Source organism: Aedes aegypti, chromosome 2, assembly GCF_002204515.2.
Source record: "Aedes aegypti strain LVP_AGWG chromosome 2, AaegL5.0 Primary Assembly, whole genome shotgun sequence".
Classification (NCBI taxonomy): domain Eukaryota; kingdom Metazoa; phylum Arthropoda; class Insecta; order Diptera; family Culicidae; genus Aedes; species Aedes aegypti.
Genome location: NC_035108.1, coordinates 14,666,560 through 14,910,352, shown reverse-complemented (window position 1 = coordinate 14,910,352; position 243,793 = coordinate 14,666,560). Strand labels below are relative to the sequence as shown.

General features: G+C 39.6%; 4 protein-coding genes across 9 annotated transcripts; 3 read left to right on the top strand and 1 right to left on the bottom strand.

Annotated features, from left to right (window-relative positions):
* Positions 1-4,843: 4,843 nt before the first annotated feature.
* LOC5564539 (midasin) lies at positions 4,844-40,137 on the top strand. The gene is made up of 6 exons (XM_021839943.1): positions 4,844-5,069; positions 5,136-5,398; positions 14,356-20,855; positions 29,755-38,836; positions 38,898-39,681; positions 39,739-40,137. Exons 1-6 carry the CDS (start codon positions 4,977-4,979, stop codon positions 39,919-39,921), a joined length of 16,905 nt encoding a protein of 5,634 aa, XP_021695635.1. The 5' UTR covers positions 4,844-4,976; the 3' UTR covers positions 39,922-40,137.
* On the top strand, positions 25,323-27,517 carry LOC110675342 (tigger transposable element-derived protein 6-like). Its single transcript, XM_021839944.1, has 2 exons — positions 25,323-26,134; positions 26,199-27,517. Exons 1-2 carry the CDS (start codon positions 25,589-25,591, stop codon positions 27,486-27,488), a joined length of 1,836 nt encoding a protein of 611 aa, XP_021695636.1. The 5' UTR covers positions 25,323-25,588; the 3' UTR covers positions 27,489-27,517.
* A 14,235-nt stretch (positions 40,138-54,372) lies between the features above and the next one.
* LOC5564540 (cell division cycle protein 27 homolog) lies at positions 54,373-126,662 on the top strand. 4 transcript variants are annotated; one of them, XM_021839941.1, is made up of 8 exons: positions 54,373-54,609; positions 56,089-56,090; positions 61,330-61,736; positions 90,202-90,277; positions 90,344-90,491; positions 90,552-91,491; positions 91,553-92,413; positions 125,065-126,662. In XM_021839941.1, exons 3-8 carry the CDS (start codon positions 61,713-61,715, stop codon positions 125,887-125,889), a joined length of 2,874 nt encoding a protein of 957 aa, XP_021695633.1. In that variant the 5' UTR covers positions 54,373-54,609; positions 56,089-56,090; positions 61,330-61,712; the 3' UTR covers positions 125,890-126,662. The 4 variants fall into 4 exon arrangements, with proteins under 4 accessions (XP_021695633.1, XP_021695632.1, XP_021695631.1 ...); XM_021839940.1 differs by lacking the exon at positions 56,089-56,090; XM_021839939.1 differs by lacking the exon at positions 56,089-56,090 and having other exon boundaries at positions 61,320-61,736.
* Positions 125,979-162,945, bottom strand: LOC5575770. Of its 3 annotated transcripts, XM_021839936.1 has the most exons (8): positions 162,641-162,945; positions 161,491-162,580; positions 145,374-145,694; positions 139,938-140,258; positions 139,311-139,880; positions 127,544-127,753; positions 126,839-127,480; positions 125,979-126,775 (listed from the first exon to the last, which is right to left on the bottom strand). In XM_021839936.1, exons 1-8 carry the CDS (start codon positions 162,646-162,648, stop codon positions 126,728-126,730), a joined length of 3,210 nt encoding a protein of 1,069 aa, XP_021695628.1. In that variant the 5' UTR covers positions 162,649-162,945; the 3' UTR covers positions 125,979-126,727. The 3 variants fall into 3 exon arrangements, with proteins under 3 accessions (XP_021695628.1, XP_021695629.1, XP_021695630.1); XM_021839937.1 differs by lacking the exon at positions 127,544-127,753 and having other exon boundaries at positions 162,641-162,944; XM_021839938.1 differs by lacking the exons at positions 125,979-126,775; positions 126,839-127,480 and adding an exon at positions 134,388-134,415 and having other exon boundaries at positions 127,682-127,753.
* Positions 162,946-243,793: the final 80,848 nt, after the last annotated feature.

Genomic DNA, 243,793 nt, shown 5'->3' with positions numbered 1-243,793 from the left:
TAAAGAAACCTCTTTTGGTGAATTTATACAATCAATTCTATAAATAAATATGATATCCATTTTAAACAAACAAAGCACAAAACAGACTGCGTTCAGCATGTTTTTCCGTTGAGCTAATGCTGAACAAAGCCTACTATTGTCTATACTCGTAATCATAAGTAATAATGGCATCAACAACTTTTCTTCAACAGTTTACAAATAACATGTCATTCAATCTTGTTTAATAAACGCTGAACAAGCATTTCTGTATGTTCTATGGGAACCTGGTAGTTAAAATGTTTAATAAACGTTGTAGTTGCCACTTATAATGTCACTATTGTTGAAAAGCCAAGGTAGGATCATTGAATAAACATGTATTATATACCGTTATTAAAATGGTTGTTGTTGTATAGATTCTCCATTTCTGGGCGATTAAGGCTTTAATAATAGTTTTATTTTAACTAATTCATTTATTAGGCAAATAATAGTGTAATAAAACAGCTCTGAGCAACTTTTCTTAAAGAAAAAAATGTTTTTCAAAACTTATCAAAATGCATATGGAAATATCACCCAATTTGAAAAATTTACACCCGGTTTCTGGGTGTTTTTCGAGACTGAGTGCATATTGTTTTCCTCTAAGGTTCACAACTACATCTACACTAGGGCACCCATACCATTGGGCGTGATAACCACTATAGTAATCTCCATATAAACTTCAAATGGCAAGGTGTGTGCAAGGTCAAATTTCTTCCGAATCATTTCAAACTTTGAGAGGATGCTCTGTACTATAATAAAAATCGTTTAGGCATAGAAGAGCTAAAATTTCAAAATTTGCATCACTCAACTGAACATCCCTAGAAACATGAAATTCACACAGAATCAAGTAAACATGATGGGTCAAAGATCATTGCAAAAAAACGAAAGTCGATTTAGAAGTCGCTGAGAATCAGCTGTTTGAACATTTTTATTCCCACTTTTTTCCTATCAAGGCAATCCGGCATTTTTTAAGACGATATTTGGAATGTTAAAACAAGAAATTTCAACCGAAACATATTTTATACAACAGATTAAGTCCTTTTTTGATTGAAAAAAATAAATAAATAAATAGTTTAACTTCATTTAACATTAATATAATCAGTATTTATTACAACTTTGGCGCCCTGTAGCATAAAATTTTGACATATTGAAGTATTCTGAGAGATGCATCGGACTCAGCAACCCTAAATTTACTGAAGACACATAATTTGATCTTTGAGACACGCGAAAAGGTTATTGTCCAAATGTCATCAGGGACTCCATCCGATATTTTTCAAGGAATTCCTTCAGTAAATCTATTCCAATAATCAACTGGCTATTTAAGGTGAAACCACAGACAAACAGGCGTATCACTTAGACCGAATCTCGATCAAAATCATAGTCACAAGCTGGGAGGGAGGCACCGATATTACACACGAAATATGACACAAAGTTATTTCGAATTGCAAGAAAACTCCAGCTTGCCAACGACAATCAAGGCAGACTTGATGAAAATCGCTAGTTTTCTTTTGTTGTGTTCCTTCGATCTTTCTAGACAAACATGGAAAAAGGGCCAAAGTTTTCTGTGCATTTAATTTTCGTTTTTATTGGAAAAAGTAAAATAATGCGTATTTGAACACTTGATATTCAATCAGGAAAAAAGGAGCTATTGTGACATTACTTTTGAATAAGCATGAATAGTTTTTCAATTAATTTTTTGTCACATTAGATAAAATGCAAAAATACGTTTCAATCAATTACGCGCTTTTATTATGTTTGTCCATTGTTTTAGATCTGGGCTCACAGTGACAGTTCGTGACAGCAGAATCTCGGCTCACCTTGACGTACATAAATTTCGTATTGGTTTCTCCCTCCCAGGTCATAAGGACATGTACGCCCAATGCTAAAATTAGTATGTTTGGCCGATGGGCCAACAGATGGCGGTATTGTGCGCTGCGGGTGGTGGATTTTTTAATCGACTGTAAGTTAAGGGTTTGCCAAAGGCCAAAGAGAGCATGCAGACGTACCTTTATATTCCCCAGGGGCTGCCTAGCCTACGTTTGCTAACGGTACGACGGCCTATGCCGCCGGAAGCTGGACGCCTTTCGCTCACACCACTTTAGCAGGCCAGTAATTGCATCACTGCACCATTCCCACACTAATTTCGGGTTTGGGGATCTCGTTTAGAAGCTTCGTTTCTTCCTCCACCGGTACACCACACTGGCTAATTTCGGTGCACGCCAGGAACACGCGGTCACACCTACAGGGCCTTTTCACCTGGTCCCTGACAATTCTCGACTACGCTAGGCACTACCGGGTATAACTATTTACTCCACTCCGTTGAACTAATCTTCTTCGCGGCCAATGGATCATTGAAGGTAGTTTTTGCAAGTGCTCACCGCATCAAAACAAAGGCACCACTGTATATGGGATTTAACATTGTGACAGCATTGCTGTTCTGTCTAACACACAAAGCTACGGTGGCGCTATCTATGCTTTCCATAGCGGACGTTTTGGTTATTCTAATGATCCATTAGGCTATTAGAGTTTTAATTAAGATTTTGGGGTTCACTTTCGGCTAGGCACACCGAATACGGGTATCCTTTACTCTCGCCAAACACGTCCGTATTCCGCGAGCCACAAGTACCAAGAGAGCGATCTTCTATCCCCCCGATCGAGTCGGAAACAGCATCGCCTGGTCTAAACTTTTTGACCTTCCCATTTTCGCCCATTCGTATCGCGGTTGGGATTTAGAACAGCGGGGCATAGGCCTATTCACAAGACGTTTGAAATCAGCTGATCGGGAAGCTCTTTGACAGTTCTTCCATGGAAATGACAGCCTCGTGTTAGCACCGGTCCTCCACCGATGTAAACAAATGCATAGACGGACCTGTCACATGAAAAGGCCTATACTGAGCTTAGGACGTTTTTCCGACGGCGTGTTGATAGGCAAGTTTTTCAAAATAATTTTAATTTTAATTGGATTGTGAGTATAAAATAATTTTGGTTTTTGAATGTTATGATACATTAGAAATGTAATCTCGTGATGGAAATATGTAACAAGAGTGAACTTTTCATTTTGGCCTTGTGCACTAGTAGAAAGCTTAAAATAAGAAGATACGAAACGTATGCCTACTATTTCTCCAGTTTAGTCCCATTGAAAATGCAAGTTGAGTCATAAGTTGGCCATTGAGAGGGTCTTCTTTGGATTCCAAGTTATTTCACCTGAATCGGAGAATATTCCAAGACTTCGTCAAGAGTTTTTGAGTTTCAGGAATGTCAATAGAATTTTCATCAGATAACATAAGGAATTTCTCCAATAAGTTCTGGAATATTTCTTGAATATTTATGGAAAAAATCATTAAGAAAGAAAGAAGACTTTTTTTTCTGAAAGATATCTTTGTTGGAATTCCTAGCTTAAGCCTGATTCGCTGCTGACAAGTAATTTCTTGGCCTATCGTGATGCATGGAAAATTCCTGCAAGGAATCGATCAAGGAAGTGTTTTTTTTCTGATCGCAGTACGCAGTTGAAAAGAGATGTCAGTTCAAACGGGAGTCGCTGTAGAAAATTTTTGCAAGGAATCGGCGAGAAATTTCTTTAGCGATTCCTGTTCAGCAGCAAATCAGGCTTAAAGGTGAAACAGCTTGGAATCAAAATTCAATAATGTACCAAAACTATTAAGGCGAAAATCTCGCGATAGAACTAGCAGAAAGTTTGAAATAAGAAGATCGACTTTGTACATTCATTTTTTCAGCACATTAGTGCTTTTGAAATCGTGAGTGGGTCACAAGCCGGCCATTGTGTCAGCCATGTTTGGATTCCGACAAGTGTCACCTTAAATCTTGAAGAAAACCTTAACAAGAAATTTGGAAGAATGCTTAAGAAATTCCTGTGGGCACAAATTACAAGAGCACAAATCGGAGAACAAGACAAACGTTCAAACTAAACATCTGATCGATAGGTCACTTCGCGAACGATTGTCTGGTTCTTCAGATTTGTGCTCTTGAAAGTTTAAGATTTGGATGTGATTCATCTTCACATTAGGTCTTCCAAAAATTTATACAGAGATTCTTACTTCGTTTATCCTCCAAAGATGCCCACAGGAATTTCTTAGGCATTCTTCCAAATTTATTGTTAAGGTTTTCTTCAAGATTTAAGGTGAGGTTTGGATTCGATTAATCTTCACATTAAGACTTCTTTAGAAATTTCAAAAGAATTAGAAAAACCACTAGAATTGTCTTATACAATTAATGGACAGTTCCTTACAAAGTAAAATATGCAGTAATACCATAGACAAATACCTACTTTTAGTAATATCTTTTGCTTTTTCTTGGTCTTACATCTCTACTACGACAAAGTTTGCTTCTCAGCTCATAAGAACACTACTAGAGCACCTACACAGTAATTAACTGAGGGCTTAAGCCAAAGGTGCAATTTTCGCATTCGTATATCGTGTGGCAGATACGATGATATGTGCCCAGGAAAGTCGTGGAAATTTGCATTACACAAAGATCCTGTACTGACCGGGAATCAAACCCAGACACCTTCAGGCTTTACTTTGTAGCCGCGGACGGTACTACTTACCCACTAGGCTAAGTGAGGTCCCAATACAAACAAGAAAATCACGAAATTAAAAAATATCCGAAACCAGAAAAAAACATTTTTACCGGTTTTCCCAATTTTACCCACTATCCCAATCAGCTGTGGGGCATTTGTGCATCCAAAACTGCATTCGGCAGCTCTGCCCCCGCGTAAACAAACGCGACGCACCCGGAGAAACCCGAGCGCAGCCGAAGTTTGACATATTTTGCTCTCACTCGACGTCTGCTGGCCTGGGCGTCGCACGTGCTGTTATTTACAAACTCGTTCGCGGTGCCGTGCGGTTGTGTCTCGTGTGTGCTCTCCGTGAAAAGTTGTGTTTTTTCGTGAAAATTCGTTTCGGACCGGGTGGAAAACTAGTGGCCGACCGTGCCCCGTCACAATGGAAGTGAACTGTGATGGAATCCGGCAAAGTTTGCGCCAATTGCGGGAGATTTTCGACTGCCAACAGGTGGAGCCATTTTTAAGGTTATCCGTAAGTGGGAAAGCATGTTCTCGGATTGGGGAGTGTTTATTAAGTTGCTCTTTTTCCGGATTAAAGAAAATCGCTTCGTCGGATTTGGATCGATTGGTCGTCGTTTTGGGGCAGCTGCTGGAGGATCCGAATTACACAGAGGCCATCGGGGACCGTTTCGGGAGCATTTTGCTGCTGATCGTCGCCAGCGCTTTTGGCGATGTGGAATGCGAAGATGACAAGGAAGAGAGGAAGAAGGAGAGCAATACAAAAACAGTGAATCGCGAAGGTCACCGGCGAAAGTGCGTCGCGCTTTCAAAGTTGATCAGCCGCTGTCCGGATGTGTTGCGGTAAGTTGAGATGAAGTTTGATGATTTGTCGTGTGGGTGTATTTGAGTATTTATTTCATAATATTAATTTAACGCAAGCCTGTCGGTTATATCGCGAATCCGGTTGAATGCCGGAATAAGCGACACGCAAAAATCGATGTTTCTCTAAGAACTAGTATTTACTCTCTAGAACTACAGTTAACTCTCCCTTACTCGATATTGAAGGGACCATCGAGTTAGGGAGGTATCGAGTCACAGAACACAAAATCAGTGCAATTGCTATCCAAGGGACCATCAAGTTAGCCTTGAAAACCAGCTTTTACTATGGTTCTCTAACTCGATATCGAGATGCCGAATATTGAGTAAGGGAGAGTTAACTGTAGTACAGTCAACCCTCCATGAGTCGATATTGAAGGGACCATCGACTCATGGAAATATCGAGTTATGGAACAGCAATGCTATGGAGAGCCGTTTGAGGGGACCATCGTAGTAACCATGAAATTTGATTTTTAATATGGTTCCATGAGTCGATATCGAGTAATGGAACATCGACTCATGGAGGTTCAACTGTATTTAGCGAGGAGATGATTACCAGTGGTTTATTGCAGATTTGTGACGTACATAACTTAAACGGTAGACTGCTTGACTTGGCCTTTGTCAGCAGCAGTAGTGAACTCTTTTTAATGTATTCGAATCCAATGCAGAATCTCAATAGAGAAACAAAAAAGTAGATTGGAGTAACTTGTACCTTTTAATTCCGCCCTAATTGCTTATCTTTGACAGATACCGTCGGACGGGGCTACTTTGGACACTCACCTTTTGTATTTATTAGCAGCGTAAATATTGATCTGAGCAATTTTGTGTCTTCAGCATTTTTATCAACCAAGATATTCTCTACCACTAGGCATGATTTTTTCTTGGAACAACATCAACAATAACAGAATAAACAAGAAAACATTTCAAAAAAGTCCGAATAAATATTCACAAGGTATAAAACATTGGCTATACAAGCATTGTTTGGATTTTACCCATGTCGTGGAAACTTATTGGGAGCATCACAAAATTATCAAATCGTCATGTTTCATGAAAATCTTGTGATTTGTTTTGCTTTAAATTGATGTTTTATTAAAATAATTGATCAAAGATTTTATTTTTGCGACTTTTATTTTATTCTAATGTTTTGGTTTGTGTATTTTACAACATAAAAATAAATAAAATCAATGTTTGTAAATGTGAATAGACATAAAACACACATATTTCAATACGTACCAATGTCAAATTCACAACATAATCTCTAAAAAACTATTTTTCGTCATATTTTACATGAATTTGTACTACAGAACAGTTGCGTCCTTCAAATGCTTAAATTAAACTACTCTTAAGCCAGCTTTAAACTGCTAAGAAGCTAAAAGCATATTACAAAAGCAAACTCACTTCTTTACGATCTTGCTAAACTTTACTTCATAGATTGCGTTTTTAATGAAAATTACTTACTGGTATTAAATTAGTTACCGGTATTAATGCGATCCTTCAACATATCGTTCAAATAACAGTAAGAATAGAAAAATAAAAGTTTTTGTACGTAAAACATTTATCATCGCAGTACCTAGTAGTTACGTCGTTCGTTTATGTCAACTTGAAAATCGAGCATTCGTAACTGATAGTTCCATTTAAGAGGAAGTTGAAAATTTAAGTTTCATACTGCAAACTGAGAATAGTTAATGCCATGTTTAGTAGATGTAGATTATTAATAAGATTTTAAGTGGATCCTAGAAAAGATCCTTGGCTAATTGTTATTCAAAAGCTGTCATTTTTTTTATTTTGACATATCCCTTAAGAGATCTACTAAAATCCTGGATAGATTCATTGAGAATTATGTAGGGTACATTTCTGGAGTTACTGATAATGTAGATTTTTGGCGAAGCCTTGTCTGGATTACTAGTCCTTATTCCACAGAAAAAGTCTTTGCGATGTTCCTCATAAGATTTTGTATAAATTTTCGCAGATTTACAGCGACTTCCAGTCATTCTTGTAAAATTGAATTCACGGCAAGATCTTTGATAAATAAATAAATAGCGTGGTTCATTAGGTATTCTTGTACAGACTTTTCTTTGGTGGAATGATTTTATTGTTCTACTCTAACAATTTAGCATTGCGAAGTCTACATTGCTAAGGAAATCTACACGGATATCAGGGGTGTTCACCACTTCTGTGTTGATTTATGTAATCATGGTTGTTGGATGTATGCTAGTACTGATTTTTTTTTTAATCTTAGGTTTAAAGTTCGGCCATCCTGGCATTTCTATTGCTCTCAATAGGTAATTTATCAAAGTATTAGTAAGGTTTGGGAGCCGTTCATACTCGCGGTTACTCGAGGTTAGTATTTACAAGTAAACAAGGGAAAAGACTGTGGATAGGGTAATGTTCTCTGCTCTACTTCGATCATTTGTGTTTCACTACTCCTCCTGAAATTTGGAAACCTGAGTTACTGAGTAATTTGTACATTAGCTGTCACTACATTTGAGTTGGATTTCTGGTACAGTTTCATGTTTGATGGATCAAAAACACCGGTGAATGGTCGATTTGAAACCTGATATTTATCAATATCGGAAATGACATACCTGTTATGATCAAGAACTTTTTTAATGACGTAAGGACCCTTATATTTGGGTTTAAGTTTTTGATTTTCTCCTACTGTCGCAACATTTCGAATCAAGACCAAATCTCCAACTTGGTAAACGGTGTTAGCTGTGACCTTACTATCGTAGTATCGCTTATTGTACTCTTGTAGACGCTTCACATTCCCTGAAGCATTTTGCCTGATTTCATTCAAGTTACGTTTGTCGTCGTAGTTCATTTCTTCGACGAACTCGATTAAGTTTTTATCTATGCATAACTTTTGAGTTACACCGAACAAAACGCGAGATGGAATATCGCCTATCGAACGATTGAAAGTGTTATTCATCAGATATTCTGCTTTGTACAAAATATTGTCCCATTGCAACTTATGTCCATCCTGAAGTTTTGCCAAAAGAGGAATCAAAGTGCGATTATATCGTTCTATTTGACCATTGGCTTTTGGACAAGCAGTTGCCACCTGGACATGATAAAATCCGTGGTCTTGTGCAAATGATTCGAATTCCTTCGAAGTAAATGCTGACCCTCGATCGGATACTACAACTTTAGGAACCGAATACGAAAGGAAATATGACTTAAGACACTTCATCACCTCTTTAGTGTTGGTAGATTTTACAGCGTATAGCTTCAAAAACTTTGTACAACCATCACATACAGCCAAAATATGTAAATTCTTACCCTTCGTTTTCTCTAATGGACCTAGGTGGTCAATGTGAATGGTTTGAAAAGGCTTATCTGGCTTTTCATTGATATGTAAATAACCGTCAGTTTTTCTTTGCTTTGGATTGTAGCTGATACACGTGATGCACTCGCTAATATGTCTTTTCAATTTTTCTGTTTAATTCGGTATGTAGAAGTTGCGCATGATCATATCGGCCACCTTATCCACCCCAAAATGTCCCAATTCGTTGTGATATTTGAACATGACAGAAACTTCCATAACTTGCGGGACAAAAAGAAGGTTTTTCTTTCCTTTAACTTTGTAGACAATCTGATCAATAACTTTAAAACCATCAGTTTTTCCCTCTTCAACGGCCCGCTTAATCTTCTGGATACTTTCATCTCGAAGCTGATTCACATATAGAGCGCTTTCTTCTATACCGAATCCACTGGGACTACCTTCCAAGGCATAAACATGTGCACGGGACAATGCATCCACGTGCTGCATTTTATCACCCCCTCGATGAACGATCTCGTAATCGAATTGCTCAATAAACAAAGCCCACCTGGAAATCTTGGGATTTAGATCTTTCTTATTTAGTGTTTGCTGTAAAGCGCTACAGTCAGTGACAATCTTGAAATGAAGTCCGACCAAATAATTCCTAAAACGTTTTAGACTGTACACTATGGCCAAGGTTTCCAACTCGAAAGAATGGAGCTTATTCTCTGCCTCTGAAGCCCTCTTGCTAAAGTACATCACCGGATGGAAGTATTTATCACCCTTTTTTCTTTGCATGAGGATTCCGCCAAATCCATAGCAAGATGCGTCGGTATGCAATTGTGTCTCCGCGTTAGGCGAGTATATTGCAAGAACAGGCTTTGACGCAAGGGTATTGCAAAGCGTATCGAATGATTGTTTCTGACGTGGGCCAAACAGAAAAGGCTCATCCTTTTTACTATGGGTTCGCAATTCTGCAAAAATTCGGAATGAATTTCCTGAAATAGCTAACCAAACCTATGAAGCGCTGTACAGCTCGTACAGAGTCTGGAAGCGGAAATTGTTTGATAGCGTTCACATGCCTGTCAGAAGGTTGGATGTTGTTGTACGTTACATCGTACCCTAGATACTCAACCCTAGTTTTTAGAAAGTGACATTTGGACAAGTTTAGTTGGACATGATTATCCGACAAAATCCTCAATAATCTTTTCAGAACTTCAACATGTTCTTCTATTGTTTCTGTTGCCACGAGTATATCATCATAAAAAACAATAACGTTACCAGACCTTATTAATTCAGAAAGCATTTTGTTTATGTACCTCACAAATATTTCTGGGGCATTACAATACCCAAAAGACATACGCGTGTATTCGTATTGCCCGCTCTCAACCACAAACGAAAAATATTTGCGAGATGACTCGTCGATTTCAACATGGTGAAACCCGTTCTTAAGGTCAAGAGATGTAAAATAACGCTTATTTTCCAACTTCATGATCATGAACTTCGATTACGGGAATGGGATAATGATCACGTTCAACCAATTTGTTCAACCCACGAAAATTTACACAGAGTCGAAAAGATCCGTTTTTCTTTCTAGTCAACACTACTTTACTCGAATAAGGAGAATTGCTCTCCCTGATAACTCTGGAATCTAGAAGCTCATTTATCATCTTGTCCAACTCTTTCCGTTCGAAAACAGACAACCTTTGCGGCGAGGCATGATAAATTTTATCCTCCTTAAGCTTAACTTCAAACGAGTGTTTAATCAAGGGAACTGTTGGACGTGGTCTCGAAACATATTCCGTTCGAAATAGTTCGGTTACCATCTTCGTCTTAGAGAGTGTTCGTCCATCATCACCAACGTCAAGACATAATTCATTCACAACAAGATCGCTCTCACTACATACGGTTCCATACACTTCAGACATCAACTGACAATCAAAACTAACAGGCAGACAGGTTTCCGTGTTTTTAGGGCGAATAATAATTTCATCAATTTTGTTCTCTTTAAGAAACTGTCGACCCACCAATCCGTTGATTTTTATCGTACCATCAGCAACTACCAAGAAATCCACCTCATAGCTTATTGAATTACAATTAATCGTAGTTTTGAATACGCCATCTGTCAAAACTGGCACGTTGTTCAGTCCTACTATCGTCAAACTATCAGCGCTTACGGCGTGTAAGATCGTTCCAGTTGGAACACATTGTTTCTTCAAGAGACTTACCTCACTACCGGTATCAAGCAAAAGGTCTACCTCGAACTGGTTTCCCACGCTCGCTGAAAATCTACCGTCTTCATCAATTTCCAAAGCGGTTGGCGTTCTCTCGTCTAATGCTTCCGTCAAATGCACATCCCTTTGTCGCTGAAGCTGGCGTTGTTGATCTTGATTGGTCGGTGTACGCGGATTGCGCACCTGTCCCACAGGTTGATTGCATTGTCCTTCCTCATGTCCAGCACGCTGGCATTTGGTACAGCGTACAACTCGTTGCGGTTGAGGGCAGTCAACCGACAGATGTCCGATCCTGTTACAGTTGAAGCATTTCCGTTTCAGCTGTGCTTCTCCTCCGCTCATTTGCAAAGCCGGATCCGGCAGCTTAGCAGCGACTCTATTGACAACTACGGCAGACTGACGTTTGCGTTTCATGTTGTTGTTTGCCTCACACATACGAATGTGGTTCAGTAAGTCGAGACTGTTGTCAAAATGATTTGCGCAAATTTGATCGTAAATTGAATCCAGCGATAACCCTCGAACGATGTACGTCACTCTTGCTCTTTCGCTCATATGTACGCGCGCTGCCATCGCTTCCACTCTAAACACGAAATTTTCGTAGCTTTCTTCTTTCGATTTGACGAGATTCGATAGCGCCAGATGAACCTCCGCTTCGTTTTCACTGTGCGGGAAAACAACTTGAATTTTTTGCTGAAATTGAGTCCAATTCGCGATTCCGGTTTGTGCGCTGCGGTACCATTCTCTGGCTGCACCTTCCAGGCGACAAGAAGCATAGAGAAGCGTCGTTTGATCCGTCCAATGATACAGTGCTTTGAAATGGTTGACATCAACCCGGTGCTAGACAGCCATGTTTTCGTGGTCAGCATCAAACTCAAGAGCAACAACGTACATTGGCCTAATCATATTAGGGATTTTTTACTCCAATACTAGAATGTGTTTTAGCTAATCACATCAACCCAAATTGACTTGCTGTACTGCAATCCAATAGTTTGCAACCGTTTGTTTGTTCGAATAACTGTTCTTATGCGAGAAAAGAATTTTTTCGGTGAAAAAGATTTCGCCATCATCGATTGTTATTCCGCAAACGGATATTTATTTACAAACATTGAGCTGTCAGTGGGAACCACTTCCCAGTGGGAGCCAGAGATGTTTGCTTGTTATTTTTCAATGGGGTTGTATAGGCGGTGCCAGGAGGTTGGTTGACATTCGCGCACCATGCCTTCACATCTCTTCCACTGGAGAACGTTGGAATCAGTTTACTGACTTCATCAGGATGTAGATGCCGTTCACGTTGATCTTCCTGCAATACTGCCGTGTTTCGAGCCGACAGCAATCGTCTCATCAATTCCACCAACTCCTGATCGACACGTGTGCTGGCGTTGCCGTGTGTACCGTCACAAAATGGCTGACAGCGATTTCGTCTCCGCTGTGCCAGTTCGTCCTCTTCGAAACCGTGAAATTCCTCGTCGTCCGACATGACAAAACGTAATCACTCGCGGATTTATCCCACTTCTGATAAAATTGTAAGCTCGATGCCTACAATCGCCGGATAATCGAGACGTTTCTCAATATGGCCCGATCCGTACAGGATAAAAACGACCGATTTCCACGAGAGGATAAAAAAGAATGATTTTATTGTTCTACTCTAACAATTTAGCATTGCGAAGTCTACATTGCTAAGGAAATCTACACGGATATCAGGGGTGTTCACCACTTCTGTGTTGATTTATGTAATCATGGTTGTTGCACGGTGTACTAAATTAAGAAGGTGATATATTCCGAAAACTGACAGCTACTTGACGACGTCATTCCTATCCACCTCGAACAAATTTGCGAAAAAAATGATCTAGTGGTCCGGAAGAAATATGGTACGATAGGAGTGACGTCACATGTTTACAATCAAACTTGATATTTACATCAGTAAAGAGCCTGCCTTGTTAATTTTTATGTCGTGGGTTGTTGGATGTATGGTAGTACTGATTTTTTTTTTAATCTTAGGTTTAAAATTTTTCCAGGAACTTTCTCAAATTCAGGCAAATTAATCGCTGAGCTACTGTAACACTGTGATATAAAAACAGTATAAATTGGCTCAATAAATAATAGTTTTTAATTAAGGTTTGAACTCAGAGTTTGTCTGAGTTGCAGTGCTTCGTGAAGCCCAAGCAGGACAGTTCGGTTTTGCGTCGTCCGATAGATTTAACTCACGGTTTCGCACATGTTTTCGTCGCCGGAGATTTTTTTTCCTGTTTTGGAGCGTCTTGCTGGGTAGTGCTTCGTGAAGCCCAAGCAGGACAGTTTTTACATTCAGAAATGGAATAGTGAAAAGTGAAAAATGAAAAAGTGATTTGTTTGATTTGTGTCCTCAGTACTGTTGGTTTTTGGCTGCCCTTAGTTCACCGAACCATCCGGAAGTGACAGGCAGCACATAAATTTAGAGAATCAATCCGGTGAGTTTGTTCCAGTATGATACTTTTTCTTTTGTGAGCCTTCCGGATCGTTTTTGTCCGCGTCGTGGAACTTCTGATCGTTTCTTGAACGGAAAATGTTATTTTCGGAGTTTGATAATTATGTTCAGATTGCGCATTCTGTCCGGGCGGGTGTTACGCAACTAACAATCGGTTGTGGATGCTTTTTAACCGTTCGATGACCCTGGAGGGATCGATTCTGCTTTTCGTATAATTTTGAGCAGAAAAACCGACTGTGTTATCCTAGAGTGTTTAGTTCGAACGCGCTTCCTTTCGTTTTTCGATTATCTAAAAATACAGTACCACCCAGTACAGCGTATCGTTATTTTATACAATCGTTACGTTTTTAGCGTATCGTTACGCGTATCGTTATTTTATACAATCCGATGACCCTGGAGGGATCGGTTTTGCTTTTTACTGGTTATTGAGCAAAAATATTACTGCACAACCGACAAGCATTTCGCGAAATACTATTTATACTATAAATAAGCTATTGTTTTCTCTTTTGATTGCCGGCATTCAAAAGATTAACTTGAAAACGCTTAAACAACAAATATTTATGGTCTATCGCCAGCTTTCTAGGCGAATCCTGACAATATACCTTCCCCAACCTCCAACTCCGTAGCACTTATGAGGGTGTCGCTGAGTCGGTGGCCTCTCATTAAGTAAGTGCTACATCAACATTTCCTTCCCCTATCCCAAGTTACGGTAAAGATGGGCGTGGCCGGGAATAGCGATATTCATGCTTTTAGTATTCTTGTTTATGATTTGAACAAGGTATACTCCCCTGCCTTGTTCTTGAAAGTAGTCAGGATGAGATTATTAAAAAGAAACATGAATGTTGCTAGTATCCAATCTACGATGTATACCGTAACTACGCTAACGCTAACGCTAACTCAGAGTTTGTCTGAGTTGTTTGGCCTCATAAATCCTGATCCACTGATGATAGCTTGTTAATGGTAAATTCTGTTTGTATCGTTTCAGATTCAGCATTCAGTACTTCCGTCGGAATCCAGCGCCATTCCTAGCGGAAGACACCGTAGACTACACACCGACATCGAAGCAGAAGAAGGTCGAACGGGAAGCGATAACGGATCTGGAACTGGTGCAGTGTTGCTATCGGTTTCTAGCGGCGGATCCGATCTACTTCCGATCGGTGTGGAACTGGTCGGATTTTTTCCAGCAGTATGGCACCCGGATGGGATGCAGTCGGCAGCAGTTCTACTACAATCGGATATTGGCCCTGGTGAGCTGTATGACGCAGAGCCAAATCAGTCAGCTGTACCGGGAGTTGCCGCTGGAAGCGGTGGTTAGAGAGCAGTTGGAAAGCGTGGAAGATGTGAGGACTCAGGGATCAGAGACGGGGGATGAGAAGCTAAAGACTGGCGAAAAAATCAAGTGGAATTTCCGAAGCAACGTGGTGACGAACGTTGGAGACGTGATGCTGCCGATATTCGATGCCGGCAATTGCGAGTTCTTCCGTGGGCAGGACAAGGAACCGGACGATTTAGTTGTGGTGGACTCGACGCGACTGAATGTGAGAAGTTTGGCGCTGGGAGTTTCGTCCGGGAAAGCTATCTGCCTATCCGGACCTGTTGGCTGCGGAAAGACTTCATTGGTAGAGTACTTGGCGAGGAAGACTGGTAGAATTGCGCCCAAGACGCAGGAAATGGAACGTCGTTTGAAATCTGCCCTCAAGGAGAAGGGCAAGAAGCGCAAATCGGGGAAGATTGAAGCGGAGTTGGATGTGGATATCCGGAAACTGAAGAAGGAAGCGCCGAAGAACGGATTCCTCCGGATTCAGCTAGGAGATCAAACCGATAGTAAGATGCTGCTGGGTCAGTATAGATGCACCGATACACCCGGGGAGTTCGTTTGGCAGCCGGGCGTTCTGACGCAGGCCGTTATGAATGGCTACTGGTTGCTGTTGGAGGATTTGGATTCTGCTACGCAAGACGTGTGCACTGTGCTCACGAATCTGCTGGAGAACAACTATCTGAGCGTGCCTGGATTCCGGGATTGCCTCCGTATCGAACCGGGCTTTCAACTGTTTCTGACGCTTCGAACGCAGAAATCCGGAACCAGTTCGGCGCATAACACCTACACTCTGCTGGAAAAGTATCTGTACACGGTCAATGTTCTACCGTTGTCCCGACCGGAGCTGTGCTCGATCATTTGCACTAACTTCCCTAGGCTGAAAACCGTCGCCAGTCGAATAGTGGACATATATCTGACGTTCTCCAGCGGCTGTCATTCGATCGAAAGCGATGAGATCAGTGAGAACGTTAGCATACTGGACGAGGATCGCAAGGTACCATTGCAGGGCCTCGAACCGGACGGAGATGACGTTCTGCCGAGGTTCCAGTACGACAACATTTCGTTGAGCAACTTGCCAACCTCGGGAAGACTGGTATCGACTCGCGATTTGATCAAGCTTTGCCGTAGATCGGATCCGAGCTTCTCAGTAACCAGTTCGGAGTGCGCCTATTTTGTGTTTCAAAACGCGGTGGATATCTTCTGTTCGCATCTGCCAGCCGGCGAAGGCAAACGCAACTTGATCGTTAGCATTGGTGGCAAGATCGGCATCAATAAAAGCCGTTGCGATCACTTGTGCGAAGACTACAAACCGGACGTTAACGTTTCTACAGCCGAGGAGGTTAAGATCGGTCGCGTTAACTTGAAACGCAATTTGGGAGGAAGTTTCGGCGATGAAAACGACGAAAACGATCAGAGTTACACGCACAAGAAAATCAAGCTGGATAAGAACGCTTCTTCGACGGTGAAAACTCAAGATTTCAAACTCCAGAACAAGGCACCTACGTTTTCCTTCACAAGACCGGCGTCCTGTCTCTTGGAGCGTATTGCCGTTTCCGTTGCCCAGAACGAACCCATCCTTTTGGTCGGCGAAACCGGCGTGGGCAAGACAAGCTCCATTCAATATCTGGCCTACCAGACCCACCACAAGCTGGTCGTAGTCAACATGAACAATCAGTCCGACGTCTCCGATCTAATTGGAGGCTTCAAACCGGTGGATTTGAGTTACGTCATCACCCCGCTCCGGTACGAGTTCGAGTTCCTATTCAACAAGACTTTCAACGCCCAGAAGAACGAAAAGTTCCTCACCAATGTAAGCATCTGCTACAACCGTGGCGAGTACAACGTCCTCGTCAAGCTGATGCTCAAGATCGCCGAAAAGGTGTTCACACGGAAGCAGGACGAACAGCTTCGCTTGGAAAAGGTCTATGAAAAATGGGCCACCCTACAGCAGAAGCTTCAAAAGCTCGATTCCCAACTGCGCAACTCGGTTAACGTATCGTTCGCCTTCATCCCCGGCTCGTTGGTCAACTGTATCCGCAATGGCGATTGGGTTCTGCTGGACGAAATCAATCTGGCCTCCACCGAAACCCTCGAATGTCTCTCAACCATTCTGGAACCGGATGGCTCGATCATCCTCCTGGAGAAGGGCGATTTTGTACCAGTCAAACGCCACCCGGATTTCCGTATTTTCTCCTGCATGAACCCCAACACTGATGTTGGCAAGAAAGACCTCCCGGTAGGCATTCGTAATCGCTTCACGGAATTCTTCGTCGACGAACTTGTGGCCGAAAACGATCTTCTCATCCTGGTGAATGACTACCTCAGCAGCACCGGTATCCAAAAGGTTCGCATCCTGAACACCGTAAAACTCTACCGCAGGTTGCGATCCCTGTCCCAGCTTGAGCTCAATGATGGGCTCGGCAACAAGCCGGTCTTCTCGCTGCGAACCCTTTGTCGAGCACTCAGCATCTGCAGCAAGAACCTTTGCGGTTCAATCGAACGCAATCTCTACGAAAGTTTTTGCCTCAGTTTCCTCACCCAGCTGGACCTCAAATCGCACAAAACCGTGCTCACCTACATCCAGAAAACACTCCTGAACGACGTCCACCAGGCGATCTCCCAGCAGATTCCACGCCCTCCGGAAGGCGAACAGCTCAACTTCGAAGGCTACTGGATCGAGAAGGGTCCTCGCGAGGTCCAGGAATGCGAAAGCTACATCCTCACGGAAAGCGTGCGGAACAATCTACGCGATCTGGCCCGAATCATCTCGATCGGAAAGCTTCCGGTTCTGCTACAGGGTCCGACCTCAGCCGGCAAGACCAGTCTGATCGAGTACATTGCCAAACGCAGCGGCAACGTCTGCCTTCGGATCAACAACCACGAGCACACCGATCTGCAGGAGTACATCGGAACGTATGTGGCGGACGTGACCGGAAAGTTGACCTTCAAGGAGGGAGTTTTGGTCGAAGCAATGCGCAACGGCTTCTGGATTATTCTGGATGAGCTTAATCTCGCTCCGAGCGATATTCTAGAAGCGTTGAATCGAGTGTTGGACGACAACCGAGAACTGTTCATTCCGGAGACGCAGGTCGTAGTGAAGGCGCATCCCAACTTCATGCTGTTTGCCACCCAGAACCCTCCCGGATTGTACGGTGGTCGCAAAATGCTCTCCCGGGCGTTCAAGAATCGTTTTGTGGAGCTGCACTTCTCCGAAATCCCCCGCGATGAACTGGAGGTTATTCTTGAGAAGCGATGCCTCATCCCGAAGTCCTACGCCCAGAAGATGGTGAAGGTCATGTCGGAATTGCAGCTGAATCGTCGCAGTACGGCCAAGCAGAACTTCACGCTGCGCGATCTGTTCCGATGGGGCAATCGTTACACCTATGCCGATAAAGCTCTCCTCGCGGACACCAGCTACGATTGGAATCAACACTTGATCGACGAAGGCTATCTGGTGCTGTCATCGAAGGTTCGCAATCTGTACGAAACCAAGATCATCGAAGAGGCCCTTTACACCCACTTCCGCAAGCGGGTCGCCGAGGACAATCTGTTCAGTCTGAAGAAGGGCACTTCTATGGTCACGCGAGGAATTCTGGAACAACTGGAGAAGCAAACCGTCTACGAGAACATTGTCTGGACTTTCGACATGCGGCGGATGGCTGTTTTGACCGCCAAGGCCCTAGAATTCAACGAACCCGTGCTTTTGGTAGGCCCCACCGGATGTGGCAAAACCACCATCTGTCAAATTTTGGCCACCATCCGGGGGCGAAATCTAAGAATCCTGAACTGTCACATGCATACGGAGGGTGCAGACTTCCTTGGAGGTTTGAGACCTTTCCGCGATTCTGATGATTCTGCGGAAAAATACACCAAACAGCAGCTATTCGAGTGGTCAGATGGTCCGCTGGTCCTCTCAATGGCCGAAGGTGGCTTCTTCCTGGCCGATGAGATATCGCTCGCGGAAGACTCCGTCTTGGAGCGATTGAATTGCGTGCTGGAACCGGAAAGGACTCTGCTACTAGCGGAGAAAGGAGGAGTGACCGCCGAAGCATCTGAATTTGTCATCACCGCTGCGGAAGGTTTTCAATTTTTGGCCACCATGAACCCGGGAGGAGATTTTGGCAAGAAGGAATTGTCGCCGGCGTTGAGGAATCGACTGACGGAGATCTGGTGCCGAGCAACCGATTCCAAGGAAGATTTGATCCGGATCGCCGAACACATGCTGCGCAAAGGAATGCCAAACTGCGAAACCGATCCTCGTCAAGTGGCTGAAGTGATCATCAGCGTCGTGTTTGTGCTTAAGAACAAGGTCGACAAGCTAAACTTCAGTATTCGTGATGTGTTAGCCTGGGTTGGTTACTTGTGCAAGAATCAGCAAAACCTGTCACTCGCCGAATCGCTAATCTACGGATTAGAGACCGTCTTCTTGGATTCCCTTGAGATGTTACCCTACGAAACGTTCGACGAGATTCTCGCTCTACGTAAGGAAATCCTCTCGGTTCTGCACCTTCTGATCAAGCAGCATCTGATGATCAAGCAGTTCGAGCTCAAACGAGGAACGGCAGTTCAATCGGACGATACCACATTCGGCATCACCCCGTTTTTCATCGATCTCAATCCAGAACAACGTGATCGCAAAACTGAATTTCTCTTCAGCGCCCCGACTACGCAGAAGAATCTCTTCCGGTTGCTATCCGCCCTCAGCTTGGACAAAGCGATCCTCCTGGAAGGACCACCGGGTGTCGGTAAGACATCCCTAGTCGAAAACCTCGCCCGCGCTGCAGGATTTGCCATCGTTCGAATCAACCTGTGTGAGCATACGGATCTGGCCGATCTGTTCGGAACCGATCTCCCAGCCGACGACCATTCCCTGGAGATCGCTGAAGAAGAAGATCATCATACGCAGAAAGCTTCCAAACTGGGGTCCTTTGTGTGGCGCGATGGACCTCTTCTGGCTGCGCTGAAAGCGAAAAATACCTGGATTCTACTGGACGAACTGAACTTGGCACCGCAAAGTGTACTGGAGGGACTGAACGCGATCCTCGATCATCGTGGTGAGGTGTTCATAGCCGAATTGAACAGAACTTTCAAGCTGGGCAAGAAGACGCGCATCTTTGCGGCGCAAAACCCTTTGCGGCAGGGCGGTGGCCGTAAGGGTCTACCTCAATCGTTCTTGAATCGCTTCACCAAGGTCTATCTGCGGAAACTCGAGCAGAGTGATCTGCTGCATGTCGTTGACGGAAAGTACGTGCAGAAGTTCGGCAAGATCGGCGAGGAAATGATCGATGACCTTGGAAGACGATCAGGACCTGATGCAAGCTTCTTTGACGTCTTAAAAGCACCAGAAGATCAGACGATCAATTTTGACCTTGCCCAGAAAATGGTGATCTTCTCTGAAACGCTGGAAACTGGAATCGCAAATCTGGAGTTCGGGTACAAGGGAGGTCCCTTCGAGGCAAATCTTCGAGATATTCTTCGATGGTGTGAGCTATTCTGCAACACCAAAACTGGATTCTTCCGCAAGAAGTTCGCCAATCGAGAAGACACGTTCCGCAACTTTTTGCTGGTTTTGTTCGAGAAGATGAAGCTGGTGTACTACCAAAGAATGCGAACCGACGTCGATAAAACCTACATCCTGTCAGCGTTTTCGCGTGTGTTCAGTTGCGATGCCTTCCAATTGGAAGCGCAATCCGAAGACATCGGGATCTACTGGACTGATAATAAGCTTTACCTGGGCGATTTGGTGGTGGAGAAGGTCAATCGATCGGACGAAATGAACCCTTTGGCGTCCAAAACACAGAAAAGTTTCCCACTGCTGCTAGCGAGTCAGGTGGAGACGTTAAAGAACGTGGCCGAGTGTGTCCAGCTGGAGAAACCGGTGATCCTGTGCGGTCCGAGCGACTGCGGCAAGACCAAAATCATCAATCTGCTGACGACGCTGGGTAACAAGTTCTGCAACGTGGACACGATCGACGACTCGGTTACCGGCAGCTTCCAACAGTTCGATTTCAACCGACACCTGGAGGAAGTTTCGTCCAACGTGGAAGCGGTAGTGATGGACGCCGTGAAGGACGGTGCACTGAGTGGGACTGCGGAAGGCCGAAATCGTGTAGTGCAGTTGCTGGCGGTTTGGGAGAAATACGCTCGGTTGAACGATGGAAAAATGGGTAAGTAAATTTAGTATTTTTTTTTCATTTTCGTATTGAAATATGATGTCTGTGTTGGGGAACGAAGTTTGCTCTGGGCATCCGCTTTAAAAGGGACAACAAGGTCGAACAGTTGGTCTGAAAAAGCCCATCTCGGCAAGAATGTTAGAACAAATACAATGCATGTTTCCTTTGCTTCGGCAAGGGACACTACGTTCATGACCGAGACCAAATAAACTTAGAGATCAAAGACTCGTAAAATTTAAGCAATCTCACGGCGAAACAGAACTAGAGAATATTATAATTTAAATTGAACATAAACTCTGCTTTCAAGCCAAATGATATGGGAATATGGACCGGAATGTGTCTGAGCTTTCGAAGGAACGGAATTGTTCTGGGCAATCAAAGGACCGGAATTCAGCAAAATCTAAAAAGAATCAGAACCATCTGGATCATTAAAAGACCAGATTCATAGACTTTTTTTTTTAATTGAATATATCTAATAAAAGTAAAAACAAAATGATTAGTAACATCAAATTTATTCAAATAAACCTTCACCATGCCAAAGGAGCAACCGGAGTCCTTTGTCAAAGATTCAAGAAAGAAAACTTTAGCGTGGCATTGATACAAGAGCCCTGTGCTCATAAAAGCCGAGTTCTTGGAATCAATAGTCTGATAGGAAAACGAAATTTATGACGAAAATAGTTCAAAACCGCGAACAGCAATTTTAATAAAAGGGGGAATCAAATTCGTACCTATAACACATCTCGGGGGAAAACAGAAGCCTATATAGCTTCTGCTTATTTCCCTGGAGATGGGGATACAGTACCTCCACCCGAACTGGCAGATTTCGTAAATTATTGTAAAATGCACAATAAATACTTCATAATTGGATGCGATGCGAATTCCCATCACACAATATGGGGAAGCACCAACATTAACAAAAAAGGTGAAGACCTTTTTGAATACATATCTTCAAATAATATGGATTTATGTAATAAAGGAGATCAACCGACATTTGTAACAAAAGTTAGACAAGAAGTATTGGATTTAACAATGTGTAGTCCTGTTGCTTTCAACAAACATAAAAAACTGGCATGTTTCAGATGACGAATCATTATCTGACCATAAACACATTGTGTTTGAGTACATTGCTGGAGCATTAATCAAAATAGCTTTTAAGAATCCTAGGAATACCAACTGGGAGCGATATGCGTCAAAAGTGCAATTTGAAAATATATCCTCGGATAACGTAATCGAATCTACAGAACAACTGGAGAGATTTGCAGAAAATATAACTGAAAAAATATTACAGGCATATGATGCAAGCTGTCCAGTCAAAGAAGAACTAACAAGCAGGGATGTTCCTTGGTGGAATAAAACCTTAAACAATTTAAGGAAAAAATCTCGGCAACTTTTTAACCATGCGAAAGTTTCTGGGCAATGGGATCAATACAAGAAGGTCCTTACGATGTACAATAAAGAAATAAGAAAATCAAAAAGGCGAACCTGGAGGTCTTATTGTGAAAACATGGAGAAAACTCCAGATGTAGCGAAACTGCAAAAAGTGCTTTCTAAAGACCATTCAAATGGTTTGGGAACTGTACGGAAAACAAACGGTTAACTCACTGTTGATACACAGGAAACTTAAAATAATGATGGAGACGCATTTCCCAGGATCATATTTAGCGTCAAGTGAAGATGAACGGGATGCTCATATTGATGAGAGTTGTAGGCTAACCGGGAATATAAGCAATTCATCCATACCTAATACCATCTTCACGCGATCTAAAGTTGAATGGGCAATAAACTCCTTTGAACCGTTCAAATCGCCTGGGAAGGACGGTATTTTTCCTGCACTTCTACAGAAGGGTGGAGAAGCACTGATTGATTATCTAACAAATATTTTCAAAGCTAGTTTATCGTTTGGTCATACACCAAAGATATGGACTCAAGTTCGTGTTGTCTTTATTCCTAAGGCCGGAAATAAGAACAAAACAAATCCAAAATCTTTTAGACCGATTAGTCTTACATCTACCATGCTTAAAATCATGGAAAAGATTATAGATGAATATATTAAATCAGAATATTTGCGCACAATTCCTCTTAATAAGTTTCAATTTGCTTATCAACCATATAAATCTACTGTCACAGCTTTACACAATCTAGTTACAAAAATAGAAAGTACTCTTGACAAAAAAGAAATTGCTCTCGTTGCATTTCTTGATGTGGAAGGTGCTGTTGATAATACGACTTACAAATCTATAAAAAAAATCAATGGAAAAAAGAAACTTTGACCCCAGCGTTAGAGTTTGGATAATGAAAATGCTGAAAAGTAGAGAAGTGTCTTCCGAATTGGGGGAATCATCGATAACAACAAGGACTACTAAGGGTTGTCCTCAAGGAGGTGTATTGTCGCCTTTATTATGGTCCCTTGTTGTTGATGACATTCTCAATAAACTAGTAGAAAGAGGCTTCCAAGTTATAGGATTTGCTGATGATATAGCCATAATAGTACGTGGAGAGTTTGATAATATCATCACAGATAGAATGCAATCTGCACTAAACTGCACTGTTGAGTGGTGCCAAAACGAAGGGCTAAATATAAACCCATCAAAAACAGTTTTAGTTCCATTTACTCGTAAAAGGAAAATTACACTCAAAAGCTTGATTATTAATGGATCCATTTTACAATGTTCATCCAGTGTAAAGTATCTAGGGGTCATTCTAGATGATAAACTGGAGCTTACACTTAGAGCAGGTCATAAGTAAAGCCACGAATGCTCTCTGGGTGAGTAAGAAAACATTTGGTAAAAAATGGGGACTCAAACTTAAAATGATTCATTGGATTTACACAGTTATTGTAAGATCCAGAATTGCTTATGCCTCATTTGTTTGGTGGCCTAAAACAAATCAAATTACATCCCAACAAAAGTTAGCGAAATTTCAACGTTTGGTCTGTATGGCTATAACAGGAGCAATGCACAGTACACCATCAAAAGCCTTAGAGGCAGTTCTTTATAAGCTTCCATTACATCAATACGTGCAAATGGAAGCTGGAAGGAGTGCGCTAAAGCTGCGAAGAACTACCATTTTTCTAGAAGGCAATTTTTCTGGGCATCTTAGTATACTGAAAGATTTTCGTATTGATAAATCAGTACAGATGATCGAAGACTGGATGGAAAAAATCCTGAACCTAGATAAACCATATGAAGTGATTAATACGAATTGCCAAATATGGGAATCAGGAGGGCCTATTATTTCACCAGGATCGATTATTTTTTACACAGATGGTTCCAAAATGAATGATAGTGCCGGAGCTGGTATTATAGGCCCGGGGATTCATGTTTCAATACCTATGGGAAGATGGACAACCGTCTTCTTTGCAGAAGTATACGCCATCTTGGAATGTGCATACTAGAAACTACAGACATGCAAGGATTTGCATATTTTCAGATAGTCAGGCGGCTCTAAATGCATTAAAATGTTTCACATGCCAATCAAAATTGGTTTGGGAATGTATAACAATACTGAAGCAATTGGCTATGAAAAACCAGGTCCATCTGTACTGGGTGCCAGGCCATTGTGGGATTGAAGGAAACGAGAAAGCCGATTTACTTGCCAGACAAGGCGCAAGTTCTCAGTTTGTAGGACCAGAACCTTTCTGTGGAATATCTAAATGTGTAACACAATTGGAATTAAAGCAATGGAAGGACAATATGATTCAGTTGAATTGGAAAGCTATAAAAAATTTAAGGCAATCAAAACTCTTCATAACTCCAAACAAACAAATAACGGAAAAAATCTTGAATTTAAATAAAAAATCACTAAGAATATTTATTGGGCTGCTTACGGGACACTGTCCGGCAAGATATCATTTGAAAAAGATAAGTCGAAGTCAAATTGATGCCTGCCGGTTTTGTGGCTGTGAAAAAGAGACCTCTCAACATCTGCTTTGTGACTGTCCAGCATTATTTGCAAGTAGGAAAAAATATTTCAACAAGGGCATTCTAAATCCTTCTGAAATTTGGTTACAGAACCCTAACCTAGTAGTTAAATTTATTTTAAAGGTCATTCCGGATTGGGATACCTCGCATCATCAGATAACGGCAGTTATCCTGAATGGTAACTCTCCGTACTGAGCACGTTGCGATAGTAAACAGGGGTATACCACAATAGATCAATTAATGGTCGCAGTAGTTCAAATCCCAAAAAAAAAAAAAAAAACTCGCATAGGGGGCGTCGAGGTAACTTCGCCAATGGGGTGAAATGGCCAATGGTTTGTTTGTACTGATAACTAGAAAAATAACATAATTCAAAGCCAATACTATTTAATTCTTTCCCTTATAACTCAATTTCAACAATAACCGATAAACAAAAAAATTTAGAAAACAAATAATTTAGTGTTTAAAAATGTGTCGCGAAAAAGGCATTTTTTTATATGAAATGAGGCATCATGAATAAGAATGTATTCATTATGTTTTAGTTTATTTGTATTTTGCTATGTACTATGATGATGCTGAACATTTTTTGGATGTTTTAGTATGTTCAGTTATTAAGAAATATTTATTTTTACATGAAATAACACAAATTAAAATTATCTGTTACGTCGGGGTAGAATGAGCAGCGTTTTGTGGGGTGTCATCGCCATGACAAACTGCACCATAACCTATAAAGTTGAGTTTATTTACAATCGTACAAGCAAACGGGGCTCTATATTTTTGGAAGTTTTTCGCGAAAATTAAGTAGAAATAATGGTTCAGTGCTACAAAAGTGTCGGTAAAAAGAAACAGTGGTCGTTAACGAATCTTCGTGCGGCGGTAAACGCAGTTAATCATCAAGGATTCTCGAAAAATATAGCTATTGAGTACGGTGTACCTCGCCAAACATTGAATCGATACTTGCGATGTCCGGAACACAATGTGCGTGAAAATACAATGCCAACCGGCACAGTATTTTCTCGACAGCAAGAAGAGGACCTAATGCAGTACTTACTGGACATGGACAAACGCCTGTATGGCCTCTCTTTTCGAGATTTGAGGAGCGTTGCGTATCAATTGGCCATTAAGCATCGGTTCAGTCGCAAAACACAGCTTGCAGGATATGATTGGGCTTGCGGATTTCGCAAACGACATCCTCAATTGGCTTTACGATCCCCGGAACCAACGTCTGTCGCTAGAGCACAAGGGTTCAACAAGGTTGCCGTCAATGGATTCTTCGATATTTTGGAAGACATTTTCGACAACACTAGGTTCCCTCCAAGCAGGATATATAACGTTGACGAAACGTCGATTCTAACCGTAAGTTTCTATTGACACCTTTACCTTATAAAACATTGATAAATGATATTTTGCAAACTTCCAGGTTCAAACAAAAACGTCCAAAGTTATCTCTCTAAAAAGAAAGCGTCAGGTTGGATGTATTGCTTCGGCTGATAGGGGAGTCCTATCCACGGGTTGTATATGCATGTCTGCAGCAGGACACTTCATACCACCGATGCTTATTTTTCCTAGAGTACGACTGACGGGCCAATTGAAAAAGGGAGCACCACCGGAAACACTATTCAGCTGTAATACTACGGGCTGGATGACCATTGATGATTTTTCTGCGTGGTTTGATCACTTTTTGGCCCATACAAGACCTACAGCAGGAAGTCCAGTGTTGCTGCTACTGGATGGACATGCATCCCCCACAAAGAACTTGAAGTTCCTGGATAAAGCCAAGCGTTCACATGTAACGGTGGTTTCCATGCCTCCCCACTGTAGCCACAGGCTTCAACCACTTGACGTCAGCTTCATGGGACCTCTTAAAACTAATTTGTCTCAAGTAATTGAGAAGTATTTGAAAATGAACCCAGGCAAGGTCATCACACTGAATGAAATTAGTGCACTGTTTGGAACAGCTTACCTTCGCTCAACATCAGCTTCTGTTGCAGTGAACGGATTCAACAAAACCGGCATCGCACCTTTCAACAGAGCAGTGTTTACGGACGATGACTTCGCACCAGCTGATGTGTCGGATATACCGTTGACAGCGAACGGTGGATCTTCGAGTAATGAGACCACTACGGAGGATAAAAACCGACAACAGTTTCAGGGTGTTAATGATGGCCTCGCAACAATTGATCTAACGAAAACACTCCCAAACACTGTTGAAGGTTCCCAATGTGACGTCCATTCCGACGACGAAGATGGGCCATTTCTAGGATTCGATGACGTTGACATCACTACCAAGAAAATAACGGGGATTCCAACAAAGCGTTCGACACAGCTGAACAAGTCATTTTCCGTAGGACCAACAGCAATTCGTCCATTTCCCAAAATGGCATTGAAGGAACGAAAGAGTGGTAGGAAGAAGGAAAAATCTAAAGAACTGACATCCAGCCCATACCGAAATGCTCTAAGATCACTGCAAGCTGCTAAGGAAATAAAGCAACTGAAGGTATCAGAAAGAGCTTCAAAAAAGCCTCCTCATGGCGCACCTAAGCCAAGACGTCAACAAAAAGAAAACCGAATTGTACAAGATGTACTATGTGAAACTTGCGGTATCTGCTTCAGTTCGTCAGGAAATGGACGTGATTGGGAAAAGTGTAGCAAATGCTACATTTGGTTTCACAAACTTTGCGCAGAGTCCTGTATGGCTTGCCGTAAGTGAGTGCTTTGAATTCGTTATTCGTTCTATGCGAGAGCAAAAATGTTTTTTTTTTCATTCAAACGTATGAATTGCTTTACCTTTAAATCCTAAAAGGTTACTTAAATAAAAGGATTTGATTTATTTGTAAACGATGTTTTAATTTTATCATAAAAATGTATAAGAAAATCGCATAAAAAATAAAAATTAAAACTGCTCATATTACCCCGTCAGCATCTGAACACGCTAGAAAATCTAAATTTTTATAAGTGTAATATATAACTCATTTGAAACTTTATTCGATACTAGTTAACCACAAATGAGCTCTTACATTGTAAATCATTGATTTCTTTGAAAAAAAAAAAAAAAAAACAATGTAATTCATTATCACGTACGTCATACGACATTATTTTCTTAAGGTGGCCAAACTGCCCCACTTTCCCCTAATAAAGAAAGAACGTGATTAGCAGGTGTCGCAAAAATATCGAAAGTATGGACAGCCCAGTGATGTATAAGAATACAGTCGACTCTCCACCAGTTCTCGATATCGAACGGACCATCGAGATAGGGAGAAATCGAGACAAAGAATACCTTTTTAATGAATACTAGATTGAAAACAACTCCGTTACCAGGAAAATAATAAACAAGCAGCCTTCAATTCGTGTTCCCGAACGGTTTTGAATAAATAAAATCGGGTCTAGTAACCTTTGATAATGGGCATATCGACATATGAAGAGGAAACTGGGAACGAAAATCAACCAGGAACACATCGAGATAGACAGATATCGAGATATAGAGGATATCGAGATACGGAAAGTGAAAATGTATGCAGAATGAATGAACCCAAGGAATCATCGACAGAGGGGGAGATATCGAGATATAGAACATCAAGATGTGGAGAGTCGACTGTAGAAATTTCCAAGCCTTATAACCCATGCAAGATGAATGAAAGATTGATTTTCAGAGTATTAAGCAGTACACTGCCCATAAACGCATAATTGTCTAATGTGAATAGGAAACATGGGATTGACAAGCATTTATGGGCAGTACAGTAGTCACCTTTATGCCGTAGAACGGGAAAATTCTCATATTTTTAAACAATTAGTATCAAATTCCATTCATGGAATCCATTAAGAGGAAAATTCGATGTATCATCACTTGAATGTATTGTTTGTTTTTCTTTTATTTTCCTTCGTGTGAAACATAATGTTTCATTACAATTTAGTTTATTTTGGATTATTCGGTCACTATTCGGCCTATTCGGCCGAATAACGGATTTCATTATTCGGTAGACCGAATATTCGGCGAAATCAAAATAATCGGGATATTCGGCCGGCCGAATATTCGGTACATCTCTACAAGCTAAAATAAAATAGAAGCATCTCACCGCGAAACAGAACTAGGGAATATTATAATTTAAAATGAACATAAACTCTGCTTTCAAGCAAATGAAATGGGAAACTTTAAGGACTCGGCAGTAACGGAGTATTATTAGAGTAATGGGACATCTACACGGGAAAAAAATCTGTGGTAATAATTACTATCGTAGCTGACTACGCCCATTCTTGAAACTACCATGGAATTTTAGACCAATTTACTATGTTTACGGTACATCCCACCATATAACTGGTACATTTGACAGAAATAATTTACAACAATCTGATTTCGACTACAGACATGGTAAAATCAAGCGTATTTGTGGTCTGCTGAAAATTGCCGGTGCGAGCGCTTAACTTAACCCCCTAAAATAGTAGTTCTTACCGCACAATTTTTTTGCGTGTAGGGTCCTTACATTTGATTTCATATTGTTTGTCACAGTTAAATCACAGACAAACAGACGTCACATTCTCATCGATGTCCATCGACCACGTTTTTAATGAGTACTTCGAATATATGATAGGTGGTCAATCCACCACCCGCATGTCTTGCATCGTTTTTGTTCGTATTTGAGTTTTACACACTACTGCCACCTGCTGACCCATCGGCCAAACACGGCGATTTTAGCATTGGGCTAACATATCCTCATGACTATGATTTTAATCGTAATTTGTTCTGAGTGTTACGTCTGTTTATCTGTGGTTAAATCATCGAAGGCCATTTTGAGGCCTTCAATAAAATAGGGGAGCGATACAGTTGTAGGTTATCACTATTAACTTTAGCATCAACAGAGATGAACCAGCCTTTGGCTGAAAATTGCTCTAATAAAGATAAAATAAAAAATAACTTAAGCGGATGCCCTAGAGCTTGGATAAGTAAAAAAAACTCAATTTTATCTTTCTCCCTCATACAGCATTTACCGCCCAAAATGTCCAATCCGAGGAGTTGGTCCTTTTCCGAAAACGTCTAACCGCTCTGCAAGATGTCATCGCACTGCTAACAGCCCACAAAACCCCCAATCACAATCACGACCACCTTGGATCTATGGCTTCCGTTTTGCAAGTCTTGTCCAACATATCCAAACACGCCGAAACACTCAATACCGGAGGTCACTTCGAGTGGGTCGACTCGAAGATCGTCAAATCCCTCAAACATGGTCAGTACATTTGCCTAGAGCACGTCAATCTGTGTTCGTCTGCCATTCTGGACCGGTTGAATCCGATCTTCGAGCCGGATGGAAGTCTGTTGATTTCGGAAAAGGGCGTCGACGGTAATAACGAGTCGGAATTGATTCGCAAACATGCCAACTTCCGAGCGTTTTTGACCCTAGACCCCAAGAACGGTGAAATATCCCGAGCTATGCGTAATCGTTGCATCGAACTGGCTATTCACAAGGAAGCCTATAGGGATGACGACTTAAAGCGGCTGGCCTTCGAGAGTGGAGTACGTCAAAATTGGTTGATCAACGTGATTTTGGACATTCACAAAGCCGTCAAGAAAATCTCTGAGTTTAACCAATTCGGCATCGCTCACATCGTGAAGTTTGCCTACCTGGTTGCTCAGAATCAGAGAATGGGAATGACGGCAGAAAAATGCCTGATGATCAGTGCTTTGGAGGTCTACGTGCGATCGTCCAATACAGACCTTCTCGGATACGGTATAGACTTCTACCGGAACGCCTTGAAAGATGCGATCAAAGAAGAAATACGAAAGTCCATCGTAACACCAAACTTGGTCAATTACGACAACATCTTGTTGAAGTCCAATGAACTCACCAGTCTTCAATTGATCAAACTGCAAGCGGAACCCTTACTCTGCGTTCTGAGATGTCACCTGAACGGGTTCGCGGATATTCCTGCAGCTTTGGCAGACATTGCTGGCGCATTCCACGATCAAGCCGAAATAAACTTGAGCAACTTGAAGTATCTGTTCTATTTCCTATACGAAGCTTCGAGCTATGGAGATGCAAACTGCCGAAAAATTTTCTTCGCCGAATCGCTGAGGGCACTCCACAACGTTAAAAAGATAGAACCCAAGAAAGAGGTGACTCCTACGGCGGAAATTACTGTAGACCTAGAAGTTCAAGGGGGCATGGGTCAATGGAGACAAACTCCTCAAAGCCTCACTGAATACCGCGATCTGCAACACACCAAGCGAGAAAAAATGGAATTCGAGATCGCTTCATCCATCGCGATAGATGAAGTACTACAACAGCTGATTGATTTGAACGAAATTCTGTTCACTGCCGTTGGCAAGTTTGGCGGGGGAGACCAGCTTCCTTGGAATCGATCGCTTTTGCCAAGGATTCGAGAATATCTGGAAGATTCCTCCGTCGAACAGTATCAACTGAGTGCAACCCTACTGTTGAACACAACCCTGAAAGCGATCGAAGTCACTAGTGCTACCAAGTTGAGCAAAATTGATGTCCTGTCCTACTCGAAGGCAGTTCATACGGAGATCATCAACGATACGATTGGCAACAAACTGATTGCGCAGTTGTACGACTTTTTGAGCAGTTTTAAGCCGATTATGGAGAAAGCTCTCCGAGAAGTGACCCTGGATCAGGACACTTACGCCAAATTGGTCGGGTCGTATTTGTGGATCAACCGGTTGATCGATCTCTCCTGCCGTAGACTGTTCGTCAATAAAGAGATCGATACGAGTCTTGTGGACTATGTCACTTTGCACTTCCAATGGATCCAGAAACACTGCCTCTCTCTGTTGGATGATCAGAACTGTAGTCCGTTCCGTGCTCTGAATGACTCCCTGCAAGAATCTATGCAGAGTTCGACACATCCGCTTGCTAAGCATAGGAAGCTTTATGCCAAAACGTTCTCGTGTAGCTTACCATTCTACAGCGAAGAGCAGGTAGAGCACTATCAGCGCATGATGGAGTTCAACGAAAGTCTTCGGCTATTCCCACGCTTAACGCGGTTGTACGACTATGAAGAATTCCTTCAGAAGGTGGCCCTGTTGAATCACCCGAAAACAATCGACATGAGGCGATCGCTTCTGGCCAACTCCAAGCAGCTCTTGTCATTGGATTTGGATCATCGAGAAGCTGAGACCATGTTAAATCATGCCGAATATCAACAACTGATGGAATTGTGCCAAATGTTCCAGGAAGAAAGCAACGAAGATTCTGCAGAGCAGTTGATTGCAGCAATCGAAAAACTGAATGATTACCGGAAATTTGTGGCTACTTATGAAGCACCGGAGGAATACAACCACAAATTCCCAGTCGAAATGATGCCACTGTATGAGTATTTCCTCCTGAAGACACTAGGCCGCGACGCTGAAATCAACTACGACTACGTTGCAAGCGTCCGTTCCTTAAATCTAGACTCTCTCCGGCTTGTGAGACTTCAGGGTAATTCGCAGCATAGATCAATTCTCAAAATGAGCAAACTACTTGATGTTTTAATCGAATCCGATGTAGAGTTGAGTGATCTCCTGCGAGCCTTGCCATCTGGTTTCTACAAGAACATAACAACCTACCTCAATCGGTTCCACCGATTCAACTATGTTTTCCAGATGAACTCGTTGGCTATCAATCACATCGTTTGCTATCAGAACGAGACCGAAGCGAGCTATGAGGCACATCTAGAGCAAATGTCCAATCTGACGATGCACGGTCCAGTGCTGACCAACAATTGCCTATCTATCTTACTCAACAACAGTGGAGAACTGCGATCGACTGGTTTGGGTGAACTTCCTGAATGGCGAAAGACTTTGAAGACGTTACGTGATACGATCTGGACCAATGCTACTGTACTAAGCAGAGAATACGATCAGTATTCTGTGGGATTGGAAACAGCTGTTGGTCAAGCTAAAAAGCTGCTCGTGGAGTATGAATGTGTTCAGAAATGGTGCCAAGACGGTCAACGAAACGTTGATAATGAAAAGTTCCTCCAAGACTTTGAATCGCTAGCTGAACAGCTAAAGAAACTTGTGAAAAAGTCTGCGGATGTACGCGAGAATTCTAGCTACGAAGATCTTCGCACGAGTTCGAATAGAAATCTACAATGGCAGTTAAGTTCAGCTTTAAATTCGCTACGCGGAGCGATCGAACTGAACCTTCTCGTTTTCCTACCGCTGCTTGATCCAGTCGAGAAGAACGCCCTGAAAAAGGCGTACACCGACGAAGATATTCAGCACTACAAAACGCTGATACAAGTGTACGACTACATGGCGATCACCATGAACTACCGCCGTTTTGGTGAAGGCACCAAGCAGCTATTTGTCAACCACCTCAATTCACTAGAAGAGAAACGCAACAAACTTTGCCGGAAGGTAGCTCTGCGGCCCTCAGACAATATCTACACCGATCTGGTCAAAGACGTCAACAACTTCCTGATCTCCTGTTGCTATCCGGGAACTATTAGTGAACTGTTGAAGACCGCCTTACAGTGCCTGGAATTCGAAGTGGATACCAAAAACCCGATCAAGAACTGTACCCACACCAAGGACTTCCAACTGCGTGTCAACGAAACGATCAAGCAAATCGAACTGTGGGTCAACATTGCCGACAAGTTTGAACACCATACGCTGAAGCGCTACCAAGCGTACTACCGGGACTTCTTGGAGCCACTTTGCTGCTCCATTGCCACCCTAAAGTACGGATTGATCGGCATGAAGCACTGTTTGATCATCAAGCGGGACTCGATCGCTGTCAAGTCCAATGGAGTGTTCTACGACTTGTCTGAAAAGGATGCCTTGACGAAGATTGTGGAAAAATTCGTGCAGTTCCCAGCGGTGGAGACGATCGAGTTGTTCGACGAGGAAGCCAGCGGACACAAAGTGAACGTTTATTCCATTTTGGAGAAGATAGATCATAGCGAAAGCGGATATTTCCGACTGCTGAAATCAAAACTGCAGGAGGTGAAGAATGATATCACATTGCGTGGAGGGATCGGTGCTGAAGAATTTGTGGACCTTGATAAGATCGTTAACGTGTGCAATCAAGTTTGGCAGAAGCAGGAACACCTCAGACGGAAGAAGCAAGCCGAAGACGACAGCTTGTACCAGACGAAGAGTCATTGTGACGAAGAGGACGAGGAAGTGATAGCACAACGAGAAATTGTTGATTTGTTCCCGAACTATGTAGACGAAGATTTTGCGGATTTCATTCAAAACGATACACTGGAACAGGTCATCAAGAAAGACAGCGTCAAGAAAAATCAAAAGTTGGCGGAAACTATTACTGGCGATGATTACACGATGATCTGCGAAAGCTTCATCTACCTGATGAACAAATTCTCAAAGTCGTATTACTATAATCCGGAGACAGTTGCTGATCTACCGGAGGCTATTGCACCCGATTTCATTAGTCCCTTCCAGACGAAGATCGCGATTGTACAGCAAGTGTTGCAAAAATACCATTCGGCTTTGAACAGTAAACTGGATGAAAGCTTTTATCCAGGCTTGAGTTTTTTGGTCGGACTGGCTCAAGACAAGTATGAGGATTTAGATTTGAAACGATCCACTGCCGGCAAGTACAATTTCTACAAAGATTCCAACATCGCAGAAGTGGTGCAGTGTGTCGAAGTGCTCAAGAAAATAGAGGATCGTGTTCAAAAACTACTGCAAGAATGGCCCGATCATGCCGTCCTCAAGGACATCATACTGATCTTGAACCGTATTTATTTGCTGCCTTCGACGGCTCCGATCGTCCGGTTCAGCACGGGTCTACAGCTGTTGCGGCAGAAAATCGACGAATGGAACAGTGTAGCTCATCGGCTGAACAATCTACGTGAGTTAGAAGCAGACATCGTAGAGTTCGTACACCGGTGGATGCGTATGGAGCTGCAATACTGGAGAGAATGTATGAGTCAAACTCACGACAACGTGCGATCCAAAGCGTACCGCTATTGGTTCTTCATGTATAATCTACTGCATGAGTATCTTCAAAGCGATTCAAAGGCCAAGCTAGGCAATCTACTGGACTACCGAAAGGTAGAACGTTGTTTCGGCGAGCAAGAACTGTTGGAGGAGGAAGAGGTTGAGGAAGGAACAGTCAAGATCGACGATCTGATTCACGTTCTGAAGCAGTTCATGGAATCGTCCAACTACGCGGAATATACCACTCGTCTACGGATTTTGAAATCCTTCGAGCAGTATCTCATGTATTTAAACTACGAAGACAACCGTAAGAAAGAAACCATTATCGCCGTATTGCATAACCTGCATATGTACTACGACCAATTCTCCGACGAAATAGAAGAGTTTATTAGAACGAAACGCACACCAATCGAGAAGAAACTGAAAGACTTCGTCAAGATCGAATCCTTCAACAAAGATCTCTCGTACTTCAGTATGCGTAACAACATCGCAAGAGTCCATCGGCAGCTGCACAAGTTCCTCAAAGAGTTTGAAACGGAGATCAGAGCCAAGATTCTACCGGTATTCACCCCCAAAGACCCAGCCGCGGAGATCAACGATGCTGAACAACAAAAAGGCAAAAATCTTCGATCGGAAGCCAAGATCACCTACTACATGGTAGACGTGAAAAACTTCATGGCATCACTCAAACTGAAGGAAAAGTTCTCAATCGCTAGCATATCACAGGACACCACACCAAATCAAGAACTGCTGGCCAAGATTGATCGGTTCTTTGTTACCTCACGAACCGTAGTGAAGGAAGCGATTCTGCATGCGCCATTCCCAGGTCTGATCTACAATCTGGACACCTTCATGCATGATCAAATCGAATCGGTGGAGTATCTCCGAGGATTGGAAGTTGATCGCAGCCAACCCCGTCCCAAGCAGAAGTCACAAGCCAAACAAATTCTGAATCAAAAACGTAAAGCGTTGTCCGACTTCTACAAGAGTTTGACCCAATTGGGGTTGAGTTTCCGCAGCGGGTTGGTGGAAAACGCGATCGAGTCGGATCCGGTAGATGTAGCGATTAAACCATTCTCAGCGGAATTACTCGCGCACAACAGTAAGTACCGTAAGGTGGATCAACATATCGTGTTCCTGAACGATAAACTTAACCTGTACTATGCAAAGTGTGTGTTCAAGATCAAAATGTTGACGAAGGTTCTGTTGCAACCGAATCCAGACATCGGGAAGATCAACCTTGAAAGAATCAAAGGATTTGCTATTGATCTCTTCTTAACGGTTCAGGATCAACGTAAGGAGCTGGGCAAATCCGTTGCCAGTGTCTACGAGTTGAGAGATCGTATTCAGGATCTCACGCAGCTTAGTGGATGCCTGGATTCAAAGAAGCGTGAATTCGATTTTGTTGCGAGCAGACGTAAGATGAATCATATGCGACACTGTACGATCAAGGTCAGATGTGTATTGGAGCAATTCTTACAGCTTCTCAGTTGTGCACCTGCAGAAGTCCAAGACGAGCTCAAAATGCTAAAGAATTCACACGAACTGACTCAGAAGACGATGGAGCCGATTGTGAAAGGAGCTAGCGATGGCCTAAAGCAAGCTGTTCGACTTTGCGAAGAATTGAAGAAATGCGACGAAAACTACTTGACCGGAGATCTCGTTCAATCAATGAACGATCAATTCAAATGCATGACTAACATTCTTGACCAGTTGTGCGAACGCCTTAAGATCGGCAATTCCGATGAACATTCAGTGTATGCTCAACCGATTCTTAGCGTTCTGAAAATAGTTAAAAATGTCATCGACGCAGAAGATCACCCGGCCGCTGAAGATCGCACAAACGAAGACAACCTGAACAACGAACTAGAAAACATAATCCATTCGATTTTGATCGCAATGCAACACATTTACAAGAAGTACTCCACTGCGGCCCCTACGGAATGTTCGGATGCTCCGAAGGCACTCGATGACGCTGAGGAAACCGAAAATCACGAATCAGAATCGGAACTTCAAACGCAGCATCTGAAGGAAAAGATCAACGTGGACCTTCTGCAAGATCTACAAACTCTTAGCATTCGAAAGGTGGTCGGTAAAATTGCCAATATACTCTCCATGCTTGAACAAACAAATCACTCCGCACCACAGTTCGTGACAATGATCCAAAAAATTACTCGACTGGTGCCAATTCTGGAGCAGTTCAACTTGCTGGTCGAGTATTACTTGATCCAACAGTTGGGAGCGCACAAAATCAGCACAAAGATGCTATCGGTAATGCTGACGGTGTTCATTGAACTCGGTACCAAGGGCTTCTGCGTGCCGAAGGATCTCCTAGAAGACGAACAAGAAGCAGGTGGGGAGCAACAGGAAGGAAACGAGCAAGGAGAGAAATTTGGCTTCGAAGACGGCGAAGGTGGGAAGGATGTTTCCAACAAGATTGAAAGCGAAGATCAGCTTGACGATGCCAAGAAACCTGGGCAGGAGGACAAGAACGACGAAGAAGAGGAGAAGGACAACAAGGAAGAAAAGGGTATCGATATGAGTGAAGATTTTGACTCGAAGCTGCAGGATGTGGAAAAACCGGAAGGTGAAGATTCGGAAGAGGAAAAGGACGACGAGGAAGATGCAGACAAGCAGATGGGAGAAACAGAAGAAGGAGCGGAAAAGCTCGATGATCAGATTTGGGGTGACGACGAGGAGAAAGAGGAAAAAGATAAGGAAGAAGACATGGAAGAGGAAGATGGCAAAGGTTCTGGTGAAGCGGATGACAAACATAACAATTTAGATTCCGAGAAGGACAAGGCACCGGGAGAGGAAGAGGAGGGGTTGGATGCGGTAGATAAAGCGATGGATGACAAGAAAAAGGAGAAACCCAAAGACATTGAAGACATGGAAAACCAGGAAGGCGACGAAGAGCAAGAGAATCCCCATCACAATGAGCTTGAAGAACCACCTCAACCGGAAGATATGGATATTGATGAGGAGTTCAACCTTGATAACGATAACCGTCCAGATAATCAGAAGGATGAAGACGAAAATCAGGAAAATCCATTCGATATCGACAACATGAAAGATAAGGGAGATGAAAAGGATGAAGAAGAAACAGAAGCTAAGGATGATGAACAGAAGGATTCCGAGAAAGATCAGCAAAACGGCGATGACTCCTCAGATGAAGAACAGGAACAGGAGAATCCAGAAGGTGCAGACAAGCTGGACGATAATGAAGTCAACCCAGAAGGTGAAGAAGAGCAAGAAAAGCAGGACGATGAGGTTCAACAAATTCCGGAAGAAAACAAAGATGAACAACCAGCTGAACCAGAAGAACCCCAATCAGAGGAAGGTGAGAATCAGAAGAAGAAGCAGGATGAAGCTCATCATGAATCCAAGGATAAACGATCGGAAGAGGATCGTATTGAAGCGATGCCCGATATAGAAAATAAGGGCACCAGCGATCAAGTGGCAAACGAAAAACCAGAGTCCAAACAGGAAAACGAAATGGACGAGCAGGATACCGGAGAAGATAAAGATGGAGTTGGACAAGCGGAGAACGAGCAATCGGAAAGTGGTCATCAAGGTATTGCCGAATCGAAGGAAACTCGTACAAAGCGTGACAAGAATGATCAGAAGCAGCAACAAGAGAAGCGACGCCAAGGCAATACGGATGAAGACAGAACATTGGGTGATCCGGATAAGGCCGAGAAGAAGCGATTGAAGACGGTAGATGAGATAAACAGGGAAGATCGAGCGAACAAGGAAGATGAAGTTGAAGAAGATGAAGACAAGGAAGATGAATCGGAGGAATATCAGCACGTGAAGGACGCTAAACAATCGGATAAAACAACACTGGACAACGCAACTGAGGAGCAGTCCAAAAAGATTCAACATCAAGAGAACACCAAGGAGGACGATGAACCAGATGAAGAACAAGAGAATGCGGATGAGCTGATGGATGTCGATGAACAGACGGAAGAATTGGAAGAGACCGATAAGCAACTGCTGGAAAGTGAGAAAAACGAAAAGAAGAAGGACAAACCGGCAAAGAAGGATGAGAATCAACGGGAAAAGGTCGAAACGTTGGAAAACGTTGAAGTGGAAGGGGAGACTGTTGACACAGCAGGGGTGCCAAGAGGAGCAGACACTACGGCGCATACTATGTAAGTAGATTTTTAATTGTCCAATTGTTTCAATTCTAACTGATGCTTTAACCTTTCGCAGTATGGACATTTTGAACGACATGACGATCCCGGAGGAACCCACCACAGCGGAAACGTTGGAGATGCGAAAGATGGTCGAGAAGGAAACCCTAGCCGTGAATGCGGCTCAACCAGATCACGATGATTTCGACCGGTGGCAACACATTTCGAACAAGATGCTTCCAAATGCCCGCGAGCTGTGTGAGCAGCTTCGATTGATTTTGGAGCCCACCAAATGTACGAGACTGAAGGGCGACTACCGGACGGGTCGTCGGATCAACATGAAGAAGATCATTCCCTACATTGCCTCGCAATTCCGCAAAGACAAGATCTGGCTTCGTAGGACGAAAGCTGCACAGCGTGACTACAAGATCACAATCGCTGTGGACGACTCCAAGTCGATGGATCACAACAATTCCAAAGATCTGACGTTGCAAGCCATTTCGCTGGTTTCGCAGGCATTGACTTTGTTGGAAAGCGGTCGTCTGAATGTGATGTCGTTTGGAGAGTCACCGAAAATTTTGCTGAAGCATTCCGAGCAGTTCGATGGCGCCAAGTTGATCAACTCGCTGAACTTTGAGCAAAATCAAAGCCGAATCGCCGAGTTGTTGGACTTTGTAAGGACGTTCAATGCAGAGGATACATCGTCGTCGGATAACGGCATTTTCGAAAATTTGCTACTGGTGTTGAGCGATGGTCGTAACATTTTCAGCGAAGGCGAGAAGAAGGTGAAAAACTCGGTTAAATTGGCTCGTTTGCAGAGGATATTCGTCGTTTATGTGATCATTGATAACCCTGAGAACAAGGTAAGATGCTTTGGTGTCATATCTCGATTCCGATCTCTTAATGTATTTCTTTTGCAGCACTCCATCATGGATATCCGAGTACCGTTGTTCACCGCGGATCGAAACCAGATTGTGATGCAATCCTACTTGGACGTGTTCCCATTCCCATACTACGTGATCGTTCGAGATCTCGGCCAATTGCCATTGGTGTTGAGTGATGCCATGCGGCAGTGGTTCGAGCTGGTCAACAGCGAGCAGTAAGGGTAACAGTTTTTAAAAGCTAGTAAAGTCATTTGTGTTATTTCATTATTATTACTGATAAAAATATTTACGATTGTTCCACTGTAAATACAATTTGAATTAGATCGCATTTCAATATGTTATGTTGAAGTACTAGAAGCAGAACTTTGTAGTTCGAGAGCTTCCACTAGCTGGTATATTTCCGTATACAATAAAACATAGTTTGTACTAAAAGTACGTGAACAACCCTAAATTGGATGACATTCATAATCTTCTTTGTTTGCATTTTATTTTTAGGATATTTACTTCGAAAGCAACATGGTGAGCTCGTTTCATGCTATTTTTGTTCTTCTATGGATAATTATTTCATTATCATATATTTTTTGGATTACGACTGATATATCATCAGTCCACCTGTAGCCGCTCATGCCCATACTACCGCTTACTAGTGTAAAAACGGATTTTTCGTATGAAAATGCAATCTTTTTCGCACAAATATCGTCTAGCTACATCAACAACTTTCAAATGAAGCCGTCTGGCTTTATTTTCATTGGTTAAAACAATTCTTTATATAAGAAACCCAAGACCCTGTGAGCGGATATTGTATCAGTAGGTATATTTGTGTGTTTAAATAACCACTCATGCAAAAATATTAACAAGATTAAAAAAATGGAATGAAGAAAGCACAATTTATATTTACATTTGCTGCAAAAGTGGTTAATGGGCAGTGACAAAAGTGTGATGTCTTTTTGTCTATGATTGGATGCTTTGGCAAATCTTGGCAAGTGTTCCAAGGCACTGTTCACAATATCTATCGATGCCACAGTCGACAAAAACGATCCATCAACTAGATTGGTTAACACCACGCTTTTTAGTCCAGCAAAATACCTATGCTCTTCTGTTATAAATCCATCTAGCAATTAACAAATTTGTTTTGAAACTTCCATTACTCTTTATTCAAATTAACCCCTCTACCAACAGCTTCATTTTTTACCGCAAGAAAAAAATTCAAATCGCGATAACTTTTTTTGTTTCTTTGTATTTTTGCACCATTTCGTCACAAGTTCTCAAAAAACTCTTCTAGTTTAAGATTCCGTGTCGATATTGATGATTGGTGATCTGGTTTTAAAGATATTCCAATGTTTCTTGGGGGACCGACATTTTTATAGAAAATGTCTTAGGCGGCCATTTTGTTTCACGTCAACGTATCGAAAAAATAAAATGTGGGCTACTCTGAAAAAATCATACAAAATGATTGAGTATTCTCAGAGATATCTGAAAATTACGGTATGAGGGTTTTTGAAGTTTTAAAGATCTTCATTTGGCCAGCGTGATACCAGCACAATTAATGATCATTACTCAAAGACGGCTGCACCGAATTGCTTCATTATTTTTCACGACATACTCTCATTAATGTATTGTCCCAAATAGTGAATATCCGAATACGATAAAAATTGTGTAGCCTGAGATATATACCTGGGTTATGGTTACGCATCGATCCCCCAAGTAATTTCGGAATATCTCTGGATCCAGATGACCAATGTCACAGATTCTAAAATTAGAAGAGTTTTTTGAGAACTTGTAAAAAATGGAGCTAAAATAACGAAAAACATAAAAGTTGTCGCGATTTGATTTTTTTTTGTGTGGTAAAAAATGAAGCCGCCGGTAGAGGGGTTTAACTCTTCTACCAGTAGCATCACTTTTTCACCCAAAAAAAAAATGTAATTAATGTATTGTCCCAAATAGTGAATATCCGAATACGATAAAAATTGTGTAGCCTGAGATATATACCTGGGTTATGGTTACGCATCGATCCCCCAAGTAATTTCGGAATATCTCTGGATCCAGATGACCAATGTCACAGATTCTAAAATTAGAAGAGTTTTTTGAGAACTTGTAAAAAATGGAGCTAAAATAACGAAAAACATAAAAGTTGTCGCGATTTGATTTTTTTTTGTGTGGTAAAAAATGAAGCCGCCGGTAGAGGGGTTTAACTCTTCTACCAGTAGCATCACTTTTTCACCCAAAAAAAAATCAAATAGCAATGACTTTTTTGTTTCTTGATATTTTTGTACCTTTTTTTCACAACTCCTCAAAAAACTTTTGGAATCTTGTCGGCATTGGCAGAATTTGAAAATATCCCGGTATTCCTTTGGAGACCGAAACTTCCCTTATAAATTTTCTTAGGTTGCCATTGCTATGGACATGGGAGTAGTCAGTTTTTTTTTGTCAGGGGCTCCCCCTCCATTATATTGGTAATATCGATTTTTAACACTTAATAAAAGGCATTGCCATTGCACCCTCTGGCTACGCCCATGCGTGCATGACATCAAACATCATCATCAATTTTAATGTAAACGTGGTAAAACATGACGATAACATTTTTTTTACAAATTTAAAATAGGCTGACAAAATCGGGTCAAAAACTGACAAAATCGGGGGTAGACAAAATCGGGGGCTGACAAAATCGGGTCAGTACTGTATCATTTTATCACAACACTATTCTAATCAAAGTATAGTTTTGAAAAGCGTAACTGAACATAAGAATACATCTGCAGCCTGAGATATTTACATTGGTTATGGCTACACTACCCGTCATAAATACGGACTCACTAAAATAAGTATTGCAACACTCAGCTGAATATTGAATCACCCTGAAAAGTTTAGCATCACTTCAAACCAGGTAATTCCACATTGCTATATCTCGAGATCCATACGACTTGCAAAGAAGCGATCTTCAGCAAAGTTGTTAAGGGGATCAAGGACATCCGGAAAGCGAACAGTTTAGTTCGCAATTTTGCCGCTAGGTGGCGCTAGTGAGCATGCAAAATTGAGCATTTCAAACTAGTTCTAGCTTGTGATCCATAAGAGATAGAAAGTTCGGGTCTTCGGCAAAGTTGCTCAGGGGTTCAAGGACATCCGGAAAGCGATCAGCTTATTTCGCGATTTTGCCGTTAGGTGGCGCTAGTGAGCATGCAAAATTGAGCATTTTGAACTAGTTCTAGCTTGTGATCCATAAGAGATAGAATGTTCGGGTCTTCGGCAAAGTTGCTAAGGGGTTCAAGGACATCCGAAAAGGGAACAGTTTAGTTCGCGATTTTGCCGCTAGTGAGCATGCATTCAAAAATGAAGTGTCACATGACATGAATCATTTGGATATAAAGCGAATCATATCTGAATAAATTGAACAAGAATGTAATCGGTCCTGAATTACTTGTGCATGAAGTGAATATTACCTTATACACTTGACTATGAAGTGAATCAGACATGAATCACATGAAGTGATTCTCACCTGAAACACTTGAATATGAATTGAATCGGACATGAGTCTCTTGGATATGGAGCTAGTCATATCTGAAACACTTGAATATAAAGTGAATGAGACCTGAATGCCTTAAATTTGCTTCAAAAGTCAAACATCAATCACTTGGATATTGAACTTATCAAATCTGAAAAACGTACATAAAGTGATTCAAATCACTCCAACTTCCAAATGTCAAAGGATTTCTGAACAGCATTCTGGAAATTCAAGCTTATCAAATTCATAATGTTTAGGTACAGTCATCCCTCCAGAGTAATCTGTTTCCTGGATGTCCTTGACTTTCCGAACAATTTTGCCGAAGACTCAAACTTTCTATCTCATTTGGCTCGAAAGATAGAATTTGTTTCATATATTTAAATCAATATGCTGTAATATAACGTGGGAGATCGGGTTCTAAACGGTTAATTAACTATTTACGACCGAGACTGTGATATGGTAATCGATACGTAAAGAAACGCGCGTCTGTTCGGGTGTGCAGTCAGTAGATAAACTGATTCGTTTATTGATACGATCTCCACTGCTGAACCAGACAGTCAGTGGTGTAGCTAGGGTGGATGCTACAGTTCTCCCCCTTTTAGTTTGAAACATATTTACAATATATTGCAGCAAAACCTGACTGCCGCTCTTCTGACTTTCGGCAAAACTCGACTGCCGTAAACTTCAACAAAACTACGGCTAAACTTCACTGCCGTCTACTTTTTAAAACAAACGGTAAAACTAAACTACCGAAAACTTCTGAACTCGGCAAAACATGACTGCCGGTAAACTAGTCCACTTTTGAACGCCTCCATGGCATTTAAACAAACACAACTGCTCAATAATATACATATTCGACATCTTTCTTCAGACGCTTAGGTCGCATAGAACGTCTGACACACTCTTGTCGATTCTTCGATGGTGACGACTGGCACACAGCTCGATGCGACGGACCAGCCTGCGGCTCGACCTGCTCAACCGGCAAACTCAACGATCTTCGTAGATCCTCCTCCACGTGTGACGCACTTCGACGGCGCGGAACACCAACCTCCGCCTCAGGACTACGGCTTGAAACACCGTTGCGACCGCCCCCGTCACTGTAGATGAATGAATCCGAAGAAAACCCGTAAAAGTCCTCTTCGTCGTCGTCGCTAAACCTATCGTCATCGTCATCGTCCTCTCTACTTCGTTTTCTGCGTTGGTTCCTCTCGCTCCTCCCCAAGAACAAACCTCGGCGCTTTGGGGTGCCAACCAGCTTTAGCTGATTTCGGTGAGCAGAGTAGACTCTCCCTCCAACAGAAACCTGAAAAACATTTGATGAGATACGTCTGAGAAATTTGGCTTCTAACCATCGTCTAATATCCGTAGGTCTGAAATTTTTATAATAAACAGTATCTCCAGGACGCAGCTTGTCGATCCAGTCATGTTTCTTACGACTAGGACTATATACAACACGCTTATCCACTTCCTTGGGCTTCGTCGAATGATGTTTAAAACTATTCTTTGGATGGATTAAATCCAACAGCGTCTTAGGCTTAAAACTAAACAATCTTTCGGACGGAAACGAATGTCCATCTTCCAAACAAGTATTCCGGTAACCAAACAAGAAGTACGAAACCATGTCTTCAGTACTCAAACCAATCATATCCGGATCCAAAAGAAACTTCTTTAAACCTTCCTTCACTACTCTGACCATGCGCTCCGCTTGACCGTTGCTCGATGGGTTGTACGGTGGACTCTTCATCACCTTCACACCATGTTTCTCGAAAAAACGATGAACTCTTTCGAGCTAAACGGTGGTCCGCCATCAGTAACAACTACGTCAGGTAACCCAAACCTAGCGAAAACGCTCATAAACTTTGATATGACTTTCCTGGCATCTGTTCCAAACTTCATATACTCAACTTCAATCCATTTTGAAAAACTGTCCACAATGACCAGGAAAACCTTCTTGTCGAAGTAGAAAAAGTCTGCATGAATACGGGTAAACGGTTTTGTTGTAGGAATCCAACTGGTATTTGAAACTGGCTTTGCAACTGCATTCATCTGGCAACACACACTACATGATTTGACGAAACTTTCAATGTCACTATTCATGCCATACCAGTAAACTGTCCTTCTTGCCATCTGCTTGATTTTGGTGATTCCTGAATGATTCCGATGCAACAACTTCATCAACTGCTTTTGCAAACTAGCAGGAATAAACACACGATCCTGGTACAATAAACAACCATCGACCAGTTCGAGGTCTTGATGTTGTGCATAAACGTCCAACAAACAACGTTCCAACTTTTTTGGCCAACCATGCCTGATGTATGAAACAACTCTTTGGATAAACTCGTCTTGTTCCGACTCTTTTGCAATTAAAACATGGTCCAAAGGAAACTCATCATAAACATTCAAACTTTTGATAAACTCCTGTTGCAACGAAACTGGCACTTCAACTGGTAAAGGAAACCTTGAGCAAAAATCTGCATTGCCCATTTTTGATGACGGTCTGTAAACAATGTCGAAATCGTAGATGTTTAGTTCCATTACATATCTCTGCAGACGCGTCACAAACAACGAATTGTTGCCTTCCTTGCCAAATATGCCTATCAACGGCTTATGGTCGGTATACACAGTAAACTTCTGTCCAAACAAAAACTTATGAAACTTTTTGATAGTGCTCACAACCGCCAACGCTTCCAAGTGTAAAATTGGGTATGATTTTTGTGCTTTCGTTAAACTGAAGGAGGTAAAACTAATGGGCCTCTCTTCTCCATTGATTTCATGAGCTATCACGCCACCTAACCCATAACTGCTAGCATCTGTCACAACAACGACAGGCTTTTTTGGATCGAAAAACACTAAAAGTTTTGAAGACAACAACGATTGCTTACTTTGATCAAACACACGACGACACTCATCGGTCCAGACAAACTTAACGTCTTTTTTGAGTAAACGATACAAACAGCTTAAACGTGAGGATAAATTAGGGATAAACTTACCGTAGTAATTTATCAAACCCAAAAATGCCTTGAGCTCGGTGACGTTGTTCGGAACCTTGGCTCTACGAATCGTCTCGACCTTCTCTGGACACGGCAACAAACCTTTATCAGTCAACACATGACCCAGAAATGGCAAACTTGTCACAAACCACTTGCATTTTTGCAAACTCACTTTAATGTTGGCATTAGAAAGTCGCTCCAAAACCAAATAAAGCTTTCTCAAACAATCCTCATAATCCTCACCCGCTATTAAAACATCGTCTAAGTAGCAATAAACACCATCAATGCCTTTCAAAACTTGATCCATTACACGTTGAAAAATAGCAGCACTTGAAGAAGCACCTTGTGGCAAACGATTATACGAAAACAAACCTTTGATCGTATTAATTGTCATGATTTTCCTTGACTTTTTAGACAACAACAACTGTGTATACGCTCCGGTCAGATCTAAGGAACAAAACACTTTAGCACCAGCTAGTGAAGCAAACATGTCCTGTGCTAACGGCAACGGATAAGTATTCGGGATGATCACTTTGTTGATCGAAACCTTGCAGTCGATCACCATCCTAATTCCGCCGTCTTTCTTCACTACAACGATCACCGCATCTATCGGTGTTATGACGCCATCTTTTTCCAAACTTTCCAAATGTTCAAAAACTTTGTCCTTTAAACGCAATGGAACGTCATACGCACGCTTGAAAACCGGTGCTGCTCCTTTTTTCAACACTAGATCTGCCTCAAAACCTTTTATCGGAGTAAACAAAGACTTATCAAAAACATTGGCAAACTTACTTTGAATATCATTCACGACACGTTCCTCTGAAGTCGGCAACGACAGCTGGTTCAGGTTTGTACCACTGCCAAACGCATTCCTCCATTCAGGGAAAAAGATATCCAGCCAATCACGTCCAAGCAACGGTGTGAACTTCCGCAGCGCAAAACAACCAGTTTAACGGATTTCCGTCTTCCGTTCAACTCAACTTGCACTGGAATCTGTCCTTCGACCACCAAACGACTTCCGTTGATCACCGCTAACTTCCTCGTACACTTCTGCAATGGTATATCGCCGAATTCTCCCTCGTACGTCTCCTTGCTGACGACAGAAACTGCAGCTCCACAGTCTATCTCCATTTCGACACGGATACCCTCGATCAAAACAGATCGAAAACACGGTTCGTTGATTTTTCCTATGGAAGAGATCAACAAACACTCCATATCCTCGTCATCCGAGACAGATCTGTTCAACCGACGACGCAAACTTTTTTGATACTCCGTCATCTTCGGCTTTGCTGCTGGAGAATCGACAAACTTCACAGATTTCTTCTCTTTGCTCTTCAAGTCGTAGCAGAAGCGACGCGTGTGACCATCTCTGCCACAGAAATTGCAGCGAAACTTCCGTGATCGTGATGAAGAACGATTTCTACGGTCAAACGAAACTGATCGGCTACGGCTCCTGTACCGATTACTTGGTCCACGACTCCTACCACGGGATCTCGCACGTGAAACTGTTGGCTCTTGCCTCTTACCAAGCCTGTTCAACACACTCACTCGATCGGATTCACGAGAAACTAACTTTCGGTTCGCTCCAGCTAGCTCCCTGTTGATGATGATCTTCTCCGCTTTCGCAAGTGTCAAAGCTTCCTCATCAAACAAACGCTGTTGCACATCCGGATCACGAATGCCACACACAAGCTTGTCGCGGATTGCGATGTCCTTAAACTCGCCAAACTCACACAACTCCGCTTGCAGCTTCACAGCTAAAATGAAATCCTCCGCACTTTCAGTAGGGCCTTGAACTCGTTGATAAAACTTGAAACGTTGGATCATGTCGCTTTCAGTCTTGTCGTATCGCTTCTTCAACGAATCGGTGATTTCCTTGAACGACACCGTCTTCAAATCCTTTCCAGGAAACAAAAGCTTCAACTCGCTGTACACCTCCTTTCCGCATGCCGCCAGAAACGATGCTTTCTGTTCATTCGCATCCGCCATCTTGTTGTCGATGAACACCCATTCCATCTGCTCCAAGTACTGGCTAAACGGAATCGTGCCGGGTACATACGGCTCGATATGATTCACCAACGGCATACTGACAGCGATGAAAAACGACAAAAACTGAAAACGATTCGACAAACTATTACACGAAATTCAACTACAAATTTCTTTCAGTGTAACAATCGAATAAACTTGATCAAAAGAAACAGTTGACTAAACAAACGCAAAAATTAAAAACTTTTTTGCAAAACTTTTTTTGTCCAATTTTGAAACAATTTGTCCCACAGTGCAAAACATAAACTGCTACTGTGTCAAACTAAACACTTTTCAACTGTTTCGAAACGATCGTATGCAACATGCAACGACAAACTTTATCAACGAAACGTGAAACACACAAACAAACCAAACAATTTTGTTGCTCAACACTAGCATAAACTTCAGTTGCTATCAAACATGAGCATAAACCAACGCAACAATTTCTCGCTACAAACCAATTTCTCGCGATACAAACTTTGTTGCAAACAAACTTTGGCGCAACACACTACAATGTTGGCGAAACAAACTCCTCGTACGTGACAAACACTTCGGCTGTGATTGATTTAATTTTTATTATGCACACACAAAGCCGGGTCACAGTACGGGAAAACAAAATGAAACACAAATTCTTTGCTTGCTAGACAGAAGAAAATGGCTCATAAACTCACTTTAAACACACAAACGGCATGCAAAATAAAACAAGTTTTCTCTATTTATTTCCACTTTTGAGAAAAACTTACGGTTTTTGCAGCAAACCTGTGCAAAGTGAAACCAAACCAACTCCTGCAGTGTAGGTACTGCGCAGCGCAAACTGTTGCTTTCCTCCGTCGGCAAAACGGGATGAATGGATCGCTTGCAAATAAACTGTTTCCCCCGGTGAAATGCACCAAAAAATCACTGGGAAACCGGAAAACTTTCACTGATTTGCACTTCCCGGGACGCGAAAAACAAATCTCCACCTCGTCGCCACTGTAGTATCTTGTGGGAGATCGGGTTCTAAACGGTTAATTAACTATTTACGACCGAGACTGTGATATGGTAATCGATACGTAAAGAAACGCGCGTCTGTTCGGGTGTGCAGTCAGTAGATAAACTGATTCGTTTATTGATACGATCTCCACTGCTGAACCAGACAGTCAGTGGTGTAGCTAGGGTGGATGCTACATATGCGTACTAGTGTAACTTAGTGGCAAAATTAGGAACCAAAACATTTGATATTTGGATGTCCTTTACTTTATTTCTGTTCTTTACTTACTGAAGACTCGAACTTTCTATCTCTTGTGGATCGCAAGCTAGAACTAGTTCAAAATGCTCTGTTTTACATGCTCACTAGCGCCGCCTAGCGGCAAAATCTCGAACCAAACTATCTGTCTTCCGGATGTCCTTGACTTTCTGAACAACTTTGCCGAAGACTCGAACTATCTATCTCATGTGGATCAAAAGTTAGAACTAGTTTGAAATGCTCAATTTTGCAAGCTCACTAGCGTCACCTAGCGGCAAAATCTCGAACTAAACTGTTCCTTTTCCGGATGTCCTTGAACCCCTGAGCAACTTTGCCGAAGACCCGAACTTTCTATCTCATGTGGATCAAAAGTTAGAACTAGTTTGAAATGCTCAATTTTGCATGCTCACTAGCGCCACCTAGCGGTGAAATCTACAACCTAACTGTTTGTCTTCCGGATGTACTTGGCCTTCTTAACAACTTCGCCGAAGACTCGAACTTTCTATCTCTTATGGATCACAAGCTAGAACTAGTTTAAAATGCTCAATTTTACATGCTCACTAGCGTCACCTAGCGGCAAAATCGCGAACTAAACTGATCGCTTTCCGGATGTCCTTGAACTCCTGAACACAACCTAACTGTTTGTCTTCCAGATGTACTTGGCCTTCTCAACAACTTCGCCGAAGACCCGAACTTTTATCTCTTATGGATCACAAGCTAGAACTAGTTCAAAATGCCCAATTTTACATGCTCACTAGCGCCACTTAGCGGCAAAATCGCGAACTAAACTGTTCCTTTTCCGGATGTCCTTGAACCCCTGAGCAACTTTGCCGAAGACCCAAACTTTTTATCTCCTGTGGATCAAAAGTTGGAACTAGTTTGAAATGCTCAATTTTGCATGCTCACTAGCGCCACCTAGCGGTGAAATCTACAACCTAACTGTTTGTCTTCCGGATGTACTTGGCCTTCTTAACAACTTCGCCGAACACTCGAACTTTCTATCTCTTATGGATCACAAGCTAGAACTAGTTTAAAATGCTCAATTTTACATGCTCACTAGCGTCACCTAGCGGCAAAATCGCGAACTAAACTGATCGCTTTTCGGATGTCCTTGATCCCCTGAACATCTTTGCTGAAGATCGCTTCTTTGCAAGTCGTAACGATCTCGAGATATAGCAATGTGAATTAACCTGTTTTGAGGTGATGCTAAACTTTTTGGGGGTGATTCATTATTCAGCTGAGTGTTGCAATACTTATTTCAGTGAGTCCGTATTTATGACGGGTAGTGTATATAGCAAAGAATATAACGCAGATAATTCACAGCTATTTAAAATAATAAATATCAGTGTTGTTTTCAATAAACCTTTCCAATTTGTTGCAATTAAAAAAATGCGTTGAAACAACAATATTTTTTATCAGAACAAAGCCCAAATATTGTTGAAGCAATCCTAACAAGAAATTTGTTGAAACAATAAAAGAAAAACTTTACTTCAAAGGGGTCATGCACAAATTACGTCACGCTCCGAGGAGGGGGGGGGGGGTGGTCAAGCCAAGTGTGACAAGCCTTACGAAAATTTCGGAGGACTCATACAAAAAACGTGACAAAGAGGGGGGAGGGGAGGGTGTCAAAAAAGTTGAAATTTAGCGTGACATAGTTTGTGTACCATCCAAAATGAAAGTTTTATTTGTTTCAATTTTTTCATTGTCGATTCGATTAATCATGCGTATTCGCGTCTACGAAGGTAATTACCACAGTTGACCCTATGCGTGAAGCTCCGATTATTTTACATGGCAAAGCATAGGAAGTCAATTTTCAAATGCTTCTAAAAAATTCAAAACACTTTTTAATTAAATTCTGTTAAGTGTACGGGGTTAGACTATTGATCAACTATAGAATCAGCAGCATATTGAGAAAAGTATATAAAACTCAAAATTATATGCCTAAAATGTAGCCCATCAAAAGTATATCAACATATACTGAAAAGATTTTAAATAACTATTGTAGTTAATTTTATATGAGCATTTGAAATTTCGCTTCCTATACCTTGCCGGGTAAAATTTTCGACGCTTCACGCATCGAGCAAACTTTTCCCAGATGGCAGCACCGTACCTTCGTACACTCGAATAACATAAAAACTGGCCCGCCATTTTGGTTTTGATTGGAAACGGTGAGAACGTGGATGTTACTAGTGCGTTAAATTAGACCAAAGTGCAAGACGTGCAGGTAATTGATGTTTAAGGAGTTCAGATCATCGATGTTTCGTTACAGTTTCGGAGGATCCATAAACTATAACCTAAGCTATTTCTCGCGTAACAGTTCTAAAGGGCCAATGATCAAATTGTAAACAAATCGGGTTTTGATACCATTCGATAGCATCTTCCAACACCCACAAACTATGCGAACATTGTCAACATAATCATAAAACTTACCGTTATAAACTCGGTTTTCAAAACGGCCAATAACCGCTTTTTTCTAAATCATTCATTGGCCCCCACTCGAAAAGGCCAATGATTGGTTCTCGCTCCATCAAGAGGGCCTACAATCGGAAAATTTCGCAAACTGTCATTGGCCTTAGCATGGTGAGAGGCCAATGACTCTCTCTTGCTCATTCATTGAAAACCGAAAAGGCCTAGCCTTGGGCCAAGCACGCTAATAAAATTCTATTTTGGCCAATAAAAAAGGCCCATGCCTTGATGAAAATCGAAAATGGGCCAAGCATTTAAACTTATCATTTTTTCCACATTTTTGTCAGTTTTCAGAATAAAATCAATTATTAGCGTGTAGTAATAGTAAATCGTTACTCAACTAGCAAGAAATCACATTGATTGAATTGAATACTGAAAAATAGGAATTGAAAATGTGGTGAATAATATTCAAATCGAATTTTCTCAGAGTCAACGATCTGAGGATTGGCCCTTTTGAATTGTTACGCGAGATTTATGGTAAGTTTTGGCCATTGTTTCTAAATGTTTGTTTACACTAAAGAATTTTAAATTAGTGCAGTCAACTCCTACACGAGCTGATGATTTCATCCTTTTACTCTATCGCAGAGCGGATAAAGCTCATCTTCCAACCAAACGGATTATGGAGCAAGTTTCATATACTAACGTAAAATGAAAATAAAGTAGGCTTTTACATGTAATTATCGTAATTGATTTCATAAAAAGAAAAAAAGAGGTTTCAGGGGACTGGGACCAACAACAAAGGGTTTTTATTTCAAACAAAAACATTGTCATATCAAAAAACATTGTTATTTGTTTTAAAAACGATGAGTTTTAATTTAATGCAAAAAAAATGTTGTTTCAATACCAACAATAAACCCAGCTGTCAAATTCAACAACATTTTTTTAAACCAAATGAAGAGTTGTTATTGAAACAATGAAAGGCAATTATAAGCCGGCAAATAATACAGATATATTGTTGAAATGATACAGAATATATTTGATTTTAAAATTGTTTTCTCTGCGTGAAGACATTTGGGTATATTCTACGACTGGCGTGAGGTGACAATTGTCGGTGTCGTATAGCGAGGTGACAATTCTCGACTCGAGTGAAGTGACTCTCCATTTGATTTACACGGCGAGTCACTTCACTCGAGTCGAGAATTGTCACCTCGCTATACGAGACCGACAATTGTCACCTCACGCCAGTCGTAGAATAAACCCAATTGAACTTGTTAGACTCCACAAAACGTATATCCGTCTGAGATATCATTGCGGAAAAGCGTCGAGAATGAATTTCAGCTACTAAGGGGGGGTCCATTACTAAAATTCAAACCCTTTATCGCGTCTCCAGTAAAAAGCCGGAATCATCGACACGCGAATAATATAAAAAAATTAAAAATGCACTCCGTTCTTCTCCGTGTCAATTTAACTTCCCTACACTGAACCAAGGAATCATATCAAATTTATCTGAAAACGCATATAGTTTTTTTCCATGTAGCTTTTCACATAACGCTCATCAATTTATCACATAAACTTGTGCGATTTCTTTTTGATTAAATTCATCTGATAAAACACATACATTTGATGCAAATTTATCATACGAACCATTGGATTTTGTCAATGAGCTTTATGTGAAATTCAGATGAAAATTATTGGTATTGTTAGTGATTTTTATTAGCTATTAAAATGAGCTTGTGATGATTCTTCTTCAGTTTTTATCCAGTAGAATTGATGAACAATCTAACAATAATTTTTAAAAATCTGTTTATTTTACGCATGATTGGCATTTGTGTGAATAAGCGATGGAAGCGAATACATTGGATTATATTGGTTAACCGATTCTATTAGCTCTGAATTCTTCTAGATGGTTTGTTCCGTTCCTTCCGACCTTGTTTCGTTGATTTCAGCTAGGAATAAAGTTGATGTTTTCTGTGAATTCAAGTCTGAAAAAAATAATTCACATTCATTTTTTTTCGTTTATAAATATTTATATAACGTTTTTACTTACTTTTTGATTATCACGAACATAATTCTGTGATCCACGTCACGTTGAAACAAAATTTTATTCCAAATACTCCACGATGATTCTTTGAGACTCAAATTCGCCATTACGAAGATAACGCTATACTACAATGACTTTTCACATCTGCCAATCCCATAGCATTCATTGGATTGAATACATGACATTTGTTCATATACGTTTCATAGTGATGATAATTGAATATTATGGAGTATCATAATGAGATTTATGTGTTTCTTACATGAATGTCAATGGGCAGATATAACGTGAATCGGATTTCAATTGTCGTAAAAGTATGTGACGTTTTTAATATCTTTTATGATATTTCTTGGTTAAGTGTAACCCCCCCTGCAAACATCAAACTTTTTTGACACGCGCATTTTCGCCCGCGGTCGTCGGGCGAAAATTTCAAACAGCCGCAGCAGCGAGAGCGAGCAGGATAGAGAAAACCTTTCTCGCTCGTTCAAAAGTCGATTTTTGTCTGTGTTGCAAAAAAGGTTGTAGAGAAAAGAAACGGGAAATTTTCGAAGTGGTTCCATTTTCGCGTATCGGGCGGACAAATCGCAGCAATTTACCGTCGAGACGTTGCTAAAAATCCGCGGAAACGTAGTGCGAACGGTTTGATGTGTGGCACGGTTGGATTACGGTGTTTTCCAGTGGATAAATTGCGAAAGAATCTACGGCAGCTAGAGCTAAAGTGAAGAAGGTTGGAATTTTGTGTGGTGGTGGAGGAAAAAGAAGGTTCGCCTTGGGGCTGAGAAGAGCAATCGACCGTCAGCAGCAGCAGCAGTAGTAGGGTGCAGGAAGGGAGGGGAACCATCATCGTGTAGCACTCACACCACCGTAGACGCGCGTTGATCTGAACATGCGAAGTTTGGGATGCACGTTCGTTTACTTCGCGATCGTTAGACTGGTTCATGTTTGATTCGATCCAACTCGGTTTTCATGTAATCTCGAAAACTTAATTTCAGGATTTACAAAACGGCGTATGTAAGATTTTCAACCTTCGCAACCTAACCATTACTTTCGCCGCTCCGTTGTATGGAGAGACAAAGTGATTAAAGCACGAATCTAAACAAAACACTACATGAGTCGATTTTGAACTGGTACAAAAACGTCGTGAGTAACTGAATGAAATGGCTTATCATTTTGTTACACAATTTCAGTGGGAAACGATAGAAACTACCTAGTATATTAAGGCGAGTTGATTGCATGCTAAATTTGAGCGATGTACACGGCGAACAAATGTGAAAAAGGGGATTCATTTTAAAACAGTTTTAGAAGACAAGTTGTAATTCTTCTTAATTTGTTTTTAAAAATCGTATAAAAGTTATTTACGTCGATTTGATTTAATCAGTTGCGTAATGACTATTACTGTTTTGAGTTACGTAATGCATCATTACACAAGAATTTTCAGAAATTGAAAATTCGTAGTGGATGCATCCCTATATGAATTATGATACCCTTAAGACCGCACGGGAAGTCATTATAATCACCCTAACAATTTGAGGAAGCAAATCTCAAGTACCACTCCATATATAGATGTGAAAAATTAATCGTATAATTCTATATATGTAGTGCACGACCCATTTAATTTTCAGCTTCAGCGGTTCACTAAAATCGAGATTTGTTTCTGCAAAGTTTTGATGATAATTGTTAGAGTGAGACAAAAGATAGGGAAAATAACACGGTCTCCCGTGTTGCCTTAAGTGGTCTTCTAAGAAATCGCAGAAAAATGCGATTCCGTTGCAAATCAATCTACTTTTAATTGATAATATGCACTACATAATGGCCTGCTTTTCCTACAAAAAAAAAAAACAAAGCTGAAAAGTGCTATTTTTAAGCACTGTTTGGGAGACGTCAGCCAAATATCTCAGTCTTTTCTAAATCTGATGTGCGATCCAGATGCAAGACTGGTGATATTGTTAGCGCGATAAAAAGTTAGATAAGTTTCTCGCCGAAGTTGGATTTTTCTCAGAATCTATGCGAGATGCCTATCTTCGGAAGTGGTGCATTCGATTCGCATCCGGAGGCGCTCTAATGCATCCTACTTCCAATGCTGTCTATCTTGCATGCACGCAGCGAACTGGACTATCGAATTTCATACATTTTGCCTTATGAAAGGTGGAACGATTATTGCAATACGAACGCTTTATGAATCGTTTTAGCATCACTCCACTTCAAGGCGTCTATAGGCGCGTGGTGTACGCTCGGGCCTATCGACTGCAAGGTTCTTGGTTCGATTCCAGGTTGCTGCGTTAATGTTTTTTGTTTTCAAATTTTGGTTTCATATGGCAAATTTATGAATTTCAACCCGATTTCTTGCAGCGAATTTTCATAAGGGGTTCCTATGTTTATCGATAGTCCATTTACCTGAGTGTAGATACCGAGAAAAATCCATTTTCGGTGAACTGCATTTTCTAATAATTGACCGATCTTAAAATACTTGTTTGAGAACGGATTGTCCAGCATTCGTAGAGGTGGCAGCAGAACTCGCTACGGTACGCGCCGTCTTACCTGTTCTGTCCTCCAATGGACCGATGCACGAGTTCACTAATTTGACGTTTGAGTGAGGCCGAACTCACTAGTTTTATGGTCACCAGAATAACATGGCATCGCTAAAACGTCAAATAGTGAACCCGTGCATAGGTCCATAGGGAATATGGGTCTGTATTAGCGTTGGGCGATTTTGAATCGATGTTTTCATTCCGATTAATCGATTTTTTGAATCGATGTTTGCAGCACCCAAAATCGGGTGAATCGATTTTCTTCTTTCGATTTTTTGATTCGATTCATTTTGGTGGAATTAGTTATTATTCATTGATGAGGAGATGAAAAACAAACAGGATTTTGTACTCGTCATGAAATATTTACAGTCAACTCTCCATAACTCGATATTCAAGGGACCATCGAGTAAGCCATGAAAACCAACTTTTACTATGGTTCTCTAACTCGATATCGAGATACCGAACATCGAGTAAGGGAGAGTTAACTGTAGTATGTTGAATTCTAACGGATTTGATTGAAAGATGTTAAAAGCAAAAGCAATGTATTTGGTATTATTTCAAGTTTAATGAATTTCAGTTTGATTTCGATTCGAATCGATTCAAAAACATTGATGCAAAGGATTCGATTAAATCGGTGAATCGATTCGACAGCTTAAATTTGAATCGATTCAGTAACATCGATATTAGGGACAAATTCGCCCAACGCTAGTCTGTATGATGTGAATGAGAAAATTTGTGACATTCGTATATCTTACTACGCGATTGAAAAATACTGAAATGAAACTACACATGGATGTATACCCACGTGGTTTCTGTTGAAATGTTTCTTTGGGCTGTTGGAAGTGATCCAGCTTAAACGGAATTTTTCGTAATAGCAAAAAAAGTTGTACGTAATTGTAATTGTAATTTATTAACGTTACGATACCCTGTCAGTTTACAAACTATATCTCAGGTCAAGGAAACGAACGAAGTAAATTATTTGGATATTAAACATTGGAAACTAGTCATTAAATCACGGTATGTATGTAACTCGTTGCAAAACTCGATTTTTTCAGCACTCGTTGTATTTATCCAACTCGGCGAGCCTCGTTGGATAAATGTACAACTCGTGATGAAAAACATCATCATTTTGCAACTTGTTGCATAAATAACTATTTTGCAATTTCTCATCGTAATTTTTCATCACGCCAATCTGTCATGAAACGGCCTCACGGTGCCCCGACAGACCGTCGTCATGCAAACAAAAAATGCATCAAATCTGAGCACAGGGCTCAATTCCTGAGGTCTTTCTGCACCTCTGGGCCAATTTAAAAAAAAATCCCTAGGAGGAATCTCAAGAAATCTTGATTTGAAGCTTTTGACTAACAATTTTAATATGATTCTTTTAAAAATATCGCAATAGCACTGAAAACCTTACAAAAACGCTCACGTTAATATCAGAATGAACATACGCGGATGTGTTGCACGGGGCCGCTGATTGATGCAACTTTTTCTTCCGTCATTCGCACTAAATGACCAGCTCACTGAAGTTTGCCTATTTTTATCGCCTAATAGTTTTCAAACAAATGTGCTTAAAGAGCAAAGAATCAGCGTTTTATATAGGGCAAATTGACAAGAATGTTTCACTTGGGCATGCTTGCATTCCTCGTTGCTCTCTTTGCATTATCACTGAAAACTGATTTAGTTTTCCAAACATTTTTCAGTGTTGTACGATAATCGATCGCGAGGTGTTTTGGCGAAGTTTTTATCGAAATAACGGATCTATGAAGTCAGATAAGCCTATATCAAGCAACAGTATAGAACTGTCGTTTCCCTTTGCAAGTTGCGGGTTCCTTAGCTGATTACGCAATCCGTTAAAGGATATATTTGCAGCCAGAACACGTGTTTTTACTACACGGGAAACATTATTCCCAAGTAACAAGGAAAGCTGAACAGCAAGAGTATTTGCTGAACATTGGCTGATTAATTGTGTACAATGCTGAACACCGTGACAGCTGCACAATAATTTGAACGAAAGCTTATAAAACATTCTTTTTCAGCAGTATACTCAAAGCTGAATATCAAGGTGAACGAACTATTTTCCATCTACAGTTTTCACTTACAATAAGCTTAAGGCTGAATAAAATCGACAGAATTAGATGTTTAATAACTGAACAAAAGTGTGTGAATGCTATGAACAGCTTTTGTTCAAACAAAGGCTGAATTGTATTAGTTATAAAAGCGTTGAAGCAGCTTCAAATTATTACCTGGGTTATCATACGTCACAAGTGTTATATGGCTCTTCAACAACTTCAACTACATCTCCACCAAGCACTGTCTCAGCACCAACACATCTGAAGCTGCTTCTTTCTCTACATGCACCCATATACGTTTAGGTAGAGTAAATGACATTACAAGCTTATCCTAGTTGTCCATCTGAAACCCTGCTTTACTGCACTGCGATCGATTCCAATAAAGTCATCATCTGCAAAATCAAGGAGTATATGCGACAAAACGCAAAATTGATCAGTTAATTATATTCCATGTTACTTAAAAAAAATTTGCTTCTCATCTAGAACTCCTACACATGATTGTTTTTATCAGCTTTAAGTCCTTAATATTACCTGTCACAGCTAGATTTTCGTTACTTAGTCGATGATGTTGATACATAAGTAGTACTTAATGGGGATTTGTTTGAAGTTGTTAAAGACTTTGTTAATCTTCGGACACTTGTGACATATGACAATCATGTTTCCCGTGCAGTTATAATCCTCTTGTGGCTGAGAATGTTGAACAGGATATTTCCTACGTCACGTGCTGGGGACAATACTTGAGTATTTATTACCAGAGGTACAGAAAAGCAAATTTTATTAAGCAACATAAATACGACAGACTTTGGTGGGCTGGTCACTTAGTGTGAAAGTCGAAAAATAATCTGTAAATTATTTGAATACAAATAATTCAGCATTGAATATTTCACGTTTATCGAACGTAACATCAATGTTATAATGGAATTCATTTCTTAGACTTCATAATTTTAAACTAAGCTTACTGGTTTAAGCAATGTAAAACCATACTTAAACCACTCTGGTAAGTTAAGGTGAAACATCTCGAAATCCAAAGATGGCCGGCACAATGGCCGACTTGTGTCCCTACTCACGTTTTCAAAGGCACTAAACTGGAGAAATAGTTGGAAAACGTTTCTGATCTTCTTATTTTAAGCTTTCTGCTAGTGCACAAAACCAACATAAAAAGTGCACGGTTGTTGCACCTTTGTTAGATTTGTGCCATTGAAGTTTTAGCGTAATCTTGGAAGTTGATTCCAAACTATTTCACCTTAAGTCAGTTGTAAATGTGTCAAATTATAACAACGGTAATAGTTATATTCAAGTTGAGAACAGTTTGGCCAATTTTTTGAGCATTTTTGTAGGGTTTTCAGTGCTACTGCGAAATTTTAAAAAGGGTTTTATTGAAATTTTTAGTCATAAACTTCACAACAAGATTTATTGAGATTCCTCCTAGGGATTTTTTTTTAATTGGCCCAGAGATGCAGAATGACCTCAGGAATCGAGCCCTGTGCTCAGATTTGATGGACATTTTTTTTTTGCATAATAACGGTCTACCGTGGGCCTGCTTTCCTGCACTGAAGTATGCAGTGCAAGAATAGTCATTTCGCAACTGATACTAGTGCTGTAATGATTCTTTAAGCAACACTTTGTCATTACGCAACTGTTTTGAGTTATGAATGTCGAGGATCTTTTCGTAAAGGACATTTTCTCGATTCCCAGGGCATAGAGTATCTCCGTACCTGCCACACGATATACACATGCAAAAATGGTCAAGCGGCAAAGAAAGCTCTCAGTTAATAACTGTGGAAGTGCTCATAAGAACACTAATCTGAGAAGCAGGCTTTGTCCCAGTTGGGACGTAACGCCAGAAAGAAGAAGAAGAAGAAAAATGAATCATAACACAACATTTTTTCAGAAATTGTAAAATAATGATGAATGCATTCCAATATTATTTCTGATACTTTCAAGTGGTATTCTACGAAATTACAACAAAACAAAGTTGTACGTAACTCGTTGCAGAACTCAATTTTTACAGCAATCGTCTTATTTATCCTACTCGGCAAGCCTTTTAGGATAAATTTACGACTCGTGCTGTAAAAATCATCATTCTGCCATGGTCCGTAAACTACTATTATTCAACAAAAACAAGTTGTGCAGATAAACGAGCAACATTTTATTTAAAAAACGGAACCGGTCTAACGCAACTGTTCATAGGCGTCGTGTATTTTCTGTTAGGCAACAATAAGTGCGAAGTTTGGTGGGCTTTGCTGCAGCAAGAGAATCTACAACGTCAAGCCAAGGGGGAGAAGGCAATCGCGCGGATTAATAGTGGATTTTGGTTGCAGCAGCAGTGGCAGCAATGGTTCACGCAGTGGCACAGAAGCCTAGCCTTTAGAAAAGTAGCAAACCAGCCACTTATAGCGATTGTGTTTGAAGGCAATTGCCCATAACTGCATAACAGTCACGTTCGACATTTTTGACAAATTGGAGTTAATACCGGGGAGAGTCATCAAATGATAAATACTTTCGATCAACTTACTAAAATCTGTGAGTTTGTTCTTGAAAATTCGAAAAAAATACCAAGTTGTTTTGTCACATTGGCAATTGTAACCGCATAACAGTCACATTGAGATTATGCATGAGCCTCATAATGTAGTAGCAACGAAATTTCTATCAGAATTATTTTTTGAATATTCACCCAATATGCGGTATGAGCTGTACAAAATTTCAGCCTCAAATAAGCTCTTTTGAATTCTTAATGATTTTTTGAAATTTTAGTTTCCTTCCATACTGCAGTAAAATGCAAACTTGGTATCCCATTTACTCAATGCCTACTTTTGTCGAATGTTACAAATATGCAGTTATGGGCAGAATAGCCCTGAGAGAGAGAAACAGAGAAGCCAACCAAGGAGTAATAATTGAAAAGTGAATAGGTAGAAGATACAGGCTCTCGGAACGAACGAGTGTGTGAGAAAGTGTTGTAATGCATCTAGTGAAATTTGTTTTTCCTCATCATCGTCATCAACAACATCAACGTCGTCATTGCCCTGCAGTCGGAGTCCCCGAGTTGGTCTGCTGTTTTGGTCAGCGGAAAAAATAGACGTCCTACGTGGTTCCATTATTGCGTGGTGCTGACGCTAGAACATACACAGCATAGCATAGAGGAGACCCCACAGGAAGAAGGTGCTTCCGGAATCAATCGTTGCGACCGAGCAGTTCGTGGCCAGCATCGGCTGGGGGCTCTAGGGTAGAGGATGATCGTACAGGAACCAGTGCAGGTGAGTTACGCCCATTCCACTCTTGTTGTAGTAATCCAGGTCGGGGAAAGAGAGAAGAGGCCATTGACAGTTATGTCAAAGCGGTATTAAGGTTGCCTTCTCTTTTGGGTGCTTCTTCCATCCGAGGAGAAAACAAGTGAAGGGATTCCGATCGGTTTAAATCTCGTGCTGTTATCTACTACTGATTTACACATCTGCATCGAATCGGTGTTGAGTAATAGATAGCTATTTTTCGAAAGTGAAAAAAAAAGGTAGAGATGGGATGGGTGATTTGCTATGGTTAATGTTGATCAATAAATCAATAAACATGACAGTCTCAAGGTAATTTTTGCGACTTTTGAAGGTCTATTGCGATGTAGGCTTCTACAAGCCTCTGTAATAAATAAAGTGTGATGTCGGGGAACGATAAGCTTAAGCACGTAATTGTCTGCATATTGTCAGATAATACGGAGAGCTAACTCCACTTTGATAGCATCTTTGAAACGGCTTGCATTCTAGGCCAATCGATATATCTGGTGGAAGGCGCATTTTATTGCCAAGGTAAAAAGAATCTGAAGTAGACAGTTGATATACATTACACATACATTGTTGGTGACCTCGTTCCAATTTCTCTGGGATTCTTGAATTTAAGAACTCGCATTGTAGATCTAAAATTAATTAATATTCAATGATAAGTTTAGATCCGCTTATTGTTCAGGATTTCATACTGATCCTAGATATCTATGTGCATAAGAAGCCAAGTACATATTTTCCTAATATTTCGTCTTAATCAAAATCAGGGTCATCGATAGGTGCAGTATGGGTCGCCAAAGGAAAAGGTTTTGGAAAGCATAATAACATATTAAAGATAAATCGCCCCATAACGTTGATTTGAAGTTTGAAGTAGGGAGTCGATGCCGGTTATGGACCCTTTGCGTATTATGGACCCCCTACAGAAAAACATAGAATTAACACTCAAAGCAACCTTATTCCTATAAAAATTTACCGGGGGAACTTCGATCGCATTGTTAGTCAGCAGTTTCAGGCAAAATATTTGGTTTGAGGCGCATAAATACAGATATTTGAACTGTTTTGTAAATGAAACCACACAAGAGGGTCCATAATACGCATTTCCAGGTGGGTCCATAATAGGCACGTCGGCAGCGAGCCGGATTACATGGGAATCAAATGGAGGGTCCATAATAGGAAACGTCAAATTTGTCAAATTTGTGACAACAGATTTCCAAATGTATATTTCACTGGAAAAATCGAATGATTTTGTATGTTTCATAGGCTTACAATGTAGTAAAGAGATTGAACTTGTTGTTAAACTCCACAAAACGTATATCCGTCTGAGATATCACTGCGGAAAAGCGTCGAGAATGAATTCCAGCTACCAAGGCGTCCATTACTAGCATTGAAACCCTATCTCCTTTCATACCACGGTTCACTGAGAAAAATCTACACGTCAAGGTCGTGTGTTTTACTTATAGATTTGCACAATGAGGAAAACCACATGATTTGAGTGTGGTAGCCATATGGATTTCATCATTAATTTCACGGTAAGGTACAGTGGGGGAAGTGTATCAGTGGGGTAAGTGGATCATTTGTACATATTAAGCATAAATACTTGAATATGTTGAATGTTTTCGCACCATTGCTTCGTTTTAGGTTATATTCTTACGTCCACACTAATACTATTGCAAAACTGGTACTACACATACACTAACACAAGCAAACTTGTTAGCTGCAAAAATCAATTAGTTTAAAAATTGTTTTCTACCAATCAAAAATCCATTGTATCTCAGTCTAAAATCGAATACTATTAGTTTTTTCAACACATGGTGAGCATTTCAGTTCTGATTTAATGAATATCGATGAAAAATATGTGATTTTTATAAATAAATACAGATATATTGGACATGGTACACTTACCCCTATTTCTTCATGGGGTGGGGTAAGTGGATCAAGTATTATTATCATTTGTTGGTAGACTACTTACAAGAAATTAAATAAGTTTCAATATCCGTAAATGTTGTTTTCCTTTAAATTTGTCCATTTCTAGCTTACATTTGTCAAAGTGGCCATAGAAAATTTGAATTAATCCACCTAAAAGGTATAACAATCTTTCTGGTATAAAAAAATATAAAAGAATGAATATTGCAAAATTCAAACAAAACTTTTTGTGGTATATCTTTTGTTTAATTGCAAAAAAAAGGCAAAGTATACACATTTTTCAATTGAAAGCATATTAAGGAACCTTATTTGACCATATTAATTGTTCTAGACAGATGGAACTACTAAATTAATAAATAGAATAAAAATATTTCAGTATGGTAATCAAAAGTAAATGTAACTATTATTTTTAAATTATGAATGTTTTTCAAAAACATCGTTAGGAATAATCCTACAATACTTCTGTACAACTTATAAGTATTAAATGGATGATTTTAATCCAAATTACTCTAGTTACAATATTTTTTTTTGTTCGAATTAGTGTAAACTAATGTTTAAATATTTTTCATAATATTTTGGTAAAATAAAGTAACTTTTTAATTTTAAAGGTATCAAAATGTAACATAAATAGCACTAATAACAAGAACAAGAGTAATGTCATTCAAACTATTATGTATACACACCACATTTGTTCTGAAAGTAGATTTTTTTATAGGTGATCCACTTACCCCACCATGCTGAGGCAAGTGGATCATTTTGCGCAAATTTTCAAGTTTCTCATACTCATTACATAACAATCAAAAAAATGAAAATAAATGGTGATTTGAAGTATATTAGTCCCTCACTTCTCATCCACAGAAAAAAGTTTGATTAACATTATTAACGTTAGCTGTACATAACAATGAAGTTGACTATTGATTTTTCTGTATCCACTTACCCCACGGTACCTTATAATAACATGTGTATCAACTTTAGGTTGTCATGTGAAACAAACATGAATTTCCAAATATTAAATCATGAAAACCAACTGATTTGCTTATTGAATTCGAAATGTAGTAGCTTTAGATAGTCATGTGTGATAGAACATAAAAGTCATGGGACTGAAAGAAGAAATTTGGTAGAAGAACTTTTGCTCCCCAAAATATGGATCCGAGGCTCCTCTGCTTGTCGCAAGCTCTCTTGATTTTTTTTTTTTCAAACCCGTGAGCCAGCAACAAGCGGGGCGCCGCAAATCTATAATTTGGGAAGCCAGGGATAAGCATATTCCATTTCTTTCGAAACTGAAAGCCAGGAAAATCTGTTAGTGGAATCCGATTTTTCTACTAAACTATACATTATAATCAATGTTTTCTTATAGAAAGGTAGAATTCTCGTATATCGGTCAACTTCACTAATAAAAGAAAAATCGAACTAACAAATTTTCATCTAACACTTTCAGCTTCAAAATTTGCTTCTTTTCTTTGGAAGCATGATGATGACTGTCGTTCGACACGAGGTCTAACCGCAATTCAGTTCACTATGCATCCCATGGGTTGATCACAAACAATTTAGAAGCTTTGAACATGGTAATCGATAGTATAGCTCATGGATTTCATCATAACAATCTCATTGCGCATATCAATGAATCGACCAACTTGAACATGATGATTATGACACAAGATAACCATAAGCAAAACACACTGAATCCGTGTTGGAGTGATGATCCATGCGTCCATAGGTTGACACATACAAATCTGAAGAGAAAGTTTCGGGAACTTATGTGGGAAAAATATGGAATCCCTGTTGTCGGTTGATGAATCAATCCATGAAGCAAAACAAAGGAATTTAATGTGTAACACACACGAAGTTTGCAAGAAAATCATAGCAAATCGATATGGACGTTCATGAAACGATCCATAATTTTAAACACACAGATCGAGCGTGTGGATTTTTATCAGTGTTGTGTTTTGTACAAAAGGTTACCTAAAATTAAATATTTTGGAAAGATTTTTGTAGAACAGTATGTTGTGTCTAGTTTTACACCATACGGAGCTTAGGCAAATGGTCCCCCCTACGGGACATTATGAGCCATATTTTGATTGGAAACAGTTCAATAAAAAATGATTTCAATAACTTTGATCAGTCAAACAATTCTGGTATCGTTCAGAGTCATGCGTAGTGAGGAAATCACAAAAAAAAACTTGTATTGATAGTCTATTTTTGTGATGAGGTAGCTTTGACTAGCTATGACCATATTGCCTCGTTCATACATGTTTTATAGAAGTTCCGTTTTTGATAAAACAAATATTTCAGGATCTATACAATTTTATGCACAAATGCCCATCTATAGAAGATAAACGAACCGTTATGAAAAAAAAAATCTTCATGCAATCGACAAAACTTTATGCGAAGCTTATTTTTAAATCCAGTGGCGTCTCGTCGTAAGGTGCACTTGGTGCACTGCACAGTCAAAGATTTCAAACTAACAATTTAAATATATATATATTATAATTCTCAATACTTCTAACATTCATAATGTGTAGTTGTTTGAAAATGTAGTTTGATTTCTTCGCCTTCAATTGGTGCATCGCCCTCAGTGAACAAACCGTTTGATTCTCCCCCCCATGGTCTTGCTCAACCAGCAAGCGAAAACAGCCAAGTAAACAAAACAAACTGCCATGCGTCTCCATCGTATTGCAGAGAATGTTCATTTCAGCCGTGCACTCTTTCTTGTGCACGAAAATAGCGTGTATGGACACAGCAGGAATGTGCATTTGTATTGGCATTTCTAGAACAACAGTGGCGTTGTATAGGTAAAATCTGGTTCACTCCAATTTGTGCACCCGAGAGAGAAATTGACCATGACGCTCGCATTGGTTTGCAAGAATTGAGAAAGCGCGCGCAACTGGCGTCACGACGTCTGCTGTTGGAAGAGAAAGCGTCAGCGCCATACATGCTTTGTGTGTATATATGTTGCATGGAGCTTCCAGGTGTCGCGCGATAGTAGGCGCAATATTGATTGGAACCAAAACTAGATATAAACATATTGGCCAAATTGATAATGTTTTATCTTATTAAATACACAAAATTTATATGGCTTTGAATTGATTTATAAACTTTGTGTGAATATAGTTTTTCTTGCTCAATAGACCGACAACTGATAAATTGCGGTGGGCGTAAAGTGGGTTTCAGCGTTCAACAGTCAGTCATCATTTCACTTAAAAGCTTTGATGTATCAACAAAAGTATACAAAGAGATGTACCAGCGCTGGACATCGTCAAAAAGCTAGCGTCGTGATACAATTGACAAGCTGTAAATAATAAGAATTATTATATAGAATAACAACGCGAAAGCCACGAAATCCATGGAATTTATCCTTCATCGCGAAACTTTAACGCGTAAATAGTTGAATTCTGAAGGATTATATGATATTCTCAGAAAAGTTCAGATTTTTGCTCATAAGAATGGTTTATTTATTTGTAAGCCGAGTTTCATATAAACAAATGTGCTAATCGTTTAGTTTCAAGTTAAACGTCTTTCTTCTTGCTTTAAATTTTGTATCGATAATATTAAACTTATTATCTCAGTTTGCAAAATACGAAAAATGCTTGAAATTTACGCATATAAATGTCATTTTTACTGTAAATATACATTTTTATGTCAAATATTATCAAACTATGGGACCGCGATTAATACGCAAAAGTTTTCTTTCATCGCCTTGATATCAGCGAAATTTTGAGAATTTTTCTTGTCCCTAAACATTGTATATTGGAATCATCCAAAATTCTTAAAACTTACAACTAGTGATTGAAACGAAGAAAACAAACAAAAAATACGTCCAAGGAGCAATCAATATAATAGCTTCCAGACACTTCAAGATTGCATACAGTATTGGAAATTACATTTTAAGGTGTTAATAATAAGAAATTACATTTTAAGCTGAAATACATTTTAAAAAATCAATTGAAAAGTTCGTATTCATAATTCAAAATAAACGGTTTGTGCGAGTCAGTGCACAGGTAATCAAATTCCTCACGGGACGCCTCTGTTTAAATCCAAAATCTTAAGCGATTTTCGTTGTTTTTGTTGTATTTTCATGAGTCGGTAGTGGCCAGTCTACGCTCTGACCAAAATACTGTAATTCTGCTTTGACAGAATTGTTAAATACTTCGCCACCTTGGAGATGGCTCAGTACTGTTCAATTGTGTTTTACGACATGACTTCAAACAATTCCAATATTGCTTGTGTTGCCCAAGAATTTATCTGAAGCTTTACCCAGCACTTCGGTATCAGAATAGTTGGCTAAGGGCCAATGAAGTCATGTGATGCTCCATCGTGAGTTACAGTGGCCCAATTTCATATTCGTACAGGATACTGTTTCCACATCAAGTAGGAACAAAGTTACATTGTACTGGGTGCCCGGCCATTGTGGTATTGAGGGGAATGAAATCGCTGACAATCTAGCAAGACAGGGTGCAACCTCGAGCCTTGGCTCTGAACCTTTCAGTGGTGTTCCTGAGTGTACTCTTAGGATGAAACTAAAAAGTTGGGAAGTGTCTATGGTAGAATTCAATTGGAATGCCACGGATACATCCAAGCAAGCGAAAAGATTCATAAAACCTAGTCTAACAAAAGCCCGGGCTATACTGAATCTTAATAAAGGAAATCTTAGGGTAATAACTGGTTTGATGACCGGTCACTGCCCTTAAAAAGATAGGAAAAATCCAATCTTCTGAATGTCGTTTTTGTCAAGATGAAAACGAAACTGCTGAGCATTGCTTAATCATAGAATGTCAATATTTGGAAAAGGGTTATTAGAGGAAAATTTGGAAATTTGGCAAACTAGTCCTAATAGGGACTTTATAAAACAAGTTGAGCCTAATTGGGATAGAGTGATACATCAACCAATGTCTATCACATCTCAATTGTGGGAGGATATTTGATGAGTACCAGATTAAACATGGGTCATACCACAATATTCCTAAATACTGGAAGCAGTGGTCAAAAAGGCTCTACAGAAGAGGAAAAAAATCCTTCTACATTGTTTCCTGAGTCTAGTCAGATCGGAATTCCACCATGCGGTCCCTCTTGTAGTCTTCACAGACCGCAGAGGACATGCTTCTTCAAAAGCTTCCATAATGTAGCATGTTGTAGTATCAATGGCATCATCCAAATCACTTGGATTTTCAATGGACGGAGAATATCCATGAAATTTGGTCGCAACCAATTCAGTGTAGAGTTCCCAGTTTGTTGACCGGGGATTCCTAAAACGTAAAGTCTGCTCAGTTACATTTGAATGTTCAAAGAAAATGTAGCGCTGATCAGATAATGATTCCTCATCTGATACATGTAAATTCGTCAACTTGTGACTAATTCTATTCGAGCAGAGCGTTATGTCTAACACTTCTTCTCTATTAGATACCATGAAGGTTGGGCGATTGCCTATGTTAAGTAATCCGAGGTCTGTACTACTTAAGTATTCCATTAGACTGGAGCCTCTCAAATTGATATCTGAGCTGCCCCAGATGATGTGATGAGCATTGGCATCACTGCCCACAATCAGCGGAAGGCCTTTTGCTACGCAGTGTACGACAACTCGTTTGAAGTCATCCGTTGGGGATGGTTCATCATGTGGTAAATATACCGAACATTTTCCTGTTGAGGTCACCAACAGAAACATCGATTGTGACAGCACATACATCTCTGGTAGTTAACTCAGAAATGAGTGTAGCAACGATTGCTTTATTAACGAGCATGCATGCGCGGGGCATGGAGCACGAGTTTGCCATTTCATGTTTGCTGAAAGTAGCAAAAACTGGGTCCACAAGGTTACCTAGATAGAAGTTTCCTCTACGAAAGTAGGGTTCTTGAACTAGCGCCACTTGGGCTGCACCATTTTGCATGAGTCTGCAAAGATTGATCGTTGCTGTTCTTTTATGCTGAAGATTGATCTGAGCTAACCTAACCGTAGCCACTACCCAAACTAGGCAGGATTAAGCTTTTTGCAATCTCAGCACGAAAAAGACCAGCAACGAAAAAACCAGAACGGTATCTGTTTAAAGTCGCCAAAGGCGAAAGACACAGAATACACTGTGTAAAACGCATAATGCGAATCCATATAGGTGAAGAAGGGCAGCCGATTATCTCAGAGAAACACAAGGTCACCTGCACTATTGCTCCGGGTAGCACAGGAAAGGGCCAATACTGTGGAAGGCGCCCTGGTACCCCATAGGCTCCGTTAGCGGTTAGGTTTTATTTAGACCCCCTACCCATTCATTCCTAGGCACGGTACGCATCACACCTCACGGGTCACCTGTGCGGTGGATTTTTACCACCGGAACAGACAGTTCGTAGTGTTAATTCTTAGCCAGTTGAAACCAGGGACGAAAATACTCAATTTACCCTCGCGTCGCGTGCTCAAATAAGCCACCTGTGCAACAACAAGAAAAATATATTTTTTAATTGGGTAAATAACGCCTATGTAAACGGTAAACTGGTGATTAACTGGATTTTGCACGTTTCAGTTACAAAACATATCAGAAATAACAAAATGTATCAATGTGCGCGTATTTGCATATATTCTTGCATTTAGTAAAATAACTGCAGTGTGCATTTTTTTTACGATTTATTGGTACGTTTTACTTCCCTGGGCTTGGGATTATATTTTCCAGGGAGCGATGAATTTTGATAATTGATCGCTGTTGTTAGTAGTTTTGATTAGATGTTGGGTAAATTTCAAAGCAATGGCAACCTTTTTATTACAAAATTTAGATATTATCTTCTGACCTAAAGATTCTGGTTAAACTACTGTACTATGCAGTTGGGCTGCACTACGCTATCACTCATCAAAATTACTTTCACTTCGGGAAAATATAATTTCAAACTGGCGAGAAGATTACAGACTGAGGGTGGGTTAGGAGCACAATCAGACCCTTGAATGTGCAATGTGGGGTAGTGATTGGGAATGCCATTGACGGTTTGTAATCTTCTACGAGGTTTTCGAAAACCAACAGGGCGCGTGCACCGGGTTGCGGATAGGAGCAAAGGGAGATCAATAGCATCTACCTAAAATAATAGAGCAAAAAGCCGTTCCATGATTAGGTAATGTTAAGCGATCTTCTATGGTGTTCTAGTACTATAAAATTCTTCACTCACTGGGAATTCTGGCCTTGATAATATCAATAGTGATAAAAACATAAAATAATACCTAATACTTAATAAGTACAATGTAGCTTTAATGTAGTAATAAATGAAATAAAATCAATTTTCTATACTTGACAAGGTTTTGAAGACAATCAATGAGTGAAAGAACTACCTATTAGAAAAGCCACATCAGCTAAGTCTATACATATACAAATGTTGGTCATAGGGTCATGGCGAGCATTCGATATGTATGTCTATGACTGATTCTGATCTAATAGGGGCACTAGAAGACCACGCGGACAATTTCGAAACAAATTATTTTTATACATCGGTCTTACGTTCCGAAAGGCTCAGCTATGCTGCAAAGTAATTTTATAAGTTATTCATTACTGCTGTTTAATTGTTTATAATTCTAACAAAACTACATAATTAACTCATTACTAATCACTGTTCCTATATTCTCTTTTTCTCTCCTTCTTATCTGTTGCATGATTATGAGCATCACTAATATAATGCATGAGCATGCACAATAAGAATAATTTCAGGATTGAAAGCAGTACATGGATACCTGGATAGAATAGCTTCGAAAAGGGCGCTCAAAATATAATATTTCTGGTCAGGGAAGTATTTAATCAAGGGTATGTAAATTTTTTCCATTATTAACACCTAGATCACACAAACAAATGAACTAATATCAAATATTTTTTAAATATTTTTACATAAATCAGCATCGTCAATCAGTGTAAAAACAGATAAAGTTTGTAAAGTTATCACCATCGATTAAATTGCGCTCTGTATAGTAATGTTCATTCAGTATCAAAATCTCCTAAAGCGTCGCATTGTGCCATCAGCAGCCCTTAGCATCACTCTCATATTGTTATTATTTTGTTGTTTATAAAATTTCTAGAAAGCGATCAGCATATTCTTTCTTACTTGTACAATGGCCGATCTATTTGGAATTTTAATAAGTCAAATCAAACTTCAAAACTCAAATTAAATTGCTTTCAGCACATTTACATTTTGCAGCATTAATCGCATTACTGTGTCAAGTCTTCTCCATTCCCTATACCCTACCCCAACCCTTCTTATCCTTTCCGATGGTGTTCAAGTGGTCCGCATAGACTATTACGGCCATTACCTATCCCTTACCCCGGCTTTGGACTGACTTGCGCTCTCATTGCCCCACCAAACGCTGCAAAATGAAAATGAAAATGAAAATGAGATTTATTGGTACGTTTTACTTGATTTGCAAATGTTTTCATCTGCATAATAATTTCGTGTACAGTGACCCCACGCAGTTGAATCACCCACAATTTATGAATCAGCTGATTTCAAAAGACAAAATTATTATCAAACTTGTCACAAAACATCACAGAATTATTTTTACACACAGTTTCTTATCAGTAAAAATAATTCTGTGATGTTTTGTGACAAGTTTGATAATAATTTTGTCTTTTGAAGTCAGCTGATTCATAAATTGTGGGTGATTCAACTGCGTGGGGTCACTGTATCCGGCAGAAATATAGAAAAAAACACTATTTTTTTAAATAATTTTCTTGATCCCTTAGGCATTACAACTAATATGTGAATATGTGCGTATTGTGCTCTGCAAAAAAAAATCCACGGAATGCGATTAACAGAAAATGGTGGTATATCGTCGCAGTGATAATAAAAATCACCAAATGTTTCAGATTTAGATAATTACAAACATTCGCGTACTTGAAGAACGAAAAAAATCAAACCTACTTGAATGTTGACGTTGCGCGCATATCTGCGCGTTATCGCCGCCGCTGGATGTGGATTTAAAATGAGCAATACCGTCGTCTTTGGTCCATAAGGGTGACTTTGGGCCAAGATTTTTACAGCAAACTATAACCAGAATAATGAAAACAATGTGGCAAGCTTCAAGAATACGTTATAAATAGCCACTAGATGGTCATGGATTAGTTTTTTGCCTCCCGTGCAATTCAAGAGGTGCATCGAAAAGAGCGGTCAAAGTCACCCCCTAGGACCAATGTCACCCCACACGGCGGTACTTGAATTGTATGAATGCAGCGTAAGAACACATCGCGAATGATTTGTACGCTGTCCGCTTCGGTGGCGAGCCGAAAATCCCGTTAGAAAGGTTAATCCTTCTTTAAAAACAACATGAATCCAACAATGAACTATAGAGAAAACAGATATGGAATGATCTATTATTAAAATATGGAAATTGGAGCAGTCTACGGAGCAAAAATAAATTGCGCTAATTCCATTGATAATACATTCTTCCTGAGCTTTTATCATCTTCTTCAGCTTGTTCAAATCGGCTGGTTGAACCTGTCGAGAGAAACCGATTTCGTATTGCATGAAAGTTAGCACCGTAAAGCATGCAATTTGCACTCTAAGAACATTCTATTTCCATATTGACTGCGCTAACTTCACCAAAGACCAGAAATGATTAGTTTAACATTGGATTAATCGAATTTACGTATGCTTGGTATGCATTCGAATTGTTATAAATTTGATTTTAATTATTAAAACCTCTCATTTTATAATGTGGATATCCTTCTAAGTTGATGTAAATATGTCTGGATGGCAAGCATGGGAAAATTCACTCGCTCACCCGAACGCCACCGATAAAATATCTGCAAAGTATCTGCTGCAACCGAATGTTCAATGACTGCCGAACGCTACTAGGGTGAGCGCAATCCCGACGAATCGTAAACGATTGAGATAAACCAAAAATGAAAAGATATACGGAGCGGAGAGAGCACATATCCTCTCTTGAATTGGAGACACGAAAGAACGCGTTCGCCATTCGATCACTGAAAGCTTCCTGCGAAATGTACAGATTTTGCGTTCACTGAAACATTTCGCCTTGTGTATTACCAGTCAGTGAACGCTCTTCAGCTCTCAAATACGAATGCCATTCGTGCGGAATCGGAATGTAAAGAATCATTCGCTACAGCAATCGGATGCCTTCGGCACAAGGAGTCGGTAGTGAATCATTCTGTTGCCGTTTTTGTCCAACTTGTCGCTTGGCGAACAAGAAGAAAGCGCATTGGAAATTGAAACACTCAGCTTGGTCGGAGAAACGGCAATCTCGCTCTTGACCGCTTGTGGATGTGAGCGAGAGAAATGCAATATTCGAGTGAATGTTTCCCATGCTTGCTGGATGGACATTGGACATCCGACCTATTCCGAACAAAATGCATTCTATTAGGAAACTGCTTAGCGTGCACCAATATTTCGGAAGGAGAAAAAGTAAAACCTGTTCAACTTCTTTCGTTGAACGGGTTGTTTCCACACATGTATGCTTTTGAGCGTGTACAGATTACTAAGCTGTGAATGTATGTGGGACCTTAGTTATATGGGATTTGGTTCAACAGCAGCAGTTGAACAGGCACAGTAGTTTCTCTTCAACTTTTGCGCTGCTGTCTTTGGTGAAATACCACGCTTGTGCTGTGGATGTCAAGCGAGCTTTTTACATGGTGCGTGAACTCAGCACACTACGCGATCGTTCTTGGTGCCTTGGGACAATAGTTATGCTACTTTCTATGTAGTACGTATGAACTCACACTCATGCTATTTTAAAATTTGTTGAATTTGATTTACTTTTTTAAATTAGTTGTACGATTTTGATTCAAATGGTCTACCTGTTCAATGAACAGGTTGAACAGGCTGACCAGACGCCTCTGCCTACATTGATACTTGCTGGGTAGAATCTTCGTTGATCTTTATTTGTTTTATCCTCACCTTGACAACACAACAAAGATTGGCAAGCGCTTGCGCAAAATTGACAGTTTCCTTTTAACCTGCTGCTACTCAACCGCTTTGTGATAATCGGAAACAAAAAATGACATTCATTCTAACCAGCTTGACTTTTTTACATTCCGCTTCGAGAAGTTGTAATTTTTGCACGAGGCACACTAAAGACGCGTCAATATAATCGATTCCGTGCATCGGGTCGTTCATTACCCGTATAGCAGCATATTTTTTAATTAATATGAACCTCATTGATAATCAATTTTCTAAAACTGACACTCTTCTGCTTCTGATAATCAAAAACACCAACAACATACGGGCATCGTTGTTTGTTTTGTTCATCTACTTCTGTGCCATCTTCATTGGTACAATCATATTGGTGGTGATGCGGTTACTTTGATGGTGGCATAAATGTCAGTGAATTGAGTATAGTGAGCATGATTTTTTTCGTCCCTGGTTGAAACAACCGCTACCGACACTACAGGCTATCTAGGCTGCTCGGGAAAAGGTGGTTAATATTGATGATTAACTCCTGACCGTCCGAGCAGCCGTGAAAACTCCGAAGTGCTCACGAACAAAAGCATTATATATTTCTCAGTTAGCACGTTCATACAACCATTTAGGACGACTAGCAGATATGGTGATCTGGATCGAATGATTTCCTTGGGATGCCTCCGTAATACCTGCTTTATAATAGCCCAGTGTAGTGCAGGGTTCTGAATTTTCGTATCAATGATGCGAAATCTACGATTTTTCGCACGTAAGGAGAATGCTTTTTTCGCTTCCTCGCGTGAACATCTTTTATCGCTCACACTAATTTTCCCTGGAGCTACGATGGAGGATAACAGAAAATCACTCCACTCTGTGGATAATTTGTTTTTCACTCCATCATATTTTCGCTCACCAACAGCTCCCGAGAATTATCACTATGTGGATAAACAAACACTAGTGCCGGCGACGGGATTCGAACCTAGAACATTGGCTTAAAACAACCGCGATGCGTGCACGCTAACCATGCTACCACACCAACTTGACGCAAGGAGTGGTTAATTTGGTGCATAAAAGCAACTGCTGCTCGTGGCGATGGATACAGGAAAAATTCTCCATGGATCGGAGAAAGAGAAAACAAACTTCTCACAGCTGCGGAAATGTGCAATTATCTATTTTCGCTTTGTTTTGTGGACGGATAAAATCGCAAGGCAGCTGATCGCTGAAAATTGTTGTGAGGGATAAATCCATTATCGTGAGAGTGAGTGAGAATTCGGAAGCCTGGTTGTCACCAATCAGTACACAGAAAGAGCGATTGGATTTTGATGAAGTGGATAACATGCCCGGACATTCCCCAATCCACAAGCTGTTTCAATACCAGAGGAGTCCAGTTGCGGTTGAAGGCTTTGGAAAGGGTAGAGAAGCAAAGTAGCAAAGCTGATCTTTCCGGGAGTGGAATTGTTGGCTTTGGGTGTGGGGACGACGAGATTTTCTTGCTATTCAGCTGGAAAACTATCTGACAGCGAGATTTAGCTGAGAATTTTCAGGAGTTTGATCTTTTTCGGGAAACGACAGATTTTTGAGCAGCGGATATCCGATGCCATCAGATCCAGCTGGCTAATCCTATACAGCCGACTCTTGACTCTTTGCGCGCCATAGACGTTGCAACTCTAGCATAATGTAAGTGACAGCCGTAGTTACTGGATTCCAGCATTCGGCATCCGAACACATTCTCTCTATTTTAATTGTCCGGGGGACTGGTCCCCTCCGCATGTAGCGAGCATGCGACCTCTCACAACAATGAAATGGGGGCAATTGAACACGACATGCTCCGCTGTTTCCTCCACACCAGCACAGTTGGGGCTCGCAGGAGATTCTGAGTACCCGAACCTATACAGGTACTGTCTATAGCAACCATGTCCTGACAGAAACTGTGTCAGGTGGAAGTTCACTTCCCCATGGTTTCTACCATACCAATCTGACACATTTGGTATTAGCCGATGGGTCCATCAACCCTTAGTGGAGTTATCCCATTCCTGCTGCCAGCTTCTAAGCGTTTCCTCTTTACACGTGTCGTGGACTCCTCTGGTACCCCTTTGGTTGAAGCATTGAACATCTTCCTTGATGATGAGCCCGATGGGCGTCATCCCGGCTATGATGCACACGGCCTCTTTAGATACCGTCCGGTATGCACTTGCTACTATTAAGCACATTATCCTGTACGTGCTTTCCAACCGCTTTAGGTTTCTGCTCGTTCTAAGCGCTTTTGACCAGATAGGTCCTCCCTCAGGATGGATAGCGCCACGCCTGCCAGGAGCTTGCGTTTACTGGCAATTACAGCAGTTCTGTTAGACATCATCCCCGAAAGCGCCGCTATAGCCGTAGATGCCCTTTTACAGGCGGAAGAGGTAGCGTCAGTACGTCATCGTTCATTGCATTCTATAGCATCGAGCCCAGGATTGAACTTTGAGGTACTCCCGCGGTAATTCGAACGCTTTTCTGCCTCTCCTCTGTGTCATACAGTGGAATCCTACCATCAAAATAGTTTTCTAGAAGCTTACACAACGTCACCGGTACCTTGAGGCGGTGAAGTTGAAAATCAACCTCTCCAATAACTTGCCCGTCGTGTCTAGTAGACAGATAGGTCTATACGCCGACGGGTCACCTGGTGGTTTCCCCGCCTTTGGTAGTAGCACCAATTTCTGTCGCTTCCACACATCCGGGAAGATTCCTTGATCAATGCAGCGTTGCATCGCGGTTTTGAACATGTCCGGATCCGCGTTCACTGCCGCTTTTAAGGCAACATTCGGGATACCATCAGGTCCCGGTGCCTTGTTTTTTTTGTATGGTTTTCAGTAGGAGCTGCCTGACAGCTTAACTTGTCAAGGCTGAACCCTAGTTCTGGCTTTTTCCAAGTTTCACCTCTACCAGGACCAATACTCAAACGGGTCCCGGTGCCTTGTTTGATGCAAATGATTTCAGCTTCTGCCAGCTCTTCGTTCGTCACTCTCACCACTTCTTCTCCTTCACGGCGCTGGGGGCCAATGGCTTATGGGATGGTGCGGAAAGAGTACATCGATTATTGATCGCTGCAACTCGGGCGACTTCTCTTGGGGCGCTATGGCACTATTGGTCTTAGCCATTACCACTCTGTAGGCGTCACCCCATGGACTCAAATTGGCACCCTTTTTTTTACAAGGGGGAAATCTGCTAACAGATCCCCTGAGAAGATAACTCAGGGAATGCGGGGATGACGCACCAACGACGACCCGCTAAAACCAGCCTATGCACTGTGCATGAGAAATTCATTTAGAATTGCTCAAGTGGTGAACAGTGCATCGACATGACCCTTGGACTCAGACCCTCATCTCCCCGGAACCACCTTACGGTATTTCTTCGGGAAGGGACCAGTGCATATAGCACAACACGTGTAGCAGAAGTAGCCTAGGCAAACTGCTTCTCCTAGCCGACTTAAACAATGTTACAAGGGACCAGCCTCGGCAGGGCTAATCCTCTGCAGCCAACTCTTGGTCGGCGCGCCATAGACGCTGCAATTCTAACATAATGTGAGTGACAGCTGTAGTTACTGCATTCTAGCACTCGGCATCCGCACACATTCTCTCTATAATATTGTCGGGGGACGTGTCCCCTCCGCATGTAGTGAGCATGCGACCTCTCACAACAGTGAAACGGGGGCAATCGAACACGACATGCTCCGCTGTTTCCTCTACACCAGCACAATTGGGGCACGCAGGAGATTCTGAGTGCCCGAACCTATGCAGGTACTGTCTATAGCAACCATGTCCTGACAGAAACTGCGTCAGGTGGAAGTTCACTTCCCCATGGCTTCTACCATACCAATCTGACACATTTGGTATTAGTCGATGGGTCCATCTACCCTTAGTGGAGTTATCCCATTCCTGCTGCCAGCTTCTGAGCGTTTCCTCTTTACACGTGTCGCGGACTCCTCTGGTTCCCCTTTGGTTGAACATCTTCATTGATGATGAGCCCGATGGGCGTCATCCCGGCTATGATGCACACGGCCTCTTTAGATACCGTCCGGTATGCACTTGCTACTCTTAAGCACATTATCCTGTACGTGCTTTCCAACCGCTTTAGGTTTCTGTTCGTTCTAAGCGCTTTTGACCAGATTGGTCCTCCATACCTTAGTATGGATAGCGCCACGCTTGCCAGCAGCTTGCGTTTGCTGGCAATTACAGCAGAGCTGTTAGACATCATCCTCGAAAGCGCCGCTATAGCCGTAGATGCCCTTTTACAGGCATATTCAACGTGGCTAGCGAAGCTCAGCTTGTCATCGATCATTACCCCAAGATGCCTAAGGGATCGCTTGGACTCTATGGTGCAATCACCTACCGAGATAAGCGCCCGTTGCTCGGACTTGCGGTTGTTGACCACCACCACCTCAGTCTTGTGACGGGCCAGTCCTAGTTTCTTAGACTTCATCCATTCCTCAACCAGGGAACTAGAGTGCGCTGCTGTCAACTCTACTTCCTCCATCGATTTACCATAGACCACTAGGGTGATATCGTCGGCGAAGCCAACAATCTTAACACCCGTCGGAAGGGGCAGCCTCAGTACGTCATCGTACATCGCATTCCATAACAGCGGGCCCAGGATTGAACCTTGAGGTACTCCCGCGGTAATTCGAACGCTTTTCTGCCCCTCCTCTGTGTCATACAGTAGAATCCTACCATCAAAATAGCTTTCTAGAAGCTTACACAACTGCACCGGTACTTTGAGGCGGTGAAGCGGCTTATGGGATGGTGCGGGAAGAGTACATCGATTATCGATCGCAGCAACTCGGGCGATTTCTCTTGGGGCGCTATGGCTCCTTTGGTCTTAGCCATTACCACTCTGTAGGCGTCACCCCATGGACTAGAATTGGCACTCTCGCATAGACTTTCAAAGCATGCCCGTTTTCGACTCTTGATTTCCTTTTTGAGAGCCAACTTTGCCTCTCTGAATGCTGCACCGCGTTCCTCTCTTTGTGCTTCTGTGCGTGCGCGTTGCATTCTTCGTCTAGCCCGAAGGCAGATTGCTCGAAGATTTGCAATTGATTCGCACCACCAATACACTGGCGGCCTGTTCTCTCTAGGAGGGGCTTTTCTCGGCATGGAAGCATCACACGCTCGTGATATCATAGCAACTAGCTCTTCACCGTTTAGGTCCAGAGTGTTTCGTTCGCGCCTCAGAGCTTCAGTAAATACTTCGCCGTCGAAGCGCGCTGTTTTCCATCCTCGGGCTTGGGTCGAGTTACATCGCGCTGCCTTCTGACCGCCTGGTATTATACTATAGCGAATCGATTGATGATCGCTATGAGTATAACCGTCATCAACGCGCCAGTTCATGGTACCTAAAAGGTTAGGACTACAAAACGTCACGTCGATGATCGATTCTGCACCATTTCTGCGGAAGGTACTCACTGTACCCACATTTGCCAGCTCTACATTTAATGCGGCCAGGGATTCCAACAATAGCTGGCCTCTTTGATTGGTGCAGCGGCTACCCCACTGCCCATGCATTAAAGTCGCCAGCTATCACTACTGGTAGCCGATTAGCTAGTTCGGCTATCATCCTGTCGACCATGTGGGAAAATTGCTTGGGGGCGCGGAACAACTGCAACAGAATACGCCGTTGATTTTTGCTATCGCAAAACCGTCATTTGAGGTCACTGAACCAATAAATATCATAGAAAGTATTAAAAACCTCACATACCCTTGGAAAAATTGAAATCCGATACATGTTATGTGTATCCATTGATATTCAATTAAAGAACACATGAAACACATTAAGATATTTCATACCATTCATTTACCAACACTGTGGATTGTATATGAACAAAAGTCATGTATGTAATCCGATGAATGTTATGTGATTTGCCGATGTGAAAATTCTGTCTTATTTTTGTTGGTACTTTCGTGATGGCGGAGTTTGGCTCTCAAGATATAATTGTGGTGGATTAAAGTAAGTTTTAATTTAAAGCGACATATATTGGAATTTTAGAATAGTTAGCAAATATATGAAAGAAGGGTAAGTTAAATATTTATCAATTGTTACAAATAAAAGTTCATTAATTTCAGATTTGAATTTACAGGAGACATCACTTTGATTGGAAGTTGCAAATGACGAAACAAGTACAGAAGGAACAGAATACTCAGAACGAACAAAGGTGTTTACAATCGTACAGGATGTGATTTTCCAAGTTATACCAATTAAAGTGGTTGGCTGTCCAACATGCTTAATCCATCACTTGTTCACAAATTATGATGTATAACATGAAAACACTATACTTTCGATTAAAACCTAGGTCAAACTCAATTGATTGTAATAGAACCTTTAAGACAACGCAGATAATTTATCAAATAAACAGTATTTCAATTATAATTATATTGTTTTCTTAATTCTACTAAAAACCTGAAATTAAATCATCACAAACTTATTACACTATCATGTAGAAATCACTATCAATACTAATATTTATTATCTGAATTTCACATAACATTCATCAGCAAAATCCAATGGTTTTTATTTTGAGTTTGCATGAAATGTATGTGTTTTATCATATGAATCTAATCAAAATGGAATCGCACAAGTTTATGTGATAATTTGATGAGCGTTATGTGAAAAGCTATATGGAAAAAAACTATATGTGTTTTCAGATAAATCTTACATGATTACTCGGTTCAGTGTAGAGACTACTTCAAGCATAATTTTTCAAATCGGCGTATCTAATACTTAGAAGGATTCGAGAAAAATGCGATGAAATATATTGTAAAGCATTTTAAATCCTGTTTAAAATGTTTTGCATTTTTCTATTGCTGTGTCTTCTATAAGTTGAAAATAAGAACACCGTTTCTAACCACTATTAAACAATTTCGATTTGTTTTGAATTAGATTGAAAAACTGGTGAAATTATCGAATAAACCCTTTTGCTTTGTGCTGCTCACATACACCATGATGATTCGTCGATATCATACCTTGCTTGATACATACACCTTGCTTGATGCGTCGGTTTGACAGTTCATTTATCACATGCGTCACGTCATATACACCAGTATTGTTTTGAAGTTGCACATACACCGGTTTGCAAATTCCCATAAAACATAATAAAGTTTGTGCTATTCGTCAGTTTCTACGTTCAACTACAACGAATATTGAATGTTTCCAATTTCAACTCGACTAACAGGAGTATCGGACGGAGCCGTGAGTAACAAAAGTAGATGGAGAACAGTTCTTGTGAGAAATATTGTCTAAAACCGAATACTGATGATGTTCCACATCATCTGCTTACTGCAGCTGTGAAAATCCGAATCTCTCGATTTCCAACATGTTTAGTAATTCGGAAACAGTATGACGTATCTGCTGATTAAAATTTTATGTTTTGATTCTGCATATAGGTCGCTTTGCTATGAGCATATGTACGGTGTATGTGCTAGCATGAAAAATATTGACAGTTGAGTCGCTTTGCAATGGTAGGGTGTATGTAGCCAAATTAACAACACTGAGTAAAGTGCACATAGGGCAGAATTGAAATTTATTTCAAAAAATCATAAAAAATGTTTTAGGATTACTTTTTTAGACTCACTATGTAGATTATGCGTTTGTCAAGCCCATGCAAAGCAAATCTCGATTTGTTTATTTTTGCAGATACGTCGGAATGAAGAATTATGCTTGACTTCTTGGATTGCACTCTGAGAAGTAATCATGTTCAAGTCATTACCAAAAACATATAGCTTTTTTCCATAATGCTTTTCACATAACTCTTATTTACAAATCGTATAGATAGAGTTCATTATGAAAATCACATACCTTTCAAGCATAAAGACGATGGATATGGAATCCAATGGAAGTTGGTATCATAGACAAAATCATATACATTTCGTCCGAAACTAATATAGATAATAATTGATTCTTTAATAAAACTGAAATGGTTTTCAAATGGCATTTACTACAAGATTATTTGAAATAAATTTTCAAAAATAAAAATACGTTCAAGTACTACATTTTAAAATTATTTATTTAAGATAATATTAGAATAACCGAAAAAGATTTATTCGTTGACATGATTTGAGTACTTCTCCAGTCTTCACATTTTTTATCATTCGGGTATTTGGATCCACTACCTGCAAAGCCATCTCACAGTAACTACTGGAACTTGAACAAAAGGGATTTTTGTTGCAGCATCGTCGGTATATAAATCTAAAACAATAAAACCATGTTAACACAATTTAAGCTCGAATAAAATAACTCACCTATATCTATAGATATCGTCGAGCAGAACTTCATCAAGTTCTCAGTTGTATGGAATTAGAAGCTACATTCTTCAACGAGAAGTAAATAATGGTTCCGCATTCTAAAATATCAAGCCTAATTTTTCAAATCGGCGTATCTAACATTTGGAAGGATTCGAGAAAAATGCGATGCAATATATTGTAAAGCATTTTAAATCCTGTTTAAAATGTTTTGCATTTTTTCTATTGCTGTGTCTTCTATAAGTTGAAAAAAAGAACACCGTTTCTAACCACTATTAAACAATTCCGATTTGTTTTGAATTAGATTGAAAAACTGGTGAAATTATCGAATAAACCCTTTTGCTTTGTACTGCTCACATACACCATGATGATTCGTCGATATCATACCTTGCTTGATACATACACCTTGCTTGATGCGTCGGTTTGACAGTTCATTTATCACATGCGTCACGTCATATACACCAGTATTGTTTTGAAGTTGCACATACACCGGTTTGCAAATTCCCATAAAACATAATAAAGTTTGTTCTATTCGTCAGTTTCTACGTTCAACTACAACGAATATTGAATGTTTCCAATTTCAACTTGACTAACAGGAGCACCGGACGGAGCCGTGAGTAACAAAAGTTCTTGTGAAAAATTTGGTGAGAAATTTGTCTAAAACCGAATACTGATGAGGTTCCACATCAGTTTGCCGACCCGTCAGCTTACTGCAGCTGTGAAAATCCGAATCTCTCGATTTCCAACATGTTTAGTAATTCGAAAACAGTATGACGTATCTGCTGATTAAAATTTTATGTTTTGATTCTGCATATAGGTCGCTTTGCTATGAGCATATGTACGGTGTATGTGCTAGCATGAAAAATGTTGACAGTTGAGTCGCTTTGCAATGGTAGGGTGTATGTAGCCAAATTAAAAACACTGAGTAAAGTGCACATAGGGCAGAATTGAAATTTATTTCAAAAAATCAAAAAAATGTTTTAGGATTACTTTTTTGGACTCAATATGTAGATTATGCGTTTGTCAAGCCCATGCAAAGCAAATCTCGATTTGTTTATTTTTGCAGTTACGTCGGAATGAAGAATTATGCTTGATATGTACAAAAAACTATATAATTATTGAAAAACTGATATTTACCCACTTACCTTTAAAAACTTGCAAGAATTCGTCGTAAATCCTTTATCTGCTAGCGAAATGAATGGCCGCCATCGTGTCACTAAATATAAACACAGTTTTTTTTCACAATAGAAAATCATATACCATGTATCTGATTTTTCAATGACTTAATGGGTAAATGATGTCCAATAAGTTATATGTGAAATTCCAACGATTTCCATATGGTTATTATTTAAACCTCATTGGACCTTCATATAGTCTTTATTGGGTGTTAATGAAACCTATCAAATATGAATTCTGATGTGTGTATATGATTTTCCAGATAAATATAATCGGATTAATTGGCTCAGTGTGGGTATTCTGTCGTCCCTAAAGCTGCTAACTGTTGAGACCTATCCGCCAACCAGTTCCCGTTGTTGGCTGGTATTAGTGATCCTTTATAGAGAGATATGCGGAAGTAAAATGGAATGATTTGGCAACAGACCAGCAGTGCTGATTTTGCTCGGCGTCGAGAAAAATATTGTAACACGGACATGACTTCCTCATTGCTAAAAAATGTATTTTGTTTCGTTATAGATCTTTGAGCTACATATCCAAACTAATAAACAGCCGAAAAAATCAACTACTAAAAATCGCATTGACACAAATTTGAAAAAGAAAAATATTTCATATTTTAGCTTTATGCTAAATTACTTTCACCGAAATAATTTCAAGCGGATTACATTACTTCTCAAGAAAAGTTCAAAACAAACATAACGCATGATCGTTTGGCTCACACTTTGACAGCTCTCGCTGTTCGATTGGCTCACACTTTGACAGAAATGTCAGCTTCCGCGAATCTCTCTTATAAAGGATTACTAGCTGGTATGCGGTATGGGTCCGATAGTAACACCACGTCAGTCTTGGTTTCCGAGACTGACTGGCATATTAGGCACTTAGCGAATTGCTTACAATCGCTTGCGCAGTAAGGGATGCCGCTCCTTTTATGCTCGATTACCACCTCAGCTGTCTGAACGACCGACTGGATAGTGGTCCAGAGTAGCCTTACCTTTCTTGAATCCAGACTGGTTGTTAGATAGGCCTTCCGCACCTTCCGTGTACGGTACTAGTCTGTTTAGGATTAACCTCTCCAGCTGAACCTCTTAAATCGTATGGAACGGGGAAATTAAGAGCAGAGACTGTCGAGGTCGTCGTAGCTAAGAAATTAAGAACTAGACTGTGGGGTTGTAACTGCGCTTAAGGCGAAGTAGGCCGTCATTGAAATTTGTACGCGTCGTTGATGATTGTTGCTAATTCATCTCACGATTTCGAATCAAAGAAAATTAGTTTGTTTTGCACTGACACAGCTGAAAAAGTATCAGCATACTTTATGCATGTTAGCGCGTACAGTGATACTTTTTCAAGTCAATATAAACTATCAAGACTGAGTTTTATCACTTTGAAATGCAAGCTGAAAAGTCATCATTGTTGCCAAATCGAATGACGGGCTACTTAGCCTTAAAGAAGTCGTCGTAGCTATCAATAGCCAATAGAGACTTGGTAAATATTTCCCAAAGATATCGACGACTGCAACGGGATCGGTGACTAATTTATCCTGTAACTTCATTTATACCGAAACAAGATTGCTTCTGCCGCTCAGTGCGTTTACTCGGATCTACAGTGAGGCAAAAATACTTAGGTTTTCCATAAATCAAGACTTATGAACCAGCCAAATTATGGTTTCATTAAACGCTTAACCATTTCGAAAATGGAATCATAAGTTTCATAAGTGGGAGCTTTGAATTATTTAAAAGCCATCACTCGAAATATTTTTTCTAGCAAGCGCTAAAGGAACTGCCCCAACTGCTATCGATGTTGGGTACAAGTTAATCGAAAGTCAACTTTGAAAGAAATCATAAACATGTTATCAAAACATGTCAATTTTTGAGCTCGCCTGATATAAAAGGCAACCCCTATTAGTGATTGATAATTTTAATTAGACAATTATCATTGCACTTATTACTATTTTTCATTGATTTACTTATGCAGGGTGTCTACTACCTGGAAAAACCTGGAAAACCTGGAATTATCAGGGAATTTTTTTCAACCTGGAAAAACCTGGAATTCTCATGGAATTTCGGCCATAATCAGGGAAATTTTGTTGAATCAGTGATACAAGGTAGAATATATCTTTTTTGTGACAGAAAATCTTTGAAATCATAAAATTTTTCGGCTGCGCCGCTGTCAAAAAGCTACTAGGTATGTTCAGTCCTCAAATTTTGTTTAACGATTTTTATTTATCCGACAAAAACATGTGTAGATAATAGCGTCCTTATCTTAACTTCTTACCTAACTCTAATCCTAACTTAAGATTAGAAAGTTGGGAAAGGCAAGTACAGTTCCCATTTACAGTTGGGTGTCGTTCATGAGCATATAAAACTTATTGAAAGCATATTGGTATTGAAAACAATCTTAATTTGTTCACAAAAATGTTTTTCGACTATTCCACAAGTTCTGAAGGAAATTTCCAGGAATGCTTTAGGTATTCTAGTGATTATTTCTGGAATATCTTTATAAACTTCTCGTGGGATGCTATCAGCAATGTTTCAAGGGATGCTCAAATGAATTCCTTCAAAAATTTTGTCAAGAAAATCGTAGAGCTTTGCAACATTATTACCTCCAGTAATTTTCACATAGATCACTCTGAAAACAAATTACAGTGATTATCCCAGGATTTCTTCCAAATGTTTTTCCATTCATTCAGCGATTTTTTCAGTTGTTCCTTTTATGAGATTTATCACATATCCTAATGAAGTTCTTCCACAAAGGTTATTTCCATAGTTTCGATAACGCCGATTTTTTAATTTTTCATATGTATTCTATAAACATTCAGCCACGATTACTTTCAGAAATTGCACGGAGTTGCTTCTTTCAGACATTATTCGATGAAATATTTTATGATTTTTTCCAAGAATCCCTTGAAAAATTTGACCTGGAATTCCTCATTAAGTTCCTCCAGAACTTTCTCTCAGCATTTCAACAAACTATTATTGTTGTGGTTCAAACATTTGTCTAACAATTTTTCAAATAATATTTCCAATCTCCATGGATTCTTCAAAACTTCATTCAAGGTTTCGCATCAAAAAATCCTAAGAATAATTTTATTAAGAATATTTAAGATAGTAGTATTTTAAGAGATCAAACAAAAAATTTCTTTAGAAATTCCACGCCGATTTTTCTCAAAATTTCTGCCAAACAAATCTGAATCAAACCCTTGACATTTCCCTAGTTAAATTTCTGCAAGACAGACTAGATTTTTTTTCTTTGGCAAATAAAAAAAAATACAGGAATTACTGAATCAGTTTTGAATTTTGAAGATGCTCTTAACGGGAATGTTGAATAAAGTCCTAGGGAAATCAATGGATATATTTTTTGAGAACCTGAGACTTCCTTTAAAAATTCCTCCTCGGTTTTTGTAGGGATTCCTGTTGGAATCTCCGAAGTAGTTTCTATGGTTATCCCCAGAACAGCTGCAGATTGAGTTGTTGAAGTTATCCAAAACTAAATTCTTGGAAGAGTTTCTTAGAAAATTCTTGAAAAACCACAAAAAAAAAACTCGTGAGATTGTTGGAGTGAGATGTGAAAGAAATCCACAGTAAAACAAGCAGGATAACTTGTCGTAACCTCAAGGGACTCCAAAAAAGTCTTAAAATCATTCTTCGAGGACTGTCTGTTCAAATGAGGAACCAAAATCTCATGACGTGGTTTCATGTTGGGTTTCTTTTCATATTCATAATTCATGTCTGTTTTGTATTCTTTTTGGTTCATGTTCCAGACAAAATCTTAAAAAACAAGCAAAACGCACTCTAGAGAAATTTTGTGGGTGTATCGCTGATGTCTATAATTCAAAATCCCATTTCAAGGGAGAGGTTTTTCCCTTAAGTTCGGATAGACTATTTTCTTCATGTCTGATTTTGATCATTAAAGGTATTTTTAGATCATTTGATAAAAATAATTGTTTCTTGTGTAAATAAAAGAAATCACCGAATTTTAATTTTGTTTTTCTGATGCTGTTTACACGTTTAGATCAAACCGAAACTAAAAATTTTGTTTATTAAAATGAAAAATACTAATGAAATGAACTATTCGTTAATCATTTATGCATTTTCAAGAATTTATACAACCTTGATTTTTTTGACCTGGAAAACCTGGAAATCTCAGGGAATTTCATTTCTGTAAATGAGTAGACACCCTGTTATGATTTAGTAATGGAATTCTTCACCAAAATCATAAGTAAAACTTAAAACTTTCAACAATAATCTTTGTGGCGCCAAATCGTAATTATTCCTTAAGACATTTTTAATTTTTTTTTGCCTCAGTGTAAAGTTTCGCGGAAGTTTGTGAGATGTTCATACCTTCCAGAAACTCTTCCCAACTACTGCGTTTAGCGTTTCTGATAACTTGTCAGCACTGGATGTGTAGCATTCGATAGCGCTACATGCTTTCTTTCTCAGGTTGGCCTTGTGGCAGCCTTCACAGCTTCTAGCCTTCACAGCTTTTTGCCTGTCATCCGTCAACCAATGCAGCGCTTTTTGCTTGTTGCTCGATCTGGGTACTGCAGCCTCAGCTGCTTTGCAGATTATTTCATTGAAGTCCGGGATACTGATGGGATCGCCAGCCCGAAGTGCTCACGAACAGAAGCATGATATATTTCCCCGTTATCGCGTTCATATAATCATCTAGCAGATATGGTGATCTGGATCGGATGATTTCCTTGGTATGCTTCCGTAATACAGTTAACTCTCCCTTGCTCGATATTCCGTATCTCGATATCGAGTTAGCGAACCATAGTAAAAGTTGGTTTTCATGGCTAACTCGATGGTCCCTTGGAACGCAGTTGCACTGCTTTTGTGTTCTGTAACTCGATACCTATCTAACTCGATGGTCCCTTTAATATCGTGTAAGGGAGAGATGACTGTACCTGCTTTATAATAGCCCAGTGTGGTGCTCTACAATATTATAAATCGGCTACATTGAATTGTTATGCTTGACACTACAAATCTTTCACTACTTGCTTTTTGTCAATGCGGGGATAAATTTTCGAAGAGATGTCTTTAAATTGGAACGGAAAAACTGATTTTAAAATTATGCTCGAGGTCTACTACCTACCGAGTCCCCTTCGGAGTACCCCAAGGTTCGGTCCTAAGCCCTACGTTGTATAATGTTTTCACTGCCGACATTCTTATGGTTGACGGAGTTGTTTATGCTTTCTTCGCGGATGATACGGCCTTCCTAGCATCAGACAAGGATCCTGAAATCGTGGTGACCAAACTTCAACAAGCCCAAAATTGCCTGGAGGAATTTCAGCGAAAATGGAGAATTAAAATCAACGCAAACAAAACCCAAACTATCTTTTTCACGAGAAAAAGAGCAGAGCGCAATCTGCCAAGGTCTGTCGTTACAACCAATGGAGTGCCATCCGCTTGGGTAAACGATGCCAATTACCTAGGAGTAATATTCGATTCCAAACTTACTTTTGGTAAACACGTTAATAATGCAATCTGCAAAGTGGATAAAGCAGTTCGTTCCATGTACGCGCTCCTCAAACGTCGTTCAAAACTACATCTAAAAAACAAAATGCTGGTCTTCAAATGCATACTTCGCCCTATTATGCTCTATGGATCTCCAGTATGGGGCGACTGTGCCAAGTCCCATCGTAAGCGCATGCAGGTGAAACAAAATAAACTGCTGAAAATGATTCACAACCTCGACCCTTGGTACTCAACAGAACAGCTACATCGAGTCACAAAAATGGATACTATCGAAGAGTTTATTAGTCGAGCTACCAGGAGCTTTTCTAACTCTTGTCAACAATCAGCAAATCCTTTGATAGAAGAACTTTTAGCTTAGCCACTGTGATATTAGAATAGGAAACACTTAGATCTAGGGTTTTTTTTTGTGAACAGATTTTTCCCTATACTGCTTGACTTCAGATACCAAAACATTAAATTCCTATTATAAATAACATTGTTATTACGCAGCTGAAAGGTGATCCAAATCTCTGCAATTGTAACCGTTATAATCAATCAACACTGAAACTGATAAAATCGAATAAATAAAATGAATTGAAAAAAAAAATTGTTGATGATTTCTAATGATGGAGTGATGCATTCTTGAGCCTTAAGATTCTTGCATTAAAAAATGCATGAGAATAGGAATGAACCAATAAACATCCCAAGAAACCATAACCAGCGAACAATGTCCGCAAAATTCCTAATTGTCTTTGTTTGTTTCTCCTTTTTCAGGCTGCAATATGGCACTGCCTGAACCACTACGACTATCAGGATGCGATCTTCCTGGCGGAACGACTGTGTGCCGAAGGTATGTATCCTTGTCAGCTACCGTTAGAGCAATTAGAGCCCCAACAATCATTTTCTTGTTTTACAGTGGAGTCCGAGGAGAGTTTATTCCTATTAGCGACCTGTTACTACCGGGCCGGCCAGAAGCATCAGGCCCACTGGCTACTGTCGTCCAAAAGTGTTCGCTCGACGCAGTGTCGGTTTCTCCTCTCCAAGTGTGCCTTCGATCTGAAGCAGTGAGTATTTTTGCTTTTGTGATTTTGGGAAAAATGATTCTACAAGTATTTACTTTTTAGATACTCAGAAGCGGAGCACACGTTGATCAATGATGATCATCTTAGGGTACGGCACATGGACGAGGTGGCCAAAGAGTTCGGTGACATCGGTTGTTTCGCTTTGGAGCTGATATCCAAGATCTGCCAGAAGACTGAACGAGCAAATCTGGCAAACGATGCCAGTAGAAAGGCCGTCAAGTTGAATCCCTTCCTGTGGCAATCTTTTGCCGATCTGTGCAACCGAGGGGAGAAACCGGATCCGAACAGTGTGTTCCAGTTAACCAGCACCGATGTGTTTGCAACTAGTCAAGCCACGAATCCGGCAATGAACTCGTCGATGGTGTGGTTCGGAAATGGAACTGGGGGAGGGACAGGTGGTGGTGGAGGAGGAGGAACGTTTATTGCATCGGATAGTATAGAGCAGCACTTGGTCAGCACACCAGATCAGGTTTCACAGTGTCTAATACAAAATATAATCAACACACCAAATAATCCTCCGCAGCAACAAGCACAGGGTCAAAATATTAGCAGTTTAGCAAATATGAGAATGGGAGGAGGTAATCTGAATTCTAGTGGGGTAGTGCCTGAAGATCAGACGCCCAACGTGGGTGGAGATGTTGGAACGCCCTTCCGGAAGCAGCAGTTCAAATACCTGGCTGCGATGAGTCCCTCAACTCCCAGCTTTGGAGTCCTACCAATTATGAACAGCCCAATTTTACACGACCAGTCTGCGTTAATAATGACACCTTCACCACAGCAGCTTTCCTCGGCTACGGGATATCAGCAGCAAAGCCAGCAACAACAGATATCAGTACAGCAACAGGTCGGTCAGCAACAGCAGCAAATCATCGCCGAAAGCGATCAGCAAAAGATGGCTTTGTCGAGTAGTAATAAGAAGATGCGAGGACATCACAATTTAGGCACGATGGGGATCATAATCAATCGCAAGAGTGATACCACGGTAAGTAACTTAACTTCTAAATTTGTGATCGTAATATCAATCGATATCCCATATTCCTTAGGCATCTCCCATGCTCCTGCAACAACAGAGCACGAACACAAAGCCAAATGTGTTTAGTCAGACAGGAAACCAAATGACGACGCCGCGGACACCGAACACAACTGGGGCTCCGATCTTGACATCCCAATACGTTCGCCGAAGTTCCCGCCTTTTCAGTAACAGTAATTGCTCCGTCAAAGAGAATACCAAAAGTCCCCAATTGAACAATAAGTTTGTGGCCCCTCGGTCGCCACCGCGCAAGTCGAAGCAGCGAATCTCAAAGAACCTGAACAGCAGTACGGCAAACCTGCTGGAGAATGTCGAACGGAAGTCTTCCACCGGTGGCGACGGGAAGGAGAAGATCGAAACCATCACTTCTAGCGAGACGCTTAGCGAAAAGGTGTTCATCAACAATAGCATAAACAGTGCGCAAAAGATGGCCCAGCAGGTACTGGCAATGAAGAAGCAAAGTGCCGATGGCCTGATGACGCTGCTGCGGGAACTAGGCCAGGGATACCTCCGGTTACAGAGCTACGACTGTGAGAAGGCGATCGAGCATTTCAGTAACGTTCCACCCCATCACTACAACAGTAGTTGGGTGCAGAGTATGATAGCGTTGGCACATCACGAGATGCGGGAGTACGAATCGGCGGTCAACATCTTCCGGGAGATACACGACAAAGAACCGCACCGGTTGCAGTACATGGAGATCTACAGTACGGACTTGTGGCACCTGCAGAAGGACGTGGTTCTGTCGGCGCTGGCTCAGGACCTGATGGCGCAGGACAAGAGCTCACCGATTACGTGGTGCGTCGCTGGGAATTGTTTCTCAGCCCACAAGGAACATGAGACGGCAATCAAGTTCTTCTTTCGTGCAATACAGGTAGGTGGTGTTTTGTAATTTGTAAGAGTTTCTCAGTTGACAGCCTACACTAGTAACCATCGGACGCGTTTTGAATTTCTCCCGTGCTTCATATCAGCAAAATGAGTGGTGTTCGCAAATACTCTGGTAATTGATTTTGGTGTCGTTCCTGCGCGATCTGAGGCTCGAAAAGTCGAACAATTTTTGGAACTTGAAATCAAACGTAACTGTTCAGCTACACAACACGCGTAACTGTGTATACACTACCCGTCATAAATACGGACTGTAATAAGTATTGTTGCAATACTGAATAGCTGAATGATGAATCACCCCCAAAAAGTTAAGCATCACCTCAAAACAGGTTAATTCACATTGCTATATCTCGAGATCCTTACGACTTGCAAAGAAGTGATCTTCAACAAAGTTGTTCAGGGGATCAAGGACAGTTCGCGATTTTGCCGCTAGGTGGCGCTAGTGAGCATGTAAAATTGAGCATTTTGAACTAGTTCTAGCTTGTGATCCATAAAAGATAGAAAGTTCGGGTCTTCAGCAAAGTTGTTCAGAGGATCAAGGACACCCGGAAAGCGAACAGTTTAGTTCGCGATTTTGCCGCTAGATGGCGCTAGTGAGCATGCAAAATTGAGCATTTCAAACGAGTTCTAGCTTGTGATCCATAAGAGATAGAAAGTTCGGGTCTTCGGCAAAGTTGCTCAGGGGTTCAAGGAAATCCGGAAAGCGATCAGTTTAGTTCGCGATTTTGCCGCTAGGTGGCGCTAGTGAGCATGCAAAATTGAGCATTTTAAACTAGTTCTAGCTTGTGATTCATAAGAGATAGAAAGTTCGGGTCTTCGGCAAAGTTGCTCAGGGGTTCAAGGAAATCCGGAAAGCGATCAGTTTAGTTCGCGATTTTGCCGCTAGGTGGCGCTAGTGAACATGCAAAATTGAGCATTTTAAACTAGTTCTAGCTTGTAATCCATAAGAGATAAAAAGTTCGAGTCTTCGGCGAAGTTGTTAAGAAAGTCAAGGACATCCGGAAGACAGATAGTTTGGTTCGAGATTTTGCCGCTAGGTGGCGCTAGTGAGCATATAAAACTGAGCATTTTGAACTAGTTCTAGCTTGCGATCCACAAAAGATAGAAAGTTCGAGTCTTCGGTAAGTAAAGAACAGAAATAAAGTAAAGGACATCCAAATATTAAATTTTTTGGTTCCTAATTTTGCCACTAGGTTGCACTAGTACGCATATTTAATTAAATATATGAAACAAATTCTATCATTCGAGCCAGATCAGATAGAAAGTTTGAGTCTTCGGCAAAGTTGTTCGGAAAGTCAAGGGCATCCAGGAAACAGTTTTCTCTGGAGGGATGACTGTACCTAAACACTATGAATTTGATAAGATAGAATAACAGATAGGTCCAGATAGCCGTAGCGGTAAACGCGCAGCTATTCAGCAAGACCAAGCTGAGGGTCGTGGGTTCGAATCCCACCGGTCGAGGATCTTTTCGGGTTGGAAATTTTCTCGACTTCCTAGGGCATAGAGTATCTTCGTACCTGCCACACGATATACGCATGCAAAAATGGTCATTGGCATAGTAAGCTCTCAGATAATAACTGTGGAAGTGCTCATAAGAACACTAAGCTTAGAAGCAGGCTCTGTCCCAGTGGGGACGTAACGCCAGGAAGAAGAAGAAGAATAACAGAATGCTGTTCAGAAATCTTTTGACATTTGGAAGTTGAAGTGATTAGGGATAGAATCATATTAAATTAAAGTGATTCAGGTCTGATCAAATGTATATTCAAGTGTATCATATCTGTTTCATATTCTAGTGATTCTGGAGTAAGTCATCTCCATGCACTGAGTCGATTTGGTTGTTCAACGGTATATGGTACGCATATAATTTGGCACTATTGGACTTTCATATAGCATTCACCTCGGGACGGAACAGCTGGTTACATGTCATATGCAGTTCATATAGAGCGCTTCTTAAGGACCAATGACAGAAATTATATGAAGAACACTTAATTTTTACAGACAGGGAGAGCGATAAGATTGCATTTGACTAATCAATACAAACCAGTGAGGCTTGTTTGTAAATAATATGTGAAATAATAATTTGTTTCAAAAGCACGACAAATAATTTAGATTCACACGGCACATGCAGTTAATAATATGTTTATAAATAAAATGGTTATTGTTGGTTCATAAATTAGAAATTTATTATTTAGCTGAAACATAAACTTGAATAAGAACATAATTGAATAAAGAAAAAAACACAAAGCGAATTTTACCACTGGGTCCTGATAGCCAAATTATTGAATTGAATTTCACTTTTGCATTTGCCTCCGTCAAAAATTTTTGAACATGTTTTTGGATCTAAAAAAATAACTACATAATTAAAACCTCATTTTTTTAATAATCAATCATTTACCTTTGGCCTCTATTTTATTAGATTTGCATCTTCCCGTTATTGACCAGGAAACATTGAATCTAGAAGGAAATCGTTCTAATATTTCTTGTATTCAATTTTTAATTAATTACTTACCTTCAGAAAGAAATTGCAATAATAAACTTCATTTCAAATCACAATGAAATTCTGATGGTGATCCAGAAATGCTGGTTGATAATACATTATGGTTTCGATTCTGACAAACAGTTCACATGAGAGACTCGAAAATTGACCAGCCTTGTGAATGTTATATGCAAAGCACTCACCAAGTATAGACCAAGAACAAATATTTTTTGTATGGTTTCAGAACTTCAACTTTTATTTGAAGCCTTGTAAATCTGAACGGATTTAATGATGATAAGTATTGAAATGTTATTGAAATATGTGTGTAACGCATGAAGTAGAGATTATATGCAATTTCCGATAAATACGCCTGTTCCAATTATTTCAGTATGTGCGAGTGACTCAGTCAGGACTCATATTCATCATATTCAAATTATTCAAATCAGAGTCTCTTCATGGTTCAAGTTTGATTGACTTCATATCTAAGTGATTGATGTCTTATTCTCTTTATATTCATGTCTTTTGGGTTTGATTCACTCTATATTCAGGAAATTCAGGTTTGACTTGAATATGGAGTAAACAAAAATCATGTAAAATTCACTCCATGTTCAAGTGACTCAGGATCGATTCATTTTATATTCAATAGATTCACTTTATTATTAAGTGATTCAGAATTGATTCATTTCATTTTCAAGTGATTCAGTTTGCTCCATATCTTAGTGATTCTTATCTGATTCACTCATATTCGACTGTTTTAGGTTTGATTCATTGATGTTCAAATGATTTCAAGTGATTCACTTCATTTTCAAATGTTTCAAGTTTGATTCACTTTATGTACAAGTGATTCAGGTCTGATTGATTTCATATTCAAGAGATTTAGGATTTATTTCCAGTGATTTATGTTTGATTCGCTTCATATTGTGATTCAGGTTTGATTCGTGTTCGTGTAACCACGAAAAGAGAAATAAAATTAATTCGTGCACCATCTATCTGTGAGCAAATGCATCATAAACGGTTCGTCGATTTCGATAATGACCCAAAAGGAGAAAGAAGGCGATGTAGCATGGCTGCACACCTTCTTCCGGCTAACCTTGCTATATAAGGAACTTCGTGACATGTGTCATCCTCTTTTTTTGGTTCAACATCCAAACGTCATCGAGTGGACATCAACAACGGAATTTATATACGAAGTGAAAGTTTAGTCATTTGAATTTATTGAAATAGAGTAAATTAAGAAAAATAAAGTTCGTTTTTGTTAAGTTAACGCGTGTGAGTCAGTGAATTACTTACCGTGGCCGCCTGCCGTCTGAGAAACCTGGAAGAAGGTCAGTGTTACTTACCTGGGTCTGGACCGTCCGAATTCTACTCCGGCATAAGCTGAACTCCGCTGTTACTCGCTGTGCCATTCGACATCTGGTCCTTCGAGCCGGATTACGTCGAAACTCCGTAATTCCGGCAGTCCTGTGGTCGTGAGTCGCCATCAGCCATCCGCCATCATTCCCGCTGGAAGGTTCCAGAACAATCGATAACCATCATTGGTGCTACTCTACTGCATTCATAATACAAGGCAATTGTATTGCCTATAGCAGGTAATTATCTGTCCAACTTCCCTCTTTCCTGCTTTGTGCGTGCTACGCTTGTTCGTTTGTCCCCAGGACTTCATCTGGTGCTGTGATGTCCACCGAACGTCGCATCAAGTCGCTCAAAATGCGACTGAAGAGCCTGACAGCATCTCTCAGCCTCATCACCAACTTCGTTGACGAATTCGACGAAGACACGCAATCCGATGAAGTACCTGTTCGCCTGGAAAGCCTTATCAAGCTATGGACAGACTATAGCACTGCACAAAGTGAACTAGAGTCGATCGATGAAAATTCCCTGGATGCCCACATCAAAGAGCGGACGACTATGGAATCGTCCTACTATCGGATCAAGGGCTTCCTACTAGCCCACAATAAATCACCCTTGAATCAAAGCCTTTCAACTCCAACTCATTCAGAGGCGCAAGTCCCTATGTCCACATCGCAGGTGCGATTGCCGGACGTCAAGCTTCCCATATTTGATGGAAAATTGGATAATTGGCTCGTGTTTCACGATTTGTACATATCATTGGTTCATTCATCGACTTGTCTCTCCAATATCCAAAAGTTTTATTACTTACGGTCGTCGCTTTCGCATTCAGCGCTTCAGCTCATCCAATCGATTCCGATAAGTGCCGATAACTACTTAGTGGCGTGGAATTTGCTCTTAAAGCACTTTCAAAACCCAGCTAGACTAAAACAAGCGTACGTCGATGCACTCTTCGACTTTACGGCCCTGAAGCGCGAATCAGCAGCTGAACTACACAACTTGGTGGAACGTTTCGAGGCGAATGTTAAGGTTCTGCACCAGCTTGGTGAGCGTACGGAACATTGGGATATTTTGCTCACTCGTATGCTCAGCACTCGCCTAGATGCAACTACACGAAGAGATTGGGAGGAGTATTCGTCTTCCCAACAAACTGTTAAATTCAAGGACTTGACTGAATTCATTCAGCGTCGAGTCACAGTGCTTCAATCCATCCAATCAAAGGTCGTCGATACACCGCCATTTGCCCAGGTAAAGAAGCCAATCCAGCGTTCCGTTTCGAGCCACGGAGCCACACAGGTTAGCCCTCGAAAATGCCTCGTCTGCTCGGATCATCATCCTCTGTATTTATGTGGGAATTTCTCGAAGCTATCCGCCGAGGACAAAGAGAAAGAGATTCGTCGACATCAACTGTGTAGAAACTGCTTGAGGAAAGGTCATCAATCAAGAGATTGCTCATCTTCTACCAACTGCCGTAAATGTCGAGGCCGGCATCATACGTTACTCTGCTCCAGCGACTCATCATCTTCATCCACACCGAAACCTTTCGCCACCCAACAGTCAAAGCCCATCGTCTCTTCTGAAGTCACTGAAACTCCGATTAGTTCTGCTTCCGCTACAGTAGTTGACTCTGTTAGTTGTGCTTCCACTGGTCAGCAACAGAGAACCGTTCTTCTGGCTACAGCAATGATCATCCTTGTTGACGACAATGGTGTCGAACACATTGGGCGAGCTCTCCTTGATTCGGGAAGCGAGTGCTGTTTTATTACAGAACGCTTCTCGCAGCGCATGAAGGTTCAGCGGAAGAAAATCCACCTGCCGATCAGCGGCATCGGTCAATCGTCTACGCACGCTAAGCAGCAAATATCCTCCATCATACGTTCTCGCGTCGGTGCGTACTCCACCGCAGTTGATTTACTTGTTCTTCCCAGAGTCACCATCGACCTACCTGCTACGTCCGTCAACACTTCAACGTGGAGTTTCCCACCTGGGATTCAGTTGGCGGATCCATCTTTCGACAGCACCAACCCAGTTGACATCATTCTTGGCGCTGAAATCTTTTTCGAACTGTTTCGTATACCGGGTCGAATCTATCTTGGTGAGCACCTTCCAGTATTGGTGAATTCAGTTTTTGGATGGGTGGTCTCTGGGAAGTCAAACGTCGGCACCTCCGGACCTCCAGTAGTTGCCAATATCGCCACCGTTGCTGACATCCATCGACTAATGGAAAGGTTTTGGAAGATCGAAGAAGATATTTCACCCACCACGTACTCCGTAGAAGAGCAAGCTTGTGAAGAATATTTCAGCCGTACCGTTTCGCGTACCTCAGAAGGAAGGTACATAGTCCGCCTGCCATTTAAGGAAAATGTCCTCGAGCGACTTAGCGACAACCGTAGCACTGCTGTTCGTCGACTACATCTTTTACAAGCACGTTTGATACGCAATCCAGATCTTCACGTTCAATACAAGGCGTTCATCGACGAGTACAACAACCTTGGACACATGCAGCGCACTCACGAATATGAAGAATCAACAGTTAAGCGTTTTTACCTTCCGCATCATGCAGTGCTCCGCGAGGATAGCTCTACTACGAAGCTAAGGGTTGTCTTCGATGCGTCGTGTAAAACTTCTGCGGGGCCATCCTTGAATGACGCGCTCATGGTAGGACCAACCGTGCAAGAGGACATCCGATCAATAATCATGCGTGCTCGAAAGCATCAAGTTATGATCGTGGCCGACGTTAAAATGATGTACCGCCAAGTACTCGTTGACCCACGCGACACTTCAGTTCAACTTATTGTATGGAAACCATCGCCAGACCAGCCTATGGAGACATACGAATTGAAAACGGTAACTTACGGTACCGCTAGTGCACCATTTCTTGCAACTAGAGTACTGATCCAGCTTGCCAATGACGAAGGCCGTAACTATCCCCTAGCTGCTCCTGTGATTAAGAAGGATTTTTATGTGGACGATCTGTTTTCTGGCGGAGAAAACACAGCTGAAGTGATCGAACTTCGAAACCAGTTAGAGGCTCTTTTAGCAAAGGGTGGATTTGAACTACGAAAGTGGGCATCGAATAACGAAGCTGTACTCGATGGGATTCCCACTGAAAATCGTGCCATTAAGGAATCTGTGGAATTGAACCGTGACCAGATTATCAAAACGCTTGGTCTCCATTGGGAACCCGCTACGGATTGCCTTCGCTACAACCTAGAGACACTGAACTCATCCACCCAACCACTCACAAAACGGCTTGTCCTCTCTCTAATTGCCCGTCTATATGACCCGCTAGGCTTGGTAGGACCCGTCGTAACAACAGCCAAAGTGTTTATGCAAGACTTATGGACCTTGAAAGATGACACTGGGGAACCATGGAGCTGGGATCGAGTTCTACCGATTAACTATCAGACGCGATGGACCAACTACCAAACTCTACTACCAAATCTCAACAACCTCCGCATTAGTCGTTGCCTTCTTCTACCGGAACCTGAAACTATTCAGATTCACATCTTTGCCGACGCTTCACAGCTCGCCTATGGTGCCTGCGCCTACATCAGGTCCACCAACACTGCTGGATTAGTCAAGGTTTCTATTGGAATAGTAGGCAATCAGCCGTAGTTTCCATGTCACTCCAAGTTGTTAGGAACCCCTAGCAACGTACACAAGCTGTTTGTGAAAATTAACAAGGATGCATCAGTTGTATTCCGCATACCGTGCAGTCAAGATCGTTCCCTAATAAACTTAATTAGCTTAGTTGTAAATCTGTGTTCGCCCACTTCCAAGTTCCGATCTGTCCCTCAAGAGGTTATGGGCCCAGCGTGAAGGATGTCACTTGCAACATTCCGTTGCTGCGTGGAAGTGGAGTGGATTTCCAGAATTGGAGCTATCGCGTAAGGCTGTTTCTTGAAGCTAAGAATGTCGCGGAAGTTCTCACCGGAGTGGCTCCGGAAGCAGAAGCCGAGAAAGTCAAGTTTCAAGAAAAGGACCGTATCTCAAAAGCTTTACTGGTAGGATGCCTTTCGGACGAGTGTCTCGAAATCGTTCGAGAAAAAGCGACCGCTAAGGAGATGTGGACCAGTTTAGAAGCTACGTATGCGAAGAAGTCCGTTGCGAGCCAAACAATAATTAGGAAGCAACTGGCACGCTTGCGAATGAAAGAAGGTGCAGATATGAGGTCACACTTGCTGGAATTCGACGGACTGGTGCGGAAATTGAAGACCGCTGGAGCCACGTTGGCGGAAAGCGATCTGGTTTCGCAATTGTTTTTGACGTTACCAGACTCGTACGACCCTCTAGTAACGGCTCTGGAAAATGTCTCGGAGGCCGAATTGAACCTGGACCTTGTGAAGCAGCGTTTACTAGCTGAAGAAAGCAAGCGCTCTGATCGAGAGGGGGATTTCGTTGAAGACAAGTTTGCAGCTTTTTCCGGTGATTTCCAGAAGTTTGTTCCGGAGAAGAAATTGCCGAAGTTCAACGGTAAGTGCCACAAGTGCGGGCGTCGTGGACACATGAAAAAGGATTGTCGTGTGCGTGAAGTCGATCCAGCAATGAAGGACGTCGTAAGTTTCATGGCTGATGCAAATGATGCGGAGAAGAGGCCAAGAAACATTGTATTCAAGCTCGACTCCGGATGCAGTGACCATCTTGTGTGCGACAAGACCGTATTTTCCGTTCTGAAGAAGTTGAGACGTAAAGTGGAGATAGAAGTTGCCAAGAAAGGAGAGGCAATGGTTGCCGACCACATCGGCGAAATCCAAGCAACGAGCAACAGGAATCTGCTGTTCAATATCAAGGACGTGCTCTTCGTTCCTGATTTGAATGAAAACCTGATATCGGTGCAAAAGATGACCAAGGCCGGAATTGATGTGTTGTTTTCTGGTAGCGTAGCTATGTTGAAGAAGGATGGCCAACTCCTGGCCACTGGACATCTTCGAGGAAATTTGTATGAACTAAAGCTGTCGTTGGAAGAAATCGAAGCAAATCATTGTGAGGTCAGGCGATGTCACGAACCGTTCAAAGGAATGCAAGTGAGGGCCAGCCGGCCATTGAAGCAAGCTTATTATGGAGTGTGCAGACCCTTTGGTTGGTGCTCGCAAGCCTGGAGCGCAGAGCACTACACTTTCGAGCAAGAGGGGGAAAGGCACCAATCATGTAGCGTAGATGACACCAATGAAGTCGATAGCGAAAAAGTTGAAGAGATCGTGGAAGAAACTACCGAAACAGAAGATGCGCTCCCTTCGCAAACAGAAAGACGCAAAATTCCTGGTGAATTGTCGTCGAAGCTTGGCGGACGGGAGCGCCAGCACCTGGGTAAGTTTTACGATTACTTCTTCGGATACAGACAAATTTCTGGCGAATTCGTTTCTGCAGACCTTCCTGTTTCGATTGGCGTGTGGACCAAACGTGGTGACCACACTATGTGTATGTCGAATGTAGTCGACGAGCTGCGTTCGATTGAGATGGACATGGACTGGCGGTCTTTCAAGTTATATCAGAGGATTGAGTCCGTTGTGAGTGCTTCGGCCGAAGGACTACGCGATCATACATTGTGTCAACGAGCTGATGAGAGATATGTCGTCAACTATGTGGAGGACTTGTTCCTATACAACGCTATCCGGCGATTGGATGGGCCATACGAAGTTGTACCAAGGCGTAGGATTGGCCGATTGAGAGGGGGTATTGGAATAGTAGGCAATCAGCCGTAGTTTCCATGTCACTCCAAGTTGTTAGGAACCCCTAGCAACGTACACAAGCTGTTTGTGAAAATTAACAAGGATGCATCAGTTGTATTCCGCATACCGTGCAGTCAAGATCGTTCCCTAATAAACTTAATTAGCTTAGTTGTAAATCTGTGTTCGCCCACTTCCAAGTTCCGATCTGTCCCTCAAGAGTTTCGCTACTTTCTTCCAAGTCGCGGGTTGCACCTCTCAAGCGTCTAAGCATCCCACGCCTCGAGCTGTGTGGGGCACTTTTGGCTGCTGAACTGTACGAGAAGATCAAATTGTCCCTGCAACTCAACGCAAAATGTTACTTCTGGCTCGATAGCACCGTCGTACTCTGCTGGCTCAACGCATCGCCATCTACATGGAACACATTTGTAGCGAATCGAACAGCCAAGATTCAGCTTGCCACCTCAAACTGCTCGTGGCACCATATTGCTGGTTTGGAAAACCCTGCTGACTGTCTGTCACGTGGTCTTACTCCGGACATCATCGTCGACTTTGACCTCTGGTGGAACGGACCTCAATGGCTACGACAACATCAACATCTTTGGCCAACAAATCATGCAACACTCGAGCAACCGTCGGAAGCCGTTGAAGAAGCTCGCCGGCCATATTTGGCGTCACCATCGTCGAAACCCAATCCTTCGTTTATTGACGAAATTGTCGGAAAATATTCAAATGTCCAGCGGCTAATTCGAGTGGTCGCCTATTGTCATCGTTTTCTTCAAAACTGCCGAAGCCCCAGAAGTGAAAGAGCCACATCTTCACCCCTGAATGTCGAAGAACTATTGCAAGCAGAACATATCATCATCCGATTGGTGCAACAACAAGCCTTCGAAGAAGAATGGAAGCAGTTAAAACTCAATCAACCAGTGTCGTCAAAATCACGATTGAAATGGTTTTACCCATTTGTATCATCCGATAACTTGATTCGAGTCGGTGGCAGATTGGGAAACGCTATCCAACCATATGATGCCAAGCACCAAATCCTGTTACCACGAGCACATCAGTTTTCTCTCCTCTTAGTACGAAATTATCACGAACGTCATCTGCATGCAGCCCCACAGTTACTCCTAAGCCTACTTCGACAACGCTACTGGGTCATAGGGGCCAGAAGTTTGGCTAAACACGTTGTCCACAATTGCGTCGTCTGCTTTAGGGCCCGTCCTCGAATGCTTGAACAGTTTATGGCTGATCTACCGGCATCACGTACCATTGCGAGTCGACCGTTTTCCATAACAGGGGTAGATTACTGGGGGCCTATCCATTTGAAACCCATACATCGCCGTGCAGCACCTGGGAAGGCTTACGTCGCCGTCTTTATATGCTTTAGCACTAAAGCGGTGCATTTAGAGTTGGTATCCGATCTAAGCACAGCCAAATTTATCCAATCTTTACGTCGCTTCGTGGCTCGCCGAGGACTTTGCACCGAACTGCACAGTGATAACGGAAGAAACTTTGTCGGAGCTGCTAATGAGTTGAAACAACTAGTGAACAGCAAAGATTACCAAAACGCTGTAGCTCAGGAGTGCAACAAAAATCAAATTCGATGGCATTTTAATCCTCCAAAGGCGTCTAACTTCGGCGGTCTGTGGGAGGCCGCTATCCATTCCGCCCAAAAGCATTTCGTTCGTGTTCTTGGAAAAAACACTCTTTCTCACGACGATATGGAGACCCTCTTGTGTCAAATTGAGTCCTGTTTGAATTCGCGGCCGCTCGTTGCCTTGAGTGACGACCCATCGGATTTCGAACCGTTGACACCCGGGCATTTCCTGACTGGATCGGCACTGAAGGCAGTTCCTGATGCTGATTATACTGAGATTGCCGTCAATCGACTCTCGAGGTGGCATCACGTTCAAAAACTGTACCAGCAGCTGTGGAAAAGGTGGCACTTGGAGTATCTTTCTACCCTGCAACCAAGATCCAAATGGCTTTCTCCTCCTGTCCAAATCAAGGAAAACCAGCTCGTAATCGTCCGTGATGAGAACAGTCCACCAATGCATTGGCCAACAGCACGGATTGTTCAAACACATTCCTGGATCCGACGGCATCGTTAGGGTAGTGACGCTCCAAACACCAACTGGCCACTTCGTTCGTCCGGTAAACAAATTATGCTTTCTGCCAATCTCATCATCGGTCGACCAACAAGTACAAACTCAAATACAGGAATCACCATCCGCTTCAGCACAGGATTACCAGAAGAAGCATCCAAATTGAATTTTCCGGGCCTGTTGTAAACAGGGATCAGAAAATCATCCGTTTGACGTCTCAAATCAAAACAACGAAGTTCATCGATCACGCAGCAAGAGTGACAACCCATCATCGAGAATCGTCATCATCATCACCGACAGAGCTGTAAGAAACCAAGGTGTATAAACTAGTAGGTGAGCTAATCTACTCAAGTTGTGGAGATATGCAGCGACCTAGTCAGCAACCGTGTTCCTGAAGGGGCCAGCATGTTCGTGTAACCACGAAAAGAGAAATAAAATTAATTCGTGCACCATCTATCTGTGAGCAAATGCATCATAAACGGTTCGTCGATTTCGATAATGACCCAAAAGGAGAAAGAAGGCGATGTAGCATGGCTGCACACCTTCTTCCGGCTAACCTTGCTATATAAGGAACTTCGTGACATGTGTCATCCTCTTTTTTTGGTTCAACATCCAAACGTCATCGAGTGGACATCAACAACGGAATTTATATACGAAGTGAAAGTTTAGTCATTTGAATTTATTGAAATAGAGTAAATTAAGAAAAATAAAGTTCGTTTTTGTTAAGTTAACGCGTGTGAGTCAGTGAATTACTTACCGTGGCCGCCTGCCGTCTGAGAAACCTGGAAGAAGGTCAGTGTTACTTACCTGGGTCTGGACCGTCCGAATTCTACTCCGGCATAAGCTGAACTCCGCTGTTACTCGCTGTGCCATTCGACAATTCGCTTTATATTCTCTGAGGCACTTCATATTCAGCTACAGTTAACTCTCCCTTACTCGATATTCCGTATCTCGATATCGAGTTAGAGAACCATAGTAAAAGTTGGTTTTCATGGCTAACTCGATGGTCCCTTGGAACGCTGTTGCACTGCTTTTGTGTTCTGTAACTCGATACCTCCCTAACTCGATGGTCCCTTCAATATCGAGTAAGGGAGAGATGACTGTATTTCAAGTACGCATTACTTGATATTCAAGTAGTTCAGGTTTGATTTATCTAGAATTTTCCACTTTTACAGGTATGACTTGATATTCAAGCAGGTTAGGGCTGATTCACTTCATTTTCAAGTGATTCATGCTTGAATCACTTAATGTACGTTTTTCAGATTTGATTAGTTCAATATCCAAGTGATTGATGTTTGATTTTTGAAGTAAATTTAAGGCATTCAGGTCTCATTCACTTTATATTCAAGTGTTTCAGATTTAACTAGCTCCATATCCAAGAGATTCATGTCTAATTCACTTCATATTCAAGTGTTTCAGGTGAGAATCACTTAATGTGATTCATGTCTGATTCACTTCATAGTCAAGTGTTTAAGATAATATTCACTTCATATACAAGTAATTCAGAACCGATTACATTCTTGTTCAATTTATTCAGATATGATTCGCTTTATATCCAAATGATTCATGTCATGTGACACTTCATTTTTGAATGCATGCTCACTAGCGCCATCTAGCGGAAAATTCGTGAACTAAACTGTTCCCTTTTCGGATGTCCTTGAACCCCTGAGCAACTTTGCCGAAGACCCGAACTTTCTATCTCTTATGGATCACAAGCTAGAACTAGTTTGAAAGGCTCAATTTTGCATGCTCACTAGCGCCACCTAGCGGCAAAATCGTGAACTAAACTGTGCCCTTTTCGGATGTCCTTGATCCCCTGAACAACTTTGCTGAAGATCGCTTCTTTGCAAGTTATAAGGATCTCGAGATATAGCAATGTGAATTAACCTGTTTTGAGGTGATGCTAAACTTTTCAGGGTGAATCAATATTCAGCTGAGTGTTGCAATACTTATTTTAGTGAGTCCGTATTTATGACGGGTAGTGTACATCGAGATGGTGGACAAGAGTACAACACTGCGCTATGAAAAAGCGCACAATATTAAACGAGATATTGGGGAGTTCTTTCCAATACAGTCCGAACGTTGGAAACACTACTTTGCCGGAATACCTTACGGAGTTCGAGTGCTTCAGATACGAATAAAGCTCTCTATTCCGTCGTATCTCACGTTATCCAATGAAACCTGCTTCGGTTGTTCCACGTAGACGGTGCTCTAAGTCAGCACATCCTAAACAAAGATGTTTGCAGGTGTCCTTAACTGGACGCGAAACTTTTACAGCAGCACCAGTAATTGCTTCAACAACCAAACACATTTTCAACCAGGCGGATTTTTCGCCGATTAGCAATCGACCCCATCTTCTCCTGATGCGAGTGATCCGTTTGCCAAAATATTAGCAGAAGGTAAACGTGCGCTTACCGAACTGCACAACAAAACACCTATAGAACAACAGAGCACAAATGAAGGCGACGACGACAACGACGGGAACGGCAGTTCATCTACTCCATGTGAGAACAACGATGGTACAAACAAGCAACGGCGCGGGAAGGATAAAAAGAAGTTGTGTGCTATTCAGGGATTACAGAGTAGCTGTAGTTCCAGTTCAACCCTCCATGAGTCGACATTGAAGGGAGCATCGACTCATGGAAATATGGAGTCATGGAACAGCAATGCTACAGAAAGTTGTTTGAGGGGACCATCATAGTAACCATGAAATTTAATTTTTAGTATGGTTCCATGAGTCGATATCGAGTCATGGAACATCGACTAATGGAGGTTTAACTGTATTATCAAGAATAATCGTCTCCGGGCCTACCAAAAACATAATTTGAAAAAAAAGGTTTTTCGAAAATACTTTGGCAATGAAATGGCCTTAGACGGAGAGGGCGTCAGGCTGGCTGTGCAATCGGCTTAAGTTCAAATTATCGTTCTGTATTTTTACGATAGAGCGTCGTTTAGCTAAAATGTTCAGAAATAAACGTTTCATGAACCTCTTTGAAGCGTTTGATCTCCGCCTCTATTTCTTCCTGAATGAAAGGCGAACATTTATAAATAGGCTGGTTTCTCGGCCTCGCATCTTCCTTAAGCACGATCTCGTGCTAGATAGGTCGATTCGTCCCAGATTTCCCGGTGCTGTGAATTCGAACCTCTTGATGGTCTCAATCAGACTCATCCTTTCTCGCAACGTTCATTCATGTTCGGTTTCGATGCTCTCTGATACCTCAAAAGTTGGCAAGTCTAAGGTTTCATCCGGTTATTTCTCCACTTTCGGAAGTTCACCGGATGGCTCTATATTGAAGCAGAGGTACGGTCCTGCTACCTTGTTGAGGGTTTCGATCCACTCTGGTCCGTTCCCTTAAGGGTCCGATTTCCTTTGTACGTGAACGGTATATTTAGGTACCCCAAACATCGGTACTCCGTCCTGTCCGCTGTACTAACACGTACGGCTGCCGGTTGAACTTTCAAGCCGTACTGTTCTGCCAAATTTGAAGAGTTAATGACACTGATGCCGGCACTGGAATCTAGAAGTGCCTCAAACTCCGTCTCGTATACTTGCACTCTAATGTGAGCACATTTCGTGCCACTCACACGAATGTGGTAAATTTGGACAGTCCCTCCATTCATGGCCGCTCTGTATTGGACACTGATTGTCCGGGGTTGTTGTTCTGCTGTAGCTTCGGTGCGCTCTTCTTCTAAAACAGAGATTTCCAAAGGGGGCGAATTTCGCCCCCCTGGGGGCGATTTTCAGTGCCAGGGGGGCGAAAATTTGTGAAACTGAATTTGGGGGGCGAAAAAGCCTGAAAGGAGGCGAAAATGCTACTATATGAGAAATTGAAAATAACAACTCATAATATTTGTAGAAGACATTCATATTAATGGATAATTATACTTTCATTCGTTTGAAAAAATATTAATTTAACATCTCATTTTGTTCATACCTCCAAGAATGCTATTTCGAAATCATATTAGGTAAAACTTGACGATTGTCAAAAATTTAATATTTGTGAAATGTATTAAGTTTTTTTTGTACCTTTTGCGAATTATAAAACACGAATCAGAATCAGTAGCTGAAAGTATCTGTTATATCCTAACATTTGTCAGTTGTACGTTGTATGCGTGTAATCGAAGATGTACTAAAAGATATCGGCTCATGAGAGAAAATAGAATTGAGTTCAGTCGAACTTCAGCCGCAGTTGTAAGCGGAGGCTATTTATATCGGTGTACTGTTTATTACAGCAGAAGTGAGAAAACCCCTTAAAAGAATTATAAATCAAAAATAAGTCTAATCGGCAAGATAAAAAAGTGGCGACGAGGATGGGATACTTCTTCTGTGCGCTGTTTAATGAAAACGAAGTGAAGCATACTGGCTTTTCTAATCCATCTACTATTTGAGCCAGTACACCCCCCAATCCATAGGAAGAGGCATCCGTTGATTGATTGATTTGACTTTATTAACGAGATTTTTAGCCCTGGGCTAGTTCATCTCGGGACCAACGGCTTTACTTCCCTTCCGAAGGAAGTCGTCACTATAACTTTTTACGTCATAAGTGACTATGTCGGGGATGGGATTCGATCCCAGGTCCAGGCATCCGTTACTACTACTAACGGTTTTGCCGGATCATAGAAATCAAGTATGTTAGCTGCTAACAAACTCTTTTTACTTAGTTGAAATGCCTCTTCACAATCTTTCGACCAATTGAACTGTGCATCTTTTTTTTAAAAGGTTGTATAGACATCTAAGCCTAATCGACATGTTTGGAATGAATTTATTGTAAAAGTTTATTAAACCAAGATAGGCTTTTAATTCATTCTCATTTGTTGGTGGTTTTGCTTGCTCTATTGTAGATAGTTTTTCCGGAGACGGTAATAAACCGTCTTTAGTTATCAAATGTCCTAGGTACGGTAACGATTCAACAAAAAATTTGCATTTTTTAAAATTAATGTGCACATTTGCTTTGGCAAGTCTTTTGAGTACTTGAACCAATTTGTCATAACATTCATCAAATTTTTTTCCCGCGATCAGGACGTCATCGAGATAACAACAGACACCTTCAAGTCCATCCAAAATTTGGTCCATGACCTGTTGGAACACAGAAGCACTTGATGTTGCTCCTTGAGGCAAACGGTTGAACGTGAACAACCCTTTGACAGTATTAATTACTACATATTTCTTTGAACGCTCAGACAATTCGAGTTGGGTATATGCTCCTGTTAAACACTTTGCAACCTGCTAATGATGCAAAAATGTCCTGAGCGAGTGGAAGAGGATAAGTGTCAGGTATTAAAATTTTGTTCAAAGACACTTTGCAATCAATTACCATGCGTATTTCTCCATCTTTTTTTGGAATTGCAATAACGGGTGATGCCCACTCACTAGCTTTAGTGGCTGAAATCACCCCTGTTGTTCAAGCATGTTAAGATGGTCCAAAAACTTCTCCTTAAGTTTGTATGCTACTTGATATGCACGCTTAAATATCGGTTGCTCTGACTTAAAGGTGAGATCGGCTTTGAAACCTATAATTGGTTTGGAAAAATCCTTACTAAAAACTTTTAAAAATTGATGTTTTATGTTACCTATAGCTTTTTCACGGAACTGTTCAAGAGCTAGATGGTTAACGTTTTCATTACTCATGAAAACTTGTTTCCATTCCGGATAAAAGGTCTCCATCCAGTCTCTGCCCAGTAGGGGTGTAAAATCAGTTTCACTTTTTAAAACTACAAGTTTTTCCAAGCTACTACGTCCATTGAGTTTAACCTCTACTAACAGCTGTCCAGTAACCTCAAGTCTGGTTCCATTAACCACTACTAATCTCTTGGTACATGCATTAACATCAACAGAACGAAAATGTTTTTTATACAACTTTTCACTAATCACAGCAACTGCTGATCCCGTATCCACTTCCATTAACAACTTTCGCCCTTGAACTTCAACCTCTACTAAGCACGGCTTGCTCACTGTAGAACTACCTCCTATCTTCATGCACTCTATATCCGATGAGCTGTTAGCTTATGGCCACAAAGAGATATCTGAAAAAGATTTTTAGAAAACCTTTTAATAAATTTGGCATCCAACCATCTAGGTAAATCTTTTTTATCAACGTTTTTGTAAAGCAGCTTATCCCCTGCCACTAGCTTGTCAAAAGCATCTGTATGATGCAGGGTTTCGTCAGGTCCATCCTTAATTTTTACTGATTTTTCAGTAGTCGGCTTATATAAATTGTTTTTGTAACTTTTACGTGGATTAATCAAATCCAACAAAGTTTTGGGCTTAAATAAAAATATCTTTTCTGAAGGAAACATTCCTTCCGTTCCAAGGCAACTATTACGGTAATTGATTAAGAACAAATTCAATCGATCCTCAATATCCATGGACCTCGTCTTTTCATCAAGCAGATGCTTCTTTAAAACGTCTTTCGCCACCCTAACCATCCTTTCTGCTTGAGCGTTACTTTGAGGGTTATAGGGTGGACTTTTGAGAACTTTAATTCCTTGATTTTCTAGAAACGAAATGAACTCCATAGAATTAAAAGGCGGCCCTCCATCCGTTACTACCACATCTGGGAGACCAAAGCGAGCAAATATAGGAATACATTTTCGAATCACAGATTTAGCATTCGTTCCATAGCGCATCAATTCTACTTCAATCCATTTTGAATGACTGTCAACTATTAACAAAAAGACCTTTTTGTCAAAGTAAAAAAAATCAGCATGCAATCTACTAAACGGACGCGTTGTTGGTATCCATGTTTCTGTGGATTTTACTTTTGGTACGATTTCCATTTTTGCACAAGATTCACAGCTTTTAACAAATCTTTCAATGTCTGAATTCAGTCCATACCAATATATTGTTCTCCTAGCTAATTGCTTCATTTTTGTCATCCCAACATGATTAGCAAGAAGAAGTTTTAACACAGCTTGTTTCATGTTCTCAGGTATTATTACCTTGTCTTCTATCAACAAGACGCCTTCGACAATTTGTAATTTTTCTTTAAGCGCAAATAAGTTTTTAAATTGTTTTGGTATATTTTTCGGCCATTCAGTTGTCACGAATTTGAAAATTTCTGCCAAATACTTATCCCTTTCAGTTTCTTTTGAAATCAACGCAAAATCTAACGGAAATTCGTTTGAAAAGTTCAAACTATTAATATTTTCTGGATCCACATACCCGGGGATTTTCTGATTAAGGGGAAAACGACTGCAAAAATCTGCGTTCCCCATTTTCGAACCAGGTCTATATTCGATTTCAAAATCATAGATTGAGAGCTCCATTATATATCTTTGTAGTCTTGTTACAAAGACGGAATGTTTTCCCTCTTTACCAAAAATCCCCAGCAAAGGTTTGTGGTCCGTAAATACCTTAAATTTTTGTCCGAAAAGAAATTTATGAAACTTTTTGATTACGCAAACAAGTGCTAAAACCTTAAAGATAACGTAAATCTGAATAATTAGTTGTCACAGATACCTTTTCGAAGTTAAAACTATATGCGAAACAAAAACAAATATTTTAAAATCTTAAACAAATGTTTCCATGAATATCTTGTAAGGAAATTTAAGGATTAGGTAGCAATTTTTCACGATACTTTTATATCTACTACACATTTTAAAATTTCCTTAAAAACTGAGCTCTTCTGAATTTTTGAAAAAATATACTTTTTTACGTTATGTTGCAGAGAAATAGAAGTGGTAAAATATTCTGGATGTTTTAATATTTCTTTCACGTTTTGAAAAGGATAAAAAAGCGTCTTCAGGATCGCCAAATATTTAACCAAAATTTATTTTCACAATTCTAGCAATATCAGGTTTTTCAAAATAAAATATTTACGAATCTTTATAAGATTTGAAAAGCTGGAAGTTGACCAAAAGTATACCGGTGGGTGTAGTTGAAAACTCAACCAGTAATCAGAAGCCAGTAATTAACGCAAGATGATTGAGCATTTGCAATTATAGGTTAATGACCAGTTGACTATTTCAATAATTATCCATCATCGTAATTTAAAAAAATACATATGCTGGAAAGTTTTCTTGGCGTTAGAAAAAAATGGAGACGATAGATTCGGTGATATTGGAAAGTTAATAAATATTGTAGTTATTTTACTTTTTTACGGATATGCAAGCCGAGGATCTTTTTTGACGTACCTAGACCGGATTAAGTGTTTTTTGGTGATTTCTGGAAAACGTACTCTAAGCATTCATAACAACAAGATCTATACATGCTTTAAAATCAAAAATGGTTAACATTTTCATCACATATAAAATACTTCAATAGTAATTTTGAAAGTTTAATCAATTTTTGATAAACTTATGATAAGATGTAGATCTTAATCAGAGTGGCGAACTCGCACAGGGCGAAAAGCCACTATAATAAAGATAAAAAAAAGATCTTAATCTCAACACAGTATCGCGGTTATTTAATACAAAAATATATATTACATATCAGGGGGGCGATTCTGAAAAATATTGTCCTCAAGGGGGCGAAAGTCAAAAAAGTTTGGGAAGCACTGTTCTAAAAGAAGATGGATGTCCCTCAGCAATTGTTGCTCAGGAACTCCCTCCAGTTCAGGTGGTCTCTCATACCCAGGTCTCGTCCTCGATCTCGCCTCCGAAAACCTTCATTTCTGCGTGAGGTAAAGCTACTTCCGTCTAAAACCTCCGAAGAGCAGGACGTCTTCTCGCGCTCATAGATTTCTCATAGTCCTCTGCTGACCTCGAGCCGTTTCGTAATGCCGGCTGCTCGGCCCCCTACCTCTTACGCTCTCCTCATCCGTTTCCTCCGGTTCTACAGGAGCAAACAATCTGGAAAGCCTAGGCCGAATCGTCACACGCTCTGCTTCCGGTTCTCTGCTCTATTGCATAAACTGTGCCAGCCGTTCCCTCAATAACATTGACTCCGACCACTACCTGGTGATGGTGAAACTGCACCCAAAACTATCCGTCATCAACGTCAGTACCGTACGACGCCCGCCTCGGTACAATATATCGCGAGTGAAACAACCAGATGTCGTAAATGCGTACGCGCATCATCTTCAGGCAGCGTTGCCGGATGAGGGCGTGCTTGATAATTCCCCTCTTGAGGACGGCTGGAGGATAGTCAAAGCAACCATTAACGACGCTACCGAAAGCATTGTCGGATACGTTGAACGGAGTTCAAGAAACGATTGGTTCGACGAGGAGTGCCAGGAGGGTTTGGGGGAGAAGAATACTGTGCGAGATGCAATGCTGCAGCATGGTACGCGACAAACGATATAGACTGAAGGGGAAACAGCAAACCCGCCTATTCTGGGACAAAAGGGCCACCTGGAAAATGTGGCATGCCAAGAGATGGAGTTATTGTACCGTTCTCAATATACGCAGAAGCTTCTATCAGAAGCTCAATGCATCCCGCAAAAGCTTCGTGCCTCGAGCTAAAATGTGCTGGGGTAAGGATGGGAGCATCACGACGAACGGACGCGAGGTGATCGAAAGATGGAAGCAGCACTACGACGAATACTTGAATGGCGGAGAAAACACATACACAGAAGGTGAAAACAGCGAAGGTGATGGCTACGTCAGCACAACGGACAGACGAAACCAATCAGCTCCCACGATGAGGGGAGTTAACGATGCTCAACAAGCTCAAGAACAACAACGCCGCTGGCGAGGATAATATCGAAGCCGAACTCATCAAGATGGGCCTGGAGAGGTTGGCCACTTTTCTGCATCGGCTGATAGAATCTGAGAGACGAAACACCTACCGGAGGAGTGGAAGCAAGTGCTCCATCTAGAAAAAGGGGGACAAACTGGAGTGTGAAAACTATCATGTAATCCCTATCCTACACGCCGCTTACAAAGTGCTATCCCAGATTTTTTCCGTCTCTCACCTATAGCAAACGAGTTCGTGGGAAGTTATTAAGCAGGTTTCATCGACGGCCGCTCAACAACGGATCAAATCTTTTCCGTGCAGCAAATCCTCCAGAAATGCCGTGATTATCGGGTCGCGCATCATCTGTGGAAGTCGTGCCTACTATGGGCTCTAGAAGAAACTGCGATCAAGAAAAATCCCCATCCACATCAAATGCACGATGTACAAAACGTTCATAAGACCGGTAGTCCTCTACGGGCATGAGACGTGGACTATGCTCGAGGAGGATTTGCAAGCTCTTGGGGTATTTGAAAGCCGAGTACTAAGGACGATATTCGACGGCATGCATGAGAACGGTGTGTAGCGGTGAAAAATGAACCATCAGCTCGCCCAACTCTAAGGCGAAACCAATATCCTGAAAGTGGCTAAAGTTGAGAGGATACGCTGGGCAGGGCATGTTGCAAGAATGCCGGACAACGGCCCTGTACAGATAGTGTCCGCTTCAAATCCGGTCGGAACAAGAAGGCGTGGTGCGCCGCGGGTTAAGTGGATTGACCAGGTGTACCAGGACCTGGAGAGCCTGGGTTGCAAACGAGGATGGAGAGAAACGGCCATGAACCGAGCGAAATATTGTTTACGAGGTTTTATCAAGTTAATTGATGTAGAATCAAATAAATAAATAATAGCGAGTAATATTTTGTTAAAACCACAAGGAATCTTCAAGAAATTATCAGTAATATTGTCTGGTTCGCTTACCACTCTCTGGAAAATGGTAAGAGATCTACACTCCCGTGCATAAGTTTGGGTTCACCCCCCAAAAACATGCAATAGTGTTCAGTCCATATCTCTGTGATTACACGTCCAATTGAAACTCTCTAAGCCGCATTCGAAAGGCAAAGAGTTATTCTTACTTTGTATGTATTTTTCCAAAAACATTCTTTGAACTTTGTATGCGAAATTTTTACTTAAATTTGTGATATTTTTCAAAAAACACGCTCAAAAATCATATCTAATTTCCTCAGCATTGGATCGACCAAAATTTTAAATCAAAGTGTCATTAGAATCGTAATCTTATATTCTTTGAAGAGACCCCACGAAATTTTGGCGGAAAAATCTGGAAAGCATTAAAAATCAATGGAACAGTCAGTCAAGTGATCCTGCAAAAGGTACACCTGAACTTACTTAAATCTGTGAAATCTCAAACCAATCATGTACGCGCCATTATTTGCGCTCAAAAAAGCTTTAAACTATTAAAATCGGTTGAAAAATGGCAAAGATATTGACAAAAATGATGTTCGTGCGGATCAGATGAACCCAAACTTTTGCACGATTTGCATCATAGGGTTTCGTTCTACTTCGTCGTAAGAGCTACTATTCGTCGTATCAAACTTAAAATGTTCCACTACGGCGGGTATTCCAACTTACCTGCAACAAAGATTCCTTTTCCAAATGTAATTTTGTGAAAGCTTTTATGATTCGTCCACCTGTACACCAAAAATGCAATGAAACTACTGTATTTCGATAAATAACTTCAGTTCAATTATCCACTTTTCACTTTTTCACCGAAATCGCATGGACGAACACGATTTTAGAGAAATGCTTAGCGATCTGCTGAGCCACACCACTTTTCAACACAAGTTTCTTCCCGCCCCCGTGGATGACTTACTTCGCCGGGCACTTATTTTCACTATGGAAAACCTTCGTAGGATTTCATTCCAATCACACGCCGTAAAACTTCAATAAATCACCAAATTTTACGAAATTTCCTCAACCGCCGCGTATAATTGAGAATGTAAACAAAGTTCAGTCCGTCGTACTGAGAAAAAAAAGCTTGTGCGCATCAATGTGTGCGCGACGCTCGACGTAAAAATACGGTTCCTTTGATTGTGTTGTTTTCGCTGTACTGTGAGCAAATGCCATAATTGTACGGTCAAAATGAATTGTGTTCATATGTTCGGGCTGAATTTTGATAACGAACAATTAATTTTAAAGGAAATTAGTATATTCCATCATGCTGAAGGAATGGAGGGAGATGCCCGTAGATCTATATATTCTAGTAAAACATTTTATTATAGCGTTGATATGTTGTGTTTTAACCACTCAATACACACAGTGAGCCGTAAGTTGTGAAACGAATCTGGAAACTGATTGCGACGGAGTTGAAAACGATACGACGGATTGAGAATACGGTAAGATGCATTTTATTTGCATTATTTCCAAAACGAGATCAACATTTATCAAAATGTTATTGTACAATGCTAAAGCTGTTTTGAGAAAGAACTGTTTGGCATCGGTTTGTATCAGCATCATTCACTGCAATACTGGGAAAATTGCAGTTCTCACTGATCAATGCTTAATACGATGGATACTAGCACATCACCCTACTGACGGGTGAACCCAAACTTTTGCACGACGACTTGACTGACTGTTTCATTGATTTTGAATACTTTCCAGATTTTTCCGTCAAAATTTCGTAGGGTCTCTTCAAAGAATATAAGATTACGATTCTAATGATACTTTGATTTAAAATTTTGGTCGATCCAATGCTGAGGAAATTAGATATGATTTTTGAGCGTGTTTTTTGAAAAATGTAACAACTTTAAGTAAAAATTTAGTATACAAAACTCAAAAAATGTTTTTGGAAAAATACATACGAAGTAAGAATAACTCTTGGCCTATCGAATGCGGCTTAAAGAGTATCAATTGGACGTGTAATCACAGTGATATGGACAGAACACTTTTGTATGTTTTTTAGGAGGTGAACCCAAACTTTTGCACGGGAGTGTAGGTGTTGGAAAATCTGCAACTCAGACAGATTGTCCTTTTGACCCAGAATTGGTGAATCAAAAGTTCGCCAGTCATTTTACAATCGACAATGGATCCAGCTTTGAATACCAGAATCCACATCCCGTTGGGAGCTTCAACTTTCGTCAGATTAAAGCTTTTTGATTAATGCTGTTTGTGACGTCAAGTCTAATGCGGTTGGCATCGATGAGATTCCTACTAGATTTATCAAGACAATACTGCCACTAATTGTCGACCACGTAGTTCACCTATTCAACACGATTATCGTATCATCTGTTTTCCCGGAAATTTGGAAGTGTGCTAAGATAATTCCTTTGAAGAAGTTGAGGCACTTAAATTCAATGGATAATCTGCGTCCTATCAGCTTGTTGAATGTTTTGTCGAAGGTCTTAGAGAAGCTGCTGAAAAAGCAAGTAAGTGCTCATATTTCTTTACTAAATCTAGTGAACGAAGACCAAGCTGGCTTCGGACGTGGTCATAGCGTGAAAACTGCACTACTTCGTGTTTATGACGATATTGCTACATTTGTCGACAGGAAGGATAAAGTAGTACTATTGCTGATTGATTTCAGCAAAGCATTCGATACGATCTCTCATCAGCGTCTCTTGCATAAGCTGCAAACACGTTTCTCTTTCTCCTTATCGGCTGTTGAGTTGGTCAAATCGTATCTCGTTGGTAGAACACAAGTTGTACGCTGTAACGATATATCATCTGATGCAGTTGCCGTGACTTCTGGTATACCACAGGGCTCAGTACTTGGACCCTTGCTGTTCTCCTTATACATTGATGATCTCCCTGGCGTACTGCGATACTGTCGGGTACAAATGTTCGCAGATGATGTGCAACTTTACTGTTCTCATCCGGAAGCTGCAACTGCAGCGGCAATGCTGAACGAAGATCTACAAAGAGTGATAAACTGGGCCTCCCGAAACTTTCTACGCATAAACCATACAAAAACTAAAGCGACTTTGTTCGGTGATAACCGGCACAAATTCAATTCACCGATTATGCGAACAACCTTGGGATTATTTTCCAAAGTAAATTGAGCTGGGACAAAGCAGTATCAACTCAATGTGGAAAAGTGTATGCTGGCCTCCGTACTCTGCGTGCCACTACGTCAGACCTGCCTCAAAACATTAAGCTTCAGCTTTTCAAGTCCTTGTTGTTACCACACTTCATCTTCGGCGATGTCGTTCACCTCGGAATGAGTATGGCTATGTTTTCGAAGCTGGAAGTAGCTCTAAATGACTGTTGCCGCTACGTTTATAACATGAATCGCTACACTTCTGTTCGAAATCTCCAAAGAAATCTTCTTGGCTGTACTTTTCGCCGGTTTTATGAAATGAGAGCATGTTTGCAGTTGTGGAGGATTTTTCATCGCAGTGAGCCTGCCAATCTCCAAAGACGTCGTTCACTAAACTTTGTGGTTCCGTTACATCGTACTGCAATATATGGTTGTTCCGTTCTGTGAACAAGAACTTTATTAAATATCTCTAGACGTTTCTTATTATAAGAAATAAATTAACTTTTAGGATTTCTGTTAAGAACTGACTATTTGGTTTATTTCGGCTTCCTTTTTATACACATTGGTGTCACATACATTTACAGTACTGAACAGTTTGCTCGTGGTAGTTCAATCAGAATCCGTTGGGGTTTCTGCGGATTTACCGAACCGGGAATACTTAACAATCCTTCCCTCTTTGGAAAACAATTTATCATAATTTCATATTGACAAAATTCTACTTATTGCTAATAGTTCATTATTGTATTTCTATCTACTTATACTACATCTCACATGTTCGCGAGCGACTTCTTGTAATTATTGGACTTCTACTGCGCTTCAGTCTCTTGGGTTTGTTTGCTCCGCTTGATCTTTCTAGATTATCCATAAACATGCTGAATGATTGATCCTTAGGCTCTACTTCAAAGCCCATACAAACACTATTTTCGTCTGTCATTTCCCTACTACTGCGCTTCCGAGATTGTTTTGACGGGACTAGCAGTGCAGAACCTCTCGTAGACTTCAGCAACTTAAGTTGATTTCTGTGCGCCGATAAAACGTTCCTATGGAGAGATATTTGAAAAATATTTTTGGAAAGTTGTTTAATGAATTTAGCTTCAATCCAACGCTGCGGATCCGTTTTCCTAAATTTTTTATAGAATATCTTATCCCCCACTACCAGCTTACTAAACGGATCTGGGTCTTGCTCTGCCGGGATGTAGGCATTGTCTATTGGTTTTGGGTTCTCTAAGTATTGCTTGTATTGTCTATTTGGATTAAGCAAATCCATCAAAATTTTGGGTTTATAACTAAACATTTTGCTGGAAGGTATAAACCCATCCGTTGTAGTGATTTGGTTCCTGTAGTTGAATAGGAAGTAATTCAATTGACTCACCATGTCTAACCTTCGTAACTCTGGATCTAAAAGATGTTTCTTCAAAGCATCCTTCACAACCCTAACAAGTCGTTCAGCCTGACCGTTGCTACTTGGGTTGTAAGGAGGGCTTTTCAAAGGTTTTATTCCATGATTCACAAGAAATGAAAAGAACTCCTTTGAATTAATTGGGGTATACCATCGGTAACCACAACGTCAGGAAGCCCAAATCTAGCAAAAACGGCCATGAATTTGTCAATTACACGTTTTGCATCTGTACCGTTTTGCATTAATTCTACTTCCACCCATTTAGAGTGACTGTCCACTATTAATAGAAACATTTTCCTATCAAAATAGAAAAAGTCGGCATGAATTCGACTGAAAGGTCTAGTCGTAGGAATCCATTTACTCTCCGTAGGCTTAGAAGACGCTGGAGATGATTTTATACAGATTTCACAACCATTGAGGAAATCTATATCCATATTAATTCGAGGCCAAAACACTGTCTCTCGGGCCAATTGTTTCATCTTAACTATGCCTATGTGGTTACCATGCAGCATTTTTAGTATTTTGGGTCTCAAATTCACAGGAATAATAACTCTTCCTTGATACATGACACAATTTTCTGTGACTTCTAGATCGGCTCGTAAAGAATACATAGATTTGTATCGTTCATTTATCGACATTGGCCAACCTTCTTTTACAAAACGCCGGATTTCTGCTAAATAAGGATCTGTTGTAGTTCCTTCTGCAATCTTTCGGTTATCTATTGGTAGGGAATGTGAAAAGTTCAAACTTTTAACATGCTCCGTGTCCAAACTTTTAGGAACCATTTGATCCAAAGGGAATCGCGAGCAAAAGTCTGCGTTTCCCATTAGTGATGAAGGTCTGTAAGCGATCTCAAAATCATAAATCGATAACTCCATAATGTATTTTTGAAGTCGTGTCACAAAAACTGAGTTAGCTCCGCTCTTGCCGAAAATTCCTAATAATGGCTTGTGGTCTGTGAAAACCTTAAATTTTTGCCCAAAGAGAAATTTATGGAACTTCTTGATGGTGCAAACTAACGCCAGAGCTTCAAGGTGTAGTATTGGATACTTCTTCTGGGCAGAGTTTAGAGAGAACGATGTAAAACATATCGGCTTTTCTTTTCCATTGATTTCATGCGCTAAAACTCCTCCTAAACCATACGAACTAGCATCCGATACAACAACAAGTGGTTCGTTCGGGTCATAATACTCCAAAATATCTGCCTTTAAAAGGGCAATCTTACTGTCTTTGAACGCATTATCACACATTTCAGTCCATTCAAAATGTTTGTCATTTTTCAACAGAGCATGCAAACTGCTCAGCTTAGTTGAAAGTTGCGGTACAAACCTGTGGTAATAATTAATCAGGCCAAGATAAGCCCTTAATTCACTAACATTTTTAGGAGGTTTAGCTTGTTGATAACTTTTCTGGAGAAGGCATTAACCCTTTGTCTGTCACTACGTGACCTAAATATGGTAATTTGTTTACAACAAATTTACATTTTGAAAAATTAACCTTTACATTAGCTTTACATAAACGTTCTAAAACTAATTCCAAATTTTTCAAACATTCAGCTAAATCTTTCCCTGCAATCAGGACGTCATCTAAATACACACTTATGTTTTTCAAACCCTGCAGAATTTGATCCATAATTTGTTGGAATATTGCTGCGCTACTAGAAGCATCCTGTGGGAGCCGATTTTACGTGTACAAACCCTTGGATGTATTTATCACCATAAATTTTCTAGAACGCTCAGAGAGTTGCACTTGGGTATAAGCCCCCGCCAAATCCAAACAGCAAAAAACCGTACATCCAGCCAGAGAAGCAAATATATCCTGAGCTAATGGTAACGGATAAGTATTCGGTATAATAACTTGATTAATAGATACCTTGCAATCAATCACTGTTCCGACGGTAGCTCAGGAAAAATGGGGTTTTCACCGGATTGGAATTAAATTGCACTGTGAACGCGTGGGTTGATTTTCAATATAACTTTTACTTTATTCACTTTGATTTCTGCGTGAGAACATAACTTCACGAAGCCTGTTAGTGGACTGTTGCATGATTTAACTTGTTTGCTCCTCAGTTACCCTTTCCCTTTCGTAGACTGTGCAGTTCCTTTTCTCCCCATCTTCTCGCAAGCTTTCAACCTAGGCGCGCAAACATTCTCCACAGAGAAAGCTCCTACCTGTCCCTTTTTGCCTGCGGTGCGCCAAGAACAAGATTTTTCTCAAACAATCACCATGCGGATGTCTTGATCTTTTTTAACAACTACGATAACCGGTGAAGCCCATTCGCTGGCCTTAATGGATGTTATTACATTTTGCTGCTCAAGCATATTAAGATGACGATCCAACTTGTCTTTGAGTTTGTAGGGCACAGTGTACGCTTTCTTAAAAATCGGTTCGTCATGTTTTAGTTGCAACTCTCCTTCATATCCCCAATTGGTTCTGAAAAATCTTTATTGAAAATTTTTGAATATTTTTGCTTCAAACTTGCAACAATTTTATCTGTACCTTTGCTTTGAATCAAATTGTTAACCGAAGCTTTCTGCATAAAGCCTGATCTCCATTCAGGATAGTAGAAATCAAGCCAGGTACGACCGACAAGGGGCGTAAAATTCTTTTCACATTCTAAGATGATCAACTTTTGATAGCTCTTTGTTCCATTCAAGACAACCCTAACTTTGATCTCTCCCACAATATATAAACTATCACCGTTTACAACAGCTAATTGTCTATTACAGGCGTCAATAGGAACTGTCCCAAAGAACTTCAAGTAATCGATATCGCTTATTACAGATACTGCCGCTCCCGAATCGATTTCCATACGCATTTTGTTTCCTTCTACAACAACCTCAACCATGCAGGGCTCACTAATTTTGTTTACAGCGGTTATCAGCATGCATTCCATACCATCAGATTCAACTTCAGATGAGCTATTTTCTTTGTCGCGTTTGAAGCTATATGATGTTTCAGTTTTTGAACCTTGTCCAACAAACCTAATTGAATTTCTGTTACGATAAGAATAACATTGTCGAATTAAGTGGCCCTTCTTTTTACAGTAGTTACAGACTGCATTTGCATATGGATTCACGTCCCTGTTATTTGAAGTAGACCTCTCACGAAAGCTCACATGTTTTCTCTCACCAGTGCTTCGGCTATGATCTCTAGGTTGCCTGTAAAACTCTCTGGATCTCCTCCCATAATCTCTGGGTTCTCGCTCGTATTCCCTGGGGTTTCCATCATACTCTTTTCTCCCTAACCGGTTCTTAATTGAGCTGATCTCAGATGATTCACGTCTCTCCGGCCCGAAAATAGAATTCGCTTGGTTTCCTGCTACTTCGCTACTGATAATCTTCTTCTCGACCGCTGCTAAACTCAATTCCTCATCCATTAACAACTTTTTCTGTAATTCTTTGTCAAAAAGTCCCATAATAAGCCTGCGATTTCTTTAAATTGCGGTTTCTTTAAATTGCTTGAAATCACAATTTTCAGCTTGTAACTTAACAGCAAGAATGTAGCTCTCAGCTGTTTCATCAGGGCGTTGATATCGATTATAAAATCGATATCTTTGCATCATGTCTGGTTCGACTTTATCGAAACGTTCTTTCAACTTTTTAATCATGTCATCGTATTTCAACGTTTGAAATTCGACGCCAGGAAACATTAACTTTAATTCATCGTATACAACCGAACCAGACAGAGCAATTAGAATACATTTCTTATTCTCTTCGTCCCATTTGTTAAACCGGCTAAGGCTCTCCAGTCGCTCAACGTAATTAGTGAAAGGAGTACCTGCCACATAGTGGTCCAGCGTTCCCATAGCAGACATTTTCTGAGAGAGCTTCGAGAAAGAGACAAAAATTAGATAAAATGCACTTACGGTTTGCTCTGGATATACCCACTCAATGATCTCGTCCTGGGTTACTGAGCTCTTATTCGTCCACTCACAGCAATTGAGTTATCAGCTTTTGCGCGCCTCTCACTGCTCACTGTTTTAATGATTCACTAAGTATTCCTCGCACACGGTCTTGTAAATTTGCTAATTTCACTTACCGCTTCGAATATGTTTTCTGTTAATTCGCACCGTAATTTACGAACTACTACGTTTCAGCATTCAATTGCTTACGCTAGGTCTGGCTTTTGCAAATCACAGCCGGCGCTGGAAACAAAAGTTTTCTGTTCCGCTGTAGCACTATAGTGTACACGCAAAAAATATGTGCGGTAAAAATTACCATTTTAGGGGGTTAACTTAAGCGCTCGCACCGGCAATTTTCAGCAGACCAGAAATGCGCTTGATTTTACCATGTCTGTAGTCGAAATCAGATTGTTGTAAATTATTTCTGTCAAATGTACCAGTAATGTGGTGGGATGTACCGTAAACATAGTAATTTGGTCTGAAATTGCATGGTAGTTTCAAGAATGGGCGTAGTCAGCTAAAATAGTAATTTTTACTACAGATTTTTTTCCCGTGTAGAACAAAGCAGCCGGTGGCTTGATCACTTATGATATATCCGATCACTAACACTGCACAAGGTTGTAATTAATTTTATCTCGTCGCCACTGTTCCGTTCTGTGAACAAGAACTTTATTAAATATTTCAAGACGTATCTTATTATAAGAAATAAATTAACTTTTATGATTTCTGTTAAGAACTGACTATTTGGTTTATTTCGGCTTCCTTTTTATACACATTGGTGTCACATACATTTACAGTACTGAACAGTTTGCTCGTGGTAGTTCAATCAGAATCCGTTGGGGTTTCTGCGGATTTACCGAACCGGGAATACTTAACAAATGCATCCCGCAAAAGCTTCGTGCCTCGAGCTGAAATGTGCTGGGGTAAGGATGGGAGCATCACGACGAACGGACGAGAGGTTGGCCACTTTTCTGCATTGGCTGATAGTTGGAATCTGACGAAACAGCTTCCGGAGGAGTGGAAGCAAGTGCTCCATCTAGAAAAAGGAGGACAAACTGGAGTGTGAAAACTATCGTCTAATCCCTATCCTACACGCCACTTACAAAGTGCTATCCCAGATTTTTTCCGTCTCTCACCTAGCAAACGAGTTCGTGGGAAGCTATTGAACAGATTTCATCGACGGCCGCTCGACAACGGATCAGATCCTTTCCGTGCGGCAAATCCTCCAGAAATGCTGTGAGTATCGGGTCGCGCATCATCTGTGGAAGTCGTGCCTACTATGGGCTCTAGAAGACACTGCGATCAAGAAAAATCCCCATCCACATCAAATGCACGATGTACAAAACGTTCATAAGACCGGGGTAGTCCTCTACGGGCATGAGACGTGGAATATGCTCTAGGAGGATTTGCAAGCTCTTGGGGTTTTTGAAAGCCGAGTGCTAAGGACGATATTCGACGGCATGCATGAGAACGGTGTGTAGCGGTGAAGAATGAACCATCAGCTCGTCTAACTCCTAGGCGAAACCAGTATCCTGAAAGTGGCTAAAGTTGAGAGGATACGCTGGGCAGGGCATGTTGCAAGAATGCCGGACAACGGCCCTGTAAAAATAGTGTTCGCTTCAAATCCGGTCGGAACAAGAAGGCGTGGTGCGCCGCGGGTTAAGTGGATTGACCAGGTGTACCAGGACCTGAAGAGCCTGGGTCGCAAACGAGGATGGAGATAAGCGGCCATGAACCGAGTGAATTAGCGAAATATTGTTTACGAGGTGTTATGAAGTTGATTGATGTAGAATCAAATTAATAAATAATAGCGAGTAATATTTTGTTAAAATCACAAGGAATCCTGAAGAAATTATCAGTAATATTTTCTAACAAGTATCTGTTCGATTTGTTTGTGAAACCTTAATTGAAACTTAGTAGAAGTATTTCCTAGTCATAGTTTGATGCCTTTTTTCAGGCATGAGGTGTTTGTAGATTCTACTTTTCGCTACCACCTCTGCTTATGACAAAATACCACTTAGTGTCTAGTACGTTTCAACGGAATATTACTAATCCAAACTCTTTATTTTCCAGGTGGATGAGGACTTCGCGTACAGCTATACTCTGCTAGGTCACGAGCTAGTTATGACCGAGGAGCTCGAAAAGGCCCTCTCGATGTACCGGTATGCTCTCCTGCGGGACTCGCGGCACTATAATGCCTGGTTCGGCATCGGGACCATCTACAGCAAGCAGGAGCGGTACGAACTGGCGGAGCTGCACTACCGCAAGGCGTTGACGATCAATCCGAAGAACTCGGTGATTATGGTTCACATTGGCGCCATGCAGTTCTTCCTAAGGAAGTCAGAACAGGCTTTGCGAACGCTGAATGCCGCCATTGCACTGGATCCGAAGAACCCGCTGTGCAAGTTCCACCGGGGATCGATGTATTTCTCGATGGGTCGATATCAGGAGGCGTTGAATCAGCTGGAAGAGTTGAAGCAGATCGTGCCAAAGGAAGCGGTAGTATACTACGTAATGGGCAAGATCTACAAGAAGCTTGGAAACGTAGATCTTGCACTGATGCACCTGAGCTGGGCGACTGATTTGGGTTCGAAGGGGGCAAACAATCAGATTAAGGATAATTTCGATTCCATCATGCGAACGCAGGACGGCGGATCAGGCACGTTAGGAGCGACGAGGTCGGGCGCTGCCGGGACGACGGGATCAACCACCGAAGGAACGGACGGAGGTGGATTGGAAGGAGTCGGCCTTGGCGAAGCGGACATTGGCAGCAGCAGTGCGGATCCGGACTATTCGGTCGGCGGGGAGCAGGCCTCTAGCGACGACTCAACGGCCAATGCACGGAACGAATCGCTGGACGTTTTCAGTGGAAACCTGTACGATAGTGATAGTTACTAGAACAAACCTTGGATCGCCTTTTGGTTCGTTTCGTTAGTCCACTTTTAGGCCCTTCGAAGTCGATATAGCTCTATGTGTGTTTTGTATTATAGGTCGTCTGCCGATATGTTCCAGGCTCTTACTTTATAATTTAGTGCTTGTTGTGGCAAAAAAATTGAAGATCCTAGCCGGTGTTGGCTCTGGATCTGGTACTGTACTAGCAAATGAACTCCTCCTCCCCGTATAAATATAATCTTCCCTTCAGAGTCCAACAGTGTATAGAGTAATTGTAACAAAATAACACAATACAATTGAACAACCGAACAAAAGTCCGCTCCAAACCCACCAACTCACGAATCACAGTCGCAATAGACCAAAAGTATAGATTGCGAGGGAATTCTTTCAAGTAAAATTGTTTGGTTGTCTGAAGTCTTGTTCCGCATTTGAAGTAGAATCGCAACCTCCAATAATTCGTGGGATACGAACCTTGGTAGAGAGCCGGACGTAGTGTCGTCGTCATAGCCGCGCGATAAATCTTACTTTACGAGGAAAAGGAGCGTCACAAGCGATGCACACACATACATACTAAATTGACTGACTGACTGGTTGATAGTTAGTAAATCAAAGAAAGAAAAACGGAAATGGAATGGAACGATGGAGTCGTAAGCTCTGACTGATCTGGGCAGAGGAATGTTTGAGTGTGTTTGAAAGGAAGAAAAAAAAAATACGCAGATAGGATGGTTATAAAACAAATTAAATGGAAATAAATAGGCCGTTTGTATGAATTATTTAAACACGATTCGGCAATGTTAACTTTAATGTAAAAATATCACATTTCTTGTAAAAAATACAGACGTTACTAGTCAGTATGAGATGGCGCTGTTTGGTGGACTCGATAATGTCGTTTCTGGAACGATAGGAATTAAACTAATCAGTATAGTTGTTGACACGCTTCAATTCAAAAACTTACCAACCGCACTGGTAGTTCCCCTTCTTCATCGTCATCGGAGATTACCAACGATGGAGTTTCATCTGTACTTAAATTGCTTTGAGTGTCGATTTGTCTCTTCGAAGTTTCCCGCTCATTGTCAGTTCGATTTGTAATCTGATTACGGTCATTTGTTTCTGTAAGACTTCTAAAATTATCGTTCTCGGTCGGCTCGAAGCTTCCGTATGCCAATCGACTGGCAATGGGAGTAACCATCCTTAGAAGCGCCATCGCTGCATGACCCGTATTGGGTTGCAATAGAGGAAAAATGTTCTGAGCCAGTACTGATATTAGGTGTAGGAAATCGCAAAAACTGTCATCCCTCGCGAAGAGTGTTGGCCACAGAGATCTCAGCACGATCTGAAATCGAAGCCGGCTTTCTATACTGGGCTGAATAGAGTCGTACTGTTCAGCTTGGAATTTCGAAGCTGTCGGAGACGAAGTTGTAGGCGGTTCGGGTGCTCTCGAGGTTCTCGAAAAACCGGAGGAGTTGGTGGCTGAACTCGGTGACCATGCGATAAACAGTCGGTTGGAATCAGGTGACTGGTAACTGTGTTCGAATGGCTCACTATCTTCCGCCAGGTCTTCTATTCTGCTGGATTCGCTTCTAAGTGGTGACTGAATCTGTAAGATAAGTGAAAACGAATTGCATTTGATAGCTATGAGAGGAGAGTTTTAAGCACTAACCAAAGGGGTTCGAGATCTTTCGCTTCGCAAATCGTTCATGTAGATATGCACATTTGGAGATTGAGATCCTAAAGGTAGGTTAACGTCAAAGCGCTCAGTGCTGAGTTCAGGGTCATCTGCTTCCACTAAGTGGTGGCGATCTGCTAAGTCATAAGTTGAGGCTGTCTTTGTTCTCCTTTTATAATTAGAAATGCTTTTTGTCTTGAAGTACTGTACAGGTGAGACAAGGATATACGGTAGTTAAATATCTACTTGTTCATTCGCTCGGATGAATATATAGCAGAGCAAACAGTGAAGAACAATTTTCTGGTTCCCAGTTAAAAGGATAGGATAATCAAACAGCGACTCGATACCTGATTGTTTGTGGTTACCGCAACTTCTGTGAGATTTCGATAGGCTGTTCATGTTAATCAATAACAACAAAATGAAAACCGAATTTAGTACTATACCATTTAATTCAACTGAAGTTTTAATCCTTTGGAAGAAACGCGTATTTCGACTTCAGCTGTAAGGCCGTCCTACGTATACGTGACGTGAACAACTGGACTTGATGAAATCCATCGTATTCACACATTATTTACGTAAACTAGATGAAAAGATGATGAGAGTGGATCCACTACCCAAAGTCCGAACTCATCAAGCTTACGAACAAAACTCTGAAAGACTGCAAGGTAATCGTTGGCGAAGCTCGTTTGCAAGACGTAAAACCCATTATTCCACGAATCAAAGGGCTCCCCACCCATAAACTGGCGGAATGGTAAGTCAAGGAATTCCAGAATATGGCGAATCTATTCCCCACTATGTCAGTTAAAAACACCCAGGAGTTCTCCCAGAAACTATTAGAGACAGGAGGATCGAGGATGACGAGATGATGGTTTCTTTCGACGTAGCGACTCTTTTTCCCAGCGTTCCAGTAAATGATTCCCTAAATCTTCTCGAGGACTGGCTATTACCCCAAAAGAGGAAAGGTCAGGACATACATGAGGATGGCAAGATTCATGGACGAGAAGTACTTTCAATTTCGAGGAAATTTCTACCAGCAGACGAAGTCTGCTCCCTGGAGTCCCCATGGAAAACCCTCCCCGTTTTTGTGCGAACTATTCATGGCGAATTTTGAGGAAAATTTAAAGAAACAAGGAGTATTACCGGATAAATGGTGGAGATACGTCGACGACATTTTCAGCGTTATCAAGCGGAACGATCTGGCTAAAATTTTGGATACAATCAACAGCATACACAAGGATATCAAGTTCACCCACGAGGAAGAGCGGGAGGGAAAATGACCGTTTTTGGATCTACTTGTCTCCAGGGAAGAAAGTTCATCTTACAACTTCGAAATCTATAGGAAGCCTACAAACACCCAGCGAGTCATCCCCTACACATCGAATCATTCGTTCCAGCACAAGATGACAGCATTTCACCACATGATCCACAGGATACAAACTCTACCCCTCAGCGAAGACGGAAAGACCAAGGAACTGGAATACATCTACGAGACGGCAAGAATAAACGGATACAAGGATAAAAGCCATCATCGACAGAAAGGAAAGACAGCAAATTCGGAGTGCTTTGACGACATAACCCCTATCATGAACCCATGAAGAGAGTCTCCATCCCATACGACATAGACATCACCAATCAGCTTCGCCCAAAGCTAAACAACTTTGGAATCGGTTTGGTGTTTTCCAGCAAAGACAACCAACTCAAGATTTTGTTAGGTTCTACCAAGGATCCGGTTAATACACTGAACTAGGCTGGCGTTTACAAAACCAGCTGTCCTCACTGCAGCAAGCGGTCTCTCGATGTTAGATTCAAAGGAACACTTCGCGGAAATAGGGAAAGCTCAGAAGACGATAAACAAGGCGATGTCTCACGATTTCAACAAAAATCTGACGAGACAGCTGTTGAAACTTGACGAGACGACATTAATATACGAAATACGTATTTTTGAGAGCTTTAAGAATAAGCCTTAGTAATTCGTGTAATAAAAATGTGTTCAATTCCCCTTTTTTTTCAACGTGAATGATAGTCGTAGTAGAGACCTTTGTACCAAATGCGTATTCATGCTTATATCCTGGGTTCGCTGTTATGGAATGCGATGTACGATGACGTACTGAGGCTGCTCCTTCCCACGGGTGTTAAGATTGTTGGTTTCGCCGACGATATCACCCTAGTGGTCTATGGTGAATCGATGGAGGAAGTAGAGTTGACAGCAGCGCACTCTATTTCCTTAGTTGAGGAATGGATGAAGTCTAGGAAACTAGGACTGGCCCGTCACAAGACTGAGGTGGTGGTGGTCAACAACCGCAAGTCCGAGCAACGGGCGCTTATTTCGGTAGGTGATTGAATAATATAGTCCAAGCGATCCCTTAGGCATCTTGGGGTAAATAATGATCGATGACAAGCTCAGCTTCGCTAGCCACGTTGAATACACCTGTAAAAGGGCATCTTCGGCTATAGCGGCGCTTTCGAGGATGATGTCTAACAGCTCTGCTGTAATTGCTAATTGCCAGCAAACGCGAGCTACTGGTGAGCGTGGCGCTATCCATACTAAGGTGTGGAGGACCAATCTGGTCAAAAACGCTTAGCACGAGCAGAAACCTAAAGCAGTTGGAAAGCACGTACAGGATAATCAGTGCGCATCGTACCTTCGTGCTGTGCGTACACGAATTCTCTCTGCTCTTGGAAGTTTTCTTAAAAACTACCTAAAGCAATAAAACAGTACTTTTCAGTGCTACAAAAACAGTACTTTTCAGTGCTAAAATTAAAAACGGTACTTTTCAGTGCTACCAAAACAGTACTTTTCAGTACTATTATTTCTACTATTGATCCCTTTACGATCCTTGTTTGGACCCGTGCCTTCGATTTTTCGTTGGACCCGTTGGCGAAAGCTAGCGGTGGTAATCGTTCTTGGACACCGTCTTGGGAAAAAACCTCTCGAAGGTCACGTCTTCTTTCGTTTATTAACTAAACATGGTATCAACAACAAACAAAAGGAAGGGTGAATCTCTGAATTCACTACTTCCTTCCAAAAAAGTGGGGTTTAAAACTGTCACTACACGTGGCAAGAATGGAAGAAAGGACGTTTCCCCGGAATGCGAACTTTCTTCCAAGGGTGAAATGAATAATTGTATCGAAATGAGCAATCAGTTCGATGCTCTAGACAAATTTTCCGAACACCAAATCGAAGCAGCCTCTAGCCCAGGCTCTTTGATTCAAGTGAGGAAGCAAAGAGTGCCGCCTATCGTGGTCAGTTGTTCCGAATTTGCGGGATTTAGGCAGGAGATCTTGAACTCCATTAGGGGAATCAAGGTTTCCTTCCAAATCGCAAAGAAAGGAGACTGTCGCGTTTTGCCGGAAACTCTTAAAGATCGTGAACTTCTTCTCAAACATCTTGAAGAGAAGAAGCACAATTTTTTTACTTATGACGACAAAACTGAACGTTTGTTCAAAGTTGTCTTGAAAGGTCTCTCAAGTGACTTTACACACACAATCTCAGTTTATCTGTTCGGTAATATTTTTTACGGTGTTGGCACTGTGAATTACAACAAAATACCGAACTTTCAGCTTTTTTATTCGGACTCACTGATGTTCAGCAAAATATTTATCACTTTACTGAATTCGGTAACCAGTTTAGCTGATCGTTCAGTGATATTCTAAAAAATATCGTACGAACTCAGTGAGTTTAAAAAGTCAGTAAAATCAAAGTACTGACTTTCAGTGATAATTATTTTTTACCGACTTTTTTCGTTAAAGTCAAAGAAAACAAAAAAGCGCGAGAGAGAATTTGACACAAAAACAATTATGGATAGATTCTGAATCAGAAGTTGGTATGTGCGAGACTGATGAGCTGCTTCCAAATGAAAAGCAGTTTTACTTCCTGAATGCTGATTCCTGTGGGCTCGGTGCAAGGTAAGGAATTGATTATCGGCAGTATATTGTTATCTATTAAGATAATAGACACCGAGTATTCATTGAGGTTTCAAAAACCTGTAAATTATGGAACTCAATCACAGCACCAATTTGTTAAGGTTAGGTAAGAAGCCGGGATGTTCCCGGCACAACCTATGACAAACAAGTCAAGTCTAGTACACGACACTGAAGACGGCCTTACAGTTGAGGTCGAAATACGCGTATCTGTCAAAGGATACACACTTTAGTGGAATTAAATGGTATAGTACTAAATTCGGTTTTTTCATCTACTTATGACAAACAATTTGTTGCCGATTTTTAATTCCTTTCAGAAGTAACGAGTTTCTACATATAAAATCATGATGGAAATGGTTTGGATGTTCAGAATGAAGAATTGGGACCAACAAAAATATGGAATGAAAAAGGGGACTCTGCTCAAAAGCTGAAAAAATTAGCAAATTATGGTAAACAAATAAATTTTATTTACCGAAAAATCCAGTACATGGCTGCAGAAAGATTTACTGACTAAACCAGCATTTTTAATGACAGCTCGAGAATCTTGTCGATTTACGGAGTTTTCAGTTCTTATGGAAATTACCGAGAAAACTCTGCTGTTCAAAAACCCAGTAAAATTTTACCGATTTCGGTAATAAAATCTTAGTGTGTAGTGTGAACTCTTGATCCGTCTTAAAAACGTGAGGAGAAGGCAATTTCAACGCACTCGCGATCCTGCTATGAAAATTATATGGCAGGATTTGCAGAAAGAAATCAAGAAACGTTTTGCTCAATTAAGAAACAAAAATTTTGAAAATAAAATTTCTCAATTGGACCCTGGCTCTAAGCCCTTTTGAAAATTATCTAAAATCTTGAAAAAACCTCAGAAGCCAATACCGGCATTGAAAGAGGAAAACAAATTATTACTAACTAATTGCGAAAAAGCTCAAAAACTTGCTATGCAGTTTGAAAGTGCGCACAATTTTAATTTAGGACTTACTAGTCCAATTGAAAATGAAGTTACTCAGGAGTTCGAAAATATTCTCAATCAAGAGAACGTTTTCGAAAATGCCTGGGAGACTGATTTGGAAAAAGTGAGAACTAGGGGAACTTACGTATTCTCGGCAGCTTAAGCCGATGCCGTGCTATTTACATTTATGCGTTGCTCAATCCTCTATCGATTCACACCGACAGACTTGTCAAAATGCTTTTGGAAACGTTTTGACAACGCTGCGAACATCCCTTGTCAGTGTGACTATTGTCGGCAGCCTCATTCTCTTCGGCAACTTTTCCATAACAACTGCTGGTGAATCTCTTCGGCAGCTCCAAATCAGTCGCATTTTGAGGCGTGCTCATTTGAATTGATGGCATCTCCGCCGATATCTTTTGTTTAGTCTCGGAAATCTCGCCAGCGGGAAGCGGGCAGAACAAAGAATCATCTGAATGTTTCCACTGATGAGTTTTGATAAAAATACTGTGTATTTAGCGTTTGAAATTTGGTATTTCGATAATAGTCGAATGGTGCCGAAGCCGTAAGTCTTCCTATTATTAAAAAAATTAAAAACATGAAAGCTCCTGGCGATGATGGAATTTTCTACATCCTCATCAAGAAACTTCCAGAAAGTAGCTTATCATTTTTAGTTGATATATTTAACAAATGTTTTCAATTAGCATATTTTCCTGACAAATGGAAAAATGCTAAGGTTGTTCCAATTTTAAAACCAGACAAAAATCCTGCAGAATCTTCTAGCTATCGTCCAATCAGTTTGCTTTCCTCCATCAGTAAACTTTTTGAAAAGGTTATTTTGAACAGAATGATGGCCCACATCAACGAAAATTCAATTTTTGCCAATGAACAGTTCGGATTCCGCCATGGACATTCGACCACTCATCAACTTTTACGTGTAACAAATTTGATCCGTTCCAACAAATCTGAAGGCTATTCTACTGGTCTTGCTCTTCTAGACATAGAAAAAGCATTCGACAGTGTTTGGCATGAAGGTTTGATTGTAAAATTAAAAAACTTTAATTTTCCAACATACATTGTTAGAATAATTCAAAGTTATCTGTCAAATCGTACACTTCAGGTTAATTATCAAAACTCCAGATCTGAAAGACTTCCTGTAAGAGCTGGTGTTCCTCAAGGCAGCATTTTGGGACCAATATTATACAATATTTTCACATCTGACTTACCTGAGTTACCTCAGGGATGTCAAAAATCTTTATTTGCGGATGACATAGGCCTCTCCGCCAAAGGACGAAGCCTGCGTGTCATCTGTAGTCGATTGCAAAAAAGTTTGGATATTTTTTCTTCACACTTACAAAAATGGAAGATTTCTCCTAATGCTTCCAAAACTCAACTAATAATATTCCCACATAAACCAAAAGCTCTTTATTTGAAACCTTCAAGTAGACATGTTGTCACGATGAGAGGGGTTCCAATAAATTGGTCAGATGAAGTTAAGTATCTAGGGCTCATGCTAGATAAGAATTTAACTTTCAAAAATCACATTGAGGGCATTCAAGCCAAATGTAATAAATATGTAAAATGTCTCTATCCCCTTATTAATAGAAAATCAAAACTTTGTCTTAAGAACAAGCTTTTGATATTCAAACAAATTTTCAGGCCAGCCATGTTGTATGCTGTACCAATATGGACTAGCTGTTGTAGTACCAGAAAGAAAGCTCTGCAGAGAATTCAAAATAAAATTTTGAAAATGATTCTGAGACTTCCTCCCTGGTATAGTAACAATGAGTTACATAGAATATCCAATGTTGAAACATTGGAACAAATGTCAAATAAAATAATAAATAATTTCTGGCAAAAATCGTTACAATCTTCTATTGCCACGATTAATGCGTTATATGTTTAGGTTAAGTTAGGTTAAGTATATTAAAAACGTTTTTTTTCTCTTATAAGCAGGTAAAATCAACTCACCTGTAAAAAAACTGAACTGCTACGGCAACTGAAATGTAATATGTTGTTAACAAAATGTTAATTAAATCTTAAATTTGTTTTACCAAATTAGGATGATAGTGTTGTCTAATAACACAGAACACCTAGATATAAGAAATGAATGTAGTGTTTGGAATGATACTAATAAAGAAATAATAATAATAAAAAAAAACTTACAGGATAATTTGCTTAAGAGTAGCAAGTGCATACCGGACGGTATCTAAAGAGGCCGTGTGCTTCATAGCCGGGATGACGCCCATTGGGCTCATCATCAATGAAGATGTTCAACCAAAGGGGAACCAGAGGAGTCCGCGACACGTGTAAAGAGGAAACGCTCAGAAGCTGGCAGCAGGAATGGGATACCTCCACTAAGGGTAGATGGACCCATCGGCTAATACCAAATGTGTCAGATTGGTGTTATAGAAACCATGGGGAAGTTAACTTCCACCTGACGCAGTTTCTGTCAGGGCATGGTTGCTATAGGCAGTACCTGCATAGGTTCGGGCACTCAGAATCTCCTGCGTGCCCCAATTGTGCTGGTGTGGAGAAAACAGCGGAGCATGTCGTGTTCGATTGCCCCCGTTTCATTGTTGTGAGAGGTCGCATGCTCAATACATGCGGAGGGGACACGTCCTCCGACAAAATAATAGAGAGAATGTGTGCGGATGCCGAGTGCTGGAATGCAGTAACTACGGCTATCACTCACATTATTTTAGAATTGAAGCGCCTATGGCGCGCCGACCAAGAGTTGGCTGCAGAGGGTTAGCCCTGCTGAGGCTCGTCCCTTGTAACATTGTTTAAGTCGGCTAAGAGAAGCAGTTTGCCTAGGCTACTTCTGCTTCACGTGTTGTGCTATATGCACTGGTCCCTCCCCGAAGAAATACCGTAAAGTGGTTCCGGGGAGAGTCTGAGTCCAAGGTTCATGTCGATGCACTGTTCACCACTTGACCAATTCTAAAAGAATTGCTGAAGCACAGTGCATAGGCTGGTTTTAGCGGGTCATCGTTGGTGCGTCATCTCCGCATTCCCTGAGTTACCTTCTCAGGGGATCTGTTTGCAGATTTCCCCCTTGTAAAAAACAACAAAAAAAAAAAAAACACTCACCCCTATCACCGAACCCACGAAGAGAGTATTCATCCCATACGACAGACACATCAGCAAACAGCTCCACCCAAAGCTAAGGAATTTTGGATCGATTTGGTGTTTTCCAGCAGAGCCAACCAACTTAAGACTTCGTTAGACTCTACCAAGGATCCGGTAAACACACTGAACAAGGCTAGTGTTGGTCGAACAAAGCGGTCTCTCGATGTTAGATTCAATTTTGCTAAATGTTTCACCACCTTGGAAATTGGATGTGGCTGACATATGGGCTGATAGTCTGGAAATTTGCAAACAGATACCTACGACGCTACTCAACAGAGACCATTCGAATATTTTGTTACGGAAGGATTGGGTGGTAAATGACTGGACAATGCGTACCATTGGTACTTCGCGTACCGGCAGGTATAAAATAGACCCCATTTGTGGTCCTTAGCCTCTTGTCCAGTAACTCCTATCCCTACCTCCCCGTGGTGCCGCCTGGGATACGAGTAACCGTAGGGAAGATCGGGTAACCAACCCTGGTGGAACCTTGGTCGTATGCTGACAGGGAAGGGGGGCGCCTCTCTTCTGAGGGTGTAGCTTATCAGAGCGCCTGTTCTCCATGTTAGGGGCGGCTCAAAACAGCGTCTGTTCTCCATGTTAGGAGCGGCTGATCATCGTCCTAGTGCCAGCGTGGGACTCTAAACAGTGCTGTGCACGATGATCCTCCGGCGAGACAGGGGGTTGGTGCAGGCCTTACAAGCCAGCCATAAAAATCATCAGTACAGGAAGCATACAACGTAAATTCGGACCGGAACAATCGGCATAGACCCAGGCAACGAAAACGGACTAACGATTGGAAACTCGGATCATGGAACTGTAAGTCTCTCAAGTTCTTGGGAAGTACCGGCATTCTATCCGAATTATTGAGGGTCCGCAAGTTCGACATCGTAGCGCTGCAGGAGGTTTGCTGGAAAGGGTCGACGGTACATACGTATAGGGATGGTTATACCATCTACCAGAGCTGCGGCAATAGACATGAGCTGGGCACAGCTTTTATCGTGATGGGCGAAATGCAGAGGCGCGTGATTGGGTGGTGGCCAATCGACAACAGAATGTGCAAGTTGAGGATCAAAGGCCGTTTCTTCAATATCAGCATAATCAGCGTGCACAGCCCTCACCTAGCAAGTGACGATGACGATAAGGACGCTTTCTACGCGCAGCTGGAACGTGAATACGACGGCTGCCCAAGCCATGATGTCAAAATCGTTATCGGAGATCTCAACGCTCAGGTTGGCCAGGAGGAGGAATTTAGACCGATTATAGGGAAGTTCAGCGCTCACCAGCTTACGAACGAAAACGGCCTTAGACTGATTGATTTCGCCGCCTCCAAAAACATGGCCATACGTAGTACCTACTCCCAGCACAGCCTCCCGTATCGGTACACATGGAGATCACCCCAACAGACTGAATCACAAATCGACCACGTTTTGATTGATGGAAGGCACTTCTCGGACATTATCGACGTCAGAACCTATCGCGGCGCAAACATCGATTCGGACCACTACCTTGTGACGGTTAAAGTGCGCCAACGACTCTCCGTTGTGAACAACATTCGGTACCGACGCCCGCCCCGGTACAATCTGGAGCGACTCAAGCAACCCGAAGTCGCAACTGAATACGCGCAAAGCCTTGAGGCAGCGTTGCCGGAAGAGGGAGAGCTCACCGAAGCCCCTCTTGAGGGCTGCTGGAGTAGTCTCAAAGCAGCCATAAACAACGCAGCGGAAGGTGCCATTGGGTTCGTGGAAGCAAATCGACGGAACGGTTGGTTCGACGAGGAGTGTCAGACGGTTTTGGACGAGAAGAATGCAGCGCGGGCGATGATGCTGCAGCAAGGCACCCGTCAAAACGTGGAACGATACAAACAAAAGCGAAGACAGCAAACCCATCTATTCCGGGATAAAAAGCGCCGCCTGGAAGAGTTGGAGTGCGAAGAGATGGAGCAGTTGTATCGTTCTCAAGAAACACGTAAGTTCTACAAGAAACTAAATGCATCCCGCAAAGGCTTTGTGCCGCGAGCCGAAATGTGCCGGGATAAGGATGGTGGTATCTTGACGGACGAACGTGAGGTGATTGAAAGGTAGAAGCAGCACTACAATGAACACCTAAACGGCGCAGAGGAGGAAGATCAAGACAGCAGGAGAAATGGCTTCATCAGTACGGCGGATGAGGGAGATGTGCCAACTCCCACAATAGGTGAAGTTAAGGATGCTATCAAACAGCTCAAGAACAACAAAGCAGCTGGAAAGGATGGTATTGGAGCGGAACTTATTAAAATGGGCCCGGACAGGTTGGCCACTTGTCTGCACCGATTGATAGCCAGGATCTGGGATACATAACAGCTACCGGAGGAGTGGAAGGAGGGAATAATATACCCAATATACAAAAAGGGTGACAAGTTAGAATGTGAGAACTATCGAGCGATCACCATTCTTAATGCAGCCTATAAAGTGCTTTCCCAGATCATCTTCCGCCGTCTATCGCCACTAGCAAGCAGATTTGTTGGAAGTTATCAAGCCGGATTTGTGGACGGTCGATCGACGACAGACCAAATCTTTATGTTGCGGCAGATCCTCCAAAAGTGTCGCGAATATCAAGTCCCTACGCACCACCTATTCATCGATTTCAAAGCGGCCTATGATACCATCGACCGCGAAAAGCTATGGAAGATTATGGACGAGAACGGTTTTCCCGGGAAACTGACTAGACTGATCAAAGCTACGATGGATAGTGTACAGTGCTGTGTGAAGATATCGGGTGCTTTATCGGACCCGTTTGAAACACGCAAAGGACTTCGACAAGGCGATGGTCTTTCCTGCCTCCTGTTCAATATTGGTGTTATGAAACGGGCGGGCTTCAACATAACAACTGCAGCAGAGAAATTCGAAGACGTATCATCGCCGGAAGTCGTGCTTACTATGGACTCCACAAGACCTTGCGGTCTGGTAAACTTCACTTCCGTACTAAGTGTACCATGTACAAGACGCTAATAAGACTGGTAGTCCTCTACGGGCATGAGACGTGGACAATGCTCGAAGAGGACCTGCAAGCGCTAGGAGTTTTTGAACGACGTGTGCTTAGGACGATCTTCGGCGGAGTATGTGAGAACGGCGTATGGAGGAGAAAAATGAACCACGAGCTTGCGCAACTCTACGGTGAACCCAGTATCACGAAAGTCGCCAAAGCTGGAAGGGTACGATGGGCGGGACACGTTGTGAGAATGCCGGACAACAATCCTGCAAAAATGGTGTTCAACTCAAATCCGGCCGGTACAAGACGAAGGGGAGCGCAACGAGCTAGGTGGTTTGACCAAGTGGAGCAGGATCTTGGAAGTGTGGGGCGATCGAGGAATTGGAGGTTAGCAGCCATGGACCGAGTTAGTTGGCGTAGCATTGTGGCGCAGGTCATGTCTTGAAGGACGTAGCGCCAGCAAAAGTAAAGTAAGTAAGTTACGGAAGGATAGTATGCAGTTTTGAACACCCCTGAGCATATATTCAAACTTGACGAGACAGCTGTTGAAACTTGAAGAGACGACATTGAAATACGAAATACGTATTTTTGAGAGCTTTAAGCTTTAAGCTATCTTAGGGCACAAAAACGGTAGAATAAGCGTAAACAATTTGAGTGATAAAAATGTGTTCATTTCACATTTTTGTTTTCAATGTGAATGATAGTCGTAGTAGTAGACCCTTGTTCCAAATGCGTATATACGCGTTGAAAAGTCGTCATGCTATGTACAACATTATGTATTCAAACTAAACTTACCATCTGAACTTTGTTCGTCACTCCTTGGACTTCAGTGTCGCCCGGACCGACGATGGGCTGTCCAATAAGCCCATTAATGGGTGGGTCCACTGGAACAGTTAACGGAAGCCGTTGTTTCACGATGAAGTGTCGGGGAACGGATTTGAGGGAGTTGTCTAACGCCTGAATCCCTAGACGGTCAACACCGGAATACTGGAGGGCTGTTGTAGATTCTATCGATAGATTCGGAGCACTCAAATTATCTGTTGGGTTCGTAATACTTTGGGTTTCGCTTTCACTAGGTTGAAGCTGAGTCTGGGCTGCTTCTGCCGCAATGGTGTTGTCAGAATGTCTATTGAAGCATGTGTTAATCGAATGCGTTTGTCTTTGGGTGTTTGATTCGACGTTTGTACTTTGTGATGTTTCGAGATGTTCAGTCTCTATCGGAGTACTAACAGTATCTTTGGTAGTAGAAGGGTAGGGAATTTCTGAGGAAACAATGATATCAGGCAATTCGTTATGAAGCTTGTCCGGGATATTCTGCTCTTCTTCGTCATCATCTTCCTCGTCTTCTGAATCTGTGAATACGCCCTGAAAGTAATGAACAATTATAATGTCGTAATGTACCTTATTGTACTCCTGTCTTACATTGAGAAATGGGTCATGATAAGCTTCCGCAGATGATGGTTCATTTGGAATGCTAATCTCTTTTTTGATAGGAACAGATTCTTGAGTTGGCTTAGCAACAATTACCGTTGGGGACTGCTTCCTAACGACCGGAGCAATTACTTCAGTTGTTTGAGATTCACTTCGATTATCGTTGGAGATAGGAGCGTGACTACTGTCTATTAAAGCTACATCAATATTGCCGATTGCTCCAGTAGGATTTGAGGTCGTCCTTCTGGAATTCGATTCATCTTCCTTTTCCCTCTCTTCCTCATCATCATCATCGGAATCGGTCAGCACACTCTGCAAATAGACATATACGATTATTTGGCGAATTTTGCCTTTCATCAGGGCTGATAGCAAATCTCTTTTACTGTTACTTGGTCAATATTTTAAAGCAAATCTATTAAAAGATTCTATTTTAGATAGAAGGTCTATAAAGTCTCTTTTAGTCAAAATGGTCTCTAAAGTTACTTTTTCTCATTTCCTTCTCTTAATGAATCTTGGTGCAAAATTTAAAAAAATAATCAGTGAAATTTCTTTTCTGGTTCCTCGGGCAAAAACTTCAAGAATTTTTCTATCGTTCTAATGGTCAAAGTGATTTCTGCAGAGATTTCTTACATATCACTTTCAGTTACCTTTTCAGGGATTCCTCTAGAAATTCCTCTTGTCTCCTTTTTCCAAAAAATCTTGAGCACTACACCTCTACTGCCCACAGTAATTTCCACAGAATTTGTTTAGGAATTTTCCTATAGACTATTCTAGGATTTCCTCCAGCGATTATTCCACAAGTCCGATAATTCCAGTTGTTACTAGAGGAGATTTTTTTTTAAGAAAAGCCACAAAGGTTTATTCAAGAGTCTTTGAATAAACTCGTTCAAGGATTTTTTTCCAGAAAATCATTCAACTCTTCCAGGAGTTCCCAAGAATTCATCCACAGTTTTGCATCAAAAATTCTTCCAGTGATTCCTTCCTCCAGTTGCTCAGAAATTTCATCTGAAATTCATCCATGAACATGGCTAATTTATCAAACAAAATACCAATAAATTCTTCTAAAGTTAATTTATGGTTCTTTACTAGCAAATACTACAGTAAGTATTGCTGTTATTCCTATGTTCAGATAGATTTTTTTTAATCAATAATAATATAAGCAAATTATCTAGAAAACATTCGTGACATCCTCGAGAGTCTAAGAGTTCTTTCAGAGATCCTCGTAGGAGAAGATAAGTAATTCCTAATCAAAGGTTGCTTTAGGATTTTCTTCATAAATGTCACTCGGATTTTTTTCAGAATTACTATTGAATAATTTCCTTGACAATTCACTGGAAAAATTGCTTGATGTATTGTTTGTGGAGTTTCTTAAGAAATTTCTTAAATAATTTCTGGAGGCATCCCTGAAGGAATCTTAGGAGCAATCTAAAGTAATTTCTAATGGTACCCTAAGAAAAAAATTCTAAACATTTTTTTAAGAGAATCTTAAGAAATTCCTGTGATTATCTCAGTAGAACTAACTGGTTGCATTCTAGAAGATGTCCTAAACAATAATCTTTCAGGCATCCTGAAGAAATTGATAGACCACTGGATTGTTTCTTGAGGACTAAGTCCCCCATTTTCGTTAAATGAATCTTTGGAGGAATTCCTGATGGAATCTCTTGACGAATTTATGGATTTATACCTTAGAAATATGTCAGATTAAAATCTAAAAAATTATCTTTAACAAAATTCCTCCGTTAGAGAATCACTAAATAACTCTAGAAGAAATCTTCGAAATAATATCCAAAGGAAACTTTGTGAAAATACGTGAATTGATTTTAGAAAATCATGAAAACACAAACAGTAACACGAACAGTGTAATGTTACGAGGAATCAAAAAAAAAAAAAAAAAAACTGAAATATCCTTAGGGAAATGTATGGTGGGATTCTCTGATAAATTTGATATTTGATAAACATAATTTTCCGCTTCTTTTCTTCACCTTTGCTCAAGACGTAAACCATATGACGGATTCCATGTCAAATCGGTCAGTCACAGAACTCGACCATCTTCGATTTGGATTAAATTTTGCACATATTTTTGGTATGGTAGAATAAGGTACCGTGGGGCAAGTGGGTAATGGAATTCGCATAGTTGATATTCTTCAAATTCTAGAGACTTTAAATTAAACAAATGAGGTCGTGTATATTTTTTAGCTTGACTCCCACCAAATATAAGCAGCGTGCTGAAATTGATTTTTATGAAAAATTGAAGAAAAAAATACAGAAAATGTTTTTGAAAAATGTCTCCTTACTTTTCATTTGCCCCAAAAGTGGGGCAAGTGAAAAGTTTACCGTTTTGAACAATAAATTCAAAATCAAACAGTTATATTCACGATTTCTATTAGCTTTAACAATTGTTAAGACTTCCCAATGAACAATAACATAAGTAACATGTAAACAAAGAAAATGTTATTCTTTTCACTTGAATTTTTTTCTCTTCAGTTATGAGTTAGTTGAAATGATTCGACGACATTATAACTGCAACATTTCCAATGTGAGTTCTTACATTATAGGACAGCAATTGCATTTCTGCTCTGTAGAATTTCCACCGCTCGTTATTTGTTTTTGAAAAAGTCGGATATAACGTCGGATAACTCTTCGGGAGAAATCAAACGGAATCCTTCAATAACGTATTTAGAATCTTTTTTATGTGGATACACCTATACCCCATTTTTATGTTTTGAACTTGCTTTACATAGACATTCCACGAGATTTCCTGTGTTCTCTAATATTGCAACATTTCAGTCAACGTCTTCCTTTCAATTGGCTGCCCGAAGTAGACATATTAATATTGTAATGTTTGGCAACATCTTTTAGAGAAGTTCCATGATTTCTAATAGCTTTTAACGCTTCAGTATAGTGTCTCTTGAATTATCAGCACGTTATGTTTTTCTATGATAATTTCGAACCATGTTTACTTATGGCTACTTAAAGAGAAAACACAAATTCAATCTCTAATGATAAACTTTTCACTTGCCCCACCTGATAAGAAAATTGACGGTGTTTAAATTTAGTTATTTTTAGGTCTACGTCAAATTAATTCGAAAACTTTCTTTTTTGCAGTTTGAAACTGTCACAGAGGACAACTAAGAAGTGGTACAGGAAATTATTTTCCGCAACTTTTTTCCACTGAAAATATTAAAATAAGATTGTACGCCGCCAACTTGTTACGGAGTAACAGTTGACAGGTTAACAATTTTTCGCTCTATTATGCAATAATGGCTGAAAAATCTCAGAAATCTATTACCTATCGTAATGTTCTCAATGGCCTCAAAGGTTTACGCATGAGTTTAAAACGTTAATTCACATATTCAGTAAAATATATCAATTGTTTTCACTTACCCCATTTACCCACTTACCCCGCGGTACCTTAAGTGTTTTCCATAGAAAAATTTATCATTTTGACTCAAGCGTAACTTTTGAAAATGGCCTATAATTTTTTGCATGCAACTTATTTGCAAAATTCTAACTCTGAAACTGTTGATTTTAGAGAAAAATGTTCTATGAAGAAGTTGTAGTGAACCATTTGAACTACAAGAAAAAAATGTACACTGAAAAAATATTTTATTTATGTTCATAAAAAAATCGAAAATAAAACTTGAATTTTAAATTACACAAAAACCCCATTTTTAATATTTTTTAAATTTTCACCATAGAATTTTGATAGTAAATAGATGCTTGGGACAAAGTTTCATGATGGAGAAATTTTTAATAAAAAAGTTTTTCTAAGAACAACTTTTGGTCGATTTTCAAAATTTTGATTTTTTGTCGAAATAAATACGTTCTGATGATACAGTAAGTATCTTGAAATGATTCTAAGCCATAATGATTGTATGAATAATTTCTCTAGATGTAGCCATTTTCGAATTAACTCGAGTTTAATGCAAAAAATATTGTTTAACCCTCTAATACCCAAATTTTTATTTTCGATTTAAATATTATTTTTCGTTATCTAAAATCGTTCTAAACACGTTCCGGGCAATTATTTTTTTTTATTCGTGAATTTTTGAATTTTGGTTTTTGATTTTTATATTTTTTATTTTTGAACATCCCTAGCTTTTTTCATTTTGTCTTTATGCCTTTTCTGGTTGTTGATTTTTGGCAATAATAAAAATTTAAATTTTTGCGGTACTTTCAAAAATAATAAATTTTTAATTTTTTTTCGGAGCGTATTTTATTTTCCGTGTAACTAACGGAAAAACAGGTTTGAAATTATTTTGATACCACCAGGCTCTTCTTTTGTGATAGGTCGATCGTAGAAAAATATAAAAGGTATGATTTTTTTTATTACACGTTAAATTAACCCCGGGCATTTATAGGGCATATAAGAATACAATTTTTCAAACAATTTTCAAAAATACAAAAAAGTTTTAAAAGTCATAAAAAACTTTTCTTACATGCGCGTTATGAGTCAAGGTTTAAGCCAAAAATAAAATAATTTTGATTTCCGAGCTACGAAAAAATACACAAAATTCCAAAGTGTACCCCGTCTAAAGGCGGGGTTGGGTATTAGAGGGTTAAATATTAAAATAGGCCATTTTCATAAGTTATTCGCGTTTCTCCATTAGTAATAGTACGTTTTCGAGAGTAAAGACCGTATTTCATTCCTCTTACTTATTTTTCTTGATCGAGAATCACGAATAACTAATGAAAATGGCCTATTTTAATATTTAAACAATATGTTTGCATTAAACTCGATATAAATCGAAAATGGCTACTTCTAGAGAAATTATTCATACAATCATTATGGCCTGGAATCATTTCAAGATGCTTACTGTATCATCAGAACGTATTTATTTTGACAAAAATCAAAATTTTGAAAATCGACCAAAAGTTGTTCTTAGAAAAACTTTTTTATTAAAAATTTCTCCATCATGAAACTTTGTCCCAAGCATCTATTTACTATCAAAATTCTATGGTGAAAATTTAAAAAATATTAAAAATGGAGTTTTTGTGTAATTTAAAATTCAAGTTTTATTTTCGATTTTTATATGAACATAAATAAAATATTTTTTCAGTGTACATTTTTTTCTTATAGTTCAAATGGTTCACTACAACTTCTTCATAGAACATTTTTCTCTAAAATCAACAGTTTCAGAGTTAGAATTTTGCAAATAAGTTGCATGCAAAAATTTATAGGCCATTTTCAAAAGTTACGATTGAGTCAAAATGATAAATTTTTCTATGGAAAACACTTATTCTACCATACCAAAAACATGTGCAAAATTTAATCCAAATCGAAGACTATCGAGCACGATTTTTATTTTTCTCGACTCATTCTGGATGGAATTCGTCATATGGTTAAACTAGATTTAAGGCCTAAGCGGTGGTGGAGAAACCACTTATTACTCGCCACCCGACCGCTTTCTAAGAGAAAAGACTCACATCGAGAAATGGATCTTGATGACCAGTTTCCAACGTTGGTGCGACACTCAAAGGCTCAGTTTCAGGTTCCTGTTTAGGCTGAATCGAGTTCTGCTGCGAGCTCAGCGGTTGACTAGCCATGATCAGAGTCGGAGGTTGCCTTCTGACGACAGCCAATGGTTCGTGAAGACTTCTACTCGCTATGATAGTGCTAGATTCCAGGATTTCTTTTCCACTAGCTCCATGTTGCTCGATCACTACCGAATTGCTTTTCTCCTTGGCGTAACTGTGATCAGTTCGCTCATCTTCCTCTTCCTCGTCATCAGATTCCGCTAGAATGTTCTGAAAATGAGAGCAAAAATAATTGTTTTATTGATATAGAATTTCTCGGGAGATATGGGAATCCCGGGAAGTACGGGAATACCGTGAAACAAAAAACTATTTCCTGGGTAATTTTTCCCGGGATTGGAAACTCTAATAACCATAGATATCAATCAATCTACGTACTGCGTAAAATTTAAAATACAGAAGCTTGAGTAATTTGGAAGATTTCATAATATCTGTCTGAGATATCATTGCCACCAATAGCTTGTAATTAGAAATAGGATCACTTTAATACTATAATATATAAGAAGCATCATGAAGGGGAAGATTGGTACTGTGTCTGTTGTATGTGATGGAGGCTTTCTTCATGGGTTCGGCGATAGGGGTGAGTATCGTCAAAGTACTACGAGTATGCTGTCTTTCCTTTTTGTCGATGATGGCTTTTATCGTCCTTTCCTTGTATCCGTTAATCCTTGCTGTCTCGTAGATATAGTTCCTTAGTTTTTCTGTCTTCGCTGAGGGGTAGAGTCTGCATTCTGTGGACCATGTGGTGAAATGCTGCCGTATTATGCTGGAATGTATAGGGGATAACTTGCTGAGTGTTTGTAGGCTTCCTATAGATTTCGAAGTCAAATGATGAACTTGATTCCCTGATGACAAGTAGATTAAAAACAGTAGTTTTCCCTACTTCTCTTCCTCGAGGGTGAACTTGATATCTTTGTGTACGCTGATGATTGTATCCAAAATCCTTGTGTCTTGAGTCCATGAGAAGATTTAGGGAATCCTTTACTGGAACGCTGGGGCGAAAAGCCCCAACGTTGAAAGAATCATCTCGTCATCCTCGATGTTTCCTGACTCTAATAGTTTCTAGAAGAACTCCTGGGTATTTTTAACTGACTGGGGAAGGGATTTGGCATACTCTGGAATTCCTTGACTAATCATTTCGCCAGTTTATGGGGGTATATCCCGTTTGGCATAATGCCGTTTGGCATACAGTCGTTTGGCATAATAGCTGTTTGGCATAATGCCATTTGACATAACGGTCGTTTGGAATAATCGCCATTTGGCATAACGGTCGTTTGGCATAATTGTGAAATACATTGAATTTGATCAAATTCCTTCCATTAAGCAAAGGGGTGTGTATAAACTGCTCACGATCGTACATTCCGTTGTCAGTTAGTGATATAACATACTTCTTATCATCATTTTTTCAAGGAAACCAATATCCAATAAAGCTCTTTTGGAATTGCACCATACATGACTTCCGGGGTCATTATGTCCGGGATATTATGGCGCATTTTTAACAAAAATATATCCAACGCCTAAATTATTCCATGTCATTTGAAAAAAAAAGGAACATGGAATTTTATGACGCACCTTATGGTACGGCATATTACTGTACCACTGCAGTATCTTCCTTTTTCAAATTATGCCAATCGACTGTTATGTCAAACGACTATTATGCCCAACGACTTTATGCCAAACGGCATTATGCCAAATGGCATTATGCCAAACGGGGTAGACCCGTTTATGGGTGGGGACCCGTTTGCCGAAATGACTTCTCGGATTTTTTTTCCTGGTTTGTGAATTTTCGGAAGTCCTTTGATTCGTGGAAGCGTGGGGTTTGTCATTTTTAAAACGAGGCTCGTCAATGATCGCCTTGCAGTCTTTTAGAGTTTTTTCCGCTAGGTAGTGGATGGAGTCCGGGTAGTGGATCCACTCTCAAATGTCGGACGGTAGGTTCGTTTATCTTTTCTCTATTTGTTCGTCGTAAATCCATCTTGTCTATTATGACGACCGCATTGCCTTGAGACTACTTCTCGTATAATCTGGGATAACGCCCTAAAATCCATTGGTAACCACGTGTGTAGCTCGTTGTTTTAGGGCAAATGAATGTATAAGCATCCAAACCAATACCACTGGCAAGTAGAGAATGATCCATCTTCAATCTTCACCATAGAGTTGTTAAATATCGTATAAATCCATTGAAATGCACAGAAACAGCGAGCTACACACATGGTTACCAATGGCTTTTAGGGCGAGATCTGAAGTTATGCGAGACTTGATGTAGAACACAGGTCTCGTCCTGGTCTGCCTGGCTGCGTTGCCCTGTTGTAATGGCCTTTGCTACGATGTTCCTTGCTGTGTTCTGGTCCTTCACTGGTACGGTGTGGATAATCGCTGTGGGTTAGCTTCTTCCCTTAAGAAAAGTTTGTTTTTTCGCTAATCCAAGAACAAGCGCTAGAGCAGTGGTTCCCAACCTTTTTGAAGCTGCGACCCCCTTTGATTTTTTACAAACTTTCCGCGGACCCCTACAAGTGATATCCTTGACAGACACATACAAAAGTTTTGTCTGTAATCCAGCACAGATAATGTAAAAATTCTTCCAAGATCAAAAATCTTGCCAGAAATCTATCAAAAATCTTACTAAGGGTTCAATAAGAAATTTCTGCATGATCATATCAAAATCCAACAAGACATCAGTTGGATGAGAAAATTTCAACAAAAACTACTCCCAAAAGTTTTTTAAAAATATTAACAGGAGTATTTTTTACAAAATTTGTAGTTAAAATATGACAAGAATTATCCTCTGCAAGCTACTTTGAATATTCTTAAAAACATTTCTAATGAGCCAGATGACAGCCGTTGTAAGAATTTAACTATTACCTCTTTAAAAATTTTGTCAGAATTTTCGTATTTTTTTATGAATTACTACTATCAATATCAGCTGAAAATCTTATAAAAAACCTGTTATTAGATTCGAGAAGATTCTGCCAATGGTTTGAGTGGAAACAATGAAGAATCTCAATGAAGTTAATTTAGTTTTCTAGTTTGCACAGAAAAAAATACAAATCTGGTGAGGTAAAGTTATACTTGTAATCTCATTTTTTCATTTCATTTCATATTTATCCTTAACTTATACAATTTGATGGTAAGGGCTGTTACTGAGATGTAATCCACAGAGAGATGTGGATTACCTTACAGCAGTGATATTGAACATGTTTAAACATTAACAATTAGGCCAAGCAACAAAAATTGACGAATAAGGAAAAATATACAGAAAAAAAAACCTTAGAAACTACATGAAGGAAATAGACAGAGAGAGAAAAAGCTTAATAATATAGTATCACAGTTCTAGATGGCCAATTCTTGTAATAGGGGATTGGCAGAGGCGAAGCAACTAAGGCAAAATTTTGGCATCAGTCTTAGGAACCAATCGTCTACCAGCTCAATTTCGGCGAGTTGATGAACTTCATCGGTGGGATGAGACGGGTGTAGATTCAGCATCATCTTCAGTAGGCGATTTTGTTTCACCTGAATTTTCTTCCGGTGAATTCGGGCACAGTTGGACCACGCAGGAAAACCGTACGTAACCGTGGGCCGAAACACGGTTTTGTACAGTAGCAGCTTGATGTTGGGGTCCAAGCGAGATTGTCGGTTTATAAGAGGGTACAATGTTTTGATGAGCATATCACATTTGCGAAGACAAGAGGTAACGTGAGTTCGAAAATTAAGCTTTTTGTCTAAGGTTACTCCCAGATACCCTACGGTATCTGACCACGGGATAACTATGCCTCCGCAGATCACTTGATTTTGGGGCATATGTCTCGGACTTCTTCGGCGAGTGAAGAATATTGCTTGGGAATTAAGCGCATTCACCTTCACCTTCCATTTGTTGTGGTATTGCTGGATAGTCTCTTGAGCTCGTTGAAGATTTTCCACGATAACTTGTGCGTCTCGATCGGAAGTTAAAAATCCGGTATCATCAGCGAAGCAATAGTAATTAACTCCATCGATTTTGGCGAGGTCAGCAGAAAAAATGTTGTACAGCGTTGGACTCAACACCGAGCCTTGGGGAACACCAAAAGGCACTCCCATTCGATCTGATGTACAGCCATGACTTGGAACGTTCGATTTTTCAGGAATTCTCGTACGACTTTCAATAAATAGACAGGAAAATTACCCAGAAACATCTTATGGAGAATAGCGTCGTGCCACACCGAGTCGTACGCTTTTTCGACGTCGAGGAGAACCAACCCCGAAGATTTTCCTTGCTGGAAATTTTGCCTCACTTCATTTACCAAACGGACAATCTGGTGACTTGTGGAATGGCCTTTGCGGAAACCAAACTGATTATGTGGAATGATACTAGTTGTTTCCAGGTGTTTTTCAATGCGCGCTAGTATTATGCGCTCAAAGAGTTTACTGACCGTTGGTAATAAGCTAATTGGCTTGTAGTTTGATGGCAATGTGGAGTCTTTGTTTGGTTTAGGAATGGCTACAACTATAGCTTGTTTCCAACTGGGTGGAAAATAGCATAGTTTGAGACAAGCTGAGAAAAATTTTGCTAGAAACACAGAACCTTTCCTTGGAAGGTGTTTCAGAAGACAGTTCCTTATCCCATCGTGGCCTGGAGCTTTTTTTGTTTTTAGATTACGGATTACTTTGCTGACTTCTTTAGGTTTCACTAACCAAGAATAGTCTGCTGCTGGCTAGTTGTTTGATTTTATCGACAGATCTTCTGACGGTTTCACTGTCGCCATCCATGGTGTTATTGTGCGATTGGGCAAAGCTCTCTGCAAGTAATTTAGCCTTCTCTGTTGGTGTAGCAAAAAGCATGTTTCCACTTCGCAGTGCTGGGCTGTATTTGCATTTGTTCCTTAACGCTTTGGAAATACGCCAAACGGAATGGTCTCGGCGGTCGATTTTCTGCAAAGTCTCAGCAAATTTGTTGTACCTAGCCTTTGCACATTGCTCTTTAATATTGTTTAATATTGTTCCTTCAGCAAAGGGTCTCTGGTCCGCATCCACTGGCGTCGACGTCTGTTTCGCAGTTGAATTAGGAGTTTGGTTTCATTCGGGATACAGGCGACTTCGTAAGGCCTTGGGACGATTGTCGGAACTGCAATACGTTCTGCTTCTAACACGCTGTTTTTGAAATAATCGACCCCTACTTCGTCACGAATATCCGTTATCGGTGGATCGGTTATATTGAGTTTGGAGTTTACTATTCTTTGGAACGTAATCCAGTTGGCTCGTGCATAGCATCGTACAGTATGCACGAGTTGCTCGGGCTCACTAGAAGGTTTGATTTCGAATGTTACAGGAAGATGATCGGACGACAACTCGTTCTGGGTTACTGGCTTTGTCATGTCGAGCTGATTGTTGGATAGTACTAAGTCTAGTGTATATGGCTTACCACGTCCAAAAGGAATGAATGTCGGAGAGTCTGGATAGCTGACATAGAGACCGAGACGAGCCGCTTCCTGCCATAACAAGTTGCCTGCCCTATTGCCTTTTGAACAATTCCAGCGGCGGTGTCTAGCGTTCAAATCTCCAACCAGAAAGAAAGGCACGGTACGATTGGAAAGAGTACGGATATCACGTCGAAAAAGTGACCAATCAGCACACCGTCGGCTGCCGGGGAAATAAACAGCAATTATGTGTACAGGACCGCTTAATGTTGAGATGGAGATTCCAGTGGCTTCGATAACCTTTGTAGAAACATTTAATTGGCTGTACTGTAATTCCTTTCGGGTTGCTATTAGGACCCCTCCACCTCTGTCAACCTCATCATTCGAAGGGCGATCGAGACGGATGCAATGGAAATTCGGATGGAGGAAAGATATACTGGGACGCAGCAAAGTCTCAGTGACGACTGCTACGTCTATGTTATGCCGTTCGGCGAATTCGAAAAACTCCAACTGCTTATTGTGAGTGAATGGATCTCCCATTCCAATTAACCAATCGTAACGTGGCTGTATTAGACATTGTAAACGTATGTCAAAATTAGCTCGGAAAGAGCTAGAAATTGTTCCGTTTTGCTTCGGCATCCCTTCAGTCGCTGAAATAAATCCTTCGCCAAACACATGAACTCGGTGACACTGAACAGATCGGCGCTTTCTTCAGCAACGTGTTGCTGAGTATTTGGGCGTTGAGCTCGGCTTTGAAGAACTTGGGAAAAAGTCAAACCGCCGACATTATTTGGTTGACAGTTGTGACTCGGTTCGCTGGCGTGGATACTGGCCGATCCACGATTTTCTGGTTGCGATTGCGAACACTTTGCTGAAGAACACATTTCTAGTGGGCGAACACCATGCAAGTGCAATTCCTCCTTCAATTCATCCAGATCGTACAACGGCAGCCCAGAAAAAATGATACGTACTGGTTGTTTACTTGTTGGGGAGTGTGTGAAAAATTCCTTGTTCCCATCACTAAGCGCTTTGATTGCAGCGTTGAAATAGTCTTCGTTAGCGACGTTAAGCTGAGTCCCCGATTTCACAGCCTTCATGTGATATTCGGTCTGGGGAATATTGGCCAAATTCAACAGCTCGCGGGTTTGCTTTGTGCCAATATTGATAATGAAAATAGGGGGCAGGCGGCACTTTTTCGACTTTTTGAAGATTCCGTTAATGCGGATTTCAATACGGCAACTGCTGACCAGAAAGCAGCAGCTCCAGCAAAACTGATAACATTTATAAAAACAAGACTTACAGGAAAGGCTAGAGCAGCTGTTGGGGATAACTCACCAACAATAAACGATAGTATTGACAAGTTGAAGGATAATAGTGGTTTAGCCACATCTCCGGACGTTTACATATCAAAATTAAATCAAATAAAGCAAACTAGTGATATTAACAAATTCACCACGGAAGTTGAAAATCTAACTCTTCTTCTCGAAAAGTCACTAGTAACCGATAACATTCCATTAGATGTTGCTAGCAAAATGGCTACAAAGCAGGGCGTCAAATCTCTCTGCTCAGGCATTCGTAATAACGACACCAAGCTCATTTTAAAAGCCGGACAATTTTCTACACTATCCGCAGCAATACTAAAAGCAACAGAAAATCGCAACAACACACATAAATCAGATCATGTTTACTAACCGCCGTGGTTACAAAAAACATTACGGAAACTCCGATAGCAATCGTCAAGGAGGCCACGAAAACTACAATAGAAATCGCGGAAATTTCTCCAGTCGCGGAAATCACTTCAATTTTAGTAATCGCGGGAATTTTTCCAACTACCGTGGTCAAGGAAATTACCAACATAATTTTCAAAACCCACGTTTCCAACGCGGTAGAGGATCGTATCGTGGTAACACGCAATCACCTATCTTCTACGCAAATTCTGATAATGAACAAAATGCACCACCAACACCAACACAGAATAGACAAAATAACCAAACTCAACAACCAAATATACAACCAAACACACAACAACAACCTAATTTTTTAGGACAACTTCAAAGATATACACAATAAATACATCAGCTTCAAACTTCATTAAGGCACATGTTAGAATGTCTAATTCAACATGCACCTTTATGGTTGATTCTGATATCAGAATAGTAACATCGGAGGAGATAAAAAACAATAATATTCCTATGGTACATACTAGAGCTATGACCAAGAAACAACACGGACATGACAAAAACCATATTGTTTCACCAAAAGAGAAGATTGATCACCTTCTTGTGTATGAAACAGAATCGCCGGCAGAAATAAGAAAATTACAAAAAATGAGTATAAGCATGCAACAGAATATGATTGTAATAAAAATAATGAACCAAAATATGAAGAAAACATTAATTACACTTGAACAAGATATAATTCACGAAAATGAAAGTCAGACGCTAGAGTTTGCTCTTTCAGAGATGAATGAAATATTAAGAAATAAAAAGATAGCAATGTCGACAAATAATGAAATCTTGACACATATACCACTACAACATTTCAAAAGGATTGCTTTAGACGTCATCCGTAAATACGAACTAATACTTTACCTCCAAAAGAATTGACGAATTCTGAGGAGATCAACAACATATTACACGATTTCCACATGACTCCAACAGGTTGTCATATAAGACAAAACCGGCTATACCTTAAACTCAGAGACCTTTACTATAGGAAAGGCATGTGAACCATAATTATAAAGTTTGTTAAGGCCTGCAAACTTTGTAAAATTAACAAAGTAACGAGACGAACGAAAGAAGCATCAGTGGTAACGACAACACCTGTCAAGCCATTCGAAATCATTTCGATTGACACGGTAGGTCCGTTGCCACGAACTATCAAAAATAATCAGTACTGCATTACTTTGCAATGCGATATAACTAACTATATTATAATTATGCCGCTAGAAAATAAGGAAGCTGATACCATAGCACGCGCTATGGTGCAGAATTTTATTTTGAGTTATGGGACATTTTTAGAGTTAAGGTCTGACCAAGGTACATAGTTTAATAACGAAGTCCTCAAGAAAATTAGTAAAATTCTCAATTTTAAACAAAATTTTTCAACAGCCTACCATCCACAGTCAATAGGTGCTTTAGAGAGGAATCATAGGTGTCTGTACGAATACCTAAGGAATTTCTCCAATGTTCACCATAATGACTGGGATGAATGGACAAAATTTTATGAATTTTCGTATAATACCACTATACATACTGATACCGAATACACGCCATTTGAGCTTGTGTTTGGTAGGAAAGCCAAACTTCCATAGATGACATGAATTGTACAATAGTAAATATTAACAATAAAAAAGAAAACAAAATTCACAAAAACCGAATTATAAAAATGTAAAAATCATTTACTTTAAATCCAAGAATGTGAACCCTTATGTTTTCCAATATAAATATATGCTGAATAATAAGACGCAATAAAAAACAAAAACTTTTAAATATTATTTTATTAGTTCTTTTGATAATGTAGGCATAGGAATAAAAAAAAATCTCTAACAAAAACAAAAGCAAATACAAAATTGTAATAATAACAATATATTAAAGTCTTTTGGAGTGATAGCTAGTCAGAATGTTTAACAACATTCTCCTTTAAAGGGGGGAGGTGTGGTGTACTTGTGAAAACATGTGCCCATGCGCAATATTTAAATTCGGTGCTAACACATAGTACCTACACTGAAAACAGCGTTGCAGTTGAAAATACTATATCAGAGGGTTTAATTAAATACACAACGCCACTTGATTTGTGCAGACTAAATTCGCATTTATTTCAAATTTGTGTGCACTCAATTTTACTATGGCACCATTTCGATAGTAAAAATTACTATACCATGGTTAAAAACTTGCAGCAAGCCAGAATCGAACCGAGGATCTTGCGATTGTCAAGTGCGAACGCTTACCGCTCGGCTATCGATACGGTTGGAAGGAGAAGGAACAAAACGCAAATAAAAAGCGTTCATGATATCTCAATCGTGGTTGGAATAGTAAATTTAAAAACTTGTTCATGGTTCTCATTACTTCAATGCTTGTTTCAGTGTACCAAATAGTTATGCTTACGCGCGCGAAAGACTGCATCGAACCGTCGCCCCATTGCACAGTGGGCAAAAACGACCCAAAAATGGATCTTTTATGGCCGCTGGTTTCAGATCGTGAAGTAGACTGTTTCTGACATGAAAAATTGCGAGAAATCGATTGGCGCCGGTTTCATCCGCCGCAGGACTCGGCAAGTAGTCCATTTGTTCCCATTTCGATCTGGTGTGCCATAAATCACCACATACTATAATAAAGAAAACAATGATACTCCCATGCAAAAGCATAACTTTCGATTGCGTGCATCGAAAAAGATGAAATTTTGACCAGAGTTTCATCCAAGTTGGTTCCTAATGCCCTCCAAATTTCATCGAAATCGGTTAAGTAATTGCCATTTTATGAATAAACCAAGAAAAATAATGTTTATTTATTTAGGCCAATTATAGAATATACATACATTTTGCTGTAACTTTGTTCCGAGTAGTTCAAAGTGTCTGAAATTTTGACTGGAAGTTATTCACTAACGTTTAGTTTTGCCCTCAAAATTTCATCAAAATCGGTTCTATACAGACATTTACAGCATTGAAAAAAGAAACACCTTTTTTGTGTGTTAATTAGGACGCAAATCTTCAATGTCATAATATAAAAAAAAATTGTTTGATCTTTTTCAAATTTTGACAGAAGAAATAACAAATAGATTGCTCATCTCAGTTCAAATCTTGACCATTTTGATAAAGTATTTACAAAGTAGTGCCAATTTGCATGCCGAATTCACATGAATCTATAATATTTAAGAAAAAAAAAATGAAAAAATAGGTATACTGTCATCATTTTCTATGTGTTTATGAAATGATTTTCATGAATTTCTGTGTGCTTTTTAGGTTTACACTGCTAAAGAGATTCAATGGTGTTGGCTCATAAGCGGCCTTTTTTATAAATAAAAAAACAAATTTCTGAAACATACTATCGTAAAACGGGGTAGCTTTGATAGTGTTTTCGAAGAAAACTTGAATATTTATGCATGCTGTTTCAACGAATTATAATTTATATTCTTAAAGGTTTTTTTTTCGGTCAATGTTCCACGTAAACACAAAACGACATATAAAAAGACCCATGATTTTCAACATTCCATTAAGATACGAATCATAATGTAGAACATTGTTTTGTATAGAAAAAAATCTGACAGAAAATTTTTTACGTCGTTTTTTAAAATTAGGGTACAAACAAATCGTGAAAAAAACTCAAAAATGAACCACGTTAAAAAAAATATAGAGTAAAATGGTCAAGTTTTATGGGCACAGCATTGAACTATAAAATAGGATGTTGAACATTTATGGAATCATTTTGCTTTAAATTAAATACCTCAAACTAGCTTTGCATAAATCACATTATTGTTGGAAGACTTCCATGTTAAACAAAATATTTCCAAGTCACACTATATTTATCAGCGCTAATACAATTATTAAACAGAGTTTCGCCTATTTAAATGAAAATAAAAATGGGTATTTTGACAAACTAAAAATCCGATTTGAACTACCATTAATATGAAAATAACAAATTCATTTGTTAATCATGTATTTATTAAAAATTTAGGTAGCCTATCCACATATATCCTGAGATTTGATTCAAATTTATCTTAAATAATGTACTTTTATTTTTATTGAGGCTTTTATTTATATGCAATAAGCTACAACTTTGTGATAATGATTAATTTGATTGAAAAATTCAATGATTTTTTACAAGATTTTCCAAATTTTGCAAGTGTTATAGTTTTACATAAAGCTGTGTTTAAAATTGTATTTATTAATACATTGGAATTTACCATCTCGAATGATTTTGATGCGAATAATTCTACTAGTTTTAACAAATTCAAAAATGAGGCCTGTGCTGACCGGACTTTTTTCAAATTTTTTAAAGAAAAAATGTTATTTTTTTTTTTTTTATTTATTTCACCGTCTTCAGCTTACTGTACAGACTGTATATTCTTAAACTAATTAATTACATACTATTCAACATAATCAGGGTATACTCCATACATGTGCGACAACTTCATTCTGAATGCAAGGACTAAAATCAACATTAATGAAAAATACTTCACTTCATACAAAAAATCACATCAAGAATAGAATGCACAAGACATTAAAAACAATTATGGTTAAATACAGATAACAACATATTTCTAATTAACAAATGTACAAATATATTCGTTTTATCGCCTAAACTGTTGCGTTTGTATTCGCCGAAGGTTTCCATGGCGAGCTTGGCCTTCTAACGAACTCTCGAAATTTTAGTCCTCGTGGCCAGGTATTTCCATTCAGAGCTGATTGCTTCCATCTTTCGTGCAGAATTATCTTGAACGAAATGTAATCCAAATCCTCACAGTTTCTCCAACTCGGCACCAATTTAGTCACGTTCATGCATTCGGGTCTTGGCGCGCAAAGAGTATCCGACACTAAACAAACAATTTCGTTCTCACTGGCGTGTCTATCAACGTTCGTTAGCAGTAACGTGAAGGTTTTCTCTGTGTTATGTTTAGTTGTGCAGTCAGACGCATACACACTACTATTGTTCGTTGTTTCGGGCGAGGTGACTGGAGTTGAGTGCTGTCGTACTGCTTCAAACGGGGCAATGGTTAGACTTAACTTGGCAACCGCGCTACTCAGCATTTCTATTTGGGATTTCATTCCTTCCAGTTCAGCGGTTATCGAAGTTTCAGGAGAAGTTGAAGTTTTGCGTGAACCAGAAGTGCCATCTCTATATTGACAAAAATCTTTCATGCAGTTGTCGCATATCCAAATTATGTTTTTGGAGAACGAACACAACTGGTCCTCACTAACACCAACGCATGATGCGTGAAACTTTCCCGCACATCTTCCTTCACAGACAGTGTACAGATTCTTTATGGTGTCGATGTTAGCGAAACATTTCTTGCACTGGTCATCCATTCTTGTTCTCGTCGATTCCTGCTATCGCACCCACAATTTTTTTAAATATACAAGGCTTTCCAGCGTTCCAATCCAGAAAATGTTGTGGCAAAAAGGTTTATTTTACCGGAATCTCATAACTTGCATTAGAATATTGAATTAATGAAGCGACGTATGAAATAAATCAGCAATCTAAGACGGCACAAAAAACGATCTTGTTACTCAACGGCGGTCTGACACTAGTATGATGACATTAGTATGGTGACATTAGTGAAATATCCCACCGAGAATGAAACAATAAACCGAAAAAAATTGTTTCCTTTAAAAAATATTATTATTCTCGATATCAAAGTCGTGGGACTCCCAATAGTAACTTTGCTCAAATCTCCAAATTCAGTGCTTACAGTTTTTGTTATTTTATACTTTGTATGAACAACTAAAACTTCGTGTGCAGAAGAATTCCGTTCGTTGCACTACGTTTAAGTGCACTTTAACAGGAGTGCAGGAGAGCTATAACCTATCGAAAACGAAGGCAAATGTCACTTTCTGATATAAAACTTAAAAATGCTATTGGCTCTAAAGTCATTGTCTATGTAATAACTAAACTCAGTCTGATTTCTGAAAATTGTTGCTGTATGGGGTACATCCTTGGCTACAGGTACACTGAAGGCGATTACGCTTGAAAATTACTCAAAGCTATTTTCTTTTACAGGCATGATTACTGAAATAGGATTTAAAAAGTGACGTAGAACTCGATCTGTATAAAATATCAAATCAATAGCAGGCTTTGGTAGGTGGTATACCAGTTTTTTTTGTACATTTTTCTTTTAGGGTTTCTTTTTGTGAGCATATTGAGTAAATAGCGATACCTTGATACCTTGATGGCTACAGCGTAGCGTCACGCCATTGTTCAGTAAATCGCGATTGGTAGCGAATTTTGATTGTTAATTAATACTTTCATTTACAAGATTTTTTGTTAATGTTGACAAAATATACTATGGTTTCAGATGATAAAAATATGATTGGTCTACACACTTAAAAAACAGATTACTTTTCGTTTTCGGTGAAATTTCACCGTAATCTCAACATCTGCTCATCTCACCAAACAATCTGTAAAATTTTTGAACAAATTGGTTCAGACCGGGGATCGAATTCCCGATCTACCGATCAGGAAGTAGGCTTGCTACCACTAAGCCAGCTTTCACTGCTTGTTAATGAGGTGCAAAAACTGAAACAAAAGGAAGCTCATGCCTGCCAGAGCGACTGTCACACGATTTCACAGAAGTTCGGTGAAAACAATGCTGTTACCGGAATGTTCATAAATATTCCACAGGATTACAGTGAAATTGTTTGTTTCACTGATTTTCTCCGGTAAAATAGTTGATTTCACGGATTTTGTCGGTAAAATAGTAGATTCCACTGAAAAATCTGTACATCTGTAGGGAGCTTTATATATATACATGTTAGTATATAAACATATTATTTGACCAGAAATATCAGCAGTAGCAGTTGCATTTTGACAGCCTTACTATTTATCAACAAATTTGACATAAAGCACGAACAATTTTATATCGAATTGTTGAGCATTTGGAATTCAATTTTCCTTTTTTTCTGGATGAAATTCAAGGCCTACAATACCGGTTTTATTGAAACATATTGTGTTTATACTGTAGTGAATACCAACATTGACACTTGACTAGCGCAATCGATGGCCCTATTAAATTGATAAATAGTGATTGCGACTTAGAATGTGTTTTTAACACTCATAGTTTCATGTGAATTTGGCATTCAAATAGGTATTACTTTGTAAATACTTCATCATAATGGTGGAAATTTGAACAAAGATGAGCAAGCTTTTTGTTATATCTTCTCAAACTTTGAGTAAGAACTAATAAATACTTTTTTATATTATGACATTGAAGATTTGCGTCCTAATAAACACACAAAAAAGGTGTTTCTTTTTTCAATGCTGTAAATGTCTGTATAGAACCGATTTTGATGAAATTTTGAGGGCAAAACTAAACGTTGAGCTTGAGCTTGAGCTTGAGCTTGATTGGCCGCCCGTGGATGCACTCCAGTATCGCCAGATCAGCTGCACTTACACAAGGAACCAACCGAATGACTGCTTGGGACTAACAGGCATCCTCAGTGTATAAGTGCTGGTGATCTTCTATTTTTAGGCAACAATGGCACCTGCCACGTCAGAATGCAGACCAATGAGGGGAAGGGGGAGGAATTGATGATGCATTGAACTGACTCCCACGTAGACCGTATATTCCACTGCATCCACGTCAGTTCATGCGGGAGTGTATGGATTGGGGGAAAGGCATGGCAGAGAGGTTTGCTTTTGTGGTTAGCAGACTGCCTATGTATCAGGCGTAAGAAAGGCGTGCGCGTGGAAGTAGGAAGCGTTAGGGAAACGGTTTCTTGTCCGTCTCTGGTTCTAGCGTTTGCTATGAACGATTAGTTTGAGTGTGATATATTTAGAATGGAAGATAGAAGCAAGTGAGAGATATACAACTACAAAGTACGAGGAAAGGGACGGGCCTGGGATTGAACCCATGACCTTCTGCATATGAAGCAGAAGCGGTAGCCATCAGACCACCAACCCCGTCATTGAGGGCAAAACTAAACGTTAGTGAATAACTTCCAGTCAAAATTTCAGACACTTTGAACTACTCGGAACAAAGTTACAGCAAAATGTATGTATATTCTATAATTGGCCTAAATAAATAAACATTATTTTTCTTGGTTTATTCATAAAATGGCAATTACTTAACCGATTTCGATGAAATTTGGAGGGCATTAGGAACCAAGTTGGATAAAAGTCTGGTCAAAATTTCATCTTTTTCGATGCACGCAATCGAAAGTTATGCTTTTGCATGGGAGTATCATTGTTTTCTTTATTATAGTATGTGGTGATTTATGGCACACCAGATCGAAATGGGAACAAATGGACTACTTGCCAAGTCCTGCGGCGGATGAAACCGACGCCAATCGATTTTTCGCAATTTTTTATGTCAGAAACAGTCTACTTCACGATCGAAAACCAGCGGCCATAAAAGATCCGTTTTTTGGGTCGTTTTTGCCCACTGTGCATTGGGGGCACAGTTCGATTGCAATATGTTCGTTTGCTATGAGCCATCCACCTGATGGACTTTAATTGTCACGCGCTGACCAAAGCACAAATCACTCCAGAAGTCTTCCGATAGACCCTATGTAATTGTAAAATGTAGTGCGACACTTTTGAAGTGCTGGACGGGTATAAAATACCCCTGTCCAGCCAAATACAGTCAGTTGATTCCGATGGTCTCTGATCATCAACACTTAATTAAGCTTATTAATTAAGTAAAATATCACTGCCTGGAACGGGTCCACCACCAAGTCTACTAGTAGGCAAGTAGCCTACTTCACATTGATTAATTATCATTTTTTCATGCTTGTTAAAAATGCGCAAAGTTTGGAGCTGCGCAAAGTTAGGTGCGTACACGGTATTTAGAATAGAGATTTTTAGAGAAATTCAGAGCAATAAACCCCTATTTAGAAACGGAATAAATTTACCGGAAAATAAGAGGAAGCTCACACTAATTTCAAAATATCTGAGTCGTATACTTACATTGAGAAAAGGATCACACCCAGCTGCCGACGGTGGTTTCTCTCTTGCTGACTCAATTTCCGGTTCCTGTTTTATATGAATCGATTCCTGAGCTAGCGTTGTCGGTTGACTAGCCATGATTCGCGTCGGAGGTTGACTCCTAACGACCGTCAGTTCCTCCAGAAGACAAGCCGGGTTCATCTGTGGCTCAGAAAGTGAACCTCCAGCTACCCGACTCGATTGATTCATCTTCTCCGGTCCACTCCTGATGGACATGTGCAGCGGATCAATCTGTCCGTCGACCATGGACGCACTGGAGCTTAGGATTTCGCATGATTCCAGCCATACTTCGACACATCCTGGACTCAAGCGTCGTCTCTTGGGCAACGGTGGCAATTCCCGTTCCAGTGATTCCTTGATTATCTCGTCGTATTCTTGGGTGTTGACCGAGAACGATTCCTTCTCCAGTAGATCGCGTGGGGAAAAAATCTTCTCTGGAGGACTTCCACTTTCGATTACCGTCGGGGTTCCGACCGGAGATCTTACTCTTTCGTGGGAATCTCCTTTCCGATGGGGACGCTCCTTCCGGTGATGTTCCATCTGCAGCAGAAGCTTTTTCGCATCCTCCGGTAGATTGTAAACCGGATCTCCCACATTGATGTTAACGTAAATACGCACCCCTTTCCTGCTTCGTCGCTTGAATGCGGCCACCACATCCGGATCGAACCTCCCATCCATCGTGTACTTGATGAACAGTTTATTGTCCTGAATCTCACTGATGTTTTCAATCACCCTCATAGCCGGGCATGCTCGGTCATAGAACTGAATCGTGACCACGTACACCTTCCTCAAGTAAGGATACTGCAACCGATCGATCAATCCTTGATCCGTGGTCCACTTCCGGTGGCTCAACTTGAACACCAAACTGCGCTTGAAGTACCGGCTCAGATCTTGCCACCGGAGATCACCACAATCCAATTCCCAGTCCTGTGACAGCTCCAAGGCAATCTGCTGCCAAACGGACACTTCGTCACCTCGCAGGATTCGATCTCGCTGTTCGACCAACTTCTCAACGAACCGCCGGTTGAACGAATCACTTTCGAATAAAGTGCTGTGGAAGAACGACGCCGCTTATTTACCGCTTGAACTTCACGAAACTCGCGCACCTTACCTTGTCATAGTAATTGTCCTGAAGCTTTTAACTACCTACAATGTATTGATTTACCCGAAAACAACAATTTAAACTAATAAAAACATATTTTATCCTTTTGCAATTTAAAGCGACTGTCAACAAAAGGACACCTTCGGTAAACAACGATTCGAGCACTTTTTGAGTGCTTTCAAACTTGTAATACACGCTTGTGGTGTTCTACATAATAGTTTGCTTAATTTGTTGTATTTAATTTTCTAATTGAACTAGATTCTACTCAAATTGAAGTATTTAAGTGAGAGTTAATTCATCATTCTGAGTCAATCTACATTATATTGCTAGTGGTGGTAAGCTCCACAATAGATCAATTAATGGTCGCAGTGGTTCAAATCCCAACAAAAAAAAAGCTCCATCGAAGTTGATACGCCAATCGCGTATTATCCTCGATTTTACTATAGTAAAATCGAGGATAATACGCGATTGGCGTATTAACTTCGATGGAGCTTACCTGGGAGGGAGAAACCGATACAAAATTTATGTACGTCATAGTGAGCCGAGATTCTGCTGTCACGAACTGTCACTGTGAGCCCAGATCTTGAAGAATGGACAAACTTGATAAAAGCGCGTAATTGATCAAAACAATTTTTTGCATTCCAACAAAGTTTACAACAGTCGGTTGAAAATCAATTCCTGTAACACCCAAAAGCAATGCCACGATTGTACCTTTTAATTTGATCGAATATAAAGTAATGAAACACGCATCTTTTTACTGTTTTCCAATCATCATTAAAATTGAATGCACATAAACTATGGCCCTTTTTCCAAGTTTGTCCAGAAAGATCGAAGGTACACAATAAAAGAAAACTAGCGATTTTCCCCAAGCCTGCCTTGATTGTCGTTGGTGAGCGGGAGTTATCTTGCAATTTGGAAAAGTGTTGTGTCATATTTCGTGTGTAGTATCGGTGCCTCCCTCCCAGGAGCTTACCACCATAGATGTTTCACATTTACTCATATATTTAGGTTGAATAAACCGAATAAACTAGGTAGACGTTACTCGTTGCAAGTGAAAAATTCTTATCGTGCGAGGTTTCAGTGGTCGAGCACAGATGGCGCTTTACAAAAGCTGCACCATTTATTTCCACTCTAAAAACTATCATTCCATTTTTTTTGTTTTAGTGGCTGAGCCGAGATGGCGCACAAAAGTTTTCCAGCTACTTGTCTTTTTTTATTTCACGCTAATACATTATCACTCAGGTTGGTAAATGCTAGGTCACTGATAACCAGTGGCGCGGGCAGTGGGTAGGACAGGTACACTGAGGCAAAAATACTTAGGTTTTCCATAAATCATGACTTACGAACCAGCTAAATTATGGTTTCATTGCACGGTTAAACATTTCGAAAATGGGATCATAAGTTTCATAAGTGAGAGCTTTGAATTCTTTAACAACAATCACTTGAAATAATTATCATAGCAATCGCTAGAAGAACTATTCCACTTTAGATGTTGGGTAAAACTTAATCGAAAGCAGATCACATGTTATCACAACATGTCAATTTTTGTGCTCGCCTGAAATAAAAGGCGAACAATGTTATCGATTGATAATTTAGATATTATCAGTGCGCTTATTAACGAATTTCATTAATTGACTTATGAAATTTATTACTGAAATTCTTCACCAAAATCATAAGTAAAACTTAATTTTTTTAACAATAATCGTTGTGGCGCCAAATCATAATTATTCCTTAAGAAATTATTGAGTTGTTTTGCCTCAGTGTATAAGACATGTACTACACTGAGGCAAAACAACTTAATAATTTCTTAAGGAATAATTATAATTTGGCGCCACAACGATTATTGTTAAAAAATTTAAGTTTTACTTATGATTTTGGTGAAGAATTTCAGTAATAAATTTCATAAGTCAATTAATGAAATTCGTTAATAAGCGCACTGATAATATCTAAATTATCAATCGATGACATTGTTCGCCTTTTATTTCAGGCGAGCACAAAAATTGACATGTTGTGATAACATGTGATCTGCTTTCGATTAAGTTTTACCCAACATCGAAAGTGGAATAGTTCTTCTAGCGATTGCTATGATAATTATTTCAAGTGATTGTTGTTAAAGAATTCAAAGCTCTCACTTATGAAACTTATGATCCCATTTTCGAAATGTTTAACCGTGCAATGAAACCATAATTTAGCTGGTTCGTAAGTCATGATTTATGGAAAACCTAAGTATTTTTGCCTCAGTGTACGCACAAAAAAACAATGGTAGGACAGTCAAAGAATTGTCTTACGCACGATTCAATCATCTGTTCAATATATATGCAAACTCGATCAACGTCGTATTTATTCCTATGAATAATGGAAGACACGATAAGATTTTTCGTGAATTATCATGCATAGAGAAGCGTGACATGGTTTGTGCATGACACTCAAACAAATCTGGAGAACGATTGATAATATCTATAGTGAAAATCTTTTGAAACTAACTGTCACAATTGTTACAAGAAACTTCTTTAATCGTTAGAAAAACTAATGTAGCAATCCTCTATGGCATTTCTGAATTAATCAATAAATGGTTCCTTAAAAATATCAACGACCAACCCTATGTATGTTCTGGGACAAAATTCCGTGAGTATTCCTGGAAGTAATTCATGAGAAGTTTTCTGAACATCCATAGAGAAATATCAGAAGATTCTTGAAGAATCTTTTGAAGAAGTTATGAATTTAAGCTCAGTTTCGATACAATCTATATTCTAAGCATTGCTGTGAACCTTTTGACGATTTTCAGAACAATTCCTATAGAACTCCCAGAATGTCAAGAAGTTTTTGGCTGATTCAGAATTGCCGTAGAAATTTATGGAACTATTTCTTAGTTAATTCTTGAAAAATGATTTCATCAATATCCCAATGATATTTTCCGGCCTCCATTTTTAGGTGAAGACGCATCCGTTTGAGCTGAAAACTGAATCGATTGGTCACCAGCTGATGGTTTGTACTCTTGAAAATTTGAGGTTTGGCTTCGATTCATCTTCATCTTAAGGCAAGTCTATTCCAACGGATGGTCTCTAAAGTCTCTTATTTCCTTATTCTGCTTGCATTGCATCCCGATGCAAAATATTACAGCCCAGAGGCTATATCGGGTTCAATAGGGCTCTTCAAGAATTTCGTCTCAGATTCCCCGAAGAAAAGCTTCAGAAATTATAGTAATTTAATTTAAAATACTTTCAGAGTCTCCTAAATGGATATCTCCTGATTTTTTTTTAAGATTTCTCTGTCCATTCTCCCATAAATTTTTCCAGCAATTTTTCAAAGTATCATTAGAAAAATTTCTCTAGAATTTGCTCCAGAAAATCCATGAGAATTCCATAACTACAGCCTCCATTAATTTCCTCAGGTATAATATAATTTTTCCATAAGTATCCTGGAATTTCCTCCAGATATGTTTTCACTAATTCTTCAACAGAATTCTCCAGTTTTTATTTACTGTAGGATAACTTCCAAAGATTTCCATGATTTCTTCCGATGAAATTCACTATATTCCAGAATCTTGATTTCGGAATTTTCAAAAGCAGTTTTTTTCTTTCAAAATGAAGAAAATTTACTGGAAAATGTGTTCACTGTTTTCTGTTCTCCAACCGACACACAATGAACACATTTTCATCGAATATTTTTTTGTTTTGAGCAGAAAAACTGCTTTTGAAGTTGAGCGTTGATCGTTAAGAAAAATATCTAGTTGAAAAATTATATAAATCCTAAAAGACATTTTCATAGGAAAATTCTTAAAAATTCTTGAGGCTTTTCTAGAGAAGTAAATAAAAAACCGAATGTAGTATACCATTTAATTCTTGAGAAATTATTGATTAAATTTAAGAAGATGTTCTGACCAGGAATCTTGGAGAATGTCCCAGGGAAATCTAAAGATAAAATCTTGAAGGAAATAGAACCTTCTTAAAAAAAATCTCAAAGAATCTTGCAGGAATATTTATGATTTCCGAAATAATCTTTGGATAAACTCCATTTATGTAGTACTTCTTGGGAAAATGCAGGCCGAATTTTTGAGGCAGCCTAAGTCAAATTCGTAGATTCCTTGGAAAATAATTGCTTAATGTACACCTTTAAAAATTTTCGAAGTAATATCTGAACATACCTTAAATAATTTCTGATGAAATTCATAGAGAAGATCATAAAAATGCACTTGCACTAATATGAGCAGTAATATTTGTCGTAATATAACGAGGAATTCAAAAAAAATCTTAGATCTTATAAAAATATCTGCTTTGATAGTATACATAATCAAAATCAAATTCTTATTTCCTGGATCCTATCAGGTTTCGCTTTGTTTTCTTGTTTGGGAACGTTCAAATATTACGTAACCAAATACTGTTAATCTCAATATACCCCACTTTTCCGTTTCGTTGAAGACATCACACTAGCGCCACGCTGGCATAAAAGTATACTAAAACACTACAAACTTTGTGGCATGATTGTTCTTCTTTTTCAATTTTCTGGCTAATCGGCATCCTTTGGCATCAGTCGCAGTTTTACTTTCGCCTATGGACCGATGCACTAGTTCACTGTCTGACGTTTGAGCGGTGCCATGTTATTTACGTGGCCATGGTAACGAGTGAATTCGGCACCTCTCAAACGTCAAATTAGTGTACGCGTACATGGACCGATTTCTGGCACTATGCCTAAACATGAACGTGTGGGGTTCGGATTACTCGTAGAAGTACACTTTCACGTTTCTCACGAATTCTATACACAGTATATATTTTGCTCAACAACCGCTACATCCAACTTCCCTTGCTGACACTGATCTTCTTCCCCTCTCTCCTCTCTACCATCCATCATCCTACACTGAACTAAAACAGCTTTATTTATATTTAGGATTCAACCGAGGGTACGACCCTACAACCCCCCCTTAACTTATTTTAGTGTGGCAGGTAGTCCAAAAACCTAGCAGGTTCTTTCCTATTTCGTTGCAAATGTAATCTTCGATCGATTAGTTCCCTAGCCTCAGTTGAAACTTGAATATCCTCATTTCCAGCAGCTAGACTGTGTTCTGCTTCTTCGTTTGAAGGCACTGCATCATTGCTGCTCTCGCAAGTTGAAGTCACATCTGACAACTTTTTGAGATGTGAGATGTTACGGCGACATTCCTTACCAGTTTCCAACGATTTTATGGTCACATCCGCTCCCCGTCTTCGAACAACAGAATGCTCTTCTGGTGAGAAATTTGTGCTAAGCTTATTCTCTTTGCGAAATCTTTTAACCAATACCTTATCGCCCACCTCAATGTTGCTTTGACAAGCTCGTCGTTTTTGATCAGCGTAAACCTTCCCCTTTTCTTTTTGTTCTCGATCGCGATCACTGACTCCTTCATCGGCTGAAACCTCACGTGGTATTTGCGGTAGTTTGCTGCGAATTCGCCTTCCAAACATTAGGTCAAAAGGACACCGTCCTGTTGTAGGATGAGGAGTAGAATGGTAGGACAAGATGTATTGATCCAGAACTCTTCTCCAGTCTTGACCTAACTCCTGAGCAATCTTTAGTCGTTTCAAAATGGATCGATTCTGTCGCTCCACTTCGCCATTTTGCTGTGGCCAGTATGGAATGGTATTCACCAGACGAATCCCCATCTCTTCACAAAAGGTGCTGAACTCTTCACAAGAAGTACTCAACTGAGGACCGTTATCTGCGCGTAAAGTTATGGGCACCCCGTAACGGCAAAAAATCTTAGACAGCTGTAAAATAGTGTCGTTTGCTGTAATCTGTGTCATCTCACAAATTTCTATGAAGCGACTGTAAAAATCCACAACAACGAACAGTGTCTGTCCCTCTGGTAATGGACCTAAAAAATCTACCGCAACTTCTTCCCAGGGCCCATAAGGCATCTCCTTACGAATCATCGGTACAGGTGGATCCGGAGCAGCAACCAAAGCACATGAGCGGCATTTCTTCACAAAATCCTCTACCGCTGAATCCATTTTAGGCCACCAAACAGCACAACGCAAATGAGCCTTCATCATTCGCATACCGATATGTCCTTCGTGGGCAACACACAACACACGGTGACGCAGCACAGCAGGTACAACAATTCTGTCAGTTCTCAAAAGGACATCATCACAACGACATAGTTCGTTGGCAACTATACGATAAGCCAACGGAATCTCATCGACCTTATCTTGATCCAGACACTCTAGAATTTGGCAAATCTCCGGATCTTCTCGTGACTCTTTAACTATTTCCTTCCAGTCTAATGCAGCTGTTGTTGCTGCATACAGAGCAACTTGTCTGATCGCAATTTCTTCTGATGGATCAAATGGGATCGGTTTGAGTGTCGCCAGCCGAGATAAAACATCTGCTACGTTTTTCTCGCCAGGTATGTAGATAACTCTGTAGTCGAATGCTTGAAGCCTCAATACCCAACGTTCGATTCTAGCACAAGGTCTCGAGCGCACGGTGAACAAGAACTCCAAGGCCTTGCAATCAGTCAAAATATCGAATTCATTTCCGTACAAATAGGTGTAAAAACGCTCAACGCTCCATACGATAGCCAAGGCTTCCTTCTCGGTTTGGCAGTACTTTTTCTCCGTCTCTGTTAAAGATTTTGAGGCACAACTGACGACTCGACTACATCCTGACCTATCTGTTTGAAGGAGCAGGGCCCCTAGCCCCGTTGGACTAGCATCAGCCATGACTGCAGTGCGGTCTTCAGTGTTGAAGAATCCTAATGACCCGGCATTGGCCATTGCAGCTTTGATTTGTTCAAAAGATTGTTGATGTTGCTCAGTCCAAACAAACGCACAGCCCTTTCTTGTTAACTGTCGCAGAGGTTCATCGAGAGTAGCCAAATCAGGAATGAATTTGTTTAAATAATTTGCCAATCCCAAGAAACTGCGGACCTCCGATTCAGAATCAGGTTGACGGAAGGACAGTATTGTTTCAATCTTTGAACTCAATGGATATATACCTTCAGCTGAAATAGTATAACCCACAAAATCAATTTTCTTTGCACGAAATACGCATTTCTCCCAGTTGAGTTGGACTGACCGATCGTTAAAACGTTTCAATACTTCATTAAGCCTTTCGTCGTGTTCTTGTAGATCCTTTCCTTCAACTACTACATCATCTAGATACCAATATGTTCCAGTGCAACCCGCTAATATCTGGTCCATGACCTTTTGGAACAGTTCCGGAGCACAGACCAATCCAAAAGGAAGTCTTTTAAACCGAAAAAGCCCCTTGTTCGTGATAAATGTGATGACATCTCTTGACGCGGGAGCTAATTCAACCTGACAAACACATCATAGATAGTTGCAATTGCTTTATTTAGTCATCTCTAACGACCTACCTGAAGGAATGCGTCCTTGATGTCCAACTTGCTCCAAATCTTACCTTCACCTAATCTGGCCATGTACTCATCCACCACAGGCATCGGATGACGTTCACGAAGAACCGCTTTGTTCACTCGCCGCAGATCAAGGCAAATTCTCGGCTCTCCATTGCTTTTTCCCACTACGACCAGAGGGGAAACCCAAGTGGCAGGGCCGTGCTTGACTTCAATAATATCCGTTGCTAACAGTTGATTCAACTTCTTGTCCACTGCAGCCTCGAGTGGAATTGGGACGCGTCGAACCGGTTGAAAAACAGGCTTAACTTCCGGATCTGTATGGATGTGTACCTGCACGTCTTTAATCTTTGGAAAAGGTTCGACCTGATGTGCGATACTATTGACTTGCAGCCCTACTTGAAGGATCCCCAGTTGCTTGGCCGTTTGGTCTCCCAAAATGCTCCTTTGTCCACCTTTGATGACGAAAAACTCCGCCCGAACAGCCTTATGCCCAACTTTAACATCAGCCACGAAAGTTCCAAGTATCGGCAGAGGATTATCGTTTGCATAGCCTTTGAGAATTTTACTGCTGCCTTTCACGCACTGGTGTACTACAATACAAGCCTGCTTGAGGTTCTCCCACACATTGGCAGGAACAAGATTCACATCAGATCCAGAGTCAACTAGTAGATCCAACTGAATTCCGCCAACCACACATGGCACTACGTTGGATTCGTTGCCGGAATGGAATGTATAGTAGGTTTTCGATGATTCAGCCTCTTGGACAGCTAGCTCAGGGGCGGACTCCTCTACAGCTCTCACGTTTTTCGTCAGCTGTGGCTGCTTCCTCTTTCGGGATCGACAGCTCGACTCGAAGTGACCAACTCGTTTACAGGCATGACAAACTTTTCCTTTTGCTGGACAGATTTCGGAAGTAGAAATATGATCACGGCGACCACAGTTATAGCAAGTATATCCGTCCTTTCCACTAAACTTTCCCTTGAATCCCGTAGACTGATAGCGAAACTTCTTCTGAAGTGAACCCGATTCGTTTCCAATTCTCAAAACCTGCTGTCCAAAACCTGCTTGTTCGTTCCTCCTGTTAAAACCTTTCACCTGATGATCTATCCCTTCCAACGTCACACCTAACGACTCAATCTCCGCCAAGCACCTATCTTGCTGTAGTATCCTACGCCGCAGTTCTTCAGACTGGCACCCTTCGATGATAGTATCGATAAGGAATATTTCGCTCAACACCTCTTTAACTTCTTCCGGATATTTGTCAAAGCCGCAATCGGAAATCTGTTGTCTCAAACGTAGAATGAAATCGGCGAACCGTTCTCCTTCCTTCTGCTTTATCTGCCGCAACTTGTACCTCTCCAAACAGTCTTGGCGATACGGCTGGAAGAATGCATCCAATGCATTGATCGCCACATCATACCACTGCCTCTCAAGAGAAACCAATGGAAAGTTTTCTCTGTCCGGCAAATTGTGGAACACCCGTTGCAGTTGTGGACCGCCTAGATGTAGTAACTTCGCTCTTCTCTGCTTTTGGTCACAAATTCCATAAGCATCAAAGTAGCACTCAAGAGCTCCTTTCCAGGTCTTCCACTCCTTGAAAAGCTTTTGCTTTTCAATTTCCTCGCAACGAAATTGTGGGAGTGGCCGTGAGTCTTCCATCTGCAATTATAACACAATTTCGAAATTCTAAACCAACCGTTTCACGAGCTTGCATTTGAATATGTTTATTGTCATATTTGTTTATCTCAATTCGTCATATAAAATAATAAAGCAAAACACGAGAAAATCATATTTTATTTGATTCGTATACTTCAACTAATTAACTTTTAGAATACATTTGCAACCGAACCCGTGAAATTATATTTCACCTCCTGTCCATTGACCAGGTACACATACTAATTTGTAAATTATACCCGGGAGCATATCGCACACTCCCCCCCTGCTATGCCAACAGGTACATTCATATTTTACAACGGTACCCGTGAATAGACATTCACCTCCTGTACACTTACAGGTACAAACAACTTCACTGTGACCCGGGACCAAATTTCCTTTTTGATCCCCTCCTGTTGCCCCAACAGGTACACTCTAGAAAATAACGCTTCTTCTTATCACTCCCCATTTGTAGCATATAAGTCAATGTTTTGTTAGCATCCATCTCAAAGACTATCATCAACTGCTCCCCTGTTTATTTTATTTCATCCGAACATTTTCAACAGGTCAACATTTTCTCATACACCCCTTCGACTTCAGAAAATCGGCATTACACACATACTATTGCCCGTCAGTAAAATGAAAGTATGAGCCAAGAAAATCTGACGCCATCTTCCACCTCTTTGCCAGCGGAACACAATGGTATAATGATAATCTCAAAACACTATTTTTCGGAAATCCATTTCTTACCTTCAATCCTCTATCTTCGTCGCCACTTTGTGGGGTTCGGATTACTCGTAGAAGTACACTTTCACGTTTCTCACGAATTCTATACACAGTATATATTTTGCTCAACAACCGCTACATCCAACTTCCCTTGCTGACACTGATCTTCTTCCCCTCTCTCCTCTCTACCATCCATCATCCTACACTGAACTAAAACAGCTTTATTTATATTTAGGATTCAACCGAGGGTACGACCCTACAGAACGCCCGGAGGGACCTCCGCACACAGAGGGGACCCCACGTATCGTACGCATAAACTTATAGGTCGGGGTCAACGTTAACACGTTACACCACCGACGGCTGAATGTTTGTTTTGATTTTAGATGTGTGACGTTTCGTTTTTCAATGCACGCTAAATTGGAAATAGCTAAGAGTAATCGTTCACGCACTTTTCTGTCAAGAGATGGCGTTACATTCGTGTCCTTCTTGTGTTGTATGGAAACTGCAGAAGTGGGGTATATTGAGATTAATGATATTTGACGTAACGCAACAGGGGGAGGGAGGGGGTCTCACATAGTGTTACGGTCTATACAAAAAATAAAAAAAAAATCCATACAAAAGCTGTTACGTGGGGAAGGGAGAGGGTCTAAAATTACCAAATTTTGCGTTACGTAATATTTGAATGAACCCTTTCCGGTTTTGTGATACCCTTTGCGTTTGAGCTTTAAGGTGATTATAAAACAAAGCCAAACTTTGAATTTTCAAGTGCACAAGACGAGAGAATCCGACAACAGCTCGCGTTGAAAAAAAAATCAAATTGCTTGCTTCCTGGTGTTGACCAACGGGATAGATTTTCAACGCGGAGCGCTGTTTGGTTCTCAAGTCTTGTGCTCTTGAAAATTTGAGGTGTGGCTTCGTTCTATAATCACCTTAAATATAGTAACATTCAATTTCCAGTTTCACTGTGCACAAAATATTTGCCAACGTTTGTCCTACCCATGGTTTCGAACGTGGACGCGCCTCTGCTGATAACAGACGTGCAAGTCCGATTGTTAAGCTTTGTAAGACAATGAACGGGCATTATAACCTTCTGTCTCCGCGAGGGGGTAAAATTGACCCCAAATTCAAATTGTAATATTAACTTCACGGAAATTCAACCGATTTCCGATTTTTCTGCTGTTATGGAAAGATCCTTTATTTCAGTTTTGGTGTTATTGTAAAAACATTATGAAAAATAATTTTTGAAGACTGATTTTCAAGATATTTGAAAAAAGTTCATGTGCAAAATAAACAACTAGTGGATATGCTCAAATGTGTGAAAGAATCACAAATCGATTCACTAACAATAAAGTTACAGCCCTTCAAAGTGATAAAGTTAATCAGTGGACAAATATTTGCCTCTCAAATTTTCTTCAGAAAATAATCCTTGGTTTTATCGAAGAATTGTCATGAAATATCTACAAAAATACACGAAGAATTTCTCACACGACACCTCTAAGAATTCATCTAAGGAATACTGACATTTTTTTTTGCTTTAATAAATAGAACTGCAACATGAGTTGTTTCAGTTATTGGTTCAATAAAACATTTTGAGAAGTTTGTAAGGATTTCTCCATGTTTTAGTCTAAATGTTTTTTTTAAGGAAATATCTTTATGCATCCCCTTCTGAACTTGATCGGAAATTACACCCATAATAACTTTTATAAATTTTCTCAGATTTTTTTTTCTTTCGTTCTTTGTAAAATTCTTCAGATATCTTCAATATTCCCTCAAGATATTTTTTAGAAATTGATCCTGATGACTCTCTCTCGAAATTTTGCATTTAAAAACCCAACAAAGCTTCTTTGAAAGTTCAAAAATCATTTGTCTTAAAATGATTGATACGTCCGTAGAATAAAACACAGGTGCTTTCCAGTTTAACGTCTATTCTATTTGGTGGTTGGACATATAATAAATTGAAAAATTATTTGTTCTGTCAAGGCCAACATTTCATGGGTTGCCTTGATGTAACATCTCCCCCTTAGAATAGCCAATATCCTTGAAGTTTTGACGGAAGCCTAAGTAATCGTCTAGGTCGATCGGGAACTTCCGGCTCGTCTGTTGGAGTTGGCTCAGGTTCTTCGTGTTGTTCTTGCAGGTATTAGTAAAGCTGGTACCGGGTACCCCCGTTGGTTTGACCACATTTAATCTGAACACTTTTTAATTTGTACCCCGCTAATTTGCACATCATTCAGATTAAAAATGGTTCAAACGTCATTTAGCTTCTGGAACGGAGTAAAGTGAAATGGAACGCTGTAAAACGGAACTCAGAATCAAAACAAAACAGTGAAAGAGGTGACCAGAAACACGATTCTAGGGTGACTAGATGTTCAAATTAAAAATTAACCCCGATGGTTTGCATGAGGTATCGTTCAAATTAACGGGGGTGTACGGTACTTCTTCGAGTGGAACTTGATCATGAACAGCATTTAGTTCTTGAATGTTGATTGGGGGTAATTCGGCAGGTTCCTGGGACAGGCCAAATTCGTCAAGGAAAATGGAAAGTGGGGATTCATTAGAGCGGGGTATTTCTGCTTCAACTCGGTTTTTCAGTTGATTGATGTGAGAACGGATTAATCGCTTGCCTTGGTTCAGTAATACGTTGTAGTTGACCTTTCCAATCCGTTCGATGATTACAGCGGGCATCCAGGACCATGAATTGGCTTGGTGGACTTGGGCATACACCGTATCACCTCGGTCGAAGTTTCTATGCTCTCGTTCGGTAGCATTATTCTGGCGTTCTGTTGCTTCGGGGTTCTGACGTATATGGCTATCTGGAGGTTTCAATAGAGCTGCCACCGTCCGCATTGGCCGTCCTAGCATCTTCTGCGCTGGTGACTGTCCTCCGAGATCTTGTGTTGAAGTGGAGTGGTATACGGTGAGAAAAGTGTGCAGTGAATCTTCTTGGGACTCTTGACGATGAATACCCCTTTAGTTTCCCTTTTTCCGCTTCTTGCTGTTGTTTGTTTGAGCTGAATTGGATGGCTTTGCAGACTTCATGGAGCAGGAACAATATCCTTCCTTATGACCGACGTGATTACATTCCTTGCAGAGGTGGGTGCTGTAGCCGCATTTCTTCACGAAGTGCATTTGGCCACATTGCCAACAAGGAGACTTCGGCTTCTTACTTTCATGCTTCACGGAAACTTTCTGATGCGTTGCGCTCTTCCTGTCCCTGACGGCGTGAACCATTGATTTCGAACTGCCCTGCTGTTCGATGATCGTGGTGTCTTCCTTCAGGTTGACAAGGCGTTGATACTCGTCAATTAACGACTGGAGAGTGGCTGGAGCTTCAGGCTTTTCGTTTTCCAGAATTGAAAGTACACTGATAGGCAAAATAAAGTGCCCACCTCACCAGTTTTCGAATTTTTCTCATTGATTTGGTTCAAATTAAAGTTAACACATTTAAATCTTTTTTGATATTTTATTTTTGATATTCTTTTAAAGTTGCACTTACGAAATTTTGATAAAAAAAAAGAATTTAACTCAAAGAAAAAGAAAATCAATTTGTATTGAAAAATAAATAGTGACAAAATAAAGTGCCCACTTCTTTCCTGGCCCCAGCAAAGATGATTCAAGAAAAATAAAAAGCAATTTAATAGTTGATGTGTCCTCCTTTGGCCTTAAGGACTTGCTGGAGGCTCTTCGGCATGCTTTTCACCAGGTTTTGTAGGTGTTGTGGTTCTAGTTCTTCCTAGGCGCTCTCCAAGGCTTCAAAATAATTATTTTTGTTGGTAACACCAGTTTTGTCAACCCTGGCATCGAGAATCGACCACAAATTCTCGATGGGGTTGAGGTCTGAGCTTTGTGGAGGCCATTCCAGCGGTTTAATCCGACAAGACCGGAAGAAAGACTTGGTCTTCTTGGCAGTATGCTTCGGGTCGTTGTTCTAGAGAAATATAAATTTATCTTCATGGCCCGTCTGGATCAGCGAAACCTCCAGATTTTCCCGCAAGATGTTGATGTAGGAATCTGCCGTCATTATTCCGTCGATTTTCACGAGGCTTCCTACTCCATTCCATGAAAAACACCCCCAGATCATCAAATTTCCTCCTCCATGCTTCACCGTTCCTTGGATGTGGCGCTCTGCACCACACACGAGCCCGCCGCTTTCCGTTAAACAGCTCGAGCTTCAGGAGCGCTACATCCAAGGAACGGTGACGCATGGAGGTGTGATGTGATGACATGTGATGGTCTGGGGGTGTTTTTCATGGAGTGGAGTAGGAAGCCTCGTGAAAATCGACGGAATAATGACGGCAGATTCCTACATCAACATCTTGCGGGAAAATCTGGAGGTTTCGCTGATCCAGACGGGCCATGAAGATAAATTTATATTTCTCTAGAACAACGACCCGAAGCATACTGCCAAGAAGACCAAGTCTTTCTGCTGGTCTTGAGAGTTTCACTGAGAAGATCTCCAAGCAATGGTTTAGGCAGGAATTTCCCAAAAAATACTCAAAGTTATATAATATTCCAGTAATTTTAACATCATTGCTGATTTGGCTCCTTTTTAAAGAAATTTGCGAAATTCTCCCGATAATTGAAATTTGTTTAGGAATTTTTCCAAGCTTTCCTTCTTTAATTATACTGTGAATAGTAGCCCAAAAAAAAAAAATATCAGAATAATTCCTGCAATACTTTCTCCAGGCATTACTCTAGGATTTGAAGATTTTCATCTATAAACTTCTGAAAAATACATATTTAGATTTAAAAAAAAAAAATCCAAGAATACACAAAGTGTCATGTTTTGATTTCTTCCAGGATTCGTAATCAAATTTATCTTAAAAAATTCTCATTGATATTTTCAGAAGTTAATCCTGTGACTTCCATAGAATATTTATGTTTTTCTCAGAATTGCTCCTTGAAGGAACTCCGGGAAGAATTCCGTAAGTATTTTTAGAAAACATTCCTGAAAAAGACTCCTGGATGGATTTTTTTTTAGAAATAGGTGGGAACATAAATTGTTATCTTTGGAAAACAAAAAATCACGAGAAATTATGCTTAAAGGAATGCTGAGACGAACTCCTGACAAAATAATTGTTATCAGGCCCGGATTTGGGGGGTGCCAAGGGGGCAAATGCCCCGGGCTCCCCGATGAAGGGGGGCCCCCGAGGAACTAAAATTAAGAACCAAAACATTTTGAAATACCTTACAATAGTTTTTCTTCAAACATTTGAACATATGATTCTAACGTCAAAGTCAACTTTCCAATATTTTTTTTCATTATTACCTAATTTCACAGTATGGTCAATTGTTATCCTTCAATATATTACAGAAACATTATGAATATTAAGCTAAAATCTTCGAAATTCTTCTTTAGTTAGTTTTTTTTTTAAAATGTTTGAATTGAAAATTCACTTGCAGGATCTTAAAAATACGGCTAAGCCTCTAAAGAAATGCTCAATTCAAAGATTTTATCTGGTTCCTAACAGAACTTTAAAATTTAAACATATTTGCAATTTTATCACAAACATGAAGCGTAAGGGAAAATCTTCTATGCTTATTTTTAAAAAACTTTTTTATTTTGTATTACGTAGTTGATGAAGTTTTCTTTGAATTCAGTAAAGGCTTAGAGTAAGCTTTGAATATAATTAATATAATATACAGTACTGCCAAGAATAAAGTACGTGAAGGCCGATTTTAATACAAAAATGGTCAAGTTTAGGGAACTGAAAACAGCTTCTAACAAACCGATTAACCTAAAATTTGAACTACCTACATCTCATAAATAACTTGAAATGTGATTTGTGAGATAATAACCAAATTCTATTCAACAGTTTGGAAGCTATTAAAAAATAATGTTTCAAAAAAAAATGCCGAAATTGTCAAATTCGATTATTCTTGAAATGTGAAAATTTAGATGAAGGTCTGCTTCTGATAATTTGTTCACTTAGATAAAATGCAATACTTTGTGGAAGATTATACTTACCCTAATTTTTTTGTTTTCAAAATATGAAAGTATCAGTAATTTGGACTTTTTTTTGTCATGGGTGGATTTTAAGAACTTGGATACTTTTGCATATAATTTGATGATTCATTTTTTCCAGTTGTTTCCAGCGTGCAGCTCAATTTTCAGGTCAATTATGCTTCAATGCTTCTTCTGGTCAATTTAAGCATTCAAATTATTAAGTCAAAAAACGAGCCAAACTCTCAAAAATTATTATATGTTTACCTTTGAACGGAAAAATTACCTCATTGGAACTTATAATCAGTCGAATGTTGCAATGTATATAGCTCACAACCGAAAATGTCACTTACACTTCTTTGAATTTGGGCCCCTCATATGTTTGGACCGACCATGTTGTTCAAAACTCGAATTCAATTCGATAGTTTGTGGAATGCCAAAACGTGCTGAATTTTGTATAAAGGGGCCCCCTTTATGTGATCTGACCCGGGCCCCCCGAAGCCCAAATCCGGAACTGATTGTTATGAGTTTCTAAAGAAATCCACAGAGAAGCTCTTATATATTATATCTCTGTTGGAATTATTGAGATTTGATAGTTATTTTTGATTATTGTTTTAGTTGTTGGTGTTAATTCTGAAAGAATCCCAGAAAGTAAATCAGAGAGAAAACCTGAAAAAATATAGAAGAAATTCGATAATTTTTCTCAGAGAAGAAATCAATTGTTCTATTCATTTAAAATCTCTAAAGAATTTCCTCCACTATGAAGGAATCTTTAAACATGTGTGGCGCAGTCCCATGAAAATACTAGAAGTAATGCCTAGAAAAATAACCTTAAGGCGAAGTAGCCCGTCATTCGTTTTGGCAGCAATGATGACTCTGCTGCGTGCAATTTCAAAGTGATAAAACTCATTCTTGATAGTTTATATTGACTTGAAAAAGTATCACTGTACGCGCCAACATACATAATTGCCGTACACACTTAAACGGTTTCGCCGAGAACCCAACAGCTCATATCTCGGTACTAATTTGACGATTCTCGGTAAAACTTTTACCGAGATCTCGGTAAACGTTTACCGAATCTCGGTAACGTTCGCCGAGATCTCGGCAAAAAATTCGGATTGCCGAAATCTCGGTAAAATAAGTACCGAGATTCGGCGTTAAAATTTACCGAGCTCTCAGCTGTTGGGTTCTCGGCGAAAAATTTTACTGAGGTCGGTGAAATAATTTAAGTGTGTAAACTAACTCTTCAGCATTACTTGATTCTAATCTTCATTAGAATTTGAGAATCAAGTAATGCATATTGACATATTACCAAACTTCTGTACACTACATTAATGTATTCTGATACTTTTTCAGCTGTGCCAGTGCAAAACCAACTGATTTCCTTTAATTCGAAATCGTGAGATGATTTAGCAACAATCATCAACGGTGCGTACACATTTCAATGACGGCCTACTTCGCCTTAAAACAAAAAAAAATGGTTGAAATTCTTGAAATAATTTTAAATTGATTGTTGAAATAAGTATTGATAGTATCAGCTGACTGACTACACATATCAATGGTTGCTGTGGTACCCTGCGATATTACAGATGGCTACATTGGACTGTTACGCTTGACAATGCTGTATGAACCTTGTCACGAAAGTGTATAAACCTTGACACGAAAGTGTATAAACCTTGACACAGGTTGAAAGTAACAACTATTGAGTGATATATAGTTAGAGTGTTGAGTGGAAGTCAGACGATAGCTGCCGAGTTCCGGGGCTTCCGGAATAGTGCGTGTTGTGTAAAGTTACCAGACGTCCCGGATTGTGCGGGACAGTCCCGGATTTAAGCAGCCTGTCCCGCATCACCAATCGTCCCGGAAAACGTCCCGGATTGTAGGGATAACCAAATGTTATTCAATGTTATATGGGAACTCAAAATTAACATCCACATGAGTAGTCCAGGTTTCTCCATGGACTAACAATATTCTTATCAAGATCCAGGATTCTAGTCAATATGTTTACAGAACTTGGTTTTTATTCTTACAAATTTCATCTTGATACTTTGAAAAATATTAATGGGATCCTTACATAACTCGGTTCATACTCAACATGGCAGTAACTGATTACTTTTTGATAAAATTTTATGGAATCCACAGATTTACCTATAGCCGGAATTTTGACACAATTCTGTTTAAAATCAGAATTTTCACATTATTCACGGTTGGAATTTTTCACAATATCTTAGCTTGATTTTTGAGCTCATGTTCTGGTTCAGAATCTCCTCACAATACTGTTAGGAAACCTCACATGATTCTGTTCAGAATCTTTCAATAATTTGCATTTGTTCTATTATCAAACATTTTTTGTATTCCTGCAAAATTTATCAAAAAATCAAGTCTAAATTCTGAGGGTTTTCTAAATCAGAATCCTTCTAGATCTAGGACTCAGTTTGAAATACTAAAAACTTTTGCTTCAGTATGAAAACGGTTTGAAAAGCTTACAATGTTCTGATTGGAACTCCTTAAAAAATATTGGTATCACGTGATATTTTACGTGATTTAGGTCTAAATGTTTACTTAGTTTGTTATTTATTATCTGTTCAGCATTGCAAATTCTTTTACAACAGATTATGAAAATCCCACTACTATAATAAGGAGCCGGATCCCATTCTTGGCTCTTTTGATTCACTTCGGCAGTGGGGTTTTTTGAAAGCTACTGAGCTCATATTTGGTCACAATGCACAGTGGTCCAGGAATCAGTTTTACGCGGAAAAATGCATTTTGAGCTTTAGAATGAAACATTAGACCAGGGGTTCTCAACCGGTGGTCCGCGGACCCCTAGGGGGCCGTGAAGCGTTCTCAGGGGGTCCGCAAAGCCATCGAAAACAAGTGTCGTTTCTCCAGATTGGTGAATAAATGTGAGGACTCTTGAATCCAATTTGGTTTCAAGAGAACATTATGACCAAGTTGCAAATTCTTTATCTGTGAATTTTTAAATTGAAACCTGTGTTGCTTCTTTCAACTGTGAAAATACTGTGATACTGTCAGTTAACACTTCAGTCATCGCGCTGTTGTGTTTTATACAACACTATTGATAAAACCTCGCTATTCATTCACAATAACAGAGTGGTGGTTTTAACGGTGCTGAACCGGGCGACGACTGGATGGTCAAAGATTGCATGTCAGCTATGATTACTCTACATCCATTCAAATTCTATCCGGTGAGATCTTTAAAATTAAAATCAATGATAGTTCCTGGATGTATCCTTAAGAAATATCTGCAACATTTGTGATTTAATTCTTGGTAGATTTTGGCAGCCGACTGAACTTTTTTTTTTATAATTCTTCAAAAGGAAGATAGTTTGCTTTTAAGCAACCCACGAAATTTGCAATTGATTTTTGGGAACATTTTTGACGATTTATTAGCGGAACTCGGAATGTTTGCCTGAGAAGTATTTTATTTTTCTCATTCATTTCGACAAGGTTTTTTTTTTTTAACTGCTGAGCTTCTTTTTGTTACTTAGTTTCAGGCAATTCGGTCAAGAAAATTCATCCCGTCAAAGTGGATCCGGGAAATGCCAAAATTCTTTATTTTATTCTAAACCGTACATAAATAACTGTTGTTTCTACTTGCTTTGCATTAATTGTTGAATTTTGTCAAGAATCTTTATGGAAGCTCCTTGTTGTATTATTGGAAAAACATTAGGTCGATTTTTGACTCAATTCTTAGTGGACTCCTCCGAAAGATCACAGCAGAATTCTTGCATTGACGATTTCTTAACATCTTTTTTGAATTACAGACATGATTTGTATGAATGCCTGCTCAGGACATCAAATAATACTTAAATATTCGCCTTGCACAACACAGTTGACAACAGAGTGGTGCGTCTGGCGATGGTCAACCGCATTACAACCGGAAGGGTAAATCATTTTGAATGATTCGGTCTTTTCATAAACATTGATTTTAAGGGCAACCATAAATAGGAGTCCGCGAGACGTTTGTAAAAGTTCAAAGGGGGTCGCGGATCCATAAAGGTTGAGAACCACTGCATTAGACAAAAACGGTCTTCTACAAAGTTGTTTGTATTAGTTGAGCCCTTTGTTTGGTTTTATTGAAAATTAGGGTGGTCCACATTTTCATAGAAATTGTGTAACTAACTTTATTATTTGTAGAAGTTATATTATACATGCTTCAGCAAAGTTATAAACCATCCAATTTCAAGCAACTTTGCCAAAAAAGTTTTTTTGTATCTGTTAAATTGACCGATTTAGAGCTTTTTTCCTGCAGTGACATAGGGTGGTCCGAACAAAACTGGTTTTCTGGCTCTAGAGTTTTCAATTCAAATTTCTCATCAAAGTAGTCTATGAGACACTTTTAGGGCTTTAAAAAAAATTTTCATAGAAATTGTGTAACTAACTTTATTATTTGTAGAAGTTATATTATACATGCTTCAGCAAAGTTATAAACCATTCAATTTCAAGCAACTTTGCCAAAAAAGTTTTTTTGTATCTGTTAAATTGACCGATTTAGAGCTTTTTTCCTGCAGTGACATAGGGTGGTCCGAACAAAACTGGTTTTCTGGCTCTAGAGTTTTCAATTCAAATTTCTCATCAAAGTAGTCTATGAGACACTTTTAGGGCTTTAAAAAAATGCGTAATTTAATGAGTGAAGAAACTCGCTATCTCCTTCCGTTTAGGAGTTATTGTTGTTTTTCTCTCAAAAACATGCCTACTTTGATTGTGAATATCTCTGATTGGGGCAAACATAAAAAATATCTTTTGGCGGCATTCAAACGACAAAATAAAATTGTATATTATATCAAAAAATTATAGATATGTTATTTTTGTAACTCTAATAAAATGTTATTATGTTATGATATGTTATTTTTGTAACTCTAATAAAATGCCTTGAAAAACAAAGGATTTTAAGCAGAAAAACTTTAATAACTTTTGAACTAAAATAGATATCATCAATATTTTTACATGAAAGTTTGGTTTTTGTTAAGTTCTTAAAGTCTTTCATAGACCGCTTTGACGAGAAATCTGAAATAAGAAAGATAGGGCTCTAAAACTATTTTGAAGATTTTCATAGTATGTATTTATTTATTATTTTGCATTTTGAGCATGAAAATGAAATTTTAGACAAAAATGATCTTCTACAAAATTGTTTCTAAAAATGTATGCTTTTATACTGTGTCATTTGAAACTAGGGTGGTCCACAATATCACACATATCATATAATCAACTTTTTTATTTGCAAAAATACTGGTATATGCGCTTAAGCAAAGCGGTAGAACTTGAAATTTTGAGCAGCTACAAAGTAATATAATAAAGCAACTATTCAGTATGTAGTTATGAAAAATTGCTTAATAAATGATTATAAAATAAGCAAATGTTTCTTGAAACAACAAACTTGGTTACCAATGGCTTTTAGGGCGAGATCATAAATTTAGCTAGATATAAATTATAGACCTTATTGTACACCGTACACGAAAAAAAACTAAAAACCCATGTATGAGTATTTTTAACTTACTTTTGAGTTTTTTTCTCCCTATTTCATTCGCTCCTTCTATTGTTGTCAGAGAGCGAAGAGCAAAACAACCCAAAAACCGAACCTTTTTGCGTTACCTCAAATTTGAGTAAGTGGTTTAGTACTGGAAGTTGAGTAATTAGATCTGCCGGTTGAGTGAAAAGGACTTAGCCAGTAGGTATGTTTTCGCATGGCTGCAAATTAAAACAACTTCTACCCCATCAACTCAAAATTAGGTTAACGCACGAACCCCCGGAATTGAGTGGGATGAACTCACTTTTGAGTACTTCATTTACTCCGTGTAGAGTGATCCATAGGTTTATTACTGATTAAATAGGTTCAGCTGATGAAATAATTGTAATTCGGGAAGGGTTCGTTCGTTATAACTTGTTATGGATTAAACCAAAAAAAAAAAAAAAAAATTTAGATTTAGACTTCACTAACTAGGTGCGAATTTCGAGAGCAACCATTACCAAAACACCTGGATTTCATCATCAACGATGGGAAACCAATGGTATCCTTTTTCGCATGTCTCTGCTCGCCGCGTATCGCATTATCATCGATCGGCATGGCGCATAATAGCCCAAAGCGGAACAACAAATCTAGAGCCTTCGAAGGTAACCTTTCCGGGCAAACGATGAAGAAGAGAAGGTGGACGAACAGGGGGCTTGCTAAAAACAGTGGGAAAACAGGTGAAAACAAATCATTTCTCACGATGAGAATTCCCCGTTTCAATGAACGGCACTATGGTCGGAAAAACATCAAGTTTGGCCAAAACAAGTTTTATGGCCTTAATTGAAGAAAATTTATAATTTTATATTTGATATTTATCTAATCCTCATATGCTATTTGGTGTTTTTATTGTTTCAGAAAGGATACTTGACATACTGCCTAACTTTTTTGAACCGTTCATTTAGGTGCATGATTTCACAATAAATGCATTCAAACTAGATTGAAAACACATAGGGCGCAGAGCTATTAGGGCACTTCCATGATTCGCTTTGGCATTTGGGGTTTTTCTAAGTCGAATGATATTTTATGATTTGATGATAAGGACTGTTCATTTTATAAAGTGGACACTTTGTGCATGCTGTATCTTTTTAATTTATCAATGAAATTTCAATCGGTTTTCTGTACATCGTTCCACTAGTATTGTACAATGTTGTGATAATAAAAAAATCTCCAAAATAATTAAATTTCACACGAATATGGAACTACGATTAGAACGGTCGATTTTTGGTGGTTATCAAAATCAATGATTGTTAGAAATTGGCTGGAAAATTAGACAATTTATATTTTTTATTTTCAAAAAAGGCTTGTTCTCCGAAAGCATCATCAATCAGAAGCTTGATGGAAAAAATCAAGCAACAAAAAATGGAGCAACAATATTATAGGTATAATTAAATCATTTTTTCCCCATATTTTTCAGAGAAAAATATTTTAGATTTGAAAAGAACTTATATGAGTGGAATTTTTTTGGTAAAAGTACGTCCTGACGGAAGTGCTAATATAGTACTATTATGATAAATAACTTACGCCTTCATAGAGTTACTTATATAGTCCCCACGTCACATTCGAAGCACAATAGAAAAACAATCGCTTTATTCTCAGAAGACCTTTCAAAGTACATTGACAATCATCAAAATTGTTTGCTGTAATAAAATCGATTTTATTTACCACATATTATTTACATAATATGTTATTCTGACAATACCAGTTGAAATATTCGGAGAAACCCGTTTACAATTTGCTGTAGATCGATAAACATGCGTACATGATTTTAAAAGTATGAGACTTTTTAGTAAAACTACCATAAAGAGTAAAATTTATACTTAAGACTGTGGTTTAAACTCATGATTTAGCTCTCGTTTATACATCTATAGTTTCTTTAGTAATCCAAACTATTTTTGAACACGATTTTTACTTTTCTCTTTTGCTGGGAGTGAAAGGACGGTGTATCAGCAAATTTGGCCATAAATGGGTAAATCACTAAAGTTACCTAATGTCAGAGAATGGTGGAATATAATTGATTTTTTTAAAGCTATACCTTTAGTAGAATATTAAAAGATACAAACATACAATTTGTTCTTAAAAATGAGGATTTTTATTTTGCGAGAAATAATGTTAAACTTTGACGAACAGCTTTTCTCAGGAGTTTTTGGACAAACTATTTAGCTCTTCAACCAAAAGCTTTTTCAAAGATCTTATATTTTAATAGCATTGTAGAATAATAGTTGAACGATGCACAGAAAACCGATTACGATTTTATCAATAAATTAAAAAGATATAGCACAAACAAAGTGTCCACTTTATTAAATGAACAGTCCTTATGATATTTTGCAATAAGTAGCACTTCAATACAGCGCATATTGTGGTCTGATATGAGCTCAACAGCTTTAAAAAAACCCACTGCCGAAGAGAATCAAAAGTACCAAGATTGGATCCGACTCCCTATTTCGTTTGTATTCATATTCGATCAAAATGTGTATGTAAAGTGGATAAATAGTTTTCAAATAAAGCAATTTAAGAACATAATGTCAAATTATATGTATTGTCAGTGCAGACATAATCAAGAACGAACACTAACTTCGCTCAACTTTTTCGCGCGACCAGAACGTCGCTGGTCGCTGGCGACCTTTTCATGTTAGTGCTCGAGCGAAACAGGCTATTTCAATGCGTCGCTGGAGCACTAAACTGCAAAGCGCTCAACAGTCCAGCGACGCGACAGTTGAGCGACGTTGCAGCGATTACTCGGATGGACAATATAACTAGTTGACCCGACAAACCTTGTGTGTAGGCTGTTTGGTAATGCGAAACAAAATTCAACAAAAAAAAAACCACTGCAGTTTTCTTACTTTTCATTATCATTACAAAAGTTCAATATTAATAAACCAATTTTTTCCATTCCGATGTGCGATGAAAGCGTTGAACCATAAGCTTTCAGAAGGGGAAATACTCAACTATGCAAATGCAAATGCACGAGTTCATCATTTGACGTTTGAGCGGTGCCGTGTTATTTATGTGGCCATGGCAACGAATGAAAAACCCAAATCACCGGGGGACGGACCTGGTGTAGTGGTTAGAAAAAAACGCCTCTCACGCCGAGGACCTGGGATCGAATCCCATCCCCGAGATAGTCGCTAAAAAGTAAGTAAAGCCGTTGGTCCCGAGATGAACTAGCCCAGGGCTAAAAATCTCGTTAATAAAGACATAAAAAAAAACGAATGAATTTGGCACCGCTCAAACGTCAAATTACTGAACTCATGCATTTTTCTATGGACCATTATTATATTACGAGTTCATTATTTGACGTTTTAGCGGTGCCGTGTTATTTATGTGACCATGGAAACCAGTGAATTCGGCATTAGTGAACTCGTGCATCGGTCGATTCCTAAAGCCTGATTTGCTGCTGACAAGTAATTTCTCGGCCTATCTTGATGCGTGGGAAATTTCTGCAAGGACTCGATCAAGAATGCACTTTTTACTGATTGCAGCACGCAGTTGAAAAGAAATGTCAGTTCAACTGGGAGTCGCTGTAGAAAATTTCTGCAAGGAATCGGCGAGAAATTTCTTTAGCGATTCCTGTTCAGTAGCAAATCAGGCTTAAACATGAATTCTAGCGTAACTTTTCAAAAGGACCTATCCAATATTGAGAGACACTTTTGTTCACTTTCTGTGTTTGGTTGTTTTGACCGCCTTTTTAAATGGAGCCTGCCCGTTGTGGAACGCATCGAACCGAACCGACCTACCTTCGTAAATATGCCACTTTGCAAGCATCATCAGTGATGTGTGGGAACCGAAAGAGAAAATAAAAACAGTTCAGTGCTTTTTAAATTGCCCAAAAGCGGAAGACTCACCCAACGACCGACCGGTGGCAGCGCGACAACGATGCGAAAAGGACTCATGGGAAAATTTTCGCCCGGCCACCTTGCGACATGTTTGTAGGTTTAGGTATGCGCCGTATGCTCAAGCAGGTTTCGATTTCCTTGGGAACGCATGTGCGTTTAGGTTTAGGAAACTGGGTGGGAGAGAAAGAATTTTTCTTTTAAATTCTATGAATTAAAAGATTGTATCTGATTCTGACATTTTTGAAGGAACATTACTACTTTTTTATACTAGTGTCACATATTTTCCTGTTGCCAAATAAAGCAATTTTAAATATGAAACTTTAACTGGCAGTAGGACTTTGTTTTGTAATTAATAAAATTAGAAAATACACAAATCTCGCGTTCAGTATCATAAGGGCGTAACTGCAATGATCGATTTCTCTTCGACTTATTTCTCGGCCGGGTGACTTTTCATTCCGATGGTATTTGAGAAGCTCTATACGCAATACTTTTAGAATTTCTTTACATTTAAAATGTTGCAATGCCTATGAGAAGATTTGAAACTAACATCATAATGCATAAATGGTGGTATTAAAAACCTTTGGATAGACAAATTGATAGAACAACTTGGCACACTTGCCCCAAATTCCGCTAGTTGCGCCTAAAATTGTTCTGTCTAAATTACATCTAAAATTCATTAGTCTACATTGGAATCGTCATGAATCAGGTGCAGCACCTGTAACTAAAATGCAACCATTAGTCATGTGTGATCGCGTAGACCCCCTACACAGGAACCGCCACAATAATGGTGAACGTAATTCCGTCATATTCTCATATTAATTCGTAACTAACCAATTTGTTCCACATTTGGCGGCCACAGTTGGGCTATGACTCCAGCAGTGGACATGGTTGCACGTAAAATAAACAAAACCATCGACCAACCCTTTCAACATTCATACGGTCGTTTTTTTTTGTTTGAAGGAGAAGAAAAATGACCCGAAAGCTCACCTACTTGGATTAGTGTCCGACCATGGCCTCGGTAGGCTCTGTGATGCAATAACTCAAAAGCCGAAACCATGGTAACAACTGAAGCAGGCCTGGACTAGACTCCGTGTGGTCTCGACACGGACAAACAGATGGAAAACTGATAGTTTTTCCATCGACTCCGATTTCAACGGGCATTTAAAATTTTCTATGTTTTATACTTTACAATTTTGACATTCTGTTTGACATTTCACACTAGCGCCTTCTGCAGATCTTGTTGCACATTGTTCGAAATCAGCGATTGATTTAGAATGAAAAGATTCAACGTGATACAGCTGTTTATCTGTGGTCTCGACGTGTCAGGTCATCGTCAAGGTGGCAGGGGGGGTGTTGAACCTCCCGAAGTCCCACCAAAGACGGATGACGATTGTTGAGGTTAAGTCATTAAAATCTCGCTGCCATCCAGCCTCCAATGCAATATGATCGAGATTCGTTTCTGGGGTGTTGATCGTGTTACAAATAAAAACGTGATAAAAGAGGAAAAACTCCTTTTCTTTTCTTTATAGGCACGTCGCGCAGGTTTGTTATTGCATTCCGCCTCCGAGCGGAGTCCTCTCGGGTGGTTCGCTGGAATTGGACAACGCCGATGGTGGTCATGGTATTTTTTTTCTTGAGTATATTACTATATTTGTTCGTTGAGTTTGATTGGTTTCGGTTTTTTTGTGCGGCTGTCCAGTTGGGAATCGGAAAGGAACGATCACGGCACGTACGTGTAACGTGATGAATGAAATGGAATCGTAATGAAATTGGACATGGATCAACTGCAAGCTTGCGGGAATAGTTGAGATAAAGCAATTCAGAGATCTCATGGGTATACATATAAGCAGTTATTACTGAAGCATGGGCGTAAATAGCCATCAGACTTGAGGGGGGCCACGGTCCCTTCCCATGAGAGATAAAAGTCGTAAAGGATTTAAATAACTCAACAATGATTGTTTCGATAATATTTGTGAACCGATTATAGTGGCGCACTTTCACACAGCGGAAGATCAAAACCGAAAAATCGTCTAAAACCGATTGATCAACTTTCTTAGATACCAAATGTAATTTTTTAAAAAAAAGTAAACATATTTAAAAATCTATTTTTTCGTTTTATAATGCCAAAATAACGTATTCAACCCAATCTTTTAGATCTCGAATAGGATACAAGAATTTAAAAGCAGACTATAATTAGGATTTACCTTTCCAATTCGATTTGAACTTGAATTTTTGCAAAGTTATAAAACAAAATAAAGATTTAAATGTACCAATTCAATTAAGGTTCAAGATCAATGTGAAATTCAAACCTCTTGAAGCCGACAAGTCAAAAAAAAAACAAGCTTTTGAAAAAAAAAATGCTTGCTAGTGTGAAGATATGGATTATTGTTGCTCAGCACTTCTGTAGTGAACGATTCATTTCTCTAAACCTCATAAAACCACAATTTGAACATAGGATTGAATAAAACCTTTTTTGTTAGAGTTAAAAATTTTAAATCCTAAAGCTGCTTGGCTACCATCATATTGAAGGAATGAAGGTTTTTTCGTATTCAAATAAAGCTGTCGTCAGCAAATTCGTACGATAACAGTTGTTTGAAGACAGCAGGATGAAAGGTATTTTGCTCATTGATTTATTAACATCCAATCAGTTTGACCTTAGGAGTGTAATCAAAATTTTCATAAAAACAAAAGCAGTTGAAAAGAAATAAATAAATACCATACAGTGTACCTTCAACATATTTGCTATAGTTTCGCTGATTGTCTTAAACACAAAATACCGACACTTTTACCAGAGTCTATGAATGGAGAGTTGCGCAAAGAGTGAAATCAAATCTACCTATCGAACTATCAAACCGTCTACCTATCGAGCAGACCAGCAAAACAGATAGGGGCTGTTTTCGAAGATGAAAAAGAACAACCATCCAAAGAAGTCTCTTTGCGCAACTCTCCATTCATAGACTCTGACTTTTACGACAAACATACTTCATACCAGCCGTAAACTTAAGTTTACAGATAAATACACACTAATTTTTCATAAAAAAAATTCCCAAAGCCCAAAAAAATGTGAAAATGTGAAATTGAAGATAATATGAGAATTTGGAGTAATTTGTAAATTTCTCTGCGAGCTTATATGGGTCGAATTTTTGCCCCGTCGATTCGAACTTTTGCCATTTATGGGCCAAAAATTGATCCCAAGTAGTTATGTAGTAACTAATACATCTCAAAGCATTCTTATGATGCCTCAAAACGCCCTTACATAAAAAATCAAAGAAGATTTTATCCTTATTTATTTCCATGCAATGAAAGTTTGACCATACGCCAAAAAGAGAACAACAAATAGCCATAATTTTTCCAAATCTCAAACTATTCTTATGATATTTGTAGTGTAAGTTTCTTATTTAAACACTATGGCAGCTTTGATTTGAATTGGACTAGAAATCTTAAAAAGAAAATCATGTCCCACTCGAACTTTTGCCCCACTCTCTCTAGTAATGTTCAATTTTGGGCTACTAAAAATCAAAAAATAGCCTAAAAAAATCTCGTTACAAAAAAAAAAAAAATGATGTAATATCCATATAACCTACGAAAGACACCAAAAAATATTGCGTAAGAAAAATAAATAAAAAAAAGGTCATATTATAAACACTTATAGAAGAATTCAAAGCGTGTCCAAAAACAATCTTCAATATGAACAAGGTTTTACGTTTATTGTTCAGAAACAAATAGTAGACCATATTACTATTATCTTTTCAATCTAAAAACTTCAGAAATTTGGTGTCAATATAACATTGAAAAAAAAAAAAAATATTGTTGCGAATTTACACGGTTCGATGTTGTTTTCGTGCCACTATTGTACTATATTAAAAATGTTCACAGTTTTGCTGTCACATTTGAATGCAACTGCTACACTGACGTCTACTTACCAGCAGTTCATATCTGTTCCCGACGTCTCGGAGACAAATTTATCGAATGACTTTTAAATTTGAATATGAAACATTTAAAAAATTCGCGAAAAATGTATGCAAACTAAAGTTTGCTTGCTGTACCATTGTTTATTATTGAGATTTTTTTGTGAAACATTACCATAACTCTCATACACAAACATTTCCCAGTAACAACCACCCATTCTAGATAATTGATGACAAAATATCGCAGCTTATTTTAAAATATGGAGAGAGTTTAGCTTTCAAATTAACAATACCAGTACAAATCGATGAGCCAGTTCTGCTAATTCTAAAATATGCTTCAATGAATTTCAATAACGGGAAAGGGCAAAAAGGAAACAGTATGGCAGTATGTGACGTTTTAAAACTACATATTGCTATTTCCTGTCAAACAATGATCAAAATTTATCTTCAAACAATGATCAAAATTTATCTTAACACGTTTAGTATAATAAGTGCATATTTGATACTAAAAACTAGTTTTAACTATATTGTCATTTTTTCTCCATTTTTTTTGGGGGGGCCAAGCTCATGATTCGGGGGGTCCAGGCCCCCCTGGCCCCTCCCTATTTACGCCAATGGCCATAAACTTGTGTTTACAGATAAATACGCACTGAATTTTCATCAAAAAAATTCCCAAAGCCCAAAAAAGCAGTTGTTCGAAAAACCAAATAAATATGTGACACTTTGGTGACTTTTTTCGCACGATTGCCTGATCGTTCGCTAAAATTGAAGATAATATGTGAGTTTGAGGTAATTTGTAGATTTCTCTGCGAGATATAAGATGGGTCGAACTTTTGCCCCGCTGATTCGAACGTTTGCCACACTATGGGCCAAAAATTGATTCCAAGCAAATATGTAGTAACTAATACACCTCAAAGCATCCTCATGATGCCTAAAAACGCCCTTAAATAAAAAATCAAAGAAGGAATCATAGTTATTCTTTCCATACAATGAAAGTTTGACCAAAAATTATAATTTAAATAAGGAATCTGAGCCAAAAGAAATTTAAGAATGTTTTGTGATTTTACATGCATAAAATTCTAATGTTAGTGTGACTTACAGAAAATTTATTGCAGTTAGGCTTTCTAGATTTGTTTAAACGTGCAAAAAAATAAAATAAAATAAAATAAAAAACACATATACAAAACAAAGCAGTAAATCATCGATATCTCGTCGTTAATCTAGAAACAATTTTCATCTATTTTCCTTACAAATAACGCAACGTCATCTAATTCAAGAACAATTGAATGCAAATGCTTCACTGTCGTCTAGTTACCAGCAGTTTATATCTGTTCCCGACGTCTCAGAGACAAATTTATTGAATGACTTATATATTTGAATATGAAACATTTAGAAGTTTGCAAAAATGTATACAAACTAAAGTTTGCTTGTTGCACCATTGTTTATTTTTGAATTTTTTTTTTAAATAAAACTTTACTATAACTATTATTATACACAAACATTTCCCAGTAACAACTATTCGATCTAGATAATTGATCACAAAATATCGTAGCTTGTTTTAAAAAATGAAGAGATTTTGGTTTTCTACTTGACAATACCACTATAAATAGATCGAGCCATTTCTCCGCCTTCTAAAACATGCTTCAATGAATTTCAATATCGGGAAAGTGCAAAAAGGAAACAGTATGGCAGTATATGACGTTTTAAAATCACATATTGCTTTTGCCTGTCAAAGAATGATCATACAGAAATTTATATTCAAAATGCATTTAACGCGTTTCGTATCATAAGTGCATGTTTGATACTAAAACCTAGTTTTAACTATATTGTCATTTCTCCTCCATTTTTTTTTCGGGGGGGCAAGCCCATGATTCTGGGGGGGCAGGCCCCCCCCCTGGCCCCTCCCTATTTACGCCAATGGGCCTTGGAGAGTTGCAATCACCATTTAAAGACGTATAATATCATCACCTTTTTTCGTCATTTTGAAACTTTGGGTGTTTATGTTGGATTGGTCTGATGAAGTTACGTGGAAAATAACTATCAATCATCGTTTTACAAATTTTCAAATTTTTTTTTGCTTGCTCGAAATTGAAGCAATGTTCAAGAAAATCTTTCATTTCATTGAATGTGTTATCTGTAAATTTAGACAAAAACTGTTTTTTTTTTTTAATTTTAGATGATTGCTGATGATTAAATGATGGGATCTTGAGCTTTAAGTAACTAGGGTTCATGCTAGATAACAATTCAATAGAGAGTGATAATAAAACCCATTTCTCTCGCTCATTTACCATTGGAGGTAAGTGTTTTACTTTACTGGTATGATAAAATATCCCCGAACATCCTAAAGCAATAGTGCCCCCAAGGTTTGGAGCTTGTTTAGATGGGTTTTATCATGCACTGTTACCCCCCTATATAACCAGAGCTGTATCAGTAGACGATAAACAAACTCTCATGATGTGTTGCGGATTATGATTGCGATAAGTGAGAGATTCTCTCAATTTTCTCAGAATTCAATCCCTGATCACGATTCTGATACTGTAGAACGAAACTCGGCCAGTCAGCGAACTCAATTTGCATTCAAAAATATCTGTCGAAAGACAAACTATAAACCCAAATAATTTTCCAGAAATATGCATACCAACCTATAAAAAAACTGATTGCCAAAAAAATAACGACCTTTCCACATTCACAAAATTAGAAAATCGTAAAATTCTGCCCGATAATTCAATCAGTGTTATCGCATCAAAACTAGTTCTCACAGAGCAAACACCTGCGACTTCGAATGCATGGATCAAGCGCCTCGCCCGCCTCTTCGACGTCACTGCATAGCGTTACGAGGCGACCTGTAGAGTGATGCAAATTCTCTGATGGCGGCAAGGAGCGTGGCGGCGACACGCTTGGAGGCCATTAAACCTGTCGGCTCTGAATTGAGCTTTCCTTGTCGCCGAAATATGCAAATTAATCTGGCCTACTGCCTCCACCGACCACTTCGGCTTTATCTCTTCGCCAAGCCTTCCAGAGCCTACTAGATTGGAATGTCTACGCTTCTCGGCGCAGGAAGGCTGGCGTGCGCACCGGAGCTCACTCACCAAGTCAACTGATAAATCGATGGCTTTAGAGTGACCATTAGCATCCGTTAGCGTTGTGGCTTGCTGGAAAAGTAGCCGCGTCACCTTCTCTAATGTCGCCGTCCGTAAACCGTACGGCCCATACAAATATCTACCAATAGGCACTACTGGTTAATTAAGTCGCGACAGGAGATCGAATTGGACCGAAGCTGAATGGGATGTTTGATGATGATTCTCTGAAGTTATGTTTCCGAAGAAATTAATGGCAGCTCATCAAGTGTGAGGTGCCAGTCTGATGGACGCAGGTGTGCGAAGTTGCGTTTGCGAAGTGGGGAAGTTGCTGGCCGTCTTGGTGATGAATCTGCGTGGGGATTTTTGTTTTATTTCCGGCTATGCGTGTCCTCCTTAGATTAATGTGAGCCGTAAAATTAGAAATCTTTCTGCTCTGCAACTATCGGATTACGGCTATCAATTTGATCAATGCAAATTTTTTATGATTAAACATGAGAACCGCTGCTAGGCGTCGTAATCCATGAAAAATCTAGGAATACAGTCGCCCCACAGTTATGGATACCATACTGGTATGGATCAGGTTTGGGTTAAACGGAAAATATCTTATCGAACAGAGTTGCAATTACGCAGAACCCGGTTTCAGCGTCAAAATCAATTATAATTTGCTCAAGTATACTTTTTCTTTGTCCGTTTGATATAAAATGTCAACCGTATTCCTAGCAAGGTTGATTCATAAATGTGAAAACCATACCACAATTATGAATCAAAGATAAGACGATTAAAAAACGCCAAAACGTATGCATTCACAACACGAACGATCGAACGTCAATGAAATAAAAATGTCAGATGAATGCAGCTGACCACGTGGCGTCGCCAGAAAATGGTATTGTTATTTCTATTATTTTTCATAATAAATTGATTGTATGTGTGTCACATTCGACATAACAAGCAAGATTTAAACTACGTTTGTTGTTCGTGACAGACATTTCTGAAATCTATGCAAAATTCATGATTTGTGAATATTTCATCGTGTCAGACGACATTCGTTCCACAGATTTTGTGTTCCTTGATGTTCATTCTGTCGCTTGCGCAATGTGTGAGAGGTGACAGTGGCGGATGAATGTAGAGAAATAATTTGACGGCTGACCATGGATGCGCAACGAATGATGCGAAAATGCCTAATGTTCACAGTACTAGTTCTGATCCATAATCATGTACAGTGTCAACATGATATTTTATCATATGTCATTCTGAAAAATGATCCTTAGTTGATCCATAACTGTATAGTCGCCATCGCATTAGCAAATCATCAAATTCGTCGGCCCCATTCAGAGCTCTGTCGTAAACGGTTCAACTTATGACCCCTCGAACAGGGTTCAGCTACAAAGCCCACCGGCAAAGACCAAGAGTGAGACTGGGCGCCGACAATCTTGATAACAGCCACCAACGGCGGCGGCGACGTGTTGATCAATTTTATGGGGCCAATCTGATGGGCGCACGGTTACGAATGGTAGTATGCCTCAAGCCTGATCAAGCCGGCGTTGGGTATAGGGGAACATGGTCCAAGACGCACTGATGGGGTAATATGGCCCACGTCATTAAATCATTCCTAGATCGTTTCAATTTGTATTCTTTGCCAAACGAAATTAAAATATGTTTAGCTATGAGTTGTCGCCACAACCGTTGGACATAAACTTATAGATTTTTCCTCAATTTTTCGGTGAAATTCAACATTTATCCCTTTTTTGCCTGAACATTAAGGTTTTTCGATGATTTTATAAAGGAATAAGCGTTTCCATACCACAGAGCAAACTCATGGAGAAACATTGTTGCTAACTAGTAGTTCTCCATACTAAATGGCATTCTACCCCATCCATTTGGTCATTTTGAACCACCCCTATTTTTCAACCAACTTTTCTACACGATCCGTTAAAAAACTCAAATTTGGGAAATGTTTTCATGATGGTAGCTAGCAAATATTGTAAAGTTACTGTTAGGACTTCGAATGGCGAAAAATGTGGATCTCATTAGGAGAAAACGACACAAATCCTTAAAGTGGCATTTTGGACCATTTTGCCCTACTGTGTGATTGGGTCATAGAAAAATTGGACCACCCTTTCAGACGCTACGCGATTAGACAGCGCGTTATGTCTAGTAGGCGACGAGAAATTGCAACTTGCGCCGAGGAGGTGCCAAATTGATCGAACGTCGCTGAAACTGGAGACCCTTGAGATATGATCGCTAAGATGACGTTCACGACTGGAACTAAGTGAAATGCAAATTAGGTAGATCGCAAATCTGTTAATGGGAGGGAATTAAGTAGCACTTTTTCTTGGATCAATAAATTAAATTACATAACAGTGTGTATTAGACTGATTCCAATTCCGAAGTTTTGGCGTTCCTGTGCATAAACGATGTCATTACTCTACGGAAATATATTATCAATAAACCAATAAAAAAAAAACAATGAAATTTTAAAAGAGCTGTCTCTATTAAAATTTTTCTGGTTAGTAAACTATTTTATGTGTACTATTCAAGTTTAAAAATAAATATAATAGGACGTTTAAAATAGTAGTTTACGAAACAAGTTGCAGAATGATGATTTTTACAGCACGAGTCGTAAATTTATCCTACGAGGCTTGCCGAGTAGAATAATTACGACGAGTGCTGTAAAAATTGAGTTTGTTACCTGCTAGCTAGGGGTTAAAGGAATCCTCAGGGTCGCTTATCGGCTTGTTCCCTCAACACCCACACAGTTGAGAGGCACTCACTAAGAGCTGGAACGTCTCGAAATGGACTACAGCCCACCGGCTTCACACGTGTCGTTTGAACTAAACTGCAATGTTCGACACCAAAGGGTTTTTAAATTCGAAATAGTGAAACTGCTAGGGAAATCCGAAAGTGGAAGCAAATTCGGTTCCTTTTGAACCCGACAAAGCGGAAATACGAAAAGAAGTGGAAATATTAATTAACCAGGGCTATGCTCTTCGAACTAATAGCTTCTGAGGCAAAGTTTCATAATAACGATTACAATTTATTGCTGACGTCATGTCACAGGGGTACTTGCGTGCTTGCTGCCTAAATGGATCACGGTCCTGGTGGCGTTGGTGACGGGTTCGGTGGCATGCGGTTCTTGGAGGTGGCTTTAACGGATTTCACCGGCGGTTGACTGGACCTTCCATGGATTCAATGGTGGACGAAGGCGGTCGATTGGCGGTGACACAATCCGGACGAGACCCGATGGCAATAGCGGGCCACCGGCGGTGTACGTTGATGGCGGCGAAGAACAAGAGTCCCGACGGGGAACTGGTCGCTTGATGGAATGGCGACGGAGGCAATGGCGGTGGACTACGGAGGCACTGGGGCTTGGAAGATGGCGGTGGTGTAACGGAACGGTCGTTCGTTGACGGTAACGACCCGAATTCTCGGACAGCGATGGCGTCTGGACTGTCTCTGCCTGGTTGCGCTTCGATTCTGGCCACTTCCGTTCACTCCGTGTCACTAGCACTTTCCAAGAACTCGTCTGCCGAAGAAAAAACTCAAAAGGAGAAGAAAAAGGCCCGCTTCGTGGACCTGCACACAAAATTAGTACCCTGTGACGTCGCATATTTTAGCCTCTAACAAACTAGCAACTATTCACAAAACATTAAATTACCTTTTTCTTGTGTTTGTCTTAATATAACTGTTGTTTCACACTGTTTCGTATGTTTTTAGCGTGTTATCTATAATTGGTTTTATTCACATTAGCTTTAGGAAACAATGATCACTTTTTGTTACTAACCATACTAATACTGCTAATACACTATTTAAGCAGCTTTGACTATTGACTAATAGACTAACAATACTAACAATTGTCTATTGTCCAACTAACAATCACCACCTATCTACAAAGAAACAAAAGCACTAATTATTAACACTTCCACTTTTCTTATTACTTTACTTCTAACCTTTGTAAAAAACTTTCAACTAACAACGCGCACTTCTTATCACTTTCAGATTTTCCAGGCAAAAGAGATCTTTCTTAGCAGTTTCAAACTATTTATAAGAACTTAAAATTTATCAGTGGAGCCGAACTATCTAAAATCGTTCGTGCTTAAAAGTCACGAACGATTTTTGACAGTTATGCTCATAACATGGCGGTTTACCCCAATAGCGATTTGTGCTCCCCCTATGAGCGAATAGCACATATCCGGGCGAACTTATGTTACACCGCGGAGAGCCGTTTTACAATGCTCAAAAGCCGCTACCCACACTATGTAATGTTGTGAGTGGTGCAGAGCTCGAACACTCATCAAGCCACTGAGTGCCGCCCCTGTCCCATACACTAGTGTTAGTGGGAGACTTACTTTTGGAAAGGGCGTAATGTTATTTCGGGAAAAAGGGAATATCCACTTGCGGTGGAGCCAGCAAGTAAAAATTGTAACAACTGGTTACAAGTTCTGCAACGTGTTAAGTACAGCATTTTTTGCAATTTCGTAGAAGCCCATTTGAGGGTATCAGAAATTGTATCAGAATGTGTTCATTATTATTTTACAATTTCTGAGAAATTGTTGTGTAATGATTCATTACGCAACTCAAAACAGTGGCGTAATGAGAAAGCGTTGCGTAATGAATCATTACAGCACTGGTTTCAGTTAGGTTATGACTATTCCCGCACTGCATACTTCAGTGCAGGAAAGTAGGCTGTTTCATGACAGATTGACGTGATGAAAATCAGCATATTACGATGGTAAATTGCAAAAAAATATAAATAACATTAACAATCGGTTTGTTGAATCGACATAAAAGCATGCTAGGCTTTCAATCTACTTCGTCGTATCAAACATAAACTGTTCCACTACGACGGATGTTCAAACTAACCTGCAACATAGATTCATTTTCCAAGTGAAATTTAGTGGAAGCTGGTAATGTTCGTCCTCTTGGACATCAAAAATGCAATAAAACTACTTTATTTCGATAAATAGCTGCAGCTCAATTATCCACTTTGCACTTTTTCACCGAAATCGAATGGACGAATACGTACGGAGAGAATCTGATTAGCGATCGAGTGGGCCACGCCACATTACGATTCACACCTCTTCCCGCCATCCTGTGTGACTTACTTCATCGGACATTTATCTCTACTATGGAAAACCTTCGTACATCTTCACTGAAGGATTTAATTCCAGGATTCATTTACGAAATTTTTAGAAATTCCCTTAACGAACGCTTATAATTGAGAACGTAAAAGAAGCTCAATCCGTCGTGAAAAATCTTATAATTCGAGTATTTGATCATTTTATTACAAAATCAAACTTTGAAAATCTGCATAATACGCCTAAATGTAGGCAATTTCCCTTGAAATACGCAAATTATTTGAGAATAAACGGTTTTATGAGCAAAACACTATACTTGCTATGCTGTATGATATCAAAAATGAGTTCAGTAGTTCATTCCAAAGTTTACACAACATTTTAAACACTCATAAATGACATGTAGTCATAGCACCAGTTGATTGTTTAGCATCTACATTTTCTTCAAAAAGTGTGAATATTTCTATGCAAAACTTACCTTCATAAAAATTGAATAGCTCAAAATCATCATTAGACAACTATAAACTAGAAAACATGGAATATCTGTGGTGCCAATTAAACCTTCAGCATCCTTGGAAGGAAATTTTTTATGGTACCGACCTGATCAAATTCGCCCCAGTGATCAATTTGCCCCCGGATTACGGTAATCATTATGAAAAAGAGAACCCAATCTGGCATTAATGGGAAAAGGATTTCTCAAGAATATTATTTACTAAATAGTATTCTTGAGAAAGTCCTTGCCGAACGATGCCACATAATATTTAGTTCACTTCAATAAAAAAGATCTAAATACATTGAACTTTTAGAAAAAGCTAGACTTATGTTCGATGTCCGTGTGACATGGGAACATGTCCAGAAACCTGGAGGAAATTTCCAGAACCCCACTCAGTGCCGTCGGTGCCAAAAGTGGGGTCATGGTACAAAACATTGCCGCGTTGATGCTAAATGCATGATTTGCGGAGGTTCTTCTCACGTCTGTCCAGTGAAGGAAGATACCGTTAAGTTCATATGCGCAAATTGCGGGGGCAATCACAAGTCAAATTTTTGGGCTTGCCTTTCGATTGATGCAATGCTTGATCGATTGATTAATTGATGCAATGTTCAAAGCCACCACTATGACTGAAGCAGTCTAAGTCGGTGTAAACTTTACTAATCAAATTGTTATTGGTTTACGTTATTCTAATGGATCCAATAATTAATAATTTAAATATTTTAAATTGGAATGCTCATTCTTTGAATGGTAATTTAATTTAATTTCCTTACAGCTGATAATGTGCATATAACAGTTATTACAGGTCCGTCCCACTCGGGCTCAGATTGGGTACCACTTCTAGTACTGCATTTGGTCCCTCGGTAGTGCAAAAGGTACCCACGTTTGACAGATCGCAGTACACTTTGAACGGCATTCTAGATTACCTCATGAGCCATAAAATTTTGGGCAACTGCAAGGGACATGGGGGTCTTTAATTTGTCTTTGGTTATTACTTAAACGTATGGATCTGAACTCAAAAGAGATCCTAACTTTTTTGTTTATCGTAATGATCGAATTGATGGGGCATGTGAAGGAGTTGCAATCATCATTCATAGTAGTATAAAACATCAACTGTTTTCGTCATTTCAAACTAAAGTTTTTGAAACTTTAGATGAATCTGTTGAAACACAGCTTGGTAAATATATTGTCATAGCTGCCTATTTGCCTTTTCAATGCTCTGGACAGCTAGTTGATTTGCTCCAAACTGACTTGCGAAAATTGACTCGCAATAAGCCATTTTTTTTGTCATTGGTGACTTTGATGCCAAACATCGGTCATGGAATAATTCTCAAAGTAATTCCAACGGCAGAATTTTATTTGATGAGTGCTCTTCAGGTTATTTCTCAATTCAATACCCTGATAGCCCTACATGTTTTTCCTCTTCCAGAAACCCATCTACGATTGATTTTGTCTTAACCGACTCTTGTCACCTTTGTAGCCAACTGGTTACTCACGCTTATTTTGATTCTGATCATGTCCCTGTTGCTTACTTGATACTTGATGGGCTACAATTCGCTAAGATGATGAGTCTTCTCCACTGGGCTCGGTCCTGGGCCAAGCGCTTCCAGTCGCCCTGAACGTTAAGTGCCCTTAAGTCCTCAACCGCAAAAAGCCATCGTGTGCGCGGCCTGCCACGAAGTCGGCGGCCTCGTCCGGGTTCTCTGTTGAATATTATCTTTGCTTGTCGTTCTTCCGGCATACGGGCAACGTGACCAGCCCAACGCAGCCTGCTGTGTTTTATGCGCTTGACAATATCCACCTCTTTATACATTTGGTACAACTCGTGATTCATGCGACGCCGCCAGATGCCGTTTTCTAGTTTACCGCCGAGTATTGTTTGCAGCACTTTACGTTCAAACACCCCGAAAGCTCTCCGGTCGACTTCCTTCAATGTCCATGATTCATGGCCATATAGGACAACCGGAAGGATCAGTGTCTTGTATAACGCGAGTTTTGTTTTCGTTTGCAGGCTACGGGACTTCAGCTGGTTACAGAGCCCGTAGAAAGCCCGACTCGCAGCTGCAATACGTCTTTTCACCTCGCGGGTAACATCATTATCGCATGTCACTAGTGTTCCAAGATACACAAATTCTTCCACCACTTCAAACTTCTCACCACCTAGCACCATTTCGCTACCACTAACACGTCCGGACCTACGTTGACCACCAGCTATCATGAACTTCGTTTTTGTGGTGTTGATCGTGAGCCCAATCCTCGCTGTCTCCCTCTTGAAAGGCACAAACGCCTCTTCCACTGCCCGACGGTCAATCCCGATGATGTCGATATCGTCCGCAAAGACAAGGAGCAAATGAGAAGGAGTGATAATGGTACCGCTTCTCTGCACACCGGCTCTCCTGATAGCACCTTCGAGCGCTATGTTAAACAGCAAGTTAGAAAGAGCGTCACCCTGTTTCAATCCATCTAAGGTTACGAACGATGACGATATCTCGTCCACCACCCGCACACTTGATTTCGATCCATCAAGCGTTGCACGAATCAGTCTAATAAGCTTCGCCGGAAAGCCATGTTCGGACATAATTTGCCACAACTCGTTTCTCTTCACTGAATCGTACGCTGCTTTGAAATCTACAAACGGATGATGAGTCTGCAAGTTGTACTCCCGGAATTTATCTAGGATTTGACGCAGGGTAAACATTTGATCCGTCGTTGATCGGCCCTCTCGAAAACCAGCTTGGTATTCGCCGACAAAGGACTCCTCATACGGTCTCAATCTGTTGAACAGAATTCCAGATATGATTTTGTACGCCGAATTAAGGAGTGTTATCCCTCGGTAATTGGCGCACTCCAGTCGATGCCCTTTCTTGTACAGAGGGGAAATGAGACCTTCCAACCAACTAGTAGGCATTTGTTCTTCCTCCCACATCCTCAATATGATACGGTGAAGGAGTTCGTGAAGCTGCTCACTTCCGTGTTTGAGAAGTTCAGCCGGGAGCTCGTCCTTCCCAGCAGCCTTGTTGTTCTTCAGCCCATTGATAGCTTTTTTACCTCATCTAGCGTTGGAGGTTCCACAGCCTGTCCATCGTCATCGATTTGAATTCTGCTACCAGATCCACTTCCATTAGCTCCGTTCAACAATGACTCGAAGTACTCTTTCCACCTGGCGGCCACCACTGTTTTATCCGTCAGCAAGTTTTCTTCGCGGTCGTTGCACATGGCGGGAGACGGCACTGTTTTTCTCCGAACACCATTTACGGACTCGTAGAACCGCCGCATGTTGTTCTGTTCCATAGCTTCTTGCGCCTGAGCAATTACTGCCTCTTCATGCTCCTTTTTCTTTCTGCGATGGATCCGTTTTTCGGCTGCCCTTGCTTCCTTGTACCGCTCTCTGCTCTGACGGGTACCAGACACTAGCATCCGGCTTCTAGCTAAGTTCTTCTCGTTCGTCATTCTCTGGCACTCCTCGTCGAACCAACCGTTCTTTCAGGTCCGTCGCACTCGGGCTCAGAGTGGGTACCACTTCTAGTACTGCATTCGGTCCCTCGGTAGTACAAAAGGTACCCAAGTTTGACACATCGCAGTACATAGCCATAAAATTTTGGGCAACTGCAAGAGACATGGAGGTCTTTAATTTGTCTTTGGTTCTTTGGTCTCCGTTGAGCAGTACCTACCACTTCTCGCGCTACTGTGCTCACCGCTCCGTGGACTGACTCCCACAGATCGCTGAGGTTGACGCTTTCGTCGATTTCGCTAATCCGCTCGTCGAGATTTTGATGGTAGTCCGCTGCTACGCCATCTGCTGACAGGTGTTGGATATTGAAACGCAACGATTGTCGATTTCTAGAACTCGAAACGGTTGATAATCGCGCTCGAATTTTGCTTACAACGAGATAGTGGTCTGAGTCGATATTAGGACCCCTGAAAGTTCTAACATCAATGACATCGGAAAAATGTCGGCCGTCTACCAGAACATGGTCGATTTGGTTGCAAAGTTCGCCATTTGGGTGTTGCCTGGTGTGCTTGCGGATATCCTTGCGTACCGTCAAACGGGGTAACTTGCAACAGTTTTCAACTTCAAAGTTATATGGATGAAAAATTTGAGGATTCCGATGAGACAAAAAACATTTAGTATCCTAATCGCCACGTGAAGAATACCACGCGGTATAAATTTTATCAGTATTTGGTTTTCTGGGATCAGGAGAGACGAAAAATATACATTTTTCATGCTACCCCTGATGTGGGGTAACATGCAACACACAGTGCTACCTGAAGTACACTATTGAAAACATAACCTATATTTTCTGCAATAAAAGTATGACGATAATTAGAAACGACTACTGTACTCTTACAAAACTAATTATTATTGATTGAATTATGAGTATTAAACCAATTTGATTGAAAATTTCATTAGTATTGCATAGGGTGTCCACACGGGGATATTCTAGCATATTATAAGTCTTGACAATAATTGGAAGACCATTAAAACGATTTGAAGCAAATTTTCTACAAATACAATTGTAATTTAGGATATGCTTCACATAACTTATTGTTTATACAAATTCAAATCAAAGCGACGTATCACATATTGATATGTATATTTTAAAATGGTCTCTATTGGTGTACTAAAACAACTTTTAGCATACTTCATGCAAAAAGTCCCCAATGGCAGATCTGCAAATTAGATTTTTCACAGATTTTCAATTTTTTCATTATTTTCATGAACAAAATAAATCTAAATCTAATAATAATGCGATTCATGTAAATTTTTCAATATTTAGTTCCAACCGTGTATTGAATTTATGTTATGTTTATTTATTTATTTATTTATGTTTATGAACAAATTTATGTTCAATTTTTCCTTTTCATGTGTTTTCTATGATAAACGGCAAAAAAATATCAAACAATTGAGATCAAAATAGCTGTTGCAAGTTACCCCATAAGGGTAGTCAAAAAGGTTTTTGAATTTTTATAGTGTTTAAGCATCAAATTCTCAAAACTTTTATATTGTCAATTAGTACACTACTAAGTACTGTAACTGTTAGCAAATGCCTCGAATTACAAATTTAAACCGGTTTTGTGGTACGAAGAACGTTTTTCAGCATACATTTCATGCAATTCAATGTTTAATATGATTTTCACCTCCAGCAAACCAAGCAAAAAACAAACAATACCCAAACCCTTGCCAAAATCTTCTGTTGTATACCTGAGGTCAATAAGTGGCGGAATACATTTTAAAAATTAAACTCAATGCTGAACGAAACGATAATTCGGTTACATGTCGAAGTGTTGCAAGTTTCACCCCTGTTGCAAGTTACCCCGTTTGACGGTACAAAGTAAGTGCTACTGATGGCCATCCCCCTGGTGGCAGCAAAGTTCACTAAACGTAGGCCGTTGTCGTTGGTAACAGAGTGAAGGCTCTCTTCACCAATGATAGGGCGGAAGAAGTCCTCTTTTCTGACCTGCGCATTAGCGTCGCCGATGACAATTTTCACGTCGTGTTTTGGGCATTTTCCATAGGTCTTGTCGAGACATTCGTAAAACGCGTCCTTCACGTCATCGGGTTTGTCGTTAGTCGGTGCATATACGTTGATCAGGCTGTAGTTGAAGAACTTGCCCCGAATTCTCAATACGCAGATCCGCTCGTTGATCGGCTTCCACCTAATAACGCGCTTCATCTGCTTCCCGATCACTATGAAACCGACTCCGTGTTCAGCTTTATCGCCACCGCTGTGGTAGATGTTGTATTTGAAAGCGGTGTTAGCGGGGTCTACTGCTCTGAATTCACGTTCTCCAGATCTTAGCCAACGCACTTCCTGAATTGCAGCCACGCACACGCCAACTTTTCGCAATTCACGAGCCAAAAGGCTCACTCGTCCAGGTTCATTTAAGGTCCTGAAGTTCCAGGTACCGAGTTTCCAATCATAGTCCTTATTTCGTTGCCAGGTCGGTTGCCGAAAATAACGTTCGTGTCTTCTTCTTTCTTCATTTTTCGTGGTGGATAATTGATTCGGTAGCCGCACCTCCTGGTGTACAGACGCTCAAAACGCACCTCCTCACTCTAGCTGATGTCAGAAGGACAACAGTGCCCAGGCTGCACTACCAGCTAAGTACGCAACCCTTAGCTGGCGGTCTTTGTCATCATTTGACCCGTGGAAGCGCGAGGTAGGAACTTGCGAGGACCAGAGCTGTGTTGGTCGCTCCTTCCTAATTGTCGAATCACCATTTTGCAGGCCCATGTCCCTGTTACATTTCAAATATCCCATAAAGCAATTTTCAATCCTATCAGCTCAACTTTCAAATAGTTTAGAGCCGTTGTTGAAGCCAGAAGCATTGCAATTCCAAAATGTGAAGTAAAGTTTGAATCCGTGATTATAGACGATGATCTTAAACTCTTGATCCGTCTTAAAAACGTGAGGAGAAGGCAATTTCAACGCACTCACGATCCTGCTATGAAAATTATATGGCAGGATTTGCAGAAAGAAATTAAATAACGATTTTAACATTTAGGAAACAAATATTTTGGAAATTTAATTTCTCAATTGGACCCTGGCTCTAAGCTCTTTTGGAAATTCATCTAAAAAACCTCAGAAGCCAATACCGGCATTGAAAGAGGAAAACAAACTATTACTAACTAATTGTGAAAAAGCTCAAAAACTTGCTATGCAGTTTAAAAGCGCGCACAATTTTAATTTAGAACTTACTAGTCCAAAAAAAACAAGTTACTCAGCACTTCGAAAATATTCTCAATCAAGAGAACGTTTTCGATAATGCCTGGGAGACTGATTTGAAAGTAGTGAGAATTGTTTTCAGTTGGCATATTTTCCTGAAAAATGGAAAAAAGCTAAGGTTGTACCAATTTTAAAACCAGACAAAACTCCTGCAGAAGCTTCTAGCTATCGTCAAATCAAAGATTTCTGCTTTCTTCCATCACTAAACTTTTTGAAAAGGTAATTTTGAACAGAATGATGGTCCAAATCAATGAAAATTCATTTCTTTGCCAATGAATAGTACGGATTCCGCCATGGACATTCGACCACTCATGAACTTTTACGTGTAACAAATTTGATTCGTTCCAACAAATCTGAATCTACTGGTCTTGCTCTTCTAGACACAGAAAACGCATTCGATAGTGTTTGGCATGAAAGCTAGATTGTAAAATTAAAAACCTTGTGCACTTCCATGATTCACTTTGGCATGGGAAGTTTTTCTCGGCCGAATTGTATGAAACTTTGCAATAAGAAGCACTTGAATACGACACATGTTGTTGCCAAATATGAGCTCAGTGGCTTTCAAAAGACTCCTCGGCCGAAGTGAATCAAAAATGCCAAGAATAAGATCCTGCTCCTACATAGATATGGAATAAATAGGCAGTTGTTTGCGTAAACTGTGTTGGTCGTCTGGGATTTGAGCTAGATAGACCGTAGTAACTACCAATACTAGGCAGGATTAAGCCTTTTGCAATACCAGCTTGTTCATGCTAGTAGCGGAACCAATTCTATTTAAAGTAGCTAAAGACGAAAACGCACAGAGTACACTATGTAACAGTTGTAACATACATATAGACAACACTTCGATTCATTGAACTAAGTCGATTGGTTAACCTACCGAACTCTCTATCGGAAATCAATTTTTTAGTTCGAACTATAGGCTAAGCTTATTGTACTAGGTCTTTCCAATCAGGTCTTTCGCACTCAGCAGAGATGCTCGATCAATGTAGGGTGTACCGTTAACAGCCTACCACCAACAAAAGTACACGTGCAGTTATTTTCCAATGTTTAAAATTACATATAATTTAAAACGAAACGACGACATCCAAGGTAAAACAATACCCAGAGCCGCAGCCGTTTCAAGTGCGCAGTGATTTAACGCAATGAAAGTTGTCCCCCATCATCCAATTTATGTTCCGTTTCCCATGGATTCGAACGCTGCGCTTGTCACGTTGGCCACAACTTGGTTTCATATCTTCAGGGCTATGCAGTTATTTTCGGGGAGCTTTTTTTTCTTCATCTCGGAGCAAAAAATCTCGTGGGAAGCCGTACTGGTTTTCGGAGGCGAAAAATCGACTGCACCTGGCCCCGGTCGTTGTCGAAGAAACTGTTGTTGTCATCCTTTATTTTTCCTCTGGCTCCCCAATACCTCTCCTTTCTGATGGTGTTCGACGTCGGGGACTCGCTGTTGACCGTGCGAACTTTTTTTTGACTCAGATCCCGGTCCAAGTAGGCTAACGTACCGGTCCAGCGGCTCAATTATATCATACTTTGCACTTACTTCTGGGATCAAGCTGGCCGCGAAAAGAATCTAGCTGGTTTCTTAATTGAATTCCAGTCGCTTTTACCTTCTGAATGGTAAGTTTAATTGTAAGTGTGTCAAAAGGAAACGGGCCAAATTTATGCGAGTTCTTATCCGCTGCTGATTGCAACTTCAACATTGTTGCAACAAGTGGATGCTACCGTTAGGTGCCCGATGAGTGTTTTTTTTCGTAAAGTTCAAAATTGTCAAGAAAGCTTCGAACCGGTTCGGTGTCCCTAATTTCCTTGTTCTGATGCTGCACTGATTGTACGGTTGCCCGTGGGAACTCGATAAGCATAAATTATGGTCTCCGTAAGCTTTCCTCTCCAATCACCCCGGGTGTGCCGTTCAATGTCAAGCGCAGCACACCGTTATTTTTCAGTTAGGCAGAAAATTACCCAAAACCCACTCACCGCTGGATAGACCTGTGCGCCGAAATCAGTGGTGGCAATTCTTGTATGAAATGATGCTTACTCAACTCATGTTTACAGTTGATCAGCAGAAATCATGGCAGAAGTAAAATCATGTAGAATGAAAACAACTCGGACCTTCGAGTAATAGAACACAAATACAGTGAAGCTTCAAGATAGCCATGTAAACCAACTTTTGCTATGGTTATCCACCTCGATATTGAGATACAAAATATCGAGTTAGGGAGAGTTGAATGTAAATAGAAATGTGTGATCTTTACATGAATCTTATTCCTGACGTTTCCTCACTTTTGCCTCATATTCCGGACACTTTGACTCAAATTCGGGACAGCTCATGAAAATCATAATTTTTCTCCTTATTCTTTTTGACATTACGTCCCAACTGGGACAGAGCCTGCTTCTCAGCTTTTCAGTTCTTATGAGCTCTTCCTCAGTTATTCTCGTAGGTAGCAGAGAAACACGCGCTTTACAATGGTAAAACTATTCATTAAGATAGAGATACAGCTTGATGGTTGGTTTTGAACTAACCGAGCAGGGTAAAAAATTGCAATTTATAACCCTCCCGGTTGTTGATTCGGTTACCATGGTTTCCTAGACTACGACGTTGACGCCGACACGACTGACGTGTCCAGACTCGGAAAACCTCAGATTGCTATGATATCACCCCCTCTGTATCCGACACGTAGGGTTGCCAGCTGTTGGAATTGGGTGACATCCAGGGATTTCGTGAACAGGTCAGCCAGTTGATCACGGGTGCCGATGGGTTCGATGTTCAACGTACCTCTCTCGACCAGGTCCCGGATGAAAAGATGGTTCACATCGATGTATTTCGTCCTCTTATTTTCCAGGTTCCTGGTCATGCACACACCAGTGTTGTTCAGACTCATTTCCCAGAAAATAACATTTTCCGAACTACGAAGCCACGAGCTACTACAACCAGGCTCTATCCTCCTAAGATAGAAAAGCAGATGGTTAAGCTTGAGTACTATGTGTATGTGTATGTAGATAGCCACCATCCCTAGCTTGAGCCTTGCCTCTGCATGCGGTTCCACTGGATAGCAAGGTCAATTTTCATTATCAATTTGTATTCATGATACCGTTGTATGAAGGGTCAAAAGGGGTGTGGCGGACTCGTAAGCAGAGACACTTACGCGAAACCCGCGGGAAAAAAGAGAATCTTCTTCCAACGGTATAATCCAACAATTAGAATAATGAGAATCGCAGTGCTTGTTCAGCTTTCCACGAGATGGTTTGTTATAAGAAGGGCGCGTTAAATCCATTGCAACTGTTGGAGATATGCACCCATCTTCGAGGATGTTACGGCACATTCTCCTAGACTCCGGTTGGCACTCCATTCCATCGTCCAGCTGCAACTTCAATGATGCCCTGATGCACCCTCCAACATATTATGAATTGGCATAGATATATAATGAAATGTATATAAAAATGGAAATAATTTTCATGTATAATTTATATAGATGTTCAATTGAATTAAATGAATATGATAAATTCAACCTCATTCAGCACCATCTAAAATAAGGACAAAATACATTTAGTAGAGATGAACAAAGTGCTGAAAGATAAAGAGCAATGATTAAAGTAAGTATCTCCGATATGTCGACTTCACGATGCTCCAAATAGAATTGGATTCCTGTAACAAATATGATGTTATATAATTCAATGTAGTAAAACTGTATCATATGAAGTCAATAATCTTCACTTAAACTTATGTCATAGTACAACTAAAAGAGTGAATCCTATTATGAAATTTCACTCCATTTAAAACTTTGCTTTATCCGAAGCTGAAAACTAGATCCACCTAATATGGTAGAATATTATAACAAAGACTATCTCCAGTAACCGCGCTTGATCCTATTTTCGATTAGAAAACATCAATAAAGCTAGGAAATGTAGTAGGATTGAATGATAATTGAAGAAAACAACTTCATTGGAAATATGACTTCCAAAATCAGATGTAATATGGGTTGCTACATAAATTATGTTACGCTAAAGTTCAACATTTTCGATCTCGTCCAACCTCTCTTGTCATGATTTTTGTGTGAGAATCTATAATGCTCTACCATAATCCGTGCATGATGTCTATAATACAACATAATATTGTATAATAGCTTAGCTTAGACTGACTACACATATCAATGGTTGCTATTCCGTGATTGACCGAAGTCAGTGAAAATGCACAAAGAATCAACTAGAAGTTCAGCTGGGATTGGCCATAATCTTCTTCAGTGTGCATAATGCAGTGCCTCTATTTATACAAGGTCAATAACGGCGCCGGCCACGTCCTTGCAGTCAGGTGGGATTGAGGGAAGGAATGTTAGTGTATAACCTTTGCTATTTGGAGACCGTGTTTGCCTCTGCATCTCCACAAAGGTTACTGGGAGGGATGTTTGTTAATGAGGAGGATCGTTGGGTCAAAGGATTCACTTTGATAAGCGATTAGACCATGATAAACAATGATTTGTGAGATATATACATGCTTATACGTAAATATAATTGTTCATATAATTTCTATGCAGAGGAAAATTATGCCGACACTTGAGGTGACGAACCATTCAAAGTTTGTTCAACAAATACCTAAATGTAACATTCCTACAGCTGTCAGTACGAAAGCATGTGTTATTATATTTTACTCATTTGAAAAGAAACAAAAGACTCAATTGGTTGGGACATCATAGAACACTCTCATTCTCATGCCGACACTTACAGTGGCGAACCATCCAAAGTTTGTTGAATAAAGTGAACCTTTCGCAAGTCTACACTTGTAGTGTCGAACCATTCAAAGTTTTTTTAATTACAAAAATAAAGGTATATAAGGGGTGTTCTGAAAAAAAAAATGTGAAACATAAATAAATCATGAATCAGAGTTTGTGTCGACACTCACAGTGACGAACCATCCATAGTTTGTTGAAACATCATATTTACATCCCACCATTGTAACGATTAAATGTGCAGTCATACATATTTTATAGATTAGAAATAGTAGCATGAAACGAGCTCACCAATTGATCCGTTATCCTTGACTGAGCAGCCACAATCCACTTTCAGCTTCACTCGTTTGCTCGGCTAGCACTCAGAAAAAAAATAAAATAGGCGCGCGACCCGAAAAAAAACATGGACGACAGCTCGGGCTTTCTTGACGCACTGCCCAGGAGCAAGCGTCAAGGTCGTCGAAAGATCAAAAAGAACGAACCGATCGCGGCACTTTTTAACTTACTCCAACTGAACTCCCCGATCACGCCACTTTTTCACTTACTAGACCGACGCGCGACATGTTTGATCCTGCCCTCGTCGCTCGCTCAACTCTACAACATAATATTGTATAATATGATAAAAACTAATATGATATAAGGCAATACACAATGTAATGTAATATAATGTAATATAATATAAAATAAAATTGAATATAATATATGTTGTAATATTTTTTGGACGATGACTGCGAATTCTTATGTGCCCTTAGAGGTGTCCTAAATGCGTCAACAGGAAACATAATGCAGTAACTCTTGTGTTTTCTCTTCTCTAATGTGTCTCTCCATCAATTAAATGAGACATCTAGAAAATCTGGTCTGAAACTTGTTATGGGTTGAATTTTGGTAGTATTACCCTATTATTTGAATTAATGTGTAGTTGTTCTTCGAGATAATATAAGAGTTAAATCCTAGTAAATTAAAAGAAAAAAATAAACCGCATGGCATGAAAACATTGTATAAAGCTGCAAGATAAAAGGGCGATAATTTGCTCATTGTCGATAATTTTATGTGTCTTTACGATGCTCCTGGAAAATAAATTCCTGTGTATTACAATTAACACAATACCATGCAGAGTAAAAAATATTCATCGATCTCTAATAAAACCTAAATAGTCAAAATATAACGGAAAACGACATTAAAATCCATACATTTGTAGCATAGGAGAAAAAATACATTCTATTTTCACCTTCACCCCGATAACAACGAGTTACAACTGTTTACTAAGAATATTATTTTAAATAACAATGACGAAAGATTAAGTGTACAAGAATGTTAACACTTAAGCGGGATGAAACACGTGGGGGAGCATTCAGAAGCGTGTCCCGCTCGAGTGTCAAAATCCTCAGATCGATTGAATTCAGTGTTCAATTATAACGCGTTACACATACACCCAAACCTGCCATGAGATTGGTATGTGTATCAATCGATCCGAAATGAATGACGCCTCATTTATCTGTTCTAATACAAGAATTCATTCCTAACCATCCGTCCGGCACTCAAGCGTCGTCGTTGCAACTAGAAGACAAATCCGGAGTGCCTTGCGATTTAAGCGATACTAATAAAATGTACACAATCGAAGAAAATGTTTATGAAATTGTAGCTTTATGGTATAATAGTTGATCTAAAGTTCTTAACCATGTCCGTTTTTATGATTATGAATAATGGATGATTCTGAAATCGTAAACAAAATACGGCGACACTACAAACAAAAATAAATAAGGCAATAATGGTTGATGAAATAAAAATAAAAATGTAAACACGCATGAAGTAACAGGCGATATGGAAATGATATCGATTAGAAGACATATGAGGTTTGACGATACTGACATTGTCTAATACTTTTTCAACGAAACTTAATAAGATTGTTGAGAACGAAATAGCAAGAAAAATATGAAAAAGTTATGTGTGGTATTCATAGGGGATTTGAATCAGGTTTATGAATTGCGAATTTTAAATTGACAAGGTTTAAATTTGAGTAAAATCAATTGTGATCATAAATTGCACTTGATAATTTTCTCATAGTTATTGTTTCGCCCTAATCACGAGTCTCTCTCGAAATATTCTTCTAATGAACTCACTGAGTGCTAGGAACAGCGACGCCTACATACATGAACAAAAACTCGCAAACCACATAGCATCCAATTGCCGAATTGACAGCGGATAGACAACTACATGCAAAGTCAATGAAAAACAACCAAAATAACTGTCGTACACTCCACATCGAACGAGAATGATCCGGTGCATGGAAATAATCAAAATATCAAGCATCGCAATCGAAATGTGTCATATTTCCTGAAACTAAGATATTGAACAAAAACACACACACAAATCTAATCTACAAATTAACTACACAATACAGACAAAGCATTCAGGAAAAATCTCACCAAGTTTGAAGTTGATGTGACGTCGATGGTCCATCGTGGCTGCAATCCAATCCGTACAAAATCGGCACTCATGTGACCTACATGGAGAAAATGAAGTACTCAAAAGTGAGTTCATTCCACTCAATTCCGGGGGTTCGTGCGTTAACCTAATTTTGAGTTGATGGGGTAGAAGTTGTTTTCATTTGCAGCCATGCGAAAAAATACCTACTGGCTAAGTTCTTTTCACTCAATCGGCAGATCAAATAACTCAACTTCCAGTACTGTGCCACTTACTCAAATTTGAGGTAACGCACTAAGGTTCGGTTTTTGGGTTGTTTTGCTCTTCGCTCTCTGACAACAATAGAAGGAGCGAATGAAATAGGGAGAGAAAAATTACTCAAAAGTAAGTTAAAAAATACTCAAATATGGGTTTTCCGTTTTCTCCGTGTATGGTTTGGTTTTTTTTCGCTTCGAATTGAATGAACTTCTAGACACACACGCACACATGAATGTACACTTCCCCTTTCTCCGGCAAAACACTTCCGACCTTTGCTATTCGGATTTGTTCACAATTTCGCCCTTGCGTCCGCACAATGGCATGCAAAAAAACACTTTGTTTTATCAAGTAAAAATAGCACTTCCCGAAGGATTTCCCCACACAATCACCAAATTCACTGAGCGCGAACCCGCACGTCTGAAGACTATAACATTTGTATATTTGAGCACAACGTCAACCGCAAACACGAACCACATCTTGACTCGACGAGCACTCAACTCGGACTGAGGTTAAGCTTGAGTACTGCACACAAAATCGATCAATTTTGATCCCAGAGAGCCACAACTCAAGTTTCGGTGAAATGAAATGAGTGAGTGAGTGAGTGCGAAGTTCGATTTCAATTGCGGCCCACCGAGATCGAAGCTGTCGGATCCCATGTGCAACACTCAAGCCCAACCACCTCCCCCTCCATCTCAGGAATACAACGCACAGTTATAACAGTTCATGGCTTCACAATTCGAATTTCGGGGAAATGAGTCTGGTCAACACTGGCACACACAGCCATGATTGTTCTCGAAAATTGTCACAGGATTGGCAACAACGTTCAAGTCCTCCAGAATGCCGCTAATCAACACAGCCTATGCTGCCATCGCACTGAGAACGACGTAGGGGAATTCGGGGTAAAACCGATACCCTAAGCTTTTTGATAAATTTGGTGTACTTTCGCTTGTTAAACGAACCTAAAATTGTTGTAGAATCACATATTGGTTATAAATCTATCAATCCTTGCGATCGCTGGATGGTATATTAATGTTATATAGTGATTTAAATCAAATTGATATTTCATCATTTTTAGGCGAGACAATTGAGAGTGCGGGTAAGATCGACACCCTGTTGGGGTAAAACCGACACATGCACTTTGACTAGAATTTATACGTTGTGAACATCACCATCACATGGCATATTAAAAAGAATGGTTTAAACATGACTTTAGACTTTTATGACCCCTTCCTCTAAAGGATTATACACATATTACGTAAATTATTGAAGAAAGGCCGAAGATCCATTAAATACATGTTAAAATTTCAAATGTCCTATGCTAAGAATATGAAATAAGGGTGAATACACATGGATATGATTATTTTGTTCTCATGGAATGTTTACAAAGATGAAGTTGTGACGAGTGATTGGTTTTAAAAATAAATACTGTTTTATATCAACAAGACAGAAAAGTGTAATTATATTCAGTTATTTAAAACTGTCTAACCTCTTGGTTTGTAAAAAAAAAAACAATAAGATTAATTTATGTGAAAACATTTAAAATTCTATTAATTCTTCAATTTCAAATGAGAAACATTTCTTCAAACTATTAAGTTTAAACGTGAAACATAGAAACATTTTTTTAAATTCCTAATGATAGCTTGTGGCAAGTCATATAGTGTCATATTTTACATGTTAACAAGTTTGCCATCCATGAATTTCACTGGAATTCGAAAATAAAGACTCACATAAACTACAGAGGAAGTCTTCCGACAAGAAAGATTCCCTGAAGTTAGATTATTTAGCAAAGAAAGGTGTCGATTTTACCCCAAATGAAAGTGTCGATCTTACCCCGAGTGGACATTTATTTTTCAATAGCGTTTTCAGCTGTCGAAAACCCAAAAATTAAATTCTCCTCCATTTTGTATGAACGTAATAATAGTAAATGATGATGTAGACGCAGAACAAATAATGGCATTTTAAAAATTTCACACGCGAAATAGTTAAAGAATAACAGCGAAATATTGCGACTGCTGTTGCTTCTATGTTATCCAATATGATTTTGTTGTTTATGTTGGCAGTTTATTGGTAAATTCAGTTGTGATGTCATCCGAAACACAACATTTCACAAATAAAGATAGAGCGTGGTGGAAACTGCATGAAAATCTGCACAAAACATGAAAAATTAGAGGGTGTCGATCTTACCCACAGTGTCGGTTTTACCCTGAGTTCCCCTACTCAGCTTCGCTTGAATACAACGACACGGTAGATTGCTTCTTGCTGCCCCACAAAACGGTGCATCCATACACCTTAAAATCGATCCGCTTACCGATTTTCGGTCCTCAAGGTCGGCTGCCCAGTCGGCATCAACATAGTCGACTAGCGTATCTGATTCGTTGTTTCGTGGACCATACACAGACCCGGCCCGAAACAGAGCATGATGTACATCAGGCCACCGACCAGCTTCCCATATAGTTCACCGGCAGCAGGCCCACCGCATGATAACTGGATGCCCTTTTCTATCGGAGTCCTAGTCGGATTGCACTCGTTCGTCCCGAAGCGATTTCGGAAATTTTCGATGCTCATTTCCTGTGATAGCTTCACCCTTCACTACGGATGAAGTCGATCCGTATCCCGAGAAAACGCTGCAACTCACTACAGTCGGTTATTTAGAACACGGACCCCAGCATCGTCTTGATCAACCTGATGGTGCTCAGGTTTCTTCCAGCCATTAAAAAAAAAGCGATCTTCATGTCCATCTGGTGGCAGAAGAAGCCCTCACGGACGCCTACCGCATAGATGATACTAATCGTCGCAAGCTTGGCAACCGGTGCGTACGTTTCGTCGTAGTCCAGTCCCGTTCTCTGCTCGAAACCCTTGGCGATGATTCGAGGCTTGTATCGTACAGGCATCACATTCCCGTCCTCGTCGTCCTTGATGCGAAAAATCTATTTGGTTTTTAACGGTTTCACGTTGGCAGGGCATGGCATCAGCTGCAACACCTGGTTTTTCGCCATCGACTGCAGCTCGTCCTGAATGGTTTTCAGCCACTCGTCACGGTTGTCACGATTCAGGGCCTCACGGTGCGTTTTAGAAAATTCTACTGCAGAGGAAAATGCTATTTGTTTGCGAAGCGAGTGCGGCGGTAGTTGGGTCAGCAAGCTCATACTCCTCGGAATCGTCGGTATTTTCGTGAAAGCTGTCCTCATCATCACCAGCAGCCTCTTCTGAGATCGGTTCATCTGCTGGTCCAGCCTTAATCACCAACACGTCTGTTGGTTCTGCTTCACCCTCTTGCTCGTACGATGGTAGCACTACTAACGGTTTCTCATTTTTGTTCATTTCAGAAAAGTATGGGAAACCAAGTGGGAAACAGTTCTTGTCGAAAGCATGAGCAATCATGACCTTCCTGGATTTTCGATTCAACAGACGGTTTCCGTTGGGGGCGTCTCCAATCATGATGCATCCAGATACGCGCAACTTCGAAAAATCCGGTTTGGATCCGATCCAACATTCGGCCGGCGTAGTGTCTCCCGGCAACGCTGCTGTTGGACACCGCCGTTAGTGCCGCTTCACACCACATGGCTATCGGCATCGACGAATCGATCAGCATGGTCCTCACTTTTTCCACCAGTGTCCGATTGAATCGCTCGGCCCCGCTATTTTGCTGGGGCGTGTAGGCGATAGTGGCTTGATTGGGATGCCCTTCTTCTTGTAGAAACCTTTCTGGAGAAGTGCGTCTCGTTTGAATGAATGCGCTCGAGGGCCGCTTTGCTCGCGGACGTGTGCAATCGAAAGGTTCCCCACACTGCTTACCCTGGGCAAAGGTATCGTAGAATCGATTCTGTCCCGGCTTGAAGTTCACGCCAGTTCCTTCTGCAGTTGCTTCAGGTGACATTGCCACACATCGTTTGGTTCTACCTGACAAACGTTAGCAGTTGAGTCACTCACCTTGATTTATATCTCGTACAGATTGCCCCTTTTCGGTGCGGTAGCGATGATTTCTCCATCCTTCTTTGAGCACCGCTAATTTCTTGAGGAACAGCAGCAGCCAACTTTTTAACCGACAGCAGATTATCTCGAAGGTCCGACACGTAGAGCACCTTACGCATGTTCTGGGGGACGCCACGATTGCTGATACCGTTAATTACGCCCTCTTCCTTTGCAACCAGACCTGCGGCGTCCTTGGCCACGTTTATCACCACCGAATACGGCAGCTTTTCTACCATGTCATAAAACTTCTTCACATTCACCAAATGGTCGCTCGCTCGCTCGCAATTTGAAATTGATGACATTACATTTCGGCGTGATTGGCGCATAACGGTTGGCCATGAAACTTACCCCTTTCTGACACGTGGCAGCTTGAACTTCCCTCTCTTTGCCGTCCTTTTTCATGTGGCCGGTTTGACCGCACTTGTGGCATTTTTAGCTCTTCCGCCAGTAGCCGTTGCTTGACCAAATCCAAATTGAGGTCGTCTTCATTGATATTTTCCAGTGCCGTCACGAGGGGACCGAACGATTCCGGCAAGCTTAGGAACCGCTGGGATACCAGATCTCCGTCCTCTAGTTTCGCACCGGCTGTTTTGAGTTGCCTTACCAAATAGTCGAACGCCAACAGGTGGAACCGCATCGAAGCTCCCTCTTTTATCCGAGCAATTTATTACCCTCCCGGTTGTTGATTCGGTTACTATAGTTTCCTTGACTACGAATTTATGACCGACTCGACTGACGTGTCCGGTCCTGGGAGGGAGAAACCAATACAAAATTTCTGTACGTCATAGTGAGCCGGGATTCCGCTGTCACGAACTGTCACTGTGAGCCCAGATCTCAAACATTGGACTAACATGGAAAAAGCGCGTAACTGATTAAAACACATTTTCGCATTTCATCAAAAGTGACAAAAACTGAATGAAAATCAATTCATGCACATAATGCAAGTAATGTCACGTGAGCACCTTTCAACTAATTGAATATGAAGTATTGAAAAACGCATGGTTTTACTTTTTCCAATGAAAATTAATATTTGGTGCATAGAAAACTTTGGCCCTTTTTTCATGTTTGTCAGGAAAGATCGAAAGTACACGACAAAAGAAAACTAGCGATTTTCCCCAAACCTGCCTTGATTGTTGTTGGCAAGCTGGAGTTATCTTGCAGTTCAAACAAACTTTGTTCTATATTTCGTGTGTAGTATCGGTGCCTCCCTCCCAGGTCCGGTCTAGGCAAACCTCAGATTGCTATGATTTTAGTTATTAACTGAGAGCACAAATAGCATACAAAAATCATGGCTACTTTTTTTCACTGCATATATTCAGCTAATTATTACAGCCAATGATTTACAATTAAAGTAAAAAATCATCGCCCAGCATCATAGGTGGCTATGATGCGCCTAATGGTAACCATCATGCTATGTTGATAAAATACAGAGCAGTATTGCAGATCTACTTTAGATAGGTAAAACACAAACTTTATTAATTTTAATCATGATACAACCTTCTACAATATTGTTCGCTATGGTATCAAGTAGTGTTTTTGACATTCTGGGTTCAATTGAACGCGATCAACAATTGTCCTGACCCAAACTGGAGATGATGTGCTGTTTCTCATATGTTTGAGCTGAATATCCCATATTAACTTCAATTCAATTGCGCCAGCTCATGGAACGACCAAATGAGATGAAACTTTCAGGAAGTCTTCCTCTAGCACTAAGGAATAACCCTGGGAGGTGCCCCGTGGAATTATACAACTTTATTTTTCTCCCATACTGAGCTGGGCCAGTCTAATAAGCATAGAACTATTCCACAAGGGCACATAACACATTGCAGCCATTCCATGAAAAAACCGATCTAGTGTGTCACTGAATTCCGTGAAAAATTACTGTTTTGTTCCTAATCCGAAATAAGGATACACGCGTTTTTGGATTTTTATTATTAGGGTGACCATTTCCGAAATAGTCGAAAAATTTATGGAAAGTGTCTTAATTTGGATTTTCAAAACGAGAGATTGTGGCGTAAAAATGGATGCCCGCAGCGTGAGTGGGGAAAAATAAGCGCGGTCTCAGTAGTGGTGTTAGTGAAAGATAGCACGGGCGAAAGTGATGTGGTGTGAGAGCGAAATATGTGGAAGATTCCTGCTCAGTAAAAGGAGAGGTAGAATATCGTCGAAAACATCCGGGAGCAGTACTCAGCGCAACATGCCCATTGGTAATCATCTATGAAGCTAGCGATGGATGATTTCCAGGTTAACGGGTGGTAAAACGAAATGACGAAATGGAGTAAGTGTATGGGAGCACAACAAGGTAAGCGCAAAGCACATCTTTGGATTTTGATTGGAAGGAAGCTCAAATATGGATAGTGCAGGGCTGGTAGCGAGTTACTTTTTAGTGACTTGGTCACTGACTGAAGAAACTAGTGGATATAGTCACTGTTTTCTAAATCTAACATAGATAAACTTTATGTAGGGTTAGCGTGATTGTTAACCAATAATGATATGATCCTTTACAATAGTTCGACTATTAGGAACATCAATTTTCGAAAATCGTCGAAAATAAATGGCACTCTGGGATTATCATGGAAAAGAAAAGTTTAAATTTTAGGTAGAGAAATTCGGCCGCAAACTTTGTCTAAGATGTCGTTTTTACTTTTGAATTGTGTAGTCTACAAGGAATTCCACCAATGCTTCAGACAATTCGGCCGACAAAAACCCCCATGCCAAAGTGAATCATGGAAGTGTCCAAGTAGCTCTGCACCCTAGTTTGTCACCTTCACAAAATTTGAAAAAAAAAAAAAAAAAAAAAAAAAAAAAATTGGTTGCTAAAGACAATATTATTTTGCTGTATAGCCACTACCAGCCCTGAAAGTGGCTCACCCTCACCAACTGCCTAAATAGGTCAGTCAGAACGAGAGGCAGGTAGGAGCAAGTTGGTTCACCGGGTGAGGGCATGATTAGTAAGAAGTGGCGAGGGGAAGGGGAGCGGTGTGTTAGTAGAGTAGTGGTGGATAACCGTGGCTAGGGTCTTTTTTTCTGATTGGGAGTATGAATGAAATGAAACTAATACAACTAGCTCACGACTCTCCTATCATTGTAGATGAATCAAATAACGGAGAGAGCCCTTAGTATACACCAGTGATATGGATTTTCTCAGATGGCGCGTGCCACTGGTGCTCTCTTTTACTCTCACGTTGTTCTGGTGCAGAGCAAACAGTTACGTCAAGGTTTGCCTTGCTGAGAAGCTGGGGGGAGTGGAAGAGGTAGCTAATGGCGCGCAGTGATCAGCGTCACTTGAGAGAAAACAGGAAGGGATGCCAAACTGTAAAAAATATTGCACCAAAGATTAGGGTTCGGTTAGACAAGCTATTAAGGGTCGATGTTTATTAAGGGGAGGAAGCATGACAATCAAAGATGGCATCACAGTAACAGTGTAAAAGAGAAGATAAATTGATTCCGTTGCGCGAGTTTCACGGAATGAAGCAGTTTTCTTTCTCTTTTTATTACAACGGTGAAAGGCGCGAAAGTTTATGACATCAACGAAAAAAAAAAACCATAATTTCTTCGGCTGTCAATAAGAACGGAGTCAAAGTGCAGTGAAAAAATCCAAGTGCTTTAGTGAAAAAAGTGCAGATTGTGATATTGTGAAAATCCCAGATTAGCGGATTAGTGGATTGAATTGTGAGGTGAGTGTGGTAAATTACACAGAGGCTGTAAAAATGGAGCTAAAGGATGGGCGGGTAAAAGTGATCGAAGTGCCAGGAGATGGTAATTGCCTTTTTTATGCGATTATCCAGCAACTGTCCGGCAGAAAAACATTCGATGCGCTTTTTTACAAAGAAGCCATGAACTTGCGTCAGGCAACAGTCGAGTACCTCAAAGTACACATGGCTGAGATGAGGGATGTGATAATATCCGAGATTATCATGGCAGCCAACGAATCCGTGGACCAGCTAACTGATCTTCAACTTGAAGAAAAAATAAACCAACATCTTCAAAGTCTAGCGAGAGACGGAACATGGGCCGGAGCAGAGGCGCTGATGGCTATTAAAGAAATTTTGGGAGTGAATATCAGGGTATATAACCCACACTATCAGCCGTTGGAGCTGATACACGGAAATGGAATGGGAAAAACTATTCAAATTTACTACAATGGAATCAACCATTATGATAGTGTAGAACAAGGAGTAGAGATTGTTAACAAGGGACAACTGATTGAGGAGACAGTGAATAATGATAAAGGAGATAAAATAGAATCAAACAACACTCAAACAAAGGAGGTTTTCAATGAACGAGGACAGGATAAAGATAATGCGGAAATGATGACACATAATGAAAGGAGGAAACAACCAGGATCCGGGGAGAAAAAGGAAAAATCAGGAAATGAGTTCATTGCAGAGCTAAAGAGAGATGAAAAATTAACAAATCGAGTGTGTGATGAGCAGGATGCAGAAAATGAAGAACTGAGTAAGTCAACGTACAGGGAAAACAGAAAGGAGCGAGAAACAGTTAAAATAAACAATGAAGGGTTGAACTTGGAAAAAGCAAATGATGATCAAACAATTGATACTCAACAAAGTCAGGTGATAAATGAGCAAGATAAAGAAATAGAGTTAATAGACGGAGCAGCGAAGCAAGAAATCAAGGTAGTACAAACTGTAAAAGATCCTACAATAAAGATTATTAACAACACTACTTGGATTAGAATAAGACAATATAGATTGAAGGTAAAACAAATCGTAAAGGACAATAAGAGCTATTTATGGGCAGTGAGTCATCAGTTAAGTAAACTTTCTCCTGATTTAGAAATATTTAAAGAACTGCCGATAGCGCTTCAACAAGATATTTTAAAATATGCTAATGAAAAAGTAAAAAACAACATAAGGAGTCCAGGGAAAGAAACATGGCAATTTATAGCAGATTTTTTTAGGAAGGAGGTTATTGTTTACAGTAAGGAGTCGAATGTGATTAAGTACAGACCAATAGGATTGAGAGAAAAAGATGAAATAGAGAAAATACAGTTGTGTTGTAGCAAAGAAGGGAACCGAACACAAGTTGATAGCGTTGAAATTGTAACATTGAAAGGCAGAATCGGAGAAATCAGAAACGGTAAAGTTAGGAGTATCAACCACAAAAAGAAACAGGTGGAAAAGAAAGAAAACAATGTACAGCAAAAAGAGGAAATATACATAGGGTCTCTGAACGTAAGGGGTTGTTGTCTAAAAGAAAAACGATCAGAAATAGATGAAGAGCTCTTTCAGGCTAAAATAGATATAGCAGTTCTACAAGAAGCAAATGTGCAGGGAAATAGAGTAAGCACACTGCACTATAATTGGTTTTTATCAGACAGGGACAACACAAATAATATGAGAGGGCTAGCTATTCTTACCAGGAAGGACGGAAAAATAGATATCAGAGATATTAGAGAAATTAACAGTAATATCATGTCAGCGATTATGAAACATGAGGATCAAAAAGAGGATTGGTTAATAGTTAATGTACATGTGCCAAATAAAAATGCTAATTCTTTTTATGCACAATTAGGAGCTTTCATTAATGGACATCCTAGAAAGAATAGAATGATTCTTTTAGGAGATTTCAACTCTCAGATAGGTAAAGAAGATTCAGATGAAGAAGAAATAATAAGATTAGGTAAATTTATCGGACACAAACAAACAAATGAAAATGGGGAATTTATGAAAAATTTATTGAAAATTCACAGAATGATCATTATATCAATGAGGTTCGATGAATCGGTATTAGTGACCTGGTCTAATGGAAATAGAGAATCACAGATAGATCATGTAATAATAGCCGAAGAGTCAACAGTGAAAGTGAAATTTATAAGAGCAGCATGGACAGCTATCCAAAATGATCACAAATTATTGAAAGTTGGTATTTATACGGAACAAAAAAAAGAACTTGGAAGGCTAAAATCCATAAAGAAAAAACTACAACCAAGTATTTTGCAGTACGAAGATAAACATAAGAAATATACAGAAGAACTTGAGAAACACAAGAAAATTGAAATAGACAATATAGATACTACTAAAGCATATGCAGAATTTATTAAGAAAGTTAATTTAAGTGCAAAAAAGGTTTTAGAAGAAACTAAAACTCCATTGACACCTAATAGAAAAAGAGCCTTGAATAATCTTATGAGGGCAAGGACGCAAATGAGGTTAGCTAAAGAAAGAGGTATAGGCACAGAGTGGTATAGGCACAACATAAATATAAGAAGACAAGAATACAATATAAAAGTAAAAGAGCACCGTGAGAAAGAAGTATATAAGTTTTATAATGAGTTACAGGATTATGAAATAGGAGAAAGGATAAAAAGATCGTATCGGTATCTTAAGCAATTCATTAAGGGAAAAGAGTCCAAGAAACCAAATATTTCGATTAAAAAATGGGATGGAGAATTGAAACTAACAGAAGGACAACCGATTGTGATAGAAGCTGATAGAGAAAAATTGACAGAAGGACCAAGCAAAGAGGAGATAATGGAAATTATCAGAGGATTAGCAAACGGAAAAGCAGCTGGGCGAGATGGACTAAGAAACGAATATATTAAATATGCAAATAATGAGACAGGAGAGGAACTGTACAAAATAATGAAAAAAGTATGGGAAACAAACGATATACCTAGTCAATGGAAACAATCAACCCAAATACCTATACCGAAATGTAAAACACCGAAAGAAACTAAGGACTTTAGAAGAATAAGCTTATGTAACTTAGGATATAAAATATACGCCAAATGGTTAATGCAGAGACTAAGAGAATATGCAGGAGATCCAGATTACCATCAAGCAGCATTCACCAAAGATAGGTCTACAGATGATCAAATGTTCTACGCTAGAAGATTTCTAGATGAGAGATGGAATGGTGGGGAAACAACAATAGTAGCAGCAATCGATTTAAGAAAAGCATTTGACAATGTAGATATAACAACAGTTCCTAAGATACTTAAAAAATTAGCAGTACCAGATCACATTACAAATAGGGTAATGCAAGCACTTAATGCAGAAAAAACATGTATATTATGGGAAGGGATATGCACAGAGGAAAGGATAAAAGCTAAGGGTATAAAACAAGGGTGTCCATTATCACCTTACATATTCACACTAATTATACAGGACATATTAAGAGAAATAAAAAAAAAGTATCCCAAAATTAATCTGTTAGAGCCTGATAACGATAAACTACCAGTAATCATAGTATTTGCAGACGACATACTCATTATAGCAAAATCGCTAAAAGAGATAGAGGATATTGTTAAAATACTTAAAACAGAATTGGAAAAAATTGGATTAGAAGTAAATAATAACAAGAGCCAAATTATGATAAGAGAACCAATTTCGGACAGAAATATACCGAAACAAGTGAACATAGATGGAGAAGATTATGAAGTGGTGAATAATATGAGATACCTAGGAACATATTTATCAGATACATTAGATAGGCCACAAACTTCAAGGAAGAGATGTAAATTAGCAATAGGAAGTAGCAAAATAATGATAGAATTTCTGAGAAGATATAAACCACCCTGGAGCTTAGCGAAATTAATGTATAAGACAGTAATTTCACCAGCAATCACATACGGACTTAAGACAGCAACATTAATTAAAAGAAATAGAAAGTCAATAACGAAGTATGAAATGCAGATATTAAAAGAAATGATTAAGTATTGTAAAGACAGGCCAAAAGGGAGATTAACTGCATCAAAATTATTAGATGGTAAAACAGCAGTAAAAAAGATAAGGGTCATGAGAATTAACTATTGGGGACACATACAGAGAAGAGTAGAAGGACATCCATTAAAAATAGCACAAAATCTTAGATGCAAAAAGAAAAAGATAGGTAGACCTGCCAAAACATGGAATGAAGCGGTTAGAGAAGATAAAGATAGACTACCAAACATAACAGAGGAGGATTGGAATAGAATAGTGAAAGATAAGTACGAATTAAAAAGGCAGGCAGAGCAGATATATAAAACAACGGGTAGTGAAGAAGAATCGGAATCAGGTGTAGATGAATAAAGAAAATGTTGAGAAGAGCAAGACAAAAAAACATGAATTCACGTTTAATTTTTGAATACTACGGAGGATTAGGAAAACATAATATACAACTTAATATTTTGAAGTGTAACAGCATTAGATTCACACAGCTTTAAATATATTTTGTAAAATTATGTAATCATGTGTAATGATCAACTGCGCTCATTCAGTATTGCTGGACCTGGTCAAATGATTGCGTTTGAGGAGCATCCAAATTATGTTTGATGAGCATTCAAATGGATTAGCAAAATGACACGGACATTCAACATCCAATAAGCAACTCGGTGGGCCAAGGTGCAGATTGATTACAAGGAATTAAAAAAAAAAAAAAAAAGTAATATTAATTATATGTATAATAAGATATGTATGTGATCAAGAACTAATAAAGCACACTTAAAAAAAAAAAATAATAATATTATTAATAATTATTACTATAAAAGAAACATTGAGAAAAAAAAAAAAAAAAAAAAAAAAAAAAAAAAAAAAAAAAAAAAAAAAAAAAAAAAAAAAAAAAAAAAAAAAAAAAAAAAAAAAAAAAAAAAAAAAAAAAAAGACTAGAACCGTTTTATAATGCTTATAATTTATATTATGATAAACTGTGAACAGTATAACTACTCATAAAATGTCCCTTCATAAATTGCAGGTTGAAACAGGGAGGACGGGAGAACGAATCAAGGAAATAGAAAGATGGAAAGAGAAAGACGAGAAGATTGATCCAACGAATAAAAGAAAGAGGAGAGATACAGAGAATCTCAGAGGAAGCTATCGCATCGGAAAAGGAATGGAAAAGCAGAAAATGGTGAGATCGAATCAATTATATTAACATGCATATTATCATGAATATTAACTAAATACGCGCCAGGTATAAAGAAGAAATCTTTAAACCAGGAAGTGTGAATATATTGCCATTATCCATTTGATAAAGACAATATATACATGCGGGGCTTATTGTAAGTGAAAGTGACTTCTGAATGGACGTGTCTCTCCAGCCATTCTGAAATGGGTCATGGGATCTGCAATAGAGCTATCGCCATCTAACTCCCGGACTAAAACTTTTTGCAAACAGAATGTTCTGAAATGCAGAAAGTTTTCTTCCATAATACCACTGCCGGACAGTGGGGGTTAGAAGGATTACACACACACACACACCATTTCCGAAATAGACTGACCAGAAAAACCGCGATCTCGCAATTTTTTTATTTTTGAACCGTTCGACCGATTTTCAATCTTTTTGGATTTTGACTTTTCATAAAAAATATAAAATTTCACAAAATTTGTTTTTATTTTACATGAAAAAATAATCAATAATTTCCGTTTTTTCGGGTTTTGAAAGCCTCGGAACCAAAGGAGCTATTGCTGTTCTCATTTTTTCTTGAAAGTTCAGAAAATTTTACGTTTACTGTCAAATTTTCAGCGATGTAGGTTTTTTAGTTTTTGAGATAAATATATTTTTTTGAAAATAAAACATCAGTCATTTTTCATCGGCAAATCATAACTTTCGAACAGCTCAACCGATTTCCAATCTTTTTTTTTATAGGATGAAAGCTTAAAATTTCAACTTTTCAGAAAATATATAAAACTTTGAAAAAATATATATTTTTTACATCAAAAAAAAAAAAATTAAAATTCAAAAAAAAATTCAGATATCTTAATTTTGTCTGAAAAGTTGAAATCTGTTGAATAAATCAGTTGGTTTTCCCATAGTAATTATCATATATAAGGTTTGGGGCCCAGATAGCCGTAGCGGTAAACGCGCAGCTATTCAGCATGACCATGCTGAGGGTCGTGGGTTCGAATCCCGCTGGTCGAGGATCTTTTCGTAAAGGAAATTTTCACGATTCCCAGGGCATAGAGTATCTTCGTACCTGCCACACGATATACACATGCAAAAATGGTCAATCGGCAAAGAAAGCTCTCAGTTAATAACTGTGGAAGTGCTCATAAGAACAATAATCTGAGAAGCAGGCTTTGTCCCAGTGAGGACGTAACGCCAGAAAGAAGAAGATATAAGGTTTAATCACCGCATGACTTTAATATTATGAAAATTTATTGACCTTTTTTCGGTGAATGCAATACCTATACTCAGAGTGAAAGGGAGTAACGAAAGTAATGAAATGACAAGATGGATAGAACCGCAAGCGAGCGACGAGAGGAATGAATAGAAGTTGAAAATTTGTTTTAACAGATGGCCATATGTGTGAACAACAAAAACATATGTGTGAAATTAAATTAAAGGATTGTTTTCGAAAGGGACCGCTTAAAGAATTCATGGAAGAATCGCTGGAGTAGTACATGAAGAAATCTTTGCAAAATTTCTGAAATTTTAGGAGAAGTTTCTCGTTTAGTTCATCATAATTGCAGAAAATCCTGGATGAAATTTTTCAAATTTTTTGATGAGAATTTTTTTTAGTAATATATGTAAAGCAAATGATGAAAGGTATTTCGGAGACAAACCAGCCACCGGAGATAACTTCGCAGAAAAAATCACTCGAAAAAGTTCCTGCAAATACGATTTGTGGAATTTTGGAGGAATCCCTGGTGGAGCTAAATGAGAAACTCCGTGAATAATTTCGTAATGAAATTTAAGTGGAGTATCTGGCGGGAAAATTTTTTTGTGTAATCAATGGAGAATAGTAGTAGGTATCTTCGGTATCCCTGGAAAACCTCTAGAAGGATTCTAGATGTAATCCGTGGACGAATTCCTGGGGATACTTTGGAGTAAGCATAAAGCAATTTTTGAAGAAATTCTTAGACGCATTCTTGGTCAAACTCCTGTAAATCGCGATAACTTTTTTGTTTATCGATATTTTTGCACCATTTATTCACAGTTCACAAGACCTCAAAAAACTCTTCTAGTATAAGAATCCGTGTCGGTATTAAACATTGGTGATCTATTTTTCAAAATATTCCGATGTTCCCCATACAAAATGTCTTTAGTGGCCATTTTGTTTTTGGTCAATTTATCAGAAAAATAAAATGTGAACTATACAACGCCAGGTAAAAAGGAGCTACTCTGAAAAAATCATTCAAATCGGTTCAGTATTCATGGAGGAATCTAAAAATTACGATATGAGATTTTTTAGAATTTTCAAGATCTTTATTTGTCCAGTGTGGTACCAGAAACAAAAATGCTTATTACTCAAAGACGGCTGCACCAAATTGCTTCATTTTTTCACAACATAGGTACTCGCAATAATGTATCATTCCGAGGTGTGAATATTCGAATACGATAAAAATTCTGCAGCCGGAGATATTTACGTGATACAGATTACCAATTATCAATATCAATACAGAAAAACAAAAAAGTTATCGCAATTTGAAAATTTTTCTAGCCGTAAAAAATGAAGCTGCCAGCATGTGTCGGTGGACCTAAATGAATCGACAGTGTCGGCGCCCAGGTCTACCGCTGGACCGACCCTGGTGGGGACCCCAGAACAGCGTGAACTGCTACACAATGCGACATCTACTTAACATATTTATTATGACTAACGGTATTACAACGTGTTTCTTGTGCTGTGCAGATCAAATATTGAAGGCGCTCAAGAAAAGGGGAACAAACCGTTGTCATGCCAATTGCTGCCAATTCTTCCTGTCCGCAACGTAAACCAGATCATGAATTAAAACATTTCATAAAATACGGCTGATGCTGGGGCTACATAGACATCTGGTGCTTTCCGGTCCCGGTCCTTCATCACCGCGAGGTCCGAACTGGACCAAGAACTGAAGGTACCGTAAAACGGGGTAGCTTTATTAATTTGGATAACTTCGATAGTGAAATGATGACACATCTTACGTGAACCAGTTAAATAAAATAAATATGATTAAATGTTTTTTTTTTTTGCATTACAAGCTGTTTCAACCCGTATAGGCCTATTGGAAAAAAAAAATACTAAATCTCTCACCGCTCAGCAAATACTTATTTAAACAGGAACTTCCCCGACTTCCCGAGGTCCATTTTTGGAAACTAAACTGCCGTGAATCGCAAGCCAGTCCCATCTGTAAAAAGTAGGCATTGAGAAAATGGGGTGTGAACTATCCAAACCTATTATCCATACGAATATTCCAAAAATTCCAGAGGATTGGAACATGTTCAAATTTTAATGAAACTTTCATAATTTGCTTTTCAATACGATACCTTTCTGATAAAAATATAAAGATGATCAAAACACGGTTCGTTTTTGTGTTACACGGTGCGGAATTCTGTAGTGGGACTGATATGCTATTACTTTTCATTATGGGACAATTTGACTAGCTATTCTTTCCTACTTTTTTTCCGAACAAATCGTATTATCTCATTAGTGCAGCTGAAAGAGCATAAGAAGATATGATGAAAACTGAACTCAACTGAATTTTGACGAAAATGCAGATGGGACTGACTTGCGATTCATGGCAGTAAATATGTGTACCTACAAGTATACTTTACAAAAGATAACACCTCGAAGATTCATTATAGCAGTACTTGTTTTTAGGACTATAACATGGAAAACCTCAATATATATTGCAGAAATATAGATTTTTTTCTAAAAACTTTCAAAGTTATCCCATTTAACGGTAGATACTCACTTATTACCGTGGAGCGCACAGAACGTGCAGAGAATTGACATTAACATGTCATCGATTCTCGCCCTTTCCGCCGCACTAACGGGGATCGTAGCAGTCCGGGGAGGAAATTTATTTGAAATTGTTTCGCCTTTTAGCCATTTCGCATAAAACCAAAGTGTTCGATGTGAAGCGGACACTCCTTCCTGTTGTTGTTTATTCGAGCCAGGCATTTGATGGCGATGCTGATGACGATAATCGAAGGAGGTGGGCCCTGATAATCGATTTCTGTGCATTCGCTGGGCCTACGGTTCGAGATACGATTTGAAGGCAGGAACGACGAAGGAGATGATGATAGCAACTACCCATTCGGTAGATTGCTGCAACATTTTATCGAATTGAACTTAAGATGTTCTGAAGTGTTGTGGGTATAGGCCGGAATGCAGTCCAGGTATTTGACAGTTCAATCGAATGTTATGTGACTCGAGGACCATCATTTTTCAATGGCTACAATGTTGCAACGAGAATGTTAGAGTGATTTCGTATTTTTATATAGCTTACTCAATTATAGAAAATATATAGTACGGTAGAATTGTAAATATTCTCCAACATATAACGACATTTTTCAGACGTGATGCTGATTTTCCTTGAATAGCCATATCCTTTTTACCATCCTTAGATAGATAACAGTTCAATTCAATGGATATCCATGAATTTGTTTGCTAGAATCTAACTACATCCTTTTAACCTTCTAACTACATGGTTTAACAAATTTCTGCAAAAATCCCGAACTAAACTAGCTCAATATATGTTTTTTTCTCAAGCAACTTTCGACCAAAATTTTAAAACAAGGTTTCATTAGAATCGTAATCCTATATTCATTCTTTATTTATTTATTTATTTATTTATTTTAACATAACATTTTGAAAGAGGGAAAAACCCCGTTGAGTGATTTCTTTTTTGAAATCTTTCTCAAAGAGGCACAAAACCTCTTTATCTTTTCAAGAAACGTTACAAATCAAACTTAAAACTAGAAGCTCACACGGCAACAGACCATAACAGAGCCATAATCGTGTAATATGAACATCAATCCGATATTAAGTGAAGAGTATCATCAAAAGTCACATGCAAAAATGGTCAATCGGCAAAGAAAGCTCTCAGTTAATAACTGTGGAAGTGCTCATAAGAACACTAATCTGAGAAGCAAGCTTTGTCCCAGTTGGGACGTAACGCCAGACAGAAGAAGAAGATCATCAAAAGTCGGCGAGGGAGAGGGTCCTTCAGAATCGAATCATTCTTGACATCTGAAAATAAATGTATAAAAACAACAACAAGTATCAAACAAAATATGAGAACTCTTTTAGAAACTCAAATAAAATTTTCAATACGGGATAGCATTTAGTACCAAATATGTCACGAACAGATATGGGAATAGGATGATTCAAATTTACTATGTTGTTGATTAATTTTTTCCTCGGTAAAATGAATTTGCGACATTGAAATACAATATGATCAATATCCTCATAAGATTCTCCACAATCGCATAGATTAGAATCTTTGATGTTGATTCAATACAAATGGCTGTTGCAAATATAATGATTTGATATCAACCTTGAAAAAGAGCAAATGAAATTTCTACTCGCTGATATATTTTTGAACCATGGGTAATTACTAACTTTTGAGCAAATAGAATGACACCATCGCACTTTATCGCTAGAGTTCCAACAAATTTGCCAATCCAAAAGAGATTTCACTTTCAGTTTTGGATAGTATTCAAATGGTAATATGTGATGATTGTAGGTTATTCCCCGATGAACGCCAAATTTAGCTAATGAATCTGCCTGTTCATTTCCATAAATCTTACAATGAGCAGGAACCCATACAAATTTAATAATAAATCCCTTAGAACTAAGATCAAATAATAATGTTTTCATCATAAATATAATATTATGAGTTTTAAAATTGAAATTTATCGTATCCAATGCCTGTAGACAGCTTAAACTATCAGAACAAATGAAATAAATATTTGGTGTACAATCTTTGATCAAGTTGCACGCAAAACATAGAGCAACCAGTTCTGCCGAAAAAATGGAACAAGGAGATTGTAATTTAAAAAAATGACCCGAAAATTGTATACACCAAATCCCGCAACATCTTGAATCAAAGAATCATCCGTATAATAAATTTGCGCAGGTGTGACTCCAAAAAATTTACGCTCAAATAAAAAATTCGCAAAATGAGTATGTTGAATTTTTGGAACTTGTTTCAATTCATGAAACAAGGTGAAGTCAATGATAGGTTGGTATGAGTGAATTGTAATTTTTGAATTATAAAAAGCATTTAAACGAATTGTTTCAATTTGTTCATTAGAGCAATGAATGAAGGAATCTAATATTCTGCTCGAAGGATTAATTTCAAATAACGATTTCAAAATATTGATAATAGATGATTGTTTGAGAAACAATTCATCACAAATTTGCAATTTAATTCTTGAAAGCGAATCTTAAGTGGCACTACTCCGGCAAGAACTTCAATTGATTGAGTATGTGTTGAATTCATAAGCTTCAAACAAATTCTCAAGCAACGAAGTTGCTTTTTTTTACAAGTTTGACAAAATATGTTTGTACAGCACTCCCAAATGAAAAACAACCATATTCCATAACTGAACGAATAGTCGTTTTATAAAGTGTTATTAAATCAGAAGGATTTGCTCCCCACCAAGTACCTGTAATTGTACGAAGAAAATTAATTCTTTTGGCACAAACTTTTTGGATAAATGTAATGTGAGTGTTCCAATTTAATTTATAATCAAACCATATGCCAAGATATTTGTATATAGAGTAAGGTGGGGCAAAAGTTCGACCTTAGTGGTATAATCAAAGTTTCCAGGAAAATAATAGCAGATGAAACAAAACAAATACCATACAGCGAACCTTCATCATATTGGCTATAACTTTGCTGAAAAAACTTGTGTCAAAATATTTACCAATTTTTAGTTATAACAGTTTCAAAATTAATTGTCTTATTCGAACTTTTGCCCCACCGGTGGGGCAAAAGTTCGAATCTAGTGTGGGGCAAAAGTTCGTTGGCTAAAACACAAAATATCAATATTTTTATGCCAGGCATACTTTCTACCAGCCGTAAACTTATGTTTGCCGAAAAATACACACTAAATTTTCATCAAAAAATGCCCAAAACAGGGTTAATTGTAATACACCCAAAAAACAGCAGTTTTTCGCAAAACTAAGGGAAATGTAAAATTTTTGTGACATTTTTCGCACGATCAGGCAAATTTCGCTAAATTTGTAGATAATATGTAGATTTCAGGAAATTTGAAAAATTTTCCGTAGATTTATACATGGGTCGAACTTTTGCCCCACAGATTCGAACTTTTGCCCCGCTATGGGCCAAAAATTGATTCCAACTATTTATGGAAAAACTAATCCACGTCAAAGCATCCTTATGATAGGCCTAGAAACGCCCTTACATAAAATATTGAAAAATATTTTATCTTCATTTGGTTCCATGCATCGAAAGTTTGACCAAATATTACAATATTAACGTCGAAAAACAACAAATAGCCATAACTTTTCCAAATCTCAATCGATTTTTATGATATTTGGAGTGAAAGTATCTTACTTGAATAGCATTCGAACCACCATGACATTTCTAAGTTTTGATTTGATTTGAGCTAGAAATCTTAAAAAGAAACTCTTGCCCCACTCGAACTTTTGCCCCACTTTACTCTATCAACTTTTTCAATTTCAAGGCCATTAAGATATAAGTTTATAATTGTAGAAGAATGTTTTCTTGAGAAAACAATATATTTCGTTTTTTGAACTGAGAAAGAAAAACCATTTTCATGAGCCCACATATCAATATTATCTAAAGCACATTGCATAAAATGTCTAATGATCTCTCTGTTTTTGCCACTGATTGAAATAACATTATCATCAGCAAATTGTAATAAATAACATCCATTAGGAATTATGGAAGCAATGTTACTTGTAAATAAATTGTACAAGAAAGGACTTAGACAAGATCCCTGTGGAAGACCAAAATAACTATAACGAATTTGTTTGGACATTCCATCATGATAAAATTTCATAATTTTGAAAGAAAATAAATTAAATAAAAAAATTTGAAATCAAGTTTGGAATTTTCAAATTATGCATTTTATTATACAATAAATCAATTAAAACATCAAGGAAAGTTGAAATAACATCCTGTTTTTTATTGAATGAGAGTTGAATTTGTGAAGTCAAAAGCGCAATACAGTCACGGGTGCCTCGACCTCTTCTAAATCCAAATTGAGAAGATGAAAAAATATTGTTGTCCTCAGCCCACAATTCAAGGCGATTCAAAATCATACGTTCTAATAATTTACGCAAACATGACAATAAACTGATAGGTCTTCTACTATCAGCAAATAAGGGATCTTTACCAGGCTTGACAATACTAATAACTTTGATGAAACGCCGTTAATATTTTGACACAAGAAGGAATTATAAATCGAAAAAAAAAATATATAAAGTAAATATTAAAGTAAATATTAAGTAAATGAATTTTTGCTTCCTCTGGTAAATTCTTGAGAACAATGAATTTCATGTTGTCAATACCCGGAGCAGTATTTTTGGTTATTGATAAAGCCATGTTTAATTCGGCCAATGAAAATGGATCACAAAGTTCAGGATAATAATTGAATGATGTTGTTCTAAAATTAATGAACGGAGGAACGAAATCAGGACATATTTTTGTCGAAAAATCATTAATCCATTTGTCCGAATATTCTAAAATAGGAGGAACAGAAGAATTATAATTTCTTAAATTACGGGCTACGTTGTGGATAGCGAAGTTTCACTGTCCAAATTTTCAACAAAAAATTTCCAATAATTTCTCTTTTTGAATTTAGTAAGCCTTATGAATTGAGCTTCAGCTTCTCAATATAAAAAATATTTTTTTCTGGAGCCAGATCTGCGAAATAATTTAAAGGCTTCTGATTTGTTTATTAACGAAACGGAACACTCATGATCCCACCAAAAAGATGGCCGTTTTTTTCTAACAGTACCGTTAGTTAATTTATTATATTGAGATTTTTGCAAACAATCAATTAACAATTTTGAAAAATTGAAGAATTTATAACGTTAATCAATGAAATAGAAATAAGGTCTGAAAATTTCACCCAATTAACATTTTTACAAAGATCAGGAGCACATGATTCATTAAAAATTTCATTTTGTTCAGAAGTATGTATATCAATTAAGGTGAAGATGAATCGAAGCCAAAGTTCAAATTTTCAAGAGCACGGATCTGGAGAACCGAACATCCGTTCAAGCTAAAAACTTAATCGATTGATCACCGGCTGGTGGTGACCAATCGATTAGGCTTTCAGTTCAAACGGATCCGTGTTCTTGAAAATTTGAACTTTGGCTTCGATTCATTTTCACCTTAAAATAGGCAGATGATCACTACCATTTGGATCATCAATGGTTTTCCAAGAGGATTGCATTGACAAATTTTTTGAACACAAAGATAAATCAATACATGGATGATTATTTGGAGGCACAGCAATCCTAGTAATCGATCCATCATTGAGAATATTTAAATTTAAATCATCAATCAAATCCATAATCAAAGAACCTCTACCATCAGTCTTTTCACTACCCCAGGCAAAATTATGTGCATTGAAATCTCCTAGAATATAAAACGGAGTAGGAACTTCATTCAAAACACTTTTAATTTGTGACAAAGAAAAACTTGCATTTGGAGGAATATAAAAACAAATAATTGAAAACTCAAATCTACCCTTTTTGATAGAAACTGCAACGTATTCTAGCTGCGTTTGAATAGAAATATCTAAATATTTGAATTCAATATTATCACGAATTCCAATTAAAACACCTCCAAATGATGAATCTCTATCTTTCCGAATTACATTGAATTTTGGAATACGAAAAAATTAGCTGTTCCTAACCATGTTTCATTTAAACAGAACACATCTACATCAAAATTGGTTAATAATACTTTCAATCTATGAATTTTAGGAACAATATTTCGACAATTCCATTGTAATTATTGGAATTGATCGAAGCCATTAAAACGAGAATAGAGAAGAAAAGAGGGGAACAAACGAATTCAATTTATCTAAAAGGGTAGCCAAAAATGGTAAAATAAATTTAATGATTTTTTTATTCCAAAAATCACTTAATTCCAAAAATTCTACAATTCCTTCCAAATTTTTCAAAATTGAATTATGAGAATTTTCATTTTCTTTATCACTAGTAGTATTGTTCGAATTTAGATCGTTTCTGTTGAATGTTTTTTCAGCGTCAATTCTTTGGAAGCCGGGAATATTATTAGAAGGAACTGATGCACTAAGGGGAGGGAAATTTACATTATAAGATGTAGATGGTTGAGGTTCAGATACATTATTATGAGCGTTCATAGATTTGGTTGAAATTCTTTTTCTGTTGCTGGGAGGTTTATAAGCAAAATAATTAAAATTTTCCGATGATTCAATGCCATCTCAAATGTATTGGGAGCTGAAAAATTATCAGATGATTTCATGATTTCAGCATAAGACAAAACTCTTTAATGAATGTTCGAATCCTCTGAGCAGAATCTCAAATAGAGAAACTTAAAAATAGATGGAGTAACTGCAACTGCAAGTGCAAAACTGCAAACTGCAAAACAAGTGCAAAACTGCAAGTGGTAGTCGAAATACGCGTATCTGTCAAAGATAAGCATTTAGGAGCGGAATTAAAAGGTACACGGTACTCCATCTACTTTTAAGTTTCTCTATAAGACAAAAGATTTTTATGTTTAACTTTTTGATTGAATTTTGATTGATGCTCAATGTAAACAACACATTCTTTCAATGAATTGTGCTTTTGTTTACAATAAATACATAAATCTGATGTTTTGTTACATTCAGAAGATGAATGAGGTTCCCCACATTTCGAACACTTCTGTTTGTTGGAGCAAAAACTAGAAGTGTGCCCAAAAAGCAGACATTTGTTACAATGCATAAGCTTTGGATAATAAAGTCTCACGCGAAATTTGACATTATCAACCATTACGCAATCTGGAAGAACGGAACCAGAGAACGTAATTTTGATGCAGTTTGAATGAACATACTTCGAGTCATTCCCAACAAATAATAATTTTGATAATCGAACACAATCCAAAACCTTAACAGGGGAAATGGATTTGTTCTTAAAAATTCCTGAACCATGAGATCTGATATCTTCGCAGTCTAAAGATTCGTCATAAATAATTCCATTGATTTCGCAAGCATCATAAGGAGCATAAACGCGATAGGAATTGAAAAACAATTTTGATTTCAGAAGAGCGTTGGCTTCATCTCTGGATCCAAAAATTACTCGTAACTTATCAAGTGATTTTTTTTTAATTTCTTTCACTGATTTGTACAATTTATAAATCTCAGATGAGATCAAAAGAACATTAATGGGTTTTTCTTTATTTCGGAAAAAGACTACAAATGGTCCAGGAAAACTAGACGGATAAACCTTCACTCGAAAAGGTTTATTCAATGAAGAGGATTCGTTAATCTGAACATTTTCTTTGGATCCCCCCTCTCCCTCAACAATGGAAAAATGGTCAGAATTATTCTTTGGAGCAGGAGTAAGAAAAAGAGAAATAAATAATAAATATACTTAGCTGTCTTCAAATAAACGAAAAACCAACGCAAATAACAACGAACTTGAATGTACGGTGAAAGACTTGGGAATATTGAACGAACTACAATTCTTGAATCAAGCAATCCCAGCGAACAGCAACTCTTGAATCAAATAATCCAAGTAAGCAGCAACTCTTGAATCGAATCTACTACGTAAGTCTACAAAATCGATCAATCAAAACCTCGGTCGTAATTGGAATCTGAAAAAGATGAAAAAAATTGACAAGCGAAGAAAAAACCGTTTAACCCTGTCAAGGCCTACTTACCGAGTATGAATCCTATATTCTTTGAAGAGCACTCATGAAATTTTTGCAGAAAAAACTGAAAAGTATTCAAAATCAATGAAACAATCAGTCAAGTCATCGTGCAAAAGTTTGGGTTCACCTGAACCTACTTAAATTTGTGAAATCCCAAACCAATCATGTACGCGCCATCATTTGCGCTCAAAAAATCGGTTGAAAAATGGAAGCGATATTGACAAAAATGATGTGCGTGCGGCTCAGGTGAATCCAAACTTTTGCACGATTTGCATCATACTGAGGGGTGAACCCAAACTTTTGCACGATGACTTGACTGACTGTTTAATTGATTTCGAATACTTTCCAGATTTGTCTGCCAAAATTTCGTAGGGTATCTTCAAAGAATATAAGATTACGATTCTAATGACACTTTGATTTAAAATTTTGGTCGATCCAATGCTGAGGAAATTAGATATGATTTTTCAGTGTGTTTTTTGAAAAATGTAACAACTATAAGTGAAAATTTAGTATACAAAATTCAAAGAATGTTTTTGGAAAAATACATAGAATAACTCATTGCCTTTCGAATGCGACTTTAAGAGTTTCAATTGGACGTGTAATCACAGAGATATAGACAGAACACTTTTGTGTGTTTTTGAGGGGGTGAACCCTAACTAATGCACGGGAGTGTATGTTATCGCTTGTCATTTGATGTCCATCCTGGAAAACATGTTCGGCCATTTTTAATTTAAAGTCATACGCTAATGCCTTTTCTAATTCCTTGCCCGATTTTTTACCTCAGCAATAGTAGCAATGATAAAAAATCTTTTATTTTCAAAATGCTTCCAAAATTAGCCATAAACAATTCGCTAAACAGACATAAGGTGCACGCACCTATGGGTAATAGCCTGGGACAGGGTTATATGAAAAGTTTAGATTCTCGCTCCAGTCCACGTTTTGGATTGCATTTAGGTCCCATAACAACTGTGCAAAATTTCAGCTCGATCGGAGAAACTATATTTTAGCGCCAGGCGTTCAAAGTTTGTATGGGATTTACTATGGGAAAGCTTACTTTTGCAAAGAAAAATCGCCAGAGGTCACCTATTGACCTCAAAAAAAAATTCTAAACACAGATCTCGATAGGTTTTTCTACGATGAACAACATTGTCGAATACCGCAAAGCAATCCAATGCTTGTGAAAAAAGTTATTAGGCATAGATCGATCGGAAATTTTGCCCGATTTTGTTATTATTGTTATTCCTTTACGTGTTAATCAACGTCGCCTTGCCAATAGGTTTTCATTGAATAACTTTTTTCACAAGTATCGGATTGTTTCGCGGTCTTCGACAATATTCTTCATCGTAAAAATACCTATCGAGGTCTGGGTTCAGAATTTTTATAGAGGTCAATAGGCGACCTCTGGCGATTTTTCTTTGCAAAAATAAGTTTTCCCATAGTAAATCCCATACAAACTTTGAACGGCTGGCGCTAAAATATAGTTTCTCCGATCGAACTGAAATTTTGCACAGTTGTTATGGGACCTAAATGCAATCCAAAACGTGGACTGGAGCGAGAATCTAAATTGGGTAATCCATTGTATCCGTTTTTGTATTTAATATTTTTTTTTGTATTTAATATTGAAAAGTTTGAATAACGACGTTTCTCATGTTGTGAAAAATAGATGAGCATTAGAGTGATGCAAATTTAGAAATTTTGGCTCCCCTATGCTTAAACGATTTTTATTATGGTAAAAAATAGTATCCTCCCAAAATTTGAAGTGATTCGGAAAAAATTTGACTGTGCACGGATAAAAATCTGATCCCCAGACCATGATTTACAAATCATGAAATTCATAAATGGGCTAGGTCATAATATCAGGATCACAAATCATGGTTCCTGGAGTCATAATCATGATTCTTCATAAGCGTAACATCCAGGGTGAAAAAAAATAGGCGGTGCGCTTTGTTTCAACTCATTCGTTTCGATCACCTTTATTTCAACATGATACAGTGGTAGTGTGGTATGATACAGGACTATTAAACGAAAGGTTCGTGGTTCGATTCTCAGTTTTTGTTTTTTATTTTGTCGATCATAAACGGATGCACGACTCAGCTTTTTTGGCATTGGAATCATGATTCCGAGCAACCAGCAACAGCGTGTGTTGCGTTACGGCAATCTGACTCATGATATCATGAGTCCAAATCATGGTGTATTTTCATAAGATGAAAACAAGCCGGAATCATGATATCATGAGCCATAATCTTGTTTTTGGATTCTGATTTCTAGGGTCGATGTACCAATAACCGCATAGCTAAGAACAAAAATTCTTATGAAATTGAAAAATAACGCTAGCGTCATTATTTTTACATAATCTGAAAGCTTTTTATCTTGGTTTTGTGGGAAAAATTATGAAATCTACGAAAACTCAAATGTTTGTATTTATTATCGCGTGTGCCACTATAGGAATACATGTGCCTATAGTAGCACTATTTCTAATTTCTGTTCCTATAGTAGCACTAGCATCACGGCGTTGGCAAAATACTTATCAAAACAGTGTTTTTACAGAACTTTTGTGTTTTTCCTACAAAGTGTGGATCGAAAGCTTTCGTTTGATGTAAAAAAAGTTCTTAATTCATCAATTATTTCGTATAATAAAAAATAGTTTCTCTCAGTAGTGCTACTATAGGAACAATAGGTTTACTATAGGCGCAAGGGAGCTCAAATTTTAAGCAAAATTAATTATTTCGATCATTTTTTGAACAAAATCAAACTGTAATTCAATGGTACTTAGATAAATAGCTCCTGACCTACATGTCAAAAAATGTTTTGAAATGAGCTTGAGCTTGAGCTTGAGCTTGAGCTTGAGCTTGATTGGCCGCCCGTGGATGCACTCCAGTATCGCCAGATCAGCTGCACTTACACAAGGAACCAACCGGAATGACTGCTTGGGACTAACAGGCATCCTCAGTGTATAAGTGCTGGTGATCTTCTATTTTTAGGCAACAATGGCACCTGCCACGTCAGAATGCAGACCAATGAGGGGAAGGGGGAGGAATTGATGATGCATTGGAACTGACTCCCACGTAGACCGTATATTCCACTGCATCCACGTCAGTTCATGCGGGAGTGTATGGATTGCGGGAAAGGCATGGCAGAGAGGTTTGCTTTTGTGGTTAGCAGACTGCCTATGTATCAGGCGTAAGAAAGGCGTGCGCGTGGAAGTAGGAAGCGTTAGGGAAACGGTTTCTTGTCCGTCTCTGGTTCTAGCGTTTGCTATGAACGAATAGTTTGAGTGTGATATATTTAGAATGGAATATAGAAGCAGGTGAGAGATATACAACTACAAAGTACGAGGAAAGGGACGGGCCTGGGATTGAACCCATGACCTTCTGCATATGAAGCAGAAGCGGTAGCCATCAGACCACCAACCCCGTCCTGTCAAAAAATGTTTTGAAATGATAGCAAAACGGCCGTAAAAAGCCACTAGTGCGACTATAGGGGACTGTCCACTAAGGGAACACCGACCCTACCCGTGTGCATACGCCATTTGAAGTTTATATGGAGATTACTATGGAAAACGCTCACCTTTTGTGTTCAGCCCTATATCTCGTCGTCATAATATTTTATTGAAAAGTGAACAAACTCTACTCATGTGAAATCCTTGCAGCTACAACTTTGCCGAAGACCACATTTCGATTGGACGTCAGGACAAATTGCTATTCACAATCATAAAGTGGGTTTGCATTTGGCATGCTTAATCAACTGCTCAAAAGGCAACAGGGGTGCACCTGGCGGGTAGAATAGATCAAAGTAATCCAGGCTACTATGTTCTACAGCAAAAAAGCAGTGTTGCTCTGATCATCTCAGCATGATTTACACTTTGTTATCAATGATAACAAATTATCCTCACGTCCAATCGAAATGTGGTCTTCAGCAAAGTTGTAGCTGGGACGAATTCACATGAGCAGAGCATGTTCACTTTTCCATAGATTATTATTACGAGCAGTTAAGGGACTGAACACAAAATGTTTGCTTTTTCCATATTTATTTCCATATAAACTTCAAATGGCGTGTGCCCAACCAAATCTCTTCCAAATCACTTTAAATTTTGGGAGAATGATTATTTTCATAATTGACATCGTTCAAGCATAGAGGAGCAGGAACTTCAAAATTTGCATCAATCTAATAAGCATCTCCCGCTGTTGGCAACGAAGTACAAGATATAAAGACAAGCACAACCTAAACATTAAATTAAGTACAAGCGAGCATGATAATGGGCCCAGATAGCCGTAGCGGTAAACGCGCAGCTATTCAGCATGACCATTCTGAGGGTCGTGGGTTCGAATCCCGCTGGTCGAGGACCTTTTCGTAAAGGAAATTTTCTCGATTCCCAGGGCATAGAGTATCTTCGTACCTGCCACACGATATACACATGCAAAAATGGTCAATCGGCAAAGAAAGCTCTCAGTTAATAACTGTGGAAGTGCTCATAAGAAACTAATCTGAGGAGCAGGCTTTGTCCCAGTTGGGACGTCACGCCAGAAAGAAGAAGAACAAGCGAGCACTGATACCCAAAATAATAACGACTTCTGAAACAGCGTTTGCTTGTCATGTTGCCCAAAATTTAATGGTGTCCTGATCAAATTTATTGCCCTACTAGTAGTCGTCAATTCTTCTTATCAAACGCAAGCTTTTCCGAACGCAAGCCAAACACCAATAACACGAAACAGCATCATGTAAATTCACTTGTTCTTGCGTGAAAACATTAAAACTCAAAGAAACAAGGTGTCGTGTCCAACACAGCTGTCACATGCAAAAGCACGCGGGCAGACAATTCGGGCCAAATCTTCTAGCGAGTGCGATCCACTTTTTTCCCCGTTTGAATTTATTGGAGCAAACAACGTACGCGACTTGTTCTCGAACAAGCAATTTATTATAGGATAG

Coding starts and splice junctions, on each gene's coding strand:
- LOC5564539 (XM_021839943.1), top strand. CDS start 4,977: ATGGAAGTGAACTGTGATGGAATCCGGCAAAGTTTGCGCCAATTGCGG. Junction 5,070..5,135: donor AGCCATTTTTAAGGTTATCC/GTAAGTGGGAAA, acceptor TCCGGATTAAAG/AAAATCGCTTCGTCGGATTT. Junction 39,682..39,738: donor TTGATAACCCTGAGAACAAG/GTAAGATGCTTT, acceptor TTTCTTTTGCAG/CACTCCATCATGGATATCCG.
- LOC110675342 (XM_021839944.1), top strand. CDS start 25,589: ATGGTTCAGTGCTACAAAAGTGTCGGTAAAAAGAAACAGTGGTCGTTA. Junction 26,135..26,198: donor ACGAAACGTCGATTCTAACC/GTAAGTTTCTAT, acceptor GCAAACTTCCAG/GTTCAAACAAAAACGTCCAA.
- LOC5564540 (XM_021839940.1), top strand. CDS start 61,713: ATGATCGTACAGGAACCAGTGCAG. Junction 61,737..90,201: donor TCGTACAGGAACCAGTGCAG/GTGAGTTACGCC, acceptor CTCCTTTTTCAG/GCTGCAATATGGCACTGCCT. Junction 90,492..90,551: donor TGTGCCTTCGATCTGAAGCA/GTGAGTATTTTT, acceptor TTTACTTTTTAG/ATACTCAGAAGCGGAGCACA.
- LOC5575770 (XM_021839936.1), bottom strand. Junction 139,881..139,937: donor ATCATGACCCATTTCTCAAT/GTAAGACAGGAG, acceptor CATTACTTTCAG/GGCGTATTCACAGATTCAGA. Junction 127,754..139,310: donor TGACGAACAAAGTTCAGATG/GTAAGTTTAGTT, acceptor TCACCTGTACAG/TACTTCAAGACAAAAAGCAT.